Genomic DNA, 249,765 nt, shown 5'->3' with positions numbered 1-249,765 from the left:
CCTCCCTCCCAGATTCAGTCATCTGCCATCGCATGGGAATTCAGCAACACCCAGGATGAGGCAGTTTTACCAACCTTGGATCAGCAGGCAGAGCTAGGAGAAAAATACTATAGTATTACTTATTTTTATGGAATCTTCCTCCTTGGTGCTGGGAGAATGGAGGCTTTGCTCAGGGCAGCAGCTAATAATCATTCTTTGCATTTCTACATTGCATGTTAGCTAAGGAGTTGGATCGCTTTACAGATGTGTAAAGAACCCCCAGCGCCTCTGTGTGAGAAGTAAGAATTATTACCCCTTATACTGAAACACAGAGGTGTGAAGCAAGTCAATGGCAGAGCAAGGACTAGACCTGAGGTGGCCTGACTCCCATATTGGCATGCCAGCAACTACCATGCCTCTCTCAATAGCATGGTGTACTTCTCTAGTCAGAAAAGCCTGTCTCCAAATCAGCCCATCCCCTCATGTTAGGAAAAAAGAAAAGGAGTACTTGTGGCACCTTAGAGACTAACAAACTTATTTGAGCATAAGCTTTCGTGAGCTACAGCTCACTGCATGCATCCGATGAAGTGAGCTGTAGCTCACGAAAACTTATGCTCAATAAATTTGTAGTCTCTAAGGTGCCACAAGTACTTTTCTTTTGTGAATACAGACTACACGGCTGCTACTCTGAAACCTGTCCTCATGTTAGGGAATTTCATAACTATAGTGGCCATTCAGTAGTTGTTCCAGCCAAGCAATGATGCATATAACTGCACCATGCATTACACTAGTGTACATTAGCTATAATTGGTACTCCTGGAGGAATTCTGTGCCACTGCAGATTTCTTTGCTTCCCCACAGAAAAATGACTTTGACAGGATGCAAAGGGACACTGCAAGAGCAGTCACACACCACTTCCTAGCTCCGCAGGTACATTGTTTCAGGCACTCTGAGCAGCTGGGGGAGAGGTGAATCACCACTGGGCTAGGGACACCCCAGCCATTGGCTCCTACCCTGAGCCGGAATCAGCTGCTAATTCTGGCTGGGCTGAAGTAGGAGAGGACGGGACTTCCTCTTCCCTGTAAGGAGTGGCTGGGCTGTGTCAGACCCACCCCCAGAAACCTCCCCCAGCTCCAGGAAGCTCAGCATCCACCCCTGCTTCCTGCCCTCATTACTCCTCATCTGCATGGGGAGGGGTCACTGTATGGGGAGCTGCTCCCCCATCCACCCAAGCTCTGGATCTGCATCTGGACCTCCCACACACAAAAGCTTATGCTCAAATCAATTTGTTAGTCTCTATGGTGCCACAAGGACTCCTTTTCTTTTGCGGATACAGACTAACACAGCTGCTACTCTGAACCTGACTACTATTTATACTCATATTAGCACTCACTGAGCTGAGTGAAGTACACGTACAAGGGCTGGGAATAAACACCCTAGCCCATAGCCTCTCTCTCTCCTGTCCAAGCTTGTTCTACTGTGAATAAGTTATGCAGAATCACTGGTCCAGAAACAGAAAAGAGAACAAACATGACAATGACTGTGCAGTCAGATAGTGAGAGCCCTTAGATGGCAGGTAGGAGACCCAGAATCCAGTATCCCATGCCAATGACTTTTTCTTAATTATTTATCCACAGAGATCAGCTTCAACAGGAGGGACTGAGGGAACCCCACATTCCAATTCCCATAACCCACAGTTAGAGCACTCACCTAAGTAGTGCCAGATGGCAGTGTAAATCCCTTCTCCCAGTGTGGGAGAGGGGGACATGAACCACACCCCAGGTGAGTATCCTAACCCCCAGACTAAAAGTTTTGAGGGGTCCCTCTGCAGTGCACAATTTGTAATGAAAGAGGGTGCCAAGGCCCAAGCAATTTTTTTACATTCATAACTGATGCAGCAAGCCCAGAGGTGGTAGGGCTATCAACTGTCAAGCCTAGAAGTGCCAGGGCTCAACCCTGGCAAGCCCTAGCACAAATTAAGCACTGGTCCTCTGCTTCCTGCACTCCACCAGCCCATCTGGTCCTGCTCTCATCTCTGCACCCCTGCTCCTACATGCAGGCCTGTGTTTGCATGGGACAGAGCCCCCCACTAAATTTCTATTGTGCATGTGCTAGCCCACCCTTCCCTGCCTCTGCCAAACTTTGGGACACAGCTTAGCACCTCCCATTGGCTACTTCAGCAGAGGAACTATCCCCCATGTTAACTTTTGTGGATCACAGTCTGAAACAGGGTGGCACCCACCAGTCAGGTGGGTCTCCACCTCCCTCAGTCTGTGGTGACCCCATCAACAGTTTCAGTGACTCAGCTCTCCAGCCAAGTGCCACACAGTCTGTAGATATCGCAAACAAAACAAACACCTTCCAGGTTAGACAGTCCAATCACAAGGCCTCTCAGTCTTTAAGCAGTTCCACAGTCAAGGTCTGGCACTTCTAGGCTTGGTAGTATCAAGCCATATCCCCAGGGGTTCCACCTTGGAAGCAATGATTTCACCCTCTCCGGGTCCTTCTGGTCCCAGACACATGCTACTGTGCCCTTTAACTGCTCACTGTGCTGCTATGATTCCATGGGCCACTTCCTCAACTCTTCACCCTTACTGGTACTCCAGTGGTCTGGTACTCAGTGCCAGCAGCCAGCAAGAGCTCCTTCTTGCAGCCCCAGTCCCTGATACCAACTGCTGTCTCCATCCACCCCGCCCCAGAAACATCAGCCACACTCCTCTACCCCCCAAGTAGCAACTACCTGATCTGCCACAGCTTCTTTTATATGGCCCTTTTGGGCCCTGATTGGCTGCTTCCCCTGCAGCCATTCTAGGCCACTTGAAGGACCTCTCTACTGCTCCTTTCTGGGACAGAGTGTGTGTAGTACCCCAAGGCCTCCAGCTGGGGGGCCTCTGGGCCTCATACACCCTGTCACAGTCTGACACCCATCTCTCCCCATTCATTGCACAGGGAGTCTAGGCACCCAAATCAGGCTTTGTGAAACCCCAGTGATTTTCTGTCTGCAGTGTAGCTGTATTGATATGTAGTGACATAGGCCTCAGTGTCATGATATTACCTCACCCACCTTGTCTCAGTGATTTTCTAGGTACCTAAAAGTTAGGCATGGTGACACTGCCTATCACACTGCCTAAGCATCTTTGTGAATGTAGCCCTCTGTGCCTACAACCTACTGCATGCTCACGCAGACAGGTGGCCGTGTGGCTCGAGCACAGGCTGGGACTTAGGAGACCTGCGTTCTACTCCCAGCTCTACCACTGAGTCACCGAGTAACCTTGGTCAAGTCACTTCACCTCTTTGTATCTCATGTTCACCATTTGTAAAATGGGGAATGATAATCATATGTATTCATGTTTGCAAAGTAGTTCCAATAAAAGGTGTGCTATAAGAAGTATGATGTATTATGCACACTATATACCAGAGGTGGGCAAACTTTTTGGCCCAAGAGCCACATCGGTGTTGCAAAATGGTATGGAGGGCCGGGTAGGGAAGGCTGTGCCTCCCCAAACAGCCTGGCCCCCGCCCCCATCCACCCCCTCCCACTTCCTACCCCATGACTGACCCCCTCAGAGTTCCCGACCCATCCAACCCCCCCTGCTCCTTGTCCCCTGACTGCCCTCTCCCAGGACCCCACACCCTATCCAACCCCCCTGCTCCCTGTTCCCCTGACTTCCCCAACCCCTATCCACACCCCCACCCCCTGACAGGCCCCCCGGGACTCCCATGCCAATCAAACCTCCCTGCTCCCTGTCCCCTGACTGCCCCCTGGGACCCCCATCCCTAACTGCCCCCCCTGAACCACACCCCCATCCAACCCCCCGTTCCCTGTCTCCTGACCACCCCCCCCCCGAACCTCTGACCCCATCCAACCGTTCCCCTGTCCCCTGACTGCCCCCCAGGGGCCTCCCTGCCCATTATCCAACCCCCTTACCCTTACCCTGCTGCTCAGAGCAGCAGGACAGGCTTGTTGGAAAGCCTGGGAGGTGGGCAGGTGCAAGCTGTGCTACCCGCGCAGTGGCATTACTATAGGAGAGGGGGGACATGGGGGCGGGGCCGGGGACTAACCTCCCTGGCTGGGAGCTCAGGGGCCCAGCAGGATGGTCCAGTGGGCCGGATGTGGCCCGCGGGCCATAGTTTGCCCACCCCTGCTATATACAGATAATGTATATGTACAGTACATTTGTACGCATTTGTGCAGCATAACCCTATTTCCAACACAAGTCCTGATCTCCCTGTATTTACACCAGCATCAATCAGGAGTAAACCTATTGAAGTTAATGTAAATATACTGATGTAAAACCAGTGCAAGTGAGAAGGGGAGCAAACGAAGAATATGGACACAGAACATGCTGTAGATGGCCGAAATTTATACACTCCCTGGGGATTGACTTTAGTCATAATCCCAATAATTGAACAGAAATCTCAGTTGAAGCTTTCTCCCTATTGGGGACTGGTCCTAGGCTTTCCTGAAGGACCTCCCCCGTCCCAGTGTGTGTTCAGAGGGGCAATCTAGACACTCCTATTCTGGATGGAGCTAGCAAGATCTACCTGCCAATATCTGAGGTTGTGTGGTGCTGAGAGCCTCAAACTATATTAGTATTGACGACTACGAATCCTCACCGGGACAAAACCGGGAGGACAATGCCACCGAAACATTGTCAAACTAACTATTTGAACCCAAGTTCTTCTCTGCAGCTTGATCACCTTAAAATATTCCCAGTAACCAGCAGCCAATACAAATGATCAATGCATGGGGAGGGTCTGCTCCTGTCGTCCCTGACCCCACCACGCTGGAGTGAACTGCCACCTGAGTTTGTGACGAGCCCGCTTTTCACCTGCTTTGTGGTGAACTGGATGCTCCATAGGAAACTCTGCAGCCATCTCAACTGATTCTTTAATGGGAGGATGGAGATGGGTGGCAATCTTCTGTGGTAAAGGAAATAAATTGCTGTCTGGAGGCAGACACGGATTCTGGCTCTTTGAGAGAGCATGTTACCTGGTCCATCTCCTGCTAACAACCTTGCCTCCACTGCACAGCTGCCTCTGGCACCTAGGATACTTGGGCCTCCTTTCAAACTACATAAATTTTCATGATGATGTGTTTTTGTATTCAGTGTGGTTTTATTTTTAAATTAGATTATCCTTAAAGAAAAATACATGTCAGTCGTATTTACTCTGCATCTTCAGGCAGGTTCTAGCAACGGACCTTACCCTGACTTAGCAGAGGATCCTGCATTCCTATGCAGAGTCCCAGAACCTTCCATCTATTGCACCATTACAATACAACACTAGGCCCTGATCCTGCAAAGACTTACACATGCTTAGCTCTATACACTGGAAGGAGTCTCACTGAAATCAACAGGGTGACTACCCCCAGCGTTCAAAGTTAAGCACACATGTAACTCTTTTCGGGGGGGTCCTTCTTTTATACAGCATCTTTCCTACAAGTTGTGGATCAGATCCTGGCTCTCACTTAGACCATTTTAAATCCTGAGTAGTACAGTAAGTGAAGGCAGAATCTGGTTCATCAGCATGGTGCATGGGTCACTTGCTGGAGGATTCTCTGCACCTTGAAGTCTTTAAACCACGATTTGAGGACTTCAGTAGCTCAGACATAAGTTAGAGGTTTGTTACAGGAGTTGGCGGGTGAGATTCCGTGGCCTGCGTTGTGCAGGAGGTCAGACTAGACGATAATAATGGTCCCTTCTGATCTTAAAGTCTATGATTCTATGTTTACAGTTGAAAGGATTTCACCAAGCTGGAGCTAATTTTCCCATGTCAAAGGGCTGAGTGTTTATGATCCCATAGCTGTCAATACTAGTCAGTGGGACCTGGGAATAGTGAGTGATGTGATATAGTTCAAGCACCATGGAGGAAGAATCATATTTTTCCACCTTTTAGTAAAAATTATTAATAAACCAGCTTTTCTCATTCAAAAGATGTCTGTGGGGGAAAGGAGCAGGATTAAAAGATGACAAGAAATTAAATTGTATTGTGAACGTTCTTGCTGATGCAGCCAAGGGAAAGCTGTCTGCAGCCCTCTGACAAATCGCCCCACACATTTCTATAGGAAATGGACGAGGGCATAATTAGCAAGTGAATTCTCTCCTGTCAGCAAAAAAGAAAAAGGGAAAGGAAAGTTAATTTTAAAATTCAAGACACAACTTTAGAACCTGATTGGCAAGTGTTTGTGCTGAGAGAGAAGCCATAGAGCCATAAATCTGCACCGATTCATTCCCCACCTCCGAGCCATGCATTATCTCCAGGAATGGCAGTAGTGAGGGCTAGAGCTTCAATAAATGTTTGCACAGTGATGGGATTAGATTAGCTGTCAGCCAGTGATTGCTGCCTTTTGCGATCCAGGGAGATAATATGCTGCACAAAAGTGAGGGGTTCCATCTGGAGAGAGAACTGCACCGTCTCAGAAGGAAATGTAGATTCCCCACAGCTGTTTCTCAGCCCTGGTCTACACTAGGCGTTGAGGTCGAATTTAGCAGCGTTAAATCAATTTAACCCTGCACCCATCCACATGAAGAAGTCCTTTTTTTTTACTTAAAGGGCTCTTAAAATCGATTTCCTTACTCCACCCCCAACAAGGGGATTAGCGCTGAAATTGGTCTTGCTGGGTCGAATTTGGGGTACTGTGGATGCAATTAGACGGTATTGGCCTCCGGGAGCTATCCCAGACTGCTCCATTGTGACCGCTCTGGACAGCACTCTCAACTCAGATGCACTGACCAGGTAGACAGGAAAAGGCCCGCGAACTTTTGAATTTCAATTTCCTGTTTGGCCAGTGTGGCAAGCTGCAGGTGACCATGCAGAGCTCATCAGCAGAGGTGACCATGCAGAGCTCATCAGCAGAAGTGACCATGATGGAGTCTCAGAATCACAAAAGAGCTCCAGCATGGACCGAACGGGAGGTACGGGATCTGATCGCTGTTTGGGGAGAGGAATCCGTGCTATCAGAACTACATTCCAGTTTTTGAAATGCCAGAACATTTGTGAAAATCTCCCAGGGTATGAAGGACAGAGGCCATAACAGGGACCTGAAGCAGTGCTGCGTGAAACTTAAGGAGCTGAGGCAAGCCTACCAAAAAACCAGAGAGGCGAACAGCTGCTCTGGGTCAGAGCCCCAAACATGCCACTTCTATGATGAGCTGCATGCCATTTTAGCGGGTTGAGCCACCACTACCCCAGTCGTGTTGTTTGACTCTTTCAATGGAGATGGAGGCAACACGGGAGCAGGTTTTGGGGATGAGAAAGACGATGATGATGAGGTTGTAGATAGCTCACAGCAAACAAGTGGAAAAAGCAGTTTTCCCGACAACCAGGAACTGTTTCTCACCCTGGACCTGTAGCCAGTACCCCCCGAACCCACCCAAGGCTGCTTCCCGGACCCGCCAGGCGGAGAAGGGACCTCTGGTGAGTGTACCTTTTAAAATACTATACAAGGTTTAAAAGCCAGCATGTTTAATGATTAATTTGCTCTGGCATTCGTGGCTCTCCTGGATATACTCCCAAAGCCTTTGCAAAAGGTTTCTGGGGAGGGCAGCCTTATTCCATCCACCATGGTAGGACACTTTACCACTCCAGGCCAGTAGCACATGGTCAGTAGCACGTACTCATTGTAGAACAAAGCATTGCAGTGTATGTTTGCTGGCGTTCGAACAACATCCGTTCTTTATCTCTCTGTGTTATCCTCAGGAGAGTGATATCATTCATGGTCACCTGGTTGAAATAGGGTGCTTTTCTTAAGGGGACATTCAGAGGTGCCTGTTCCTGCTGGGCTGTTTGCCTATGGCTGAACAAAAATGTTCCCCACTGTTAGCCACGTGGTGGGGGGAGGCAAAATGTGACCTTGTAATGAAAGCACATGTGCTATGTATGTAATGTTAACAGCAAGATTTACCGTGAAAGAGTGTACCCATTGTTCTATAAAATGTGTCTTTTTAAATACCACTGTTCCTTTTTTTTTCTCCACCAGCTGCATGTGTTTCAAGGATCACAGGATCTTCTCCTTCCCAGAGGCTAGCAAAGATTAGAAGGTGAAAAAAAACGCACTCGTGATGAAATGTTCTCTGAGCTCATGCTGTCCTCCCACACTGACAGAGCGCAGACGAATGTGTGGAGGCAGACAATGTCAGAGTGCAGGAAAGCACAAAATGACCGGGAGGAGAGGTGGTGGGCTGAAGAGAGGGCTGAAGCTGAAAGGTGGTGGCAGCATGATGAGAGGAGGCAGGATTCAATGCTGAGGCTGCTGGAGGATCAAACTAATATGCTCCAGCATATGGTTGAGCTGCAGGAAAGGCAGCAGGAGCACAGACCGCCGCTATAGCCCCTGTGTAACCAACTGCCCTCCTCCCCAAGTTCCATAGCCTCCTCACCCAGATGCCCAAAAATGCGGTGGCGGGGCCTCCGGCCACCCAGCCACTCCACCCCAGAAGATTGCCCATGTAACAAAAGGCTGGCATTCAATAAGTTTTAAAGTTTTAAACTTTTAAAGTGCTGTGTGGCCTTGTCCTTCCCTCCTCCACCACTCCTCCTGGGCTACTTTGGTAATTATCCCCCTATTTATGTGATAAATTAATAAAGAATGCATGAATGTGAAGCACCAATGACTTTATTGCCTCTGCAAGCGGCGATCGAAGGGAAGTGGGGAGGGTGGTTAGCTTACAGGGAAGTAGAGTGAACCAAGGGGTGGGGGGGTTTCATCAAGGAGAAACAAACAGAACTTTCACACCATAGCCTGGCCAGTCATGAAACTGGTTTTCAAAGCTTCTCTGATGCGCACCACACCCTCCTGTGCTCTTCTAACCGCCCTGGTGTCTGGCTGTGCGTAACCAGCAGCCAGGCAATTTGCCTCAACCTCCCATCCCGCCATAAACGTCTCCTCCTTACTCTCAAAGATATTGTGGAGTGCACAGCAATCAGTAATAACAGTGGGAATATTGACAGGTTTCAGAGTAGCAGCCGTGTTAGTCTGTATTCGCAAAAAGAAAAGGAGTACTTGTGGCACCTTAGAGACTAACAAATTTATTAGAGCATAAGCTTTCGTGAGCTCACGAAAGCTTATGCTCTAATAAATTTGTTAGTCTCTAAGATGCCACAAGTACTCCTTTTCTTTTAGTGGGAATATTGGTTTCGCTGAGGTTTAACCGAGTCAGTAAACTGCGCCAGCACGCTTTTAAATGTCCAAATGCACATTCTACCACCATTCTGCACTTGCTCAGCCTGAACAGCTCCTGACTACTCTCCAGGCTGCCTATGTATGGCTTCATGAGCCATGGCATTAAGGGGTAGGCTGGGTCCCCAAGGGTAACTATAGGCATTTCAACATCCCCAACCATTATTTTCTGGTCTGGGAAGAAAGTCCCTTCCTGCAGCTTTTGAAACAGACCAGAGTTCCTGAAGATGCAAGCGTCATGTACCTTTCCCGGCCATCCCACCTTGATGTTGGTGAAATGTCCCTTGTGATCCACCAGTGCTTGCAGCACTATTGAAAAGTACCCCTTGCGGTTTATGTACTCACTGGCTTGGTGCTCCGGTGCCAAGATACAGATATGGGTTCCGTCTATGACCCCACCACAGTTAGGGAATCCCATTGCAGCAAAGCCATCCACTATGACCTGCACTTTTCCCAGGGTCACCACCCTTGATATCAGCAGATCTTTGATTGCATTGGCTATTTGCATCACAGCAGCCCCCACAGTAGATTTGCCCACTCCAAATTGATTCCCGACTGACTGGTAGCTGTCTGGCATTGCAAGCTTCCACAGGGCTATTGCCACTCGCTTCTCAACTGTGAGGGCTGCTCTCAACTGTGAGGGCTTCTTGCGCCTCAGGGCAGGGGAAAGCAAGTCACAAAGTTCCATGAAAGTGCCCTTACGCATGCGAAAGTTTTGCAGCCACTGGGAATCGTCCCAGACCTGCAACACTATGTGGTCCCACCAGTCTGTGCTTGTTTCCCGGGCCCAGAATCGGCGTTCCACTGCATGAGCCTGCCCCATTAGCAACATGTTACCCACATTGCCAGGGCACGTGCTTTGAGAGAAGTCTGTGTCCATGTCCTCATCACTCTTGTAACCACGCTGACGTCGCCTACTCGCCCGGTTTCGCTTTGCCAGATTCTGGTGCTGCATATACTGCTGGATAATGCGTCTGGTGTTTAATGTGCTCCTAATTGCCAAAGTGATCTGAGCGGGCTCCATGCTTGCTGTGGTATGGCGTCTGCACAGAAAAAAGGTGAGGAACAATTGTCTGCTGTTGCCCTGATGGAGGGAGGGGCGACTGACGACATGGCTTACAGGGAATTAAAATCAACAAAGGGGGTGGCTTTGTGAGAAACTGAATGGCCGTCTCAAGGATAGAACTCAAAACCTCAAGGATAGAACTCAAAACAGGGTTTAGCAGGCCATTGATTTCACAGAGGAAGGGAGGAGAAAATGAATACAAAACAAATCTGGTCTATTTCTTGTTTTGAGCCACTTCATCTATCTTTATACATCTTGCTGGCAGCAGACTGTGCAGTACAACTGCTAGCCATTGTCATCTCCTGGGTGCTTGGCAGAAGACAGTGCAGTATGACTACTGGCCATCATCTTCTGCTAGCTACAGATTAAAAGACAGTGCACTGCTGGTAGGACTCAATCTCCATGAGACAAAACAAGGGAAATGACCTGGCTGAGTCACTCCCATGTTTGCCCAAGTGCCCGGTTAAAACAGCACCCAGGACTACGTCGACAATGGCTACCAGTTATACTGCACTGTCTGCTGCCAAAAGGCAATAAACTGCTGCTGTGTAGCAATGCAGTACCATGTCTGCCAGCACCCAGAAGACATATGGTGACGGTTAGCTGAGCGGGCTCCATGCTTGGGTAACTCAAGAAAAAAGGCGCAAAACGATTGTCTGCCCTTGCTTTTATGGAGGGAGGGAGGGAATGGGGGCCTGACGATATGTACCCAGAACCACCCGTGACAATGTTTTAGCCCCATCAGGCACTGGGATTTCTACCCAGAATTCAAATGGGTGATGGAGACTGCAGGAACTGTGAGATAGCTACCCACAGTGCAAAGCTCCGGAAGTCAACGGTTGCCTCGGTCCTGTGGACACACTCCGCTGACTGCATGCACTTAGAGCATGTGTGGGGACACTCACAATCAACTGTATAAAACACTTTCTACAAAACCAACTTCTATAAATTGGACCTAATTTCGTAGTGTAGACATACCCTCAGAGAGTTTTCATACTCTCTCTCTCTCTCTGTGTGTGTGAGTGAATGTGTTGGGTGTGTGATCACCGCCCCTGCTAGAAGGAGTACGTGGAGCTGTTCAAGTGTCTGCTGTGACTGTTGTACACTTGTGGCTGTCCTATTAGTACTACAGAAGCTTGAATGTTTCATGGATAGCAGCTCATTTTCTAAAAGGAGCCTGATCTTACTGATGCTGATGCAAAAGCAGCAACAGTGTGCACAGACCTAGGTCCAGGGTAATGCAGCTTTATGTAAAATGTGTACAAAACTGTCCTGATGTTACATTACAAAACTACATCTTTGGGATGAACTGCAAATGATTTTTCATTAATGTATAATTTCTATTGTGTGCTGTATGTGTTTGTGTGTATGCCACGCACATGCTCAGGTAGGAGTGGTGAGATCATTTGGTGGGTGAAATACAGTTGTTTTTTGGCAGCGGGGTACTGGATTTTGTGTGCGAGATAGCTTTTATGTTTGGTGGTTACCTTTCTTTTCCCTGCAACCCCAAGGAGCACTTTACATACACACAAACTCATGTACATTTCATATATGTGTCTGAACAATTCAACACACAGTTGCATATTAGGAATTACTAAAGGGTTGCTGGGTGATTGAAATAGGCAGTAGCCATGAGATTGTCTCTAGTAAGAAGTGTCATATTAGCATAATGTTTGGGAACCTCTGCATTAGAATAACACATAGTCTAAGTGCGCTGCGTCTCCCCTAGTGGCTGGGGAATACAGAGGATAACAACCTACTATGGCTACTACTTAATGAAATGACTCCTTTAGCTCAAGTGACAAGGTCTGTTTTACAGTGCTGGAGAGCTCACAGTCAAGCCCTGCTAATGACCAATTTACGCCTGAGGGCATTCTGCGCCAAAAAATTAAAAATTATGCACTAAAAATTAAAAATTTTGCACACAATATTTTAAAATTCTGCAAGTTTTATTTGTCAATAAATAAATGCAGAGGCTCCAGCAAGGCAGTGGGGAGCACAGGCCACTGGCTATATGAAGGTGGGAGATCACCCTGCAGCCTCCTCACCCCCAGGACACAGACTCGGTGAGGCTGCACCTGACCCTAACACAGCACAAGGCCTGGGCTTGCCCCAGAAACATCCTGGGGCCCTGCCCCTCTGCTCCAGGTGCATCAGGTGTGGGGGCAGGCAGGCTCAACCAGGCAGGATCCAAGTGTGGAAGGACTCAGTGTGTGGGGATCCAGGTGTGGGACAATCTGGGTGCAGGCAGCTCAGTGGGGAGTCTAGGTGTGGAGTGATCTGGATGCACAAAGGCTCGTTGTGGGGGTTCCAGCTGCAGAGGTAATGGGACTCTGCAGGGTCTTCCAGTCAAGGTGAAAGTGGTTGGGGCTCAGAGAGGAGTCCAGGTGTGGGGGTCTCAACAGGGGGGTCTGGGTTCTGGGGTCTCAGGCTCATCAGGGTGGGAGTTTGAGTGCAGGGACCTTAGTGGGGGGTGGTCTGGCTGCAGGTGTGGAAGTCCAGAGGGTCTGGGTCTGTGTGCAGAGAGGTTCTAGATGCTGGGGTTGAGGTTTAATGGGATGAGGTTCAGGTAGGGATGGCTAGAGGGGTGCTGGGTGAGGGTCAGGCTTGGCAGGGTTCACTTCATCAGATGCATGTAGTGGAAAATACAGTGGGGAGATTTTATATACACAGAGAACATGAAACAATGGGCGTTACTATACACACTGAAACGAGAGTGATCAAGTAAGGTGAGCTATTACCAGTAGGAGAGAGGAGGGAAAAAAAACAACAAAAAACCTTTTGTAGTGATAATCAAGGTGGGCCATTTCCAGCAGTTCACAAGAACGTGTGAGGAACTGGGGGGTCGGGGGGATAAATGTTGGGAAATAGTTTTACTTTGTGTAATGACACATCCACTCCCAGTCTTTATTCAAGCCTAAGTTAATGGTGTCCAGTTTGCAAATTAATTCCAGTGCAGCAGTATCTCATTGGAGTCTGTTTCTGAAGTTTTTTTTGTTGAAGAATTGCCACTTTTAGGTCTGTAATTGAGTGACCAGAGAGGTTGAAGTGTAGCTGCAGTAGCATGAGCAGCAGTGGCACTGCTTAGCTGCACCGAGCACAAACCTGCCTGAAGACTGTGCCTATGTACTCAGCATGGCTAAGCAGGCCCACCGACAGTGAGGGGGGGGAAAGGGGACAATTGTTCGGCGGGGGGGCAGGCAATTTAAAAGGACCTGGGTGGGCCCCAGGGCCTGCTCTGCAGAAGTGGACCCTTCCCAGCGCCAGGCAAGTAGGGCTGGGAGGGGCCCCGGGGGTTGGGACTGTTCTGTGCTCCCAAGCTTCGGCTAATCTATTCCTAGGACTGTGCTCAGAGGGGGGATCCCAGCTCTGCGCTGGCTTAGGAGGGCTAGTGAGTGCGGCAGGGGGCCAGGGCATGGGGGAGTGGGTCTCTGGAGGGTGCTAGGCAGTGGAGGATGTTTGTGTGTCGGCATGCTAGGCAGTTTGGGGGCGTGCTGGGCAGTGGGGTGGCCTATGTGGAGTGCTGTGTAGTTGTAGTGGTGGGGCTGTGGAGGAGGACACTGGGTAGTTCAGGGTGCGGGAGATCTGTGGGTTGGGGTGCTGGGCAGTTGTGGTGGGGCTCTGGGTGTGCGGGGTGCTCAGCATAATGGGTCTGGGGGAGGCTGGGCATAGGGAGTTGGGGAATGTTGTGGGGGGGGGCATGGCATGGCATGGCATGGGCCCGCCCCAGAGGGGAAGGGACACGCTGGCAGCATAGGACTGGGTGGACTAATGTGTGTCTGGCGGCTGCCGGTTTGTAAACAGTGCTCTCACACTGGGTTGGGCAGAGTGGGGCCACCCCCTCCATACCATGCCCCATTGCCCCTGGCCAGCCCCTCACTCCAGGTACTTACCTCCCCACACCATACTCCATTGCCCCCATGGGGGCCCACAAATATGTTTGGCACCAGGCTCACAAGGTTAATCCAGCCCTGGCTCGAAGGTCACCGGGTGGGCAGGTTCCTTTCTAGCCATGGTGCCAGTGCTTGTGAAACTGCATCTTCACTACCATTGAGGTGGCGTGAGCATGTGTTCAGGGGCTTGGCATCACACAGCCAGCAATTTTGTGTAAGCTCACTTATAGGGGCCCAATCTGGTAGAGGAGCTCAGACCTTGCCTACCAGATCAAGTCCTACAGGTGAGTTAGGCAGAGGAATGTCTATTTGTCCCCCAGTTCATACATCGCTCTGGGGCATAGGTATACGGATGCCTTTTGTGGTCTGAGGCAGAACCACAGGCATGGAGGGAGCTTTTAGTGGAAAATCTAGATGCTGAGTGATTTTTCGGTGTCTCAGCGAAGGTTTTGTGAATCCTAGTGGGGTCTGGTTCTAAAGTGGCAGTCAAGTGCCTAAGTCCTCTTGTAAATCTAGCTGTGGAGTGCTTGTTTGGAGTGTGTACAAGGGCACAGAAAAGAGGAGGTGGCTTGTCCCACTCTGCAGGAATTCTACCATATTAGATGTTCACAATGGAACATCTCACATTTTCCTCTAATGCAACATTTTAAAAATGTTCCCCTATGATCCCAGAAAATGGGTGTGTGACTCCTCATGAGGAATTGCCTGTACCTGGGAAATGACCCCAGGCCAAGGAATAAACCCTCTGTGTAGTTTGCTTCCTCTATTTGTCAGATGGGGTCAGAGACTCACTGTTTACTTCCTCTCTCCTTTTTCTATTACTGCCCTCATAATCTTGCTTCCCCCTCCTCTTTCCTAGCACAAAGCTTTTCCAAACAAGTAGTCCCTAGGGTCTGTTTCTGGAAGTGTTTTAAGGGGTCACTTTCTGTCTCTGGAAAGATCATGTATAAAATTAGAATGTTAAAATAAGCTCATCAGGACAGATTTTCATGAAGCTTTCATGGGATGGAAGTAAGCAAGAGCTAGTAAGCAAGGGAAAACCATTTTAGTAACTTATTTTTAACTCCATAAATTCTAGTTATGCTCATGTGCCAGTGACACTGGAAAAATCTAATCTACTCTGCGCAAAATGGACAGAATTCATCTAGGTACCTTCTTTTGCCATTAAAAACAGCACTGGGAAAACTACACTTATTTCTGCAATTGTACAGCCCTACAAACGCTTAAGGAAACACTAGGGTTTTTTCCTGTTCCTTGTGCTCACTACAGAATTTTATTGTGTTAGAATACAGCTACAGAGAGTGGAGTTAGTTAAAATATTGGCAGGTTTCAGAGTGGTAGCCGTGTTAATCTATATCAGCAAAAATAACGAGGAGTCCTTGTGGCACCTTAGAGACTAACAAATTTATTTGGGCATAAGCTTTCCAGGACTTTCAGGTGGGTTTTAGGCCACAAAAGCTTATGCCCAAATAAATTTGTTAGTCTCTAAGATGCCACAAGGACTCCTCGTTGTTTAGTTAAAATATTGGATCTCTCAAAGTGGCTGGCCCTTTAAAGGGAGTTGAATCTCAGACCCACCTGTGACACAGTTAACTCACCTCCCCAGGTGGGGAAAATGAAGACTGTCATATGGCAGCTGAGTCATGTGACTCAATCAGTCCCCTGGAGTAGATAAGAGGGAGGGCTTCTGCTTGCAGGTGTTCCTGATTTCAGGAGACACTAGCTAGGAAAGGCTGCTTGTGTATCCTGGTGGCTAAGCTGTGGAGGAACCCTGGAAGAGATGCCTTGGAGGAAATGCTCTTATGAAGATTTTTGTTCAGGGTACTGTTTCTTGACTTTGTTGCTAGTCTAGGAGGATGCAGTGGAAGGCAATATAAAGGGACCATGGAGAACCCCAACATAAGCCCTGGAAGCAGAGCAGTGGAATTGCTTAGCTAAGTGAAAAGGGTTTGGGCTTAGCTGGCTATTGGAAGCTGTGTGTAAAAACTCAGTAAATTAGACACCAGAAGAGCGTTGTTGTTTTTAATACTTTTAGGTGGTGAAAGGCTACTAGCAGATGCAAGGAGGGATTGAGGTTGGGTTGTCTGCAGAGCTACTGCATGCCATGAGGGTGTATTTTAGAGGAGTGTTTGTTACCTTGGGCATCACAAATTTGCAGTTAGCATACACAGTGATAGATCATGTTCAGTGTTGTCAGCTAGTCATGGTTAAACTCTTTGGGACAAGGCTTCAACCATAATGCTAAACCTGGCTTCTCTCGGTCTACGCTGGCTGCAAAGCCCTGGCCAGCATTGTGTACCCTAACTCAAACACAATTTTTAACACTTAAGTAGAGCAGTATTTCTTAATGTGACAATGCCATAAAAATCCTCAAAGGTGGACTTTATGGGCCACACTTAATTATTGGCCTCTCTCTTTTGGCACCCAAAACTTTGCAAGTGCAATCAACAGTTAATATTTACAAAACTGGCCAAAATTTAGATAACAAAATTACTTTCTTAGGATATGGCAGAAATAGAGATTGTGGCTGGGAGAGGAGAGAGAATCACAGAAAGAATGAATCTCAAGAGGTCATCTCTTGCACTGAGGCAGGACTGAGTGTATCTATACCATTTGACATCTCCCCTACATGTTACAATCTTTTAATGATACCTGGAGTACGCTACACATCAAAATCAGACATTGTCTGGGAACTGGACAGTGGGGCTATTAACAAAATCACCTTTTTTCCTGTACACAGTTCGCTTCTTCCATGGATGATGTAACCTGCTATGGGGTCAGGGAGAGGTGGTCCTATGGAAAGGAGTCCAGAATGTGCACTACAAGGGGTAATTGAGAGGGAGGGTTTTTTCTATAACACTTCATAAAATAGTTTTAGGGGTTTTATTGATAAAACTAATTAAATTGATGGACCAGAGACCAAAGTTTTCATACCTGGATACCTAAAAGGAGGTTTGTAAATCTATATTCAGACACCTAAATAGATCTTTGTAGTTGTTTAAAGTTAGACTCTTAAATCTGCATTTAGACAGGTTTCAGAGTAGCAGCCTTGTTAGTCTGTATTCGCAAAAAGAAAAGGAGTACTTGTGGCACCTTAGAGACCAACAAATTTATTAGAGCATAAGCTTTCGTTAGCTACAGCTCACTTCATGGCATCCGATGAAGTGAGCTGTAGCTCATGAAAGCTTATGCTCTAATAAATTTGTTGGTCTCTAAGGTGCCACAAGTACTCCTTTTCAAATCTGCATTTAGTTATGCTGGTTTGAAAACTTTGGCCAGAGTGCTGCCGTTCCGCCTTCTAATTCCCATAAAGTACTTGTAATGATAGACAATTGTCAGGTAAGCGAAAGTATTGTTTTGAAATGCAGGCATCAACTATGCAGTGTCAGATCCAGAGAGAACATTAGGGGTAGAGAGATCATCACCTAAGTTTCCTATCAATCATAAATAGGACAGTGTAAAGGAGGGGAGAGAGCAACAAGCTTTTCTGTTTCTAGGCATCAGTATAGATTCTGGTCCAGCCACTGCACAGAAAATGATAATTAAAAAAAACAACCGTAAATATGAGGATCAGATCGATTGAGTGTGTTACTGGGGTTATTGTGTTCCCTGCAGATTTAAAGCCTCAGTCAGTTCAATCAATAAATGCACCAGTACTAATAGAAAGGTAACGCTCTGCTTGGAAACATTTCATGGAAGCCAGCAGAGTTCTGGGAACTCTCAGCTGTATATTTGTGTTTGCCAATACCAGCAAGTTCCTTGAAGTTTTCTACAGACAATCTCTCAGCCTATTTTCTTGACATAATAATTGTCCCCAATAACTACAGTGTTAGTCTTATTTTGATTGTGAATGTATATTGATTCTGGCTGTGTCAGTTTCTGTAAATGCTAGTGAGTATAAGATGCTCTCTGGCTAACGAAAGAGCCAGTGCTATATTTGGGATGGGATGAGAGTTTTCCTCCAGTTTCTATAGGTGGAAGGCTTTCTTTTCTGCATCAGGTATGCAGCCTGGAGCCCTAACCACCTTCCTTTCTATAACAAAACTTGGTCAGTTGTGATTCCTTACCTTCTTCCTTAGGTGATCATGCCTGTCATATGATGATAAATATATAGGTAAGATGTAAGGATGTTATTTCTTCATTAAAAACATCACTGTACAAAGGACATGTAAGCTCTGTAGGATTGGGACCAAGTAGCATCCTACATATGAATACAGACATTGAAGAGGGAGCAACTCGGGTGGCAAAATGGAAGCCCGCAATGAAAGGGGCCGTAATTCCCATAAGCCTATTAAGCTTGAGTGCCTGCCCCAGAGAAAGTGTCTTGTTTACATATGTCCTCCTTGGTCGGGGAAACTTGCACCCAGGTGTCAAGGTTTTTCATAACAAATTAATGCACCAGATTACTCTTAATTTCATCCAGCTAAATTTATAGGGAATCTCTTCCTAGGGGAAGGCAGTGCAGTGCAGTGTTTTCTTCAAAGAGAAGTATTGTGGCATCTACTATGGGATGGGGTTCGAAGTGCTCATGATTCTTAATTAAGTCAAGTTTGCAAGAATGCAACTCATGAATCCAGACCCCCAGAGAGACAAGTGCATTCATCATTTAACAGGTGATGAAATAAATACACTTTGACCATCCTTCAAAATCCACAGAAAAGCAGTTTAATGAGGGCATATTATTTATTCTTATTTGGTTAATTCCAAAAATGCACAATGTTTTGTGTATAAAATACATGGCTTCTGCCCTAATCTTGCAGCCAAGGAGAAAGATATAATTGGCCAAATTTTCAAAAGTGCCCTGGCAATCCCATTGAGAAGACTGGAGAATTCCCCCTGCTTCCCACCTTCTGAACAATGGGTTCCTAGCAATTTTTAAAAAGCCGGTTTTTAAAGGGTGGCCTGAAAAAATAAGAATAGAATTTTAAGAGGGAAATGAAAAAATGGTGGTGGTATGGGGAACTGTGCTGGGATGGAGTTGATCATACAGCAATGATTACTGGTGGAGCAGAGAGGATCAAGGAGTACAAATGGTACATTGGAAAATAAACCCATAATCTCTGCACTCATTTCCCACATACATGTAACTGCTTGGAACAGTCCTGGAAACCATAAGATAAGAAAGAAGCTTTTCCACATATAGAGAGTGAAATGTAAATGAATCAATAATGAATGAGAATAGATCGCATTTCTGCAGGATCTTTCATTGAAAAGGGCTTTCCAAAATGATACGTACCAGAATCACTTTTTTACTGCCACCCAGCTACCTGGGACCCAACAATAATCATATAGGAAGAGAAATTGTGAATAGGGACATTAAGAAATTCATAAAAGTGCTCAAAGATTTTTTAACCCCTTAATTCCAGATTCCTCTCTAACCATGTATAGAACATGCCAGTTTATGAACCCTTAGGAATTAAGGGTTCAAGCTCATAGAGAGGGGACAGCATATTGAAAGTCTCACTAAAAGACATTCTCGCCCCCAACCATCATCATAAACTTGCATAAATCAAGTAATGTATGCAGTGTTGTTGTAGCTGTGTTGGTCCCAAGATAATAGAGAAAGAAAGTGGGTGAGGTAATATCTCACCCACCCTGTCTATAAATCAAGTAATTCACCCCAAAACATTGCTAAATGGAACTGGGGTTCCTGTCCTGCTTCCACTGAAATCAGTGGAAAAATTTGATGTCAATAGAACCAAAATTGCTTTTCTGATTACTAAATGGTGTCAAAGGTGGATACAAGAGGTATCACAAATTATTTTGGCTTTCTTCAGCTACACCTTGTGAAAGAGGTTTAGTCTCATGTAGTATCAATAGCTGAAGTCACTCGTAAAAATAAATGGCAACAAGGCACTTCTTGCACAAAATCCATTTTCATCCTGGTTAACAAGACTTCCCTTTGACAATAAAAAATCCTGGACTAGGAGGCTTGTGCAAGACTAAAACAATGTCACTGTTGTTGAACTGCTAAAGCTACAAACAAGCAGGCAGGGCTGAGCTCAGGTCTTTCAGCAGGATGACAGGAAGGTCCTACAAGTTACCGGGCTTGTCATTTCTAATAAAGTTTTTGCTCATAGGCTCTTGTGAGTTTGCTACAGAAAGGGAAAATGCAATTTCATGTTGACACAGCACAATTCCATTAGCTGAACAGTTGCCCATATGCAGCACTTACTCTGTACAGAAAATCCCTAGAGGGGAAGCCCCATATCATTTCTCAGCATATTCACTGTCATCTTGAATATGATCATTGTCTAGAAGTCTCGTACGATAGACCAGGACCGTGACCATTAGGTCCCTGCTTTGGAACCTGAATACATGTTTTAACGTGTAAAACAGATGTTATTTTAAACTTTGGAATCGCCATGAAATGACTACATTGCAGCATGAAACTGTCATTCAGTGAGAAGTGAGGAGACAAATGTTGAGTTGGATACAGAGAAGATGAATGACATTCGTGCTTGGGATTCAACTTCAACGAGTTCTAAATACATGGCATATGCTTTAAATCTGGATTGTTCTGTTATTTTGAAAACATTTTGCACCTGTCCTTAGCTTTAGGTGTTTCTAAATTGTCCATTTTAGAAATTTTAAAACATCTGCAAAGTATTTATCAAGATGTCTATGCATTGTGATGCATAGTCCTTGAATTGGCTTTCTGCACAGAGGTGAATTTCACCTCCCGGTTAGATTACAGAGCATGTGTGTGAGGTTCTCTCTGCAAGATGCACAACTTAAAAAGCAGCAATCTGCATTAGCTCTGATTTCCAATATGTCTAAGGTGTAGATCATGTACTTACAAGATAAGATAGGCCATACTGGGTCAGACCAAAGGTCCACCTAGCCCAGTATACTGTCTTCTGACAGTGGTCAATGCTAGGTGCTCCAGAGGGAATGAACAGAACAGGTAATCATCAAGTGATCCAATCCCTGTCACCCATTCCCAGCTTCTGGCGGACGGAGGCTAGGGACACCATCCCTGCCCATCCTGGCTAATAGTCATTGATGGACCTATCCATTAACTTTTCTAGTTCTTTTTTGAACCCTGTCTTAGCCTTCACAATATCCACTGGCAAGGAGTTCCACAAATTGACTGTACATTGTGTGGAAAAAATACTTCCTTTTGTTTTAAACCCGCTGCCTAGTAATTTATGTACTTCCATGTGCAATGCATTAGATCATATTTTCAAAGTGACAAAAGCATTGGTAACTGTGGCAAGATCCGCCTGAGAGAAAAGTCGCACTCTTCTCACCGTGTGCAGATTGAATAAAGTATCCTATTGTTTTGGACTGAGCTGCCACCAGAGTAACCCAGGAACATATCTGTTTTGGTAGCCACCCATAGCAATAACCTTAGCTTCTGTACTTTGGCTTAAAGAAAGCACCTCTAATGAGCTCTATAGATAAAAAGAGCTATATCAGAGCTAAATGTTGTTAGTTATTACTTTTATAATTAAATTGGTGCATTGTTTTTTTTTTCCTCCCTTGGGTGGGACTCTACAATGGCATTTGATGATGAAGCCTCTTTCCAGCCATGCCTATGAGATGGATCAGCATTGTTAATGTTTCAGAGGACTCCCAGTTTAGCTGCTTTGATGAGCTCCAGCTGGGTAGAGTAAATCAGTTCAAGTGAAGACTGTTTCCATGAGTTGTTGGAGAGAATGAATCATTGCAGCTGGGCAGCTAGTAGTGATTTTAATTAATGAAGTAGAAATATATAGCCTGCATCTCATGTACATGGGTTTTATACTAATTAAACTCAATTTTCTTTAATGGAATTAGTCCTGTTTTACATCAGGGTAAATGAGAGGAGAGTTGGACTTATTTGGGGGGAGGATAGCTCAGTGGTTTGAGCATTGGCCTGCTAAACCCAGGGTTGTGAGTTCAATCCTTAAGGGGGCCATTTAGGGATCTGGGATGAAAATTGGGGATTGATCCTGTTTTGAGTAGGGGGTTGGACTAGATGGCCTCATGAGGTGCCTTCCAACCCTGATATTCTATGATTAAGCTTTCAATCAGTACAGAATTCTGCTTTACACCAATTGTCTGAGAATGATAGTGGTTCATTTAGCAGAGTAGAATTTTATGCCTCTCATATTACTTTTGATTCACATGTTTTCATTGTCTTTCTAGAGCAATTAGTCAGATCAGAACATTTCTAGCTGGAGAACCTGCTCTCTTCCTGGAAGGAGCTCACACCTGCTGGCCAGCACATATGAATTTGAATACAGATATAAGAATGGTTAACCACAGCACCAGCATTACTCTGTCACCGAGCCTGCTCTTGCAAGGTCCAGAGTGGCCTCATCTGAGTGAAGTTAATGAGAATCAAGGATGCTCAGCACCTTATGGATTAATCCATTGGTGCTCAGGTACATTGCCAAAAGATAATGGCAATGGGAAGGGCAATTTGCACTGGAGCAGTTGAGAGTGGCGGCAGGGACTGGGATGATCCTGGGCCCCTATAGCAGGCAAACGCTGGCTTGCTGGTAGTCCAGTCTGGTTGTGCTGACATGGTTGAATTTCCATGGAGAGAACCAGAGGGACATGGAGTGACACCCTCTGGGGCTATTTGGAGTGTGACCAGGGTGTGGAAGGGTGATGCCTCTTTCCCAGGAGAGGGAATGGAATGTAGTACCAGGAGGTTCTGTGGCACTTAGGGAAGTTTGAATGGTGGCAGTTGGGCATGGCAGGTGAGCAGTTTGCAGTAGAACAATTGGGCATGGTTGGTTGGGGGCAGTTTAAAATGGAGCAGCTGGGAAGTGATCGGTGAGCCTGGCCATTGGCAGTTGGAACTGGGGCAGTTACTTGGGAGGTGACAGTTAGAGGCATTTGATTTTTTTAGAAAGTGTAGGGGACAATTTCCTGGCGCAAATGCTGGAAGAACCAACTAGGGGAAGAGCTCTTCTTGACCTGCTGCTCACAAATGGGGAAGAATTAGTAGGGAAAGCAAAAGTGCATGGGAACCTGGGAGGCAGTGACCATGAGATGGTCGAGTTCAGGATCCTGACACAGGGAAGAAAGGAGAGCAGCAGAATATGGACCCTGGACTTCAGAAAAGCAGACTTTGACTCCCTCAGGGAACTGATGGGCAGGATCCCCTGGGAGAATAACATGAGGGGGAAAGGAGTCCAGGAGAGCTGGCTGTATTTTAAAGAATCCTTATTGAGGTTACAAGGACAAACCATCCCAATGTATAGAAAGAATAGTAAATATGGCAGGCGACCAGCTTGGCTTAACAGTGAAATCCCTGCTGATCTTAAACACAAAAAAGAAGCTTACAAGAAGTGGAAGATTGGACAAATGACCAGGGAAGAGTACAAAAATATTATATGGACATGCAGGAGTGAAATCAGAAAGGTCAAATCACAGCTGGAGTTGCAGCTAGCAAGAGATCTTAAGAGTAACAAGAAGGGTTTCTTTAGGTATGTTAGCAACAAGAAGAAAGTCAAGGAAAGTGTGGGCCCCTTACTGAATGAGGGAGGCAACCTAGTGACAGAAGATGTGGAAAAAGCTAATGTACTCAATGCTTTTTTGCCTGTGTCTTCACGAACAAGGTCAGCTCCCAGACTTCTGCACTGGGCAGCACAGCATGGGGAGGAGGTGACCAGCCCTCTGTGAAGAAAGAAGTGGTTTGGGACTATTTAGAAAAGCTGGATGAGCACATGTCCATGGGGCCAGATGCGCTGCATCTGAGAGTGCTAAAGGAGTTGACAGATGTGATTGCAGAGCCGTTGGCCATTATCTTTGAAAACTCATGGCGATCGGGGGAAGTCCTGGATGACTGGAAAAAGGCTAATGTAGTGCCCATCTTTAAAAAAGGGAAGAAGGAGGATCCTGGGAACTACAGGCCAGTCAGCCTCACCTCATCCCTGGAAAAATCATGGAGCAGGTCCTCAAGGAATCAATTCTGAAGCACTTAGAGGAGAGGAAAGTGATCAGGAACAGTCAGCATGGATTCACCAAGGGCAAGTCATGCCTGACTATCTAATTGCCTTCTATGATGAGATAACTGGCTCTGTGGATGAGGGGAAAGCAGTGGATGTGTTGTTCCTTGACTTTAGCAAAGCTTTTGACACGTTCTCCCACAGTATTCTTGCCAGCAAGTTAAAGAAGTATGGGCTGGATGAATGGATGATAAAATGGATAGAAAGCTGGCTAGATTGTTGGGCTCAACAGGTAGTGATCAATGGCTCCATGTCTAGTTGGCAGCCGGTATCAAGTGGAGTGCCCCAAGGGTCGGTCCTCGGGTCAGTTTTGTTCAATATCTTCATTAATGATCTGGAGGATGGTGTGGATTGCATCCCCAGCAAGTTTGCAGATGACACTAAACTGGGAGGAGAGGTAGATATGCTGGAGGGTAGGGATAGGATACAGAGGGCCCTAGACAAATTAGGGGATTGGGCCAAAAAAAATCCGATGAGGTTCAACAAGGACAAGTGCAGAGTCCTGCACTTAGGACGGAAGAATCCCATGCACTGCTACAGACTAGGGACCGAATGGCTAGGCAGCAGTTCTGCAGAAAAGGACCTAGGGTTTACAGTGGACGAGAAGCTGGATGAGAGTCAACAGTGTGCCGTTGTTGCCAAGAAGGCCAATGGCATTTTGGGATGTATAAGTAGGGGTATTGCCAGCAGATCGAGGGACGTGATCATTCCCCTCTATTCGACATTGGTGAGGCCTCATCTGGAGTACTGTGTCCAGTTTTGGGCCCCACACTACAAGAAGGATGTGGAAAAATTGGAAAGCATCCAGCGTAGGGCAACAAAAATGATTAGGGGACTGGAACATGTGACTTATGAGGAGAGGCTGAGGGAACTGGGATTGTTTAGTCTGTGGAAGAGAAGAATGAGGGGGATTTGATAGCTGCTTTCAACTACCTGAAAGGGGCTTCCAAAGAGAATGGCTCTAGGCTGTTCTCAGTGGTAGCAGATGACAGAATGAGGAGCAATGGGCTCAAGTTGCAGTGGGGGAGGTTTAGGTTGGATATTAGGAAAAACTTTTGCACTAGGAGGGTGGTGAAACACTGGAATGCGTTACCTAGGGAGGTGGTGGAATCTCCTTCCTTAGAAGTTTTTAAGGTCAGGCTTGACAAAGCCCTGGCTGGGATGATTTAGTTGGGTCCTGCTTTGAGCAGGGGGTTGGACTAGATGACCAATTGAGGTGCCTTCCAACCCTGATATTCTATGATTGGGGGCAGTTGGGGAATGGCCAGTGGGAGGAGTTGGAAGGTGACAGGTGGGGGCAGTTTGTGGGCAGCTGGGAGGTGACAAATGGAAAATGGCTGGGGGCGGGCAGTTAGGAGATGATAGTGGGGGATAGTTTGAAGGGGGCAGTGAGGAGGTGGCAGTTGGGAGAATGGCCATTAGGGGAGGCGGGAGGGGCTGTGAGGGGCAGTTTGGAGGTGGCAGTTGGAGAATGGCCATTGGGGGCAGTCACGAGGGGGCTGTGAGGGGTCGTTGGAGGCAGTTGGAGAATGGCCGCTGGGGTGTGTGTGGGGACATTGGAGGCAGTCGGGACGTGACAGATGGAGAATGGCCGTTGGGGGCAGTGGGAAGGGGGTTGTGGGGGCAGGCGGGAGGGGGCAGTTGGAGAATGGCCGGTGGGGGCAGGCGGGAGGGGGCAGGTGGAGAATGGCCGGTGGGGGCAGGCGGGAGGGGGCAGGTGGAGAATGGCCGGTGGGGGCAGTGGGAAGGGGGTTGTGGGGGCAGGCAGGAGGGGGCAGTTGGAGAATGGCCGGTGGGGGCAGTGGGAAGGGGGTTGTGGGGGCAGGCGGGAGGGGGCAGTTGGAGAATGGCCGGTGGGGGCAGGCGGGAGGGGGCAGTTGGAGAATGGCCGGTGGGGGCAGGCGGGAGGGGGCAGTTGGAGAATGGCCGGTGGGGGCAGGCGGGAGGGGGCAGTTGGAGAATGGCCGGTGGGGGCAGTGGGAAGGGGGCAGGTGGAGAATGGCCGGTGGGGGCAGTGGGAAGGGGGCAGGTGGAGAATGGCCGGTGGGGGCAGTTGGAGAATGGCCGGTGGGGGCAGTGGGAAGGGGGCAGTTGGAGAATGGCCGGTGGGGGCAGTGGGAAGGGGGCAGTTGGAGAATGGCCGGTGGGGGCAGTGGGAAGGGGGCAGTTGGAGAATGGCCGGTGGGGGCAGGCGGGAGGGGGCAGTTGGAGAATGGCCGGTGGGGGCAGTGGGAAGGGGGCAGTTGGAGAATGGCCGGTGGGGGCAGGCGGGAGGGGGCAGTTGGAGAATGGCCGGTGGGGGCAGGCGGGAGGGGGCAGTTGGAGAATGGCCGGTGGGGGCAGGCGGGAGGGGGCAGGTGGAGAATGGCCGGTGGGGGCAGTGGGAAGGGGGCAGGTGGAGAATGGCCGGTGGGGGCAGGCGGGAGGGGGCAATTGGAGAATGGCCGGTGGGGGCAGGCGGGAGGGGGCAGTTGGAGAATGGCCGGTGGGGGCAGTGGGAAGGGGGCAGGTGGAGAATGGCCGGTGGGGGCAGTGGGAAGGGGGCAGGTGGAGAATGGCCGGTGGGGGCAGGCGGGAGGGGGCAGTTGGAGAATGGCCGGTGGGGGCAGTTGGAGAATGGCCGGGGGGGGCAGTGGGAAGGGGGCAGTTGGAGAATGGCCGGTGGGGGCAGTGGGAAGGGGGCAGTTGGAGAATGGCCGGTGGGGGCAGTGGGAAGGGGGCAGTTGGAGAATGGCCGGTGGGGGCAGTGGGAAGGGGGCAGTTGGAGAATGGCCGGTGGGGGCAGGCGGGAGGGGGCAGTTGGAGAATGGCCGGTGGGGGCAGTGGGAAGGGGGCAGTTGGAGAATGGCCGGTGGGGGCAGGCGGAAGGGGGTTGTGGGGGCAGGCGGGAGGGGGCAGTTGGAGAATGGCCGGTGGGGGCAGGCGGGAGGGGGCAGTTGGAGAATGGCCGGTGGGGGCAGGCGGGAGGGGGCAGTTGGAGAATGGCCGGTGGGGGCAGGCGGGAGGGGGCAGTTGGAGAATGGCCGGTGGGGGCAGTGGGAAGGGGGCAGTTGGAGAATGGCCGGTGGGGGCAGTGGGAAGGGGGCAGTTGGAGAATGGCCGGTGGGGGCAGTGGGAAGGGGGCAGTTGGAGAATGGCCGGTGGGGGCAGTGGGAAGGGGGCAGTTGGAGAATGGCCGGTGGGGGCAGGCGGAAGGGGGCAGTTGGAGAATGGCCGGTGGGGGCAGTGGGAAGGGGGCAGGTGGAGAATGGCCGGTGGGGGCAGTGGGAAGGGGGCAGTTGGAGAATGGCCGGTGGGGGCAGTGGGAAGGGGGCAGTTGGAGAATGGCCGGTGGGGGCAGGCGGAAGGGGGTTGTGGGGGCAGGCGGGAGGGGGCAGTTGGAGAATGGCCGGTGGGGGCAGGCGGGAGGGGGCAGTTGGAGAATGGCCGGTGGGGGCAGTGGGAAGGGGGCAGGTGGAGAATGGCCGGTGGGGGCAGGCGGGAGGGGGCAGTTGGAGAATGGCCGGTGGGGGCAGGCGGGAGGGGGCAGTTGGAGAATGGCCGGTGGGGGCAGGCGGGAGGGGGCAGTTGGAGAATGGCCGGGGGGGCCGGGGGGCGGGGGCAGTTGGAGAATGGCCGGTGGGGGCAGGCGGGAGGGGGCAGTTGGAGAATGGCCGGTGGGGGCAGGCGGGAGGGGGCAGTTGGAGAATGGCCGGTGGGGGCAGGCGGGAGGGGGCAGTTGGAGAATGGCCGGTGGGGGCAGTTGGAGAATGGCCGGTGGGGGCAGTGGGAAGGGGGCAGTTGGAGAATGGCCGGTGGGGGCAGTGGGAAGGGGGCAGGTGGAGAATGGCCGGTGGGGGCAGGCGGGAGGGGGCAGTTGGAGAATGGCCGGTGGGGGCAGTGGGAAGGGGGCAGTTGGAGAATGGCCGGTGGGGGCAGGCGGAAGGGGGTTGTGGGGGCAGGCGGGAGGGGGCAGTTGGAGAATGGCCGGTGGGGGCAGTGGGAAGGGGGCAGGTGGAGAATGGCCGGTGGGGGCAGGCGGGAGGGGGCAGGTGGAGAATGGCCGGTGGGGGCAGGCGGGAGGGGGCAGTTGGAGAATGGCCGGTGGGGGCAGTGGGAAGGGGGCAGGTGGAGAATGGCCGGTGGGGGCAGTGGGAAGGGGGCAGTTGGAGAATGGCCGGTGGGGGCAGGCCGGAGGGGGCAGTTGGAGAATGGCCGGTGGGGGCAGTGGGAAGGGGGCAGGTGGAGAATGGCCGGTGGGGGCAGGCGGGAGGGGGCAGTTGGAGAATGGCCGGTGGGGGCAGGCGGGAGGGGGCAGTTGGAGAATGGCCGGTGGGGGCAGTGGGAAGGGGGCAGGTGGAGAATGGCCGGTGGGGGCAGTGGGAAGGGGGCAGGTGGAGAATGGCCGGTGGGGGCAGGCGGGAGGGGGCAGTTGGAGAATGGCCGGTGGGGGCAGTGGGAAGGGGGCAGTTGGAGAATGGCCGGTGGGGGCAGTGGGAAGGGGGCAGTTGGAGAATGGCCGGTGGGGGCAGTGGGAAGGGGGCAGTTGGAGAATGGCCGGTGGGGGCAGGCGGGAGGGGGCAGTTGGAGAATGGCCGGTGGGGGCAGTGGGAAGGGGGCAGGTGGAGATGGCCGGTGGGGGCAGGCGGGAGGGGGCAGTTGGAGAATGGCCGGTGGGGGCAGGCGGGAGGGGGCAGTTGGAGAATGGCCGGTGGGGGCAGTGGGAAGGGGGCAGGTGGAGAATGGCCGGTGGGGGCAGTGGGAAGGGGGCAGGTGGAGAATGGCCGGTGGGGGCAGGCGGGAGGGGGCAGTTGGAGAATGGCCGGTGGGGGCAGTTGGAGAATGGCCGGTGGGGGCAGTGGGAAGGGGGCAGTTGGAGAATGGCCGGTGGGGGGGGTGGGAAGGGGGCAGTTGGAGAATGGCCGGTGGGGGCAGGCGGAAGGGGGTTGTGGGGGCAGGCGGGAGGGGGCAGTTGGAGAATGGCCGGTGGGGGCAGGCGGGAGGGGGCAGGTGGAGAATGGCCGGTGGGGGCAGGCGGGGGGGCAGGTGGAGAATGGCCGGTGGGGGCAGGCGGGAAGGGGGCAGTTGGAGAATGGCCGGTGGGGGCAGGCGGGAGGGGGCAGTTGGAGAATGGCCGGTGGGGGCAGTGGGAAGGGGGCAGTTGGAGAATGGCCGGTGGGGGCAGTGGGAAGGGGGCAGTTGGAGAATGGCCGGTGGGGGCAGGCGGGAGGGGGCAGTTGGAGAATGGCCGGTGGGGGCAGTGGGAAGGGGGCAGTTGGAGAATGGCCGGTGGGGGCAGGCGGAAGGGGGTTGTGGGGGCAGGCGGGCGGGGGCAGTTGGAGAATGGCTGGTGGGGGCAGGTGGGAGGGGGCAGGTGGAGAATGGCCGGTGGGGGCAGGCGGGAGGGGGCAGGTGGAGAATGGCCGGTGGGGGCAGGCGGGAGGGGGCAGTTGGAGAATGGCCGGTGGGGGCAGGCGGGAGGGGGCAGTTGGAGAATGGCCGGTGGGGGCAGTGGGAAGGGGGCAGTTGGAGAATGGCCGGTGGGGGCAGGCGGAAGGGGGTTGTGGGGGCAGGCGGGAGGGGGCAGTTGGAGAATGGCCGGTGGGGGCAGCGGGAGGGGGCAGTTGGAGAATGGCCGGTGGGGGCAGTGGGAAGGGGGCAGGTGGAGAATGGCCGGTGGGGGCAGGCGGAGGGGGCAGTTGGAGAATGGCCGGTGGGGGCAGGCGGGAGGGGGCAGTTGGAGAATGGCCGGTGGGGGCAGGCGGGAGGGGGCAGTTGGAGAATGGCCGGTGGGGGCAGGCGGGAGGGGGCAGTTGGAGAATGCCGGTGGGGGCAGGCGGGAGGGGGCAGTTGGAGAATGGCCGGTGGGGGCAGGCGGGAGGGGGCAGTTGGAGAATGGCCGGTGGGGGCAGGCGGGAGGGGGCAGTTGGAGAATGGCCGGTGGGGGCAGTTGGAGAATGGCCGGTGGGGGCAGTGGGAAGGGGGCAGTTGGAGAATGGCCGGTGGGGGCAGTGGGAAGGGGGCAGGTGGAGAATGGCCGGTGGGGGCAGCGGGAGGGGGCAGTTGGAGAATGGCCGGTGGGGGCAGTGGGAAGGGGGCAGTTGGAGAATGGCCGGTGGGGGCAGGCGGAAGGGGGTTGTGGGGGCAGGCGGGAGGGGGCAGTTGGAGAATGGCCGGTGGGGGCAGTGGGAAGGGGGCAGGTGGAGAATGGCCGGTGGGGGCAGGCGGGAGGGGGCAGGTGGAGAATGGCCGGTGGGGGCAGGCGGGAGGGGGCAGTTGGAGAATGGCCGGTGGGGGCAGTGGGAAGGGGGCAGGTGGAGAATGGCCGGTGGGGGCAGTGGGAAGGGGGCAGTTGGAGAATGGCCGGTGGGGGCAGGCGGGAGGGGGCAGTTGGAGAATGGCCGGTGGGGGCAGTGGGAAGGGGGCAGGTGGAGAATGGCCGGTGGGGGCAGGCGGGAGGGGGCAGTTGGAGAATGGCCGGTGGGGGCAGGCGGGAGGGGGCAGTTGGAGAATGGCCGGTGGGGGCAGTGGGAACGGGGCAGGTGGAGAATGGCCGGTGGGGGCAGTGGGAAGGGGGCAGGTGGAGAATGGCCGGTGGGGGCAGGCGGGAGGGGGCAGTTGGAGAATGGCCGGTGGGGCAGTGGGAAGGGGGCAGTTGGAGAATGGCCGGTGGGGCCAGTGGGAAGGGGGCAGTTGGAGAATGGCCGGTGGGGGCAGTGGGAAGGGGGCAGTTGGAGAATGGCCGGTGGGGGCAGGCGGGAGGGGGCAGTTGGAGAATGGCCGGTGGGGGCAGTGGGAAGGGGGCAGGTGGAGAATGGCCGGTGGGGGCAGGCGGGAGGGGGCAGTTGGAGAATGGCCGGTGGGGGCAGGCGGGAGGGGGCAGTTGGAGAATGGCCGGTGGGGGCAGTGGGAAGGGGGCAGGTGGAGAATGGCCGGTGGGGGCAGTGGGAAGGGGGCAGGTGGAGAATGGCCGGTGGGGGCAGGCGGGAGGGGGCAGTTGGAGAATGGCCGGTGGGGGCAGTTGGAGAATGGCCGGTGGGGGCAGTGGGAAGGGGGCAGTTGGAGAATGGCCGTTGGGGGCAGTGGGAAGGGGGCAGTTGGAGAATGGCCGGTGGGGGCAGGCGGAAGGGGGTTGTGGGGGCAGGCGGGAGGGGGCAGTTGGAGAATGGCCGGTGGGGGCAGGCGGGAGGGGGCAGGTGGAGAATGGCCGGTGGGGGCAGGCGGAGGGGGCAGGTGGAGAATGGCCGGTGGGGGCAGGCGGGAGGGGGCAGTTGGAGAATGGCCGGTGGGGGCAGGCGGGGGGGGCAGTTGGAGAATGGCCGGTTGGGGCAGTGGGAAGGGGGCAGTTGGAGAATGGCCGGTGGGGGCAGTGGGAAGGGGGCAGTGGAGAATGGCCGGTGGGGGCAGGCGGGAGGGGGCAGTTGGAGAATGGCCGGTGGGGGCAGTGGGAAGGGGGCAGTTGGAGAATGGCCGGTGGGGGCAGGCGGAAGGGGGTTGTGGGGGCAGGCGGGCGGGGGCAGTTGGAGAATGGCTGGTGGGGGCAGGTGGGATGGGGCAGGTGAGAATGGCCGGTGGGGGCAGGCGGGAGGGGCAGGTGAGATGGCCGGTGGGTCAGCGGGAGGGGCAGTTGGAGATGGCCGTGGGGGCAGGCGGGAGGGGAGTTTGGAGAATGGTGGCCGGTGGGGGCAGTGGAAGGGGGCAGTTGGAGAATGGCCGTTGGGGCAGTGGGAAGGGGGCAGTTGGGAATGGCCGGTGGGGGCAGGGCGGGAGGGGTCAGTTGAAATTGGCCGGTGGGGGCAGTGGAAGGGGCAGTTGGAGAATGGCCGGGGGGGCAGGCGGAAGGGGCAGTTTGGAGAATGGCCGTGGGCAGTGGGAGGTGGGCAGTTGGAGAATGCCGGTGGGGGCATGCGAAGGGGGCAGTTGGAGAATTCCGGGGGGCAAGTGGGAAGGGGGCAGTTGGAGAATGGCCGGTGGGGCAGGCGGAAGGGGGCAGTTGGAGAATGGCCGGTGGGGGCAGTGGGAAGGGGGCAGTTGGAGAATGGCCGGTGGGGGCAGCGGGAGGGGGCAGTTGGAGAATGGCCGGTGGGGGCAGTGGGAAGGGGGCAGTTGGAGAATGGCCGGTGGGGGCAGGCGGAAGGGGGTTGTGGGGGCAGGCGGGAGGGGGCAGTTGGAGAATGGCCGGTGGGGGCAGGCGGGAGGGGGCAGGTGGAGAATGGCCGGTGGGGGCAGGCGGGAGGGGGCAGGTGGAGAATGGCCGGTGGGGGCAGGCGGGAGGGGGCAGTTGGAGAATGGCCGGTGGGGGCAGTCGGGAGGGGGCAGTTGGAGAATGGCCGGTGGGGGCAGGCGGGAAGGGGGCAGTTGGAGAATGGCCGGTGGGGGCAGGCGGGAGGGGGCAGTGGAGAATGGCCGGTGGGGGCAGTGGGAAGGGGGCAGTTGGAGAATGGCCGGTGGGGGCAGGCGTAAGGGGGCAGTTGGAGAATGGCCGGTGGGGCAGTGGGAAGGGGGCAGTTGGAGAATGGCCGTGGGGGCAGGCGGAGTGGGGCAGTTTGGAATGGCCGTGGGCAAGTGGGAAGGGGGCAGTTGGAGAATGGCCGTGGGGCAGGCGGAAGGGGGTTGTGGGGCAGGCGGAGGGGGCAGTTGGAGAATGGCCGGTTGGGGCAGGCGGAGGGGCAGTGGAGATGGCCGGTGGGGCAGGCGGGAGGGGGCAGGTGGAGAATGGCCGGTGGGGGCAGGCGGGAGGGGGCAGTTGGAGAATGGCCGGTGGGGCAGGCGGGAAGGGCAGGTGGAGAATGGCCGGTGGGGGCAGGCGGAGGGGCAGTTAGAATGGCCGTGGGGCAGGCGGGAAGGGGCAGTTGTCGAATGGCCGGGGGGGCAGTGGAAGGGGGCAGTTGGAGAATGGCGGTGGGCAGGCGGAGGGGGCAGTTGGAGAATGGCCGGTGGGGGCAGTGGAAGGGGGCAGGTGGAGAATGGCCGGTGGGGGCAGCGGGAAGGGGGTTGTGGGGGCAGGCGGCAGGGGGCAGCTGGCAGGGGCGGCCCGCTCACGGCCATGGGCTCGGCGCACCGCCCCTCCCCGCGCCGGGGCAGAGTCGAGGGGAAGGGGGCGGGCAGCGCTTAGGTTGAGAACGGCCGGGCTCGCCGGGATGCAGGGGCGGGGCCTCGCGGCGCCGCGGCGGAGACACGCCAGGAAGGGGCGGAGTCCCGTCACGCCGGGGCGGGGTCACGCAGGAGGGGGCGGGGCCCGCACGGCGCTGGGCTGGGGCCTGTTGTGTCTGAGGAGCTCGGGCCGTACCGGGAGCCCGTTAGTGGCTGCTCCGGCTCCCTCCCCACCCCCGTCCCAGCCCCTCCGCCTCCCCCCCCCCCCACCATGGAGGACCCGTCCCGGCTGCTGGCGGCGGCGCACGGTGCGGGGGTCTCCCTGCCCGGGGGGATCCCGCCGCCTCCCTCCGCTGGAGACCCGGCCGCCGCCGCCCCCCCGCCGCCGCCCCCGCATCGGCTCCAGCCGGGGCCGCCGCCCCCCGGGCACCAGGATACTGGGGACATCCTGCAGCAGATCATGGCCATCACCGACCAGAGCCTGGACGAGGCGCAAGCCAGGTACCGCAGGGGACGGGGGTGTGCGGCCCTTCGGGTCCGAGCAGCGCCTGCGGGGAGGCTTCCTAGGTGGGCGGCGGGGCGGGGGGTGTCTGGGCGCGGGCCTGGAGCGGGGCTCTGAGCACAGCGGGTCTGACTAGGGGACCTGGAGGCTGGCTGCAGTCTCTGAGCTCGAGGCGCTGGGGACTGAAGGGTCTCGAGTCCAGGGGTTTTTAGGCATCAGGGCCTGGGCTGCGTAGGGCAGAGTCTCTGGGGGCTGGGTACCAGGATTGGCTAGAGAGGCGCCAAATCCTGGAATCTTTGGGAACCAGAGTCTGGTTCCAGGGGGTGGCAGTGTGTGGCACTAAAGAGTAGAGTGGGGTAGTGCCTAGCATCTGCTGTAGGCGTGCTGAGAGCACCAGGTGCTCAGGCTCATGGGTACTAACTTCCCTGCCTGTTTCCATCTCTCGTGTTGCTTGTGAACTTGTATGCTGGGCAAGGCGTGAGGCAGCCTGATTTAGTTTCACAGAGGAACTTTGCTTAAAACGGTAGAGTGAGTTATAGTGTCCAGACCCTGGTAATGTCTTAGGAGCAAACCCTCAGTATGGGGTTACAGTTTATTTAAGGGACTCTAGTGCTGACAGTCCTGGAGACTGAAGTTCCCTATATATCTGCAGGACAGGTACAGTTCAGGCAGCAATAAAGCAAACTTTCCTCAGGCACTGTTTATCTAGTAAAAAGAAAAGGAGGACTTGTGGCACCTTAGAGACTAACAAATTTATTTGAGCATAAGCTTCCACTGAATGCATCCGATGAAGTGAGCTGTAGCTCACGAAAGCTTGGGCTCAAATAAATTTTAGTCTCTAAAGTGCCACAAGTCCTCCTTTTCTTTTTGCGGATACAGACTCACAGGGCTGCTACTCTGAAACCTGTTTATCTAGTGTGTCTCAGCCCTGTCCTGGAGAGACCCCCACCTTATGGATGACGCAGTCCATATTTTATTGGCCGCTTATTCTTTGGCTGTTGCTGAGACTGCTTTTGGGGCAGGGGAAGTTCAATGGTGGAGGTTTTTATGATATAGACACTTATCTGCTAGGAATAGAGCTGAGACCCATGAGTTTTTCACACAGGTTACTTAATGAAGTCACCTAATGGGAATGTCTTTGACTCACTAGCTGTAGTGGCACTAGTGACCTAGAGATGGAAAGTTCTACATTCTTTTACTGATTTCCTGAGCCACTCCACTTCCTTTTTTCAGTTCTCCTTAGAGCCTTGACCATGGAGGATTTGAGGCTGTGGATCTAATTTTTGAATTTATCACTTGCTAGTTCTGCTCAGGGGAAATTTTTAACTAGACTTTCTTGTTCCCATCCCAGTAAGAATAAGAGTGTGGAGACTTTCAGTTTGCAAGATGAACAGTTAATTTGTATATTGACTGAGAGGTTCTTGTACCTTTGTCCTGTTAAGACTGTGTAGCACTTGCATATAGTGCTGTGGAGGTGAGTTGAATTCTTAGAAATATTTTTTACAAGCTAGCCTGTCTTAATAATGAATTGTCTTTTTGCTACTGCAGATGGGGGTTCAAATCATAGCTCCAGTCACAAGTGAAAATGATTTTTTTCTGTCAGTTGCACAACTACTGTTTAATTTGGCCTAGGAGTAGAATAAATGCAAGGTTGCTATTGCAGCTCAGGATTAAAGTGCCCTGGCAGAGAGTTGTGTGTGTGGTAGTGAGAGGGGCATGTGCACACAGGAACTGAATGGTAGGTGTGTTACACTTCAGGTCTAAGGTGCTTTGGCAGAGCTATGTGTGAGCAGTTTTCACAGCACTTGCTTGCACTATATCTGAATCGCCCCTCACTTGGGTGAGACCTAACTGTACTTGTGTTTTAAAGAGAGAAGCCTACCTGAGGAGTACATTGTCTTCTGTGCATACTGTGAATAACATAACCTAATGTGTAAAATCAGCATAATTCAATATCTTCTAGTTTATTTTCTCTGCCTTAGAGGTGTCTGTACCCCTGATTGGCTCTCTGTAATCATATGTTTTGCTTACTTGGCATGTACCAGTTATTAAAAAGTACGTAGAGTAGAGGAAGCAGTTTGGAAAGTGGAGGATTGTAAAACAGATCTGGCTTATAAAACTAGCAAATGAATACTCATGCATCAGATTCCAGACATTGATTTGTGACTTTGGTTAGGAGTCTGGCTGACTTTCCATTATAAATTACCTAAACCAAGGTTTATTTACTCTGAGAAGTTTCTTTGGCCTGACATTTAAGCCTTGTCTATGCTGGTGTCAGCAGCTGAACTGGTGCTGAAAATGGTTTAACTTGCAAATGTAGACAATGGCAAGTCGTGGTCTGCACTGTTTCAGAAACTGTAGAGAAAGGTTTTAACTACAATTTTGGAAACCATGCTGAAAATGATTTATCCAAGTACAGAGAACTACTGAAAATAAACCCCAGGCCCATAAACATGTTTGGTATGATCTGAAGATAAGTACTAACCATATAGTTATTGATTTTTAAAAAGAACGATGGTGGGGCTTCCTAGGAGAGAGTTTGTGGTAAAATTAGAGTTTTGTAGATTGTATTTACTGAGGAAAGATATTGTTCTACATTATAGTTTTTCAAACAATATTCTGGACTAGATTGAGTAAGAGGGACTCTTAAGAGGTGCTCTTCTGTGTTGAAATGAAGAGGGGGGAAAAAAATACTGCTACTATTTCAATCCCCTTACATATTTTCCATTACTGGTGGTGGTATGAGGCTTCCCCTAATATGCTCTGTCGTCTTACCAGTCACTGCAACACAAAATTAAAGCTGTCTATAGTTGTTTCATAGTAAGTGCATGCACAGATTAATGTGTATGTCACACAAAACACTGCAGTTCTGTTTGATTTTCAAAACTCCTCTACAAGAGAGCTGATAAAGTTGAGTGCTTAGGAAGTTTCTTGTTTTTTCCTATAAACAATAATTTAATTATGGGATCCTAGTGATTTTTGTGTAGGCTAAATTGCTCTAGCTATTTTCAGTGGTTTTAGAAAACTGAAACCTTTAGAAAAAATATTTTAGGCACAAAGTTTTTGAAGGTTCAAACTTTATAAAAAAAAAAAAAAGTGCCCTTGCATATGAGATGATTGTGCATGCACAATACAGGTTCTTGCATTATAGACAATAATGGGTCCATCTGTGCAGTCTACTTGCAAACGGAGAATCTTGGTAAGAAGGCCTATATGTCATTGTAAAGAAAGCAAAGCAACCCTCCTCAAATCCAGTGTAACTAGTCTCTCAGATGCTTCAGGGATGTTAGGCAGAGTGTCCTGGAATACCTACCTATCTGCAAGATGTCTTGACCATGATTTAGCTCCAGATGTTTTATTTGCTAGACTTTAATTTTATTCTGTATTAAAAAAAAAATCTGCATATTGAACTGTACTGGGTTTCAAATCCTCATAGCTTCACTGTGGGGCCTCCTGAGTTTCAGAACTTCCATTGTTTATATTCTAAATTTTAGACTGCAAGCTAAAAACTGAAGAGATGAAGTTTTATTATCTGCCAAAAATTACATTATGTAACCTGCTTAATATCAATGTTAATCAACTTTATCATTCTACAAAAGAGTAAATATTAGCCATATTAGCTATGTAATGACTTCTGGACAGCCTGTTTCTGAGAACTTATAACACATCTATCTTATTTAGTTTGTAAATCAGCTTTTTTAGCCCTATTTTTATGGGAGCAGAGTTTTAAGGCCTGGAATTGGTGGTATGTCATCAAGCAAGGACAATAGAATCCACTTGGCTTTCTTTTCAGCTGCCTTTGTTCTCAGGCTGCTTGTCTGTGGGTAGATATTGATCTGCTTAGATATCTTATAATGTGCATTATGCTTTTCTTGGTTCCATGTATTGAAGTAACCTGGTCCGTGGACTTCAACTTGTGATATTTTGCTTAATTCTTGTATTGTATTTGAATATTTATTGGAGGCTTGCAGCTACCTGTTGTAAATGTTGTTGGTGAGGGATTGTAAGGAAATTGAGTAAACTTTTAAGCCCTTACCCATAGCTGGAGTACTGCTATGTAAGGAATATCAGGATGAGCTGTAGTTAATAAAGAAAACTTCTGAAAAGGGGTTACTCCCAGCTCTGAATGTACTTTAATTAAATAATTTAAAAATTACAAAAGGGGTCATCATCACAGAAGGTGGTGATGGAGGGAATTTTTAAAGGCACAAATGGCAGGTACCTAACTCCCAACTTCCAGTGGAAGACAGGTGCCTTATTGACATTTGTGCCTTTAAAAATCTCCCCCAGAGAAATGTAAATTTTTTTTTAAGTATCCTGTTCCTCAGTAGTTCCAGAGAGATGTTCTAACAAACTTTGTGAGGATGTTTATAACATGTCTGGCTATAACTGAGAATATGGCATGACTTTTTGGGTGAGATACACCAGAACTGATGCCATTGCTATCTCTTCAGTGAAGTACTATGGTACATGACAGTTTTCAGAGTATCAGCTGTGTTAGTCTGTATTCGCAAAAAAGAAAAAAGGAGTACTTGTGGCACCTTAGAGAAATTTATTTGAGCATAAGCTTTAGTGAGCTGCAGCTCACTTCATCGGATGCATTCGAATGCATCCGATGAAGTGAGCTGTAGCTCACGAAAGCTTATGCTCAAATAAATTTCTCTAAGGTGCCACAAGTACTCCTTTTTTCTTTTTTGCAAATACAGACTAACACGGCTGATACTCTGAAAACTGTAACGAGAGTGATCGCTTTAAGATGAGCTATTACCAGTGGGAGGGGGAACCTTTTGTAGTGACAATCAAGGTGGGCCATTTCCAGCAGTTGACAAGAATGTCTGAGGAATGGTGTGGGGTGAGGGGGGGAATAAACATGGGGAAATACTTTTACTTTGTGTAATGACCCATCCACTCCCAGTCTTTATTCAAGCCTAAATTAATTGTATCCAGTTTGCTAATTAATTCCAGTTCAGCAGTCTCTGGTTGGAGTCTGTTTTTTGAAGTTTTTTTTGTTGAAGAATTGCAACTTTTAGGTCTGTAATCGAGTGACCAGAGAGGTTGAAGTGTTCTCCGACTGGTTTTTGAATGTCATAATTCTTGGTTCTTGAGATTTTCAAGTAGCTTAAGTATTCAGCTGTGTATGAAGATTCCACAGCAAATGTCTGGGGGGGAAAAAAAACGAAGGTATCGGAGTCAACAAGAACACTTATTTTTAAGGCTTCTGAATGAGACTGAAATAAAATTTAATGCCTTCTGTGACTAGGGGAGAGACCAACTGAGATGGTGATGGAAAGAGCTTTGCCATTGATAGGGAGAGAAGCAGACATTACTTGCCATAGATGAAAAAAGGGCAAAGGAATTAATTTCAGCATTCTTGTATATTTTGGTATTATACTCTGCATCAGCAAAAATATAGTTTTCATATCTCCTCAGGGTGTTTGAGAACTCCTTTTGTAGTTTCTGTTTCAAGCTTCTTAGGATATACAGGGGTACAAAGAGTGTGTGCATAAGTAAAAATAGAGGATTACAAAGTTTTCATATTTTTTCACTTATAGTAATCACTTGAAAGTGTGAAACTTGCTAACATGTTGATGGTACACAAGATTGGTCCCAAATGTAGTAAAATGTTGTGAAAATAGTTAACTTGTACATGACTTGTGGTTGTTTAAGTAGTAGCTTTAAATGGGGGGAAGAAAAGTTTTGGATACTAACTTGCCACTCAGTTTCTTATCAATTTTTGTGGATTTATACTTGCGTGTTCTGCTTTCTAAAATTTCTCTGTTTTGTGAATGACCCACAGAGACTGAGAAGACTGACTATGCAGGGGAAACAGTGAATGTTTATGCAGGTTCTGTCAAACAGGAATAAAATGATTTTTCTCCTCTCTGTCAATTACAAGTAATGTAGTGGCTGCTTTTAATAGTAGATTAAAAACTTCTTCTTTTTGACAGAAGTGATTTTTATTTTTAAAGTTGACTGTGTCCTCTTAAACTATTAGCAGCATTCTGTAAAACAGTTTATTTACATAGTGATTTATACAAATCAATTTCCATTGCATACAAAAAAGAATACCGTACCAACAAAAAACTGTACTAACGACATTTGCTTGCCATCTCTCTGATTACTTAGTTTGTATTTTATATCTGTCTATCCTACCCTTCATCTATTTTGTCATGTCAATTGTAAGCTATTTGAGGCAGCTACTGCATTTTCCTATGTATAATGCCTGTTGGGCATTACTGAACTACAAAATAAGAAATAATTCTGGAGTAATATTAGGTTTATTTAGAGGGTACATAAAGTGGACATTGTTTACTCATGGCTAGTGATGTAATTTAATGTGACCTTTCTCTTTCCACAAACAAGTGTAACATACTTGTTAATAAAAAGAAAAGGAGTACTTGTGGCGCTTTAGAGACTAACAAATTTATTTGAGCATAAGCTTTCGTGAGCTATAGCTCACTTCATCGGATGCATCAAATAATTAAATAAATAAATTTGTTAGTCTCTAAGGTGCCACAAGTACTCCTTTTCTTTTTGCGAATACAGACTAACACAGCTGCTACTCTGAAACCTATACTTTTCCCCCTTCCCATATTTTCTGTTTGGATAAGCAAGGACAAAAAATGAGGTGGTATCGGTCTCAAATGCTGGAAGCATAATGTGGCTTCTATCAAAGTAGAATGTACTTTAGGTTGTCTGGAAAAGTAGATGAACATTCTAGTGGGCTTGAGTGCCCCTCCAGCTACAGCTGTGTCAGAATTTCTATTGTAAACCCCTTTCTTTGATAGAATTATATGGGTGGATCAAGGTCAGGTATAGCTCATAATATGCAAATGCTGCTTTTAATATATTCACCACAAACATAACTGCTCCAAAGAAGCAGTTAATGTCTGCTGTGATTTCATACTAAGGATGCAGTCAGACACATTCTGCATGGTATTCCACATTGTGAATTTATAAGTAGTACATATGATGTGGCTTCTGGCACTAGGTCCTCCTGCTTGCACAGAGGTGTCCCCTTAACAGACAACCAGCCTGCTCTTGATCCCATTAAGGCCTACTCCTCCTTAAAAAGTATCTCTACCTTTCATCCCTCTTGCACAGAGATCCCAACAATCCTCAGGGTGCAATTTCTTCCATTTCTCTTCTAGGGGAAGGACAGTCTCCTTTTGTTTATAGACGGATACTTGTTTTGAGTTTGATTAAACTGAAAGAAACAATATTTGATTTGATCAATGGTAATTGAGTTCTGTTTTGTTTTTTAATGTTTAGAATCTGTATAATGTAAAAATGCGGCTCTCTCTCATTTTGGATGGACTGCTTTGTTAGAGCAATTGGAAGAATACTAATTCAGAAAGCAGCCATATAAAATATACTTTCAGTAGTTTAATTTCTGTTTTGCTTCTGCCAACTACAAGCAAATGAGTATTTCAGTTATTCTGGTAGAGAGTTTCTCTTGATGACCTTGAGTGAACTGTGTGATAGAACTTCTAAGTGTACATTAATCTTATTTGCTCATTTTTACAAATACATGGAATCGTTTTTTATAAACCTTGGCAGTCCTGCCGCTTTCCCCTTCCACTTGGCATTCATCCTTTCTTTCTCTCCTTTTCAGAAAACATGCCTTGAATTGCCACAGAATGAAACCAGCTCTCTTCAGTGTACTGTGTGAGATCAAGGAAAAAACAGGTGTGTTGTTGGAATTTTTGAATGATTTTTAGAAAGTTGGGTATCAGACATGAACATCTCCTGGGTCAAGTGCAACTGAGAGAGGTCTTTACCGAGTGAATGATTTTTACAGTTTAAGGCTTTAATGGTGATTTCCTGGCCTATTGTACTTCTCTGTTTGTTGGAGATTATTTTTTGCTTGCTTCCTACACTGTAGGCTGTGCCCTGATTTGAAGGAAATATTACTGCTTGCTGCTTTTGATTTGGAAAAACCAAAATAAAATGTAAGCATTACAATTATAATCTCTGAGGAGACGTGTGTAGACACAAAGGGGTGACAACCAGATACGGAAAATGTCTTTAATAGAATGCCTATGTCATGCCATTTCTTGAAAGAAAATGGTCCCAAAACTGTGGAGGGACTAGGAAATTAACACTGGAAAATGAACTAGACCTCAGAAAAGAGAGGCTGTGAGGAGAAGCAGAAGATTAGATGGGGAAAGAAGACAAAAGCAGCAGGAAACTGAGTTGACAGGTGGATTATGTGACTTATTTTCTTTGTGAGGAGGAATGGGGTTGTTAGGAGCGAGGTGGATTTTGATTTTGGCCACCCAGTGTATCAATTGTTCATCTATAAACTCCTGGGCAATGATGTTGGGATGTTTTATTGTGCTTTGGTGTGTAAATTTTTGCATTTACTTTATTTGGATGCTATATTAAAGGATAGTTGTAGAACCTGTTTAATTAAAAATATATAAAAAAAAATATAGATTGCTTAACATTAATATCCTAATACTGCCCTTGGTACTGAACCTGTACTAAAAAATAACTTATAATTTTCTTGTACATCACTTTTGTACCATATTTCCAAACTAAAGGCCATCTAGTTATATCTTCAATGATGATCTTTGCATCAAATGCAGTATGTGATACTAAATGAAATGCAACACACTCACACACTTTTGTGTAAAGAGAATGTTATAATTGACATATTTCGAGTTCTCATAGCAGCAATTTTCTTTCGTTGTAGGAAAACTTTATAGAAATTTTTGAATGGTTATGCTATAGTCGCTTGTGTCCGTTTATCCTATGTGGTTTTTTTCCTTTTGAGCAGGAGCTAATCTTAGAACAGCTAAAAGGAAACTAATCCAAGCGCTGCAGCACCCTTTTTATTTGTTTTTCCATGTTGGGATTTGCTTGTTCTGTGTTATAACCTGTAAGTTTAACTTCTATTTGACTTAAACATATTTGCAACAAGAGACATACATATTTGCAACAAGACTCCAATACCTTGGCTACACTGGATTTGTTTTGGTCTCATAGGTTTTTGAATGTCTGATGGTCTGTCTGTTCCTTATTTAAATTATGGAGAGCAGATGTTATGGCTTCAAGCAAATAAAAGCCTGGACATACTGTAGCATAAGGTTTAGGCTTTCTTTGTGACCCAGGCGCACAAGCTTCCTTTCTAGTTCAGAATCGGTTTACAACATGTTTGGCCCCCACAAACCTCTCTCCCACATTCCCTTTGTTACTGTGCCAATGTCACTCACAATAGCTCAGGATAAGCCATGTGCCCCTCCATTGAGCAGCCAGCTGGAAAGTGCAGAGAAATTCTGCCCAGAAAATGCTTTTTAAAAAATAATTGTAAAAGTGACTGTTCTTTTTTGCCAGTTAAATTGATTTATCCAAATCTAGCCTTCTCTCAAACTGTTTGAATTCTGAATTATATGATTTATTTTATTTTTCTTTTTGGATTAAATAATTCAGTCGTCGTAGTTTGTAGAATGACATTTTTATTTATATACTTCACCAGGAAAAATATACTGAAATAGATATTTCACTTTCAAGTATGTCCTAGATACACACAGTCCACATGCATTTATTGAAGGTACATCTAACCCAAGCAACGTTTTGCGGGGCAGAGAGTGCTACCTCAAGGAGCACAACAGCACATTGCTCCACTGAAGTCCATACTAGCCTCCTTCACGATAACATCCACTTAATTCTTTTGAGAACTGGCAAAAGTACTTTTCTGTCTTAGAATATTTTAAAAACCTGTTAATAAATCTGTCTAGCAGACTCCTTTCTTGGTGTTCAGCTGCCATGGACATCAGATGCTTGACTCCAGAAAGCTATGCTTATCCAAATATAAAAGCTGTTTATAGCTTTAATGTCCAGGTGTGTACATCGATGGAAATAAAAGCAAATATTATCCTTGAGGATTTCCTTTTCCTGACTGACTGCAGCAAACACCCGAATTATGATGGATTTCGAGCTCTTTAGGACAGGGGCACTGTCTCCTATGTGTTTGTACAGTGCCTAGCAAAATGGGGCTCTGATCTTGACTGAGGCTTCTGGGCATGACTGCAGTACAAAGAATCAATAAGTATTTTGTTTAGTAATTTATAATACATACCATTTTTTTTCCCCCTCCCACTGACTGCAATATGTCGTCCTTCCTCCAACATCCTAGCTGTTCAAATAGGTTAATTCAATTTGTACTTTCTTGGCAAGTGGGGTGGGGCTAAATGGGTGTTTTTCCCTTTGTCCCTGGGTTTGTTGACATTCCTACGTTGTTGTCTTGTTCCTTAGCACTCAGAACCATGCTGGCCTTTTTCTTCCTTCTGAATTAGTTTTCTTCTCCTCTGTGGTGGAGAATCTACAAGACCTTCAGATATTGACTTTTAAGAAAGCTTTGTCCTGTCACAACACTTGAGACCAGGAGAGGCAACTTTGTTGTCATTCCCTAGAACTGGGCTCCCCAGGGTGGAGGTTGGGGTTGAGGGCTGTTCTTCGCAGAGGGTCATTGGCTGTGGAATTTGCTCCCTCTTGTGGCTAATGATAGCTTGGATTTGATAGCCTTCAGGGTGCAAGGGGGGCCAATTTGTTAAATGATGCGATTATGAGGGTTTCTCTCTTGGTAGCAGTAAGGGATGGCTTGAAGTGATGTGTGTGGAGATTATTTAAAAAAAAGTTGTATGGCTACCAAATGCCATTGCGATAGGCACCAAGTCTTCAAATTAAATGAAACGTGTACACTTTCTACATGCAGTTAGTGCTGATTAGTTAGTCCCAGTTCCTGCTGAGAGCCAATTAATTACTCTGCAATTCTATTTTTAAAAATGACTGTTAAAAAGGAATCTTCTTACTCCATAGATTCCCTCATGTCTCATCAGAATTGTTTATTAAATTCCAGTCAGTCAACACCTGTACAACCCTCTGACTCCCAGTGCCTTGTGCTTTGTGTAGTCATTTTATACCTTTACAAAGTGTGCCATTAAGACCTGCATTTTCAAATCCACCCTATCTATCCCTCTTCTTCTAATGCCTTAAAATTCAAAGAGGTTAACGTTCAAGGCTCTGTTTTTGTGTGCTGAACAGCCAATAGATGTATTTACCTCTAGCTTTTCTGCTCTGTTGCCACGTGGAAGAAAATCTGGAGAGGAAAACAAGCCTAAACAAATTGCATATCATTTTTATTTTGGCATCAGTGATCTCATACAGTTCATTACAGAACTGCAGATCTTTAATTAATGATATGTAAATATATTATAATGATTGCATTTGCATATTGAGTGAGGTTTCAGTACCTTAGGTTGTGATGTATTTTAATTAAGGATTAATTAGAAATGATGGGAATTTCATTGGGCTTAGTATAATTATTTTACATTTTGATGAATATCTGGTGGGTGTTGTGCTGGGGAATGTATAATACCGTATTAGTGTATATGACAGCACCAGTTTAAAAGGCTTTATGATCCTGAAGGGTGTTTGTTAAAAGCATCCATAAAAATGATGGATGGATAGTGAAAGATTTGGGCATACTAAGCATGACTCAGACTTGTCCAGGCTTAGTAAAACATTGAATATGTGATAGTTAACTACATAAGCAGAATGGCAGAACATTTACTTAGAATAGTCTAGTTATCTGCTGGACAGATAGACAAAATGAATAAATTAGTCTTCATTTATATTTTGTATCAAAAACTAAAGTAGGAACCCATGAATTATATTTTTCTTTTAGTCACTCATCCTCTGATACTACATGGTAATTACCTTTAAGAGTACAGTACAACTTCTAGAAAAAATCCAACTATTCCCTCTTCTGTTCAATAAAGTCTTGAGACACAACCCCATAATAACCCTTGTTGGTTGTTGTACATCTTAGGGTTTTAAAATGCAGTATACACTAGTGTAGCTGCAACTTAAAAAAATGTGTTGATCTTTTTGTCCAGTTTGATATGTTGATCACTTATTAAGGTATTGATACAGTGATGAACAAATTGATCTAATTAGTATAGTGGTCCAGTGGGCTACCAAAAGGCAAAATATTGCTAACCCACCTCTAAACTGAAGTGACTGAACCAATCCACACAGTACCATATGGGGAAAATGATGTGGGATACCCATGTTTATTTGTGTGTGTATATAAATCTCTCCTCTGTTTTTCCACCAAATGCATCCGATGAAGTGAGCTGTAGCTCACGAAAGCTTATGCTCAAATAAATTTGTTAGTCTCTAAGGTGCCACAAGTACTCCTTTTCTTTTTGCAAATACAGACTAACACGGCTGCTACTCTGAAACCTGCCATGTTAATTTAGAAATTTGTGATTGTATTAGTGATTTTTTTTTTCTTTCTAATATTTGTGTGAGACTAGCTGTCTTTACTAGCTTTGGGAGATTGATCAGATTGGGCAAGCTCAAGCTAAACTTTTTGGTTTTTTGATTTGTCTCCATCAGAGAAAATAGTGCATCATCAATTGTCATTGCTTTTAATTAATCATTGTTTAATGACAATGAAAAAAGGGCTTTTTTTAGGGGGCTTTAAAGGTTCATTTGTGCTACAAATGTCCCTGATTTTGCAGAGGGAGGGGGCAGGGGAAGGAGCATATTGACTAGTGGTTTTTAATGCTTCAACTTTACTTCTGCCAAGTCCTGAAGGCTAGTGCTATCTTGAGGAGACCAAGATTGCTACTGGGGGCAGGGATGAGATTGGCCTGAACTTAAAAAAAAAAAAAAAAAAAAAAAAAAATCAAAAGTAAGAGGAGATTCACCTGTTTCTTAGCAGACTTTAAAATCCTGGTATTGTTCTTGTCTCTGTCATAGGCTTGAATTTGTTTAAAGAATCCTTAGCTTCTTTTTCTACTGCTCCAAACACTTCCTTTTTTTGATAGAAGACAAACCAGTACTAAATCCAGATGGTGTCAACTGAAATGACTTACAGGCAGCTTGTATTATCTAAATACCCTTCCACAAGCTGGATTTAATACCACCCTATAAAGTGGCTGTGCTGGTTATGGTTTTGTTCATCCAATCATCCTCTTCCAATCTTCCTCTTCCTCTACTGGCTCTAGAGGGTGGTTACATAAATGAATGCAGCTTTTGTTCTCGCTGATTTGAACAGGCTGCTACGTGCAGCCAATTCTTGGTTATGAATTCTTCAAATAGATAGTTTTGAATGAATCAGACATTTTTTATTAATACCAAAAGTAACTCAAATGTTAAAAGAAAAGCAGTACTTGTGGCACCTTAGAGACTAACAAATTTATTAGAGCATAAGCTTTCGTGAGCTACAGATCACTTCATTGGATGCATTCATCGGAAGTGAGCTGTAGCTCACGGAAGCTTATGCTCTAATAAATTTGTTAGTCTCTAAGGTGCCACAAGTACTGCTTTTCTTTTTGCGAATACAGACTAACACGGCTGCTACTCTGAAACCTGTCAAATGTTAAAGTAGTTGAAGAGGGATGTTGAAAGTATTAGGCCTAAAAATTGACCACCTATGACAGCTGCCCAGTGAAGGTCTGACTTTGAGGAGTTTAATTTAATGGCTTTATTTAACTATTAAAATATCTGATCTTTGGGGCAATTATATGTATAATTTAAGTGAATTTCAGTTAAACCAGGAGGAGTTTAAAATACAAGTTATGTAGTAGGCTTTTTTTTTAAAAAAAAAAAAAAAGCTCAGGTGTAATGCTTAGGTCTAATCAACTTGACAGTTTCATTAAATAAATATTTGACTTACCAGTGTAGAAGTGCAGCCTACAAAATGTTAGTGATAACTCCTCTCTACTTACTTGTGACTTACTCGAGTCAGCCAACTAAAGTCTTCCCTTGAGACTCTACAAACATTTCATACGTGTATTTCAACAGTTGACTTGAGATGAGCCTATGTGTAATTGATAACTAATGTCTAATTACTATAATTAGACAAGTGACAGAAAATTAAGCTGCAGCTGGGAGCTTGATGCTAGCACTGAGGCAGATTCTGATATGCAATATATACATATGGAAAAGGGTTTGGCAGAATTGCTTTCAAATGGTAAGCAAGACCCAAATATATCTGCTCCTCTTAATTGTATTCGTATGTACCAATCAAAATACTTTAATGTGAAATTTAGCCAAGATTAGTTAGCAAACGAACTCTGGCTCACTTGCCCATGTGGTTGCAGGCCCAATGGCCAACCCATAGTTCAGAACTATTTGGAAATGGAGAACTGGCATTTAAAAAAAACAAACTACGATTTTTTCCTCTTGTTTCCACATTACAAAAATATCTATTCAGTAATGGTGCTGTTAAAGGAATACTTTTGTGTATGATCTGCAGTAAAAATATGCTTTGTTTTAATTTCTGGTTAAAAATATGCAACAGTTTCCCTTCTTTACACTCCTTTAGCAGAATTCCCCACTCCTGTTTTAACAGAGATCATCTTTTCAGTTTGATTTTCATTTTCTTCTTTCTGTGGAACTGGTTTTGTTCTATTTTCCATGACTGAATCTTGGAACGAGAGGCCAAGGAGGGTGAATTATAGAAGTCAGAAGAACAGACTTGCTAGGTTGAAAACCTAGTGAGAGAGTAAAACAAAGTTGAGGACCATGAAACTGCTAGCTGTGGGTGGCAAGGCAGTGTTTGCTACATAAATGGTGTTTCACTATGCATATATGTATTTTAAAACCATTTAAAAGTGGAAAAAACTTTGCCCATTCTCTGGAGTTAATGCCAGTCTGTTTTGCCCAAGATTTTGTTTGAAACTCTTCAGTAAATACTCTGTTTTAAGACTGAATATGTAGTAGGGGAAGTACTGTATCTAGAGGAAATGGTGTATCCATATCAGTCTGTTACATATACTTTTTCTTTCTTGCAAAAATATAAGATGCAAAAATTAAGAACTGTTTTCTCTAGGTGATCTGAAAGGAATTCAGTACTATTTTCTGCTGTTGGAAGATGGTTGATTTTTTCTTTTCATAGAATCATAGAAGATTAGGGTTGGAAGAGACCTCAAAAGGTCATCTAGTCCACCCCCCCCCGCTCAAAGCAGGACCAGAACCAACCCCAACTAAATCATCCCAGCCAGGGCTTTGTCAAGCCAGACCTTAAAAACCTCTAAGGATGGAGATTCCACTACCTCCCTAGATAACCCATTCCAGTGCTTCACCACTCTCTTCTAGTGAAATTTGTTTTTCCTAATATCCAACCTAGACCTCCTGTACCGCAACTTGAGACCGGTACTCCTTGTTCTGTCATCTGCCACCACTGAAAACAGCTTAGCTCCATCCTCTTTAGAACCCCCCTTCAGGTAGTTGAAGGCTGCTATCAAATCCCCCCTCACTTTTCTCTTCTGCAGACTAAATAAGCCCAGTTCCCTTAGCTGCTCCTTATAAGTCATGTGCCCCTGGCCCCTAATCATTTTTATTGCCCTCTGCTGGAGTCTCTCCAATTTGTCCAAATCCTTTCTGTAAGTGGGGGCCCAAAACTTGATGCAATACTCTAGATGCGGCCTCACCAGTGCTGAATAGAGGGGAATAATCACTTCCCTCGATCTGCTGGCAATGCTCTTACTAATGTAGCCCAGTATGCCATTAGTCTTCTTGGCAACAAGGGCACACTGTTGATTCATATCCAGCTTTTCATCCACTGTAATCCCCAGGTCCTTTTCTGCAGAACTGCCGCTTAGCCGGTCGGTCCCCAGCCTGTAGCAGTGCATGGGATTCTTTCTTCCTAAGTACAGGAGTCTGCACTTGTCCTTGTTGAACCTCATCAGATTTCTTTTGGCCAAATCTTCCAATTTGTATAGGTCACTCTGGACCCTATCCCTACCCTCCAGCTTATCTACCTCTCCCCACATCTTGGTGTCATCCGCAAACTTGCTGAGGTGCAATCCATCCCATCATCAAGATCATTAATGAAGATGTTGAACAAAACTGACCCCAGGACCAACCCCTGGGGTACTCCGCTTGATACCGGCTGCCAACTAGACATTGAGCTGTTGATCACTTCCTGTTGAGCCTGATGATCTAGCCAGCTTTCTATCCACCATATAGTCCATTCATCCAATCCATACTACTTTAACTTGCTGGCAAGAATATTGTGGGAGATCGTATCAAAAGCTTTACTAAAGTCAAGGTATATCACGTCCACTGCTTTTCCCCATATCCACAGAGCCAGTTATTTCATCATAGAAGGCAATCAGGTTGGTCAGGCATGACTTGCCCTTGGTGAATCCATGTTGACTTTCTCTGATCTGCTTCCTCAACCCAAGTGCTTCAAAATGGATTCCTTGAAGACCTGCTCCATGATTTTTCCAGGGACTGAGGTGAGGCTGACGGGTCTGTAGTTCTCCAGATTCTCCTTCTTCCCTTTTTTAAAGATGGGCACCATATTTGCCTTTTTCCAGTCATTCGGGACCTCTCCCAATTGCCACAAGTTTTCTAAGATAATTACCAGTGGCTCTGCAATCACATCAGCCAACTCCCTCAGCACCCTCGGATGCATTGCATCGGGCCCCATGGTCTTGTGCATATTTAGCTTTTCTAAATAGTCCTTAACCTGTTCTTTCACCAGTGAGGGCTGCTCACCTCCTCCCCATACTGTGCTGCCAAGTGTAGCAGTCTGGGAGCTGACCTTGTCTGAAGACCAAGGCAAAAAAAGCATTGAGTACTTCAGTTTTTTCCAACTTTTGCTGGAGTTGTGTAACTTTAAAAAAAAAAAGTTAAGCAACTGAGGTTCAGTTGACATAATAGAACTATTTTTTATTAAAGACAATACTGTTATGTGGAGCAAGATTTATGGTTTATGGAGTAAGATCTTAAGGTTTTATGTTGACACCCTGGTCCTGTGTGCGTGCCCTTGCTCTACTTTTTTGCTAGCAAAGGCAGAAAGAATAGGTTCGGGGGGCACACTTAGGAGAACAGTTTGACTACATTGGCAGTTTAAGATGGTGTATTGTCTTCACTGTCTGTATGGTTTATAGTTTATGTATGGTTTGTAAAATATTGTGTGACTCGGCAAAAGTTAAAGGTTAATTTTTATTGTAGTATGCGTGTTTTCAGAATTGTGAATGTTGGCTTATGAATTTCTAATTGTAAACTAACCTGGATTTTTATTTATATTGTTTCAGTATTTTGTAATCTGTGAATGTTAAGTGTCAGTATACTTGTTAATCAGGATCCTGGCCTTGCCTACAGTGAAAGATGGTCCCTTTGCCCAACTGCTTCATAATTATGGTATCTCCTTCATCTTGAATCTATGTATTGTCCTCGATGTGTGAATATTATAGGATATCAAATCTCTGAAGCTTTGCAACCTTCAGTCATTTAACAAAAATTGTCTTGCACCTACTGTTCTTTGAGACTAAAAATTGTTGTTAACAAGCAAAGAGTTTGAATGAGAAATAATTGAAAAATGTTTGCGTACATATATTGCTCAATTGGCTCAACTGCCCTGCAAGCTCTTACTTAAAATGGAGATTGCCCCCAATCAGCTGTTGAGACAAAACACTGTTGGGAGAAGGAAATGATTATATATTTTTAAAATAAACATGTTTAAACAAACTACATATGTAGAAGCATGTAAGTTCATAAACGGCTCTAAAGCTTGGCTCTCTTGCAATTAGTAGAGACTTGTGTACAATTCAGACATAAGTATAGGACTGTTTTGGTGGTTTTAGACTATTCACAAAGTAATACCTCTAGGTCTGATTCTAATGGAAATTCAGAGGTGTCAGACTTGGTGACATAAAACAGACTAGGCAAAATTCATCCCTGTTGTACTGACTTCCATAGAGGTTTGTACTTTTGTGTCATTCTTTTCAGTTACATGTCTAGGAATAAAGCAATTGCCATGGTGTATCAGACCCAGTCCAGTATCCTGTCTCCAATGGTAGCCAGCACCAGATGCTTCTGAGGGGCCAATGGGGGCGTTAATCTGTTCCATGAAGTTCTCAACCTAACCTCTAATAGTTAGAGATTAGCCTAAGATTTAAAGCATGAGGTTAAGTCCCCTCCAACATTTTTTTTTAATGTTAATTACTATAACTCAGTATATTCTTGTTATACATATAAATGTACAATCTCTTTGAATTTTGGTAAATTCTTGGTCTTAGCAGCATCTTGTGAACTTTGAATTTGTCATCATTCAGCTTCATTAACTGTCTGATTTTTACTTGTACATAAAGACATTACTCTGTTAAAAATCTGAAGAGAATATAAATAAATCACCAGAGTTAAAGCTGACTTTTTCCCTACTTTGGAAATAACCTGTTGATCCCTGTTTATATTTATCTAGTGTTAAGTATTCGCGGTATTCAGGAGGAAGATCCCCCCGATGCTCAACTAATGAGACTAGATAACATGTTGCTGGCAGAGGGTGTCTCCGGGCCGGAGAAAAGAGGAAGAGGAGGACCTACGACTGTAGCAGCAACATCAGGTGGCTGTCCAAATGACAATAGCATTGAACACTCTGACTACAGGGCCAAGCTGTCACAGATCCGACAGATATACCACTCTGAGCTAGAGAAATATGAACAGGTGATCTTTCTGCATGGAAGAGTTTTTATCATCTCAATTTAAAAAAAATAACCGTTTTTCCTTTGCTGTTGGTTGTAAGCGCAGAACAGGGAGTATAATCTATTCATATAAATGAAAGGATGGCAAATTCAATTAAAAATCTTTCAGCTCACTATGTTAGAATAAGACTAAAATGAAAGGACTTTTGACATTCATTAACTTGCCTAGTCTGATGTCTAAGATAACTGAAAGATTATACTTGTTGCAATACTTAAGAGGAAATAGAGGAGTAAAGCTAAACGTGAATTAAAATATTCTGGATTTATTCACTTACTGGGGAAATTAAACTGAACTTTAGGGGTACTTTATTGTGTGTTGATTTAATTTATTTTCAGGCGTGCAGTGAGTTCACCACCCATGTTATGAACCTTCTCAGAGAACAGAGTAGAACAAGGCCAATTTCACCAAAAGAAATTGAGCGCATGGTGAACATAATCCATGGCAAATTCAGCACTATCCAGATGCAGCTGAAACAGAGCACATGTGAGGCAGTGATGATCTTGCGCTCACGATTTCTTGATGCAAGGTAATAAACAAGCACAACCCACAATAGCAACAGCTATTGGCTCTGACCACATTTTCTGATGTTTGCTTGGTGCCAGTAATTATAAAACCGTTATAATGCCTGTATTTACAACCTTGAACTAGTATAAATATCTTTAAATACATACCACCCGGTCGTGTGTTATGAAGTATGCTTAGTTATCATTTAATATACAATCTTTAATAGCTATTAAAGTCTGTCTTGTGTATTTGCTGAAACAATATAGAGTAGATTTCAGAGGAGATGAGACAAATCCTTGTAGTATGTTCTTTAACTCTTTTTAGCAGGAAGAATAACTATTGTGTATTTACAGGCGTAAACGGCGTAACTTCAGCAAACAGGCAACAGAAGTACTGAATGAATATTTTTATTCTCACCTGAGTAATCCTTACCCCAGTGAAGAAGCCAAAGAAGAGCTAGCGAAGAAGGGTGGCATCACAGTCTCGCAGGTATACAGTGCTTTATTTGAAATTGCTCTCATTGTAAAGATGCTTTTTTATTTTAATAGTGTGTTTTTTGTAAAATATCAATAGTCCTCTGTGATTAGGAGACTTGTAGTTAAACTCTCATGGTTCATTATTACCACCTATTATGGTGAAAGATGCTTTTATGCATCCTAGATTTTGTTAGGCTGTATGGCAAATTTTCCCCTCTAACCTTAGTTTAAGAGTTACCTCTGGTGGTAGCCTCAATAACTACTAGGAGATCATGATAGTTTGGTCAAGTACTGACAGGGATGTTTTTCTAGGTCTCCAACTGGTTTGGTAACAAGAGAATCCGGTACAAAAAAAATATGGGGAAGTTCCAGGAAGAGGCTAACATTTATGCAGCAAAAACAGCCGTGGATGCAACAAATGTGGTGGCCCAGGGTAACCAGGCAAACTCCCCATCAACACCAAATTCTGGTAAGTAAGAACCCCAGTAAGGAAAAGCTGCCTCTAAAATGTGGTATTTCTCGTGTTCCTGCTTTGAGAAGCCTCTATAGTCCAGAGCCAGAGGCTTCTCATTCTCGTTGCAAATGGCCCTCCTAGTCTATACCACAGTGTCAGAGCACCACAAAGGATAAGAGCCTGTGTATGTGTACTGATACTTCCGACTAATCATATGGACATGTTAAAGATACACTTGAAATTCATTAATTCTAGCCTTCCTAATCTGTCCCACATAATTTGTGCATTCCTGACCACATCTGTCTCCTCAGGAAAAAAAAAATTAGTAGCGAATACTATAGGGAAGCCTCATATTATACTCCTGAGGGCATTATGCACCAAAAAATTAAATTCTGCACACAATATTTTAAAATTCTGCAAATTTTATTGCAAATAGGGAGCACAGACCACTGGCTGCACAGAGGTGGGAGAGCATTGCACCACATCCCACTCCAGAGACACAGACTTAGTGGTGTGGTTGCACCCAACCCTGACACAGCACAAGGACTGAGCCTGCCCCAGAAACACCCCAGGGCACTGCCCCTCCATGCCAGGTGCACCAGGTGTGGGCAGGCAAGCTCAGCAAGGCAGGATGCAAGTGTGGAGGGGCTTAGTGTGGGGAGTCTAGGTGTGGGTTGAGAGGGTTCTGGGAGGGGCACTCTGGGTGCAAGCAGCTCAATGGGGGATCTGGGTGTGGGGGGATCTGGATGCACAGGGGCTTGTTGAGGGGGGTTCTGGGTGAAGTGATAGGACTCTGCAGGGGGGTTTGAGTGAAGGTGGTTGGGGCTTAGCGGGGGAGGTCTGGGTGTGGGGGGGATAGAGCTCAGCAGGGGGAGTCTGTGTAGAGAGCTCAGTGGGGGGGTCCAGATGCTGGGGGAATAGGGCTCAGTGGGGTGGGGATCCAAGTGCAGCTGGTTGTGGCTTGTACTGGTGAGGATCTGGGTGCTGGTGGCTCATTGAGGTGGTCCAGGGGGAATGGGACTCGTGTAGGGGGGTGAGGCTCAGTGGGAGGGTTTGTGTATGAGGGGGTCTGGATGCACAGGGGCTGGGCGGATGTGGGAACAGCTCCCTTTACTGTGATCCCTTCCCCTGCAGCTGAGGACTGATGGGTGCAGGAAGCATGGGGGCGGGGGAGAAATCTGGGGGTGGGTCTGACATGGCCCTGAATGCTGTGCAGGGGGAGGATGGGACTTCCTCTTTCCAGCCTAGCCAGAACTAGCAGCTGAGCCCAGCACAGAGTAGGAGCCACCAGCCGAATCTTTCCCGATCCCACCCCCTGCCCCACAGTGATTTACCTCTCTGCCGGCTGTCTGGGCACCTGAAACACACTGCTGGGGAGGGTTGCATGACGGCTTTTGTGGCTTCATAAGAACATAAGAGTGGCCATACTGGGTCAGACCAAAGGTCCATCCAGCCCAGTATCCTGTCTACCGACAGTGGCTAATGACAGGTGCCCTAGACGGAGAGAAACTAATGGGTAATGATCGAGTGATCTCTCTCCTGCCATCCATCTCCGCCCTCTGACAAACAGAGGCTGGGGACACCATTCCTTACCCATCCTGGCTAATAGCCATTAATGGACTTAACCTCCATGAATTTATCCAGTTCTCTTTTAAACCCTGTTATAGTCCTAACCTTCACAACCTCCTCAGGCAAGAAGTTCCACAGGTTGACTGTGTGCTGAGTGAAGAATGTCCTTTTATTTGTTTTAAACCTGCTACCCATTAATTTCATTTGGTGGCCCCTAGTTCTTATATTATGGGAACAATTAAATAACTTCCTTATTCACCTTCTCCACACCATTCATGATTTTATAGACCTCTATCATATCCCCCCCCCCCTTACTCTCCTCTTTTCCAAGCTGAAAAGTCCTAGCCTGTTTGTTCTCTCCTCAAATGGGACCCATTCCAACCCCCTAATAATTTTAGTTGCCCTTTTCTGAACCTTTCCTAATGCTCGCATATCTTTTTTGAGATGAGGGGACCACATCTGTATGCAGTATTCAAGATGTGGGCATACCATGGATTTATACAAAGGCAATAAGATATTCTCCGTCTTATTCTCTATCCCTTTTAAAATTATTCCCAACATCCCATTTGCTTTTTTGACTGCCGTTGCACACTTCATGGACATCTTCAGAGAACTATCCATGATGACTCCAAGATCCTTCTTCTGATTAGTTGTTGCTAAATTAGCCCCCATCATATTTGTACATTAAATTTCATTTGCCATTTTTGTTGCCCAATCACTTAGTTTTGTGAGATCTTTTTGAAGTTCTTCAGTCTGCTTTTGTCTTTTAACTATCTTGAGCAGTTTAGTATCTGCATACTTTGTCACCTTACTGTTTACTGTTTTCTCCAGATCATTTATAAATTGGTTGAATAGGATTGGTCCTAAGACTGATGCTTGGGGGGAACACCACTAGTTATCCCTCTCCATTCCGAAAATTTACCATTTATTCCTACCCTTTGTTCCCTGACTTTTAACCAGTTCTTAATCCATGAAAGGATCTTCCTTCTTATCCCATGACAACTTAATTTACCTAAAAAGAAAAGGAGTACTTGTGGCACCTTAGAGACTAACAAATTTATTTGAGCATAAACTTTCGTGAGCTACAGCTCACTTCATTGGATGCATTCGGTGGAAAATACAGTAGGGAGATTTACACACACACACACACACAGAGAGAGAGAGAGAACATGAAACAATGGGTATTACCATACACGCTGTAAGGAGAAAGAAAAGGAGTACTTGTGGCACCTTAGAGACTAACAAATTTATTTGAGCATAAGCTTTCGTGAGCTACAGCTCACTTCATCGGATGCATCAACAAATACATCCGATGAAGTGAGCTGTAGCTCACGAAAGCTTATGCTCAAATAAATTTGTTAGTCTCTAAGGTGCCACAAGTACTCCTTTTCTTTTTGCGAATACAGACTAACACGGCTGCTACTCTGAAACCTGTCACTGTAAGGAGAGTGATCACTTAAGATGAGCTATTACCAGCAGGTAGAGGGGGTGGGGGGAAGGAAGAAAACCTTGTGGTGGTGATCAAGGTGGGCCATTTCCAGCAGTTGACAAGAACGTCTGAGGAACAGTGGGGGGAGGGGGGCGGGGAAATAGTTTTACTTTGTGTAATGACCCATCCACTCCCAGTCTCTATTCAAGCCTAAGTTAATTGTATCCAGTTTGCAAATTAATTCCAATTCAGCAGTCTCTCATTGGAGTCTGTTTTTTGACGTGTGTTTTTTTTGTTTTTGTTTTTTGTTTTTGTTGTTGAATAGCAGCCACTCTCAGGTCTGTAATCGAGTGACCAGAGAGATTGAAGTGTTCTCCGACTGGTTTTTGAATGTTATAATTCTTGATGTCTGATTTGTGTCCATTTATTCGACTGTCCAGTTTGACCAATGTACATGGCAGAGGGGCATTGCTGGCATATATCACATTGGTAGGTGTGCAGATGAACGAGCCTCTGATAGTGTGGCTGATGTGATTAGGCCCTATGATGGTGTCCCCTGAATAGATATGTGGACAGAGTTGGCAACAGGCTTTGTTGCAAGGATAGGTTCCTGGGTTAGTGGTTCTGTTTGGTTGCTGGTGAGTATTTGCTTCAGGTTGGGGGCCTGTCTGTAAGCAAGGACTGGCCTGTCTCCCAAGATCTGTGAGAGTGATGGGTTGTCTTTCAGGATAGGTTGTAGATCCTTGATGCAATGGAGAGGTTTTAGTTGGGGGCTGAAGGTGATGGCTAGTGGCGTTGTGTTTTCTTTGTTGGGCCTGTCCTGTAGTAGGTGACTTCTGGGTACTCTTCTGGCTCTGTCAATCTGTTTCTTCACTTCAGCAGGTGGGTATTGTAGTTGTAAGAATGCTTGATAGAGATCTTGTAGGTGTGTCTCTGTCTGCGGGGTTGGAGCAAATGCGGTTGTATCGTAGAGCCTGGCTGTAGACAATGGATCGTGTGGTGTGATCTAGGTGAAAGCTGGAGGCATGTAGGTAGGAATAGTGGTCAGTAGGTTTCTGGTATAGGGTGGTGGTTATGTGACCATCGCTTATTAGCACCGTAGTGTCCAGGAAGTGGATCTCTTGTGTGGACTGGTCTAGGCTGAGGTTGATGGTGGGATGGAAATTGTCGAAATCCTGGTGGAATTCCTCAAGGGCTGCTTTTCCATGGGTCCAGATGATGATGATGATGATGTCATCAATGTAGCGCAAGTAGAGTAGGGGCATTAGGGGACAAGAGCTGAGGAAGTGGTGGTCTCAGTCAGCCATAAAAACGTTGGCCTACTGTGGGGTCATGCGGGTACCCATCGCAGTGTCGCTGATTTGAAGGATCTACAACCTATCCCGAAGGATGACCCATCACTCTCACAGATCTTGGGAGACAGGCCAGTCCTTTCTTACAGATAGCCCCCCAACCTGAAGCAAATACTCACCAGCAGCCACACAACAGAATCACTAACCCAGGAACCTATCCTTGCAACAAAGCCCATTGCCAACTCTGCCTACATATCTATTCAGGGGACACCATCATAGGGCCTAATCACATCAACCACGCTATCAGAGGCTCATTCACCTGCGCATCTACCAATGTGATATATGCCATTATGTGCCAGCAATGCCCCTCTGCCATGTACATTGGTCAAACTGGACAGTCTCTATTTAAAAGAATAAATGGACACAAATCAGACATCAAGAATTATAACATTCAAAAACCACTCGGAGAACACTTCAATCTCTGGTCACTCGATTACAGACCTGAGAGTGGCTGCTATTCAACCAAAAAAAAAAAAGTGTCAAAAACAGACTCCAAGGAGAGACTGCTGAATTAGAATTAATTTGCAAACTGGATACAATTAATTTAGGCTTGAATAGAGACTGGGAGTGGATGGGTCATTACACAAAGTAAAACTATTTCCCCCCTCCCCCCGTTCTCAGATGTTCTTGTCAACTGCTGGAAATGGCCCACCTTGATTATCACCACAAAAGGTTTTCTTCCTTCCCCCCCCACCCCCACCCCCTCTACCTGCTGGTAATAGCTCATCTTAAGTGATCACTCTCCTTACAGTGTGTCGGGTTTCAGAGTAGCAGCTGTGTTAGTCTGTATTCGCAAAAAGAAAAGGAGTACTTGTGGCACCTTAGAGACTAACAAATTTATTAGAGCATAAGCTTTCGTGAGCTACAGCTCACTTCATCTTACTGTGTGTGTGTGTGTGTGTGTGTGTGTGTGTGTGTTACCCATTGTTTCATGTTCTATGTGTGTATATAAATATCCCCACTGTATTTTCCACTGAATGCCCCGGATGAAGTGAGCTGTAGCTCACGAAAGCTTATGCTCAAATAAATTTGTTAGTCTCTAAGGTGCCACAAGTACTCCTTTTCTTTTTGCGACTATAGACTAACACGGCTGCTACTCTGAACTCTTAATTTACCTAAGAGCCTTTGGTGAGGGACCTTGTCAAAGGCTTTCTGGAAATCTAAGTACACTGTGTCCACTGGATCCCCCTTGTCCACAGAGTTCTTTGAGGGAGTCAACAAACAACATAATAGTTTAGTAAGACATGATCTCCCTTTACAGCAGGGGTGGGCAAACTTTTTGGCCCGAGGGCCACATCTTGCTGTGAAACTGTATGGAGGGCGGGTAGGGAAGGCTGTGCCCCCCAAACAGCCTGGCCCCGCCCCTTCCCGGGACCCTGTCCCTTGACCGCCCCCCTCAGAACCCCCAACCCCCCCGTGCTCCGCTACCCCAGACTGCCCCAACCCCTATCCACACCCCTGCCCCCTGATAGGCTCCCTGGACTCCCACACCTATCCTGTCTCCTGACTGCCCCCCAGGACCACCTACTCGTGGCCGTGCACACGCCGCCGCCTCCTTACCATGCCGCTCAGAGCGGCAGGAGCTCGCAGCTGTGCTGCCCGTGCTGTGGTGTGACTGCAGGGGAGGGGCTGGGGACTAGCCTTACCGGCCAGAAGCTCAGGGGCCTGGCAGGACGGTCCTGTGGGCCATAGTTTGCCCACCTCTGCTTTACAGAAACCATGTTGACTTTTGTGCAACAATTTATGTTCGCAATTTAAGGCTTCCCTTTGCTTCCCCTCAGAATGCATTTTTCTGTGGGGGACATTAATTCTGGGCATGTGCAGTGGTGCAGAATTCCCCCCAGGAGTAATATTACCGACAGATATTAACCAAGAACTAAGTATTTATTACTTTAAAAGTTATACTACAGAAGGCTTACTAAGATGTTGCAGTACAAAATATTTCATACGTCAAATCCAAGTTAAATGTGTCAAATGGTGATCCATTATCTTTAGATATTTCGTTTGCTTACTTGGGCAATTTCAATAGACCAGTGAGACTTCCCATCAGCAATGCACATTAGTGTGGCTTTACTGAAGATTGTCAAAGGAAAAACCTGAAGAAGTGTTTTTGCATCAGGGAGTTACCATCACCTCCTTTCAGACGCGACTAGAGGAGTGGAAAAACTAGATCCATTTTATAATGTTGGAGGTTTAATTTGGTGGTTTAAAAATAAAAAGATATTACCGCTCTCCTCTTTACAAATGTGCCCTTTGCAGGGTTGTCACACTATCATGTGACATGAGAGGTGTGTTTTATGGAGGATTATATCCAGAGCCTAATTTGTAATGAAAGAGGTGCCAGGGCTCAAGCTATGTCTAATCTAACCTAACCTAAAACATTCATAACTGATGCAGCAAGCCCATATGTGCCAAAACTATGAACTGCCAAGCCCAGAGATGCTGGGGCTCGGCCCTGACACACATTAAACACTGGTTATATTTCGTAGACCCAGGTGTGTGTATCATTCCTCCCACCAATGTGTTATACCTTCAGGACCAGATCCTTGGCCCCCCACCCCCCCTCTAATTTTTTCTATTGGAAGCTGCTCACAGGGCAACCACAGGGAATTCCCAGGGGGCATGAAGCCATGGGGGAGGGGACATGGTGGCTTGCATGCCAGCAATCCCTAGCTAGCAGAATGGTCCTTAGGGAAATGCTGCTGTTGGCATTGCTGCTCTGCATTGGGGATGAGTGCAGAACGCTTTTGAAGCTGAGTCTCAGAAATGTGCATAAAACCGCCTTTCTACCTCTTACCTCCACACTTGGGTCTTGCACTGAATGATGCTTAGCCAGACCCAAGGATTGGCCTTTTTATCTCTGTTCATGTTAATTGGAGTTTTGTTTTGAACACCTATTAACTTAATTACTTAATTTGAATTCTAGGTTGTAGATGAGGGGCCAGATTGTGAAAGGTATTTAGGTAACTAAAGATGCAGATAAGTGGCCTGTTGGGATTTTCAGAAGCATCCTGATGCTGAATGCCCATTAACTTCAATGGCAAATTTGGCACCTGGATGCTTCTGAAAAATCCCAGCAGGCACCTGTCTACATCTTTAGATGCCTAAATACCTCTGAAAATCTCAAGTGCAGCCCATGTTTTAGTAATCTCTGTATCATGCCTTCTTTAAAATGGTGTATCCTTAATACTTACCAAACAGGGGACCGTGTATCATGGACCAGATGGCTTGTCTTTTGCGAATAAAGAGAGTACTTTCATCAGTTTTTCTCTTGTATAACCTTTATTCACTTTCTGAAGGCATATACTTGCCCTGGATATCTTTTGGCAGTGTTTGAAAGTTGTCTTTTTTGTATGTATAATCTTTTTTTTCAAGTTTTCCTTCAAACTTAAGATAATGTAATATTTCTGCTTTAGAAGAGAGAGCCAAACAGTTTCTGTGCATTTGGCTAAATTCTATTCTTGCTTTTTTTTCAGGTTCCTCTGGCTCTTTTAAGATGACAAATTCTGGAGATTCATTTATAAACTTGCAGTCACTGACTTCCTATCAGAGCTCCCCAGTGGGAGCCAATGTGCAGTCACAGGTAGGCGTGTGGGAGAACTGACACATAGCTTCGTCAACAAGGCAAATGTCTCATTTGGTACATCTCATTTGTATATGGATGCAAATAGATTCAAATTTGTAAAATAACTGGTTTTGCACATTCAGTATTCACATACTTTAATGAGGATACAGTAGTGATTTCTCCCCCCTCCTTCCCCCCAATCTCTCCTGTATTAGAACAGTACTCTATTGGTTAGATTTCAAGGAATGATTAAAGTTGAACAAAGTTGGGTTTTTTAATGTGGAATTTGGAGATGGGCGGGGAACCCTTCAAGGACTCTCTTGAACTTTGGATTTATAAACTCTAAACTTGGGGCCTAAATTGATCTAAAAGTGATCCCATGTATCACAGAAGATTAGAGTTGGAAGAGACCTCAGGAGGTCATCTAGTCCAACCGCCTGCTCAAAGCAGGACCAAGCCCAACTAAATCATCTCAGCCAGGGCTTTATCAAGCGGGGCCTTAAAAACCTCTAAGGATGGAGAGTCCACCACCTCCCTAGATAACCCATTCCAGTGCTTCACCACTCTCAGTGAAATGGTTTTTCCTAATATCCAACCTAGACCGCCCATGCTGCAACTTGAGACCATTACTCTTTGTTCTGTCATCTGCCACCACTGAGAACAGCCTAGCTCCATCTTCTTTGGAACCCCCCCCCCCTTCAGGTAGTTGAAGGCTGCTATCAAATCCCCCCCCCTCACTTTTCTCTCCTTTGTAGAGAAAACAGAGCCATGAAGGCAATTCCTTTCATACAAGAAAACCACTTGAGAGGTGCAAGTTAAAAGTATTTGGCCCTCTACATTTTTCCTTGCCACATGCTCTAGGCATTAGAATGCTGTGTTACCACACCACTACATTTCTTATCAGACTATTTCCCTTGTTGTCACGGAGTCCCTGGGCGATGCTCTGGAACTGCTCCCCATGAAGCCAGTCAGGATTCTGATGAAGTCTCCTTTCAGTGAGGAGGCTGTCTTCAGGGCAAGAAGCTCACATGGCTTCCACCTTCCTGGGTCTGACCTTGGAGCATTCAGCATCCTCTGCCCCTCTGTGCGCTTCCCACACTGAGTCTGCCCAGGCAGGGTCCTTGGGAAGCCAGAGGGTCCTGCACCCCAACTTCGCAGTCAGACGTGACTCTTAACCAGCCAGTAAAACAGAAGGTTTATTAGATGACAGGAACGTGATCTAAAACAAAGCTTGTAGGTGCAGAGAACAGGAGCCCTCAGCTGGGTCCATTTTGGGGGGCAGTGAGCCAGACAACCGTGTCTGCACTTCACTCCATGTCCCCAGCCAGCCCCCAACTGACTCCCACTCCAGCCCCCCCTCCTCTGGGCTTTGTCCCTTTCCCGGGCCAGGAGGTCACCTGATTCCTTTGTTTTCCAACTCTTTAGCTATCATCTTGCAGGGGGGAAGGGCCCAGGCCATCAGTTGGCCAATGCTCTGTCTCCTGGCATTTATGTTCACTGGCCCTTTCCTCTGCAACAATTACACCCCCTTATCCCACCACCTAGAGACTTAAGAACTGCATGGGGAAACTGAGGCATCCCTACAGTATTCAGAGGAAACATTAAGAACAGTCGCACTTGTTAATCCCATCCCATATGTGGTCTTGTTACAGATGGATTCCTTACATCATGTCATACACCAGACAGGAAGATATGACACCATTGTGGGGAATCCTTTGTATACGACGCAGCGCATTGATGTAAGGAGCTTGATTTCACTTTCAGTAGATAAGTGAATTTTTTTTAGCAGGAATTAGAGAATGAATTTCTTATTGCATACTATCCCTTTGTGTCTTAACATAGTTATAAATTGCTGTTTGTTTATAAAAAGGTGATTTCCAGAATCTAGTGGTCTTCTGCTATTCCTGCTCTATCCCCCAGCCACTAAATGATTGCCTGTGTAGCTATAGGGACTGGCTAGCCTCTAAGTTATTCCAATGGAAAGGCTATTGTCTAAGACAGAGGTCTGCAAAGTGTGGGGCGTGCCCACCCCTACAGCAGTGTGGAGGGATGCCTGGGTGGGGTATGGTAGGGCCTGGGCCAGTCTCCACGGGGGTAGGAAGGGAGCATCACCCAGCTCCTCCCTTGCCCCAGCTCTGCTCTTGTCCCATACTCAGTTGCATCCCTGGCCTCCAGTGCTGCGCCTGGCCCTGTCCCCAACCTCAGTGTGGCTCCAATCCTGGGCCCGCACCAGCTCCCAGCCTTTGCCATGGTTCTGTTCCTGGCCTGGGGATGAGGCTGGGGGCAAAGCTGGGGATGGACCCGTACCTGGCTGCAGGCCCAGATGCTGGCCCCTGCCTCTACCCCGGTATCTTCCCCAACCCCACCTCCGAGCCCCAGCCCTACTCCAACCCTGGCTCTGGAGGGAGGTGGGGGCATTAAAAGTTTGGGGACCACTGGTCTTAGCTGTATTGCTTTTAAAAAAAAAAAAATCCAGTGGGCTATAAAGGAAATGGCATGCTGAGACCCCCTTGCTGACCCTGGCACTAGCATTTTCCTTGGCTTATGAGAAATTCCTATCTGGAACACACTGCTTTACAAGCACAACAAACTTCATATCAGTCTCAGGCTAGCTAATGACCTGTAAATGTTAGATTCTCCTGTGTGTTTTTGTTTTTTGTTTTTTAATTTTGCTTGGAATGTTCTTTACTGGGGGTGGAGAGAAGAGGCCTGATGTAGCAAAGAGGTTAATGCACCCATCTTTCCACTTCTGGAGATGCAGTTAAAATGCAGGCATGGGTCACAAGTGAGGTTTTGGTGTCATGTCCTAGTCTCAGATTCATGCATATTAGTGTCTCTATCTGGAATAGAAGAGCAGCTGGTGTGGTGCAAGTGATGAGGTACACTTGCACAGAAGAGGTGTGTGCTGGAGGAGCTTTCGCAGCACGTCTGCACTGAGCCCTGTTCTAGTTGTTTAATTCCTCACTTTCACAAGCACAAAACTGTTCTATTGAAATGTAGAAATATGATGATTAAAATGCTTTATCTTTTGGATGCAAGTAACATCTTCAGGGTTTAATGACAATAGTTTTATCCCCTGTTCAGGCTAATGGCAGCTGGCAGGACGCTACCACCCCTTCATCAATCACTTCACCTGCTGGAGACCCTGGAAGTGTTAATTCGGATGCGTCTAATTAAGTTTTTAGGACCTATTGATGAGAGGAAAGAGGTCATTAGTGTAATTTGTCAATGTTGCTCTCTTGCCAATACTATTGTTTATACAACTTGACACACAGCTAATTACCTCAGAAAAACCCTGGAACCAATAGAAGATTGTGATCACAGTGATACCTCTCTACCTCTCAGCATGACACAGTTGAGTTCTTTTTACTTCTGCCCACTGGGATGTGAAATTGTTTTAAAAGAACTTGCTTCATTTTCCTAACCAAATTCATTTTTTAAATATCAATTTTATGGTAATCTGAAAGTATCTCTTCTAAGACTTGGCATTTGTCTCAGATTTTCCAGTTAAAGTTGACTTATTTTAATTTCCATAAGTTTTTTTACTATGAAATTTCTGTTCTAGTTGATAGTTACTAACAATTAAACTCCCTGTATTGTAATTGTACGCGTTCTCTGTATTGTAATTTTGTATAGGAAAACAAACTTTTTTCTTTTTTCTTAACTCATTCATTCTGAACTAATTAACCAGAACAGAACATTGCTTTACCAAAACTTTCATTGGACTTTGCTACTGAATAGGAACTTCCATCTTTTGTGTCATTTCATGTAGTTCTAATTTAATGTCTAGTGTAAACTCAGACTTCGCTGTGAATAGATTTTGTGCATTTATGAAAATGTTAATACAAAGTCCTCATTTTCAGTTGAAATTTTATCAAAGATAATAAACTTCCAAAGCCTTTTTCCTTCCTGCCTTTTCATGAGCCTCCCCTCATCCTTATGGGCTTGCTGGTTAGTAGCAGCTTAATGCAGCCATTTTGACAGGGCAGAAACCTCACTATATATGAATGCAAAAACAACCCATGCACCATTACTCAAAACAGTGTTTGCTAAAACTACCTGTGACATCTGCCAGGGTACAGTCCTGATCGTAGGACAGCTATGCCCCCTTAATTCTCCATTCCGGTGTACGCTATGCCCTGCTTTGCTGTGTGAGCTGCCACTCTGCCCACTTACCCCAGCCTTTACCAGAGTGCTATGCCCAGCCACTCTTGAATTATATATGGGCAACACCTGCATATCCCTAGTTCCAGCCTTGTATCCCAGAAATGTACCATCTTGTACTGTTTGGTTACTGAGTAATACAAGCTCATAAAGTCTCATTTTAACCTGGTAGAGATTTCCCAGTCACTTCAATCAACCACACTGTTTTAGGTAAAATATTACAACAAATGTATTGACTATAAAAAGATAGATTTCAGTGATTATAGGTGATAGAGGCATAGAAAATCAGAATTGATTACAAAAGAAATAAAAGACAAATTGCAAGCTAATTCCTACACTTTCATGCTAAATAAGTTTTGAAAGCAAAAGGATTTCTCTTATCCAAATCTTTCAGCTGTTCATGCCAACTGGACAGTCTTCCAGTCAGGACCATGCCCCTCCCTCACAGTTCACTGATCAGTCTTTTTGTCTTCCAGACAATCTTGCTTCCTTGAGTATAGATGGGGAAGGAGAGGCCCTATGGTGATGTCACTGTCCCTTATTTATACACTCTGTTGGGGTGCAGACAATGAATTCATAGCGTCTCTCAGGTGGATTGCAAATGTATTACTCATGCCTCTTGTGCACCTGAGGCTTCACGTGTATGGGTTTTGTTTACTGTTTTTGTTCTTCTGAGGGGCTGGTCTGTGGGTGTTTCCCAGACCCACAGGTTTCAGTAGCAATCGTGGCAAAATAAGAACTCCATATACAATGATAAAAGAACGAGGAGTACTTGTGGCACCTTAGAGACTAACACATTTATTTGGGCATAAGCTTCATCAGTTTTAGCCCAAGAAAGCTTATGCCCAAATAAATGTTAGTCTCTAAGGTGCCACAAATATTCCTCGTTCTTTTTGCTGATAGACTAACACGGCTACCACTCTGAAACCATATACAATGATACACACATTTTAACACGACAATAATTTTAACAGGTTCTGACTTTTCAAATACCACCTCACAAGGCATACTTTGTACAGAACATCATATAACATTGGTGAATATAGGGGTTAGTATGTGACACTAACAACATGCTGAGAGGAAGTCATGGTACTGTCTAGCTTTTCTTAGTACAGAAACAATTGGTCCAGTTCTGCCATTACATACACTTGAATAAATGGAAGCTGTTTGGCTCAGTGTTCTTTTGAATTATATAGAATCCAACTGATCGTACAACAGATGCTTAAGAGAGGAGTCTTGCCTCTCTTACTGACTTTTAAAAGCCAAACAGGTTTAGACCAGTTATGAATTGGATAGTAGGTGATTGCATGGTGTCTCAGAGTTGCTTCTGCTAACAAGTTTCAGAGTAGCAGCTGTTAGTCTGTATTGGCAAAAAGAAAAGGAGCTGTAGCTCACGAAAGCTTATGCTCTAATAAATTTGTTAGTCTCTAAGGTGCCACAAGTACTCCTTTTCTTTTTATAATTTAAAGAGTTGCCAACCTACGGATTGTCTTAGAATCTGCAGGAATTAAAGATTGGTATGTGATGGAACCTCCAGGAATATGTCTAACCAAAATTGACAACTGTGTGTGTATACACATTAAATGCCATTTAAAACATTTGACTTAACCCTCCAAAAATGACACTATTAGTGTCTTATATTGTGCTTAAACTTTACAAAATTGCCTTTTTAAAGAGAAAGTATCATTATCTTTCCTATAGAGAAACTGAGGCCAAAACATAAAGTGACTTATCAAACTATCACAGTAGGGACTTTTAGGGTAGGATAATCAGTATGACTTCCCTCTAAATAAGATATAAAAAGTTAACAAATCCTGCATGCCTTTAGACATAATGCTTATGAACATCTAGGCCCCATAAGTCCATTTTTGGCTATTTTGTTACACATAGCATGATGAGAGATCTGTGGGACCTATGCCCACGTGTGCTGGACTCCAAAATACTCTAGAGAAGTTTAGAGGACTCCCTTTGCTGGTTAGAACAGATGGAGGCTTATATCCTGCAAAGCAAGAATCCCTTTATCTTTAGGAGGGGTGAGGGAACTGCTGGTGTGTGGATCTGGCAGATGAATCACATGCCTGCTGAAGGGAACTCTGTCCTGGCCAGTTCAGGTTCTGACCGACCTCCTCTCACAAGGATTTCTATGTAAATAATCATTACAGATTCGCCTTCACAACCTCTCCTCTGTTCCTCTCACTGGTGGCCTTAGAACCCTAGCTGCTCTTCCCCGATGCTGCTCCCAAAACTACACTTCCCAGCACCCACCGCGTGACGAGCTATAGGCCCTGCCTATTATATCTCCCAGAAGCCCTTGCAGCGGGTGAATGTTTGCGGCGTCCTAGCTCCACGTATAAATTATTTCAAGGAGGCCCGCGCGGTGTGCCTTGGTCCGCCTGTCGCCTAGAACTACAGGTCCCGACAGGCGCCGCGGTTGGCGGGGCGGCCTCAGTGCGCCTGCGTGGCGGCGGCCGGGTTGTTTGAGCGAGGGAAGGAGGCGAAGCCGGAGGAATTTGGGCGGGACCGGTGAGTGGGGGCTGTCGGTTGCGGCGGCCTCCCCCACTGCAGCGTGATCGCCTCGCTCGCCCCCCCCCCCAGGGCGGTTGCGGTTGCGGTTGCGGTGTCCCCCGTCTCCCCTTCCGCAGGCTCCGGGGGTGGGGTGGGTCACTGTGGTGTCCCCCCTTCCCCACGGCCTCTGCGGGGAGGGTTTCCTCGCCCATTCCCGCGGAGAGCGAAGCTCCTATCCCTGCCCGGTCACTCCTCCCCTCCCTGGGCCCGACAGGACCCCCCCGGCCTGGGGTGCGGCCCCTCCTCCTCCTCCTCCTCCACTGGGGCTTGCCGCCGCCAGTCTCCATCCTGGGGCCTGGCTCTAGCGGGTGCCCTATAGGCAACAGGCCTCATGTCCCCGAGCTGCCCAGCGGGAGGGGGGGACTGTCCCAGGGCCCCGGCACCCGCGCAGTGTCTCTGACACTAAATGGTTCCTGGAGTAACAAATAGGAGTAGAGGGGTCAGCGCCCGATGGGCTTCGAGAAGCCTCGTGTAGCTGCAAGAAGTCAGTAGCTTAGGCCAGTTCTTACCCTATGTGTGCTTGGTGTTGCAGGACTGAAGAGGCTTGGCTTCAGGAAATGCAGGTGAGCACTGTGCCCCTGCCCCACCTTTAAAATGGGTTTTTGTTATATATTTGTATTGCAGCAGTGCCTAGAAGACCCTGTCTGGGATTAGTGCTCCTATGGTCTAGGTTCTGCACAGAAACATGTAACAAAAGACAGTCCCTGTCCCAAAGAGCTTGCAGTTTAAGCCATGGGCTCTTGGTCTGGAAGTCATGACCCATAAAGGGGTTGCAAACAGGGTATCAAGGAGTCACAGTCATCCTGTGCTTCATATATTGCTTGGTGGGAAGGGTGGAGCATCACTGGTCTAAATGATAAGAGATGTCAACAGTTGGGGGATGTGTAGAAGGACAAGTTGGCACTGAGCTGATTGTGTTGATCATAATAAGCAGAAGTTGCAGCATACCACCTGCCTAGCTATTGTCAATGGGCATTGAGACTGATTGTTGGGAAAGGAAAGAATTTGACTATGCATCTTTTTAAGCTTTAGAGGAGCAGCCACGCAGGCATCCTGCCTATTTCTCTTCCCATCCCTTGTGTCCACATGGATTTCTGTTTTGTGGAACTAAAATATATCATGGAAAATATTTATTTTTCAGACTCCCCCCCAGCAGAACCTCCCTGTTGTTGAAGATGGGAAGAATAGTGGTGGGACACAAGGTAAGGTATTATTTCAAAGAACTAATTATTAGTTCCCTGGGTAAATGATAGTGATGTGACACAGTTCAGTTTGTTTGGTTTCTAGAGCTGCTTCAAACACCGGGATAATCACAGCATTCACATTAGCTATGAGCAGAATGTGAAGGGCTTTGCAGTATTGGATTGCAAATCCAGGTGTGAGATTGCATACTGGGCCAGATTGGGAAAGCACAATCTTCCTTCATCTCTACAGCCCTGTCCTTCCTCCCTTCCTGGACTCTGCAGAGGATGGGTCTAAAGATGAATTGAAGGAGTGGGTGGGAACAGGGGGCTCAAACTGTCCACACCCTGACTCTGTGGCAGTCCCCTGAAAAGGTGTAAGAGCCATCAGATCAGAATATGTTTCAGTCACTGCCACCCTGGGCTGGGTTTGAAACAGTGATGCGTAGGGGACAGGTCCTATATTCCCATTCAGAATCCTATGAGAGGTAATTTCCTCTGCTTTAGCATTTCATTGGTTTTTATCTGTTATGTGCATTTCTTCTAGAACATGACCCCAGTGAGGAGAAAGTGGAGCCTGAACACTTTTCAGAGCCGAACAAAGTTATTAGTCCTGGGCCTGGTAACAAGGCTAATGTGAGAGCAAGTCCCACTGACAGAGTCAGAGCGGCTACTAGGAAAAGGTCTTGTCCTCATCCTAGCCCCAAGAAAGCTGACCGGAGTCCCAGTCCCAAGAGGATATCTCCATGGAGAGAGAGTCCCAGGAAAGGCCTCACTTCAAGTTCATTTAACTTGTCCCCAAGGGCACTTGCCATTAGCCCACAAATCACACGTCGCTCATGGTGCCGCTCCAGTCTGAAAGGAACCAACCGCCGGAAGTCGCTGCCTCCTTTCCACCAGGATGTCACAGGTAGGTGCCATGTACCGCCTTGTGATTAAACTATGCTGAGATCCTTGTGTGAGAATTCTGGACAAGTGGAACTCTGAGTTCATGGGTGCAATGTGTAAGGCACCAATGCAGTGATTGGGCCCAGACTTTGCTCCAGTTAGGGCTATGTTTGGCAGCTTTCTCTGAGTACAGCACTAAATGAGACCTGGCAATTTTGACTTTAAAATGGATGTTTAGACCATGAGTGCTGCAATGGTCCAGTTTAAGCTAACAGGCTATTTATAGCTCTGTCAGATATCCTTGCCCAAAAGAAGATGGTGACATGAACACCAGCTAGCATGAACAGCTCAAAAATGTGTGCACGTGTACCGTACAAAAGTTCTAAGGGTGAGGAGCAGCATCTGGCTGCATGCAAAACACTGCTTCTGCTTAGTAAAAATCTGGAGCACCTCATCAGACCTTTCACTGTAGAAGTTGGAAGCTCCTATCTGGGAGTATGTTCCATGCAGGCAGCCCGGAGACTGAGTTATATATTTGATTCTCCATAATGCCGTTCTTTTTCTTTTCTTTTACAAAGCAGTTCCTTAGTTCTGAAGTGTGTGAGATTCATCCATTAGAGCATGCATAGAAAGGAACCTCCCAGCCCCAGATTGATGGACCATCCTCCAGTGCAGAAGTAAATGCAGGACTCAGCATTAGGGAGTTAACAGCTCTCTTAATCACTGCTTGAGTTAAAAAGGAACTTCTATGTTAAAGTTTTCATTACCCTTCTAACATGCAACATGTAGCATCTGCTTTGTTACCTCCCCATTTAGCACTTGAGATTGGCTCTTCTGGCAATGAAGTTGCTGGATAGACTGTCCCTGCTCTTGTGTCTATATGCATCAGTATTTACAGTGTCCAGCTCAGGGACATTTCAGCTGCTCACAGTTTGAGGTAAACTTGTCTTTTTAAATGTGTTTGTGTTTAACTTTTAGAGCTGAGCAAATCAATCAGCCTTGATTTTCCTGAGACTGACAGGCTTTCCATGCTTCTGCTGTCTAGTTTCCAGGTGAGGTCTCTGAAGGAACCTTTTTGCTAAAAACAAATTAGTTGTGTATTATTCTGCTTCTTATACTTCATTTTTTTTGATGGGTTTTAATCTATAAATAAGTAATGAAGTGTTGTGAGATGTGGTCTAGCAAGAGGTAGGAGTCCTGAGTTCTAGTCCCATCTGAATCCCTCCATGAGCAAGGAGAGGTCACTTCACTTCCCTGTCCCTTGGTTTCCCTTTCTGTAATATGGGGGAATAAATGCCATAAAAGTGTTTGTGAAGGTTAACTGATTGCAAATACTTTGAAAATGATACAAAAGCTAAACTTTACAGTTTATAAACTGATGTAACTGAAACAAGTGAGAGAGATTAAATAGTTTGTAGAATTTAGGCTGTGGCACATTTTACTTTGTCATACCAACTAAGAGATATTAACTTTGGAATGACTTTATACATATCGGAGCTCTATGGAAAATAATTTTTGTGATTTTTGGTTTGTAGGATTTTATAATTTCACTCCTAGCAAGGTACTGTTTCCTGCTGCGTAATACCACACGCATTTGACTGAAGCAATGCTGAAAGCTTTTCTCTAGTTTTGGCTGCACACTGACATCAATGTCTGGTATTCAGTCTTTAAAACAAAGTGCAAAAAAGACACTTTTGTCGTGCTTTCCATTGTTTGTAATAATCTTGAAAGAGAAAACCTGCTGAGATTCTATAATCATCCTCCTGTTGCACTTGGCAAAACTTGGATAACTGCTTCTCCCACTGGATGGTCTAATGAAAAGCAGCCCAGTGTCAGATGTGACATTTTGAATAGTCTATAAAAAGAAAAACAAAACAAATACCTCACTCACTTCTCTGTTCTCCCAGTTCTCTGCCCAGAAGCTTCAGCACTTCTTGAAGCAGACTGATGGCTTCAGCCCTGAGGCTTTTAAAGCAAATGGTGAGTCTCCATGTGATATATTTAATCAAAGGGTAATGCTATACATTGAGGAGAGTAATAATCTATCTTTAGCTCTCAACTCGCACAGGGGAAGGGTCACTCAATTTCCACTCCAGAGGGAACCAAATGTTTTGGGAAAGAAGGAGCTTGAGCAGCCAAAAAAATCCTTTGAAATTGGTGCTTCTAATAACAGCCTGTGCATCATCAGTGGTGCCAAGAGAATGCCCAAAGTAAGCTTTGATCACATATATTTTCTCTCCGCCAAAGCTAGCGTGGCTTGTATCTGGAATGCCCTCTGTTAGGGAACTGAACTGGTTATGCTATAAAAACAGGGTTCATGGGTTATGCAACATCTTGGCATGTGAGCCTTGAGTACTAGTGTTCCATGTATTTTACTTCAGGCTTCAGTGTGAGTTAGTTCTGCAGAGAGCAGGAGTAGCAGCCGTGTTAGTCTGTATTCGCAAAAAGAAAAGGAGTACTTGTGGCACCTTAGAGACTAACAAATTTATTTGAGCATAAGCTTTCGTGAGCTACAGCTCACTTCATCGGATGCATTCAGTGGAGATACTGTCTGTTGCTTAACTACTGCACTTTGTTTTCTTGTTGTCTTGTCCCCACTTCCAGTGAATTCAGTTTCAGAAGAGCTGATGCGTTGTACAGAGAGACTGAAACTAGATGGAACGCTAAAGAAATGTACAGAAGAGCTGAAAGGGTAATGACTCCCTGTGATTGCAGAGTGTTGTTGCAACATGTCATGGAACTGGAGTTTGCTATTCCTGTCCCAGTGCCTGACTGATTATCTTGCATTGCAATTCATGAAACTTGTCAAGATTCATACTGCAGACACTGGAGACAGTAATGACCTATTGCAGGCTCTTAGTGTCTGATATTGGGTACAACTTGTAATGAGGGTCGGCAGGCTAAAATGCCACAATTCTTTCGTGCAAAACTTACATTGGAACTTGGTGTTTGTGAGTGCTAAGAGCCCACATGTTAGACAAATGGGCTATGCAGGGCTGTGTTAGCTATCCATTTGGAAAGTGTATTTAATGTCTTTAATGCTAATGATTCTAAAGGAGAATGTTCATCTTAATAGTCATGGCACCAAAGTGTCTTCTGTAGTGCTTGGCACATCAGCAGGAGTTTTCTTGTTTACATTTATATCCTAGAACAGGGGTCGGCAAGCTATGGTGCACGGGCCAAAGACGGCACGCGACCCAATTTTTAATGGCACACTGCTGTCTGCCTACCCCAGCAGACAGCACCGTGCCATTAAAAATCCTGCCCTGCCCAGCCCGCTCTTCTCTGCCCTCCGCCCACTGCTCTCTCCTTGCAGGGCAGGCAAGCTTCCCCCTCTCCACGCCGCTTCCCCCAGTGTGCTGGGTTCCTGCCCCTCCTCCTCTCCTTCCCTGTGGCCGATCAGCTGACGGCCCTTGGTACAGAGGGGAGAGGGAAAAGCGGAGCTGCAGTGCACTCTCTGCTCCAGGGACCTTGGGGAAGGGGGTGGAATCGGCATATCCTCTCCAGCTCCCCTGCTGTGAGCCGCTCAGGATGGGGCTGGGAGCACCCCCACAACCCCAGCCCACCGCCCTGAACCCCCCCCCACAACCCCAGCCCTGACTCCGGCACCCCCCACACATACCCAGCCCCCTGCCCTGACTCTTATACCTCCCACATCCCCACCCTGAGCAGCAAACGGGAGCTCTTGCACACACCCCCACATTCCCACCTGCACCCCTCGCACCAAATGGGAGCTGCCCAGGTGAGTGCTCCACACCCAAACCTCCTGCCCCAACCCTAAGCCCCCTCCCTCATTCTAGCTCCTGGCCAGACCCTGCACCCCAACCCCCAGCCTGCTCCTTTAACCCCCTCAGCCCTGTTCCTAGCGCACTCCCACTCTCATCTCAGTGCAGAGAGAGGAAGAGAATGGCTAGAACCAGGAAGAAGGTAGGTACCTACTCTATGTGGACAGGGCTGGGACCCCAGACCGGCAGTGGGCTGAGCGGGGCCGGCAGCCGGGATCCTGGCTGGCAGGAGCCTGTGGACGGAACCCCAGACTGGCAGCGGACTGAGTGGCAGCAGGCTGAGCCGCTCAGCCCACTGCTGGTGTGGGGTCCCAGCCACCGGCCCCGCTCAGCTCACTGCCGGTCTGGGGTTCTGGCTGCCAGCCCCTTGCCAGCCAGGGTCCCGGCCACAGGCCCTGCTCAGCCCACTGCCGGCCTAGGTGAATGGAACCCCAAGCCAGCAGCAGGCCGGAGGTGTAAGATCAGCATTTTAATTTAATTTTAAATGAAGCTTCTTAAACATTTTGAAAACCTTGTTTACATACGACAACAGTTTTAGTTATATAGACTTATAGAGACCTTCTAAAAAATGTTAAATGTATTATTGGCACGCAAAACCTTAAATTAAAGTGAATAAATGAAGACTCGGCACACCACTTCTAAAAGGTTGCTGACCCCTGTCCTAGAATAACCAAAAATTTGAATGAAGTATAATATATTGTGTTTACACGGAGGCACTGCACAAACACTAAACAATCATCACAATCCTGCGTGATATAGATATTGCCAACACCTTAAAATCTCTCTGATATTGTGCTTCTCTGTTTCAGTATTTTATCAGACCCTGCACTAAATGTGTCATTGGCCCAGATGAAGGAATATATAAACAGGTAAGAAAAACAGCCTAGGCCTGGTTTCGTATGGCTGAATGGACACAATTGGGCCTTTTCTCATAATTCTTGGTGTTATCAGCAATGATTCAAGCATCTAAAATGGGGACAGGACACTATGTGAAGAGAAGCCTAACACAGAAGCAACTCAGTTAGGTTCTATTAAACAGAGAAACTCACTCTGAGATTCTTTCTGGACACCAGCTCCCACCCTCAATCTTGCTGGTGCTCTAGGTCACTGAATTTATTTTTAAAGTTTTAGAGAAAGCTTGTCCAGTGTAAGCCTGCCTTTGTAAGTCCTAGAATTGGACCCATGAGCAGGGCATGAATTGCAAGCAACTTCTGGTCTGGAGGTAATTCACACAACACAGCTTTCATGTAACACAGAAATCTGTGAGTCTGGTTCTGCTGTGATGCAAGCAGCCCTAATTCCACTTAAGTTAGCACTTGTTTATTTCGTGGCTAAATCTGTCCCCATGTGCATCTGTATATCTGTCTCTTGTAAATCAGAAGGCAAAATTCTGGCCCAGAGTAAAAGGCAGGGTTCTGGTGTAATTTCTATAGGCCCCTTACATTAGTGAAGCCCAAGGGAGGTAATTCCTCTCCCATAGTATGTAGTAACTACCTTTCATCTGTTTGTTCATTCTAAAGGTTTACTACAGAGTCTCAAACTTGGGATCAGCTTTTACTGAGTTTCCAGAAAAGTGCAGAAGAAATGTCCAGGTTAGATTATCCTTTTTCTGTCTCTCCTTTTCAGCCAAAAATTAGATTTAAAACTGAGAATCTAATAGTGCTAGTCACTAGCTAATGTGATCCTCTATTGTATTTAACTCCAGTCTTCTAGAGCCCAAACTGTTTATGTTAAAAGACTTCAGCACTTTGTGATCAGTTGTCAATCAGGTGTTCTCTCCATACATAGTTTAATTTAAATATCATCAGCCCACAGTTGCATAATGAAGCAGCAGCAAAGGTCAGACAAGAAATTCCTGTTAATCATGCTGTCAGCCCTGAAGAACACAGGGAAGAGAATAGGTTAAAGGAATTAAGTCTTATTTAAAAATACTTGGCAAAGGACTCTGAAATGAAAACAGGTTTCAGAGGAGCAGCCGTGTTAGTCTGTATCCGCAAAAACAACGAGGGGTCCTCGTGGCACCTTAGAGACTAACACATTTATTTGGGCATAAGCTTTCGTGGGCTAGAACCCACTTCATCAGATACATGGAGTGGAAAATACAGGAACAGGTATAAATACATGAAAAGATTTTTCAGAGTTGCCTTACCAAGTGTGAGGTCAGTATAACGAGACAATTCAATTAACAGTAGGATACTCAGGGAGGAAAAATAACTTCTGTAGTGGTAATGAGAGTGTGAGTTTGACACACATTGACAAGAAGGTGTGAGTAACAATAGGGGGAAATTAGTATGGGGGAAATTAGGTTTAGGTTTTGTAATGACCCAACGACTTCCAGTCTTTATTCAGGCCTAATGTGATGGTGTCCGGTTCGCAAATTAATTCCAGTTCCGCAGTTTCACATTGGAGTCTGTTTTTGAAGTTTTTGGTTGAAGAATTGCCAGTTTTAGGTCTGTTATTGAGTGACCAGGGAGATTGAAGTGTTCTCCTATTGGTTTTTGAATGTTGTAGTTCCTGATGTCAGATTTGTGTCCATTTATTCTTTTGTGTAGAGACTGTCCGGTTTGGCCAATGTACATGGCAGAGGGTAAGGCAACTCCCATCTTTTCATGTATTTATACCTGCTCCTGTATTCTCCACTCCATGCATCTGATGAAGTGGCTTCTAGCCCATGAAAGCTTATGCCCACATAAATGTGTTAGTCTCTTAAGGTGCCACAAGGACTCCTTGTTGTTTTTGAAATGAAAAGTACACTCAGGTCCTGTCATTGGAGATGTGGTAAATTATGGAAACTTGTTTAATTGGGATATGTATTTAGGAACTGATTTTCTGCCAGCATTTGTGATAAGTTTTAACATTTGTTTTATTGGGACACTTTGGAGATCTTGTGGCAGATGACAGAAATACAAATAATTTGCTTCTATATAGCCACACCTATGCTGGGCACCATTGGAAAGTGGGTACTCCCCATGTGCAGTGGTTATATGTGTACCATGCTTTTTGTTTTCAAGACAACTGAAGCAGTGCAAGACGAATGAAGTGCAAGTGGAACCTGCTAGTTATCTCGGAACCTCACAGGCCAAAGTTCTCGGTAGCAAGCCTAACTATCAGAAAATACTAGCTAGCCAGGGTGAGGTGTTTGACTGCATGGAGCTTGTGGTGAGTTATCGGGTCTGAAATGTACTAAAGGGTTTAAAAATCATTAATGGTGCAAACACAGAAGTGTCAGCTGACCTGTTGTGTCTGAATCATTCGTCTTGAGAAGATGTCAGGCTATGCAAGACCCAGAAATTAGCTTATTTGCCTTAGAGAAGTGATTCTCTTCTCTACACCAATGAGGAATTGACATAGTGAGGTCACTGAACATAGTACATTGTTTAATAAATGTTTTCCAGCAATGAACACAAGGAATCTGCTGTCATATTTCAATATCATTCTATGGTCCAAACCTGCATTACAGGTTATGAAAGGGAAATAAGTGGAAATTTCTAATGAAATCATCACCAAATGATTTGGTTTGGCATTTGCTTTATTCACCCAGCTCACTAAATTCTTAGAGTTTTCTCGTTTATCTTCTGAGTTTCCCTGAAACCTTTTTTTGTGTGTTTTGCAGCTGGATGAACTACAGCAGGCAGTAAAGTTGTTGCAGACTTTCATAGAAGACAGTACACAGTACCTCCGGAATCTGTCAGAGCAACTTGGTAAGCAGACATTCCAGCCATCGGCAGTAAATGCTTCCTATCCATTAAATACAGAACCTTTGTTAAGCAATAAAACCCAGAAAGCTACAGAGGGAGGTGGATTAATTTTTGTTCTCTTCCCTAATTTTTGTTCTCTTTCTCACCCCTAAATCGCTTTGGCTGTACCTTGACATTGTCATTAGAAGAGGTGGTTGGGGGTTGTTTTTTTTTTGGTTTGTTTTTTAAGTGATAACATTTGCTGCACACGGTACTTGTTAGACCACTGTAAGAAGCATTAAAAACCTGTTGAGGGAAAAATGACATTGAGTGCACGTTACCGTAAAAAGGGTTTATTGTTTATTTTGTATTTAAGCTCTTACTCCACCCTCTTCATTGCTGAGGTTCTGCCTGTGTATACGGTTTATTCTAGTACAAGGAAATCCTGTACTTATAGTTGTTGGGGACATTTTACTGAATATTGTATTGTGAGACACCACAGTATAGCCATGTTAGTGAAAATAACAAATGACACCTCTCACAATTGCCTATTTAAGGCTGTTCCCATATCGGGTCTCTTATGTACACGTCCAAGATACACCCACATCTTGAATACTGCGTGCAGATGTGGTTGCCGCATCTCCAAAAAGAGAGATTGGAATCGGAAAAGGTTCAGAAAAGGGCAACAAAAATGATGAAGGGGATGGAGCAACTTCTGTATGAGGAGAGATTAAAAAGACTGGGACTGTTCAGCTTGGAAAAGAGATGACTAAAGGGGGTGATGACTGAGGTCTATAAAGTCATGACGGGGCTGGAGAAAGTGAATTGGGAAGCGTTACTTCCTCGTTCTCATAACGCAAGAACTATGGATCACCAAATGAAATTAATAGACAACCGGTTTAAAACACACGAAAGGACGTATTTCTTCACACAATGCACAGTCAGCTTGTGGAACTCTTTGCCAGGATGTTGTGAAGGCCAAGACTATAACAGGGTTAAAAAAAAAAAAAAAAAATTCATGGAGGATAGGTCCATGAATAGCTATTAGCCAGGATGGTGTTCCTAGCCTTTTTGCAGAAGCTGGGAATTGGGCAACAAGGGATGGATCACTTGATGACTACCTATTCTGTTCGTTTCCTCTGGCATTGGCCATTGTCCAAAGACAGGCTACTGGGCTAGATGGAACTTTGGCCTAACCCAGTATGGCTGTTCTTCTGTTCTTCACCAGTCTGAGGATTTATAAAGTCAGCCCTAAATCTATGGATGCTGAACTCTGCCTTTAGGAGCAGGAGGAAATTTAAATGGCTAAAATCCCTTTCCCTGCTGTAAGAAGAAAAGGAGTACTTGTGGCACCTTAGAGACTAACAAATTTATTAGAGCATAAGCTTTCGTGAGCTACAGCTCACTTCATCGGATGCATTTGGTGGAAAAAACAGAGGAGAGATTTATATACGCACACACAGAGAACATGAAACAATGGATTTATCATACACACTGTAAGGAGAGTGATCACTTAAGATAAGCCATCACCAGCAGCAGGGGGGGGAAAGAGGAAAACCTTTCATGGTGACAAGCAAGGGAGGCTAATTCCAGCAGTTAACAAGAATATCAGAGGAACAGTGGGGGGTGGGGTGGGGTGGGGTGGGGGGGGAGAAGAAATAACATGGGGAAATAGTTTTACTTTGTGTAATGACTCATCCATTCCCAGTCTCTATTCAAGCCTAAGTTAATTGTATCCAGTTTGCAAATTAATTCCAATTCAGCAGAGATTGAAGTGTTCTCCAACTGGTTTTTGAATGTTATAATTCTTGACGTCTGATTTGTGTCCATTCATTCTTTTACGTAGAGACTGTCCAGTTTGGCCAATGTACATGGCAGAGGGGCATTGCTGGCACATGATGGCATATATCACATTGGTAGATGCGCAGGTGAACGAGCCTCTGATAGTGTGGTTGATGTTGGAGAACACTTCAATCTCTCTGGTCACTCGATCACAGACCTAAGAGTGGCTATACTTCAACAAAAAAGCTTCAAAAACAGACTCCAACCAGAGACTGCTGAATTGGAATTAATTTGCAAACTGGATACAATTAACTTAGGCTTGAATAGAGACTGGGAATGGATGAGTCATTACACAAAGTAAAACTATTTCCCCATGTTATTTCTCCCCCCCACCCCACCCCACCCCCCACTGTTCCTCTGATATTCTTGTTAACTGCTGGAATTAGCCTACCTTGCTTGTCACCATGAAAGGTTTTCCTCTTTCCCGCCCCGCTGCTGGTGATGGCTTATCTTAAGTGATCACTCTCCTTACAGTGTGTATGATAAACCCATTGTTTCATGTTCTCTGTGTGTGTATATAAATCTCCCCTCTGTTTTTTCCACCCAATGCATCCGATGAAGTGAGCTGTAGCTCACGAAAGCTTATGCTCTAATAAATTTGTTAGTCTCTAAGGTGCCACAAGTACTCCTTTTCTTTTTGCGAATACAGACTAACACAGCTGCTACTCTGAAATCTTTCCCTGCTGTCTGACTCAGTGTTGGATTTGTGAAGACATATTTAGGTCACATCCTAAAAGAAGAGTATACACTCCAGGGGTGGGGAAAGCAAGGGGACCCATTCAAGACCTCAGACAAACTGGGCCAAAACCAAAATTAGATCCAGGTCTGCGCTCAATTGTAACTGCTTGAGCTTAGCCAAAGCCTTTCCCTAGACTGGGTGGAGATAACTGAGGATTTTGTTGCTTCTCTTGCAGCATCAAGGACCTTTCAGCAACTGGAAAACTCACCTATTCGGAAACTACTCAAAGTTCCCCTAAAGAAGCCACCGGTCCCCCAATGCCAGCAGCCTCCAGAGGGTTAAACACAGACTTGCAGCAGATGGCTGTCATTGCCTCCTTTTGCCTTTGCCTTTATTACCTTTCCCTGCAGGCTCTTTCCCCGCTTCTCTAAGAGGTTGTGGTTCTAGAGGTCCAGGAGGCCTGGGGGGGCTTAGCACTCACTTGCCTTCATAAATGTACTATGGGGTGCCTATCACTTGGGGTGGGAGCAGTGGCTGGTTTGGGGGGGTGGGTGTCAGAGGGCTTGTTCTGTCGGACTGAGCTGTATCACCGGACCGTGCCTTGCTCTCGGGGTTACCTGTGCTGTGAATAAAAGGGCGGGGCATCGCCCCCCAGTGCTGCCACGTGTGGGCTCCGCTCCTGGGGGCGGGGCTCAGCGCCGAGAGGGAAGAGGGAGGGGACGAACCAATAGACAGGTGCGGGGAAGAGCGGGAAGGACCGAACACCACTTGCGCCTGCGCACTGCGCAAGTGGGTGACGCACGCGTAGCAGCCCTACGCGAGTGATTTCCCGCTTCCGCGTTCAAATGGCGCGTGCGCCCTGGCCCGAAGGGCGGCTCCTCCTTGGTCTCGGGATTTGTCACTCAGCGAAGAGCCCAATCAGAGGAGCTTGTTCGCCGAGACGACCAATAGGCGGAGAGAGAGGTAGGGTGAGTTCCCCAGCCCCGCCTCCCACCGGGAGAGGAGACCCGGACGCGGGGAGCGAGGCCGCCGGGCGAGGAGAGATGGCGGCGCAGCCGGAGCCTTCCCCGCTGACCGGGGTGGCCTGGGCCGCCAGTGCCAGCGCGGCGCCCGCCGGCTGGACGCCGGTGAGAGCGGGGCCGCCGGGACGGACCCCCCCGCGCGGGAGCAGGCCCCGCCCCTTGCCAGTATCCTCAGCCCCCCCGGGACATGCCTAGTCCTGCCCCCGGCCTCTGGAACCCCCGACGGGAACAGCCCCCCCTTCCCTCTGCCCCACTTCCCGCCGCCTGCGCCGTTGCCCTAAGGGGCGGAGGCCCTGGCCTGCCCCGCCCCCCACACGGGGTGAGACCCGACTCCCAGCTCGCCGTGCTCCCTTTGGCCAGGCCCGTCGCAAGGTCACAGCCTGTCCGCATTCCCCCCACAACGAACAGGAGCCTTGCGGCATCTTAGAGACTAACGAATTTGTTTGAGCCTAAGCTTTCATGAGCGACAGCCCACTTCATCCGATGCATGCAGCGCACAAACAAATTGGTTAGTCTCTAAGGTGCCACAAGGCCTCCTGTTCTTTTTGCGAATACAGACTAAGACGGCTGCTACTCTCATTCCCCCCACAGATCACCTCGACCCTGGAGGGAGCCACAGCCAACTTCGGGAAAGGATTTGGGCAGAAATCGGGCTACGTCTTGTGCATCACCTCCGCTGCGGCCAGTGAAGTAGGAGGCGCCCAGCACTGCTGCGTCAGCACCTGTCCCGCCAGCAACCTGACCCTACCCCTACCCTATGATTACCCAGTGGGGTTCCCATGCAGGCATGGCCCTAACGCAGAGGGCCTTTACCCAATGCTAATTACCCAGTGTGTGCAAGCTAGACCTTCACCCTAACCTTGACCCCTTAGTTTAGTGCATGACATTAACTTTAACCTAGCCACAACATCTCTCTTCCCTGAGGCTGTGGACCGCCGGTAACTGCACCCGCACGTGAGGGCATCTACTCACCTAAGCCCCGGGGTCACCCAGTGCTACAGACTGGACCGAGTGTCTTTGCTTTCAGACCTCCCCAGGCAATGGGTAGCCGATGTACTGATCCTGAGTGAAAAAACGCCTCGCCTACAGGATACTTACATTAGGGAGTTCTTAGAGCAAGTGAGTCTTGTGCCCTGACACAAATGCCTGTGTGGCGCTCTCCCCTTCCCGCACGACCCCTCCCCTCCCCCCCCCCGCACTATAGCTTTTCTACTGTATTAAAAATGAGGAACAGGCCACGACAGCCTGTTACGACATGCCGGGTGCCACGAGCACACGCTGAGCGAGAAAACAAGGGTCACACACAGCGACACACCGGCTGCACGTTTCTCTAGGCTTAATCCAAGTACTATGTTTGGGAGTTGTTTGTGTGTAATAGAGAGAGAGGGCGAGTAGACATGTCACAGCACCTGTCTTTGTACAGACAGAGTTGAAAATGCATAGGCCCCATTTATGGGACAGTGTTGTGCAAGGTTTTCTGTTTCAGCAACGCTGGGCCTTTGTTATCTAAAGCTGGGTGATTAGGATTTCAGCTCTTCAAAAAATGTCTTACCAGCCGTAATGTTTTTATAACACTAGCATTAACCTTGGCTTTTTCTTGAGCCAGCATTCACACTGTTCAGTTAAGGCCAGCAGCAGAGAGTGATGTTACATACCATGAGCATTATTGCTAACAAACGCAGGAATTTCTTGTGATGTCATGATCTCTGCTTCCCTGTTAGAAACGTCCATTTCCAAGAAGAAACGAATCTGTGTGAAGCTTGTCCCATTAGGTGCGGCAGAACTAGTTGTTTTTGACATTATGCTGAGTGGCAAGAGTAAAGTGGTCCCATGTTATATGAAGATAGGGTAAGATGCTGCCATCCTTTCACTCTGGCTGCAGGTCCCACCTTCTGTGACTTTAGTTCTTAGTATAATCTGTTTTTCTCCTCCCCCCAGGGAAATTAGCAGCTTTGCTGTTTGGTGTAAAAAGGGGCAACTTCTCAAACCTAAACCCTTTCCAAAACCAAGGAACATCAGTCAGGCAATGAAGGGGCTTTCACTGGAGACCACAGACCTGGATAACCAAAAGTAAGTAATCATTCGTCACCTTTGATTTTATTGGTGCCTGTCTGGAATTAGGAGTAAGTCCCAGTTTGTTATGGTGCGACCATGTGGCTTCTGATGTTTTGTCATATGGCTCTGTCCTGGTGCTACTACCAAGGGTTCTGGAAAATATGTTAGCCCAGTGTTCTTCACTGCATGAGCCAGTGCCGACTCCCGTGGAGCCTAAGTGCAGATCCTTGTCAATCACACTCTCCAGTGGCAGTGGGGCTGCAGCTAGGCAGACTCCCTGCCTTCCCCGAGATAAGGGGGGGAGCAGAGGTCTCTGCACTGCAAGCACCACCCCCACAGCTCCCATTGGTCAGGAATGGGGGAACTGTGGCCAGTGGGAGTTGCAGAAGTGATACCTGCAGAGAGGGGCAGCATGCAGAGCACATAGCCCCCCCCCAGGGGCTGCAGGAGCGCCTTGGCCCCTTCCAGGAGTGGCATGGGTCCGGGGCTGCCCGAAGTAAATGCCGTCCTCTTCAATGGGCAGGTTCTGAATAACCTTCTCCCACCCAACCTGCAGCCTTCTGGAGCCAGCCCCCTGTACCCCCCCTCCTGCACCCCAAGCCTGTGCCCCGGCTCAGAGCCAGCCTCCAATACCCCCTCCTGTACCCCAGCCCTGAGCCCCCTCCCAGAGCCAGTCCTACCATACCCACTCCTGCACCCCAGCCCATAGTCCTGTCCCAGAGCCAGCAACCCATACCCCCTCCTGAACCCTAAACAGTACTATTACAATATCAACTGACAAAGAGCTCAGAGCATAAAACCGTCTGTGTCGGGTTGCTGTGGCTCTCACATTGAAGGTTTTTGCCAAAGTGGCCCCCATTTCAAAAATAGTGATGGGCACTGGCCTTCACCCCTTTTCACACACAGGAAATGTACCATTCATGGTGGGACTGGGACTGGATGGAAGGAGGATACTGTGTGCTCAGGTTTGCTTAGCTTTAAGGGCACAGCTCTGGTGTAAGACACTAATGAATCTTAGAGTATTTTGCAGTATTGTTGCAGCTGGGTTGCTCCCAGAATATTAGAGAGATGGGGGAGCGGGGGTGAGGAAATATCTTTTATTGGACATTTTTGGTGAGTGGGGCAAGTTTTGAAGCTGCACAGAGCTCTTCCTGGTCGGGCTCAGATGTCTGGCTCCTAGTGTTGCGACCTGGCCCCTGGAGCACAGGGATCACAGTGGGACTCAAGTGTTGGCCTGTCTGCTCCTCTGTCATGATGGTGAGGGCTAGGCCAGTTCTGAGCTTGCTGCCACCCTGCATGCCAGTGTCCCTGCTGGCAATGGCTGGAGGAGGAAGCTCAGCCCAACAAGCCCCATGGGACAGGAGCTGCTGTTGCAGGAGGAGGTTTTTCATTTAAATTTTTTTTTTGTTTTTTGGGTGCTGTTTTGCAAATGTAAAACACCGAGGCCTCAATTTGTAAATTGTCTAATCCCTTGCAGGACAGAATTTTCATCAGAAAAGTCTTTGACTAGAATTAACTCAAAACATGTATCCATGAAGCGAGGCGATTCCATTTATGGTATATCTAACCTCTATGGCGTCTCAGGTAAGTGAAGTCCTCCTTCTAAGTACAAAGTCTGACAATTAGCTTAGGACAAACACTCCGCATTAATGTTGTATTGGTCTTTTTCCTTCACCTAGTTTAAAAAAAAAAAATCCAGTCAATGCTACTATGGTATCAGAGAGGCTGTGGGCTGGAATTTCTAACCTCTTCCACATGGACAGGCTTATGCAGACAGAATACCCAAACTATCACATGGTGCTTCCTAGAGAGCAGTTTGGGTATTCTAATGCCTGTTCCTTCTCATAAGTGGAGTGGCATAATGCGATGTTAGAAGAATAGGATAAGGTAGTCCAGCCTGGCATTCCTCTCACTCACTCTTCAAGCCCTCTGGCAATTCACAAGTTAGCACTCACCAGTTGAGGGACTGTCCCAGGCACCAAGTTTTCCTGTGCACTGCAACACAGTGCTTTCATGATGCAGCTCTCTGATGATCATTTCTCTTCTCAGCCATGGATGGGGTACCTTTTGCACTACACCCCAAATTTGAAAGCAGCATCACTACTGGAACTAATGTGAGTATCACTATAATTTACAAGGACATTTACTCACTCCTTAAATAGCGATTTAATTAAAAGGAATTGGTAAAGAGGGTCATGTAGTCCCCATGATGATTCTGTTTATGTTCATATGGCAAAAGTCTTTGGTTTCCTGGGTGTTGCAAACAGTTCTACAGGACAAAGAACCAGTGGGAGGAGGCTGCTCGGACAACAGGAATATATTACCTATTGTAGTTACCTCTGTTTTGTAGGCCTTATCCATCTTCACGAACTTGAATATTAAGTCTCTTGCTGACATTGAGAAGGAGGTAAGTAATTCACTGCAGCCTGCCCTCAGTTCTCACTGGTAATACCAAGTTGGAGTACAAAAGGATGGAGGCTTTAGAGTGGCTGAATATGAGTTCTGTAGGTACCAACAGCTATGAGAGCGAGGCAGCATTTTCTATCTATAAACCTTTTTTTGTTTTCGTTTGTTTCAGTATGACTATGCCTTTGTAGTTGAAAGGACTGCGGCTGCCAGACTCCCACCCAGCATCTGTTAGCAGCAAGCAGCACAGAGTGCTACCAAAGCATGGGGTACATGTCCCTTCTAGCAGATAAAGTTAGCCTCAATGGAATGATTTAGTAGGAAGAATATATCTGTTGCCACAGGTGTATAAACTGCACAACCAGATGCGATGGACTCAATTCTCCGAAGGACACTCTTGTAAAGAACTGAATGAAGTCTTTCTGCCTTCTAATTTTGTAATATTTAAATCTGTAATCCACTTGGAAACTAGAGAGCACCCTCAACTTTTGAAAGCTTACTAGCCAAGTCAAATAAGTGCATTTATACTTGCAGCCTAGGGCTATGTCTACACTGCAATAAAAGACGCAGGCATGGCCACAGTGAAGAGGCTTGGGCTGGACCCTGGGCTCTGAGACCCCCCCCAAGTCATGAGGTTGCAGAGCCAGGGCTCCAGTCCAAACCCAAATATCCGCACTGCAATTTTTAAACCAGCCAGTCAGCTGACCCTGGGACTAAAACTCGCTGCTGTTTGTATTTTACTGTGGTGTCCACTATGCCACTGTCACCTGCATTTAGCTCTGCATGGAAGCTAAATTTTCAAGGGTTTACCATAGGGTTTACTTTCGTGTAGCAGACAGCAAGACACTAATATTTTGATCAGTCTGTGTTTAATGAACATTGGGTACTGAACATTTTTTTCTTAGCTCTCTTACTAAAACTCTTTTATTCTGGATGTTGCCCCTGGGAAGGTAACTTTGTTTTTATTTTTGAGGATACAGCAGAAATACTAAGCAAACTACAGGCTAAAGAGGCTGCTGCTATTGTCATACTAATTAAAACAAGCCTTTGTTCAAGCCCTCCTTGCATATTTAAGTGAATCTAGCTACTCTTCCTGCCTTGTTTCTTTCATAATTGAGGGACTCTAATTTTGTGTCTGAACTTCAGAACTCATGTAGAGGGAATAGCTGTTAGTTACTCAAAAGGTCGAGCTCTTACACTACTAGCCCCCAAAAAATAAATTCCAAATGTGTTTTAAAATACACTGATTCCAATTTAATTACCAAATTCTGTAAACGCTTCCTCATGCATAGGGCAGTACAAAATTCCCCAATATATCACGTCCGGGAAATGTTATTTAAAGGTGTATTGCCCCATGCAGCCTTGATTGTTACACCAAGTGGTCTCCAAACGAGCACGTCAGAAAGCTTTCCCAGGCCTGCTGCAGAGCAGGGCTAAGTCACTGTCAAAAGAATAAAGATTCTTTTCTTGCAATCTGGAAGTGTGTCCCCACGGTGTTGTCCTTCACACTTGTATACTCAGCACTGCTGGGATGTTGGAGGCTTGGAATCCGTTTCAGGAGGGCACTTTAAGTTTTGCACTTCCCAGCAGAAATTGAAGAATTCGGTCCACCACCAAGGCGAGGAAGAAGTCAGCCAGCAAGACCTGAGCAATCACAATCTTAAACTGAAAGGGAAGCAGCTCAGATAAGTTATTTTTGGCTAAAAAACATATTGAAACTTCCAGCAGTTAAAGCCTGTTTTAATAACTAACTTATTTTTAGTGGGAGATTATGAAGGGGAGAGCAGGGCTTCAGCAAAGTAAATGAACAAATATCTAGCATCAGTGAATGGTGACAAGCAAGCACTTAGTACAGAACCGGACAGTCTCATCCCCCTCAGTCTGCACTGCCACAAAGGAAGCAGGGATGCAAAGTGAACTCTTGCCTCGTGTGACCAAACCCAAAAGTCTAGTCTCCCTCGAGGTGGGGAAGGACAGCTCAGTGCAAGGTTGCTGTCAGGGACTAGGAGAGAAGAGCAGGGGTCACATGAAAAGCTCAGTGAGCCAGTAACTGCAGTACTGCGCTAGTCAGGAATTTAAATGTGTCTAAAGCTAAGTAAATATGTAAAGACAGTTCTGAGAGGCTGCTACTGTGCCTCAGGCAGGATGCAGCTCTTCAGAACTTCAGCGTGAGACCCAGCCACAGAGGCAAGTTGGGGCGAGTAACCCAGGTGTTCTTAGTTTAAAAGTATTTAGAACAAGTAGCTGTAGCTCTTGGGTAACAAGTAATTGTTTTCAGTCTCAAACACTGAGACCACAAACCACATTATGGAAGAGTTTCTGGAAGTCCATATGTAAGGAGTCTATTTTAAATCAAGTTTTATCTTTAAAAAAACACCCCTTAGAATCATAAAACCATACAGTTAGAAGGAAACGCAAGGGTCATCCAGTCTAACCCCTTAGATGCAAGCTGAGTTTGGTTTGTACACAGGGGAATTCAGAACCCAAACTGATTCCTGTCCAAGAGAATCCTTGCACATCTAGTCTTCAGTACAAGGGGCTACTTTCCAATGAGCGTTTAGGTAGTTTTAAGTGAAGCATGAAGTTGGGAATTTCACAGGCACCTAAGCTGAGTTAAGGGTCTGACTCCCATTGAAATCAGTGGGCACCTAACTTCTTCAGGCCTCTTTGAAAGTCCTTGCTGTAGCAGTTCCAGAATATAGGTTTCTATAGCAGTTACTCCAGAAGAGTCTGCCAGTGTGGAACACTCCATCCTGTCCCTGCTCACCTCCATGGGGATTTCCACCAGCCCAAACTTTTCACTGAACTCTGGTGAGGAACCTGTCAAAAGGCCCACAATGGCCAGTCCTGAAAGGATAATGCTCCACAGTAGAGGTTTGTTCTCCTGCAGACTCTCCATAAAAGGGTGGCCCTGAAATGGCAAATGCAGCATTGAGACACCAGCAGAGCAGAAGAGCTGCTGCAACTCATCTTCACTTGGTTCAGTGGGAGGCAGTTTTCAACGCCAAATTCACAAGCTTGTTTAAAAACAGGACAGGAATTCTGGTCTCCCAGACAGAGAACTGATATTTGATGTACAATTTAGGTCTCGCCTTGATGCATTCAGAACAGCTATCTTTGTACATAAGCAAACTTTTTCCAAACTCTCAACGGATGTCTCTACTGAAGGATTTACATTGGTGACACTGCTGTTGTTAATGTAGAACAAATCTTTGTATCTAACACCCACATCCACACTGCTAAGCCCACATGGGCTATCTTTCAGATTTGCAAACACCTCAGTTCCTACAAGCACATTTGCCTTGATGTAACATTATAACTTAAATACAATTTTGTTTCTTCCCTGCTTTCCCAGAGATGCGAGCTGAGCAAGTCTTACCTTGTAATTAATGGTGAAAGTGGCCATCTGCATTGCCATTGACATGATGTAAACCGTGCTATTCACCAGGCTGGGCTCAAACTCCTTGTACAAATCCACAAACTCTTCTTTCCTTAAAGAAACCAGACAAAGCCCTTTCCAATCAATGGATCCCAGTTCTGGGATTTCAGAATAACTGCGACTAGGGGCCAATTCATCAGATGAGATTTTAAAGGCTTGAAGGGAACCATTGTGATAATCTAGTCCAGTGGTCCTCAAATGTTTTCTGTCACCTCCCCTCTTACCTGGCTGCAGCTGGGGGTCAGGTGCTGAAGCTGCAACTGGGAGCAGAGCCGTGGGCAGGAAGCCAAAGGCCAAGGCTAGGGCTGCAGCTGGGAGCCAAGGTGGGGGGGGGGGGCGCGGCCACCGCCAGAGTCCAGGCAGGGCCGGAACAGAGCTGGGGGCAGAGTGGGGCTGGGTGGTCCTTTCCCGCTCCCATGGGGGCTGGCCCGAGCTCCCCTGCGCCCCCCAGACGTTCCTCCATGCCCACCAGTTTGGAGACTACTAACCTAGTCCGACCTGCATAACAAGGCCCTAGACTCACACTTACTAATTTCTGCACCAAGCCCATAACTTCGGTTTGAGTGCAGCATCTCTCAGGCTGATCCCCAGACTTACTATAAAAAGTTCTGAACTCAACTTAGCTAAGTTGTCTGGTGACCTTCATTTGATTTGCAACTCAAATCCACCTTTTTGGATATTTCCCTCCTGCCTACCAAATTTAAGATTAAGCAGGCAGGGATTTCTAAGGGAAAATAAGAAGGAAAAGCACCATGAAGGCAGCAGGTTTCCCTGCACCTTCCTTCCCAGATGGGCTTTGCCCATCCAGTTTAATAACTTGGTGCTCAGTCGCAGCCTGAAAATAGGTGCTAACATTTTGTACTTCAGAAACAAGCAGCACTCACTTGGAAGAGCTGCGAGCCTGTGCACCATGGTACAGATACACCAGGCTAAGGAAATGGACGAGGAACTGCAGCAGCACTGTCAGAACAGTGTAGAGATTAAAGATATTGGGTAACGGACGCTCCCTGGAAAGTGTCTTCAGAGGCTGGAAACCAAAGGAAAGAGACACCAGGATTTAACAGATGGAAAAATTGTACAAAGACAATGAAGTTGGCACCACTGGCCAAGCTGCCAGCAAGATCCCACCTTTGTCAACTGTGCCCATGAAATGCCCAGCTCTTATAAATTCCACTTCACACAGTGAGATCTTCAGCTGCATACTGCAGGCAACAGTGTATCCCAGGTGATTAATGCCTGCGTCTGACCATGTGCCCTGGCACTCTGAACAGAAATGCACTGTCTGTCTGCTCTCATTCTTAGACATTCCCGAAAGTGCAAAGTGTTGGCCTCAGAAAGGCCTCCCCTCGCCAGGATCTAGGGAAGAACGAAGTGATTCTCTTCACGTTCTGGGCAGGCAGTGAGCTGGCTAGACAGCACTCACTGTAAGAATTGAAGAGCTGCTTTCCCTGCCGCATTCCTCACAAGACAACCACAACCCTTCCCATTTCCTCCTTCGGAAGCACTCCCAGGTAAAGCAGGCCACCATGCAACATACCTTTGACCTGGAGATGAAGAGGAAGCAGCCGGCCAGTAACAAACCCTGAAGCGTTGCCTGGAAGTCACTGAACTTCACTCCTTCCAGGTAAAGGACGCTCTGGCTGTATGCGAGGATCAGGGCATTCAAGGCCAGGATCTTAAACATCTGGAGCGTGGTCACCAACGTGCAGCGACCTTGCTTGATCACGTGGCAGACTGAAGAGCAAGAAGAAACGGCAGATTGTCCTCAGGATGCAAGTTCTGTGGCTCCATCTGCACAGTCCCTTCCACTCCCTGGGACCCAGCACGGGGAGCTGCTATGAGCCTAGAGTTCTTGGGCAAGCAGCTCACCTTTCCCTTGATCCAGTGCACCATGGTCACTCAGCACAGTCAGTTTCCATCTCCAAGCTGGGAAATCCATATGGGGAAATGAAAACTGGGAGTATGGGAAGCACCCCCTTGGCCTCATGTTTTAGGCGTTTCCTCCCAGTAAGAGTCAGTGTTTGCATCACCCTTTTCCCCACCCCACCCAAAGCCCTCCTGCCTTTGCCAAGAGCCTATTCGGATTCACATAGGAAATGCGCCCATGCTACTCTCCTCATCGGAGTAGGATGGGTCACCAGACTAGGGGCAATCAACAGCACAGACCTGCTCCCCTGTTGCTACTTACTACACTGAATGGAGGACAGCTTGGATGTAAAGGGAGCAGCGATGCTGGCATCACCCAGTTTCACAACAGGCATATGGTCAATCTCTTCCAAATCCTTCAGGACCTGGCTGATCCGCTCCTGGTTTCCAGTAAGAGAGGAGGAGACATTTCATTATCACAGACTGGGATAAGAGAGAGACTTGCATCATCCCAACCCAGCCCTGATCCTTGCTCTGAGGGGCTCTCCATACTGCCAGCACCTTAGACAGCCCCTCAGTATACACCCTGTGAGCCAGCTGTAGAGCTTACCCACCTCCAGGAGGTCTGTCATCTGACACCCACCAGTGTCATTTTAGGGGCAGGAAGGAGAAAGGCTGAGCTTGTGGACTCCCCTGGGCAGACCTGGAAATGTGAAGGCTGGTTTATAGATCCATGAAAGGGCAATATTGTCATGAGTAGCTACTGCAATTCTGACTAGAATGAGCCTGCAGTGGTGGGGGCTCAGGAACAGGACAACTCCCTCTGGCTTTGACTTCCTTTCTGGCCAGAAATGCCTTATCCAGGAGCGTGGGCAGGGCCTTGCTGCAATCAGAAGTACATTCCTAGGGTGTCCTGCCATTTCCAATTCAAGAATTAAAAATAAAAGCCCCAGTGAGCCTGGGGGATGGGGGTGGAGGGCACCAGGGATGTGGACAGTGTCAGCCACTGAACCTGGAAGCGGGGAGGGGCTGGGCTCCAGGCAGACCTGGTTACCAACCCGCTGGATGGCCAGTTGCTCTTCTCTCTGGGACATGACCCTGTGCTTGGCAGCACGGGAGGTGGGCTTCACGGCACTGCTCCCTACGGCAGGCAAGGCGGGTCTCCCATCATTGGGTCCATCTCGAGGTCTCTTTTTCCGCTCGGGGAGTCTCTCGGGAGCATTTGCCAGCAGTGCCACCCCTGTAAGACCAAAACATCAGCTGCAGGAAAAGAATAAAACTGGCAAAATTACTTCACCAAGTGGGAACCCTTAGTTCCAGCAGCCGAGAGCCGCCCTTCATGGCCCACCTTAGAGAGGTGCCAAGCAAATGTACGAAGGGGAAGGAAGCACTTCTTAGAGCAGGGGACTGGGACTGCTGGGTTCCAGTCCTAACCCTGTGTGACCTTAGACAAGGGTTGAGGTGATCTGAAGAAGAACTTTGTGCCAGCGCGAAAGCTCATCTCTCTCTCACCAACCGCAGTTGGTCCAATACAAGACAACTCTCTCATCTCTCGCTCGCCTTGTCTCTCTAGTATCCTGGGCCTGACACAGTGACAGTGACACTGCAGACATGCCCTTCGGCAAGTCATGTCCAGATCTGTAAATGGGAATGCAGTAATGCCCCCTGGCCCCAGTAAAGCTCTGGTCTCTTCTGAAGGAAGGTTTTAAGTGTTATCAAGTTTCAGAGTAGCAGCCGTGTTAGTCTGTATTCGCAAAAAGAAAAGGAGGACTTGTGGCACCTTAGAGACTAAAATTTATTTGAGCATAAGCTTTTGTGAGCTACAGCTCACTTCATCAGATGCATGCAGTGCAAAAGACAGTATTTTCCATGCATGCAGCTGATGAAGTAAGCTGTAGCTCACGAAAGCTTATGCTCAAATAAATTTGTTAGTCTCTAAGGTGCCACAAGTCCTCCTTTTCTTTTTAAGTATTATCAAGGAGTCAATACGGAAGGTACTGAAGCTATAGCCTTTATCCGAGAGACCGCAGCTGGCCCAACAGCAAGGCCCACTATCCTAGGTAGAAATACACCACATTACTCAGCTCAACCTTACTTTGCTAAGGGAGACAGAACAAAATAAAATGGGGAGGGGGCAGCAATTGGAGCACTCTCACCAAATGATTTCACAGAAGGTATTTTCTGGACCAACTGAAACAAGAATCTGGAAAGTTTAGATTAATCCGGATTTAGGGACGTCTCCAATTCAGAATGCAGGATTGATGCACAATCTGGTTACCCAGGGACGTCCCAGACTGGGGTCCCCATGAGGCACATTACACTCAGGGGCTGGAGGAGCAGGGAAGAAGTCGCTCTATAAAGCACTCCCAGGGTAACTGCTTTGTAGCCAGTTTTCTCCATCTAGGCTCATGCCATGTAGAAGCACCAGCAATCTGTGTGTGTGTGTGTGTGTGTGTGTGTGTGCGCGTGCGTGCGTGCGTGCGTGCGTGCGTGCGCACACAAGCCAAACAAGCCCAGGGAAGGAAGCCACACACCACCTTCCTCCTCATTGCATGCTCAGACTCACCCACATCTGCATGCTTCAGGGCTCCAACATCGTTGGTTCCATCCCCACACATCAGCGTGACAAAGCCGAGCCCCTTTAATGTTGTGATGACAAACTCCTGCAGTGAGAAGTGCCCAGTCAGGAACGAACGCCTGCCCAAGCTACTGGGACTGTGTGTACCAGGTACCAAAATGGGCTGGGGCACATGCTGAAAAGCACCGTGTTAAATACCCTTTTTGAGCATCCTTGATCTTATGCCTCACTCGATTTTTAATATTGGCGCTAAGGACACGGATCAGGGGGCTCCTTTACAGTGAAGACAGGAAATCATGCAGCTGACTTGCCACCTAGAGCTCTCAATATTCACCCCTCTACATCTTCTGAAATAAGTAATTCATCAGAGGACCACGGGGCTGAGCACGCCAAGAGGCTGAGCTCCAGTTAACATGAATGTGAGTGGCAGGTGCTGAGCCCCAGAGACTCTTGGACTCCCCGTGGTGTGCTGGAGTCATTCAGGATTTGGGAACTGTCTGTAGGTAAGGTTTGTGCTGTTACTGTTAGTAGGTAGGATGCACCGAGACAGGCAGAAGCTGAGATTTTACAAAGGACTGGAGCATCTCACCTTTTGTTTTGGTGCCACCCTGGCAAACACCTGAACATGGGGTATGAGCTTCAACAATTGCTGTCTGCTCGCAGTCTGCAGGTAAGAGAGCCCTTCCCCCGTAACACACAGGTTGTGACGTATCAGCTCTTGCATGGAGTGTGGAAAGATGGAGAGCGTGGTGGTGCCGTCAATGGACTGCCACTGCCAGCAGGAGTCTGAAACAGAACGCAGGTGCAGTTGGGAGTCAGCACAGACACTGCCATGTGGGACTCTGGAAAGAGAATGCACAGAGCCAGGTGTCTGCAGCACCTGTCACTATGGACTGGCTACCATGGTGAAAGCTGGCAGATTGCCAGACATCCGGGTCTGTCTGCACTGTGGGGCCACCTGCCCCTATGCTATCTATGGGACTTCTATGGCCCCTCTGTCACACCAAACCTGAGTGCCTCAGTGACTTTATCTTCACAGTCCCCAGGGAGGCAGGGAAGCACTACTGCCCATGTTTCACAGACGGGGAAGAAGCACAAGAGACTGACTTGTCCAAGGTCATGCAGGGAGTCTGCAGCAGAGCTAGAAACCAAACCTAAAATCCCTTACCACCACTGCCTCCCCCAAACCTTCCACACAAAGGGGAGGCCTGCCAGCTGCTCTTACTTAGGTTCTCAGACCCTGCTGGTGATGGGCTGGGTAGCCCATACGCACACTGCTCCTGCTAGCCTCTGTTTGTGACCTGCTCCGAGATGTGTGGGGGAAGGCCCTGCAGAGGGGCACTGGATTATCTGGGACTCTCAGCAGCAAAATCGTTACACTTTCTGCCACCAGAGGTCAGTGTTACACCCCAGTGACCTGTGCAGGCACCCAGGCTGGATACTACATCAGAACAGGCCTGTTGGCCGGGCTGGGATCCATCACCTTTGCTGTGGGGAGGCTGCAGGATGAGGGTGTGATCCTTCTGGATGAAGTGGAGTTCCTGGGCCACATGGCAGGCAGTGAGCGGATTGTCCCCTGTGATCATCACTACCTGAGAGAGGGAAACAGGTAGGGTCACATGAGGTTACCGAGGAGGTCACGCTATATGTTCATGGCCTTAGTTACACAGAACAGAGAAAGCTTACGCGCAAATAAATTTGTTAGTCTCTAAGATGCCATGAGTACTCCTTTTCTTTTTACAGAACAGAGAGAAGTTCCTGGACACTGACCAGGTTCCACCTGACACACTAATAATCACAGGTGCTTTGTACAGCACCTTGTCCGGAAATTCAACCGCCAGGGCAAGGCAGAGTTATCAGCCAGTGCCCCCACCCATCATAATACTTAAATCAAGACTGGATATTTTCCTTAGACAGCTGCTCTGGGAATTACATTGGGGCAAGTCTCTGGCCTATGCTCTGCAGGGGGTCAGACTAGATGATCACAGTGGTCCCTTCTGGCTTTGGACTCTACCAATGACGCACAGCTCAGGACAGCGGCTGCCCCTCCCACGCCCTGCAATCCTGGAAGAGGCTTGTACCAGCCCAGTCGCTCAGGTGTCTGCACGGTCCCAGGAGCTCAGTCACAAGCAAAGCGGCTCGTAGGAGCTTGTTTCCTCCTGCAGACACTCACATGGTGCGATGCATTCTGGATCTCCCGGATGATGGGCTTGGAATCAGCTTTGAGAGGACAGGAGACCACAATGAAGCCGACAAATCTCAGGTCACATTCCAGAGCCTCGCGCTTCAACTCTCGCACCTTCCACGGAAAAGAACCACACCGGACTGTTACGTGCCGTCTCACGAGCAATGAGACCCCCATTCACTGTAGACCGTCCTGACTGGGAACGCCAGGGACAGCCTGAGGTGCATAGAATGATTCTGGATTCTCCCTCTGCTGCCCTAGAGACAGCATCCCCTTTGGTAATATAATCACTGCCCCCCTTTCTGAGCCTCCCAGCTTTCCTCCCACAGGCATATCATCCCTGTTTTACAAGTGGGGAAACCAAGGCAAGCGCAGGCAGAGCAAGTTACAGATTACACAAGTTACACACGGTTACACAAGTAGTCAGTGCCGGAGCTGAAAATAGAAACCAGGAGACCTGAACCACAGTCCCTTGGAGCTAACAAGCAAATAAATAAATAAAATAAAATCAACAGGATTCAGGTATAAAAAACCCAAAGCAGTTACAGATTCATCTGTGGCTTATGACACTAGTCTCCCTATGAGGTGTCTGTCACCCCCTCTCATGTGGGCACCTTCCCTTGGGTGGGTGCTCTGACTTTAGGGGCCCAGGCACGGAGCCAGGGGTGCTGGAACAATTTTTATAGTGGGGGTGATGATGATGGAAACCACGTATTTGGATTACTACTAATACTTCAAGCCAACAGGTGTGGCAGCATCCTTTGTTCCAGCACAACTACATGAAGCCAAGCGTACCTGCTGATGAGTGAGGTGCCCCAGCTCTTTGTAGCCAAGCGCAAGCACCCTTGCCCCTTCGCGTGCGATTTCTGTGTGCATGGTGCGGTAGCTGCTCGGGCACTGAGAGAACTGCAGAAAAAGGGGGGGTGGGGCGGAAACAGCTTATTAAACACTATATGCAGGTTACAATGCTTCATATCAAATACACAGTGAAGCAGAGGAGCCTCCCTGCTTGAGTAGGGGTGAGGCAAGCGGGGAGTTCAAAGAAGCAACAAATATCCCCACCGAGGGCAGGAGAGTGACTTTATCTGATATTCACCCTTCTGCTGCCATTTGTATTTGCAGGTCTGAGAACAAGCACAGAGTGGCCAGGAATATCACACACTGAGCCACCCTTAATTTAACTGGGGTTAATGTTGAGCCTCTGCAGTGGAGACTGTTTTCACATGGGAACGGGCGGGGGGGGGGGAGGGCGCGTCGGGGCCCATCTTCAGGACATAATTCATGTTCTGGATTTGAGGATGGAGTCACACAAACCCAGGCAAGCTTGTGGAGGCCCCATGAACTGATTCCCATTTTAGGACACATCTCGCTGTTGTAAAGCCCATTCCATGCTTGTGCTGCGCTCACCATTGCATGCAGTGTCTCTGGGGCCCCTTTCACAGCTGCAATGTAACAGAGATCAGTCGAGCCAATCTTCTCATATGAAGCCAAGACAGACATTCTTTTCAGGGCACTGGCAAAATGAAAGCGCTGGTGAATTTTCAGTCCCTGAGTTTTAATACTTCTGGGGAAAACTTTCTCATCTGGAAACAAACAGATCGGGAAATCCTGAAAGGTTTCTCAGCATTGCAAGCAGCATCACTTCCCTCAGCTCCCAGGAATGAATCATTCACTACGAACGAACAAGTTTTTCCACCCAAGCCTTGCAGCATGGTGACGACAGAAGTTCTGGCCCCAGTGACTGAGGGATGGAATTGCCTGGACAACCTCTGTGGATCTGAGCAAAGAGCTGCTTCTGAGCATGCCACATCTGCAGCACAAGGGATTTCTAAATTTAGGCTATGTCTACACGAGGAGCTGGGGTGCGATACCCAGCTTGCATACGTAGCATAGCTGCTATAGCACGGGCAGCAGCAGCACATCTTAGCCATGCCAAGTACAACCCGCCTGATCCCCACTGGTACATATTCGCTTGCTACTTGTGCTTCTGCGGCTATACTATTTCTTATTGAGCTAGCACAAGTGTACTTTAACAGCTTGCGTACACATAGCGTCCCTGCAGAAATCCTGTATGAGGTCTCCCGCAGCCCTTCCCCAGCAGTGCCAGAGCACTCACCAGGGTTTACGTAGGGCAAAGCTCGCCCCATGCAGAAGACTACTACAAAGCCCACATAAGTCTACAAAGGGGGGTGAATTTCACCTACAAGAATGGAATTGGGAGGAGCAGCTTTATCATCACTAATATCTACACAGACAAACACGGGCTCTGGTATCAGTTTGTGCAACTGGACACACGTAGGAACTGGCCATGGTCTCTACCTTTGGTCAGAGTCCAATCCACAGCCATCAGCATTGCTTTCTCTAATGGATCTCCCACCAACGTCCCGTCATCCAACTGGACCAATGAATGGCAAGTGGCAATCACTCGGTGGGTTTCTACAGGAATGTCAGACACTGGCGTCACTTCCTTCCTATCCCTACAGTGAGGAGAGACTACGTTAATAGGCTTGGACAGGCCGTCAAAGCCATACGTGTTCTACAATTTCTCCAAGCAAATAATTACTGTCCCAGTGTCCTAAACAGTTAGTGCTTCTCATGCCAATAGCAAAGCTGTGGGAAAGCTGGCTCAATGACTCAGCTTCTCGATGCTGCAACTACAGCCACTGCCCCTGAGCAATCCTAATTGAGGAGATTCCTCAAAGAAGAGGCCTTAATTGGTGTGCCAAATAAGTGCTGTTCAAGGAAACTGAATGCACATGCAACACACCACCCTGTCTAGCTGGGTCTGCTCAGACAGATGTGTATTGTACTTAGATTACATTCATGTGCAGCCTCCAAAGGGTTTTTTCTAGTGCAAGAAGTCACTCTAAACTGCTCTCCCCACACAGTCACCTGTGTGCTAGACAACAGGCGGAACACATACCAGTCAATGGCCAGGCTACATTATGAGATGGGGAGAGTGAGGGATACAAGCATGCAGGGGTGGTTGTGTCACCTGGGCAATGTCCCATGCTCACTGTAGCCAATTAACAAACTCCCAGGACACAAGAGGTTTTAAACCATTTCTCATAAGCCTGAGAACAAGTGGGCACGAAATCACAAGTGTTTGTGGTTTACAACAGCTGCACCTGCTCAACATTCACTGCAACGCCTTTGATTAGAGTGTGTGGATATCACTCAGCCTCGCTCACCAGGCTGTTGTTCATTCTGTAAGTAACTACTCCGACCCCTGAAATATTTTGGTTACAGTGATTTTATATATTTATTTTCCACATGTTCCATAGTGTGAGGACTTCTGACTCCGCAGTGTACAAGTCACAACATTTCCATAATCCTGAAGGGTAAGATTTAAAATGAAATAAACCAGAAGGATTTTTCTATGAGGGACTCTGCCATTGGGGTACAGCTCACCAGGCGGGGTCTGCATGCTGGTGCAGAGAGGCACAGAGGGTTTTAGCAATTAAGAACATACTTATGAAATCCCAAATGAAGAACCAAATTCAAGGGCTCTGATGCTGCAAATTGCTGCACAAGTGCCATAGCCAGAGAACTTGCAGGATCCCCCTTCCCCTAGCCTAGAACCTGCTTCTGGCTCATCTCCTTCACTCCCCCTAATTCATCCTCTCTGCCGCACTGGACTTGCCCTTCGCCTCCAGCTGAGGGAAGCTCTCACTGGGGCTGGAGCCTAGGCCTCCATTGTTCAACTGTCACCCACATTTGATTACTTAGCTACGCAGGATTTGGTATGTTGGATCACTGGCCCACTCAGTCATGCATCCCGGCTCTGACAGGGCCCACTACCAGACGCTAAAAAGGCAGTGAACCCCCCATCACACACTGAGTCAACTGTATAATATGGTTAACGTTACCTATGGGAACCCATCCCATGGCTTACCTGAGCCCAGCCACACCTCTTACCACCAGGTGGTCACTGGTAAGGGTGCCAGTTTTGTCAAAGCAGCAAACCTGAACTTTCCCAGCAAAGGGAATTCGGAAAGGTTCTGTACAGTACACATCTGAAAGAGAGGAGATGGGACCCTGTAACGTTTCAGAGATGCAGCAAGGGCATGTAGGGGTCCTCAGCTACCTATGATCTTTTCCACAACCTACAAGCCAAAAACCATGGTGCTCAGCCACAATTTATTTAACAACCTCAACCTTCTGCTCTGTAGCTTGTGAAATTAAAGTCAGATTTAACCCATCCCAAAGGAAGAGCGGCGATAGGTTTGGAGGCCATTTACCCAGCGAGGTTCTTAGTGAGGCACCCATTGCTACGGGTCAGAGCACTTGTTAAAAAAGCAACGAAAGCTGGATTTTTGAGTGGGAGCTTATTTCCCCCAGGCACTCTACTTAGGAGCTATTTCCAAGTTTCAAAACAGTGTGAACCACCTCCACCACACCCTGAGAGACACTTCCCTGCTTTGAATGACACAGGAATCCTGCAGACACACAGCACATACGGCAAACCAGGCAGACACGGGACACAGCCCAGTTATTGCTATTTGGAGAGAGGAGGTCGCCATGGTATATAAAAGCCAGCAATTTTACACACTTTATGTGGCCAAGTGCTGCAATCCCGGGGGTACTGGACACCAGAGTGCACAGTCTGTTTCTATTCCTGCTTCTGGGCTTAGTACTTACAGAGCTTGGCCAGGGCAATAAGGGAGGTGTTGACAGCCAGAGAAAGTTCAATGGGAAGTTCGGGTGGAACTACTGAAGTCAGTATTAAAGTGCATTCCAGAAAGAGTTTGTATCGATTCCTGCTCGGGTCCTTGGTGCCTACAAAATAAAACCAGAGAAATGCTGCCTCTCCACTCCAGACAAGGTGCCACACAACAACAAGATGGACGCATAAACTACTGAGGAATTTGGGAGAAAAACGGAATGAATCACGGCTCACGCCCACACACGGAAACAGCCCAGCTTCTTCAGTTACCATTCCCCTTCCCAGCCAATACACCAGAAGCTATTCCTACACTCTTGGCAAAAGCTAGCTGCCAGGGCGAGGTGCAAAGAGTGCTCACCTTCAATCCACACATACGCTGCAGCAGCAATGGCAAAGACCAGAAGGAACAGGATGAAAATAAAGGTCTCCAAGTTGTTGGCTGTCACTCTTCTCACTCCAAAGAGGATTGTTCGCAGCAGCTTCCCCTGAAAGGAGAACTGCCTTCAGTGCAAGAAGCACGTTCTGCAGCATGCAGTACAGTTTCTTGTAAAATACATAAGAAATGTATAAAATTAATGCAGAATGCCTGCATTCTGATTCTCCGCTGCTGCTGCTGCATGTGATACATTCCATTCCCTGGCCCACCACAATGACTGCCAGTGCAGCGCCACCCACAGGCAGGATTTTAGCATGCTAATCAGTTGGTCAGTTAAGTGCGTTTCTCACTGCTCTTTATTTAAGCGGCCTTAACTTTCCATCCATCAGATTTAAAAAAGTGTATTACCTTGCATTTGTCTGGTGTTTACAAACACACTTCAACACCCATGGACAGTCACTGTTATTATACAATAATTTGTTCAAAGTCCTAGTGACTCAGTGGCACTCAGGAATCCTGACTCGGAGCCCAGGTTCTATCCTCTAAACCAGAGGCCAACCTGCACCTGAGAAGTAGCCTGAATTTACCAATGTGCATTGCCAAAGAGATATAGTGACACGTCAGCAGCCTTCCGTCAGCTCCCTCCCTCCCTCCCCCCAGCACCTAACCCTCCATCACTGTGCCTCTGGCTGGCCACAAATCAGCTGTTTTGTGGTGTGCAGGAGGCTGGGGAGGAGGGGAGGGAGGAACAAGGGCGCAGCAGACTAAGGGGAAGGAGCAGGGGCCTTGGGGGAAGGAGGGGGGAGTCCTGGAGCAGAGCCAGGGGTTGAGCAGTGAGCACCCTGTAGCACATTGGAAAGTTGGTGCCTGTAGCTCCAGCCCCCGGAGTTGGAGCCTCATATTAATCTCTGAAGAGCCGCATGTGGCTCTGGAGCCACAGGCTGGCCATTCCTGCTCTAGACCAGCGGTCAGCAACCTATGGCATGTGTGCCAAAGGTAGCATGCAAGCTGATTTTCAGTGGCACTCACACTGCCTGGGTCCTGGCCTCGGGGCTCCACTGCTGGCCTGGGGTCCCAGCCACTGGCCCCACTCAGCCTGCTGCTGGCCTGGGGTCCCGGGCACCGGCCCAGGGCTCTGCTCCTGGCCTCGGCGCAGCGCTCTGCAGCTGCCCCCAGCTGTGGCCCACTGGTCCCAGCCTGGTGCAATAAGGGGTGCAGACAGGGGCAAGAGGGGGCAGAGCTCAGCGCCTTCACCTTAAAAATTTTTCCAGTGCCAATGGGATATTTTTAAGTCCTGATTTGCTGCTTATATTATGCCACATGGAACAGCGCACTGCGTTTGACATTGTGCATGCCGTCTGTCTCGATTTCCCCCCCCTCTGTGAGTTGAGGGGTACATTTGACAAAATGTCAGCTCCTAAGAAAGCAAAGTTAGATGTCCGTTCATTTCAGCCTTCTTGGACAGACATATTTGGATTTATTCAAAAGAAGGACCATACTGTTTGTGCTTTCTGTTGTGAAAGTGTTGTTTGTTGCACATCAAGAGTTCGACAACATTTTGAAATGAAGGACAAGAAAACCTTTCTTGATGAAGCAGACAAGACTGAATTGATCAAAAAGGCAGTAGCAGGATATGAAAAGCAGAGCAGTGTTTTTAAATGCTTACGTGTAAGTAAAAATCAAGCTACAGAAGGATTTTAGTTATAAGTTGGGGACACATCAATTAGAAGTAACGGAAGAGGAGAAGGACCTTGGAGTATTGGTTGTGGCTGTGAAAAAAGCTAATGTGGTTTTGGGATGCATCAGGAGAGGCATTTCCAGTAGGGATAAGGAGGTTTTAGTACCGTTATACAAGGCACTGGTGAGACCTCACCTAAAATACTGTGTGCAGTTCTGGTCTCCCCAGTTTAAAAAGGATGAATACAAACTGGAGCAGGTACAGAGAAGGGCTACTAGGATGATCCAAGGAATGGAAAACTTGTCTTATGAAAGGAGACTTAAGGAGCTTGGCTTGTTTAGCCTAACTAAAAGAAGGTTGAGGGGAGATATGATTGCTCTCTATAAATATATTAGAGGGATAAATACAGGAGAGGGAGAGGAATTATTTAAGCTCAGCACCAACGTGGACACAAGAACAAATGGATATAAACTGGCCACCAGGAAGTTTAGACTTGAAATTAGACGAAGGTTTCTAACCATCAGGGGAGTGAAGTTTTGGAATAGCCTTCCAAGGGAAGCAGTGGGGGCAAAAGATCTATCTGGCTTTAAGATTCTACTTGATAAGTTTATGGAGGAGATGGTATGATGGGATAATGTGATTTTGGTAATTAATTGATCTTTAAATATTCAGGGTAAATAGGACTAATCCTCTGAGATGGGATATTAGATGGATGGGATCTGAGTTACCCAGGAAAGAATAATCTGTAGTATCTGGCTGGTGAATCTTGCCCATATGCTCAGGGTTTAGCTGATCGCCATATTTGGGATTGGGAAGGAATTTTCCTCCAGGGCAGATTGGAGAGGCCCCGGAGGTTTTTCGCCTTCCTCTGTAGCATGGGGCACGGGTCACTTGAGGGAGGCTTCTCTGCTCCTTGAAGTCTTTAAACCATGATTTGAGGACTTCAATAGCTCAGACATAGGTGAGGTTTTTCGTAGGAGTGGGTGGGTGAGATTCTGTGGCCTGAGCTGTGCAGAAGGTTGGACTAGATGATCAGAATGGTCCCTTCTGACCTTAGTATCTGTGAATCTATGAATCTATAAGGAAGTTACAAGATTGCACAGTGCATTTCAAAAAACGGAAAGCTGTTTACAGATGGGGAATATATAAAAGAAGTTTTTCTCAGCAGTTTGGAGGTTTTGTTCAATGATTTGCCAAATAAAGATACGATCGTATCTAGAATAAAATAACTGCCTATCTCTGCTAGAACAGTTGAGAGATGCGTAAGCAAATGGCAGAAAACATTAACAAAAAGCAGACTGCATTAAAAGACACAGCAGTTGCAGTTGATGAGAGCATGGATATAAAGGACGTTCTGCGTTTGGCAGTTGTTGCAAGATATTGTGCTTCTGATGAAATCCAAGAGGAACTTTGTTGCCTAAAACCCCTACATGACACAACAAAGGGGGAAGATAAGTGGAAAGTTTTGAAAACCATTTTGAAGAAAGAGGAGTTGACATCAGAAAAATATTGTGTGTGACAACAGATGGTGCTCCTGTCGTAGTCAGAAATCAGAAGGGATTTGTAAAGTTACTTGAAGATCAAATTGGCCATCCAATAGTAAAATTTCACTGTACCATCCATCAAGAAAACCTGTACGCTAAAATTTCTAATTCAGAGCTTAATAATGTGATGAACACAGTGGTGCAAATTGCAGATTTCCTCGTTGCTCGATTTGCTTTGACTCACAGACAGTTTCAAGCAATGCTAGACGAGATGGACAGTGCTTATAACGCCATTCCACTTCACAGCAACATTCGGTGGCTGAGTCATGGCCAGGTTTTGGTGTGCTTTGTAAACTGTTTTGATGCAATCAAGGCCTTTTTGTCGGAAAAAGCACAAAACTACCCCGAACTGGATGATGACAAATGGCTGTGTAAGCTCATGTTTTGAACTGACAACACCACTCACCTAAACTCAACCTCTGTCTCCAGGGTGCAGGGCAAACGGTTCTGGATCTTTATGAAGCCTGGAAGGCATTTGTTGTAAAACAGCAGTTTTTTCTTGGGATATATGAACTTTGACTTTCCACTACTTCCAACACATAAAAGGGCTATCGACACGTTGCACTGTCAGTGTTGATGAGATTGGAAGGTACATGCAAGAACTGGAATCAGAATTTTCTGACAGATTTCAAGATTTCCAGCGATTTGGCCCAATGCTTTCTTTTCTAATTAAACCTCAAAAGTTCAAGAAAGCTACTTGGATTTGTCTGTATTTCAGTGGATGGGTGTTGAAGATTTCAAAATGCAGCTCATTCAGTTAAAAAGCTCAGAATTGTGGGCATTAAAGTTTGGAGATCTGCAGAGTGCACTTAAAGCTACCGAGAGAGATCATGGGGCCTCTATTCTGACCTGCTGGACGTCCCTGCCAGTGAAATTTAACTGTTTGAAGAAAATTGCATTTGCTGATACAGACTAACACAGCTACCACTGTGAAACCTGACTTGAATTTCTCTCCAGCAATTGATCAGAACTACCTCCCTTAAATGGGCGTTCTCTCATGCACTTCTTACCTGAGATGTGTTGAATCCAGTCCTCAGAACGTATGCCACGCACCCATTATCAACAGCTGGAACAGGAGCAGTAACAACAGCATTAAGCTCAGAAGAGATCTTTTTTATACACACATTATAGCTAGAACAAAATTGGGGCTGCATGTTCCTCTCACCCTCCAGGAGAACATGGCGGCCTTCAGCAAAAGATTATTTCATTTTAACACTCAATTTCAGCTGCCATATAAAAGGGCAGGGTGACAAACTCAGTGACATCACTAGAAGTTATTGTTTAAAAGGAGAGGGCCAGGCCATGGCATTCCATCTGACCAAAGCCTTCTGCTTGGCAAGTACATACATTTCAGTCCCGTGCTGGTTTTCTGGGGTGGAATGTGCTGCACGACCTTTGTTCCCCCAAATATGATGTGCAGTCTGGCGTCTGTCTGCATGTCCAAGACATGCTCTGGACTGAGATCCTCAATGGGCTCCTGAATGAGAGAATTCGGGACTCAGAGAAGCAGGACTCGTTTCCAGTTAGTTGCCAACAACTGGACTCATAACGCTCCTCTACGGTCCCATCTCCATGAGGCACTCTCAGCTCCCCTGCGGGCAGTCTGCAGAAACTGACTCTGGACTTGAACAGGATAGTTAGCTCCTGCCTTTGTCCTAGCTCAGATGCCTGGTACCCATGAGAATCCTGGGGTCGGAGGATTTGCTCACACTTGGATCACCAGCCTCAACAGGGAGGCTATTCTAAACGTTATTTTGTTATGTTTAAATCATGCACTGGCATAAAAATAAGGGAGATTCACTGGATTTGAAGCTCTCTGTGCTCGTCCCTCCCATCTGCCCAGTCAAAGCAGCACAGACTGGGGAATGTGGGGGAGTGCTGGGCTGTGCCCACACCCTGCAATCCAGCTGCAGAGGCTGCAGCTAGACAAAACAGACATTCCCTTTCTCATTTACTAGATCATCAATCATGGATATGAGGGTGGATAACACTCAGACAGACCCGGATTTTCTGAGCCAGAGTTTACACAAAGATTGATCTGCACCTATAAACCCTGCACTGTTTAGATGCTGCGGTGGCTGGAATGAAACTTGGTACATAAACAATGAAGACGTAACAAGCATTACTGAGGACCTGTCTTTCACCTTCATCTGAGGCACAGACTCTCCAGTCAGCATGGCTTCATCCACAATACACTTTCCACGGAGCAAGAGCACGTCACATGGCACTAGGTTCTCATGAGGAGATCGGCCTGAAATCAAGAGAGCAAAGCTTAGAAGTAGCTCACTGTGAGAACTGGCCATTGTTAGCCCGTTTGTCTGGCAGGATGCAATTCCCCTTTGCTTTGGCTGAGATGCAGAGGATTTCTAAGGGCAAGTCGCACTTGCAAGTTCCCAAATCTTTCACCAAAACACAAGCTTTGACGTGAACCAGAAGTGTCATAAAAGCTCAAGATAGCATTGAAACTAGAGGGATTTAAAAGTAAAGGAACACAATTCTTACTGCCATTCAAGCTTTAGACTGGGGCAATACTCCTGGGGCAATGCAATCTAAAAAAGAATCACAGTACGGGGGTGGGAACAGCATCCTGTTCCCCCTTGTCCTCCATCCCCATCCTCAGCTTTTGGATGAAACTTTCCACTCTTGGAACCTCTGATATGAAGCACGGCAGCTGTGGCGGATTTTAGTCCTAATATTTAGACACCAATCTTGGAGAATAAAGTTAGAGATCTGTGGGATCGGAACTTGAGGGACACTCTCTCTCAGGCCTGTGAGTTTTCAGCCATTCATGAGCATTTAAAGATTCTTCGTTGGAATTTTTATGGACATTTTGATAGGGTTCAATTGTAAATTTAATTAATCTCAGTCAACACATTCATGTAGAAGTGATTTGATTTTATAAGGGTTTCTGATTGTGTCAGGCATGCAGGCAGTTACCAATAGAAACAATATCCCCTGGGATGATCTCATCACTGGAAATGGGACGCCACTTCCGGTTTCTGTAAACCTGCAGAACAAAAGCAATGTGAGAAAGCACTTAGATATTACAGAGAAGGGTGCTAGAGAAACATACGACAGGAGAGAGCGCAATAGATCACAAGACAACTACAACAAAAGCCGTGCTCCGCACATAAATAGTGAATCTGCATAAACGGTCTCCTCAACCCAGCTATCCACAAACCATCCCTGAGTTTACAGATTGGAAAAAGCTGTTATTTCCCATTACTACCCCGTGGAAGCGCAGAGTTGAAGTCTCTTTCCCTTCCTTGAGCACAGAGTGTTTTGTTGCCGTAGGTGCTCATTCTGTGTGCGTCTCTGTCTGTATATTGATACATATAAAATTATATTTTTTATATAACACACACAAGAATCACATGCACTTTCCAAATAGATACAAGAAAAATAAAGTACCGGAGGAGAAGGGGATCAAATTTTGGGGCCCCAAGCTGAGCTGGGATCTTTTGGAATTGCTCCCAATCAATCGTCTTCCCCCGCGCTGAGCATGCACACACACACACGACATAATCCTGCTGTTTTATAATAAATCTGAACTTTAAAAAAAAGGTTAAAACTATTCAAAAGAAAAGGCCAAAGACTCCAATAATTAGGCAAGAGTTAAACAAGTGCATACAAAGGCAACAAACATCAAAAGGCAAATTGGACATAAGAAAACAGGAAACACAGGAAAGTCTTGTTGCTCTCTCAGCAAGGTGTGCCTAATTTAGAGTGTAAACTTTGCTCTTTCTTACAGGCCATGTCTAAAGGGCCTTGCATGCTCCTGGGCTCTATATTAAACTCCCCAGTTTCTCAGTGCCGAGTTTCTGATCATCATCCCTCTGCGCTCATTTACCTGAATCATGTATGGTTTGTTGCCCATTTTTCGAATCTCTGACATATTTCTCATTTGCTGTTGGACCAGAGAAGCTTCAAATGCCACCAACATGGAGAGAGTGAAGACGCTGTAGTACCAGTATTCATCCAGGCACCAGAGACCCACACAGAACACCTGGAGGAAACAGATGTGGAAGCCATTCCAGCACTCATCCCATAAAGCACCTAACATGTCCCTGAGAACTCAAGCCCATCAGTAGATCAGCACCTCCTGTACTGTACACATGCTTGGACACTAGAATGCCACTGTAACAGCCCAGCAGGAGGAAACAGACAATATTAAATCTTTTTTTTAGCGCCAGCGAAGAACGTTGGCTTGCTGGGGATTGAGCACCTTTGTTCTCGACAGAAGAGATACAGTCTGTGCAGTGACAAGGCAAACACCTCCTTGACGTGCTGCTCATCTAATGCACTTCTATCTTGACCCTGCGGGCCAGAAGGGCATTCTCTAGCCTCAGTCTTTGGCCTCTCTGCTGAGGCTACCAAAGGTGACGGTTCATGCCAGCTATGATGGGAACTGGACTAGAATCCACCACACATTGGACAGTAACAACTTTCAGTTATGACTGACCAAAGATATGTCAGCCCTTATCCCCCACAGCTGACACTGCAGTGTGGAATGATGCACTTTTGGAAACAGCCAGCCGATTTCAGATTCCCAAACTAAGATTGGAGGGAATTCTCTTCTTTGTACCCTAGGGACAAGAGTTACAACTTTTGTTTACCTGAAAGACGAAGAAAGGGGCTGTGGCTCTCTCTTTAAAGAGTTCCAAGAACTCTGGCACCACCATTTCTGCCCTGGGAAAGAATAAAATCCTTTTTAATCTTGGTGTTCTGGCCTCACAGCACCATCCCAACCTGAAAGCTACTGCAGCCTCTGGAGTGTGAACGGGAGGTTTTGTTCCCCTTTGTACCAGAACATCTTCCCCTTCTCTTCATTTACTCTTAGATGTAAGGGATTTGAATCTGTAACCAGGGCCCTTTCTGTGGTAAAGCCCAGATTTGATGCCGTTGTAGGAATTAGCTATCTCCTTCTTCCAGGGGATTTAGCGCCCAAAAACCTGATAATCTAGAGCAAGGACATTCAAAACCCACTGCCTGGAACCCCCAGGCCCTGAAATCCTTGTTAGTGAACACTACCCATGGACAATTTGATGCCTACAGCTTCTGATAGGCCCAGCTCCACCCCCGCCCAACACTCACTTGTTTGTGCCGTATTTCTTCTCAGCCACTCGGATCTCTCTGTCCTCCTGGTAGCCTCGGGCATTCTGGTAATAGGAGAGGGGGTGCTCCACAGGGAAAGCCACAGGGAGAAACTGTTTCCTGTCATCGACCTCATAAGAGTACTTAATTTTCTGAAACTCAAAGGAAAGGGCTTCCTGGCCATCTTCCCCCTGCAGGGATTATGCAGAAGGGAAGAGCATTTAGACTTTCACATCCAAGAGCCCTTACAGTAGGGCCACATCTTTTCACATATACTATAGGGAACTGCAATGGCTGGGAAAGATGGATTAGATGGGACCAACTGGACATTTACATCTTTTGTTCCTAAACAACATTGTCTGTGAGACTACAGGTATTAGTTACAAATGTTGCACTTTCTAAAACCTCTTATTCCCTGCGTGAGACAGATATCAGCTGGCTTTCAGCCAAGCTCTAAAGTTTTAATTTAAATTAGTGGCTTTGGAAAGGCAGGTTGGAGATGAGTATGTTTTCTAAGAAACAGCAATTCCCAGGCAGCTGTCAGCTATTATAAAGAGTTGGAGTCTAAGTCTGTACCTGGTCTCGATGGAGTGGCACAAGCTCTGCAGATCCATTATTTGGAGTTGGCACAATTTTAGCTAATGTGGCTTTCCTAGGACTGGGTTCCTGAAAAACACAAAGCAAACATGCACTCTGTAAAGGTCAGTGGAAGCCAGGAGGGGTCCATGTACAGTCATTATGAGACACGGAGCACCACTCAAACACAGAGAACATTCCTCTATTTTTCCTGGCTTATCTGGACTTTTCATTGATATTTTAAAACCACGCAGGAAAGACCAACACTTGCAATGAAAATTATCCTGACTCCCAAGGAAAGACTGAGTTCCTAGAATTCTTTGGAGGGGGTGGGGCTGGGGAGGAGGAGAGGGAAAATGAGGCAGAGGAATCAGGTGAACTTAGTCCAGCCAACATGCTGCAGAGGACAGAAAAGTGAATGGGAATAACTGCACGGTTTGAGATTCTGAATACAAAACCATTAGCCACAAACTCTTCCCAGCCTAGCAATTGTTGATGGTCAGGTCACATCTCGCTGAAAAGAAAGTTTCCCATAAATTTGATAAAATCTCAGATTTAATCAACAAACTCAATGTCCCATTAATTTTGACATGATCAACACAGCTGCTCCTCAAACTGGGACCTCCACTTCTGAGTGCTCTAACGATGCCCAGTAAAAACCACAAGTATTGTCAGTGCAATCTCAACCCTTCCCTACACGCCTGGAGTTGCTGTCATCTGTCTATGGAAGGTATGGGTGCACCTGGACCACTCTGTTGATGTACGCACACGCGCATCCTTAGGCGGCTAGGGAGCTGGGCACCTCACAGGACAGAGAAGACTTGGCTTTGCAGAGAGATGTTATTACATGAGTTCTCTGACTGGGATGGATACATCTACATCCTTGCAATATCAGAAAACCTTTGGTGCTGCTTTAAAACAAAGCACATGTGGGAAGTCCCCCAACAAAAATGAAGAGCCTGTTCCCAGAGACCTATCATTGCCATTCTAACAAAAATCACAAGCCATGATCTCCCTTCTACTCAAGGCTACTGAGCTAGATTAGTGCAAACATCATAGAATTCAATCAACTTCTTGGGGACTCTGGCACAGAGGAACAATAGGGAGCTGAGGATCATTATGATGAGCTCTGAAGATTCTTGGTGATGGACAGAGGGGGGAGACTTAACTTTAGACCCTTTATCATACAAGACTATTTTAAAGTATTCCCTTGTTAACAGTTTCCTGGTTTTGTCACCAATTTTTGAGTTTTGTGTTCAGACATAAAGGAGAGAAAAGGCTGACTACAGGTTGTGGTGGTTGGGAAGATGTAATCCGATTGTATCTTCAGTTCCTTATGGGCATCGGACAGCTAAGTATTAGGAGAGAGACTTTCTGACAGTGACATGTATTAGGCTGCAGAATCTCCTAAAGGGAGTGATGGAAGCCCCCCTGTTGGGCAAACTAAGCAAAGGACTGGAGAACAACCCTGTCCTGGCCCCCCAGGATCAGGAAAGTGGAACAGATAGAAACCAACAGGGCTTTTCCATCTGCCATTATAATGAAGTCTCAACTGACATTTAGCAATATTGGTAGAGCCTGTGAAGACAACAGTTTTTACTATATACTCATGGAAACAGGAAGATTCATTGCTTAGATGAAAGGCTTACAAATGCAATAAAAGCATCTAATAATAAAAGGTAACTAACAAAAAAAGCTCTGCGATGCTACTTTCCACATTACAGCACGTTTCTGATTTTAGTTATGAACACATCAGAAATAAGAACACTGTCCCCTGACATAAGGAAAATCTCATCAAACTTTGCCATGTCACAACTCAAATTTATGCTGACCAAATGTTACCAGATTAACACCATGAATGGATGACTGTGACAGCCCACTCACATTACAATGAAACCACCAGAGCACACACTACTTTTAGTTTCATTCTTGCAGCTCAATCCGCACTAGCAGATTCTATGGATAAAGGGGATTTTCTTAGTAAAAGGAATCAAAAGAAGCAACATTTTAACCCTTTTATTCTTCTTCACATTGTCCTCTGGATCCAGCTGCAGTTTAACCCAGACTTTAGTCTATTTAATCTGACTTTATCCCAGCAACCAAAACACCACAAAATGGAAAGCACAAAGGGCAGAAAAATCTTCAACCTCATTGAGGAGTACTGCAGCAGCATGGCTGGGTGGGGGACTTTAGTGACTAGTCAAAGGTGTATGCACCTTTGTTGGTCAAATCTTGTCCCTACTCTGGTGGTCACAGCAGGAATGTTCCTGACACCCTATTCTCCAAGGCTTTGTCAGTTTAAGTTTTCCACATGATGTAGCTTCCACCCCAACCCTGAAGAAACTAATCCACAGTCTAACAGAACTCAGAGCATTTGGCCAAATAATCTGCCTAGTTTTTTCTTTGCTCGTTTTCATGCAATTACCTGCGTGTAGGACCCCTTCAGCCACCCTGAAGAATTCCTGTTTCCTTGCTGTTTACATCATTAATTCCTGTAGCTCAAGGTTTGGATTTTTAACATTCATGGTAAAGAATATAAATATAACATTCATGATAAAGATATTTGCAACATATACAGCTAACAAGGCCTTTGAATAACCACTGGGGATGCCAACTTTGGTTAGATGAATTCCTGGAGATTTCATCACATGGCATAATCTTTAATTCCTGGAGACTCCAGGACAATCCTGAGGGTTGAGAGTAGCAGCCATGTTAGTCTGTATTCACAAAAAGAAAAGGATTACTTGTGGCACCTTAGAGACTAACAAATTTATTTGATCATAAGCTTTCATGATCTACAGCTCACTTCATCAGATGCATTCCGATGAAGTGAGCTGTAGCTCACGAAAGCTTATGCTCAAGTAAATTTGTTAGTCTCTAAGGTGCCACAAATATTCCTTTTCTTCCTGAGGGTTGGCAACTCTAGTAACCACTGCCTGCAATTCAAAGCAGTAACAAGTTGTCTAGTCAGTAACACTACCAGAACACTGGGAAAACACTAGGATATACATAGCCCACAGTGTTGGCAGACAGCTCCAAGGGCTCATTTGCTTTGAGAACTCCTTGATTGTCTTAATAAATGCCCAGGATACAGCTGCAGACCTATGCCAACTACTCTGGAGACTAGCTAATGAAGCTGTACCAGATGTTTTTTGCCAAGACTATTTGCAGTTAGACATGTAACTACTCCTAAGAGGAAGCTATACAGACAGTTACAGGAATTGCCATGAAGTGAGGCAAACCAGCCAGCCCAGTTACCACAGTGCCTCTTGCTTCCCAGCAGCAGCTGGAACAACAAATACTGGCAAAGAAAGCTAAGTTGCACCCAGAGCAGTTCAGTTGTTATAAAGCAACTTTTTTTGGTGCTAAAATAGTTATCACACCTGCAAGCAGGGCCAGCTCAGCCACACATACTTCTCCCCTACATGTCCCAAGTAAAAGCAGACCAGTTTGTCTAGCCCAGGTTCAATGGAGAAATATTTCTGTACAAGAAAATGTTTCAAAATCCCCACCCATAATCACCCTCCCATTCTGTTTCACTTTCTGTCTAAAAGTGCACAGTGTTGCTATATGGTTATTAAACCACTGCCATGTCACAGCAAATAAGTTATCCCTGTACACTCAGCTGCCACCTCACACCTCAGAAGTGGCTGCATTTCCACAGTATGGGAAGCAATCCTGCTGGATAGCTACTGATATCCATGGTGGCCTTTCAGAAATGATATCACTCATTATTGTTACTTTACACCTCTACAGCCTCTTCCATCCAGAAATTCTTCACACACAGCACCAGGATATTACAGCGCCCTTGGGGTTGGAAGTGGCAGACAGCTCATGATCAGCAGGGGAAGAATCCAAGCTCAAGACACTTGAGCAGCCTCCTACTATTATGTAGAGGGGCCAATGGACATTCCAATGTCCACACGGAACAGACGAGACCAAGAGGGGCAGGGTATTGCTCAGAGCCCCCCAGACAATGGGCAGATCCATTCCAGAGTAAGAAAACTAAAGGCAAGCGAGGAGGGAGGTAACCCTATGTAAGAACATAAGAACAGTCATTCTGGGTCAGACCAATGATCCATCTAGCTCAGTATCCTGTTTTCCAACAAAGGCCTATTCCAGATACTTCAGAGGAAATGAACAGAACAGGGCAGTTATCAAGTGATCCATGCCCTGTCATCTAATCCTATCTTCTGGCTGTCAGAGGTGTAGGGACACAAAGAGCATGGGGGTGATCATCTTGGCTAACAGCGACTGATGGACCAACCCTTTCATGAACTTACGTAAGTCTTTTTGGAACTCAGTTATACTTTTGAGCTTCACAGCAACCCCTGGGTTACAGGTTCTCAACCTTTTTCTTTCTGACACCCTCCCCCCCCCCCCCCCCAACATGCTATAAAAACTCCACAGCCCACCAGTGCCCCAACAACTGTTTTTCTCTTTTAAAATAGGGAATGGATCACTTTTGGGCACCTGGCATTGGCCACTGTCAGATGACAGGATACTGGGCTAGATGGACCTTTGGTCTGACCCAGTAGGGCCGTTCTTATGTTCTTAAAAGCCAGGACCTGCATTAGAGCAGTGGTCTCCAAAGTGGGGTGCACAAGACCATCCCTGGGGGTGCACGGCAGGAGAAGCGCCGCTGAAGGAGTGGCACCGGCACAGCAGCAGCAGCACTCCTGGACCTTTGATTCTTCAGCAACAGCTGGGCGCTTCCCCGCTCTGTCTTCGGCGGCAGCTCTTTATTTTTTTGCTTCCCTAGAGATGGCCTTGGAGGTGCATGATCCAAAAAGTTTGGAGACCACTGCATTAGAGGATAGCAGGCGTGGCAACTGCCCAGGGCCCCACAACACAGCAAGCCCCACAAAGTGAAGATGTTCTGGCTTCGGCCCCCGGCCTCAGCCCTGCATAGCGGAGCTCGGGCTTTCTGCCCTAGGCCCCAGCGGGTCTAACCCTGGCCCGGCTTGGTGGAACCCCTGAAACCTGCTCGTGGTCCTCCCGACCCTTGGTTGAGAACCGCGGCTGCCCTGGGTCCGGTCCTGGTAGCGCCCTGCCTGGCCGTGGGGTTCCGCCCGCACTGGCCCCCGGCACCGATGGAACCTCACACGTGGCGACCTTTGACCCCCCACGAGTGCCCACTCGCGCGAACCCCGTGACTCACTCTGACGCAGGTGAGCGCGCAGTGCGCGTGGACGGACCACAGCCCCGAGAGCGCGGTGAGCAGCTGCGCGACCCCGATAGCGGCGAGCGCCAGCAGCGCGGCCTCGGGGGGGCCGCGGCCCGAGCCGGCCTCCTCCACCTCCCCCCAGGCGGCCCAGACCCGGGGCCCCCACAGCCACAGCCAGGCCGGGTACAGCCCGGCCACGAAAGGCAGGACGGTGCCGTGGAGAAGCCGGGGCCGCCGCCGGTACAGGGTGACTGCAGACACCAGCTCGTCCGCGGAGCCTGGAGCTGGAGCGGCCACCGCCATCTTCCGGGAGCCCGCCGAGCAACGCGCCGTTTCCGCTTCCGGGGGCACGGCGCCCTGACGTCCAAACCGCGCGTGCGCAGCAACATCGCCGACGGGGGCGCGCATGCGCGGCGACTGGCCCGAGCCCGACTGCCTCTAGTGTCATGGCCACGGCTGGGTTTTCGCGCATGCGGACTTGGGCGGGCCGCGGGCCCGGCGTGTTCCGGGTGGGCTCTGCGCGGCAGCATGTGAGTGCGGGGCCGGGGCCGGGGGCCGGGGCCGGGGCGGGATGGAAGCCGGGAGGGTCGGGTCCGGTCGGGTCCGCGCTGACTGTCCGGTCTCTCCCCAGGCAGGCCGCCCTGGAGGTGGCGGCGCGGCACTGCCGCGGCGAGATGGAGCAGTACGGGCGCTGCGTGGCCGCCAGCCCCGCCACCTGGCAGCAGGACTGTCACCAGCTCAAGCTCAGCATGGCCCGCTGCGCCTCCTCCCAGTGAGTGCGGCCGCGCCCCGCGGTCCCCCTGCCCGGCCCGCGACCCAGCCCGCCTTCCTGCCCCGCAGCGCGCACAGGTGCCCCAAGGGCCTGCTCACCCCATTGTACAGCTGGGGAGCAGAGGGGCAGGGGAGGACGTGACCTGCCCAGGCAGGGACTCTGGGGCAGAGCAGGGTATTGAACCCCGTTCTCCTTAGGGTGGTGCCAGTGCTGTAACCGCCAGGCCAGCCTGCTCCACCTGTTGTGCAGCTAATCACTTGGGGGGGGGGCACATTCCTGACTTTGCTACAGCTGCTTTGAATAGAGATTTTAAAATGTTCTTTCTAGGCTTATTCTAGGGAGTATTTAGTACCCTGTGACCGTCAGCAAAGTTCCCCGTGGGGAGCTCAGCGTCTGTGTGCTTGCTTTGTTGCAGCCCAATTGTGCAGAAGATCCGCCAGGACTGCGCTGAGCCCTTCACTGCATTTGAACAGTGCTTGAAACAGAACCAGGCCTCCGTGATGAACTGCACGGAGCACGTCAACCAGTTCCTGATGTGTGCCGAGCAGGTGAAGCTGATGACTTAAGGTGAATGAAGGCAATGAAGGTGAAAATCCCATATTCATCTCCAGCACAGGCAGTCTCCCTGCTAGCTTCCCTATCTATCCCCCTGCCAAAAGTGCCTTCCCTGCCCTAGAGATTTCTTCCAGGAGTGAGATTGGAGATCAGTGTACATTCTTCACTTGACTTCTCTGCTGAGACTGACAATAAGTGCCAATCGTAACGGTGGTTCTTGTGATAGTGACACTTGACCACTAGAAGCCAGACTAACCAGCTAGCTTGTTTCACCTAGGTGTCCAAATGGGTATCAGAAGAAATGACTTTGTCATTATGAGTTTGAGCTGACAGCCATGTGATGGAAAAACCCTGACACTGTTGCTAATCCCTTGAGCCATCTTGATTGTCACCATGAGTTCATGACTTCACTCTGACTGTATGAACCAATCTGGAGCAGTGGGTTTGTGCAGTGATGTACATCAAGCTTTCAGCTTACGTTACTACATTGAGCACTTTCTTTCAAAGGGTTTGTGCTTTGATGGAGCAGTATTAAAATAAAATCATCTTATTAAGTTTGTGGAAACCCCTAGAAAGCTGCAGAATTACTTCTCATCAGCTGTCTGTAAATGCAGTATCCTCAGCACTAGAGTTTCACATATATGCGCAACCACTGACTTTCATTCCCGCTGTCCTTCCACAGGGGATACTGAGAACGTTCACCTTCAGGTATGAGACAAACTTTCCCAGTTGTGGAGCCTCATTCTAATGGTTCCTGGGAGAAAATACAGCATGATACAAGTCCCCACACTCTGGCTTCCATCAGTTTCTGGTCATATGCACCTGAACAACTGGATTCACAGCAGAACATCAGAATGTTTCCAATCTCTTGGCATTTGTCAGTATGCTGTTAGTGCTGCCTCTTGTCTCTGCTGGTCACACAGCCCTGAACAGCACCATTAATTAATAAGCTACAGAAACTGTATTAAAGTGACAATAAAGACTCGACTCTGCACTGAGATTGAAGGCTGAAATTGTTCCTTAACTTGTCCTGTTTACTGTAACATGTATTCTTTCTTACTTCCTGCAATATTTAGGCACATTATTTCTGCGCCCCAATAAACTAATTCTTAAAGACTAAAGAGCTGGCTCTGGCTTCCTCCAGTTGATATGGGGAGCTGTTGTGAGGGTCTGGCTGACAGCATTGAAATCCAGGTGATAACTGAAGAGAGAACATCAATCTGTTTAGGTCCCAAATTTGAACAGTCTCAAAACTATTCCTTGCTCCCATTGCTGACAAATGTTCCAGAAGGGCTATAGACTAGCATGTCTTATGCTCTGCTTTGGAGCCAGCAGAGGGAGCCTTGTTAACAGCAGAGCTGTAGGGCTCTCTAATAGCTAGCACTGCATGTGTTTGAAATGCTTTACAAAACCTGACCATTGTAGAAACAAGACCACAAACAAATTCCTAAATGCTGGGGGAACATTGATGTTCACCATATGGGGGAGGGGAAACAGGTGACAGGGAGAGAGAGGTTATTTCAAGGTTGCAAACAATGCAGGGGAATTAAAATGACACAGAACACAGTGGATTGTTCTTGTGAGAGGAATGAATTAATAACGGGAGGTTTGGCCTTGTGAATCCTTTGAGTTCCTCACTCTGCAAAGAGAGCCATCCTGAGCATGCCTAAAGCAAGAAATACCATGTCTGCTGGCTAGGGTAGAGTATGGGGAGTTAGGACTCCTGGGTTCAATTCCCAGCGCTTCTGCTGTTTTGATTTCCGTCCTTGGATGAAAAGAAAAGGAGTACTTGTGGCACCTTAGAGACTAACAAATTTATTAGAGCATAAGCTTTCGTGAGCTACAGCTCACTTCATCGGATGCATTTCTAATGCATCCGATGAAGTGAGCTGTAGCTCACGAAAGCTTATGCTCTAATAAATTTGTTAGTCTCTAAGGTGCCACAAGTACTCCTTTTCTTTTTGTGAATACAGACTAACACGGCTGCTACTCTGAGTCCTTGGATGAGTCTCTGTAGTGTTGTGTAATGTGCTGTATGTGAAATGGGGTTAAGTCCTGCCTCCCATCGGAAGTGTAAGGCTTAATTTGGGCTCTAAAGTTCTTTGAGATACCCTAGAGAAGGATACGCAAAAAGAAAAGGAGTACTTGTGGCACCTTAGAGACTAACAAATTTATTAGAGCATAAGCTTTCGTGAGCTACAGCTCACTTCATCGGATGGATAGCTCTGGTCCCTCTGATATGCTTATACAGATTCTGCACTGCATCCGTTTGGCTTCCTAACAACAGCTTCATGGCTGTAAGCACTAGAAACGTGAGAACTTAGCTTTGCCAAGCAGCTGGGGCCGCCCAACAAGTGAGACTGGTAAGGGGCCAGGAACCCAGGCAATGCAAACCTGCTCAGGGAAGCGAGCTCTGTGCCTTGTACAGAAACAAGGATGTCAAATCACATATTACTTGAGTCCAATATTCTAAATCCCACTGTAATTCTGTAGCATGCTTAAACTTGAGGCAACTGCCTTTCACATGGGCTCAGCAAGGACCAAGAGGTTTATCTCTGACCTGGTTCCCAACTATTTCATTCTCCCTGGCCAGGACACATTATTCCTTGTCCGCCTTTCAGCCGAGGCAGGTGGCCAGGTTCCTGCCTTTGAGCATGTGGTGTTCGGTGAACATAATTCGCCATCTTCCAGTAGCCCAGCTTGGCAGAGATTCCCCTCTCCAGGGAGGTGGTGGCAGATTGAAGGTTGTCTGTTCCAGCTGGCTGACAATGCTGTTGTGCGGCTTGCTGTAACCCCGTTAGCTGCTGTCCTCTACCCCAGAGGTGGCTGCATTTCAGTAGTGATGTGATTTGTGTGTGTGGGATCACTTATAACTAAGGGTATTTTATAAATAAACTAGTCAGGGAGCATTTTTCTGCTTTCATCCCTTTAAAGCACTGTGTGCCGCTCAAAGGGGATCCAATTTGCTTAGTGACAAAGTGGTAGGAAAGTTGGGAGAGGAAGTGATGGCCACTCAGCTTCGGAGTGAATTTAGAGAGACACTGCAACTGCCTGTAGAGATGGAAAAATCTATTTTTAGCTGATCCCTTGGGATTATTTATAGCAGCTAGGGTCCCTTTAGTCATAAAAATCTGTAGTGGGAAGAGCTTTATTAAGGCTGCTGTTATGCAGGAACGAAGGTGCTTTACATGTTGTTGAAATTGTATTGAAATGTCAGTCTGTCAGCAGAAAAGCCATTTTTCATTATGCTTAGGGTGCACTGGGCCTCCTTTTAAGCCCAGCTATGTCTCCTGCTGCTCAGCAGCCTGAGCCACTCCATTATTACTTATTCCGAGTCTATTGCTTTAACCACCACGCTGCCAGGCATCTGTCCATGTCAGCTTGCAGCTGATAGCTGAACCCTGACAACTGATCACACTGTCAACCAGTGACTGAGGAACAGGGAGGATAAAATGCAGGGGTTGCTGCCCCTTGCGCCCTGTGTGTTCAGGCTCTGAAAATCAAGGTGAACCATGTCTTCTGAGGACATCGTAACAAGGCGGTGGTAGGTTTTGTTCTGAATGCAGAATATATGTCATGCACCTTTGGGTAGACTAGGATCATAAAGCCCTGTGTTGCAGGACTGAGGAAAGAACCTGCCCGCATGGGGCAGAATTGCATAGGTGGCCAGCTTTTAAAACCTTTGCCTTCCCCCAAGTTATCAAGAACTACTGGAGGCAGATACCTGAACTAAATGAACCAATGGCCTCCCCACATTTGGCAAATCCTCTGTGGAAAGGCAGGGGTAAATGGTCTTATAAATGAAGATCATCACCTGCGGTCGGTCTCCTTTCAAGTTGCACATGCACAGGGACCCGTGGGAGGGAGCATGTGGCATTTTATTACTCCTTTGCCCAGAAGGATTTTTTAGCTCTGTATAATAGCACAGCTGATCAGTTGTAGTCTAAGTCATCTGGCTCTGCAGCAGTGGGGTCTCAAATCTTTTCATAGGGTGAAGTAAAGTTTTATAGAGGGGTTTTTTTTTATGGCCACCTCCTCTTCCCTTTGCAAACATGTGGGCCATCTCCTCTGGCCTATGATGGAATAAGATCATGGTGCCAGTTACAGCAGTTGCTGGGATGGGGATGTAACATTAGGGAAGTACCAGTGGGCATCTGGTTTGGTTTAACGCAGTGTAGCAGTTGGAAATAAAAAGAAGCCAGCACCATGGGACCAGCAAGTGCTCTGAAACATAAGATATTGGCTCCTGCAAGTCAGGGTTCTGGGTTACACAGGTGAGTGGTCTGATCTGGCAATGCAAATTCTATACTCTTATATCCAGCTGCTCTTTTGGGGCAGTTCAGGTTGTTTAGCAATGCTTGGTACCCTTCCACAATGGTGAAAACTGAAACTACTGAGAACCAGGTTTCAGAGTAGCAGCCGTGTTGGTCTGTATTCGCAAAAAGAAAAGGAGTACTTGTGGCACCTTAGAGACTAACAAATTTATTAGAGCATAAGCTTTCGTGAGCTACAGCTCACTTCATCGGATGCATCCGATGAAGTGAGCTGTAGCTCAAGAAAGCTTATGCTCTAATAAATTTGTTAGTCTCTAAGGTGCCACAAGTACTCCTTTTCTTTTTACTGAGAACCAGAAAAGACATGTAACGAAACACAAACGTTAGAAATCCAGGAAATGCCTATCCTCATTTCCTGTGTCTTAGGACATGGAGAATCTATTGCATCAGGATGCTTAGAGCCAAAGACTGGCTGGACTATGGTACAAACTGCATCCCAAGTCAAGAGAGAATAGACCCATACAAACAACTGCAGGAAGCTGTTAGAGATGCACCAGCATTGGGCTGAGCCATAGAAAAGTCCGTGGGCAGTCAATCAAACCCATACATTCTGCTCCACTGCCAAAGGCTGCAGAGAGGTTCAGCAAAATTAATCCCAAAGGGCCCAAATTGATAAGTGAGTTAGTCTGTGTTTTCCATGGTGGGAGCCTCACAAAAATGGATTTAGAGCCATCTTATTGTTCTCATAAACTTAGAACAGACCAGAAATAAATACTCAAACCCTGCAGAATCCACAGATTGGAGCCTAAAAAACCCCAAGTTCTAAGTTACTTCAGAACCTCTAGAACACTTCTGGCTGTCACAGACATTTGACACATTCTCACTCTGGGGGTTAATTCTGCTGGAGTGTTCTCCCTTTAATTCACACACAACCCCTGTCTGCCACTGCAATAACAGGTTTTTTTGGAGGCCACACCACTGTGGGCAGAAATGGAAGCTTTATTTCAAATCATTTCATCTTCCAGCATGGACATTCCTTTCTTCTTCCTAATAACGATCTCTCAACTACGTTTCTGCATTTTGGTTTTCTCCCCTTTCACTTGTTCCGGATTCTTGTTTCCAGCCAAGAGGCTGTGTTGACTGATAAGTATAACAGGGGCCTGGGTGTCAGGACTCCTGGGTTCTATTTCCAGCTCAACCAATGATTTGCTGTGTGACCTTGGGACTAGTCATTTCATCTTTCTTTGCCTCTTTTTCTTCATCTCTGAAACACATAACACCTGTTTTGCCAGGGAGTAATGAGGGTTAGCTAATTAATGCACATAAAGGTCTTTGAGGTCCACAAAAGAGAGAAAGCCAAAGATCATTTAGTTCAGTTAATTCTTTGCTGTTTTTTCGCTGTTTCCTTTTGATTTAAAACCCTCTGAATATGAAATTGAGTGTGCTGGGAGTCTTGCAGCCTGGTACTTTAACTTCTGTTGAAGTCAAGTTTCCTTTCAAGTGGAACTTTAAAACCAACAAGGTGAATTACACATGAGCCTAGAATGAGGAACTAACAAAAACATCCCTTTAATTTTTCATCCAGAAAATGCTCTAATTTTACACTCTGTTTCTCTTATTTAAAAGAGCCATAAATCAGCATGTTCCTTTGGTGTCGGCAGTCATGGTGGGAGATTTAGTACTGCTGGCAGGTCCAGGGCTGACCTGGGCAGTGGCAGAGGGTAGAGAGCTGTGCAGAACCACATTCCATTCACACACATGATTGCTTTATTTGGCTCTCATCCAGTTGACATCAAGTCGCTGCTAAGCATGAAAGAGGCTGCATGGACAGAGGGGAGCACCCTTGTCTTCTGGTCAATCATCATCTTTAAAGTGTTTAGCTAGACATATAGAAAAGAAACACATCTGAGCACAAGACTGGGAGTCAGGAACTCCCAAGTCTTAATCCCAGCAAAGACATTGGTATGCTGGAGCCCTGGGAAAGGCTAACAGCCTCCTTCCCTGAAAAAAAACCAAAAACATATCTGTCTTCTGACATCTAGAAGTGAAAGGCCATCAGACTGAATGGTGGTTTCCAGCCTGCATCTCTTACAGAAAAGGGAGGCAGTGCAGGGTAATGGCTACTGCACATGGTGTTAGTATTCTCTGGGTTCTAGTCCTAGCTCTGCAGTGGACTGTGCTGGGGCCTGAGGAATGTCTCTTAACCTTTCTGTGGCCCTGTCTCCCCACATGTACAATGGGGTAACACTTCCCTACTTCCCATGATTGTTCTGAGCCTTAATTCTTTAATGTCTGTCAAAGGCTTTGAGAAGCAAAGTGTTACTGCTTCATAGAGAAACAGCATAGCATCAGGCACCTATCAGTGACGGTCCATGCCACAAAATGAACCAACGTCAACTTACTGGTACTCAGCAATGCCACACGTGGAGCCCTGCTAGCCCCCCGGGTCACAAATACCAGAGCAGATTAACAGGAAGGAACAGCCTAGGAAGATGACAGCAAACAAACCAAGAAAGCAGAGCCTGGGGCACATCAATAAGAGAACCCAGCAGTTCTGATCCAGTCAGAAGCTTTTGAACAACTCAGAACCACGCAGTCCAGGGACACAGATACTCAGCTAGCACCTGATTGTCCATTAGGTGGGAGTCACGCATCAGGAAAAGCCACCGTTTACCAATCCGGGTGATTCAGGGCCAACTCAAAGGGCACAAAGTGATCAATGACATTGGTCAGCAGAGGGGGCGAGAGTTCACACTCAGGATATCCTGAGATCTTCTCACACGCACAATTACTCCTCCTGCCCCTTCGCCTTTACAACAGCTGCTGCCCACTGGCACTGATGTCAGCTGGCCCTTTGTCTCAGCTCCAAGCCCCTTGTCATTCCTTGGTGGCAAGAGCTGAGGGTTGCTGCTGCAAAACGCATTGGGACGAACTGCAGCCCTTGGGAGCCGCAGAAACTACCTGGCAATGCTGATGATACTAAGAGCATCTCTGTTCTTCAGAATGATGCTGAGATCAGAGAAGCAACAGGACTTTGCTTGGCAAATATGCTAGTTTTTCAGACTATAAGGACTTCAGCTGTTGGTTTGGTGCCTACGGGCTGACTAGCCACTTCTTGATTCAACACAAGTTCAGACTATACCAGGGTGAAGTTCTGCTAGTTCTCCTAATTGGGGTCAGTCTAACTGGCTATGATCTCCTCCTTCAGTTCTTGCAAGTGAATCTCAACATTGGTTCTGAAGCTCAGGTCACTGTCATCTTAGACTCCCCAACACTAGTAGTCCAGCACCTAGGATAGTTCTTCACATCATTTACCAGTGTCGTATTTGTTCATATGGGGAATTCAGTTTCTCTTGCAGCTAACTGTAACTGACTCTTGGTGTTGTATTTGCTGGTTCTTTATCAAAGTAAGAACAGCTGTTAGCACTAGTTCCTCACTTCTTGCTCCAGGATGTCTGACCCCAGGGAAAGATGAGGTTCTGATTAAATGTTCCCCTGAAGAACTCAGGCCAAATCCCCATGGGGAAGTAGCTAGATGGACAGACCTACTTAGATCTAATCTAAGCAGAGTGAAGGTACAGACAGTTTGTCTGTCTTTGCTTAGGCAAACTTTAGACTTCAGCTTTAAGTTTGTTTTTATTTCCAAATGTACATGCAAAACCACTAGCACGTTACAGCACTAGATCACAACGGGAGCAAAGGTAGGATTTCAGGGGTGAAGCTGCCTCCAGCGCTTGGAGGCAACATATCAATTTGCACATGGTTCACTGAAACATTCTCTTCAAACTTAATCTAAACTGAGACCATGTCTAGTGCAAAAGCCACCGAAAGAAAAAGAAAGAAAGCTGGGAGTTTTCAGTCTCATTTCTTATGGGCGGACAGACACACAACAGAGGTGGGAATGGACCGAGTGCAGCAACTCAGGCTGGAAGGAGCAGGGAAAAACTGCTTCCACAGAACTTGCCTGTGGGGATGGAGGTAACTCACAAATTGCCAATTCCCCAGGAGTGGACACTCCCCTTAAATGAAACATCAAAATGTCTGTAAACTATTTACACAACTGCCTGAAAGGCAAAAATCATCCAATACTGATGACCGTGGGAGGATCCAGATAAAAAGTATCATTTTATAAACAAAGAGGCAAGGGATTGCCCGTGGATGAATAGCACATTTACACAACTGTATTAATGGGGGAAGCAATGATGGTATGAGCTTTATGAAGGCTGTGGTTCAGTTATGCACCAGTTTTTTGTGCCTGGTCTCCATGAGCTCCCTTGACTAGATGGGGAATGCCTGATAGACGGCAATGCATATTGGGAATGGGTCTCTTGTGCTCCCAAAGCTCATGATTATTAATGTTCACAAACTGCTCCCACAGAAATACAGCAATGATAACTATTAGCCTTTTCTTCCTCTCCATTTGAGAAATTTTTGCATAACTTTGAAACCAAATTGATAAAGCGGGGGAGCTTAGAACCAAATCAACACTATGTACAGAAACATCAGTGAGCCAGGTTCTCTGATAGCTGCAACACAAACCTAACTGCTGGATTTGCAACTTTAGGGATCAGGGTTTAAATCTCCTGCTCATGCCAAGTTATTATTTTCCATTGGAGATGTCCTCTCCTCAGTGAGTGTTTGAATAACTGAGTGAAGGCAAACTCTGGAGGCTCTTACTCCTTCCACCAGCCTGTGCAAAACAGGGCTCACAGGGAACTATTTGCCATTTCTGGGGGTGCCAGCTGTCCATACAGTATCCAAAACATAAAATCCTGGGTGAGTAAAGAATTTTCTTTTTAAATAGCTGATTTAAACTTCCACTCACTCTCTCCTGCTGCTGCTGTCTGTTAAATCTTTTATAAACCTTCCGTGCCAAAACCCCAAACCTGCCTGCTAATCTCTAACCCTAAACTGCCCCACACTGAGAGCTTGTAAGAGCTTCATGCTTGGAGAAGTTTTGGTCCTCCCCATCCAAAGAAACAGTGCTGTCTCTCAGCGGAATCTGGGCGTCCTATCTGCTGCCTTCAAAGCCAAGAACAAACTCAGTCTGTTGAGGGGAAGTGACTTGGCATAGAGCACATTCCAAGATAATGCAATTGAACCCTTTCCTCTCCTCATGTATTTGAGGGAAGCAAAACACTGGGAAGGTCCCAGTGAACTGAGTAAATAGTTAGGGGGAGAAATCTCACTCAAGATGGAAACATGTAGGGAGGGGTTTCTGGTAAGAACATTTTAAAATAATATCTGTTCACACCACTAGTTTTAAAAGAAACAAACAGCAGCCAGTGAAGACAGCATCTGCAGTGTTACAGCTGTGAGAATGAGATCTTCATTCTACTTTAAATGGATGGAGTGAGCCTCCTTTTAAAGGGAGCAGCACAGAGGCAGTTGGGAGAGGCTGATACGCCATTCTAGATGTGTTACTCTCTTCAGGGACATGTCCCTTAGCTTCCTCGCATCATAACAGAGACCAAATAATCTTTTGTTCCTGGAAGTGAATACTGTCCCCAAACAAAGCCATTTCCCTCAGGGACCAACCTGTCTTGCATTTGTCCATGGTGTCAGCCATTAAAAAGCCTAAATCACCCCCCTTGCAGGCAGCCTCCAAAATGGCAGTGGTATCAAGTAGGGGCATCCTCAGTCACTGGCCTTCCCCAAGGAAAATGAATGTTTTCCCATGATGCAGGCCCAGGAGGGGGCAGGCTGGTGAAATCCCTCGCAGCGGGGCACAGTGGCACCACAAATGGATCAGCTGAACCAAGGTTTAAATAAATGCAGCTAACAGAGGAGATGCCGCTTCCAAGCCTCATCTGGGCAACTTGGCCAGTCTTGTTTGAAGAATGTAATGCTCTAAAGCATAAACACTGGACAAACTGCTACAGTTACAGCTAAACAACATCATGTCACCCATCTACTTGTGGCTAGAGAAAAGGAGAGGAGAGGAGAGACAACGCAGTTGAGTCCTCTGGACTGTGGAAGGTCCTCATGAATTAGTGCTTATGTGCTTGGCAAACCCAGCCGCTTCTTCCATTGTACGGGGTTCAAAGAGTTTCTCTGAAGAGTTGTTTCTCCTCCCTACTCCTCATTCAGAATTCAGAACAATGTTTGTCCAAGACACTCTCAAACGGACCAGGACTTTTTCCATGGTCAGGAGGTGAAGTAGGAGTTCTGCATAGAGTAGAGTCGGTCAATGGGGTTACCCACTCGGGCTTGGAGGAGATTGGCTTCGGCTGTTGACAGCAGGCAGTCTCCCAAGTGGCTGATGCTGTCGCTGTCCATGTCATGGAAAACACCTTCCGAGTCTAGGGGAGGAAGCAAAGGAAAGTGAGAGAAAGACAATGGTGAAGTAAGCTGGTACGGTCAGGTATGCCTTACCATTAAGACATTTATTGCCGGTACACCGTACCGGAAAGACACATTTTCAAGAATTAATTGTAGAGCCCTGCGCAGATACAAGTATCTATCTGTGGATGTGGATATCCACGAATAGAAATCGATATCTGCTGAACCACAGGGCTCTCCTGAGAACTGCAGCAGCGAAAGAAGCAGAACATGGGGCCGTTGCTCTCAGGAGCCAGCGCCCCACACCAGCAGCTCCACCAGTGCGGCTGTACTGCCCCCAGCCCTGTCCTCCAGCAGGGCTGTACAGACCCCAGACAGGAGATGCAGTAGTGTGGAAGGGCTGGGGGTGGGGCTGGGAGCGCTACGGCTGGGCCAGAGGAGCTGCCGGTGCAGGGCACTGGCTCCTGGGAGCGGCAGCCCCATGTTCTGCTCCTTTCCTGGGAGCACAAGGCCCAGACTCCCCCCAGCCCCTCACCCCTGAGCAGGGCCAGCAAAAGGCCTAGCCCCCTCCCCCTGCCCACCCGGGCTGGACCTTACGCACTCTTAAATCCTGCTTAAATCTTCAAATTAGGACATAAGTGGCACTTGAATGGTATCTAAGTCTTCTTTCTGTGCCCTGCCCAGCGGGGAGGGTTGGTGGGCAGTGAGCTAGGACTTGTACTGGCCCTCAATTTCACCCTGTGTCCCGGGGTGGCCAAAATTACTGACCCTTTGAGCCACATACAGCAGTTTTCAGAAGTTCAAGAGCCGGGTCACTGGGGTGGCCAACTTTCTAATTGCACAAAACCGAACACCCTTGCCCCACTCCTGCCCCGCCCCTTCCCTGAGGCCTCACCCCTGCCCTGACCCGCCCCTTCACTGAGGCCTGGTCCCCTGCTCACTCCATCCTTCCTCCCTCTGTCACTCGCTCTCCCCCACCCTTACTCACGTGCTCATTTTTACTGGGCTGGGGCAGGGGTTGGGCTGCAGGAGGGGGTGAGGGCCCTGGCTGGGGTTGCGGGCTCCAGGGTGGGGCCAGAAATAAGGGGGTTCAGGGTGCAGGAGGGGGCTCCGGGCTGCGGGGGTTGTGGGCTCTGGGAGGGAGTTTGGGTGTGGGAGGGGGCTCAGAACTGGGGCAGGGGTTTGGGGTGTGGGAGGGGTGTGGGCTCTGGAAGGGAGTTTGGGTGTGGGACGGGGCTCTGGGCTGGGGGTTGGGGTCCGAGAGAGGGTATGAGGTGCAGGTGATTTCCAGGAAGAAGCCAGCATCTCCCTCGGCTCCTAGGCATGGGGCAGCCAGGCAGCTCTGTGCTACCTCCATGTGCAGGTGCCACCCCCCGCAGCTCCTATTGGAGGCAGTTCCCGGCCAATTGGAGCTGTGGAGCACGGTGCAGCAGGGGACATGCTGGCTGCTTCCGGGAGCTGCACAGAGACAGGTACGGAGCCTGCCAGCCCCACCAACTGGACTTTTAATGGCCCAGTCAGTGGTGCTGACCAGAGCCACTAGGGTCCCTTTTCAACTGGATGTTCTGGTCAAAAACCCGACACCCGGGAATCCTATGGGGCACATCTGCCGGGGCTCAGGGCTTCAACCCTGACTGGGCTTGAGGCTTCAGCTCTGCGGGGATGGAGGGGTCTTGCGGTTTTAGCCTTGCAGAGAAGGGGGTCTTGGAACTTCAGCCCCATGGAGATGCCTGACTGGACATGGAGTTTCAAGCCCCTCTCCTGCTGAAGCCCCGAGCCCTGGTGTGCAAGCCCACAGGGCTGAAGCCCCGAGCCCTGGAGTGCAAGCCCGCACAGATGAAGCCACAGCAGATGCCTCCTGCGTGGCTGAAGCCCTGAGACGCCCCCTCCCTGCTGAGTGGAAGCCAGAGGTGATGCATGAGGGGGACACATGGGATCACTTGCCCCCCACCCCAATTTTTTCCAGGGTTTATAATCCTTTAAATTGTGCCCCCCACCACTCTCAGCAGGCACCAGTTGTCTCTGGCAGAAGGCCCTAACCCCACCACCCCGAGCGCAGGGCAGAAGCCCTGAGCTCCCACCCGTCTGGTAGGTGAAGAATATGGGGTGGGGGGGTCCTCTGGGAGCTACACTTTAACTGTAAAAGAGCCGCATGTGGTTCACAAGCCACAATCTGGCCACCCCTGCTATATCCTCTACCTGGCCTTACCATCCCCCTCCCTTCTCCACCCAGAAAATGAATCCAGTCTGTGAGCCCTGAAAGCTGGGGCTTCGTGAGGCGCTGCAGGGTGACCTGTCCCATCTTGCTGGGCTATTTCTCCTTATCCTGGGAGACCCCCCCACCCTTCATGGGCACCTTCTCAGGGTAGCTTAGAACCAAAGAGGCATGAGACACAAATTAGCCCTTAAATACTCTGCCATCTGTACAGCTGCCATGTCCTGCTTGGCATCTCTTTCTGCGCTGGTTGTGGAGGGCATGGGTCAGACAGTAATAACAGTGAGACTGGGTCCTACCACTCCACATTGTGGTTTGAGCTCAGCTCTGGCGTTGAGTCACATCTGCCTCCGCACCACCCGCTTACCGTAGGGATGCAGATGGTCTCCTGGCAGCTGGGGCGGCGTGAGCCCTTGTCTGTACAAGTCTGTGCTATAGCTGTTCTGATCCAGCGACAGCAGCTGCTGCTGGGGAATCCTGGGATAGGGGACCATGAGCCCATCTAGTCCATGAACACTTGCTCCATCTAATGTGGAATCAATGGAACAGGTGGAAGCAGTGGGTACAGAATGTGATAATATGTTCTGATGGATTAGAATCATAGAATATCAGGGTTGGAAGGGACCTCAGGAGGTCATCTAGTCCAACCCCCTGCTTAAAGCAGGACCAATCCCCAACTAAATCATCCCAACCAGGGCTTTGTCAAGCCTGACCTTAAAAACTTCTAAGGAAGGAGATTCCACCACCTCCCTAGGTAATGCATTCCAGTGTTTCATCACCCTCCTAGTGAAAAAGTTTTTCCTAATATCCAACCTAAACCTCCCCCATTGCAACTTGAGACCATTACTCCTTGTTCTGTCATCTGCTACCACTGAGAACAGTCTAGATCCATTCTCTTTGGAACCCCCTTTCAGGTAGTTGAAAGCAGCTATCAAATCCCCCCTCATTCTTCTCTTCCACAGACTAAACAATCCCTAGTTCCCTCAGCCTTTCCTCATAAGTCATGTGTTCCAGTTCCCTAATCATTTTTTGTTGCCCTCCGCTGGACGTTTTCCAATTTTTCCACATCCTTCTTGTAGTGTGGGGCCCAAAACTGGACACAGTACTCCAGATGAGGCCTCACCAATTTCGAATAGAGGGGAATGATCACGTCCCTCGATCTGCTGGCAATGCCCCTACTTATACATCCCAAAATGCCATTGGCCTTCTTGGCAACAACAGCACACTGTTGACTCATATCCAGCTTCTCATCCACTGTAACCCCAGGTCCTTTTCTGCAGAACTGCTGCCTAGCCATTTGGTCCCTAGTCTGTAGCGGTGCATGGGATTCTTCCGTCCTAAGTGAGGACTCTGCACTTGTCCTTGTTGAACCTCATCAGATTTCTTTTGGCCCAATTCTCTAATTTGTCTAGGTCACTCTGGACCCTATCCCTACCCTCCAGTGTATCTACCTCTCCTCCCAGTTTAGTGTCATCTGCAAACTTGCTGAGGGTGCAATCCACACCATCCTCCAGATCATTAATGAAGATATTGAACAAAACTGACCCGAGGACCGACCCTTGGGGCACTCCACTTGATACCGGCTGCCAACTAGACATGGAGCCATTGATCACTACCTGTTGAGCCCAACAATCTAGCCAGCTTTCTATCCATTTTATCATCCATTCATCCAGCCCATACTTCTTTAACTTGCTGGCAAGAATACTGTGGGAGAACGTGTCAAAAGCTTTGCTAAAGTCAAGGAACAACACATCCACTGCTTTCCCCTCATCCACAGAGCCAGTTATCTCATCATAGAAGGCAATTAGATAGTCAGGCATGACTTGCCCTTGGTGAATCCATGCTGACTGTTCCTGATCACTTTCCTCTCCTCTAAGTGCTTCAGAATTGATTCCTTGAGGACCTGCTCCATGATTTTTCCAGGGACTGAGGTGAGTAATACAATAGTGCCCACCGACCTCCATCAGGATCAGGCTCCATTGTAATGGGCCCTGAAAATTACATAGGGCTCTGCACAAATATGCAGTAAAAGACTGTTACTTTGGGCCAGATTCTGTGTTTGGTTACTTTGGCATAAATTGGGAGTGACTCCACTGAAATCCATGGATTTATTCTGGATTTACACCTGTGGAACCGAAGCCAAAGATTTTCAGAAGTGACTAGTGATTTCTGGGTGTCCAACTTGAGACACGTGAAAGAGACCCAGAAAGTGCTGAGTACCTGCCCTGTGGAAATTGGGCCCTTTTCATCCAAAATCACAGGCCACTGCTGGAAATCTTGTCCTGCCATTGGAGTATGGCTCTAAACTGCTTGTGACAAGATTTTTATGACAGGTCCATATTGTCAAGTGATTGAGTGTACCTCTGTTGGATTCTTTTCACCATCATTAGGGTGCTGTGCAGAGAAGGGGCTGTTAGTATGGGAGCATGGGACCCTTAATCCCGGAGTAAAAGGTAAAATGGCCATAAATTAAAAATTGGTTTTGTTATGTAAAAGCTAAACTGAAGAGACTCCCAATTCACCCGTTGGTAAAATAACTGAGCCCCTGTTGCGTAGTCAGACACAACGGACATCAGATGTACTGAAGTATGCAAAGATCACAGTTAATAATGATAATTTTCACTCTCCTACAGCCCCTTCCTTACATCGGAAGACTAAAAGAGATTTACAAAATCTTGTGACACCCTATGAACTAGTTTCAGAGTGGTAGCTGTGTTAGTCTGTATCAGCAAAAAGAATGAGGAGTACTTGTGGTATCTAAGGTGCCACAAGTACTCCTTGTTCTTTTTCCTATGAACTAGGTTTATCATAATTGTACAGATTATGAGGCAGAGAAGGGAAGTGACTTGCCCCAGGTCTCAAAGGGATTTTAGTAGGGCAGGGACTGAAACTCTGGAATTCCAAGTCCCAGACCTGTGCTTTACGCATTATACCATTTTTAACTCCGACAATCTGCCAGGAGCTAATCTAGACTTTCCCCTTTACTTACTTTCCCCTCAGCTGTGCCAGCGCACCTCAGTCCTGCCTTGCAGCACCCCTGCTCTTTTGGAACTGGGCTCCACACCCGCACAGCTCTGCCAACCCCACTCAGTCCCAGATTGCTTCCTCCCTGCTGTTGCAGAGAGCTGATCCCAAGGCTCTGCCAAGCCTCACCTTCACTGTCATCATTGCTCTGTCTGCTGCTGCGGCCCGTCCCACGGCCGGTCCCTAAACGCGGGTTGCCCAGCTGCTCCTGCTCCTGCTGCTGCTGCTGCTGCTGCTGCTGCCTGCGAGCGATCTTCTTCATCTGCCAGGAGACGCAAGCAAGGCCCTAAGTTTGTATTAAGGGTCTGGCTGGGGAAATGCACTGCAGTTAACTTCCTGCTGGGCAGCTGCCTTTTCCCTCTCCATAGATTCACAGATACTAAGGTCAGAAGGGACCATTCTGATCATCTAGTCCGACCTCCTGCACAACGCAGGCCACAGGCCTCACCCACCCACTCCTACGAAAAACCTCACCTATGTCTGAGCTATTGAAGTCCTCAAATCGTGGTTTAAAGACTTCAAGGAGCAGAGAATCCTCCCTCAAGTGACCCCGTGCCCCATGCTACAGAGGAAGGCGAAAAACCTCCAGGGCCTCTTCCAATCTGCCCTGGAGGAAAATTCCTTCCCAACCCCAAATATGGTGATCAGCTAAACCCTGAGCATATGGGCAAGATTCACTAGCCAGATACTACAGAAAATTCTTTCTGTAACTCAGATCCCATCCATCTAATATCCCATCTCAGGGGATTAGGCCTATTTACCCTGAATATTTAAAGATCAATTAATTACCAAAATCACATTATCCCATCATACCATCTTCTCCATAAACTTATCGAGTAGAATCTTAAAGCCAGATCGATCTTTTGCCCCCACTGCTTCCCTTTGAAGGCTATTCCAAAATTTCACTCCTCTGATGGTTAGAAATCTTCATCTAATTTCAAGTCTAAACTTCCTGGTGGCCAGTTTATACCCATTTGTTCTTGTGTCCACGTTGGTGCTGAGCTTAAATAATTCCTTTCCCTCTCCTGTATTTATCCCTCTGATATATTTATAGAACGCAATCATATCTCCCCTCAACCTTCTTTTAGTTAGGCTAAACAAGCCAAGCTCCTTAAGTCTCCTTTCATAAGACAAGTTTTCCATTCCTTGGATCATCCTAGTAGCCCTTCTCTGTACCTGCTCCAGTTTGAATTCATCCTTTTTAAATATGGGAGACCAGAATTGCACACAGTATTCCAGGCGAGGTCTCACTAGTGCCTTGTATAATGGTACTAAAACCTCCTTATCCCTACTGGAAATACGTCTCCTGATGCATCCCAAAACCGCATTAGCTTTTTTCACAGCCATATCACATTGGCAGCTCATAGTCATCCTATGATCAACCAATACTCCAAGGTCCTTCTCCTCTTCCGTTACTTCTAATTGATGCGTCCCCAGCTTATAACTAAAATTCTTGTTATTAATCCCTAAATGCATGACCTTACACTTCTCACTATTAAATTTCATCCTATTACTATTACTCCAGTTTACAAGGTCATCCAGATCCTCCAGTATAATATCCTGATCCTTCTCTGAATTGGCAATACCTCCCAGCTTTGTATCATCTGCAAACTTTATTAGCACACTCCCATTTTTTGTGCCGAGGTCAGTAATAAAAAGATTAAATAAGATTGGGCTCAAAACTGATCCCTGAGGAACTCCACTGGTAACCTCCCTCCAGCCTAACAGTTGGCCTTTCAGTAGGACCCGTTGTAGTCTCCCCTTTAACCAATTCCTTATCCACCTTTTGATGTTCATATTGATCCCCATCTTTTCCAATTTAACTAATAATTCCCCATGTGGCACGGTATCAAACGCCTTACTGAAATCTAGGTAAATTAGTTCCACTGCGTTTCCTTTGTCTAAAAAATCTGTTACTTTCTCAAAGAAGGAGATCAGGTTGGTTTGGCACGATCTACCTTTTGTAAAACCATGTTGTATTTTGTCCCATTTACCATTGACTTCAATGTCCTTAACTAATTTCTCCTTCAAAATTTTTTCCAGGACCTTGCATACTATAGATGTCAAACTAACTGGCCTGTAATTACCCGGATCACTTTTTTTTTCCTTTCTTAAAAATAGGAACTATATTAGCAATTCTCCAATCATTCAGTACAACTCCTGAGTTTACAGATTCATTAAAAATTCTTGCTAATGGGCTTGCAATTTGAGGTGCCAATTCCTTTAAAATTCTTGGATGAAGATTATCTGGGCCCCCCGATTTAGTCCCATTAAGCTGTTTGAGTTTCACTTCTACCTCAGATATGGTAACATCTACCTCCATATCCTCATTCCCATTTGTCATGCTACCATTATCCCTAAGATCCTCTTTAGCCTTATTAAAGACTGAGGCAAAGTATTTGTTTAGATATTGGGCCATGCCTAGATTATCTTTAACCTCCACTCCATCCTCAGTGTTTAGCAGCCCCACTTCTTCTTTCTTAGTTTTCTTCTTATTTATATGGCTATAGAACCTTTTACTATTGGTTTTAATTCCCTTTGCAAGGTCCAACTCTACTCGACTTTTAGCCTGTCTCACTTTATCCCTACATGTTCTGACCTCAATAAGGTAACTTTCCTTGCTGATCTCTCCCATCTTCCACGCCCTGTATGCTTTCTGCTTCTTCTTAATCACCTCTCTAACATGCTTGCTCATCCAGCTTGGTCTACAATTCCTGCCTATGAATTTTTTCCCCTTTCCAGTGAACGAGCAGTGCAGATATTACACAGACACTCATCCTGAAGCAGAGAGAGCCTCATTAGGGTTTCATGTTGCCCCAATAGGCCCTGGAAAGCACAGAATATCAGAGCAAAGAGCACACCAGCCATGCCCTCAATCCACCCCTATGTGCCACTGTCTGGGAGCAGGGTCTTTTCACCAGCTCCACACAGGTTGGGGAGGACCCCTGTGTAGGGGGAAATTCTCAGAGAGCTGTTTCTGCCCTGTTACACTGCCAGAATAGTGCAAAGGGCCTCAGTGCAATTGAGAATCAGGGCCACAGAGCTTGGTTTCGATGAGAAAAGCAGTCACTCACCTTGGCTCTTTGATTCTGGAACCAGACCTGCACCACCCGGACCGTCAGGCCTGTCTCAGCTGCGAGGGTCTCCCTCACCTACCCGCAGAGGGGAGAGGAGTCAGAAAAGGTTAGAGCTTTGTTATATTGGGAAATGATCAACTCAGCTGATGTTTAGAACAGTGTCCCTAACCTTGTGCACCTGATGGTCCCCTGCCCTTTCCAGATCTTTCCTAGAAACTCACACCTGCTGTAAATCTAACCCTGCTGCCAACAATGAGTCATGTTGACTTGAACATGAAGTGCCTACTCCTAACTTCTGAGTTTTTGTCTGTCCTAGGATTGTAAGTTCCTCAGAGAAGCTGTCCATTCTCAAGAGTTTAGAAAATGATGGGCACAGAAAAATATCTAAAAGGAGGAATCTCTCACTCCCTGCAGGAATCTGTGCCCCCAACGGGCAGGGTCCTCTAACTCCTGTTTACCACTTCACTCCTGTCATTACTCTGAATTTACACTGTGAACCCGCCAAGGTAAGCAACTTGTCTTTCTATTCATCTGCACAGTCCTATAAACACCTGACTATCTAGAGGAGAAAGAGAACAACAGAAGTTGCTGTCTATGAAATGGCTCAGAGTGGTCCTAATTCACCTCATGCCATCATTCACACCAGTGGGAAGTGGGTGTGAAACGCTCTCAGATCAGAAGGCACCTACTCTGCACTGGCGTAAATGACAGCACAAGATGCAGGGCAGTGGAACTTCTGGCCCAGTGTGTGCATCTCCTCTCTAACCATCTGCACTGAAATGAAAACAAGCTGGCTGCCAAGCTGTGCTGAGGTTTAAAGTTGCAGTGCACAGAAAGAGAGTCAGCATATAGCCACGGTATACGCGCCACACTGCTGCTGGGCCAGACGCATGTCAGAAGGAAACCTGGTCTCTCTCTTCCGGAGTCCCCTGTGATGTGTTCTGGAAGTACTTGCTTTGCAGCCCAGCTGGGAGTGTAGAGGCAAGACTCTGGGCTCTGAGGCCATAGGACAACAGGGGGGGTTCCGGGCATAAAAGCCAGGCTGGGGACTCTGGCCGGGGCAGTGAGGAAGCTCCCTCCTGCACTCTACCTTTCTGCAGGGTTTGGAGGAAACCTCAAAGGAGGCCTTGAAAGCCCGTCGTTGCTGAGTGGTGAGAATGGTGCGTGGGCGCTTGGAGCGCTTGTGGTCCTTGCCTTCCTCGCCTCCTCTGCCATGGGAGTGGCTGCCATCCTCATCCTCGCTTTTCACTGGAAGGGGAACCGTTAGCTGTTACTGCCATGGGCAGGCCTGGGCCTCTCTGGCTCAGCTGCTGTAGCAGCTGCTGTCGCAGCGAAGCCAGGAAATTTCCTCCCCTTTCAGGGTTTTGGTTCCTTACGTCCTCAGCAAGGGCCATGACCTTAAGGGTTCCTGTCCTGAGATACAGTGCATAGGACCAGCGAGGCCCATCTAGCCCAATATTATTCCTTATTGGCTAGCCCAGATCAGACCAATATCAGACCAAAAAGGGCCTTTCTATCCCAATATCCACCCACCCCTGACCCTTCAGATCAGACCACTAGTGTCCCCGCCATTCACTCCCTCCCTGCCGCTCTGGATCAGACCAAGGGGCCATCGGTCTAGCCCAAGGTCCTGGCTCGTGGCTCAGACAGTGGTCAGTGGACAGATGCTTCAGAGGACACAGACTGGACCCCTCCATGGGCATCCCACATCTCCCAATCTTACAGCCCTGTCCCCTGGGGGCCAGGCAGTATTCCTGCAACACCCTACATTAGCAATGCCATGAACCCCAGTGCTGAGGGGGTTGGTCCCCTGACTCCCACAGTCCCAGCCCTATGTGGGTGGTCCACTTGCTCCATCCCCTCCTTCTCCGTTGGCCCTGAGGATGTAGGTCCCCTGTGGCCCCTCACCAGACTCAGTGGGTGCAGGGCTGATGGCACTCAGCATCTCCTTCTCCTTCTCATAGTCGCTGCGGCACAGCAGCTGCCCCTCCTTGAGCACAAACTCGTCCCCACGCTGCAGACGCCGCTCGCACTCACAACAGAAGAAGCAGTGGACGTGGTAGACATTCTCCAGCACCCGCATGATGAATTCAGATGGGGCGATCGCCTTCAGGCAGCTGCTGCACTTGGTCTGGAAGAGCCTGTGTGGCCAGGGAGGGAACAAAGCAGTCAGCCAGGACCTACGGGTTAGGGCTAAGGGGGCAGCGGGGCTAGGAAGGACTCAGGGGGTATTGGAGCTATGGGAAGTATTGGGTTGATAGGGCTAACACCTAGATACTGGAATGGTTTAAGGGGGTTCCGGTTATGACTGGGGCTTCAGTGGTCAGAGCAGTGGCTCAGGGTGAGGGTTGTTCTCCGCTAGACACTATAGATACGGACAGGCACTGTGATGCCATGGTATAAATGCCTACATTGCTAACTGGAGCGGGTACAGCAGATGTATGAGGGCTCAGGAGTCCCACCAATTAGGGGGCTCCACAGCAGCTGGGAAAGGCTCCAGTTCTCCCTTGCGGTGGGGAGGACAGAAAAACAGCAGCATCGGGTGCTCTGGGGGCTGACACAGGCCCCAGGACACCAAGGCAGGGTCGGGCTGGGCCTGCCAGGTGCTCCCAAGCAAGTCCAGCGGTTCTGAACAGGATGACAGAGAGCAAGTGAGTTTGGGTTACCAGCTCAGTGACCTGGTGAGGGGGAAGAGAGGAGGTGTGGAAAAGGGCCCAGGGAAGCACCACAAAGTGGAATATGGAAACCAGGGGCCAGGTCATTAGCCCGTATAAAAGGCTGTTGGTGGAGCGAAAGGAGCTGTGCTCACTGACCTTCGCTAAGCATTCGGCCCTACAGGTATCAAAAATAACCCCTAGATGGGTAGTGGTTTCACTAGGCTAGGTCCACTGCTCCTGGCTCATGCTGCCCCTGACTTCCCCAGCTAGCTCTGCAAGGAACACGCCTGCCCAGCCTTTCAACTCCCTGTGGAGTCAGCGCCCACGCTGCCCTCCTGGGTGTGGCTGAGCTGTCCCAAGTGCCTCTTCTGCTCTTGAATGAACTTTGCTGGAGGCTCATTCAGGGCTGATACCTCTCACTCTATTCAGGCCAGTGGAGTCAGTGAATGCAGCCTGAGGACAGAGAAGCCCCCAGGGACCATGGTGCCCGGCTCAGTCTGTTAGTGTAGTCTCAGCCTGTAAGGCTTCCTTCGAGACCCCTAAACTCATTTTAATAACGTAGTCCACGGGGACTGTACGGATCCAGCACGGGGAACCCCGGAGGAGGCTGTTTGTGGCCCTTGCGGCGTCCTGAGAGAGAAATAAACAATCGCTGAGTGCCCGGTGTTCAGAGCAGATGGTTCTGATGAAGTAATTTGGGATCTAAACAAATGTGAGCACGGTGGCTGCGGGCTGACAGCTTCCATTTAGCCACTTGACAAGAGAAAGTAATAAAATGGGGATTAATTAGGCTGTTGTTTAAACACACTGGATCTTCCCCACCAGCAGGGAACTCATAAACTGGGATTGAGAACAAGACTGGGTTAATCCTCCTGGCAAACTCTGCGGAGCGGGATGGAGAGGATTACAGGGGAGAGCTCATCCCTTCCAAATACCACCATGGAGCTGTGCTGCGCAATGGACTTCGCCTGCAGCGGCTGGGACATTCCAACTGGAGCCACGTGGGATTTCTTGCTCTCTCTCCTTCTCTGTCTGTCTGTCAGTCTGTGTTCCTCTCCATCTCTCTCCGCATCCCCACCCCCACCCCCGTCTTTTTGTGAGTCACGTTTTACTTTAAAAATTGAGTTTGAAATGGAAGTTCAGTATAAAGAAAAACACTGAGTGACGTGTTTAAAAACCAAACCCACACCGACACACTGCCCCAGAGGAGCAGGTGGGATGCATGCTCCAGGCACAGTCCCAGAGGTGGGCTGCATACAAATCTGTTCCTCTCTGATACCAGCACCTGGTGTGGCAGGCAGAGGTGAAAAGACAAAGTAAACACTTCCGTGTTAACTGTGATCTGTGATCAGTTACAAGCATGTGATTTATTACCAAGTAACAAGTTATTTATGTTCCTAGACTTTAAGCCTAGAAGGTCCTTACTGTTCATATAGTCTGACGTCCTGCATAGCTCTGGCCAGACAATTTCACTCAGGGCTTCCTGCAATAGTCTGTGGTTAGGCTACAGCATCTCTCTTAGAAAGAGACCCAATCTCCATTTATAGACTCCAAGTGATAGAGAATCCACCACATCCCTTTGGACACTGTTCCAATGGCTAATTACCAGCTAATTACTTATGCCCAGCCACTGGATCTAGGTATGCCTTTGTTTGCTGAAGAGCGTTCTAGTGCTGATTGTGATAACTGTAAAAAGGCAAAGCATTTGTCACTGAACTTTCCCAGCCTCTCGTCTGGAATTAGATCTCAATCCAAACCATCCTAACTATTAAATGCAATGGCTCTCCACTGTCTCCTTGGTTTGCAGAATTTCCCTCCTAGGGATGGGAGTAGTTTTTGTATGTGCCACACTTGAAACTAAATCTCCATGACATGAAGATTCTTGGGTCTTTAGAGAGACTGGTCCCATGGATCATGTTTAATCTCAGCTAGTTCTTCCCAGGAGCAGCAGGTCCAGTCACACTCCTGTAACATACCCCAACCCTACCATTCTTGTGCATCCAGACATGCAGGTTTTTAGAAGGTGAGGGATAGGTCCAGCATGTGGCTAGAGCTACAGTCATAACAGTTGAAATACTAGGAATCCAGGAATTATTAGGAATACAAGCCACTCTGCAGGATAGCTCTCCATCCTGACTCCCATTAGTCCTAAGCAGGGATCATGCCCTGAAAGTTCTTGTATAAAATCCTTAAATCCTTACCATGACAGCTATGGAAATTTCCATTATGCAGATAAATATCTAAGCTATTTTTAGTCCTTTTTCCTTCCATGCCTTTGACCTCAACTGTATGCCATGGCAATGAGTTTTGCAGGCTAATTGCTCAGTATTGCTTGGGAGGGGCAGAGAAAGGGAAACTTCCTGACATAAAACTTGCTTTGGCTTTGATCCTGCACAAGACAGGGTATGGTAGAGATAAGCACAAGGTCAGGTGAATGTCTTGAGTGTGCAAATACACGTGTTTGGGTGCATGCACTTGTTTTAAAGTGAAAGCTGTGAGAGGTACTAGGTGGAACAAAGCTACCTGGAAACAGATGTCAGAATTGAGAGAAGAGGCCTGCCCATCCCCAGCTTCCCAATAGGTGCAAGCTGACTCGCTCCTTTATCCTACTGCTATTAGAATGAGGCAGTTAGTGAGTCTTGTCTAAAGACCCCTTCAGGTGCTGGCTATCTCACCTGGATTTCATAGGATGGGCTTTCCAGCTGTGATCAATTGAGGGATTCACAGCTGCAGTAACATAACTCAATCTCACATAGGAACTATGTGCCCCACACCCTCTCTCTCCCAAGCTAAGCCCTGAAAACAAATCTGCTCTGCTTTGTACTAATTGAAGAAAACATTCAGCAAGCAGCTCATAAACACGGTGTCAGCTCGCATTACACAAAATTAAAATTCTCAGCCCTCCAACACTAGGAATTCCTAAAGAGGCCGGTTTTAATATCGCCTGAATCCATTTAAGTCAAGGTAATATTGTTTAGGTTGTCATAGGAACAGAATACATCTCCGTTGCAGCCAGGATTCTGAGAGGAGGGAAGGGTGGCTGCGGTGAGAACATGGTTGCATGGTGTCTGAATGCAGCTGCCCCGGGAAGCCACATGGGAGGATATTGTAGATACTAATTGGGCTTCCAGGTTCATTACTTGAAGTGAATTTAGCACCAGCAAAGGTGCTGGATTGACAGCCCTGGGTGTGTCCACAGAGAGAGGACAGCCCAGGCAGCTGCAGGGAGAGCTTCCCATCCACTATGAACATCTCTCACCTTCTTTGGAAGAACGCACCCAGTGCGAGGAGCCCCGTGGTCCAGTCAGCCAACGAGGACGCAGCGTGATGCTAATTGTGGTAGTGCCCACTTGTTCAACAGCCAAATTGTTTCACATGCCCCAGGGCACAAACCAGCATTCAGATCCTAACAACTTTCACCCACTACTGATCTGGGACCACATTTGAATTAGTTACCTACAGGCAAAAGGCTCAATGTCCCATTTCCAGCCCTCTAAGCCATCCTGTACCCCACATTTTCTGGCACTCACAAACTATAGGGACAGGTGCATTACCCACTGAGGCCATGCTACAATCAAACTTCCAGAAAGAAGGCGATGTGTTAGATGGGTCCTACCCACTCTTGACAGATACCTGAAAGGTCGGTCTTTTTCTCACACTTTGGCAATGCTCATGCAGCTAGTCATGCCAAAAAGTCTCATTGAAGAAGTATAGCTGTGACGCTGGGTAGGTAGTTGGTGTGCAGAGACCACTGCCCATCATGCCAACCAATATTGTCTCATTGTTTCTTTGTGCTCCCTGCCTGTATTCACCTGTTGTTTCTTATATTGTAAGTTCCTTAGGGGAAGGAAGTGTCTTTTTGTTCTCTGTTTGTACAGCACCTAGGCACAATGGGGTCCTGGTGTGTGACTTGGGTTCCTAAGTGCTACAACAATACAAATAATAAATAACAATAATGAATTGAACTGACAATTGGCATGAAGTTGAGTGTTTGTGTGAAACCCCCATGACAGGTTCAAGTAGTTACATAAACCTCACACTTTGCTGCACTTGTTGAAACGCATAAAGGAATTAAATGCTGGATTATGTTTGCACGTTGCTTAGCAGACAAAAGAATTGTTCCTGCTGCATTTGGTCACTAGCAGGGAACAGAAGTTTTTCAAGTCAAACATTTCCACTGCAGCTTAGGTCTCAACTGGAATCAGAGGCCAATAGTTTGAGAAGAAACATGTGGTGCCTTCAAATTTGGACCCAAACCTCAACTTTCCTCTCTAAACTCCATAATGACTCCTCTCCATTGAGTGATGGGCCTTTGTGGGGAGAGCGAGGGACAGGGACAGAGGCAGTCACTGCTAACTGTTTAGGTAGTTTGAGCAGGTATATTCATTCACCAGCTGTCATAGTTCAGAGTGAGCTGTACCTTGATCCCTCAGTCAAAGTATGTCCACACCGCAATTGTAGGTGCAATTGCAGCATGTTTAGATGTACTTGACCTAGCTTTGATCTAGCTAGTTCAGGTATGTCTATACGTGCTACAGTCACATCTCCTGATTGCAGTGTAGACATACCCTTCAGTTTCTTCATAGGCACTCTTTCCAGTGACAGGTCTGGTGCCTGCATTTCTCTCAGTGATTCACCCCACTTTTAGACTGGGTCTCCAGGGCACAGCATCCTTGCTTACCAATCATGTTTCTTTGGCAGGTCCAACTGAGTTTGGCCCCTTCTATAGACTCCCCTCTAGGAGCTGTGACCAGGAGGTAAATGCAATGACACCCACAACAAAGCATTATTTATTTTATCCATAGGAATATAGCAACCAGAGAGAAAAGGATTAAAACTATAAAAGGGCTACAAACTGAGGTGGGCTCGATTTAGCTCTGATACCCTATCTCTTCTGGGGACCGTGTTACCATCTGCATCACTGCAGACCCTGCCTCTGTGCATCAGGGTTGCTGTCTTAACAGTTTCCAAGTTCTTTATTTAAGGTTTCCTGCTTGAAGAACCCTGTCCCTTTCCCATTTAGAGACAAAACAAAAGACCTTGACAACTATCTTGTCCATTAAGCACCAGCAACTAGGCTATCTACAGCCATTGATCTCAGTTCCTACAATGTGCAAAAGCCACCTGGGACTGAATGAACTCTGCAACCATGTAGTAGACAGCATGGTAGTAGTCAGGTAGACAGAGGCACATAACATTTGTAAAGTTAATACAGATATCTATTACCTTCTTCATACCTGCTTAGCCTGCATCAAATTAATTAATTCTACAAATGGTGGAATTTGTGTTTCCTGCTGGAAAAGGAACCATGTTAAAAGGGCATGGAGGAGAGACTCTGCTCTGTGGAACAAGTGTCTGTGGATGGTGGGCAGGGAAGCTGGCTCATACTTGGGAAAATCTGCTCTGAAGAGCTACATGGAAAAGCTTCTGGGGCAGGCAGGGACAGGAGCCAGTGCTGCTGACAGAACAGGAGTTTGGTAAATTGCCTCTTAGAAGGTGCACCTGCACCAGGCATATTCTCATAGGCAGCAGCTGTACCATCCAGACAAGGACAAAGACACATCAGGCCCATGCTGGAATGCTGCTGTCCGACAGCTCAACCCTCCACTTTGTGGCTGGACAGACATCAGCGGCTGAGAGGGCTGTCACTGTACAGTTGAGGGCTATCACAGAGAGAGCAGCCCCCTATCACAGAGACAATGCAGCACTGGGTCCCGCCACACAACCATAGGAATTGCCAGATGGGATCAGACCCATGGCCCATTTAGCCCAGAGTCCTGTCTCCGGTAACGCCCAGCACCAGTTGCTTCAGAGGAAGGTGCAGGAAACCCTTCAGGAGCTATGATGTGGGTAATCTGCTCCCCATTAAGGTCTCATCCTGACCACTAATCTTTAGAGATTGGCCTAAACTTTCATGTCTGAGGTTTTGTATACCTACAAAAATACCTGTTAGCATTAATTATTGTAACTCTGGATATTCTTGTTATCCTTAGAAATGCCCACTGCTCAGTTCTTGGCCTCAACTACATCTTGTGGCAATGAGTTCTGCAGCCTAATTACATACTGTACGACAACTGATTTCTTTTCATCAGTTGTGGATTGACCATCCATGGCTCATGCTTCAGTTACCAAAGTGTGCAGTGCATATGATCACTGGGTGGAACTTTCGGATGATCATCTTCCCCACATGCAGTTATCTTTCTGCCTTTGTTCCCAAAGTAAAATCCTCCATGGAGCTATACTGTGTGTCATTTACAAGAGATTAGAACCCTGAGACCCAGCATCCCCTGCCTGCTGCTGTCACTCACCCTCACACTGGGTGCAATACACTCTTTTCAGAGGGCCTATGCACTGGATTTAAGTGGCACTTAACTGGTACACCGAGATGAATTTCGCTCACCATAAGGTGTAGATCTGGTTGCATTCTGCGTTCCCATTTTCCTTCAAACAATCAACATCTGCTTCTGCAGCGCAGAGTTGCCCCATCCCCACCCTTTAGAATTTGCTTTTGAATGAAAGGCAAACTGTTCAGTCACTGAAACAGCTGTGAAAGACTTGGAGTTTAACTAATTTTCCCTAGGAAGTTTAGCAAAAATTTCTAACCATGCCATTGTAAGGGAGAGAAGTGACTGTTGCAAAAAAGCATGGAAGTTGGATGCTAGAGAGAGACACCCCTCCCCACTCCCAGCTGCAAAATTCAGAGCCAGATTTCACACACCCTAGAGTTCAGGGGTGCTTTTGTTTGGGTATTTGGTCCGAGTTCCCTCTATTCATCTCTTTTGAATTGCACAAGCCCCAGAAAAGTCTGATATCTTGTTTCTATTTCCTTCTACGGCAACTCATTGATACGGTTTGCCTCTTCAACAGAATATTTGGGAAGGGTTTACAGAGACCAACTGTTTTCAGCTATTTAATAGACTCCATCATCTATCAGATTCAAGTGCTAGTAAAATACTGCAACTCCCTAAGCAGCCCATTAATCCCTACAGAGCCAGACCTGTAGCTCTTGGGGGTACCGTTCTCCTTGCAGACTGCTTTGGAGAAGGAATCACAGTCAGAGCGAGGGCTCTGCTCCTCCAAGGGACTCCAGATGGGGCTGAGCTGAGCAGCAAGTTATTGAGCAGTTCTCTGACCTGTTGTGTGGCAGCACGGAGGGCCCTGACCCAGGCCTGGGAAGGGTAATTTGGAGCATATAAGATTGTACCAGTGGGATTAAAAGGTGTTAATGAAGCAAGGGCTAAGGCGGCCTTGAAAGCCACGAGGCCTGTGCTTCATGAAGCCGGCTTATTTAGTTAGGGTTTAGTTAAAATGAAGCAGTCCTGGCTTAAGCAAGGTCTGTTTACTTAACACTGAGCTGTAAAATCCATCGTAGCTGTCTGAAATATTGAAGTGGAACTTGTAAAGCCCCTTTCCAGATTTCATGCCGGGCTAGGAGCGGGAGGGGGAGACACATGAAGTGGAATGAGGAGGTGCTGGAAATACAATATGCTCTTTCATTTCAAGGAGTTTATTTCACTCCACAATAGCAGAGACTTCTTTCTATAATATGGGGCGGGTGGGGAGGGGTTAAGGGGCAAAATTCCCCTCTGCTTCATTTCCATGTCATGTTAGCAACGCCTAGGCCAGAGTGAAGGAGCAGTTTTGGGGAGACTCTCACTTCCTCACGGATCTTTCCCCCCAGGGCATTTGTCAGCCTCTCTGGAAGGGACACGCAGGGGTTCTCCTCTAGAAAGGGGCCCTCGGGTCCTGTTCACACCCAAGCCACAGTTAATTAAGCCAGTTCTCTCACTGGTGAGAATTTAAGCGCAGCTGGCCCCATACAGTCCCTCCTCCTGCCAAGATCTGTGCAGCAAACACTCCCCGCTTCAGGGGAAACCCCTGGCAGCACAATCTCAGGAGCAGAGCATGCTCCCAAATGTGCAAACGCTCTGTCCTTTGCGCACAGTCAACAGAAGTATGGGAGATCTCTTCTCTTTGGTGATGGGAAACTTTCTGCTAAACAGCCAGTCCCTGGAGGCCCAAACCATCTGTCCTTCTCTCTGAAATGGATCGTTCCTTGGGGGGAAAATGAAGCCCAAAGCAGTGGACATCAACGAGTTCCCAGGACTGAGTTTGGCCTACTTCAGGGAGGGACCTGTGGGGAAACCAAAAGGCCTGGATGGGGAGGGAACGGGCTCTCGTGAAGGAACTGCTCAAGGGCTAGATTGCAGCAATGGCTGGATATGCTGCAGACACTCGCATTCCAGTTGGAATCCTGCACAGGGCCTGGGGCAAGGATGGGTAAGTGTGATGGGCAGGATGGGGCAGCACAAGGGACCCTGAGGCTACTGAATGCCTGCCAGGTTAGCCCTATCCCTGAGCATCATGAGGGTGCAAGGACTGGTGGGACTGAGGCCTGTGTGAGCAAGAGAATGCAGAGATATCGCCCAGAGTACTAAGTGGTGACTGTACATGACACGGATCACATACGGGACTGATGTAGCACCATAAACCCACACCGCACTTGGTGACCATTGCCCTGTGCCCCATCTCTAGCACCTCCCATCCAGGGCTTTCCAAGCACTTCATAAGCAGCTGCGTTATTACAGAGAATCCTTTACAGCTTCACTCAGAAAAGAACATCACGCAATATGCTTCCTGAACAGGTGCCCCCGCCTGGGCTCCTGCCAGCACGTCATGCTTGTCCTCTGCTCTCTGTATTGGCTTCCCACAGAAAATCGAGTCAAGTTCAAAGGCCTGGGCACTTATCTTCCTGGTACCCAATGGCCTGGGCCCAGGGTAACTAAAAGGCCCTAAAGTTCTGGGATGAAGACTATGGCTACAACTCTTCTCCTCAGGAGCCATGGAACTTTCCACCAAAGCTCGTCTATGCAGGAGACAGAGCCTCGGTCAGAGAACAAACTAGCCCAGGGACTAAGGACTGTCACAGACCTCCCCACCTTCAGCTCCCAGGGCCAGACACACTTCTTCAGTCTTGCTTTCTCTAACATAAACACGGAGCACCATGTACACTAAAAAACAAACAACAAAATCCTCAAAAACAAATCCCTACCAAAACATGACAGACAATTCTCTGCTTGGGGAGAGGACGACAGAAAGAATGAACCACACATGACAGGTGTTAGTTACATTGCTTAATGCACAATTAAAAGTTATTAAGATGATGAGGGTGGTAAAAGAATCTGTATAGACTAAAATAGAGTAGGAGCCCCTTAAAATTATTCCCACAGGGAACTTACAGTGACACAGAACTCATTGCGTTAGCAGGAAAAACTAACTGCTGGCTGATGATTCTTTTTACCCAATGTAAAAAATTTTCATCATTGAAATGAAGGAGACACCAAATATGAGGGAACTTTGGGCCTGGAACAGGGAATACTAGAAAGGTTTGTGAAGATCTCTAAATTGATCGCTAGCAACATTTACTTTGATTGCCATTTGGCTATTAAAGCACCAAATTCTGAACCTCACAAGAGTAGGTCTGACTGGCTGGACCCTGAAATATCCTTGATATTAGTTCTGAAGAGAATAGTTGTTATAACTCCGATAGTTAGTGTCTGGGCTTGAGTATGTTAATGCTAGGGATGAAAATTGGTTCTTAAATAAAAAAACGAACAACAAACAAAACACCCAACTAGTTCCCAAAGCCGTGGAGATTCATAAATATTAAAGTGACAAGAGTGAAGCGCGACTGAAAGATTTAATACAGTGCTTCTGCTCTGTGCCTCAAGGGGTTAAGCCCCCTACTGCGAGGATATTACTGCCAGTTCTGTGGCACTGAGCCATCACCATATAATCTGATGAACTCTTTTATTAAATTTCACAGTCCTGTCTTCTTTATTAAAATCTCCCAGAATTCATAGGGTGCCTGTCAAATTGCTGCAGAATGCTAACAAAAAAATTTGTTTTTCTCTGGGTCCTGCCAGTGAGAGGCTGCATTTCAGTGAGTGTCTCTGTCAGGTGCAGGGGAGGGAGGGATGCTGCCAGCCAAGGAGCAGCGGGCAAAATGGGAAAGATGCCCTTTCCTGTGGAAAAGCATCAACACCTCCACTTCTCTCCCTACCCCAGAGCCAGTCATTCTGGACACAGACCGGGGGTGGAGAAAAGGGGCTCAAGGAGATGAACCTTTCCAATCCCACTGGTGGCCCTGAGTGCTTTCACTGGAATTGTATAAGTGGAAAGAGGCCCACAATGGTCAAATGAGGGCTGAACCATGCTGCTGCATGGGATGTGCAGATATCATTGTGATGCAGATGGTAACAATGCCCTCCATCTAGCCCAGCCTCCCATCTCCAAGAGTGGCCAGCACCTATTGCTCCAAAGAACACCCCACAGAAGGCAGCAGTGGGATAACCAGGCCTCAGGGGAAGTTCCCTCCTGACCCTCATTAATTTGGGGTTGGGGTTCTTGCTCTGAAGCAGGTGGGTTTATAGCCCTTCCCAAACTTTCATCTTGGCTGGAGAAGAGCAGTCCATTGCCTCTTTCAAACCAGCATCTCAGACAGCAAGAGGTACTGGGCTCTGCCAAAGGGAACTACTGGAATTTCTTGCATATTTATTTTTAACTAGAACGAATTACCAGTGGCTGCAATACAGCCCCTTTCTTACAAACTCTTCACTCAGGCAGGACAGAGGCCATCTGTCTGTCCACTCCTCCCAGTCTTCCTGGTCTCCCCTGTGCTGCTGGATGCAACACCACCTGATATAAGGAGATATATTTGTAGGTGCAGAGTTTAAACCATCAATATATTGTAGGAAAAGCTATTCTGGAAAACCAACATATCCCCCTTCACCCTCCCTGGTGGTCAGGAGACAGTGTTCTTGCTGCAGCTGGGTGGGTTCCATTCCCAGTCAGGGAGAAATCATTCTGATCTATACCGCAAGCTCCTCAGGGCAGGGACTCTCGCCCCAGTCAACATGGAGCTAGCCTCACTGTTGGCACAGAAGAAAGAGAGAGGCCAGGGACCCTGCATCGCGTGCAGTTATCTGCACCTGTGCCAAGAGGGTATCAAACGCTGCCACCGGCAGCACTTTGCTTCGGGGTGCATGACTGCATGGCAACAGAAGGTCAAGTCCCCATCGAGTGCTCTGAGCACAGATGTAGGAACAAAGCAGGAAGGTGTTATGTTCTGACACCAAGCCCCGGTAGGGCTCTGGGCAAGTCACGGTCCCTCCCTTTGCTTCAATCTCCGCCTCAGTGAATGGATGATGCTGATAATAACCATTTGCCTATTTCACATGGAAGTGATGAGAAGATTCGATTAAAACTGCTCTGCAATGCTACAGCCACAGTGCCGCAGAAATACCTAACGTCAGCAGAATGGACAGCTTACGTTCCAAGACGGTGAGTGCTCAGTATGGTCATTTTATTACCCAAAATCAGTGTTTTTGATGGAGAAGTGAAAATTACCCAGGAATCTCCCACTGACGTGTTTTCTTCCATGCCTGGGCTATGACTTTTGTCAAGTATTGTAAAAGCAGAAAATGGAGCTATCATACATTCTGTTTAAAGAGGACCCAGCAAAAGACACCAGGAGGGTTTCATTCCAGGCTCTGGAGGAGAATTGTCAAGGCAAGTGTTTGCTCTGATACCCGTGAGGGCCTTGTAGCCCAAATGGACATTTCATTCTTTGTCACTAGGCGAGTGTGGGGCTGGTGAAATGCGCTTCCCTTCCTTCAGAGCAGCACAGCATGGGCAGGTGTCCCATGCAACACCCCCTGCACCGCCTAAGAGAGACCCTCTCTGAGGCACAGAGAGGAAGCGAGTCTCCAAAGCTCATTCATCGCTTGGCCTCTTTGCCGAGGCTGCCCATAAGGAGGCCAGATTTTCAAACATGCCCAGCACTGAGAATCCAGCCAATGGCACTGATGGTTTCACCTGTCCACTGAAACCGACCATCATTCATGCCAGTGCAGAGAGGGTGCAAAATGCCACAGCTCTGATTCAATACCGCTTCATGTCTGCTTTGCATGGGGGGCACATGACTGCCCAGGGAGAATGGCAATGGGAGATTCAGGCCCTGCATCTCTGCCGGCCTGGCCTGGATTCCCGCCAGCATGCAGCTCAGTGTAAGTTCTTTGAGGTTTTTTAAAAACAGGGGAAATTGTGAGAGAAGCGGAACTCTGAAGTGCCCTGAGACAAACAACCACAGGGCATTTGGGCCCGCGGAAGCAGTGTCACGGTTGGGATGCTTTGTTTTCTCCACTCACAGATCTAGCTGTAGCTTAGGTGCACTTTGTTGGCCCTGCATTTGGTTCTCAAACAGGCCGCAGGTGAGTGAGCGCAGGCGATAGAGCTGTGGGATTGAGGAGCAAGAAAGAATGGGGCTCGCATCCATCACCAGAGATGTGTGGAGGGGCAGAGATGAGACCGGCCTGGCAACACGAATCGTAAAAGAGCTCTTTGAAAAATGGATTTGTCCTTTTACAGGAAATCTCACCCACTTTGAAGTTACTTTTCATTCTGAATCAGAACAAAAATTTTAAATACCAGAAATTTTCAGGAAGCAAAGAAATCCCAAAAAGTTTCATTGTAAATGTCAAAATGGAAAATTTCAGTATGTTCAATCTGAACAAAACAATTTAACATGTCAAAATTATATGATTTATAAAGGAAATAAATGTGGTTTCATTTCAAAATTTGGATTTGACGTTACATTTCTGCTGATTGGAAAATTTAAACTGTTGTCAAAATAGACATTTTCCACCATGGAAAATGTCTATTTTGAAGAAACCACAATTTATGTCAGGAAATTTTTGTAAACATCTCTAGATCTCAGTTTGTGGGGAAGTTCCCAAGGAGACGGCATTGTCTGTAGAAACAACAGATTCGTGTACCTTATCACCGCTAGTAGAGATCTGGACACCTTAGCTAGAGATTTTCAGTGACTAGTGATTTAGGGCGCCCAATGGGAGGCATGTTAAAGGGGACTAGTTTCCAGAGGATGGGAAAAATCTCTGAAAATCAAGCCACTTTATGGTGTCAAGTTGGACATCCAAAATCACCATCTACTTTTGAGAATGTTGACTTTTGGGCTTTTTCTTGTTATGGCTCCCATTTATCCCGTCCCAGTTCACCTAGAAAACTCCACATTCTGATTAAACACTGAGACGAGCACTTCTGATACAAGGAAGCCAATTCTCTCTGGAAAGGGCCTTTGGAGACTTGGTCCCAATCTTACATCCAGGATAGAATGCTCCTGCTGGCGTTTCCCCTCTCTCATCCCTTGAGACGAATCCCCTCCACCTGCCCGCTCACTTTCCAGTCTGCAAAGCACAAGCCAACCAAGCCGCTTGCTCCAGGTTTGAGAATTTCGAGCTCGAGTTATCAATTCATATTGATTTTGTGTTGCCTTGTTGACCGCCTCTGTAGAGCCTTGGTGGGTTAGATTAGTATTCTCTGTGTAGGGAAGCATTCCTCCCCTCCCACAGTAGCTAGGGGTGATATTACTGATCCAGATAGTATCCAAACTCAATATCCTGTCTCTCCCTTTCTCATTTCCTGTTTGCAGGTCTGAATGCCACCCCTGTCAGAGTGGGGGGGGGAAGCGAGCGCGTGAGCAGGGCAGCGTATGTCAGAGTGGAGGGGAGACAGAAAGGGGGATGCGAAGGGGGGTGGTTACAAGGGGGAGAGAGGCGGGGGGGCTGCAGACTCTTTTTTTTATGACAGATTTAATAATGACAAAAGAACATCATTAAACATTCATTAGAATTATTTAATTAAATTTTACTTTGGAGAAAAAAGAGATTAGATATGATGCAAAAAGCAATATTGATTGAGAAAAGAACAAGCTTGTGAGACGTGATTTAAATTAAACTCTGGGCTCTCTCTCTCTTCCTTTTAACGCGGTGAGGCGCTGGGAAGTGGGTAGAGCAGCTGCAAAGGAAGAGTCAGTAGTGACCAGTGATAACAGGCACCGTCCCGCCCCACCTCTGACCGTCAGCTTCCTGGGGCTGGAGCCTTTCCCTGTCACCTGTGAAACCATTGGGCTACATTTCACCCTAACATAACAACTGTAACCAATGAACCATCTTTCCTGGGGAAATGCCACAATCAGTTCTTGATGGTTTAAGGGCCCTTTACCTGGTGTCCAGGATAAGCTAAGGGGATATGCTAGAGAGGAAGGAAGGTGCAGTGGTTAGGCCTGCTAGCCTGGGACTTGGGAGACCTGATTCAATTCCCAGATCTACCACAGACTCCCTGTGTGGCCTTAGCCCCATCACTTAGGTCTAGATCCTCAAAGGGGTATCCAGACTCCTAACCCCCAGTGACTTCAGCCTAAATACCTTTGAGGATCTGGCCTTAGCCTCTCTGTGCCTCAGTTTCCATTGACACAAGAGGAGTCATGGCACTGCCCTGCCTCACAGGTATACTGCCACCTGTCCAAGTTTTCCCAGGATTGTCTCTTTTTTCAAGATAGCAGCCCCAGGAAATCAGTACACACTGGTTGCTTGGTACACACTGCCAGCTGTCCCAATTTATGGGCCCGGGACCACCCTTGATGTCTCCCCTTTTTTTGTTTTTACCTCAGAGGTGGCAATCCTACTTATGGGAGTACAGCGTGTGAGGTGAGCAGGCACTATTGTAACTAGAGGTAGCCATATTAGCTAGATGAGGTTTTTAACTTAAAGCTGCTGTAAGGATGGGTCTATGCCAGAACTCATCTTGATTTAAACTCAAACAGTTTCTAAATCCCAGGTGTAAACTGAATTAACAGCGTCTACACAGGAGTTTTCTGTTACTGGTTACATGAAATTAATTTTAAATCACACCAAACAGGTGCAGCTTTGTGTGTGGACCAAGCCCCTGTTGATTTGCACCTCCCTTCTCATGAAGTCAGAAGATACCATTAGTATGACCTAGTCCGACCTCCTGTGTAACGTAGGCCATATAATTCCAGAGCAGATCTTTGAGCAAAACACCCCCTCTTGATTTACACATTTCCAGTGACGAAGAATCTATCACAACCATTAGTCAATTGTTCCCATGGTTAAATGCCCTCACTGCTTAAAATCTGTGCCTTATTTCCAGGCTGAATTTCTCTGACTTCAAATTCTCTCTATTATCAAATTCACTCTATTATCAAAATTCTGTTTCCTGTGTAGGTACTTCTACTGTGTGACCAAGTCACCCCTTAACCTTCTCTTTGATAATCTAAACAGATTGAACTCCTTAAGTCTTTCACTATAAGGCATGTTTTTCAATCCTTTAATCATTCTTGTGGCTCTTCTCTGAACCTTCTCCAATTATCAACATTCTTCTTGAATTGTGAACGATGGAACTGCACACAATATTCCAGTAGTGGTTTTGCCTGTACCAAATACAGAGATAATACAACCTCTCACTCCTACTCGATATTCCCGTTTGTACATCCAAGGATCACATTAGCCCTTTGGCCACAGTGTTGCAGTGGGAGCTCATTTAACCAAATTTTAATCTATTTCATGTGTGTCATGTTGATTCTGTATCATTCTAGTTTATTAATCAAGTTGCCATGCAATAGCAAATAAAATCCCTTACAGAAGTTTAAGTGTATCAACACTGTTTCCTTTGTTTCAGAGTAGCAGCCGTGTTAGTCTGTATTCGCAAAAAGAAAAGGAGTACTTGTGGCACCTTAGAGACTAACAAATTTATTAGAGCATAAGCTTTCGTGAGCTACAGCTCACTTCATCCGATGAAGTGAGCTGTAGCTCACGAAAGCTTATGCTCTAATAAATTTGTTAGTCTCTAAGGTGCCACAAGTACTCCTTTTCTTTTTACTGTTTCCTTTATAAGCCAAACTTATAACTGCGTCAAAAGTGATATCAAGTTAGTTTGACAAGACCCTATCTTCCATAAACCCATGATGATTGTCATTGTTACCCTCCTTTATTAAACGTTTCCTGTATCAGCTGTTCCATTATTTTGCCCACGCATGATCCTTACATTTTGTAAAGGTCCCAATGAAAACACCTGCCTGAAGTGGCTTTCCAGACATTAACTCTATTCATTACACATAGGCATGGAAGGAAATTCACAGTAAGGCCAGAAAGGACCGTTATGCTCATCTAGTCTGATCTCCTGCATCGCACAGGCCAAAGAACATCACCCAATAATTTCTGCATCAAGCCCATCACTCTTGTATGAGCTAGAGCAGTGGCTCTCAACCTTTCCAGACTACTGTGCCCCTTTCAGGAGCCTGATTTGTCTTGTCTTCCCCTGAGTTTCACCTCACTTAAAAACTACTTGCTCACAAAATCAGATATAAAAATCCAAAAGTGTCACAGCCCACTATTACTGAAAAATTGCCCCCTTTCTCATTTTTACCATATAATTATAAAATAAATCAACTGGAATATAAATATTGTACTTACATTTCAGTGTATAGTACATAAAGCAGTATAAACAAGTCGTTGTCTGTATGAAATTCTAGTTTGTTAGTGCTTTTATGTAGCCTGTTGTAAAACTAGCCAAATATCTAGATGCATTGATGTACCCCTGGAAGACCTCTGCATACCCCAAGGGATACATGTACTCCTGGTTGAGAACCCCTGAGCTAGAGCATCTATTTTAAAAAGATAGTCCAGTCTTGTATTAAAGACTGCATGTGAGGGAGAATCCACTCTCCCTAGGTGAGTGCTTCCTTGCTCTGGCTAGGGACTCGATGTGACCTAATGAGACTTTTATTTAACTTTTCGGATTCTTTAAAGCATGCATTATTGGTGGGGAAACAATTCCCAGAAATAGAACCTGGATTTATTGATGGGCTTATGAGCTAAGGAAATGCTTTACGGCACAAAGCTTAAGTCTCCTTCTAGCACAGAAATTGTGGGAGACGAAGAACTGTGCACTTTGGAGCAACAAAATACTGAGTGTAGCATGTACATCCCGGAGTGTGACATGGGATTCTGGAGAAAGGGAGTCACTCCCTAGAAGCAACAGGCTGGTGCACACAGAAGCAGGAGTGCGCTCTGTGCAGGCTAGGGAAGAAAGTGGTCATGCTAAAAGTGTGCGTGGAGGGGACATTATGGAGGAAATTGGGGAAAGAATTTTAGATGGAGCCATTGGGAGTGGCCCTGGGTGACTGGGATGTTCTCCTAGCTGTATCTGAAACACCCTGATAAAGGGACAGTTGTATAATAGCCAAAGATACACAACGCTGCCACCGAGCTAGGCAGGGGAAACTTTCATTAACCACCCTTAGGGTTAATTACATTACAAGTGGGGAGTGAAAGCTGGAAGCGCTTTATGGATCTGGTTTATAATGCAATTTGTGCATCAGCTAGAAGGAAGGAGCCCTGTTCTGCCACCACCAAAGAATGTTAACAACCCAGAGGTTGTGGAGGCCCAAACATTCGGGGAGCCCAGCAAAGAGAGAGACCGGGATAAAAGCCAGAGAGGAGAGGAGAAAGAAGTGCACAGGAGAACTGACATCAGGTGGGTACCATATGGAGCCGGTAGAGTTGAGTATAACCCCTGATGCATGTGTGCTACAGGTCCCCCTCTGTGCACCTACATAGGACAAGAGTCTGTTACAGACCTAACTAGGGAGCTTTGGCTGACGCTGTCACCGCTGGTGCTTTGAGCTCTGGAGGTCCTTGGTTCAGTCTCTGATGCAGTGGCAAAGTTGAGGAGCTGGACAGCAAGAAGAAAGATGACTGTGAACCTTGGGGAGAAGTAGGGTGTCCTGATTTTATAGGGACAGTCCCGATTTTTGGGTCTTTTTCTTTTTAGGCTCCTATTACACCCCACCCCCTGTCCTGATTTTTCACATTTGCTGTCTGGTCACCCTAGGGAGAAGGGATTGGGGGTCTGATTTCCCAAGATGTTCAGGATCCAGTGGGAGCTGCTGCCATGCTCAGCTAATCAGCAGCCATCCAGGAAAGTGGGCTGTGGTTTGCAACTGGTGAGTAACAGGAAAACTTGTTCAGTAATGCCAACTGTCTCACAATGGTTTTCTTAAGGTCCCAGCTCCTGGACTCAAGTGATTAGGCGACAATTTCAGCTTCCGTTTTTTAAAAAAGCAATCAGTTTCTGGCACCCTCCATTATGGAGAAAAGCTGGAGAACGAGCTGCCTCATGGCTGAGAAACCACACGGCAAATCCAAAGAACCCCTAACTTATTGTTTTTTTAAATCACAATGTGGGGGGGCTGACTCATCATTTTCAAATGGCTAGGGTTGGCAATAGTGGCTTCTCCAGACTGACGCTTCGCTGTGCAGGACTCGGATCTGACAGGCCACAGGGGAGAGGCCAGGCTGAGAGAGGAGGAGCCTCAGTGACCAGAGGAAACAGGAATGTTGAGGCTGGATGTCTGCAGCTAGGAATCTGTGCTTGAGAAAACGCCCCCTGAGACTCTGAGCAGAGACCGCTCAGGCAGGAGGGATGCAGCCTCCTGCTTTCGCCTCAGCCAAACCTGAACTGGCTGTTCTCAAAACATGTGCGAGAGGAGAGAGTCCGGGAGGCCACAGAGAGGCAGGCTGAAGGGTTGAAGAACAGGGGTGTGACTCAGGAGACCTGCTTTCAGTTTCTGGCTCTTTTAGAGGTTTCCTGTGCGACCTTGGGCAAGTTACTTAAGCCATGACCCTGCAGGTTATTCTGTGGGGGTCCAGGGGTCCAATTTGTAGGATGAGGCCCTTAATCTCTCTGGTCCTCAGATATTAATTTTGTCTTTGTCTGTTTAGATTGTAACCTCTGCAGGGCAGAGACTGCCTCTCACTGCTACCTGGGAGACTTAACTGCTCTGGCTGATCCTCACCGTGCTGGCATGGGACCATTATTTCAGGCCTTATGGCATAATTCTCAGTGATCTGGCTGCACTCACACCTTTAGGGATTACTGGAGCCATGAACTGCTATCAGCTGTTTGGCTTCTGATGATATGAATAAGCATTAAGCCCTGTAGGAAAAATTAAATCCAGGAAATGAAGATGAAACAGGGAAACCAAGCTGGGAGCTCTCATCTTCGAAGGGTAATAAACACAGGGAATAAGGTACCAGGGAAGGAGAATGGAGCAAAAGATAAAAATAGGCAAGGGAGTGTAATGCATTTCTGAAGCAACCCGGCCGAGCAAGCTCCAGTGATCCAGCAGGGAGGCTGGCATTAGACCCAGCAGACTTTACTTATGTGTTACATTCCCCATTTTCATTTTCTTCCTGTTCTAATTTAACCGTAATGCGTGTTCCCAAAAGGGAGCCACGGATTCTACTCCTGGAGCAAAATCCACGTGGGAAACAAGGGACAGGCTGTTTCCTAGACAGCAAGGAGCACTGAGAAGGCAAAGAGACCCATGTCCCAGGGCACTTCAGCACAGGGAATATTGATTATTATCTACCTCCCCTCTCACAAATACATGGGGAAGCCAGTTTTGTTTTAAAATACTGAATTAATTGCTCGTATTTCTTAACAGTGTTTGAGACTTGAGACCAATTTCTAAATGAAGAAAATACTTGATGAAGACGGCCCCATGTGTTTCAAGCTTTACACTTCCAGGTCTTTTTGTTTTGTTTCATTTTTTGTAATTTTGTTTGTTTTTTGTAATTATAACCAAGTTTATGAACAGAAAGATTTCCAGAGAGTTGTAATGCAACGATTGTAGCATCTCGACCTTTATAAACTTGCTTCCCTCAAGCTCTACCACGCAGTCCCAACCTCTAGCCCTCCTGCTACCCCAACCCTGGGCCCCCCACCGCTGCCAGTATCCCCCAGTCCTGATCTACAGTCCTGCTGCTATCCCAGCCCTGCCCCCCCCCCGCCCAGTGCTCTGCTAGTGCCCCTGAATCCCAATCCACATGCAGAACTGTGATTCTGAAACAGGCACAAAAGGACATTGATCCAAGACTCACTAAAGTCACTTATAAACTAAGACAGGATTTGCTTTTCTGAGGTGAAAGGTTAATGCAAACCCGCCACAGTACCTCTGCTAACTATCTTCTAATGAAAAAAGAACAGGAGGCCTTGTGGCACCTTAGAGACTAACAAATTTATTTGAGCATAAGCTTTCATGAGCTACAGCTCACTTCATCAGATGCATTCAGTGGAAAATACAGTGGGGAGATTTATATACATAGAGAACATGAAACAATGGGAGTTACCATACACACTGTAATGAGAGTGATCACTTAAGATGAGCTTGTGGCACCTTAGAATACAGACTAACACGGCTGCTACTTTGAAACCTGTTAAGATGAGCTATTACCAGCAGGAGAGCGGGGGGAGAAGAACCTTTTGTAGTGATAAGCAAGGTGGGCCATTTCCAGCAGTTGACAAGAACGTCTGAAGAACAGTGGGGGGTGGGGGGAATAATCATGGGGAAATAGTTTTACTTTGTGTAATGACCCATCCACTCCCAGTCTCTATTCAAGCCTAACTTAATTGTATCCAGTTTGCAAATTAATTCCAATTCAGTAGTCTCTGGTTGGAGTCTGTTTTTGAAGTTTTTTTGTTGAAGAATTGCAACTTTTAGGTCTGTAATCGAGTGACCAGAGAGATTGAAGTGTTCTCCGACTGGTTTTTGAATGTTATAATTCTTGATGTCTGATTTGTGTCCATTTATTCTTTTATGTAAAGACTGTCCAGTTTGACCAATGTACATGGCAGAGGGGCATTGCTGGCACATGATGGCATATATCACATTGGTAGATTTGCAGATGAACGAGCCTCTGATAGTGTGGCTGATGTGATTAGGCCCTATGATGGTGTCCCCTGAATAGATATGTGGACACAGTTGGCAATGGGCTTTGTTGCAATAGAGATCTTGTAGGTATTTGTCTCTGTCTGAGGGGTTGGAGCAAATGCAGTTGTATCGTAGAGCTTGGCTGTAGACAATGGATCGTGTGGTGTGGTCTGGGCGAAAGCTGGAGGCATGTAGGTAGGAATAGCGGTCAGTAGGTTTCCAGTATAGGATGGTGTTTATGTGACCATTGCTTATTAGCACCATAGTGTCCAGGAAGTGGATCTCTTGTGTGGACTGGTTCAGGCTGAGGTTGATGGTGGGATGGAAATTGTTGAAATCATGGTGGAATTGTAACAAAGCCCGTCCCTCACTGTTCCTCAGATGTTCTTGTCAACTGCTGGAAATAGCCCACCTTGATTATCACTACAAAAGGTTATCCCCCCTGCCCCCCCGCTCTCCTGCTGGTAATAGCTCATCTTAACAGGTTTCAGAGTAGCAGCCGTGTTAGTCTGTATTCTAAGGTACCACAAGCTCATCTTAAGTGATCACTCTTGTTACAGTGTGTATGGTAACTCCCATTGTTTCATGTTCTCTATGTATATAAATCTCCCCACTGTATTTTCCACTGAATGCATCCGATGAAGTGAGCTGTAGCTCACAAAAGCTTATGCTCAAATAAATTTGTTAGTCTCTAAGGTGCCACAAGGACTCCTTTTCTTTTGGCGGCTACAGACTAACACGGCTGCTACTCTGAAACCTATCTTCTAATGGGTCCTTTTCTATTCACTGAGGCTAATAAAGCAGGACATGGTGCAACACAGAACAGCAGGGACTGCCGTAGCCTCCCCTTGGTGAATTCAGCTGCAGCCATGGGATTTTCGTGTCACAGAGGAATCTGGTTTCTCAAAAGGAGGAAGCCAGTGCTTAATTTATTTGAGCATAAGCTTTCGTGAGCTATAGATGAAGTGAGCTGTAGCTCACGAAAGCTTATGCTCAAATAAATTTGTTAGTCTCTAAGGTGCCACAAGTACTCCTTTTCTTTTTTGCGAATACAGACTAACACGGCTACTACTCTGAAACCAGTGCTTAATTTGTGCCAGGGCTTGCCAGGCCGAGCCCCGGCACTGCTGGGCTTGGCAGTTCATAGCCCCGGCACCGCTGGGCTTGGCAGTTCATAGCCCCAGCATTACTGGGCTTGCCGCATCAGTTATGAAAGTAAAAAAACTACTTGAGCCCCTGCACCTCTTTCATTACAAATAAAGCACTGGCAGATGCACTGTTAGCGCAGAATAACTCTTTGTAAGTCGGGATGTGTGTGCGGATTTCACCCCATTTGGAGCAGCTCCCAGCTGCCTGCACCATGGAATTTCTATAGCGCCCTTCAGCTGCATCATTCTCCAAGCACCTGGGCACTTACACTCTGCCAGGCACATTTCAGGCACCTCGGACCTTTGTTTCTCCAGCACCTTTGCCCTCACTGGTGCCCTCTGGTGGTTGCTGATACGTGTCTGATTGAGAGAGTCAGCCTCTGGCAATGGGACGACACTGATGCCCCTCGACAGACTCCCATTGCCCTCCGTTCGGCCTGGCCAGCAGCCTCACACAACGGAGCTGGCAAGCAGCGTGTGGTTCTTGAGGAAGGGTTGAGATAGCAATATGACATCTAGCAGCCCTCCCCGAGCTCCTGACTCCCTGGTGCTGTTCACACACACCGTATCCACAGCCCCAATGAGCTCACAGTCCGAACCGACAATGCAGGGAAGCGGAGTCAGATGTCTTTTTCAAATATATGATTTAAACCAGCTTCTGGAGAAATTCTGTGGCCTGTGTGTGCTGGGGTGGGGTGGAGGTGGGGAAGAGCTCTCGCTCTTGATGCTCATAGTGGCCTTTTCTGGCCTTGGAATCGATGAATCCCCCTGTTCATCCCCTTCCCTTATGGGCCATGAGGAGAACAGAAAGCTCTGCATTGCCCTCAGCAGACAATAACTAACTATGATCAACTCCCATGCTTCAGGGCTTCAGCTGGTCTTCTGCAGGGGCCAGGACCCACAGCGTGTTTGTTTGTGCACAGATTCTGTCTCGGGCTCCTGTTTGGATTGATTATGCTGCACTACAAGCGTCCAGTTCCGAGAGCGTACCATTCCACGGCACAGGAGCTCATACCTCTGGCAAGTCTGAAACCCTCACTATTGCTACAGCCTCCACTTTAGCCTTCACACCAAATAGCAAAAACACAGCCTGAAAAGCAGAGCCCTGCAAGGAAAGAACTGCCCAAGAGGGTGGAGCCTGCGAGAGATTCTGCTTCAGAGCAGCGCTGAGGTTTGAACTATGTTCCTCATCTGATTATCTACGAGGCAGGAGGGGCCCCTGCAGTCTCTGCAAAAGGAGGTGACTCAGCACCCAGCATTGCTGCTCTCGTTGAACATTATTATTATTTTATAGCATCTCTGAGTGCACGGGGCTATGCTCAGAAAAGGCCCAAGAGACAGGCCCCTGCGCCAAAGAGCTCAAACTCCCTGCGATAGACTCAGCTGACGAGCAAGGAAAGGATGGGCCAGGGAGGGCACGGACTATAACGCAGACCGTGTGTATGTGTGTGTGTGTGTGTGAAAGAGAAAGAGAGAGAGAGACAGAGAGAGACCTAGGCCTCAGTGTGGTGCCCAGGACGGGCTGTGCCCCGATCCTGCTGAGCCCTCACTGCAAGCCAGATTGGCAGGATGAGGCTTGTATAAAACCCGAAACCCAGCTATTGTAAGGAAATGCTATCAGTGGGGCTTTTCAAACACAGCTAGGCAAACCTGTGTATAAAGGGAAATTCTTCCCCCTGCAGCTCACGCCAAGCAGGACATGAAACGCTGTCCTGGTGACACTGACATAAAACCCCATGGAGCTGGGTGAAACACCCCCAATGGTGGAACATCTCCCTGGCCACTCCTCCTGCACCAGCCCTGGAACTGGCTGTTTGGAGCTCGCCGTCAGAACCCAATCCTAGCGGGAGTGGGACACAGAGAGTCCATCAGCAGGATGCAGTCTCAATAGCTCCAAGACCCACTAGGCTACTTCCCTGCTGGACTGGGGTGGCTCCCAAACACGCAGCTGCCAGGTCCTCCCGGAGCCTCTCTCCACAGGGAACGGATGCCTCATCCATCCGGGCGGAGCATTTCTTACCCCTTTGGAACTGCAGGGGAGAGCCCCTGAAGGGACTATGCCACCTGTGCTGAGCGTGTGGAAGCAGAGAGTCCTACTGGTCTGGACAACCCCTCCTGTCCGTCTGCAGAAAAGCTCTCAAACCAACCTGCTCACAGGACTGTGGGGCCTGATCCAAAGCCCACTGCAGTCACTGGGCTTTGGATCAGGCCCTAAATAACTAGATCCCTCTTGCAGCTGTAAAGGGGTCTCCACTGATTTGGAACACAGGATTTATTGTCTGGATCAAACAAGGTGCCTGTCTAGCCTGGTATCCCATCTCTAACAGGGGCAGCACCAGCTGCTCCAGAGGAAGGAGCAAGAAATCCTGCAGGAGGCAGCAATGGGATAACCTGCACTAGGGCAAGTTCCCTCCCAACCCCTCATAGTCAGAGGTCGGGGCTTGTGTGCTGAGGTCGGGGAATGGCAGGGATCTAGCCATTCCAGAATGCCTGGTTGTTTTTTAATCCTCACTATTTTAACTGTGGATATTCTTGTTATCCAAATTAGGGCTTGTCTACATGGGGGAAAGTTAATCTGAAGTAAGGCAGGATGTGAATGTAAAGCAATATAACTATTCTAAAATAGCTCCCTGTGTGGACATTCTTATTCTAGAAGAGCTATGCCCATTAGTTTCTCTATGTAGACAAGCCCTTGGAGCTTTCTAGGGACCCTGCAGAGTACTTAGCCACACTGACATCTTGTGGTAGCGAGTTCCCCTGGCTAATCCTGGATTATTTGGAAAAGCATTTCCTTTTACCAGTTTGAACTCTGACGCCTTTCTGCTTCATTGATTGTCCCTTTCTTCGTATTCTCAGAGGCAAGGTGAATAGACGTTCCTGAGCTACCTCCTCGCTCCTCTTCGTTAATCTGGGTGCCTTTTTCACATCCCTCTTATTTTTCTCCTCTCTGAGGCCTGCTCTGCATACAGTGCTTGTACCAGTGAAATTATGTCAGTTAAAGGTGCGCTTTTTTTTGTGAACAAAAGATTTATTCCAATACAACCCTTTGTGTGGATGAAGTTAAACTGGTACAAAGGTGCCTTGCATTGGTATAGCCTATTCCCCTTCCAAATGGCATTAGCTACACTGGTATAACCGCATCCACACTGGGGGGGACAGGAACCTTTGGAATTACCAGCCACACCCAAAGTCAATCTTTAGCCCTACTCTCCAGGCTCCATTTATGGTCCGAACAACCAACAAACTTGCAAAAGGAAAACAAAACTTCCAGCTGGGTACTTCTCCCACCGGGAATCCCCCTCCTCCAGGGACTCCTGCAGGAACCTGTCCCTTCTGGAAGCTCTTCTCTACAACCCCCACATGCACCAGCATCCTGCAGTTCTTTTATAAGGCACACTTATCCCTTTATCACCTGCATCTGATCAGAGAACAGGGCTGGCTGGCTCTGGGCCTTTGAAGGGGCTGGCCACCCTATTACAGGGTGGCTCTGCCATTTTAACTATGCCATTCTGGTTAAAGGGGTGTCACTTGTATGGGTCAAGAAGGCCAAAGGTTATAGTCATCCCAGTCTTTCTCACTCCCTCTTTATAAGCTAGTTAAATCACCTCACAATGAAGAGCTCCTTACCAAGGGGTGGATTCTCCATCAGTGGAAGTCTCTAAGTCAGGCGTGGATGTCTTTCTAACCGATCTGCTGTAGCTGAAACAGGAGTTACAGGCTCACTGCAGAAATTACTGGGTGAGGTTCTGTGCTACGCAGGAGGTCAGAGAACAACCAATCTGGTCCCTTTCTGGCCTTAATGTCTATCTGCCTACAAAGATGCTGACTGGTGACTGAACTGAAAGCATTCACCCGTTTGCGTTTTCTAAGCGAAGTACAGAATGTATGGGCGGGTGGAGATAGCTGAACTGATCTGAGCCAGCCAGGGTGTAGATTCATAGATTCAAAGGCCAGAAGGCACCATTGTGAGGATCTCGTCTGATCTCCTGGATAACACAGGCCAGAGAAGTTCCCCCATTTATTCCTAGACAGGCTATTTTAGAAAAACATCCAAGCTTGATTTAAAAATTGCCAGGGATGGAGAATCCACCATGACTCTTGGTACATTGTTCCAATAAATTGCCCTGGGAGTAGATGAGAGTTTACAGGCACTCAGACAAGCAGAGCTACTCCAGTCATCAGGGACCCAGTACTGTCTGAGAGACACAGAGAGAGAACACAGTGAGATCTTCAAACAGGGCGAAAGTCACCCCCGTTGGAGCCTCCGCACAAGGCCTAGACGTTGCTTCAGCCCTGAGACCTAGGCCTCAGGGAGGCCTAAAGGGGGTAGGGAGGAGTCAAAGCAGGGCCTAGGTCTTGTCCTGGTTCCTCTGCACAGGGTTGAATTTCACCCACAGAGAATGCCAGCTGGCTATGGAAAATGCCCCTACCTGAGTGGGACAACAGCTTGTGTCTGGCATATACGGTGGCAGAACCCCTCCTCTGCTGGGACTGACTTCACCTGTAGCATCTCATTATAATTACCCACCCTGGCTCCACTCCTCAGGACTTGCCAGAGGCCAGTATTGCTGAAGCACATAGAAGACCCAAAGGATTGGGTCCTGGTTTCCCTGGGATTCTCCCTTCATCACAGGACTCCATGGGGTCAGAGCTTTAAGGAGGATGCCAAATAATATTGTGAGAGTTGGCAACACTGGTTTCTCTTGGATTCCTCTTTGTCCATCTGGCCCCAGTCCCCACAGCGCAATCCCAACAAAGTAACTGGAAGGCCGGGGCCATTTGCAGAGACTTTTCTGTGATCTGACACAGGAGATAAGCAGATGGACAGACAGAAAAGGCCATCAGCCCTGATGGACGACAACATTATCCAGAAAATCTCAGACCAAGAGGACACAAAGTGGGGTAGGAAAAAACAGCCCAAAAGAGGGAGACAGCTATCAATTACATTTAATTAAACTAGAAAGATAATTTGCCATGACAAGAATGCTCCCTCCTATCCCTCTGTTAGAAGAAAACAATCCAACAGCAATTGGGAATGGACAGCGTATGGTGGCGTGTTTCTTAATCACGTTCAAGGCACATCTGCATATTTCTTTCATTTTGCAGCGATTATGAAGTTACTGTTTAATTTCCTGGGCTCTGTGAATCCACCACTACAGAGAACAGTGAGAACGGGGCGTGGAATGGCTTTGTGTAATTAACATCATTAATCATAGCGCATACTTCACTCTCAGCAGGAGACAGGGCCCATCTTCCTCACCCTCACATCGCTGGGGAAAGCAAAATGCTTGGGACAAGGGGACAATCCAGTCAGAGTTTGGGTCTCTACTATGGACAGAAACCTGAAAGGGGAAATGCTCACTTGCCATGAGGAACTCAGCTCTTATTAACAGCAAAGGCAAAGACAGATGTAAAATATGAACACAGGATCATAAACACATAGTGCCATCCTGTGTTTTCACATTGGGCCTGGGAGCCAGGACTCCGGGGATCTAGTCCTGGTTCTGGAAGGGAAGTGGGGTCTAGTGGGTTAGAGGAGGGGGAGCCAGGACTCCTGGATTCTCTTCTGGCCATTGCCACTGACTTGCTGCGTGACCAAAGTCACTTCTCTTGGTGGTGCAGTTTCCTTACCTTTTAAATGGAGACAGCAACCCTGGCATGTGGGGGGAAAGGGGGATAAGACTTAGAGTTTGGCAACTTCTTTTCAAGCCTCAGGTGCCAGGTGCTCAGTAGATATAAATTATTACAATTACTAGTACCGCAGATAGAAATCGCTCCCACACCCTCTCCCAAACCAGCTGCCATTCAGATTTAACTGGCAGGGGTCGGGAGGTGCAGGGCACTTCCTTATCTTCTCCCTGCTTCCCCAGCCACCTGGCTCTCCCTTTGTGTTTGGTGCAGCACCCACAGGGGCTTCGAGAGGCAGGGGATGGGGCTCCATTCATCACTGCCTCATGCAGGCTGCTCATCATGTCATTTGTCTACTTGCTCCTCAGCACATAGTCACTTCTTATTACCTCCTTCCAGCCCCAAAGGGTGGGGAAAAGGGACCCTCCTGTGCTGCAGAACACGAGCCAACACTTGGCTGCGAAGGCTGCCAGGGTAGCAGGGTGGGGACCCAGCTCCACAGGGCAGGGACCATGCCTCCTTCTGTGTCTGTGCCGGGAGTAATAAATCATTAATAAGCATACGGGCAGCCACAGCATGGGACAGGCATGTGAGCATCAGTGACCCTATTCACGAAGCAAAGCTGGGTAAGCAACAGGTAGCATGTTGTGGGTGAACCAACTCAATCCTGGCCTGCAGCTATCCCCCTTCTGACACCCCCCACCCCATCCCCCTGACACACAGCTCTGCTGAGGCTCCTTAGTCCTGATCCACAGCCCTCACTTCCGGGTCTGCTGCCAGCCTGCAGGCCTCCTGCTATCCCCCTGTCCCCTGACAGTCCCCTTCAATCCAAAGAAGACCCGAGGCAAAGCTCTGTCTAAACTTGAATGCCTGTGTCTCTCACCGACAGACACTGGTCCAATAAAAGATATTACTTCACCCACCATGTCCCCCCCCTCAATCCTGGCCTGCAGGCCCCTCTGCTCTGCCAGCTCTGGGCTCCACCCTCAGCCAGTTCCCTCCGCCAGTTCTCAGAGCCCCGCCGGCTGCAGCCTCCCCGGCTCTCCCAGCCCTGCTCTTCTTGAGGCGGAGGATGCTTATTGTATCAAACGAGGATTGTTTTTAATGCTTATGTCACAAACTTATCTTGACGTGTCGGTCTTGGAGCTGTGCCCATCTCCTCGCTGCATGCAAATAAAGAGCCTCTCATCTCTCTCCGCTGGCTTTTATGCCACTCAATGCTTTACATGCCAGACCATGCTCCACCGTGCTATCGGTCTGCCCGCTTCACCATCGCGCGGCACTTTGTGCCATCATTTCCCACCAGGGTATGCTGGGTCCGAACCTGGTGGCATTTTACATCCCTGTGCACTGGCCTAAACAACAACACAGGCTGCAATAGAGACTCTGACCCTAAGCCTATAGCCCCCTGGGTCGGGCACAAGGGTAGGAATCAGAAGACCTTGGTTCTATTCCTGACTCTGCCACAGACTCCCTGTGCTGACCTTGGGCAAGTTACTTTCTTTTGCTGTGCCTTTGTTCTTTAGAGGGACTGTCTCTCACTGTGTGTGTCTGCAGTGCCTGGCGTGATAGGGCCCAGACCTTGGTCATGGGATATTGTGACAAATAATAATAATCTGTTATTAAAACAAACTTTAGTTTCCTAATTGCCAAATCCCCATTCTCCCAACCCCAGAGCCAGTGGCTTCTCCTACCCTGGCGATCTTCTCTCTTCTGCTCCAAGGGGAGCACATGGTCTTTAAACCAAGCCTTCCCACATGGTCTTTAAACATTAACTTGCCCTCATGGAGTGGCTGCCAAGGCGTGTGAACCCGGATCAGTCACTAGTGCCGAGTGGGGAGGGTTATTGTGTTGCTCAGAGCCTGCTCTGCAGGGATGCGTGGTTGGAAGGGCGTGTGCTGCTGGCTCACCCCTCGCCTACGCGGCCCTGGACGCACAATGGCTCCCAGGCCCCTGCCTGCCAGCACCCTCCCAAGTGCAGGAGACTGAAGATGCCAGTGACCCAGTTAGCCTGCCTGACGAATGGGGATCGGCTCACCTGCACTTTCATTCCCTGTTCACACACATCACAGCCTCCAGTTCCCTTTTCCCCAGCTGGCATCTGGGCCTCCTGGTTCCCCTGGATTAAAAATATTGCACAATTGTACAGCCTGGACCCAAATGGCTGCAGCACAAATGCAATGTTGGTCATTACCGCAGAGTCCCGGAGTGTTTTATATCAAGGGTCCCTCCTCCCCCTGCCTAGTCTCTCCACCTCACGGCACCATCCTGGAGAATGAGAAGTTCCTGTCCAGGGGTGCTGAAAGCCACTGAACCAAGCCGTACACGCTGCAGATGATCAACGCCAGGCATTTGGGTGCGATTATTGCTGCACCTCCAGCTCCCCAGGCCCACATCTCTCCAAGGCTCATGGGGATTCTCCGTATTTTTCAGCCAGGCTTCAACAAGAAGAATAAGTGTCTGCTGCTCCCTTTCATCCCGAGCTTAGAAAGATCCCTGCTTGTGTTGGGTTGTTCCCACCCACCCCCTTTACAGGTGCTGGGCCAGCCCAGCACAAAGTGTCCCTGTGCAGGACCGAACAAAGGCCTGGTATCTCCCCAGGGAGGGGAGGTGCAGGCCCAAAGAATGTATAATGAGGAAAGGCAAAGGAAGCTGGGCTCCCCACCCCAGCTCTGCCAATGCCCCCCAATCCTGACCCGCAGTCCCCCTGCAATCCCAGCCCCAGCTCTGCCTATACAGCCCCCTAGGAAATGAGGGGAACTCTATGGTGACCTTCAGGAGGTTTGTAAAATGACAACATGAAGGATTCACTGCCCTCCTTGAAGAGCCCACTGGCCCATCAAGCCCAGTGTCCTGCCTCTGGCTGGGGCTCGGCCCTGGACGCCTCAGAGGCGGGTGGCCCCAGCCCCAAGAACTGCACCAGGCCAGTCATGTGATACTCTGCAACTCTGAGAAAATGCAAAGGGAGGAATCTAGGCACCAAGAGGGACTTGGGCAAAGGCACCTGCTGGGACGTGCTGGCTGGTTGGCTGTCCCTGGCTCTCTGCCTTCAGAGTCGATATCAGAGAAACTCCAAATAGACTTCTCTGGGCCCAGAGGCCAGAGCCAAGACCAGGGGCCGAGGTGGTATTTCAGGGGTTCTGTCTCTGTGCTCAGCTGCACCGGTCACGTGAGAGCAGCCTGGCGATGGAGTGCCTGGCAAGGCAGGTTCGAGCCGAGTTCAGCCGGTATCTCTGAAGCGGACAAGCAAATCATCTCCACATGGGCAGCGGGAGAGTGCAGAGGAGAGAAGGATGCCTGCCAGAGCGAGGCTGCGGTTCACATCCCTCCTGACAGCTCCCCAGCAGCCCCCGCATCGCCTGTCATCCCACAAAACAAACTTCAAAGTAAACAAGGCGCCCGGGACCAGGCCGTTGCAGCCACTTTATCATCAGTGGAGAGTATTTTCCTCCCCCCAAACTGTTGCTGTTTGATACCATTTACACGAGCTGCACAGAGTGGGATTTACAGGGCAGGTGCCCAAACGAAGCGCTGGGATAGCTGGCAGGGCCCCAAGCAAAAGGGGAAGAGAGAGTTTTACAAAAGCCTTCAGATTGTGGTTTTATATGATAGGGACCGGAGAGCAACATCCATCTTCGGGCTTAACATTTCATCTCTAGATCAACAGCCTGTTCCTTCCCCCACGTTCAGCTGCAGCTGTTGGCTTATCTTTCCATTAAAGCATTTTCCTCTTATTGCGCAGTTCACATGAGGAGGGATATGTGCCAGACGGGTCTCCCCTCTGGGTCAACACGCTACAGCCATGGTCTAAACTGCTGCCCATGGTGACGTTGGATTCTGCAAACCAGATCAGTCCCTCGCCAAAACAATGGGGTTGGGTTTGTGCGTGTGCATACATGTAAGAAGGCTAAGAATACAAACACAGGAGGTCAAGATTTTAAAAAATGAGGGTTGGAAGTTAGACTCCTTTGAAAATAGCAGCCTGGGATCCTGGGGGTGTTAGGGTAAAATCTTCAAGAGTGCCAAAGGATTTCAAAAACACTTAGTGACTAAAAGGAAAGGAGGATTTGTGGCACCTTAGAGACTAACAAATTTATTTATTCAGATGAAGTGAGCTGTAGCTCACGAAAGCTTATGCTCAAATAAATTTGTTAGTCTCTAAGGTGCCACAAGTACTCCTTTTCTTTTTGTGGATACAGACTAACACGATTGCTACTCTGAATCTTAGTGACTAAGGAGCCTAAGTCTCATTTTCAGAAGTGACTTGGAGCACCAAACTCCTATAGACTCTGTTGAAAATCCCATGCATGAACCATTATTTAGGCACCAAAATAAGCCTCTACGGGTGAATTTTTCAAAATCACCTAAGTCCCATTTTCAAAAAGTCTGTTTGCTTGAAAGCCAATGCTCCTAAGTGCCCAAATCTCTTGAAAAGGAACTTGGGTGCTTTTGAAAATTTTACCCTTAGAGGCTTATTTCAGTGCCTAAATAACGATTTATAGATGGGATTTTCAAAGGCATCTATGACTTTGTTACCCAAATACACATTTGAAAACACCCCGTATTTAGGCACCTAACTCAGGCTCTGTCTAGAGGATGAAAAATGTGTCTTAACACCTTTAAAGTGCTGGTCCTGGTGTAGCCTAGGTCCAGATCCACACACCGTGTCTATACTGATGTAATTATGTCAGCTAGGGGTGTGATTTTGACCTAGAGAGTTAGACCAGTACTATCCCAAGTGTGAATGCAGTGATAATGGTACCTCACACCTGTATAACTTACTTCCTTTCTGGTATAAGAATAAGCTTCACCAGTATAAACAACTTTACCAGTATCACTACATCCACACTGGGTGAGTGGGTTGTTCCTGTGTTGTACCACTACAGTTAAAAATGCATAACGTGTGTGCAGGTAAGCCCTGAGCTAACATGGTTTAAGCAAGCATCGCTTTTCTTCACTTACACAGGGCACCTGTAACCTGGTTTCAAAAGCACTAAACACAACAACCGTGCTCAGCAACTTCCAAGGAGCTCAGCCCTTTGGAAAATCAGCCTCCGTGTCCTCAAATAAAGGAAATAAAGCAACAGCAGCCAGCCAGAGGAGGTGATGGAGAATGGGTGGCACAAACTGTGAGAAGCTGATGTTAACAGTGTCCCCTTACATTGAGGAATGGCCAGCTGTAGCAGTTTCTGGCTCGTGTCTGATGACTAACCAACCCTGGGAAGTGGGCAAGCCCTGGTATTTTTATTACTGTCCCTGCCTGCTGCCAAGCGTCTGCGTCACCGGCAGGGAGGCGGCTGTGTTCTCTCTTCTGAAGCGCGGAGGAGATAAGATTGGACCGTTAAGAAAAATCTTTAAAGGCGGCTGCCAAACTCCAGGAAACTTTACAAAGCACCATGTCTCCTTCCCAGCAGCCTCCCCAAACCCTCAAGTGCCGTCTCTGTATTTCTTTTCCCAGCAATGCCGGCTGCCAGAGACCTATCTGTGCGGAGATAGACGCTCTCATCTTTCACAACAGCACCATGCTCCCCCCAGCTGTGAATCGCAAATGCCGCAAGACTAAGCACACCCTGCCCTTGTGCAGGAGGTGACCGTTCTTATCCCCAGAGCACAGTCAGGAAACCAGTCACAGAGATGGGACGTGATTTGCACAAAGCCACATAGGAGGCCTATGTTTGGAAAGAGAAACCCAGGAGTCCTGACTCCCAGCCCACCCTCTAACCTAATCACTAGCACCCACTCCACTCCCAGAGCCAGGAAGAGAACCCAGGAGTCCTGACTCCCAAACCCTGTCCCTGCTCTAGCCACCAGACCCCATTGCTTCTCCACCTTGCATTTGCCCTGTTTCTCCTGTTGATTCATTCAGTGGTGCTGTAGCCCGGTCTTTGTGACATCACAAGCTGCCATGGTGACACTACCTGATGTCACAAATTCCAGACTGAGCTGCAAGGTTCATGACATCCCCAGTTGACGTCACAGATGCCCTGTTCAGCTGGTATGTTCAGGTTATTCCAAAGGAGAAGCTGTGGTTCACACAGATACCCCAAGTCTTGACAATGTGGCCGAGGAAAGGGGCAGAGGGAGAGTTCAAAGTCATTTTGGTAACTGATTGGGTTCTTAAAGTTTAGCCGAATGTCACCATGGTTATTTCAACTCTGGCCTCAGGAAATAAGGAACCTATGTAAGCTCTGAATCATCCCCCATGCTGCAAGGGAGGGGAGAGCCAAGTGTCCGCCCAAAGCAGCTGCGATGCTTATAGCCGTGATCAAAGTGCTCCTCGCAGGGAGATAACCTCCTGCAGGATCTCCCCTGACCCGCTCCATGGAGCTTTGCCACTTGGCCAGCGTGAGGAGTCATAAGGCTGCAGCTTTGATTAATCATTCAAAGCCCCGTTAGGGATGAGCAGCCCCTCTCCTCCCATCAGGTTCTTCCAGCTTATCGCTGTTCCAGACGTGTTGAAGGAAAGGGAGGTAGGGGCAGCAGGACTAGGAAAATCCCATGCACCAGCTCCCCAAAGTACCCTCCTTCAATAGTGAGAGCCAAGACCTAACAGAGCCAATGGCCTTTCACCCCGCCCCCCCCACTTCCCCAAAAGAATAATACATTTTCCAAGTTGCATGCATGGTGGCTGCCAGGTCACGGTGGGTAATGGATTGGCCTTGACTAGCAGCATCAGGGTTAGAACTACCTGTGCCTCATCTCCTCTAGGATTTAACATGGAGATTGCTAAAGTAATGCAACAGCACCCCTCTTTGTAGGCCCAGATTAACCCATGTGCCCTTAGTGCACTTTCACAGGAACCCTGTCTCGGGGGGCCCCCGACCACTAGGGGAAAAAGCCAACTGAGCAGCACGGCAACCCCATGCAACAGGTTGCAACAGCCACTCACTCAGGTTCGGGCCGGCTGCCTCCTCTGCCCCCGTCATGATAGACGGCAGTCTGGCCAAACCTGAGGGGTGTGGAGCCATGCAATTGCAGGGGCGGGCAATGGGAGCGTGCTGTGCTGGGCAGCCAGGGTCTGGGGGAGCTGCCCTAGGCTGGGACAGGAGAGGTGCGCTGAGCTGGGAAGCGGGACGGGTGTGCTGGTGAGTGGCCAGGAATGTCCCAGAACTAAGTGTTGGGTGGGGGTGAGTTGTAGGGGGGTTATGGGATGAGTGGGGAGTGTTGGGGGACTGCAGGGTGAGGGATTGGGAGCAAGTGAGGGATGTTGAGATCGGGGGATGAGACGTTGGGAGTTGCAGTGATTGGGATGTATGTCAGGGCCGCTGGGATGTGTGTGTGTGGGGGGAGGCCGTCAGGATAGGTGGGGGCTGATGGAGGGTTGTTGGGGTATATGTGGGGTTGAAGAGCCATTTGGGGGCCCATGTGGGGATGGGGAGAGAGGGGCATTCTGGGGTGGGGTTGGTATGTATGGGGGGGCACTCCCTGTGCAGGAGCTCAGTGCACTGTTCGTGCCAGGCAAGGCTGGCAGCCCCTGGAGTAGCCCTAGTTTGAGGAAAGTGGGGGCTCCACCCATGTCCACAGGGCCCAAAAACTCAGGGCTTATCTTTTTGCAGAGCAGACGTGGCTACAGATGGCTGTGTCCCAGCTGGACCAGTGTGTTTAAGGGCAAGGAGCAGAGTCCCCTGCATCCCCTTCATACCTCTGTGCTGCTCTTGGTTGGCAATTCAGGAATAATCCCACCCTGTGCCCCCACAGCTCACCCCCTAACTCCTTTCCAGTCAGTTCCCGAAACCTCAACCTGACCAGCCCGAAGTTCTTCCAGACTGCAAGAAATTTAAATGCACAAATTGCTAATAATCTGGAGCTCAGCCTGAAACCATCACAACAGAGACCGCCAGAGATCCAGGGGTCTCCCTGGGGGAAGAGAGAGCAGGTGCCACCTTGCTTTCCAACCCCCCTGCTACAGAGGAATTCGGTCCATCTGAACGAAGCCAGGCAAGACATCAGGATCCTCCTTTCCATTTTACAAATGTGTAAACTGAGGCACCAGGTAGGGGTCACACAGTAAGTCAGTGGCAGAGCTGAGAATAGGACCCAGAGTCCTGACTCCCAGTCCTGTGCTTACACCACAACACTATCTTTCTTCTCAGTTAGGAAAGTCACCAGAAGCCTCTGGATGGCTTCAATGAATTATTGAGTTACTATTTTTAAAAGACAAGGAAGAAGAGCTTTGCCATTCAGGTATTGGTAGTGTTAATTTATACAGTGGTAGCTTCTAGTAGCCCCAGCCACGGACCACGACCCCACTGCACTAGGTGCTGTACATTGTTTAGTAGGTGTATTACGGTAGTGCCTAGGTCAGGGGCAGGCAAACTTTTAGGCCTGAGGGCTGCATCGGGTTTCTGAAATTGTATGGGGGGCTGGTTAGGGGAGGCTGTGCCTCCCCAAACAGCCAGGCATGGCCCGTCCCCCCATCCGTCCCCCCCGCTTCTCACCCCCTGATGGCCCCCCCGGGACTCCTGCCCCATCCAACCCCCCCGTTCCCTGATGGACCCCCAGGGACCCCTGCCCCATCCACCTCCCCTGCTCTCGGTCCCTTGACTGCCCCTGAACCCCCCCACCCCTAACTGTCCCCCACTGCCCCATCCAACCCCTTCCTTCCTGACTGCCCCCCCCGGAACCCCTGCCCCATCCAACCACCCCCTTTCCCTGACCGCCCCCAGACCCCTCAACCCTAACTGCCCTCTGCCCCAACTGCCCCCCACCACCCCATTCAACCCCCCTCCTTTCTGACTGTCCCCAGGGGGCCCCTGCCCACGCATCCCCCCTGCTCTCTGTCCCCGGACCACCACCGCCACCCCATCCAACCCCTCCTCTCCTTCTTGACTGCCCCCCTGGGACTCCTGCCCCCACTCAACCCCCCTGTTCCCCACTCTCTGACTGCCCTGACCCCTATCCATGCCCCTGACAACCCCCCGAACTCCCCTGCCCTCTATCCAACCCCCTGCCCTGCTCCCTGCCCCCTTACCGCGCTGCCTGGAGCTCCTGTGACTGGCAGCGTGGCTGCACCATGACAGGCAGCTGTGCCGCGTAGCACAGAGCATCGGGTCAGGCCAGGCTCTGCAGTGCCTCCGCCCAGGGTATTGCGCCATCCAGCAGTGTGGCTGCTGGGGAGCGGGGACAGTGGGGGAGGGGCCAGGGGCTAGCCTCCAGGGCCAGGAGCTCAGGGGTCAGGCAGGATGGTCCCAGGGCCTGATGTGGCCCGCGGGCCATAGTTTGCCCACCTCTGGCCTAGATGCTCCAGCCATGGACCATGTGCTAGGCGCTGTACATTGTTTATTAGGTGTATTATGGTAGTGCCTAGGTGCTCCAGCCACAGACGATGACCCCACTGCGCTAGGGGCTGTACATTATTTATTAGGTTTATTACGGTAATGCCTGGGCGCTCTAGCCACACATCACAACCCCACTGCGCTAGGCGCTGTACAAATACAGGAAAAACGTATCTCTAGAGGCTATCAAGAACCCTAGAGCTTGGGTCTTGCTGCCAAAGGTGGATCGGCAGTAAATACTCACCTACAGACATTTCTGAGCCAACTAATAGCTGGATTCCTCTTGGTGCCAATTGCCAAATTTATTCCCTTTTTGTGTCTCCATTTTCCTTTTTTAGGTTTCCAGGTTTATTTAATATTAGGAGAGAAAAATATTTCAACAGCTCTATTAAATAGAGCTCAGGTTCTATCCCTAGTGTCTCTGGGCTGGATGGTGGGAGCAGGAGCTCTGGGGGAAGGAGGCTGTGGAAGGAGCTGCAAAAATACGGGTGTTCACAGGTGGGACAAAGTGCAAATCCCTTATTGTCATGGTTTGGGCTTCTGCCTCCATTACAAATGTACAAATACAATTTCAAAACCAGGCTCTCTCACCCCAGATTTGTTTGGGGATGTAACATGCAGAAGTGGCTATTTGGGACTGCAACACACAGCATGCGAAGTATCCCGCAGACTGACGGGAAGGCTGTTTCACCAGCTACCTGTGTTTCCTTGAGGGAACTGGCAACATTTTAACTACACATTTGTGACAACAACAAACACGCTTTCATTTTGTTTCATCTCTGCTTCCAGATACACACAATACAGCTCCTGCCCGAACTAGTTCCTACTCTGGCACTTACTTTAATCTACAAAATGTAAAAATAACCCATAACCAGCCTAGCAAAGCAGCCCCATTCTGTGCTCCTGGAGCCCTTGCCAGCCACTCAAAATAGAGTCTATAAGTAACAGTCCAGGTGGCTCTACCCCCCTCCATAGGGGGGAGATAAACCAACTACCATCAGCCAAGCAGAGCAGAAACACAGCTCAGTGCCCTCTCCAAGCTCCATTGCGCTCACCAGGAACCAGTGCAAACAAACAGATCTAGCAGCCTGCCTGGAATGTCAATAGAATGGTGCCATTTTGCACCACAAATTTGGGGACCAAATTCCAAACCAGAATCTGGTCTCCTCACTGGCAGCTCCCTCCCTTTTAAACTAAGGGAACTCTATGCACTTCAGCTCCCGCAGGATGGCACAGCTGCATGCATCCCTGTCCCTCCCGGCTCTTTGGAAGATCTAACTTTCCCCTTAGGGGCAGAACATTCCAGGTCTTTGTTAGTAGTTGTCTTTGCTCAGATAGGCAGGGCCTGGGTCTCTGTTGCTCCGGAATCTCATGCTATCACACCTAGGCAAAATGCTTCTGTTCTGATCTGGAACCAGGCATAGAGCCACGGCGAGCCAGCTGCTTACTGTGCATGGTATTCTCTAGTACCCCATCACATCTCTCTCTCTCTGCATTTGCAACTCAGCAACGGGCCTACAACAGAGTTGTAGTGGCAAAGTTCTGCCTTCAGTTGCACTGGTGCATGCCCACTGATTTGAAGGGCGCTGTACCAGTGTAAGTCAGGGACTCCTGGGTTCTAGTCCCAGCTCCATGATCCTGGTCAAATCACAACCAGCCTCTGTTCCCCTACTACCTTGTCTATCTTACAGCTGGTCGAAACTCAGAAGTTCCATTCCTCAGGAAATTCTGACATTTTAAAATTTCCTTTAATCCTAAATTGGAACAAAACATCAAGATTTCAAAATTCACTGTGAAAAATTTCCATTTTGGAAACGTTTTGGAAAGATCAAAATGACCTTATCAAAGTGCTTCATTTCAGCCGTTCTATTTTAGAAACAATAAAATCAAAATGAAGTGCTCTGATAGTTTTTCTATAAACATTTTGACAAAGTGGATACTGTATGTTGCCGTGGATGTTTCAACTGTGTTGAATTTGCATTTTCCAATGGAAAACTGTTCCACTGGAAAAATTTTGACAAGCTCTATTCTATTTAGGGCAGGGACAATCTCTCACTACAACAGAACCCCGATTTTATGCACACCAATCTTACGAACAATAAGTTACACCAACCGTTCTTCCTTCCCTTGTGGAAAAAAAAATACATGACACAGTGAAAGTCATGGTGAAGAAGTAGACATCCCTTCACAGTCCAATACCTTCAGTGCATTGGAAAGTGCTTTTCAGTGGTTTGAAGGGCAAGCAGAAAGTGATGCAGTGCTCCATACTGTGGCTTATGCACTGAACCTGCTGTAATGTTGATATGTTCAATTTTATTATCTCCAATTACTCGGTAAAATAGGGGTTCTGTTGTTTGGGTCTGTGCAGCACCCAGTACAATGGGCCTCTAGATACTACTGCAATATACATAACCTGACCCTATGCTTCCTATCCCCTGCTGCATATCATTACAGTCATCTCTTCTTCACAGCCCATCTCCAGGAATCCATCTCACACCTGTTCTCTCTGCTTGGCTTCCCCCTTAATGGCAGCCTCAAACACAATAGCCAGAACTTGTGACATGGGGGGAACCAAAACTCAAAGCCAGAGGCACTTACTTCTCATAGTCATGCTTGCAGTACAGCTGCCGGTTGCGACAGTAACAGGTGCCCGACAGCGGCTGCAGGCAGGCGGCACACTTCACACAGCCTTCGTGCCAGGAGCACTCATTGACTCGCAAGAGGAACCGGTCGGAGATGGGCATGTCACAGCCGGCACAAACCTCCCGCATTTTGGAGTCTGACCCTGGCAACAGAGAAAAAGGCAAATGAGCCACACGAAGGAGGACTGGTTTCCAAATGAGGATGTGTGCTGCTAAGGTGGGATTCACCCCTGGGGAGGAGACCCGGCACAAGGCCTAGGTGCTGCTTAAATCCGGCTTCAAGGGCCGAAGCTGGATTTGAGCAGGGCCTAGGCCTCATGTTTGTGCTAAATCTGCTTTTAGAGCCATGTATTACTAGTGTCAATTGCTGTACGTGCACCCAGAAAGAGAGAGAGAGAGAACATTGTATTGGGCACATATTTTTACAATCTTATAAATAAGTAAAAAAGTTTGTCCCACAAAAATATATGGCATCTACAAGATTGGTTTATAATTTCCAGGTAGTACATTTTTAAAAATCCTCCCCCCTCCTCCCCAAATCCACCACTAAAGAGAAATATAGAATGCAGAAGACCATCCCCTCTGGACTGTAATAGCTAGATCTTCAAGAGTACCCAGCACTTACACTCAGGACTTGGTAGTCACATAATATCAGCATATTGGGGGCTCAAAATTTGCCCCGAGTGTCACTTGCACCATTGGCAAGATTTTCTGAAGTGATCTGCTCCCAGCAGCTTCCACTCTTTTCAGTGGTGATGGGGTGTGTGTATGTGTGTGTCTGTTCTCCATGGTTCTCAATGGCATAATATATGCACTCTCTGTTGTTCTCAGGGATGTGTGTGTGGTTGCTCTCTGTTGTTCTCAAGAGGAGCTGTTGGATGCTGAGTACTTTTGACAATCTACAATAAGAGTTTGGAAGGAGGTCAGATTTGGGTCTGAACAGCCTGCCTGTGCCTCCCAGGTGTATGCCAGATTAATCCCAGTCAGGGGTATGCGGTGCTAAACCAGTTAAAATAGCGAGAGCTCCAGAGACTTGAGATTTTTTCCCTGGACATTATCATCGCATAAATCTATGGCTACCCTTCAAAGGCTTCCCTGCGATAACTCCAAGGTAAAGGTGTGCGCGTAGGTAATAAATACGCTATCTGGCACATTGGATCTGGGCTGTAGGCTGAGCCAGGCAGGTATGAAGTACCTTAGCTGAGTGCACCGTCTCCCCACCCATCATGCTGAGCTGCTCAGGTTTTTAAACCCTTGATTTGTCCTGTCCCTTCACCAGCCTCTTGTTCTTTTATCTTCCTTTGGGCAGGCTCGTGGGGCAGAGCTCACCCAGAGCTCACTGTGGGGGTGGGAGAGGTGCCAGCTAGTCACATACGTGACATTTACCCCTCTTGTAAGGGCTTAAGTGGGGCCTAGGCCTCATGCTGGGCCCTGCCCAGAGGCAGGGGTCGGGCAAGGGCCTTGTGCTGGGACCTGCTGGGGTCAGACAGGCCTGATGGTGGGCCCTGCCCAAGAGCAAGGGGTGGGAGCTAGGCCTTGTGTTGGAGCCTGCGAGGGGGACACGCAGGTGTCTAGGCCTCCCGCTGGGCCCTGGTCAGGGTGAGTTTTATCCCATGTGAGCACTAGGGATGTCGCAGTCATGAGAGAACTGGCATGTCCAACAAAGAAAAGCCACAGAATTCCCTCCTCAGAGATGCTCTGTGCCCCTCTCATCTGCGGACGCAAAGCAGCCCTGTTTTGGAAATGGGCGCTATATGCACATCGTTGGGGGGAAGTGGGCGGTGTGATTTCTAGGCAGTCTGCAAAGATAGAAGGGAAGAGTTGATTTTCCAGCCTTGCAAAACTCACTACCTAGGGGATCTGCGAGGCAAGCAGGGATACTAGGCAGCCCTGGTCATGCACCCTCCAATAATAAAGGTTCTGTGGGTCAAATCAGCCCCTCAGCAACATCTGTGCAGGCTCCTTGCACTCAGCAGAGTGTCACAATTCAGTTGTCTGCAACGGGTGTGACAGAGGACAGACCCTGCCCAAGCCACTGACTCTCTAACTAACAATTCTGATGATGTATGAGCCAGGCTAGAATCCAGGGGCCTGATTCCTTGGCCCCTCGCACCTCATATATTCACTTTCTGCAGTGTAAAGTGAGTGTAAAAAGTTACTCTCCCAGTATGGTAGCGTTCTATGTTCACGTCCTTGCACTGGGGTAAATCACAGTACCCGGTGCAAGGTAATGGAGAATCAGGCTCTGTGCTTTACAGATTTTGCATCATATCTTAGATTGGGAAGTCTCTGGGGCCCAGCCTGGTCTCTGTTATTTGTTTGTACAATGGGGCCCTTAGGTGTTACTGCAATAGAAACAAACCGTAGCTGTGATTCAAGGAAGGTGCCAGGAGAGCCCTAACCCTGTGTGGCCTGACACTGCCCTGGCTCTGTCTCAACCTCTTCCGTTAGACAATCATTTCCTGCTGCATCTCGCTGCTTAAGCAGGATTCTTTACTACGGCAGCAACAACCTCTGCTGCCTCCCCACCAGGCTCTCACCAAGCCACGTGCTTGCCAGTATGGAAGAAGATGGGCAGATGTTCTTGTGGCCTGGGAGAGGGAAGTGAGAGCAGGGGAAGCAGCTCAATTTGATGGAGGAATATCAGTGCTGGGAGCTTTTGGGAAAGTGGCAGCTAAAAGAAACGCAGCCCTGTTCCTCTCCATGGCCTCCTGAGCTCTTTTACTGCCTGTGTGTTGGAGTCCAGCAGCTCAGGATCTCCCCAGATCAGTTCCTAAAGTCGTCTGAAAAAAGGGTGTGTGGGAAGTCTAACCATGATCTGGAAGCAGCAGGTTTGATGAAGACTTGTCTACACAGGGACATCCAGGAAAATGAATCCAAATTAACTAAAGATGTGAATTTGAAGTGGTTTAGTTAAACCACATTGAATCCCTGCGTGGATACTGTTATTTAGAATGGAACTGGCCTTAATTTGGTTTAGTGAAGTGAATTGAGTTAAGATCACTTTAACTTTGAATACCAGCATCCACACAGGGATTTAATGAAGTTTAACTAATCCACTTCAGTTTAACACTTTTAGTTAATTTGCAACAATTTTCCACTAAGTGACCAGGCTTGATTTATTTGTATGTATTTATTTTTGCCAGGTCTGCTCCTCCTGGAGAATTCCTCCCACATACACTGTAAACATTGCCCCAGTGCTTCTGCCACTGTTAGGGGCATGAATCAGGGTTCTAGGAAGCAATGCCTCCTGCCTCTGGTTTCTCCTGGAGCATTACTCACTCAGTCTTGCTCTGCTTGTGTTTTGTTTCTGTTCTCTTCCCCGCTTTAATCTTTATGTTTTCTCTTACGTCTCTCTCTCTCTTCTGCCTCCAGCTCCTCTTACCCCAATTTCTTGCCCCTCCCACTGCCTCTTCCTTCATCCTTCCCCCCCTTTCCTTTCACCAAACTCCACATGAGAGGAGCCTAGAAGTGAGTACAGTTAAGCATTCATTGCATTTCAGCAGCACAGCCCTACAGTGCTCTATGCACCTGTAGAGAGTCCAGGGCTGGAATAGCAGGAGAGCTGGGGGTCAGGATTGAGGGGCATCTGAAGAGTTAGGGGGAGGAGCCCAAGGCTGGAATAACAGGGGACTGTGGGTCAGGATTCAGGGGCAGCGGAACAGCTGTGTGTGGGAAGCGCATAACTGGAAGAGTGGAGCAAAGTGTAGCCATTTGGAATCTGTGGAGGGGCAATTTGCAAAGTGTCTGCCTTCTTTATGTCTAGTTGTAGCAAGAACTAGAGTCTTTCATGAGTACCAAACCCACCTACAACAGCAAAATGGTCCAAGACACTTGCTTGAGCTCAGCCCAGTACAGTTCCGAGCAGGCTCAGACAAGGCAGTTACTAGGATCCTCTTTAGCGCTAAGCTACTGGCCCATCACTAGCCTTTAAGGGTACCCTTATCATTGTTACATAAAACCAGGAGAAATCATTCACAGTAAGTAACATTAATTGGGTTCATCAGGGCTTGTTACCGTAGTTGGCACCTTGGGAGACTGAAGATCATGAGTGAAGGCGGCTACTCACCCCACTTTCTTGCCCCTGTTAGATTTTGCGTTCAGACTCACTAGGACCTGAGCCAGCTCCCTCCGCTAAACTGCTGCCTCTGGAACTGCAAACAAGCTGCCCGTATGATCCATTCCTGAGCAGGGCTGCCTGAGTGTGGCTCTGCCAGCATCAACTGACATTCAGAACTACGCCAAGCCCTAGACAGCTTACAGATTCAAACACATTCTGCACTAAATCCTGGGGCTTGCAAATCAGAGGATGGGGCCAGCTGGAGGGAATAAAACCTATAAACCCTCCCTCATCCCCTCAGCATCCAAAGGGAAACATCTTGCCCATGGAGTAATGGAGGCAGCATGACTTAGTGGGGTGAGCACTAGACTGGACTGGGACCCAAAAGATCTAGGTTCTATTCCCTGCGATCAATGGTGGCAAGACATTTCCCTTCCCACCCTGTGTTGGTCTTGTCTATTTAGCCCATAGGCTCTTTGGGGACGGGACTCTTTCTTACCAAGGTCTGCTCCACACTCGCTATTTGTATCAGCTAGGGGTGTGACTTCTTACTGACAGAGTTATACCAATGCAACTCCTTGTCTGAACACAGTTATACCAGGATAGCTTACTTCCCTTCGCTTAGGGAATAGTGCAAAGTGTATGTCTCTAACAAACACATAGCAATACAGGTGCATGTGGGGTGTAAACACACCCTCCCGAACAGGGGTGCGGGAACAATTTTTACAGTAGGGGTGCTGAGAGCCATTGAACCGAACTGTAAACCTTGTATATAATGGAAACCACTTCAAGTCAGGAGGTGCTGCAGCACCCCTAGTTCCACACCTATGATATAATATATGTCAGTGTGCTCATTTTGCCAGGGAAGAGGATAAAAGACCAAACAAGTGACAGATGTGAGCTGCATCGCTTAACACACTATGGGAAGGCGATCAGATAGCACAGTGATGAGACGGGTGTAAGAACCTATACCCAGCTACACCTGTGTACGCACATTTATATTGTTATAACTGCTTCCAGTAGGGGGGTTGTGCTGCTTCACCTAATCCAGGATACAGTAGTTAGTCCAGGATAGTTAAAGCAGCACTTTTGTGTATGGATGGGTTTACCTGTCTGTGCTGCCCCCAGCACATGGAGCCCCAATCTCAACTGGGACCTTTTAGCGCTACCATAATACCTATCATGAAAATGATTCTCTGTAAAGGTCATCCAGCTCTACCGTAAAACCTGTAAAAACGTAGCCACTTAATAATGGCTCTAGAGCGGGCAGTGAGAGATTTGATGGGTTTTTTTTACTAGATGAAGTATGATCGCATGGTTTGTCCCATGACCTTTGTTGCCTGAACTCACTGTCTCTGATGCTGCAATAGGCACTGTGCAAGCAGACCCCTGCAGGGCTTAATTTGTAAGGAAAGAGGTGCCGGGGCTCAAACAATTTTTTTACATTCATAACTGACACAGCAAGTCCAGAGATGCCGGGACTATGAACTGCCAAGCCCAGAGGTGCCGGAGCTCAGCCCTGGCACAGATTAAGCACTGATACCCTGGCATGGCATGACTGGAACTTGAGAGTATAAACTCTTAGAGCCAGGGCCCGTGCTGTATGTAAGGGGTCTAGAACACAGTGGGGGCTTCTGCTGTAATCCAATGAATTAATAATGGTCCCTCCCCCTCCAACTCATTATTGCTAGCACTCCCCTTAGCTGCACTGTGCCTGTCAGCCTTGTCATCACAAGCAAGTAAATTCAGTCAGGACAAATTCACTCCAGGTTGCGATGGGTGAGTCCTAGCAGCCGAAAAGAATGTTGGCAGGGAGGGGCTATGATTTGTGAGGAGGGGCTCATTTTTTGAATGATCAAATAAGTTTAAAAAAAAATCTTTAAAATTGTTTGCTTTGTGCTTGTCTAACTTGAAGACACCTTTTTCTTATTCAAAACATTCGACCAGCTCAGAAGAGAGGACCTGATGCATCTTTAGAAGAAAAACAAATGAAATGCAGCAACAAAGCTCTGAGCTGCTGGACCTGCTACTGTCAGTCATGTAGGATGGAGCTGCAGCACTTCAGTACCAGATCAATTGCAAGAGCGCAGTGAAACTGCACAATGTACACTGAGAAGCATTAAGGCCTCAATTCAGCAGAGCTCTAAAGCGCCTGCTTAATGTAGGCATATGCTGAAGTTCCATTTGACTTCCATGAGACCTAAGCATGTGCCAAAAAGTTAAGCATGTGCATAATGACATTGCTGAATAGGGATGGATTTAAGCAGGTGTCTAAAATGAGGTACATGCTTACATGCTTTGTTGAATCAGGGCCCAATGCTGCTTATCGATAAATATTCAAAGAGACACCTAAGGGATTGGGGATAGTGTAGACAACACTTTGCAGGAGTGAGGTCAGGCTCAGGTCTAAACCCACACAAACAAAAAAGGTCCCATTTAAAGCAGAAAAGGTGAGGCTGTGGTGCTAGTTTTAGTGCTTGCACAGCAGAAGTCAGGATGGGGTGTCAGGGGAGGTTCCCTGTTGTTTGGTGGTGAAACATGCGAGCCTGTTCATGATACTCACCTGTCACTAAGGCTGAGGGATCTCGTTTTGCCTAATTTGGAACTGTGGATTTGAAAGCTTGGCTCAAACGCAGAGGACAGTAGGGGCTTGTCTTCACTGCAGAATTAGCTCAAGAGTTGCCCCTAGCTTGAGTCCTGTCCACACACAAAGCCCCCTTAACTCAAGTGTGGCAGGACTTGTAACTCAAATTGGTTGCACTGTCAGCTCCTCACCGGCTAACAATCACACAGTTCCAGTGTCAGATTGCTGTATGGCTGCTCTCACTCATGCTAGGCTAGGAGCAGAATTAACTCAGGTTTAGATAAATCTGAAGTGAAGACATACTCAAGGGTTCATGTCCCACTTAGGGGGGAGAAAGAAAAGTTTTCATGAAAAAATAGCTGCCAGAGTTAGATTCCCAAGGGCTCAGCACCCACAACTGGGGACAGATTTTCAAGAGCTCATTTCCCACCCAGGCACCTAAATAGAGACCAGATTTTCTAGACTGCTCAGCTCCAAAAGTGCCCAGGTGGGATTCCTTAGAAAATGTGGCCCATGGTCTTTGTCAGGAACTGGTTGGAAAAATGGATTTTTTTGTTCCCATGGAAATATTTGACTTTTCATCAAAACTCCAAAAACTGTTGGTGGTGGTTGGTGTTTTTGTTTGTTTGACAAAAAGCAAAAGTTTTCTGTGGAAAGGAGACACTGTCCACATACATTTTCATTTGGTCAAAAACCCAGTTTTCTGTCCAATAACGGTTTCAATGCAAGATTTCAAAACCAGCTCTATTTTTGTCCCATTAGCCGTATAGTGTGTAACTTTCTGTGGTTGGGTTTTGTGGTGACTGCAACCCCTTACAAAAAACAAAGGCTTCCCCGTTAGGGGATTTGGGGGGATTCTTTAATATTTAAATAGATTTTGGGGGGAGGGAGTAGGAACAGATATTTAAATGGAGAACAAAGGTATGTGAACTTGAGCTAGCTCTGAGAACTAAAGAGAGCCACAAAACTTCAGATGCTGAAGTTCCCCCTCCTTGTTCAAAACACACTTTACATTAGATTATTAAATGACCAAGTGAGCCTGTTGCCAAGGATTACACTATGTGGAATGCCACAGAGCCCTGCCCATGGCCAGCCTGTATTGTGATTCACTGACACTGGCCATGAGAGCAGGAGAGCTGAGGGCACGGTCAATAATTCACACCTGGAGTTTTGTTAGGCACAAGGCCAAGCACCCAGCAATAACTTAAGAAAACGTAAAGAGAACAATCCAATCACGGGATGGAGGATAAAAGATGTGAAGGGTATAAGTGGGAATGCTGCTTGTCTGTATAACATCTAATCCCTAGTAGAGTCACAACCTCCTCGGAAGGGGCTGGACTTGAAACTGGAAGTAAACAAGCCTCTGACATTTTGGATCCTACCGACTGCAAGGCTTTAAAATTAAAGGGTAGAAAAATGCAGCAGTTTGAGTTAAAAACATGAGATTTTAAAAATCTTGTTCCTGTTCTGAGCTGGGAACTGGCAAGATGGCTAATGAGTTCCAATCAGCAAAATGTGCAGGATTAATTTAAAGAGCAAACTGCTTTCAAGAATCCCATTGAAATGTTTCAGAGTAGCAGCCGTGTTAGTCTGTATTCGCAAAAAGAAAAGGAGTACTTGTGGCACCTTAGAGACTAACAAATTTATTTGAGCATAAGCTTTCGCTTATGCTCAAATAAATTTGTTAGGAATGCATCCGATGAAGTGAGCTGTAGCTCATGAAAGCTTATGCTCAAATAAATTTGTTAGTCTCTAAGGTGCCACAAGTACTCCTTTTCTTTTTCCATTGAAATGTAAGTTTGTCGATTCCTTACCAAATTAATTCATAGATTCTAAGGCCAGAATGGACATGGTCATCTGGTCTCACCTTCTGTGAAACACAGGCCACAGGAGTTCCCTGTGTCATTTCCTGCTTAGGGTCCAATAACTGGGCTGGATGTAGAGTAGATCTTTTAGAAGAATCCCATCTCGATTTAAAGATGGCCAGTGATGGAAAGTCCCCCACAACCCTTGGCAAGTTGCTCCAATGGTTAATAACTCTCCCTGTTAAAAGTGTGCACCTGGTTTCCAGTCTAAATTTGTCTAGCCTCAACTTCCAGCCATTGGATCTGGCTACAACCAGGGTGAAGAGCCTTCTATTATCAAATTTCTGCCCTCCAACAGATATTTGTGGACTTGGATCAAGTCACCCCTTAACCTTCTCTTTGTTAAGCTACCGAGAGGAGCCTGTCAGGAGGCAGAATTAGCTCCTTTCGGGTGCACAGCTGGAATATTTTGGGGCTCCCCCTTACCTCTCCTCCACACTCCAACAAATATGAATTGCATTATTTTCACAAACCACAAAATTCACCAACACAAGACATGGACATTTATTAAACACTCCACATTAAATAACGAATATTTGCGGTTAACACTAAATCAGGGGCCGCAGGCATCGTTTAGGTCAGTCTGCCTTACCTTACTGCCCTCACAGGTCTGTCAGGGGCAGGTTTCTAGCCCTGTAATTATCCTCCTGTCCCTTCTCTGAGCCCTCTTCCCTTTATCCGCATCCCTCAATTCGTGTGGAAAACACTCAGGCCCCACACCCAGACTTGCACCAAACTAACGGGCTGTGTGAACTCAAAGCCATGTAGTTCTTTCAGCGCCAGTCTGTGTGTAGACAAGTAGCGGTGCTGGAACTAGGGGGGGCTGCAGCACCCCCGGCTTGGAGCAGTAACAGCAAACACCAAATCCATCAGCAGCACCCGTGTAGACAAGCCCCGGCTCTATTCTAGAGCTCTGGGTTGAGACGGGGGACGCCGGGCAGTCAGCAGCGATGAGGTGCGACCCAGCCAGCCCACTCCCTACCGGGGGAGGAGGGTCTGTCTCTCGGCTGTCCCAGGCCATACAGACACTCACCGAAGCCCAGCACTGGGGTGGCCTGCTGCAAGCAGGATGGTGCCTCCTCCGTCTTCATGTTCCAGCCGTGCTGGGGAGAACCTGGTGGGGGAGAGACTGGGTTAGTTCTGCACGGGATGGGAGGGGTTGCCCTGGGTCTGGGGAGGGGTCAAGTAACGGGGGGGGGAGGGAAGGAGGATCCCCTGATCTGGAGGGGAGGGGGTTTCTCAGCTGAACCTCCCGGGGTGGGAGCGGAGCTTCAGGGGGAGACACCCCCAGGAAAGGAGGCGGCGGAACCTAACCCCTGCGTCCTGGCCCAACCCAACCTCCCCAGCTTTTGCAACAGAGCAACCCTTCCCCCTCCAACCTGTGCGGGTCTGTCCCCCCATGGCTCCCATCTGTCCGTCCCCACCGCTCCTCCTGTCCCCCAAATGTCTGGCCACGAATCTTCTTTTCTGTTCCCCACAGCTCACCATGTTCTCCTGTCTGTCCCCCACCTCCCTGTATCCCCCTGTCCGCCCGCCCCTTCTCCCACCGCACATATTAGTCCCCTAATCGCTTTACATTATTCTGGGCAAAAAAGAACCTCCCCCGCCACCATTATCGACCTCCAGGCTCTCCGAGTCCTGTGGGGGAAAGAACCCCCCGGAGGTTACCCTGGTTCAACCCCCGCCCCCGCCTCCAGTGAGCCATGGATCGGCCCCGGAGATAGAGGAGTATCGGGGCCGGGATAGGGTAGATTGGCGGGCGGGGAGAAAGACGGGGGGGCTGGTGGGGTAGGTTACAGGGGGAAGTTATGGAGCAGGATTGGTTCGTTATGGGGCGGATAATGCGGGTTAAGATGGGCTAAATGTGGGAAGGATAACTGGGTCGGACGTGGGGCGGGTTACCGGGGTAGGATATGGGGCGGATAACGGGCTCGGACGTGGGGTTCTCTGCCCGCAGCCCTGGGGCGGGGAGAATCCCACTCCCCGTTTCCGCCTGTTGCTTTAATCCACGGAGCCGAGGTGGGTTTTTACCCACCCCGATCCCTGGCGGGCAGCGCCCGGCAGGCGGCTCCTTCCTCCGCCGAGTCTCGCTGGGTTCGGCTCGATGCCCGCGGTTCCGGTTCGCGACCCGCTCGGCGCCGCTGGGTCAAGCGAGCCCCGCGGAGCCGCTTTAATGGAACCACAACGAATTCTCCGCCCCTGCGCCCCGGAGCCCGCTAGCCCCGGCCGGCCCCGGCCGGGTAAATTCCCCGCAGCGCCCCGGCAGCCCCCCGACCCCCAGTCCTGCTCCCGCAAGCCGCATTCACCTGCAGGCGCGTCCTTCCCTTCGGCCCCGCAGCCGCCGCTCTCCGGAAAACGGGGCCGGGCCGGGGCCGCGGAATCGGAACCAACGAAATTTCGTTCGTTTCTCGGGTTAGTTACCCCAATACCCGGCGCTTTGGTGTCCTTCGTGCGGAGCTTTCCCGGGCCCGCGGACTTCGCTTGTCGCCGCAGTAATTTCGGGGCGAGTCCCGGGCCCCCAGCGCTAACGAGCCTGCCGGGTTTCTGCGGCCGAACCCCCCGGTTAGGTCCCGGCTCGGCTTCGTTTGTTCCTTTGGGACTTGCCCGCAGACCGGGGCGGGTCGCTGCCTGCTGGCGGGGGCTCTGGCTGCGCGGCGGGCCCCGGTTCCGCATGCGAGCCTGGCTTTGTCCCTGCTCTCCGGGCGCCGGTGGGACCCCAGAGCTCTAATCGCGGGGGGTGAGATCCTGGCTCCCTCCAAGTCCAGGGGAGTTTCTGCGCTTGGCTTCCCTGGAGCCGGGAGTTCGGGGCTGCTCCGCCCGCGTGTGCATATTTACACCCTGTTCTCCGGCAGGGCAGCCCCCCCAGCAGGGATTTCTCCCTCCGGCTCCGCCGAGAGACCAGACCTGCCTGGGACAGACGGGCAGAGCACGGAGCTGGCTAGCGCCCCTCACCGCTGAGCCGGGGCAGCGGCTGCAGCCTTGGGGAATTTTCAACCCCAATTAAGTGCCAGGGTTACCCACGCACCGCAGGGAAATTGGGGGACAGGGAAGGGATGCGCCCAGCCAGGAGGGGAGCTGTGTCCCAGGGTCTCCATAAACCATGGATAAGTTGGTGCCTCCGAGCTGAGACCTCCGCCCCATGGGTATCCCTCCCCCCGGCCCATGCACCCATCTCCGGTTGCAGCGACGCGGGGAGGAGAACAGACAAAAATCTCGACACCTACCAGGCTTGGAGGCTTGCCCAGCGCAGGCTGCAATGCCAGAACCAGAGACTTCCCCGGCCGCTCCAGCGGCTAACGGGGGGCTCCTATTGTCTGAGGCCAGGATCCAGGGGGAGAAAGTCGCGCTGTTGCTCCCAGACACAACAAGTCCATCCCCAGCGCCCGGCTCAGACTGCCAGGGCTTCCCAAGGCCCCGTCCGCCTCCTCGCCCCCACCCCCAGAGCGAGCGAGCTTCAGAGGCCAGCGCATCCAGGGGTCCCCAGCAAGCCTCGCCCACCCGACTCTGCAGCCCCCGGAGCCCGGGCTCCGCAGGGGGCAATAGAGAGACCCAAATTCAAGGAGTTTTTAAAGGCTGTTCCGGGGCGGGGCGTTTCCTATAGGTCCGAGGGGATCGATCACACGCATTAATTCGAAGTGAAGCCGGTGTCTCACACAGAGCCGGAGCGAGCGGGGTTAATCGCTGGAGACCCGAGCGCAGATCTGCTCCGGGGCGGGCAGGAGGGTGAAGGATCCGCGGTGGAAGTGGGGCTCTGGCCAGGCCCCGCGGGAGAAGCCAGGGTCAGCTTATATAGACCGGCAGCCAGCCTATGGAGACCGGGACTGGCCCAGACTAGGCATTTGGTTGTGGGTTCCAGGGGCAAGGCGCAGCGAGTCCCGGGCTAGTGGCCGCGCTGCGGTACTTGTAGGATTGTGGGGTCACCGCGGGGTCCCTGCACCAGCTCCTGCCAGGCGTTATAGTGCGACTGGGCCATATCCCGGCCTGGGGAGTCACCCGCAGCGAGCACCCGGCGGAGCGGGCCGGGGCCTGGGGCTAAGAGCTGGCACCTGTGGCGAAACAGGCCGGCCGGGTGAGGGGTCTGAGTGTCTGTGACAGACCCCACGCGTGACCGCGACCCGGGGGCTGCTCGGACCGGGGGAGTGACCGGTCAGCTCGGGGCAAAGACGGCGCGGCCCTGCTCCGTGGCTGTCTCTCGCCGCAGCTGCTGGAGGGGCAAAGGGCAGGGTCCCCCCATAGGCATGGGTAGGGCCGGAGCCCAGCGGCCGGGCGCTTTGCGACGGTCGTTACAGGCCGGATCCGATGGGCTCGGGTTAATCCGCTTTGTGTAACAAACCGAAGCTGGGTAACGCGTGAAAGTGCCCGAAACCGGATCTACACTCCCCCCCCCGCATTAACTGCCCCAAACCGGGTCTATTCTCCACAGGGCAGAGACAAGAACCGACCGGCAATGGGCCCCGCAGCGTGTCCCGGGACCTCCCTCCTGTGGGGGAGGGTCGGAGCGGGGAAGGGCGGGGGGACCGGGGCAGCTCGGCGAGGGGTGTCGGGGCGCCCAGGGGCGCGTCCCCGCGTCTTGGCTCTGGGGTGTTTAAGGCGCAGCCACATTAATTCCCATGGTCCGTTCATCGTAATTAGCAGCCGCAGTCCCGGCTGGGCTCAGACCCGAACTGGGGGAGGGCGGAGGGCTGCGGACCCTTTAGGGCTGCAGGGGGCACCGCCCCTCCCTGGTGCCTGGGCTAGGGGGCTGAGCAGTGAAGGCGGGGGGCAATGGGGTGCAGAGGATGAAGGGGTGTGGGGGCTGGGAATTGGGGGATGGAGGGGGGAGTACGGGGGGATAAAGGGGTGTGGGGATTGCGGGAGTATGAAAGGGAGTGCAGGGATGAAGGGATGTGGCGGTTGAGCAGTGAAGGCGGAGGGCAATGGGGTGCAGGGGATGAAGGAGGCTGGGGGCTGGGAATTGGGGGTGCAGAGGGATGAAGGGGTGTGGGGTGGTGAAGGAGATAAAAGCGGGTGGGGGGATGAAGGGGTGTGGGGTGGTGAAGGAGATAAAAGCGGGTGAGGGGATGAAGGGGTGTGGCGGGTGTAAGGGGTGGGGGAATGAAGGGGATAAAAACGGGTGGGGGGATGAAAGAGGGTTGGGGATAAAGGGGTGTGGAGGGTGTGAGGGGATAAAAGCAGGTGGGGGTGGGTGGGGGGATGAAACGGTGTGGAGGGTGTGAGGGCATAAAGGGGTGGGGGGGCTGGGTATAGGTGGTACAGGGGATGAAGGGGTGTGGAGGGTGTGAGGGGATAAAAATCGGTGGGGGTGGGGGATGAAGTGGGGTGTGCCAGGAAGTGGCTGGGAGGCTACAGGGTTTTTCTTGCCAAAATTTTCACACACAAAAAAAACCTGAAGAAAATTCTCAACAGGGAGAAAGCCCAGAACCACTCCCACCCTGCTCCCTGCGACCCCCTTTATGCCCTCTGGACCTTGCCCCATCATGCCCCCTCAGATTTCCCCCCCACGGGGGGATGATAGCTCAGTGGTTTGAGCATTGGCCTGTTAAACCCAGGTTTGTGAGTTCAATCCTTGAGGGAGCCATTTAGGGATCTGGTCCTGCTTTGAGCAGGGGGTTGGACTAGATGACCTCCTGAGGTCCCTTCCAACCCTGTTATTCTATGATTCCCCAGAGACCCTTCTCTCCGTTTCATGGATTGGAGTTTTACCTGGGATATAATCGGGGGCCCTGGGACCCTCTCAGGGGAACAGATGGGGTGGGGGTGGGGCAGCAACTGGCCTGTGGGGGTGTCAAATGCCCCAGGGTGCACAACACCCCCTTACTAGAGCCCTTATTTCTGGTAGAGAAGTAACCGTGCAGCCCTGGGTCTCTGCCCCAGCCTGCTGCCCAGGCCGGGCTGGGAGAGGGCCCTGCACCTGGCCAGCTGGGGGACCTGACCTGCCTGAGGCTGCCCAAGTGCAACAGGTGTGTGACCCTCCTTAGAGGCTCTCCACCCCTGGGACCAAGGCCCTGAAATGTTCCTTGGGCTGCACACCCACAGCCTGGGCAGCCTTGTCCAGGGTGCAGCAGTAACCCCAGTCCACCATTTCCTGCCCCCTGCAACCTGTGCTCAGCCAAGGCTGGCATTGGGAGACCTCTGCTGCCCTCCTCAAACATTTTCACCCCATTTTTAATTAAATCTAAAAATAAATACAGTATGTTTGGTTTAAATAAAAGTTTTAGATGTTTTGGCAGCAAACGTGTGTGTGTGTGTGTGTGTGTATTCATTCTTTCCCTCCTGTTTCGAGTGGAGAAGAAGGGAGGCAGGGTGGAGGAGGACCAAAAAACCCAAACCTGAATTGTTTTGAGTTTTGTTTTGTTGAAACTTTTCCCAAAAAGTTTGGGTGAAATTTGCCCATTTCTTTTTTAACTTGTCACAGCCAATCCTGCCCATTCTCTGACCCGCTGTAGCCCCCAGGTACTTTCCTAGTCCCCCTGGCTAGAGTTCCAGCCATGGCCTTTTCTAGTACGCTTCCCCTGGCAGTTGCAATGCATGCGGTTGCCAGGCCTTGGAGTGCAGCAGCTTCTTGGCAAAATCTCTCCCCAGGCAGCCGCTACAGATGAAGGCGCTGAGGTTTCTAACATGTGATCAATTTCGTGTAATGGCGGCACCGCGGAAGGCCCTGCTGCCGGAGGAGATTCTGGGGAAGCGCAGCCCACTTCCCCTCGCTGAGCAGAACCCTCTCCGCCCCGTGAGTGATGAAGTGTGTAGGGAAACCTCAGCACTCTCCATCCAGTCCCACCTACTCGTGCTAGGCCCTGCCAGAGTAACAACCGGCCCCAGCTTCCCAGACGGCCTCTCTCTCCCTTGAAGAGACAGAGGCAGATTGACCCTCTGAAGGCCACAGCACATTAGGGGATGCAGACCTCACAGTGAGGTCTCACCTGTGGACAGGAAGCACAATGCACTGTGCTTCTTGGAGACTCTGACAATGGCGCCTGCCAATCACTCCCAATCTCCAGCCTTCTGGGGACTCACCCATATAAACTCGCTGGCGAATGCTGTCCACCATTGAAAGACAGAGGAAGAGCATATCGGCCCCCTGGGCTACAGCAGCTGCCTGGGTATTTAACATGTGCACCAAGCCCCCTAAGTGTGCATCTTCCCCAACTCTAACCAAGCTAAGGGGTGTAAAAAGTGGCTGTCACCTTTGTATCCATCCCAGCTATTCCATACGCAAAACGTCCCTTTGATGGGGTGGTTCTCCGTGTGCTCAGTGTCGGGGCATGGCAAGGCGCAGCCCACTGTTTGCTTTTACTCTCAAACTCCAACTGGAACAAAGGCGACAGACTTGTCTGCAAGATATTCTTGCTCCAGGAGAAGGATCTGATGCAAATCCTTCACCTTGGCACTTGAGCCTTGACAACAGCTGCCTGTGCCCCAGCCAGGATTAGAACCTAGCTCCACTCCAGAGGCCTCTCAGAGGGAGGCCTTGTTTAATGGCTGGGGCACTGGGGAGAGCCAGGAGACCTGAGTTCAATTCCCAGCTCTACCTCTGACTTCCTGTGTGACGTTGGCATCCTCTCTCTGGGCCTTGAGTTTCTGTCTTGCCCCTTTAGACTTCCAGCTCTGCAGAGCAGGGATTATGTCAGGCGCAGCACAAGGGGACCCTGCTCTGGGGCTCTCTCTCACTCTGTGCTTGTACAGAGCCTAGCACAATGGGTCTCTAGATGCTGCTGCAAAGGGCAGGCCCAGCCTGAGCAGCTTAGATTTATGTCAGGGTACATGACTGGCAAATCCAGCTCCAGACCTTCACCAGGAATACAGGCTTGGGCCCTAGGTATCTTTGTACATCAGAGATTATTAATTTGTTTTGTACACAAGAATCTTTTTTAGTGTCCAGCACACAGGAGTCCTGGTCCTGTGTGGGGCTCCGAGGCGCTCCCGTAACACACCTAATAAACCGTGTTAGCGCCACTCTTACCTCATGTGCGTCCTCCTAATTGAGACAGGGGATGTCCGATTTGCAAGGTCAATGGGACTGGTGGGTGCTCAGCCCCTTTGCAAATCAGAACACCAGGGGCTCAAATTCACCATCACCCATTTCACTTCCAACTCGAGAGCAACGGCTTGTCCTATGGCTGTTTTATTAGGAATGTAATAACCCCGTGTAAGCTGCTGTAAGTGCTGAGAACTAGGGGATGTACAATGCAGGTCTGTAAAATGGGAGCAATAAGTCACCTCCTTTGTAGACTGATTGATGAGAAGACTTAATTATTTATTATCACAACAGTGCTCAGGGGTGCCAGGGCAGCAGCAGCCCCCCAGCCAAATAGTTTTACTGTTAAACCTGCAATTTGCAGCCTGTTCAATTTATTTATTTTTTTTACTGTACCATGAAGAAAGGACAGAAAGCACAGGAGACAGCAAAGGAAGCTGGTTTTATGCTGAGTCGGAGGACTTGTGGCACCTTAGAGACTAACAAATTTATTTGAGCATAAGCTTTCGTGAGCTGCAGCTCATTTCATCAGATGCATTCGGTGGAAAAAATTTTCCACCGAGTGCATCTGATGAAGTGAGCTGTAGCTCACGAAAGCTTATGCTCAAATAAATTTGTTAGTCTATAAGGTGCCACAAGTCCTCCTTTTCTTTTTTGCGAATACAGACTAACACGACTGCTACTCTGAGACCTGTTTTTATGCTGAGTGCAACTTTCCACTTCGAGTGCTCTGCTGTTGGCAGAAGGGCACCATCTGGTGCCTACAGGTTGTAACTACAGCTGGTTGTAAATTTTCCATCAAGAGTTTTATTTTGGGCTGGAAAATGTTGTTTTTTTGACAAAATGGACATTATCTTCCAAGATATATTTCCCAATATTTTTTGGGGGGCAGGGGTGTGCAGGTGAAATCATTTGGTTATACATGGAAAGTGTTTGTTTTTTGTTGGCTGAAAAACAACGATTTTTGGAGGAGTTTTCAATAACACCGCCAACATTTTTCAAAGACGGCTGTTGACAGAAATGAAGTTGTTCACAGGGAAATAATTTTCAGGCCTGCCGCAGCTGAACCAAACCATGTCTGATGGAGAGATATGCATCTGTCACCATCCCTCGCTGGAGACTTTCCCGGCCGCCAGAATGATCTGACCCAGAGCTTTCCCTGTGCAGGGAGTAGGAGAGTCACGTGCCACAGAGAGAGAATTCCTGGGGGAAACAGCACCAGGGTTTGGAGGGTGGGGGAAGAGACCTCAGAGTTGTGCAGGGAGGCTGGAACAATGTGTATAGCGGGGTGCTTAGAGCCATTGAGCCAAACTGCAAACCCTGCATATAATGAAAAGGAGTACTTGTGGCACCTTAGAGACTAACAAATTTATTTGAGCATAAGCTTTCATGAGCTACAGCTCACTTCATTGGATAAAGTGAGCTGTAGCTCACGAAAGCTTATGCTCAAATAAATTTGTTAGTCTCTAAGGTGCCACAAGTTCTCCTTTTCTTTTTGTGAATACAGACTAACACAGCTGCTACTCTGAAACATGCATATAATGGAAACCACGGCAAGCCAGGGGGTGTGGGAAAACCCCTAGTTCCAGCACCTATGGAGTTAACAAATCCACAGAAGCTAACAGAGCTGCAGATGTGGCCATTAACTCTGAATTTATAGAGGAGCATTAGAGGATTCACATCCGAGAGGGCCACTGCCCCAGCTAGTCTGGGATCACCCCCTCTCATATCAGTGGTCCATCTGTTCTGGCAGTGGCCATTGCTCATTGCGTCAGAGGAAAAGCCAACCCTCCCCTCTGCCAGTATAACTAGCTCTACGGTGGGAAAGAATTTCTCCCTAATCCCCACTATGATTCCTCTAACCCCATGATCAGAGCTTGCAGAGATGGCTATAAAGGCTATTAACTGGCACACCCCGTACCTAGCGACTGTGTCTGACTCCCTGAGGGCAGGGAATCACACATTGGATAAATCTGTGTCTGCTCTTATTGATCCTAAACTGGCTACTTCCCCTGTGATTGCATCAAACTTTGCCCTGTGCTCTCACTATTCCACCTGTTAAAAACAGGGAGGACTCAGCTGCCACTGCAGCCTCTTGTGGTTTTCAGCAGACACTGCACATTGGTTCCCTGTAACTTTCCAAGTGCACCCACATGTGACCCACAAGTCTGCGGATGTTACCGAGGTGCCCAACCCACGGAGGACGCGAGTCTGTTACAGCCAATTGATTGAAAAATGAAAACAGATGCAATTTGGGGGTGGGAGAGTGGGATGGATTTTGAAAATTTGGTTAGTTTTGAAAACTTCACAACCTGCTTTCATTATTTTCCAAAAAAAAATTTTTTGACCCAAAATTTTTGGTTTCAAATTTTTCCCATTTTCACCCGTTTCCCCTCTTTTTCTCGTTGGCATGGAGAGGGGGAGTAAAAACCCCAGAACATTTTGAAAACTCATTTTTAAAATTTGGTTTCAAGAAGGCAACTTTTCAACAACATCTTCGTTTGAAAACAGTTTTGATCAGCCCTAGGCTCAAGCTGTAAAGGTGCAGACTTTTAGCATCAGAAGTCCCTTCTGGGTCCTCCCAAGGATACTGACCCAACGGCTGAGAGAGACCCATGGAGGAGCAGACAGGAAATGGACACAAAGATAAAAGGAATATAAATTAAGAACAGAAGAGCAGGGGAAAGTAAAAAGATTAGTATGATGTTTACAGTGTCAAAGTGCTGGACCTTGGCTTGCATCTCTGTCACCACCAGGAGGCAGCGCTGGCTCTCTGCACTGACCTGCAGGTTCAGGCAGTGTGGCTGGGAGGTGGCTATGGTCTGGTCTCTGCTCACGGAGGTGCAGGCTTTTCACAGATGTAGTAGCACTCGTATGTGCAATGCACATCGTTCCACTCCCCATAGGTCCAGACGTGTGCACAGTCCTCGTTCTGTTCACTGTTGTTGGGCTCCCCCTCCTTCCAGTACCTAAACATACGGGGCTACAGTTGGAGTGGCAGGAACGGAGCGCAGGGGACAGAGCGGGGTCAAAGCAGGAGGTGGGCCTAAGCCACACACAATGGGGATTTGAAGCTGGAGTTTCCTGGAGTTAGGGGGACGGTTGGCTCAGAGATTGAAGTGTAGGCCCATTGCTGGTGAAAACCATCAGTCTTATACACCACAGAAAGTTGGACATCAACACTTTATGCGGCTTCCCATGACCTGATTTTACCCCCATGTGGCCCAGCCCCACGCCTTTGGGATCTCTCAACAGACACAGAGGCTGTTTCTGCAGAAGGAGGCCTGTGGCATTAAGGAAGAGGGAGAGTGGTAGCCAGCAGGGGTCAGCCCCACACTCACGTGAAACCGGTTGTGGAGTTGCTCCCATCGATCCATTTCCACTCCCCTTCTGCGTTCCGGTCTGAGAGGCCAATCCAGAAGCGCTGGTTGCGTGTCCTGTACATGATAAAATTCTATGGCCGGAAGGGGCGTGGGGGAAGAAGCACAGAGTTATCTCCTTTACCAGGATCAGTGCAATTTTACTCTTCATTTGCATCACAGCAGAAGTGTGGCTGGTGAAGCCATGTCTATTCGATGTGTAACACACCCCACAGGACTCTGCCACTACATGCATCCAGAGACCCATAACAGACCATGTACCACACAGGGTCAGGGTCTCAGTGACGTCCCCTTTGTGTGGCTGGCACAGAGAGCACAAAAGCCTAGGACTGCTAATGGAGTTGCTCTTTCAGCTCAAGTGGTTAAAGCCTGTGGTTTCAGTCACGTTCAATTCCCATTGGCCACCACAACAGAGAGTTGTTATATGTGTAGCGATGGGAACCCATAGGAGGGTGCTGCAGAGTTAGCTGGGGGAAGCGGCTAGTTTCCCGTGGGTGCTAAGAATGTGGGAATGACAGAGAGGCCCTGAGAGACGGCAAGCCATGAGAAAGGAGCTCAGGGGTTTTCCATCCAGACTCTCATCTTTACCTGCTTGGCATGGCTGTTAACGATGGCCAGGTACGAATGCTCCTCCTCACACAGCACCTTTGCCCTCTGCCAAGATGTGGCATGCAAGGAGAAGTAGTAACATTTTCCGCTGAAGTATTCCCATTCCCGGGCCTCAGGTCCGCACGGGAACACTGGAAAAGGGAGGGACCAGCTGAGTCAGAGATGCAGGTGGAAATGACAACACGACCCCAGCTCTGCAAGGACCTGACTTCCAAGGCAGTGGTTATCGCTGGAACTGTCCAGTCACAATACTACAGGGGTTTGCTTCTGTCTAACAAATAGACGAAAGCTGGGGCCCAGGCTCCAAAGCAACTAAATAGCTCAGAAGCTGGGATCCCCTGTGTGCAGGATGAAGTGAGCCAAAGAAAATCAGAAGAGGTAAAGCCCCAAAATTGCTGCTAGGGTACCTTACAACAAGGATCTCTGGTGTTAAGAGACTGAACAGATACCCTGCAACTAATGATCACAGCAGGGAGCAGCAGCTGTGGCCAGAAGGAGCGTGTCCGCAGGAGGGCAACCCAGGGAGATGGGCAGAGCAGAGGGCAGGGGAGGGAAGAGGAAATGGGAAGGAAGAGGCTCCTGCAGGGGTGGATAATGGGGAGGACACAGCAGAGGCAGCAGGAGTCAGCAGCTGGGGAGGAGCCGGGGGGAGGGGGCATAGGGCAGTGCCCTGTACTTACGTTTGAAATCGTTGCTGGAATTATTCCGTTTCAGCTCCTTGCGCATTTCATTAAATTGTGAAGAGAGCATTGAAACTAAAATCGGGGCGGGGGGGGAGGGAGAGAGAGAACACATGCCAGGTTATCTGACCCTGATGACACCCTGTTATGTCTGAGTGACATTGAGTCATCTTTGGGTTTCAACACCCTTTACCCAGCAAGCTCACCAGCACTAAGCACGTGCTAGAAATGCCTTCCAAAGAGGCTTATTTACTCCATGGGGAAAGCCAAAACCATGCCCTTATAGCCAATCACAGGGCAAGGTGATCTGGACACCTTAATGCACTAATTCTCCCAGGTTTACAACCTGGTTCAGCCTGGAATAAGAAGCAGGATTTAACAGGTTTGGTGGGAAACAAAAACACCTTGGGATACACAAAGGAAAAAACTGCCATTAGATAATCCCCAGTGGGCACCAGAAATTCCAGGCAGATTTGCAAAGGCTGCGGTGGGTGTTTCAAAGGGTTTGTTCCCCAGAGTAAGCGTTGGTGCACTAGGGTAGCTATGCTGTCATAGCGGTGCTGGCGTGAAAGGTGACTAGAGACTTGCACAACATCAGTGCAAAAATCCAAGACCAGAAAAGTCCCAACATGAAGCTCTGGGGATCCGCCTGGCCCTGGGGTTATGGCCATGTTCCACGGCTAGGATGTGGCTTCTTTTTGGGCTGGTGAGTGCTGACAGAGTAACCCTCTTGCTAGTACTCAGCATGCCAGCTATGTCTGGCAGAGCACCCCCAGCACCAGCAACAAGACCTCAGTGTGAGGCAGTGGAAGGGTTAAACAAGTTTAATTTATCTCCAACCCCCCCCCCCCCCGCCCCTGCAGCCCACCAGGCTTCCTTTGAGCAAGGCTTTAATTTACCTTATTGAAGATAATCAATAGAGCCCATTCTATAACAATGCTAGAGCGCCACACCTTCAAAGTCACTTCACCTGCCTCCCCTTGCCAGGTAGAGAACAACATACAATTCCACCCGCACTTTGCAGCTGGAGAGAAACGGAGACCCAGAGACGGCGAGGGCCCTGCTACCGAGGTGGACAGGCAGGGGACAGGGTGGCACTCAGGAGACAGGATTCTATTCCCCGCTCAACCTCTGGCCTGCTGGGAGAGCCTGGGCAGTTGCTTCCCCTCTCTGTACCCTGTGTCAGTTTCCCTTCCCACCCTGTGTCAGTTTAGACTGCAAGCTCTGCAAGACAGGGGCTGGCTCCCTGTGTCCCCGCAGCACCCAGCGCAGGGGGAATCTTGGGCGAGCTCTTTGCTCCTGATAAGACAAAGAAGAAGAAGGACTCAGTATCAGGGTTTGACCCCAGGGCTTCTGAGCACACGTCTCTCTGAGTTTCCCCAACTTCCTTCCTCATCAATGATGTGAAATGTTTCATCTTCCGAAGGCCCCACGCAAGGTACCTCTGGAGAGCGACACCACAAACAGGATGACAATCAGCAGGTAAGAAAGCGCCAGCAGCACGTAGACTGTGAGGGAGGATCTCAGCTTCTGCCGGAGGAAGTTCCTGTCTTTAGAACAGAAGAAAGATTGCGAAGGGTCACAGACTGACAGGTTTGGCAGCAGCTCTGGTGCTGCTTTGCAGGAAGGTCCCATTCATCGTTAAAAAAGGGTTAATAAATGATTAACCCTAAATTAGATGGTTAATTGCTTGATATAGAGGTCGATAGGGCATTTATAACTACAACTTACTGCTATCAGTTTTTTCTTCTTAGCCACACTGCAATAGTGTCTGGGAGCCCCGATCCTGGATCAGGACCCCAGTGTGCTGGGCACTGTATGTTATTTATTAGGTGTGTTATGGTGTCGCCTAGAAACCCCAGTCATGTATCAAGGCCCCATTGTGCTAGATGCTGTACAAACACAGAACAGAAAGAGCTTATAAGCTTCTAACCATTCACGGGATACACCTCTCATGACCGTAACATGCTTTTAATGGCTGGTAATAATCACGAACAAAGGAAGGGTTTAAGCTTCCATTCAGACTGTGACCAAGTATCCAGTGTTACAGTTTTATTTAGCACGTGCCCTCTAGAGGATTACTTTTTCCCCATCGTTAACTGATGTTTAACAAACATTCCAAATTCATCCTGGGGGATTAGGCCTGTGACTCAGCCTTTAGAGAGGGGCTGCACATTCTGGATGTCGTGCCCGGTTTAAGACAACTTAAGGGGGGCTCCGGTTCCAGACAATGCTGAGTGCCGAAACAACCCAGCCCCTCTGAGGCGTTTCGAGTCGGACCCTCGCAGTCCTTTCAGAAGATCAGGGCCCATGAGCCTTATTCAAAGCAGTTTTCAGAGTAGCAGCCGTGTTAGTCTGTATTCGCAAAAAGAAAAGGAGTACTTGTGGCACCTTAGAGACTAACAAATTTATTAGAGCATAAGCTTTCGTGAGCTACAGCTCACTTCATCGGATTCAAAGCAGTAACATCTCTATGAAAGGCCACTTCCTTCCCTCACCTGCCAACACACTATTTTCCTTTCATTGAAAAGCATAAAATACAGCTCCCAGCAGGGCTCGTCTCAAACAGCCCAGCACAATTAGCGCTAATTAGCCCGCCTGTCAGAACAGAGGCGCCCAAGACTGAATTGGCCAGAGACGCTCATCTCCCTTCTCGCAGGTCAGGGTGAGGAAAGATTTCTCTGTGGCATCTGTTCAGCAGCAGCAGACAGAGCAGACTCCTAAGAATGGCCACACTGAGTCAGACCAAAGGTCCACCTAGCCCAGTGTCCTGTCTTCCGATGGCGGCCAGTGCCAGATGCTTCAGAAGGAGTGAACAGAACAGGGCAATTATCAAGTGATCCATCCCATCGTCCAGTCCCAGCAACCTGGCAGTCAGAGGTTTAGGGACACCCAGAAAACTGGGGGTGTCCCCAGCCATCTTGCCTAATAGCCACTGATGGACCTATCCTCCATGAACTTATCTAGCTCTTTTTTAACCCAGTTATATATTTGGCCTTCACAACACCCCGTGACAATGAATTCCACAGGTGACTGTGTGTTCTGTGAAGAAGTACTTCCTTACGTTTGTTTTAAACCTGCTGCCTATTCATTGCATAGGGTGAGCCCTGGTTCTTGTGTTACATGAAGGGGTAAATGACACTTTCTCATTTTCTCCACACCCATCGTGGCTGGCTAGACCTCGATCATATCCCCCCCCCCCCCCATTAGTCGTCTCTTTTCTAAGATGAACAGTCCCATTCTTTTTCATCTGTTTTCAGACGGAAGCTGTTCCATCCTCCTCTTCATTTTTGTTGCTCTTCTCTGTACTTTTTACAATTCTAATATATCCTTTTTGGGATGGGGCAACCAGACTGCACGCCGTATTCCAGGTCTGGTCATACTATGGATTTATGGAGAGGCATTATGATATTTTCTGCCTTATTATCTCTCCCTTCGCTAATGGTTCCTAACATCCTGTTGCCTTTTTTGACGGCTGCTATACATTGAGCAGATGTTTTCAGAGAACTCCCCACAGTGACTCCAAGATCTCATTCCTGAATAGAAAGAGCTAATTTAGACCTCATCATTTTGTATGGATAGTTGGGATTCTGTTCTGCAATGTGCATTACTTTGCACTTATCAACACTGAATTTCATCTGTCATTTTCTTGTCCAGTCAGCCAGTTTTGTGAGATCCCTTTGTCTCTCTTCCCAGTCAGTTTTTGACCTATCTATCTTGAGTAATTTTGTATCCTCTGCAAACTTTGCCACCTCACTGTTTACTTCCTTTTCCAGAGCATTTATGAATATGTTCCACAGCCCCGGCCCCAGTACAGATCCCTGGGGGACCCCGTTATTTACTGCTCTCCACTTTGAAAATTGACCGTTTATTCCTACCTTTTGTTTCCTATCTTTTAACCAGCTACCGATCCATGAGAGGACCTTCCCTCTTATCCCATGACTGCCCACTCATCTGGTCCCGAGACCCGTTTCTGTCTTTCCTCCCATTCCTGAGCTATTGGATGGAAGGGAAGGAAGAGGGCTTACCTCTAAAAATGCGCAGCTCATCTTGAAGCCTTTCTTTGTCCATGCTGTAAATGATGACTGGGAGGCAGAGGTGGCTTTAAATGGCCTTAGAACATGGCAAAGTGAAACCCTGCTCACTGAAATATCTAGAATAGAGAATTCACAATTCCACTAGGAATGTTAAAACCAGAGGTTAATGTATAACCTGCAGTGCTCACACCATGTTCCAGGCAACTTGTCCTCTAGCCCTGGCTGTTTGGATTGCTTCCATTTCAAACGTGGTCCTGATAACTCCTCTGCTCAAACAGATTAAAAAAGGTCTCGGTTGGCCAACCAGCTCATTCTTTTTATTCAAAACTCTCTTAGTCAATTTTAAGTTGTGCAAGAGCAAAAATACAAGAGGCCTGATTCCTGAAGCTGCTCCCCTCATGCAGGTAAGAAAAAACCCAGCTTGATCACAAAAGCAACAACTCAGGACCTTCTTTCTGGAAGAAAATCACAGCACTCTTGAATTTGGAAAGCAGTTACTAAGCACTCGCAGAGTTGTTCCACACAGAACCGGCGGTGTCCCAGTGGACATGTTTACACAAGAAGATAAAATGGATCCCATGCTGATCATTGTCCTTCAGATATATGTATTATGGAGCTATCGTCTTACTTTGTAATTAAAGCATTTTCAGTTCTAGGTACCCAATTCCCCTGCTCTTTGTGCAGTCCTTTAATTTGGTGCAACATGCAGTCAGATCAGAACAGTAGTGTCTTGCACTCCCTTTGCACGGTATAAATGCCTGCACAAAGGGGCAGGATAAAGGAGGATCAAGTCCTAAGTGCTCTTTCAACTCCTTTTCCAACTCTCAAAAAAGCTTCAATTTGAGCACCAAATCTCACGTGCTTAGTAAGCGTCTCATGGTAATTTGTAACGTTTGAAGTCACTCAACATTTTTGAATGATGGAACTTGGAAAAACAAGTTGCTTTTCACTGTGAGATCTCAACTGTCACTTGTCTCTTGACTCCAAGACATCTTGTTGCAAAGATATTGGGTTTATTTTACACTCGGTGTCCAGTACAAACGCACATGGGCCTCAGCTCATCTTTCAGGAGTAATTTTTAAAAAAATATTTACTGATATAAGTAAGCACAAATGGCAGTTAGGTGCCTAAATGCCTTTCAAAGGCAATAGGAGTTATTTGTCTACCTACCACTTGTGCCTTTAATAATCTTGCCCCTTGAGAAATCTTGGGAGGTTTGTTTGAATTCTTCCATTTTTTTCTGTGCTGTATCTCACTATAAAATGTAACTGCTTCCAGCTACGTCACAATTCATCTAGTGAATGTTTTATATTCATTTAAAGTTGCTGTCCAAATGCAATTATTGATATAATGCTCATTAACATATGGCTATATTTGTGCAATTTATTATTAGCCATTATTCGTACTGTGGTAGCACCCAAAGATCCTGTCTCAAATAGGAACCTTTCTATGCCAGGTGACGTACAGACACACACAGTAACAGACAGTCCTTGCCCTCATAGCTTATGTTCTAAACAGACAAGGCACACAATGGGTGGGAGGGGAAACAGAGGCACAGAGAAGGAGAACTTACTTTCCCAAAGTCATATGATGCTCAAATAGACTAAACAGTGGTATCTACAGTCTCGGCAAGTTGCCAGCACAGCTCTAGGACTCCTGCGATACCCAGACTCCATACATTAATGCAGCTGAACAGTCTGATAGTTAGTACATGAAACGTAGAATTGCTGTTCCCTTGCCATTCCATGCTTAGTACGTGCATGTTCCGCAGGTGCTCTGGGATAGAAAACAATCTCAGTTCAGAAACTGGCAAGTTGGGACTTACAAATATTAAATTACTCTGTTTAGGACATGGTGCTGGCAGATTGCAAACATCCCAGTGCTAACAACGGTAGAGAACATTTCGATTCCAGCAGGGGGGCTGGAACAATGTTTTATAGTGAGGGTGCTGAGAGACACTGAACCAAACTGTAAACCCTGTATGTAATGAAAACCACTTCAAGCCAGGGGGTGTGGCAGCACCCCTATTTCCAGCACTTACAGATTCCAGAGTCCCAGCCTGGCCCCATCAAACTGTGTTAAGAGCTGGACTGACTGATTTTGCTGTGTTCTTGATTTTCATTTTTGCCAATTTGTTTTCATGTCTGTAGTTAAAAAAGGACCAGATCCCCAGTGGCTGATGCTATGGAAGGTAACATAGTTCCTTGCAGCCTTTACTGTAGCTTAAACCTTTGCGTTTGTGATAAACATGTAACAATAGGTGTGACACTTCCCAGGGGGAAGGCTCCTTGCTACCACCTCTGCTTAGCATGAGGAAGCCTTGTCTGTGCTAGCTCGGAGTAAGCTCCACAAACCCTCCCGGCCATGGAGGCACTCCCCTCTAGGCCTACACAGGCCCTGCTCTCTCTCCAGTTTAGCGATAGAGACACTCTAACCCGTGTGTGTCACTCTGGAACGACCAGCCCCTGGTCCACTGGACACCTGCAGAATTCACAGATCCCATACTACCTAAGACGTGCTACACACCAGCTTACCCATTTCCCTTCAGATCACACTCTGCTTAACATTCAGCACAGACATATGTTAATAGGGACAACAGGTAAAAGTTTATTAAATAAAGAGCAGAGATTTCAATGATTGCAAGCAGAGGTATTAAAAACAAATGGTGACAAGTAACATAAAATGATAACACACATTCTAGAACCTAGAAGACTTAGCTAGTTACTATCCTGTCTTCTAGGATTGCGCACTGGCATTTTTCAGCCAGTAGGCTCTAATCCCTTTTCACTTAACAAGCCACACACTCAGCTTGGCTACTCAGTGAATAATACCTTGTGTCTCCTTGCGGTCTCCGGATATACCAGACTAACTCTTCGCTGTGTTCCCTCTTGTAGATTTTGTGATTTCCTGTAGACTTTGAAATTTTGATTAGCTGGTAGCTCCATATGCAAATAGACTTATATTGTAAGATATGCAATATGCTATGACCACTTAGGGAGATAAATGTCTACTATCCTGCCTGACCAGAACTTATCGCCTTCTAATAACCGGTCTTAACTTACATACCCGAAGAACCCACATTTCAGTATAAATACATAACTTTGTATATAATATGCTTACATACATTTCACCAAAAAGAAAAGGAGTACTTGTGGCACCTTAGAGACTAACAAATTTATTAGAGCATAAGCTTTCGTGAGCTACAGCTCACTTCATCGGATGCATTTGGTGGAAAAAACAGAGGAGAGATTTATATACACACACACAGAGAACATGAAACAATGGGTTTATCATACACACTGTAAGGAGAAAGAAAAGGAGTACTTGTGGCACCTTAGAGACTAACAAATTTATTAGAGCATAAGCTTTCGTGAGCTACAGCTCACTTCATCGGATGCATTTGGTGGAAAAAACAGAGGAGAGATTTATATACACACACACAGAGAAGTGATCACTTAAGATAAGCCATCACCAACAGCAGGGGGGGGAAGGAGGAAAACCTTTCATGGTGACAAGCAGGTAGGCTAATTCCAGCAGTTAACAAGAATATCAGAGGAACAGTGGGGGGTGGGGTGGGGGGGAGAAATACCATGGGGAAATAGTTTTACTTTGTGTAATGACTCATCCATTCCCAGTCTCTATTCAAGCCTAAGTTAATTGTATCCAGTTTGCAAATTAATTCCAATTCAGCAGTCTCTCGTTGGAGTCTGTTTTTGAAGCTTTTTTGTTGAAGTATAGCCACTCTTAGGTCTGTGATCGAGTGACCAGAGAGATTGAAGTGTTCTCCAACTGGTTTTTGAATGTTATAATTCTTGACGTCTGATTTGTGTCCATTCATTCTTTTACGTAGAGACTGTCCAGTTTGGCCAATGTACATGGCAGAGGGGCATTGCTGGCACATGATGGCATATATCACATTGGTAGATGCGCAGGTGAAGGAGCCTCTGATAGTGTGGCTGATGTGATTAGGCCCTATGATGGTATCCCCTGAATAGATATGTGGACAGAGTTGGCAACGGGCTTTGTTGCAAGGATAGGTTCCTGGGTTAGTGGTTCTGTTGTGTGGTGTGTGGTTGCTGGTGAGTATTTGCTTCAGATTGGGGGGCTGTCTGTAAGCAAGGACTGGTCTGTCTCCCAAGATCTGAGAGAGCGATGGCTCGTCCTTCAGGATAGGTTGTAGATCCTTGATGATGCGTTTGAGAGGTTTTAGTTGGGGGCTGAAGGTGATGGCTAGTGGCGTTCTGTTGTTTTCTTTGTTGGGCCTGTCCTGTAGTAGGTGACTTCTGGGTACTCTTCTGGCTCTGTCAATCTGTTTCTTCACTTCAGCAGGTGGGTATTGTAGTTGTAGGAATGCATGATAGAGATCTTGTAGGTGTTTGTCTCTGTCTGAGGGGTTGGAGCAAATGCGGTTATATCGTAGAGCTTGGCTGTAGACAATGGATCGAGTGGTATGATCTGGATGAAAGCTAGAGGCATGTAGGTAGGAATCGCGGTCAGTAGGTTTCCGATATAGGGTGGTGTTTATGTGACCATCGCTTATTAGCACCGTAGTGACCAGGAAGTGGATCTCTTGTGTGGACTGGTCCAGGCTGAGGTTGATGGTGGGATGGAAATTGTTGAAATCATGGTGGAATTCCTCAAGAGCTTCTTTTCCATGGGTCCAGATGATGAAGATGTCATAAATGTAGCGCAAGTAGAGTAGGGGCATTAGGGGACGAGAGCTGAGGAAGCGTTGTTCTAAGTCAGCCATAAAAATGAATGGACACAAATCAGACGTCAAGAATTATAACATTCAAAAACCAGTTGGAGAACACTTCAATCTCTCTGGTCACTCGATCACAGACCTAAGAGTGGCTATACTTCAACAAAAAAGCTTCAAAAACAGACTCCAACGAGAGACTGCTGAATTGGAATTAATTTGCAAACTGGATACAATTAACTTAGGCTTGAATAGAGACTGGGAATGGATGAGTCATTACACAAAGTAAAACTATTTCCCCATGGTATTTCTCCCCCCCACCCCACCCCCCACTGTTCCTCTGATATTCTTGTTAACTGCTGGAATTAGCCTACCTGCTTGTCACCATGAAAGGTTTTCCTCCTTCCCCCCCCTGCTGTTGGTGATGGCTTATCTTAAGTGATCACTCTCCTTACAGTGTGTATGATAAACCCATTGTTTCATGTTCTCTGTGTGTGTGTATATAAATCTCTCCTCTGTTTTTTCCACCAAATGCATCCGATGAAGTGAGCTGTAGCTCACGAAAGCTTATGCTCTAATAAATTTGTTAGTCTCTAAGGTGCCACAAGTACTCCTTTTCTTTTTGCGAATACAGACTAACACAGCTGCTACTCTGAAACATACATTTCACCGTGATTATGACCAGTGAGCTTTCAGGAGAGACCTCACATGCCACCCTTTGGTGAATTACTATGCATATGCCTGACCCAAAGAATCCTTGAAACTCTATGCACCCCTCTGTGCCTTCTGCCAGCTGGCACCAAGGGGACAGTGGGTCACAGCAGGTATTAAACAAACAGGCTTGGAACCATTCCCAGTGCAGGGCTGGGGCTCTCACCACTGTTTATTTCCCTAAATTTTGCACTGGTCATATTTGTGTATGAGCACAAAGACACAATGCCAGCCCTGGGCCCACAGGGCAGTTGTTGCCAAGATGCACAGTGGATTTCATCACACAGGTTCAGTGCCTTCCCGGTTTGTTGTTTGACCTGAAAGCTTCTTGCACAACCTTTACCTGGAAAGGAGGAAAACAGCTGATTAGACAAATTTGTTGTTTATATTAAAACACAGGCCTGCGATGGGAGGCTTAACTGAGAAGTTAGACCATCTGATGTATTTTGCAGACCACAAGTTGATGAATACACTAGGGAATTCACCAATTCAGCAGCTGTGTGTCACTCTCTTCTCATGTACCTGCCGGACAAGCAGACAATCTTGCCAGGAAAGAAATGGCAATTTGAATCAGGAAAGAAATGGCCCGGCTGCCTCTTCTGTCCCATGGCAGAAGGCTGCCCAGCTGTTAAAGAAGATTAATTGACTTGAGGAAGATATTGTATAGGTATGGACAGCACCTATCTGTAAATCCAAAGGTTTAACCAGAGAAGACGAGTTGTTGTTAAGAGACGTCTCACTACGGAGCTCACATTTGTCACAATCCTCTCCTCTGGAGCCAATTTTTAAAAGATATTTATGATGCTTCCTTGCACTGAACCCCATATTCTTCACAGTGATATTATGATATGATTATGACATAATTATGATGTATATTGTGCAAGTCATGTGAGGTGTCATTGGAAAAGTTATGATTTGTGTGCATGTTATCATTTTTGTATCAAACTATGAATATTGACTATGTATCTGTATTTCAAATGTAGTTATACCTGGATAGCGCCCATTAGACAAGATGCTTTCAGTCTAGAAAGGGGGCAGTGGCGAATTAGCCATTGGGCCTATGGGGCCCATGTCCAGGGGCCCTGGCCAACTTGGGGGCCCCGGAGCCCCCACGCCCCGATCCCACTCCCTGGAAACAGCACCGGGCGGGCATGACAGGGGAAGTTGGGGGGGGTGGGTGCAGGGGAAGCCCTCAGCACCCCAACCCCACTCTCTGGCAGAGGCACCAAGCGGGATGGAGAAGCCCCAGAGCCCCAACCCTGGTCCCTCGCAGAAGCATAGGGGGTGGCGGGGGGAAGCCCTTGCACTCGGACCCCCGCTGTGGCCCCAGGACTGCAGGAGCTCTTGCTACCTGCCGCAGCCTCAGGGCTGGGGGAGCTCTCACTCCTTGCTGTGGCCTGGGGCCCTGGTGATGGGGGGGAAGAGACAGACAGAGCTTCTCTAGTCTTAGGGCAGCGGGAACGCAGAAAGTAGCAAACAGGTTGCGAGGCTGTACTGGGGGTGTGTGGAATGGGGGGACACTAGGTAGAACAGGAGCGGGGCCACAGGGAAGGGACAGAAAAGGGTGGGGCTGCAGGTGAAGGGAGAAGAGATGAGTCTCTCCATACAACACAAGCAGCATCACTGATCTGTTAAAAACCACAAGTCGACTATTGCCACATTTCAGTTAAAATCTGACAGGATGAGACGACTTTACAGATCTAAAAGCATTTTTATTTTATAAATAAATCTTACATTTGATTATAGATAACAACTCAGCAGATTCAAAACCTCAGTGTGTCCCAGAATGGAAACTTCATAACAGCTACTGTTTTAACATCAGCCCAAACTTGCTAACGTGAACTCAGAGCTTTGTAAGAGCAGGTAAAGATGAGGGAGTAACTAAACAATAGAAGGCACAAGCAGCCACGCACAGCAATGTAACCCAACAAACCAGGAGCAGGATCTGGCTGCTGGCAGCCTGCTAATATTATTCAAATATAATACCCAAGACCTATGCTTTAGTTATTCGCATACACTTAGGTCTAGTCTATGCTACAGTTAGGTCAACGCAAGGTGGCTTACGTTGCTCTTATTCGGTCAGCATCGACCCTATAACGACGCTCCTGACGAAGTAAATCGCCCGCTACGTCAACTCAATAATTCCACTGCCACAAGAGGTGTAGCGCTTAAGTCACTGTAGTTATGACGATACAGTGTCAGTGTAGACGCTGTGTTAATTACGTCAACTTTAATGGCCACCAGGAGGTGTCCCACAATGCCACATCACTACCGCTCTGGTCACTGTTCTGAACTCCACAGTCTGGTGGCCAGGTACTCGCCACGTACCTTTTAAAGACCTGCGAATTTTGGAAATCCCATTTCCTGTTTGCTCAGCATGGAGAGCTCATCTAGCATCTGCCCAGTTGACCATGCTGGTTCCACGCAGCAAACACACTCCTGTCTGGAGCACACAGGATATGCTGGATCCCCTGGGTCTCCGGGGAGAAGAAACCATGCAAGCACAGCTCCGACCCAGCCACAGACGTGTAGGTATCTATGGCCAGATGGCTTGGGACAAGGTGGAGAAGGGCTACAACAGGGAAACGCAGCAGTGCCACATGAAAATCAAGGAGCTGCGGCAGGCACACCAGAAGGCAAGGGAGGCAAACACTTGCTCTGGTGCAGAGCCACAGATACGCTGCTTCTACAATGAGCTGCATGGCTTCCCTGGCGGCAAGCCCAGCACCCCCCCAAGGGCCCTGTGGAATACTTTGGAGGAGTCAGTGTCATGCACCACTGGAGTGAACCCTGAGTACAAGGTGTTGGATGAGGAACAGGAGTAGGAGAGTGGGGGACAGGCGACCGGGGGATCCAGTGGTGTGGCAAGCCAGGACCTCTTCCTGACACCAGAGCAGTTGAGCCGGTCCCTATCATCCAGCACCAGCAAGCCTGATTCAGGGAAAGGAACCTCTGGTAAGTATGACGTTTGCTTCAGTATTGCAGGCACACATCTGTTCATGTTTTTAATCAGGTTAGAAGAGATAGTGAAATAACCATAGAGGCAGAGTTGCTATCTGCTTCTCATTCTCCTGTACAGTTAGACGGAGAGGGCCCCGTGGAACAGTTTGTTTATGTGCACCGGGATGTCCCGTGCATCCTCCACAGAGACCTCAAGGAAACTCTCCTGGAAGTAGGTTGCAATCCTCTGCCAAAGGTTTCTGGGGAGGGCTGCCTTACTTCTTCTGCCGTGGCAGGACACTTTCCCATGCCACTCAGCAATTAATTCGGCAGGCATCGTTGCAGCACACAGACTAACAGTAGCCAGACGCATGCAGGAGCCATTTCCTTTCTGCCTCCGTTACCTTCAGGAGCAAGATACACGATAAAGTCTCCATTGCCTGTGGGAAACAGTGACAGTATTCAGCTCAACTGCCCCATCTGCTTATACCGATGCCCGTGAGCTACCCCAACTTATTGTCCCAACTCGCCCCGCCCCCCAGGATGTACTCCTCATGCCTGGGACTGCTTCCCAGCAGTATGGATCCCAAGGAGAAGTGAGAATGTTGTGCTTGTAACTTGTGGGGATCCAGGGCCGTGAATGCATTCACAATAGTACCTCTGCAGATGTGTGCCTGCAATACTGAAGCAAACGCTCTGTCCACTGTTTCTTTTGCAGCTGCAAACGTGGCCTTGAAGTTCTCTCCATCTGGCAGACCGGCTGGGCCAGATAGCAGGAGAAAGAAGAGGACAAGGGAAGACATGTTGCAGGAGGTGCCGTAAGGTTCTGCTGTGTCAGATTCCAGGCTTGGAGGGTGACGCTCAGGGACAGAATGCAGAGTGATAGCAAGGACAGAAGAAACAGATAGGTAGCAATGATGGTGCTCCTCAAGGAGCACACAGACATGCTGTGGTTTCTGACTGAACTTCAGGCTGAACAGGTGTGTGCTTGCCTCCCCCTGCAGCACACAGACAAATGCATTCCGGGACCTCCTTATACCCCCCCCATTCCACGTATCCTTGGGGTCACAGCAGAATGCCCACCATTCCACCCCACAGGACAGGACACAATCACAGCTGCACATGCACCGACCTGTGTGGCACATGGTTGGTGTCTGTGTTTGTGAAATAGACATGATGGGTTCTTTCCCCTTAAAGGTTCTGTTTCCTGCATTTAAAATGTGTGTTTGCACAATCCTTTGTCCACTTCCTACTAGGCACGTTTTGGAGTATGCTCATAGCACACCAATGTGACTAATGCCTTTTGACCTGAGTTGAATTTGATCTAGAGTCCAAGGTTTGGGTAGCCAAACCCTTTTGTGCATCAGGATGACAGCTGACTTACTCCCTTGTGCTTGGGGATAGTTCACCTGTTGCCTGATGTTTAATGTGAGACAGAGTTAAACTTAAAAGAGAAACCGCCTGCGGCCAAACTGCCTCTAATCTAAATAAGCTCATAGAGCCACCGTGCCTCATATGCCACCCATTCACGAGGCCTTGCTATTTTCTTAGTAGGAGAAGGTGAGGGGTCACTTCAGGAGCCCAGCGAAGCAGACTGCAGAACCGAATTTCTGCTGGCCTGTTTTCAGGTGATACAAGCTGTCTGGATGGTTCTCATCCTACACTGCTCACCTAATTGTTTTAGCCAGAGAAAATTCTGCCTTCAGTCAGATAAATGCAACTGCCACTGGGAGTACAACCCTGACCAGAAGAAGCAATTCTGGGAGTTATTTCAGGGGGGTGAACACCCCACAGCTTACCCTCGTGCATTCCATACAACTCCCCATTGTTAACGTTTCACCTCAGAATGTGTGTCAGGGAACACATTAGAAATGACAGTTGGGCAAACTTGCCTGAATTTTATGTATTTCCTGGTCTTCAAAGTCAATCCCATCTAAATTGAGATTCCTTAACTGGGGGAGTGCCTGGCACACAGCAACAATGGCATCAGGGGAAAGCTTAAATCTAGACTCGAGGCGGAGGGTTTCCAAGCACTTCAAGGCTGCTAAACAAGCCAGGCCTGCATCTGTTATGGAACAAGTATTGCTGAATTCCAAAGAGCGGAGCTGTTTCATGTGACGCCCGATGACGTGAACAGCAGCATCTGTAATGACACATTTGTGCAGAACCAAGCGTTCCAGGTCCTCCAGATATGGGGCTGCTCTCTGAATCCCAGCGTCTGTCAGCCGGTAGGTTTCAGAGAGGGTCAGTGTCCTTAGGCTGGTCTGAGATGAGATGTTAAGCAGATGCTGATCAGAAAAGGCAGAGACGTTATGGATCATGAGATGCTGTAGTTGTGGCAGGACTCTGGGAGTCTCTGGAGATGCAGATCTTTGGAACCACAGAGCAGGGATCTCACACCAGCTCAGCTTCATGCTCTTTAGAGAAGATGGTATACAGTCATATGGGAGCCGACGGAGGTCAGCCTGGGTCAGGCACAGGTGATGGAGGCTGGGACACTGCTTCCCGAGTGCCTGGAACAGCGCCGGGGAAAGGAACTCAAGCTTTCTCATTGAGTAGAGAGCTCCTCTCACTTTCAGTATCCTCAGGCTATTGCACAGGTACTGCTTTAGCAGGTGCCACAGGATCCTGGAGCTGATCTGAGCACAAGAGAGCAAGCAACAAAGCACTTAGCTCCTTGACAAGACAGGGAACAAACTCAACAGAAGCAGTAAATGAGCAAGGAAAGGCCCATCCCTGCTCTTCTTCATATATATCTTTCCCATTCATCTAAAAAGAAGATACAGTAACTCCTCACTTAATGTTGTAGTTATGTTCCTGAAAAATGTGACTTTAAGTGAAACAATGTTAAGCGAATCCAATTTCCCCATAAGAATGAATGTAAATATGGGGGGTTAGGTCCCAGGGAAATTTTTTTTGCCATACAGTACAGTACTATAGTTGGGAGGTGCCCCCCCTTACCTCACACAGGCACAGCCCCCGGCACTGGGGACAATGAGTCAGGCAAGGAGGCTGAAGGTGCCATAGGCTAGGAGAAGCACATTGCACAGCAGCAGCTTCCACTACTCTGCAAGTACCGGGGCGGGGGACTCAACCCTCGGCCCACCCACTCCACCCCTTCCCCCAAGCTCCCACCCGTAACTCGCCTCTTCTTCTCTCCTCCTCCCCCTTTACTCCGCACACTGCGTCCTCGCTCCTCCTTCCTCCCTCCCTTGCCTCCTGCCCTGGCAGGCAATTAGCTGGCTGGCAGCATTCAGGAGGCAGGGGAGCCTATATGCTGAGTCCTCGCTCCTCCCCTCTCCCTCTTGAATGCCGCAAGCCAGCTGATTGCCACGGGCAGGAGGTGGAGGAAGGCACTGATCCGCGGGGTCTGACACTGGGTGGGCGGCGCTGGGGGGGGGGACAGACGGGCATAGGGAAGCTGATGAGGGGCTGCCAGCTGTGGACAAAGCAGGCAGCCGAATGATGTTGTAGCGAAGCATTGCACAACTTTAAACCGAGCACGTTCTGTAATGGAGCAGGGTTGTAAGGTCGAAACAATGTTAAGCAAGAGGACGGTAAGTGGTGAGTTACTGTACTCCACACCTGTAGGGTAAGTCACAGACACAACCCTGCAGTATATCTCCTCTTACCCTGACTGCTGCAGCTCCTTTCCCTGTGAGCAACCTCAGTCTCTGCTCTCTACACTCCAGCACGTGTCAGATGCTGTGGCTGCCTTCTTCTCCACATACACAGTCTCTGTCCTCAGACACCACCCCTGACTCTAGAGATCTGCTTAAAACAACCCTCCTGGTTTTAAATGCTCTTCAGAAACTGGCCCAGCTTATCTCATGGCCTCTCTGCCCAACTAACACTAGCCTCCGCTACACAGCTCCCTCTCCCCTGCCCCCTCCCCCATGTGCAAGACCTGCCCCTGGGATATCTGCACTGTGCCTCTCCTCTTCCTTCTCTTCTCTCATTCACCATCTCATGTTGATTCCCAGATGCAAGCGTCTGGTCCCCATAGGCCCCTCTGCCCCTTCCCCGGGACAGCCTTTATCAGCCCCCTGGAGTGGTCTCCAGTGGAAGACACGCTGCAGGGACACAGCTGGGCCCTGGTACCTTGTAGGGCATTAAATCCACATGTCTCCAGAGCATCTTGTCCTGTACCAGCCTACGCCAGCGTCTGCAGACCCTGTGAGGACAGCAGCAGGGCAAGTTATGATCCCAGCAGCAGCATCCATGCTCAGTTTTGTGGGGGGCACAGGGAAGGAGTTCACCTACCTGGGGGGGACATGGAGTCGCCCCCTTTCCAGGGGCCTGGACCAAACTACCTGCGTGGGGGAATCCCCATCATGGGGGCAGGCAAGGGTTGGACCCAGCTGCCCTGGGAGGGGCTCCCCATCGAGGGGGGAAGGGAACGGGCTGGGCTGAGCCGCCCCTGTGGGGCGGGGGAAGGGAGCAGGCTGCGCCGGGGGAGCCGAGCCGCTCGGGGGGGAGGGGGGCGGGCTGGGCCGGGCCGGTGGGGGGGAGAAGTGGGCGGGGGGGCCGAGCCACTCTGGGAGGGGGTTGGAGAAGGGGGGCTGAGGGGGGGTAAGGGGGCGGGCTGGGTCGAGCCGCTCCGCGGGTGGGAAGGGGGCGGGCTGGGAGAGAAGCGGCGGCCGAGCCCTCACCTGGCCCCGCGCAGCCGCTCGCGCAGCGGCAGCAGCCGCAGGATCTCCAGCAGCAGGGAGTCGGGCAGCGCCCCCAGGCCCGCGGCCGCCGCCATCACCAGACACTTCCGCTTCCGGGTCAGCCCGGCCCCGGCCACACTGACTTCCGGCCGCTGGCAGAACACTTCCGCTTCCGGGTCAGTCTCGGCCTCGCTCTCCGCGGGACTGACGGGCAGCGACCGCGGCGGTAGGTACGGGGAGAGGGGGCGGGCCTGGGTCTTCCCCCCCCCGCGGCCTCTGCCCCCCGCCCCCCTCACGCCTCTCGCCTCCCCCCAGGCCGGCAGCATGATCGAAGTTGTCTGCAACGACCGGCTGGGCAAGAAAGTGCGCGTGAAATGCAAGTATCCTGCGGGCGCCGGGAGCTTCCAGCTGCGCCTCGCCAGGGCCGCCGGCCCCGGGGCCGCCGCCGCGCCCGTGGGTGTCCGTGGCGGGGGAGGAGACGGTAAATGGCGGGGCGGGGCGGGGGGGGTCCCTGGCCAGTGCCGCTTGGTCCAGGCGCTCGCTACGTGGGTGCGAATGTAGTTTCCTTAACCGTGGTGCTCAGCACTGAGGACACGATCGGCGACCTGAAGAAACTCATCGCGGCTCAGACTGGGACCCGGTGGGACAAAATTGTGCTGAAGAAATGGTAAGTGGGTGAACGAAAGGCAGGGGCGAGGGAAGGAAACGCCTGAGCAGGCTTGATGCACTAGGACTCGCTGGAGCTCCAGATTTCAGTCCCAAGCAGGGTCATTTTAGCTCTTCATCCTCCCAAGGCAGGTAAACTGAGTTCTGTGCACTTCCCTGCATGTGGGTGTGTCTGATGCCGTCTTCAGTTACAGTCCACCCCCACACATACCCAGAGATGGCTGCATGTGAGGTCATGTGTCTCAATAGTTTGTGATGCACTCTGGGATGGAAAGCTGCATATGAATGCAAACTCTTAAAGAATGCAGCAGAAAGGATGATCCTAGGGAGAGGAGGCATGTGGTGCAGACTTCCAGTGAGTGTTCATTTAAGATTTCTTTTTAGGTTCTGAATTTGTTAATTCTCAGATGTTTCACGTTCTGTACCTTCCCCCTTGTCCAATGTTCCTGGAGGCTCCACTAAAACCTCTCACTCAACAAAGTCTCAGGGGCAGGCCAGCAGTCTAAACTTCGTAAATAACGACAAATTATTCTGGATGAATGCTACTGAGTGAGTTTTCCTTCATATTCTCACCTGCAGTGACATTTGACTCAAAATTTTTACTTGGTTCTCTCTTTATTTCAGAATTTCTTGCTGTTCCCCTAACTGGGGATGGATCACTTGATGATTACATGTTCTGTTCAGTCCCTCTGAAGCACTTGGCATCTGTTACTGTCGGAAGACAGGATACTGGGCTAGATGGACCTTTGGTCTGACCCAGTATGGCCATTCTAACTTCTGTATGTGAAATTATATATTTAACACTGTAACTGCACACAAGACAGTCTCTTCTCTTTCCCCACGGAATTCATGATTGGCATTTGTTAAAAAACACAGTTTCAGAAACCTGTCGTGTAACTTTTCAATGATTGATTTTCTAATGTAGTAACTGATACCAGCAAACCTTTGGGTACTATCACAATTGTTCTATTCTTATTGACTACACTTCCTTTTGTTAATTCTTGTATTACACTTCTATTCTTGACTAACTTCCTTTTTAAAATGTTTGTGCAGGTACACAATTTTCAAGGACCATGTATCACTGGGAGACTGTATCCTTGAACATTAGAATAGCCCAAGTAAACAGCAGCTTCTGGGGAAACCGTTTGTCTAGTTAAAATAAAAAATGCATCAGTTATCACTTACAAGATCCACAGCCTTAGTAGTGGAGTGACAGGCACATTATAAATACATAGACCTTTTTTAATCTGACAGAGTTGCTTGTCACAAACCAGAGGTCTTGCTTATCAACTTGGGTACTGGTGACTGATAGTATTGGTAGGCCATCATAAGATAACTGGTGAATCTATAGGAAAAACTCCCTTACTAAACTGAGTGGGGTGGCATATGATGGGGACTAATTTGCTGAGTTAAGATACTGTTGTTTCCAGCATTGATGCTTACAATGTCTCATATGACCCGTGTTCCCTTCCGTCACACTAGTAGTTTAGCTTGTCCATTTGGGACTAGTAGTAAAGTGGGAAGGAGAATTCTGTTGTTGAGAATTTATACAATGTCTCATAATGAATAAGTTTGCTGCTGTAGTTTATTTTGAATTAGTGAGCTGGTAGAAACTTAATGCCTTCTTCCATTTGATTTTGAGCATTTCCTGTGAAATTTCCCTTAACTCATTCCTTCCAGATGAAATCCATGATGGCATGAACCTGGAGTTATATTATCAGTAGCCTTGACTCTAGCTGCAGTTGCATATGGCAGGCATCACTTTTCTAATTTTTTTTCTAATATAAAACTTGTCTATAAACTTTATTTCATGTAAGTTAAACATTAAAAGCTCAAGTTGTGCATGTAGTTTTATCAGATGTCTTTAGCTTTGATGGCAATAAAACTATCTGCAAACTTGTAAGAAGGTTGATTTTGTTTTAAAAAATTGTGCATAATAAATGTCTCCCGACAACTTCAGTGTCCTGCTCCTGGCTTTAAGTCAGAAGAAATCTCTCTTCCTCAGTAATTATCACAGCAGCCCTAATTAATTCAGCTGTTGGAAAGCAGTGGAGTTATTCTAGGCCATTTAGCTTTTTGGAATCAGATGAATACTGTAGCACTCTCGATCCATCTGCTGAGAGGGACTCTCTTCTAGTTAGCTTAAGCAGCACAAACCCAAAGCAAATGTGTTATTTTAAATTTTATATATTTTAAAGAAACTTTGCAAACAGCAACTCCCATCACGTTTGTTTCTATAACAGCTTCTGCCCAAGCTGTGGGCATCCTGTGTTGGTAGGTACTATAACTTTGCATGTGCTCTATCTTATCATTCTTACTGAACCTTCAAGCACAACCCCTTTCCCCCCACCACCCAAAAAACCTCTCAGAACTGTTCATTCAGCTCTGTAAACGTAAATGATGGGCTAGGATCCTGAAAATTTACATCAATGAGACATGATTGACAGCAAGAGTGAGAGGAGAGCAATTGATTAAAAAGCACTTTAACAAATAACAATAATAGTAATAATAGACTTCTGAATACCTTCATTCTTAATTCAGACAGTCTCCTGGTTTCCATGGTAAAATCTGGTAAGACTTCTCACAGCTGTTATATTTATCCCCTTGTCACCCTTTTCCTGGCTCCTTTAGCATAATTTTTAACTAGACCCACCCTGTACATCCTTGTACCTCTACTGGGATAAGGAACCAGTTGCATTCTTAGCTGCACAACCTGAAATATCTTCTTGAATTCCTATCTCCTTGCCTGTAGCTGCTCCATCGGCTGGACCTTTGGTGCTTCACTTTCCTCTATTTTACCTGTAGTGACTTCTCCCTATATCTTCTAAATTTTGGGTGTTCATCCCTTTGAGCTCTTTTTAATTATGCATCAATGGAGTTCCTTCCTGCTGCTATGTGTAGAAACCCTGAAAATACGAAACAAGAACAATCAAAGATCACCTAGCAGTTCACAAAACAAAAATGGAAACCAATTTAACGACCAAACAAACAAATAGCACTTCTCCCATGATATTTTTCATTCTGAATCCAAGATACTTTGTAAGACTAGAAATTTGTTAAAAATTTTAGAAAGATAATGCTTCCTGGTGTATTTGGGGGAAAACATGTGCTTGCTATTAGTAACGTGATACCCCTTCTAACACCAAACAGCCACGTTTCATCTTTAGTTTGTACTACAAGATACTACCACCTTTCCACGTGCCTCGGTACAGGAACCCCAGACAGCAGCTGGCTGTGGTGGTCTCTCCTTGTCCCTCCTCGGCTTCCATCTCCGTCACGTGGTCCTGAGACTCCGAAATCGCTTCCGGGATCATTGCGGCCTGTCGCTCGTAGCCAATCACTGATCTTCTCCGCCAATGAGACAGGTTCTAGCTCGGGGGCGGGACCTCAGCGGTCTCTGAACCAATGGGAGCCAGCGGGGATGGAGCCTCGGTCTCTCTTCCGCCAACGGGACGCAGTGGCGCGGGGCGTGGCCGGGCGGGGTTGGGCGCGGGAAGGCGGAGGGAAGATGGCGGAGGAGGAGAAGCTGCCCTCGGGCTGGGAGAAGCGCATGAGCCGCAGCTCAGGTACCGTGGGCCGAGCGGGGGCCCAGGCGCTGGGGCTGGAGGTTGGGCCTGGTCTGTGGGGTCGGCGGCCGTGGGGGCTGGGGCTAGGCCGGGGGGCGAGGAGGGGGCTGGGCGTGGGGGTCGAGGAAGGGGGGGCGCCGGCGAGGAAGGGGGCTGGGCCCCACTAGGGTTGGGGTGCAGACGGTTTGAGCCTGCAGCGATTGTGGCCTGGAGGGGAGAGCCGTGGAAGTCTGGTCCCACAAGTGTATGTCTTGGGGGGGGGGGGGATGCAGTTGCTTGGTCCCCATGAGGTGGGGGTGGGGTGGTTCCCTTGCATGAGATGCCCTGGGGGGTTGGTTGGTTCTTATTGGGGGTCTTTGAGCAGGGTGATTGGCTCCTGTGGGGGAGGGCCTTGCTGGGGGAGGGGTTTTTGTTAGCGGGTACTGAGTAGAGCCAGGGCTGAAATGGCTTTACCAGTGATTCTCTGTGGTGCGGAAGCCTCTAGTGAGGCGGGCTGGGCATCTTGCCCTGTTCCCAGTGTGGATGGGGTGGATACTGGGGCGTGTTCTGCTGTGGGGTAGGGTCAAGTTTGGAGCAATGCCTTGACATCCTCAATGTGCCTGTTAGAGGCAAAGCACTTGCACGAGGTCCTGACATGAATCGTGTTCCAGATAGGTTTGCCAGGATGCTGACAATTCCATGGTAGTTGTTTTATAATTGGAGGTTTGGTCCCTGTATGTTTGGGCTGGAATTTCCCTTTCCCTCTTCCCCCTTGTTGCCTTCCCTGCATTGCTCTGTGCCTGACATTGTGTGCTTGGTTTGCTGGTTCAAAATCTTTTGGGCTGAAAGGGGTTATAGAGAGGGAGGTTAATGATGGAGAAAATCAGTCTGGCCCATGTGAATTCCTGGCCCATGCAGGAATGAACTGCTGCCATCTTGGAGGGCAGGAGCTTGCAGCATTTCCAGATTACAGTATTAGTTGCCTTGGCTTCACAACCGGGTGTTCCCTGTCCTCTTGATTGCTTTTTTCAGGAGCATTTTGCTGCTGCTTCTAAAGAGCAGTTGATTTTGATTGGGGTGTGTTTGGCTTAGCACCCAAAGACACATCCAGGATCCAAGGCCCCATTGTTTGTGCAGTGCCCAGCACACACAGAAAGACTTGATTTCTTGCTTAGTCTTCCAACTGCAAGATCATAGACTTGTGGGACTGGAAGGGACCCTGCAAGGTGCTCTATTTCAGTCCACTGCACTCCTAGCAGGACTAAGTATTACTAGACCATTACTAGACTAGATACTAGACCATCCCTGACAGGTGTTTGTCTCACCTGCTCTTAAAAATCCAATGATGGAGATTGCACAGCCTCTCTAGGCAATTTATTCCAGTGCTTAACCACCCTGACAGTTTGGAAGTTTTTCCTAATATCCAGCCTAAACCACCCATTGCTTCTTGACTTATCCTCAGAAGTTAAGGAGAACAATTTTTCTCCCTACATCTTATAACAACCTTTTATTTACTTGAAAATTGTTATGTCCCCAGACAAACCCAGTTTTTTCCAGTCTTCCCTCATAGGTCACAGTTTTTAGACCTTTAATCATTTTTGTTGTGCTTTTCTAGACTTTCTCCAGTTTGTCCACATCTTTCCTGAAATCTGTGAATTATGATGCGTTTGTAAGGTATGAGTCACTGATATCTAGGCCTTTCACCCTTCTTGTGTAGGGATTTCACATATATGCTGAGGTAAAGCAAAACATAATCTCCTTGTTCTTTGCCAGCAACCCAGCACCTTTCACCTCCTTAGCAGGGATAATACAGGCAGAGTTCTTCCATCTGAGTTGAAGTTCCATCTTCTTCAGAGGATGTGTTGCTGTTATGTGATGCCGGAAAGCTGCAGACATGTTTTCTGCTTTCATAAGAATAATTAGTACTTTACAAATATGAACTATCCAGTTCACCTGTGGTTATCCTGGGAAGGTTTAAGGACCTCCTTCTATAGAAATCATTGGGAGTTTTGACATGACAATGAGAACTGGATCAGGACTGAAGTGACTTGACATAAACTGCCTTTCCAGCTTTGGCAAGAGGCTGGATTAGAGTATATGAGCTGTTGTGCTCACACCACCTCTTCCTTTATTATCCTTTATTTCTTATTAGGAATGTTTGTTAGAGACGAGAATCTTAACAGACAGGATTGACATCTGCAGTGCTGCAGCATCCCCTTATTATGGGATATTGAGTGTTTCCAGTTTCTGATTTGAGCTGACATCCACACATTCTCACCCACTTGCAGAAATTCAGAATCTTGTATTTCTGATGAGATAAGCAATAAGCTAATGCCATGAGTTTGAAAGGAACTTTTAAAATCTAATCCTCTCCTCCCCTTTATTTGTAGGCCGTGTGTACTACTTCAACCACATTACAAATGCTAGTCAGTGGGAGCGCCCCAGCGGTGGTGGGAAGAACGGCCAAGGAGAGCCCGCCAAAGTGCGCTGTTCACACCTCTTGGTGAAGCACAACCAATCCAGAAGGCCCTCATCGTGGAGGCAGGAAAAGATCACGCGGAGCAAAGATGAGGCACTGGAGCTTATAAATGGCAAGTAAAAGCAGGAGAGGTTGATGGTAGAAAAGGGGAAAGTCGTGTTAGGGCCTAAAACACATGCAGAGAGAAATGGCTTATTAGTGGCATGAACCCTCTAAGGCAAAGTTTTTGAGCCAAGTGGCTTGAACATGGACTTTCGTGTAGCACAGCCACTTGGGGAATCAATTTTGCTGTGCGATTCACTGACCCTGATTAAATGACCTAAGAATAGGAGCCATCCCTTTCCCACCCCCTCTTTGCGTTTTTGTAATGTCATGTCAGACAGGTGTGTTTGTATTTTCTTTGTAAATGTGTATTTTTATATTAAAAATAAAATAATTATTTGAAGCTAAAAACAAACGTTCCTTTAACATCTTCCTTTTTCTATATTTAAGATTTCATTTTCCCTAATGCAGTTTCTATAAATTCTGATGAATCTGCCTGAGATATGCATAAACATTTGCACAGGGATAGTCAAATATCCCACTTAGATGATCCACAAAACGTACATTTCCCAACACAGTAAGTTTCCCAGTGTATGGTGGCCTTAAACTGGTCCAGGAGGGATGGAATCCTGTGTCTTTTCTAATGTCTGTTGTGACAAGTCACCATACGTATTGTCCCTTGCAATGCTGGGAGTAGCTTTTAACTGGGATGCTGCTTAGTCAGTGAGGTTTGGTCTTGTGAATTGGGATTCATTCATTCAGGGTGGGATTGGCATTTAGAGACTGGGTTCTCGTTCCAGCTTCTCCATTGACTCTACTATTGCTTTGGGGCCAAGTTAGTCAGGGTCTGGGGTGAAGTCAGTGGGAGTCTTCCTCCTTACTTTTGATCAGTACCTTAACCTGTTTCCCATTTGTGAAATAGTCTGACCTACCTCACAGGGGTGTTGTGAGGACTAACATTTTGTAAAGTGCTTTGAAGCTGTAAAGCACGGTTACTGCTGCATGCTGTTATGTTATTGTACAGTTTCTTGTTGCTTTTCGAGGGCTCAGAAATGAGGTTTTACTCGCAACAGCCTTGACCCTGCTTCAATTAAAAAAAACAACAATTTGACAGTATCTGGGGGGAGAAGAAAATCACCCCAGCAAACACTGTGTAGTCCTGAAGCCTAACCAGGGTACTAACCAGCAGGTGGTGTCCAGTGTGTTTTGAAAGAGATGCGGAATTAACTGCCAAGAGTGCTAGCACCTTTTCAGGAAAATCTCCTTTCTGAGTTAGGTTAATTAATTAGTTATAACTGGCATAGTAAAAAGAAAAGGAGTACTTGTGGCACCTTAGAGACTAACAAATTTTAGTTAGTCTCTAAGGTGCCACAAGTCCTCCTTTTCTTTTTGTGGATACAGACTAACACGGCTGCTACTCTGAAACCGGGCATAGTAAAGCAGCTGTTGTGTACTGCAGTGTATGAGGAGTGTTACAGCAAAGTTTATAAGAACTGTACACATGGAGTTGAGAATTTTATAAATAAAAATAATTTGAAATGTTTGACAGTCAGGCTGCAAATATTAGTTAATTCTAGTAGATTCACTTATCTTAGGGTGAAACTTTCCTGTGTACAAAGAGCAAGACTGCAGTGGTATGTAAGCCTCGTGCTGTCCCCCTGTATAGAGGTGAGGATTTAGGTGGAGCCTAGGTCTTGTTTGCTCTTTGCATGGGGGAAATATCACACCACACCAAATAACTGACAGTTGACACTTTGTAGTACAGCAAAGTTTGCTATCCTATACTGATACAGCAGAACCCCATTTATCTGATGTAATTGGCATCGGGGCCTGATTGGATAATCAAAAATTGGGATAATCCAGAGAATCAGAAAATGCGGGGTTGCAGCGCCATCTAGCAGCCACAGGGGAGAGTGTCAGTTTCTGGACCTGTGTGTGCTGGTGGTTTGGCTCATATGGAGAGCTGGATAATGGAGGGTTGGATACATGGGATTTTACTATACTAGAAGCAAGAGTGCTGTTGTTATGGTACAGAGCAAGTGTTCTTAAACTTAGGTCCAAGTGAGAGAGAGTGAATTTTAGAGGGAAAAGTTCTCTTGAGCTGTGTTAACTAAGTGGTATTTCAGATCCTTATAACCAGTTAAACTTTCTTCTGTTAGAAGACCTGCACATAAGTTATCTCCCCCTTAAAAGCCCAAGTAACATTATTCTGAATAAATGAATGAGTCGTCTTTAACTTTGTTTGGGTGCCCTCCTTTATCTCAGACACAGCAAGTCTTCAACATCTGATAAGGTTATGGAGAAAGACTTTTTAATCTTCTGTATGAGATCCAGATGTAATTTTTATTTTAAAGTGATTTATTTTTTTTTTTAGTGTTAGACTAAAGTGCAGGATTGACAGTCCTGGAGACTGAAGTCCCCTCACTATCAGATAATTTTTATGTTTAGCAATCTTTTTCCCTGTGTGGCGCCTGAGGATGAGAGATGTGATTAAAACTTATTTGATGTAAATGTCCTGCTGTGTTCTTGATAAAGGCCATTAGGGATTATTCATTCATCATGTTTATTATCATTGTATTTTTGTCTCCTGAGAATGAAATGGCATAATCAAAAAATCTATTTCTGTTGACACTCCCCATCTGTGCTTGATAAACGCTATTCCCTGCAAATGTCATATGGAACATCCACTCGTAATTATTTTATGTCGGTTGTTTCTGCATTTTCCTTGCTCCAGGAAGGTGAGATAGCACATTGATACTGTTGACCTGGAAAGATCCAATCCGGTATTATCCTCCTGAAAACAACAGAAAATTATAAAGTTTTTTAAAAAAGCAAATCAGAAAAACCCACTAGAGAATGTATTGCATGAATGCATAGCTTATCTCCACTACAATTTCTGACAAATAGTCAGGCATCACTGAATTTCCTTGAGCAGAATTTCCTTGAGCAGATGTACTGTACCTGATGAACATAATCATAGCACAGAATTGTTTAAGGAAATCTCTAGAGAGCAATGTCTGTCGAACAAAGGCCTCCCAAAACAAAACCAAGACAGACTGGTGTGCTGTTATGTCTCTGATATTTCCTTCAGAATCTTTAACTCTGGAATTAATGTTTTATGCAATCTAAACCTGTGATTGGAATTTGTTTAAAGAAAATGCTTTATGCTCTCCTGTCCTGAGGGAACCTGCTAAAGGTTAGTATTTTAGATCGATGAACTTTGGTTAGTTTTGGACATTTTACTTGCTTGTGATTCTCTTTCAAGTAATAAGGAAAATAGATTGAAGACAGCTAGAGGTGATGCATTATTTGTGAATAAACCAGCATTACAAAATCTTGTACCGTTGGGGAAGTTACAATGTGTGAATAAAATTTGTAGGTTAAATTAGTTTTCACTATAATCCCAATATTTTGATTTGTATTATAGCAGAGCTTAGAGGGCCCCATTGTGCCAGGCTCAGCACAAATACATCATGAGACAGTACCTGCCTTGAAGAGTTAATGATTGAAACAAGACAGTTGGTGAAAGGAAGGATTATTAATCCCATTGAAGACAGGGGAGCTGAGGCACTGAGAGTAAGGATCTTGCCCAGAGTTGCTCAGGGAGTCCATGGCAGAACAAGGAGTTGATCCCCAGTTTAGTGCTTTAACCACAAGATCATCTAACCACTTGGCAGCCAGTTGGCAGAGCTGTGATAACCAAATTATTTAGTTTCACTTTGCAGGCTTGTAAAATTCACTCTAACAACTTCATTCTCCAGAAGCTGTTAACAGCATGAAGGTCATGGTAGAAACTGACTACTCAGGGACTTCAATGTTAAAGCTTATGATTCTTTCTTAACTCGGGTGCCTTTACTTTTTTTAAACATGAGTGTGCACATTAAGGCTGAATCTTCTTGAGTGTTGGTGCAATGGGAGGTAATAGGGTACATTTACCAGCAGGGTTAGTATGATGCTTGGAAGTAAACATGCACTCTAGGGTGATGCAAATATGTATTTTGGAAGAATGCTGTATTTAGATAGCAAATGTATTGTGCAAATATACTGTTGACACTAGGCTGGAGCAGCTTAGTTTAATTAGATAAACAATATTCATTTTTCCCACTGAAATGTGCATACATAAATGCTGTGAAAACAAACTGTCTTCTGCCCAGAGGTACAAGAGACACAACAAGCCTCTTTGGGGTAAATGGCTTACTCATAATCTTGCATTAATCTTCCTTAAATAAAATACAGAACTGATGCACAGCTCCCTTTGTGTGCTCTCTCGCTGCCGCTCCCACTCCCTCCCCCAAGGAATACATACTAAACAAAATAGAAGGTGGGATAAATATGCATACCTCTTTTTAATTTAGCAATACCACTCCCATTGCTGTTGGCGTCTTTGTGTTAAAGCACATCATCACATTCATTCCTCAGAAAGAATATAAACTACCGTGGCTCTCAAAATATAGTCACAGGGCTGTAGTCAGAAGTCAGTCCCCCATCTTCCTCTCTGCAACTCTCTGGCAGCTTTCCCACAGGCCTGGTTCTGAGGTTAGTACTTGTCCAACTAAAGATACAGAAACAATTCTCTACTCAATTAAATTCCTTGCATAATTACACAGATGTAGGGTACTGGCAATTACTTCAGCTGAAGGGATCCACTTGATTGAACTTTGGGGTTGGGGGATGGGGAAATGCACCATTGGTGGGGAAATCCCAAGGACTTGAAGAAATAAAGAATAGTGTTTTATGCTTGGTTTCAGTCAGTGGAAGACTGTTGTACTGGGAACTGCTTGAATGAAATCTGATGTAATTTGACATTTCTTTTATTTAAAAACCAAGCTATCCTCTTTCAGTCCCTAAAAATAGACAAAACTTAGCCAAGCAGAAGACTGAGTCATACTGGCTTAAGACAAAAATCAACCATATATTTTTGTCATTGGTTGGGTCGCCAAAACCAGAGAAAGCCTTTTGGAAAATCATTGAAGTGTAGCTGTTTGGCAGTGACTGGTTAGCTTGTTGTCCGTGATGTTTTTTTCATCTCTCTAGTTCATGACATGGCAGCTTACTGCAAAGTCTTGTCCAAGGCAAGGGCTGCCACAGGCTTTTGTGGGTAGTTCTGGGGTCTGGAGGAGGAAGCTCATCTCCTTCCCCTCTCTGAATATGGACAGGCCTCTATCTCCTTGCTACGAGAGATGGATGTCACATGTAATGGCTAACACTTAAAATTCCAACAAAAGTGCCGAGACATCTCTGAACGCCACTGGACCATCAGTGCAAGGCAGAAATCACTACAACTCCAATAAGAATGTAGTATCTTTCCATAAGCTCATTTCTTCTCGTAACACTTGGATTTTTGCATTTTGCTTCATGGTCTCTCTTCATGCATGGTGCTGTCAACATGACTCTTTGCATTCATCGAGGCTCTACAGGTCTCCCGTTGCTGCTTACGTCTTCGCTCTTGTTGCTGCATGAGCTGCTGCTGTTTTTAAGCGCCTCTATTTCCCCTCTAATTGCTTTGCCCTCTCCCACTCTTGCTAGTTTTCTTGCCACCCATAGCTTCTGATTCCCTCTGTGCTAAGTGGCCCTACTTTCCTAACTTCAGAGGCCACTTCTTCGATGAGCTACCTGTGCTGATCTTGCTGAGAGTCTCTGTGGTTTCTTGCACTTGAGTTGCTCTACCTGTGGCTTGACTGAGTTGGTCTTTAAGCCCTTTTTCTCTCTGTGTGCACTATAAAGCACCATTTGCACCTGTATAAGGCTATAAATCAAAGATGTCAGAGTGGCATTTGCTTCCTGTGCAGATGCAGTTCATCTGTAAAATATTTGCTAATGAAGGAGCATTTCTGGAGCCGTATTTGGAGTATGTGGTAACAAAACTTCTTTTATCTCCTTAAACTTCGTTGCGTCTGATATTGCCCTTTTCTGTCCCTGAGCATTTCCCCAAACTATTAAATGAATTTAGGGGTGTCTCTGTGTGTCTCTCAAATAAGGCTCTTCCTCTGGCCCAACTACAGCTTGAACTCTAGTGTCCAGGTGCCCATCTTTTGGAGCGTGAGTGCTCTCACCTGGTTTACAGTACCCAAATGATAAATTACCTCAATTAGTCTCTTCAGCTTCTGAAACCAGGAGATTTATTGACTTCTTCCTTTTCCTATGTGCTTCTCCCAAAATGCTTCAGGAGAACCAGCAGCCATTGCTGTATGTATTGAAAATCCAACTGCCACACTTAACCTGCCCTATGGTCCCAAGATCTTACAGGGTTTCACTGGTAGGATGCTCATGCTGATAATGGCTGGACCAAGCACGGTCTTTCCCCTTTCATAGCAATTGCTGTGTCCAGCATTTTTCTTTAGAGATGGAAGATTGGGTGTCCAGAAGGCAGCAAAGCTTGACTGACTTTGAAAGAAGTAAGAAACTTTCCCTCACCTTTGTTTGGGGTGCTGAAGTTCTTCCCAGACATGAATCCTTGAAGTTAAGTAGGTAGCGACACACCTTTGAGGCATGTGCACCTACAATGTGCCTCAGGAGAGGCAAGTAGAGAAACACATGCACGAGATCTGAATCTCTCCCTCTAACATCTGTGTTCTCCTGTATCGTCTGAAAGGGCGTTAGGACTTTGCCTTCCCTAATTATAAATCTGAAGACTGACTTGTTCCAGTCCCCTGCTGGTGTCCTTCACGGCTAAAGGAGAGAACCACCTCCTGAGTTTTGAAATGCTACAAGCTGGTAGTGTTCATCTTCCTGCCATGATCGCTTCACAGGTCTCCCGGGAGGAGGGCACACTTCTGTTGATTAATCCTCCTTCAACTTCCCTCTCTTTATGGGTGTGTCACGGTTTCTTTTTCTCTCTCTCTCTTTAAAGCACACACAGGTATGATGCTGTTAACGTGACTTAACATCCTGTGGTCCAGACGGCAAAGCACTGGACTGGGACTTGGGAGATCGGTGTTCTACTCCTACCTCTCCTGCTGACCTGTGTGACCTTGGAAGTCACTTACCCTCTGTGACTTTCTCTCATGCTCTTTTGTCTATTTAGGCTGTAAGCTCTTTGGAGCAGGGCCCCTCTCGCTACATGGTACAGTGCTTGGCTCAAGGGGGCCCTGATTTGGGGTTCTAGATGCTGTTGTAACATTAATACTCCAGTACTCCTTAACTGTTAATAGCCCTGCTATTAAGCTTAGGCTATTATTGTCAAAAAAATAAAGTGTGCTTATTTTATCATCAGTCACCAAATCACAACTGGGGTGGCTGCAACATTTATGTGAAGGGTATAAATGCAAAGGGGAGACAGAAACTGACACAAGAGGTGCAGGAGTGTGAAACGGCTAGGGTATAAAAGATAACTAGGAGACAAAGGAAGAAGAGAAGGCATTTCCTGGTGGCTGAGATGTACGTTTTCACAAGCTTTACGGTACTTATCCTTGCAAGCCTCCTGAGAGGCAGGGCAGTGCTGTTGTCCCCATTTCACAGATGAAAACTGAGGCACAGGTACTAGTATTTAGGCACTTAACACCCATTGACTTCAGTGGGAGTTGCATATCTAAATACCTTTGAAGATTGGACCTGAGTGACTTACCCAGGGTCATGCAGGGAGCCTGGGGCGGAGAAGACAGTTGAACGCAAGTCTTCTGGGCTAGCACCCTAACCACTGGACCATCCTTCTGTCAGCTTGTGCAGTAGTCTTCCCAGTGGAAATGGTGGCAGCCCATTTCATTGAGTCACTGAAACCTATGCAGAGCCTGGAAGAATGCAGTGCAGGGCATGGCACGGTCTCTACTCTGGCTGGAGGGAAACGCTAGAGTGGGCCTAGGAGGGAATTTCTCCTTCATTCCAGTGAAACTAAGTAAACACTGAAACAAACTGCTACGATTTAACTTCACAGAGTCTTAGGTACCAGAGATGAAGTCTGTTGGCTCCTCTATAATCCAGCCCCCTGTGATGGCCAGTACAGAGTTATTTCTATACCATTCATGGTTTTTTGTGCCCTTTCCTGCCACTGAAAAGTCAGCATTCAACTAAATTTGGCTCGTACAGGAGTGCCTCTCCCAAAAATAACTGGTGGGCATTGGGTGCCTTTGTTAATCTTAATGCTAATGGCTTCTAATTAAAAAGTAAAGCAAGGCTGGTGCTGGTTGACTTAGCAGTGATGCAGTACCCTGTATGCCAGCGGTGCTCTTCAAAATGTCCCATTCGGTTGCATTAAGATATAAGAATGGCCATGCTGGGTCAGACCAATGGTCCATCTAGCCCAGGATTCTGTCTTCTGATGGTGGCCAATGGTAGGTGCTTCAAAGGGAATGAACAGAACTTGCAATTGAGTGGTCCGTCCAGTGTTGTCCACTCCCAGCTTTTGGCTGTCACAGACTAGGGACACCCAGAACATGAGGGTTGCATCCCTGACCATCTTGGCTAATAGTCGTTGATGGATGTATCCTCTATGAACTTCTTTTTTTGAACCTAAAATCCTGCATAGCCCGTTACTCAAAAGACTAATTGATTTCAGTGTACCACCAAGAACTGTCTGTCCTGGCATAATTCAGATACCTGTGTGTGACACTGTTTTGCTTGTCTCTGATTAAATGTTTTCAATGCCTAAGTAGTTAGTTATACCCTTCCACTCTCCAAAATACAAGTCAAATGTTAGAGTGGCCGATGTGAAGGAACAATCTAAAAGGTGAGTTACATTCTGTTGTTTCTTGTTACACAGATATGAGGGCAGGATAATACATGTGCTGGAGTTGTAAGACATAGCTTCCAGTTAAGGCTGTGAGTATTTCCATTATAACCCCATTTTCGGACACCCTTAACTTTCCAAATCTTCCACCTATTTGGCTGAAGTTTTCCATGTTAGGCCTTTTACCAAGGGTAAACTTTTGTTAGATTTAAGTACAAAGTTCTTCTCTTTTGGTTGGTTGGTGGTGAATTTCTGCATTTCAACCCCGCTCTTCCCACCACCCTTTTTAGCAAGATGAGATGAAACGGCTTAGGATAGACAAGGAAGATTGAAAATAGCTTGGAAATAGCCTTTATTAAGAAGTGCTTCTCAGTGTTGTGGGGAATGTTTGTAGTTTTGACTCTATTTAAATTGAAGAGGGTTTGCAAACTTCACTTCTTACATGCAGAGCACTTTGGAAAGTGCATGACTGTCTTAGCTGGGTGGTGAAAAGGCATCTGAGATGTGAATTGCTGAGACAGGTTCTGTGGAAACCCAGTATTCGTAGTTTATAGACTGACTGGTGCATAGTGAGTGAGGTTAGGTCTTCACAGGAGCTACTTCGCCATTTGTTGCACATCTTGTGTAAGTCACTGTCATGGATTCTTGTCTAGGGATACATAGAACAGCACACAGTAGTAAAAGATCCTATGAGAGCATCTGAGGTTATAGAAAAGCACGAAACATTAATTACATGATCAACTACGTTGTAATACAAACACATGAAGGTGAATGGAAGAATGCCACTGTTGCTCAGGAAGGTGGAGTTTCTATAGTGATGGGAAAACTCCTCCTGTCATTGTAGGAAACTTTGACTCTATGATGCTATCATGACACAGCAGTGCCTCAGTAAATGCCAGTCATGTAGACATGGCTAAAGTGGCAGTCATGCTTGCAAGTGCAACCTGAACTTCTGGGATTCAGTGCAGCAAAAGGCCACTGATGGTGGGCACAAAGAACACAAAGCAAAGTCCTGAGGTGCTGCACTAGTTTCTTGGGAGTTATGGATCTTCTGCAATGGTTCAGACTTACCATTAGGAGATGCTAAGACTGAGGTACCTCTTCGAAATGGCACAGGGGCAAAGCAGGTCCCTTGAAATGCGTCTCAGTAACTTACAAAAGCTCGATTTATCTACCCATTTTCATGATGAATATTTCCGTCCTGCCCTGCTCCCCAGCATGCTCTCTGACTTGGCTCTTGGCTCTGACTATGAATTATCACATGTGTCAACAGGATACATCCAGAAGATTAAATCTGGAGAGGAGGATTTCGAATCCCTCGCTTCCCAGTTTAGTGACTGCAGCTCGGCAAAGGCGGGAGGAGACCTGGGTGCTTTTGGGAGAGGTAGGTGACGTGAATTGAATACTGAGATTACATGATTGACATTGAAATTCCTGAGTAGGGGGTGAGGATTAATAACGCCCTCTGTTCCCCCACCCTCCAATGGATTGGTGTGCTAGGAAAGCTTCCTGCACATGAAATGTAGTTTGCTGCTTAGACATTAAACCAATTAGGAATGCGGCTATGATATTATTCTAGGAGGAGAGGATGTTACACAAATGCTCCTTATGAAATTGGCTTTCGCTTTGAGTTTTTTTTTCCCAACCATGCTGAATGGGAATCCAGTTGTTCAGCGTAACAAACCATGAACAAGGAGAAAATGAGTAAATGGAACTAATGACAAAACAGGCAAATAATTAAGCACTAAACTCAGTGTGTGTGTGTGGCGGGGTGGTTAATAGCAAATTGGGGAAATAGGTGCAATTTTCAGCCAAGCAAAAATAATGCTGCTGGTGACGGAATTCATTTCAGAAATATTGATCTGTGTGGTAAGGGAGTAAATCACTTATTAACGGGATTTATTAGGACACTTGAAATAAGGAAGATCCTATGAAATTTACAAGTGAAACTGAATCATCTGATATAGCACACTTCATTGTGCTATGATCACTTAATTTTTAATTTTGTTTGGAGTTGCTCATGTATTCAGTTTCCACTGAGTAGAACAAAGTACAAAACAATGAGATCCCCCTGTAAATTATGTGTTTGTTTTGTTTGTTTGTTTTTAAACACCACCTAAATGCCAGGAGATGTGCCCGTGTTGCATATTGTAGCTGGAGTAAATCAGGAAATTGGTGCTGGCAAATACAGCATTTTCTGTCTTTGGCTTTAAAACATGTTCTCCAAAGTCACAGAAACTTGAACAAACCCAAAGGGAAGAAGTCTAGTGAGAACTGCCTACAGCTGAAACAGTGAGGTGGACTCATGTGTCACCGTCAGTGAAAACCCCACATTTTCCCTAAGCTCATTGTTGAGGATAGCAGGATGAGGAGTGAGTATTCTTAAGGCAAGTTCCTGAACACTTCAAATTTTTGCCCTGCTGCAAATATACAAATTTTGTAGCAGAAATCTATTCTGATGTATCTAATGCTGAAAGGGAATGTTAGAGAGCAGATAGTGCCCAGGACAGTCTGCATAGTTGTATCAGAATAAAAAAAGTATCGTTTTATATCCACATACAGATCTAATTTATATTGCAGTTAAATGAGAGATTCTTCAAGTACTGTCCTTGTGAGTGCTCCACTTTAGGCACGCATGCGCCCCTGCATCTTTGATCGGAGATTTTTGGTAGCAGTGCCAGTTCGGTCTATGCATGTGCCCTATACATCCTTGTACCAAGTCTATAAAGGGCTGTGCGAGTGAACTGCCCTCAGTTCCTTCTCGGCTGCCTATGGCCAGAGATGGAGTCTAGCATGTGCTTGTTTGCTGTCTATTTACCCCCTCCCCCATCAGTCTTTTAGCTACATAGTTAGTGCTTCATAGTAGTAGATTTAGCACTTTATAGTTGGAACTTCTGTTCCCCTTTTTCTTTTAAAAACCAAAAAAACCACCTTTTTCCCCCAGTAAGGAGTTTGAACAACTTTTTTCTTTTGTCGGGGATGCCAGTCTCCCTAAAATTTAAAAGGTGATTCTCTTGTTGGTTATGGGCACTCCCACTGCATTTGTTGCCTCAGACTCTCTCCTGTTCCCAGCACCTGTAAAATATTCTCTTCTTTTAAGGGAAAATCCTGTAAGAACAGGGAAGTTAAGCATAGACAATTAATGATGGAGAAAGCCTTATGACCGGCTTCAGAGAACTGGGTACAGAGAACTCCTCTGTACAGGTACCCTCCACATCTGTCAGTGCCTCATCATCATCAAGAGCTCTGTCACAGAGAGCTTCCAAAAGGAAGATGACACCAAAACCCCAGTCTCTGGCATTCTCATTGACTGAGGTACCAGTGGTGCAGTTATAGATACCAAGAGCTTTCCCGTTCCAAGTGTAAGGGAGGAGATCAGAGGAGCAAAACAGAGTTCCTCATCAAAGAAGACCCAGTCACCAGAAACCTCAGGCCCCAAAAAGAGAGCTAGTGAGACTCCAAGTACTTCAGATACCATGAAGCACGTTTAGACTTTAACTAAGTCCAATACCCTCAGTGATACAGGGCTTGGTAACAGACTACTACTACCAAGAGACCAGCTTCAATGGAATCCTTGACCCCACTGAGTATCAACCTCAGTGCCTTGCACAAGAGCTTCTTCAACATCATTGGCAATGGTACTGAATTCGATAGGCTTCCCCATACTGCAGGACTTCTGGTACTGAATGAGCCATGTTCTCTGCTCCTTGCAACCTCTGGATGCCACTTGGTACTGAGGTTGGGTGGGTCACTGACTGCTCATGTTTCTGGGAGGCCTACCTCTTCATGTTTGGGTATCCATGAGGAGGGACTGTCCCCTCCAATACAATATGTGGAGGAGCATTCTGACTCGGACTCCAAGCTTTCTGTTCAAGGAATTCCAATTTATTTCAGGAGATGTTATTCCCTGTTGCAGATGCAACAAAGGCAGGACACCAGACCCCTGCCTTCCAGTGCTTGGGATGACCAGCATTGGATTCCTCCCCCCCATACCATATGGTCTCTCTAATTTGCCTATGGATCCCAGTAAGGCCATGTACCACCAGCAATATCGAGGGACCTCAATGCATAGGGAACATGGAATACCTCATTCCCTGGTACCATCCATCTGGTATCCCCATTGTGAGCCTGAGACAACTTTTCAGGAGCAAAAGGCAAGGGCAGACAAGGAGGTTACCCCCACCCCCCAAACATCTAATTGTCCTCACCAGCTGAGGTACTCGTGCTACCATTGCCATCGTTAGCTGGTGACTTCAGACAATTCCAGGATCTAATGAAGCGAATTGCTGACACCCTGCAAATTCCCCTGGAAGAAGTCCAGGATTCCCATCACAGGCTCCTAGACATATTGCACAGCTCTACCTCAGCACAGGTAATACTGCCAATTAACGAAGCCCTCCTGGAGCCAGCCAAGTCCATCTGGCAAACTCCAGCAAAGCCCGCCCTCTCCATGCACCCCCATTCAGGAGGGCTGATTCTGAGTTTTTACTTTTCTTATCCAGCACCAAACTCTCTGATCGTGGATGCAGTCAATGATGGGGGCTGGCAGCATACCCAAAAAGCCACCCCTGATAATAAGGACCAGAAACATCTGAACCTGTTTGGTCAGATGAGCTGTTCATCCGTAGCACTGCAGTGCAGAATAGCTGACCACCAGGCACTGAAGTCAAAATGCGACTACCTGAACTACAAGATGTTTAATGGTTTTATTGACCATTTACCACAGGAACTTTGAGAACAGTTCAGCGCCGTAATAAAGGAGGCTCACCTTTTGGCAAAAACTTCACTACAGGCTTCACTAGATGCAGCGGAAACTGCAGCCCTGTCTGTTTTCACCACAGCATTGATAAGGCAAGCTTCCCAGCTTCAGCTGTCCAGGCTTCCATGGAAGGTACAATCCACTGTGGAGAATTTACCTTTCAGTGGACAGAAGCTTTCTGCAGATGACTTGCTTCATACCCTAAGGTACTCTAGGGCAGCACTTCGGTCTTTAGAGGTATACACGCCTGCAAATAAAAGGAAGCTTAGCAAGTCTCATATGGCACAGATATTCCACCTGATCAGTTTTCTGCCTTTCTTAGGCCTCCAGAACCATGGGCGAAGAGGTTGAGGTTTTCAAAGAGTCTGCAACTACCGTGACTGCTTTTATCCCAGCCTTCAACATCATCCAAACACCAGTTTTGATGGTTTGGTCAAGAGTCCAGACCACCCAATGACCAGGTTTAATCAACTTCATGACACAACCCCCTTTTCTCAGTTTTGGACACAGCCCCTCCCCCCCTCGCTCTCTTTCATCAAGCACGGATGGCTAGAATATCGGACAACTGGGTATTGGAGGCCATTACTTTGGATTACCTTCTAATTTACTTCCACACTGCCCTTCCAACCCCCCTCCCCACCCCTGTTCAGGGATCCCTCTCACAAGCAGTTGTTGACACAGGAGGTCTCATCACTGAGTCTAGGAGCCATAGATCCAGTTCTACTTTAACATGGGGAAAAGGGTTCTATTCAAGATTCATAGAAATTAAGGTCAGAAGGGACCATTATGATCATCTAGTCTGACCTCCTGCACAATGCAGGCCACAGAATCTCACCCACCCACTCCTGCAATAAACCTCTCACCTATGTCTGAGCTATTGAAGTCCTCAAATCATGGTTTAAAGATTTCAAGGTGCAGAGAATCCTCCAGCAAGTGATCAAGATATTTTCTGATATCCAAAAAAAACGGGTTGGAGGCCAATACTAGATCTCAGATAATTGAACAGTGTCGGGCATCTGAAATTCAGGCTGGAGTCCCTACCAGCTATAATTCCCTCCTTGGAACTAGGGGACTGGTTTGCGAAACTTGACCTCAAAGATTGCTACTTCCACATAGCGATTCATCCTTTTTCACAAAAGATTTTTGTTTCACTTTCAATCAGTCATTACCAGAACCAGGTCCTATCCTTGAGCCTGTCATCTGCCCCATGAGTGTTCTCAAAAATCACGATCATAGCTGCCTACTTCCATTGTCTAGGAATAATTTTTTTCCTTAACTTGATGACTGGTTGGTCAAAGTTTGGTCATTTCAGGAGGTATGGTCGTCAGGTCAAGCAACTTCATTATTCCAAAGCTTTAGGCCTGCAGACAAATATCAGTAAATTGATTTTTATAGGAGTGTTTCTGGATTCGATAATAGGCAGAGGTTATCTCTCTCTCAACAGGTTCCTTGCTGTAAAAAAAACAAAAACAAAACACCTTATACAAAGAGTGCACCTCAGGCTGTAGCACGAATGTGTCTACAACTGCTAGAGCACATGGCAGCTTGTGTTTTTGTGATGTACAATGCCAGGTTGAATCTTCAGTGTCTCCAGGGATGGCTCAGGACTGTTTAGGTATCCAATAAATGCAGTCTTAATAAGCAGAGATCTGTATCCAGTCAGGTACTACAGTCACTCACCTGGTAGATGGAGCCACCCAAAGTTTGTTTAGCCAGAATCCCCCTACAGTCATGTTAACGTTGGATGCTTCCCTCTTGGGATGGCAAGCATATTTGGGTCCTCACACAGTCCAAGGAGCAGCAGGAACAGCGCTTGCACATCAATCTGTTGGCATTAAAGGGGTCAGAAAGGCTTGCTTTCACTTTCTTCCCCTACTCAAAAACAAGTCCATCAAGATCATGATGGACAACATAGCATGTATGTATTCTATCAATTGGCAGGGTGGAGTGCTTTCCCCTTCAGTCTGATAATGCTTTGGAACCGGTGTGTACCCAATCGGATAGTCATCTCAGTGGCTTACCTCCCATGTATACAAAACACCATGGTGGTTGACCTGAGCAGACTTTTCTCCCTAAATTACGAATGGGAGCTGGACTCTCTCAAGTCCTCAACAAAATATTCCTAGCTTGGGGGGCTTTTTTATGAATATCCTTCAACATCATTGCTGTTAAAGGTCCTTATCAAGATCAGAGAGGACCAAGGCAAAGTTGTTTTGCACCAACTTGGCCAAGACAAGTTTGGTTTCTTTACCTCATCAAACTCATTTCTCATCCTCCACGGCGGCTCCCAATCAAACCTCGACTGTTGTCTCAGGATGCGGGTTGGACGCTTCGCTCCAATCTGAAGATTCTGTAACTACAAGTTCGGTTCCTCAGTGGTTCTCTGGACTAGAGACCACATGTTCATTAGAAGTACAAAAGATACTGTTAAATAGCCAAAAGAAATCTACTGAACAAACTTCCCTTCAGAAATGGAGAAGTACATAAGTGCCATACCAGGTCAGACCAAAGGTCCATCAAGCCCAGTATCCTGTCTTCAGACAGTGTCCAATGCTAGGTGCCCCAGAGGGAATGAACAGAGCAGGTAATAGTCAAGTGATGATTGTCCATTCCCAGAAGATTACAACCTTTGGTGTAACCAGTGCCATCTTTCTCCATCCAGTCACCTCTTTCCTCAATCTTTGATTACTTGTTGGAATTGAAAAATTCTGGCCTTTCTATGAGTTCTGTCAAGGTTCATTTAGTGGCAATAACAGCTTTCTGTGTGCAAATAGAAGGTTTTCTTGGTATTTGCACATCTGTGCGCAGCGAGATTCCTGAAAGGATTTACCAATCTTTTTCTGCGGATTAGAGCTCCTACAATGCTTTGGGATCTCAGCCTGGTTCTTAACTGTCTCATGAAACAATCCTTTGTGCCATTAGCTATGTTTGTTGCTACATCTGTCTGAAGATGGCCACCTTGAAGGGTTGGGGAGACGGGCTTTATCTTCTCCTTAGAAAACAATGCATCTTTAGGACCTCATCCAAAGTTCTTAAGTTGTCCTGAATTTTATATCAACCAAACTACTCATCTTTTGGGTTTTTTCTAAGCTGCATCAGTCTACAGAGGAGTCGGCTTTTCATATGTTAGATGTTAAGAGGAAACTATTCAGGGAGACTCCCTAGACTCTGTTTCTATTGCAGCCAGGTCTGAGGGAGTATCTGACTTTCTAAATGGATCTCTGGATGTATTATTGCCTGTTATGGTTTCACTGAGGTTATACCTCTCCTAAGAGTGACTACATGCTCTACTACATTCTACTTCTGTAATTGTACTCAAAAACATTTTGGCTGCTGAAATCTGCTCGGCTACGATATGGTCCTTACCTCACACATTGTCCAACCACTGTTCCCTAATTCATGCCACAAGATCAGTTGCGGCAGTAGGCAGTGCAGTTCTTTTTTTAGTGATGTACTCTTTTCCAAAACTCCCATCTCCCGGAAGCGTTATTGCTAGGGGGTCACCTGAAGTGGAGCACCCACTGGGACGCTAGTCAGAGAAGGAGAAGTTACTCACCTTGTGCAGTAACTGGAGTTCTTTGAAATGTGTGCCCTGTGGGTGCTTTGCTACCCTCCCTCCTCCCCTCTGCGTTGGAGCTGCCTCTGTGGGCTTTCCAGTAGAGAAGGAACTGAGGACGGTTCACCCACACAGCCTTATGTATAGGGCCCTACCAAATTCACGGTCCATGTTGTTGGTCAATTTTACGGTCATAGGATTTTAAAAATTGTAAATTTCATGATTTCAGCTATTTAGATCTGAAATTTGTTGTAATTGTAGGGTCATGACCCTAAAAGGAGTGTTGTGGGGGTTGCAAGGTTGTTGTAGGGGGGCTTGTGGTACTGCTACCCTCACTTCTGCACTGCTGCTGGCAGTGGCGCTGGGCAGCTGGAGAGTGGTGGCTGCTAGCCGGGAGCCCAGCTCTGAAGGCAGAGCTGCCACCAGCAGCAGCGCAGAAAGAAGGTTGGCATGATATGGTATTGCCACCCTTATTTCTGCGCTACCGCTTGTAGAGCTGGGCCCTCAGTCAGCAGCCGCCCCCTCCAACCGCCCAGCTCAGAAATCAGCAGCACAGAAATAAGGGTGGCATCGTATGGTATTGCTTACTTCTGCGCTACTTGGCCTTTCTTCTGCACTACTGCTGGCAGGGCACTGCCTTCAGAGCTGGGTGCCAGGTCAGCAGCTGCTGCTCTGAACCACCCGGCTCTGAAGGCAGCGTAGAAGTAAGGGTGGCAATACTGCAAACCACCCCTCCCCTCATAACCTTGTGAACCCCTGCAATTCCCTTTTGGATCAAGACTGCCCATTTGAGAAACACTCGTCTCCCCCGTGAAATCTGTATAGTATAGAGTAAAAGCGCATGAAAGACCAGATTTTACAGGGGAGACCAGATTTCATGGTCTGTGACGCATTTTTCATGGCTGTGAATTTGGCGGGGCCCTAGTCATGTAGCCGTGGTAGCAGGGCATGGGGATGCGTAGTTCGCGTGCACAGGCAGAACAAGCATAGCTACCAAAAATCTCTGATCAAAGGTGCAGCTAAAGTAGAGCACCCACAAGGGCACACATCTCAGCCAATTCCAGTTACTGCACAAGACGAGAAACTTTTCCTCCTTCCTCAAACTAATATTTCCTTTTAGACAGTGCATAACACTGTCACTTTATGGATTCTGATATAATGAAACACCCATGAATCTTAGGATGCAGTGACAGATAGTTTTGGCTCATTTGGAGACTGTCAGTTCATTGTAGTTCTTGGTGACTTACAGAAAAAGATTTCTCCTGGTTTAAGCAGAAAGTAAAGAGATGTTGCAAGGCTCTGTCTCCACTAGATGACACTAGAACTGCAAGTGGCTGCTGCACTCCCGAGATGTCACACTTAGTCTCCATCTTTGCTTCTTGCTGTCATTGGGCTGCAAACATAATTTATTAGAACTGTGAATCCTGGCTACTTCAGAAGTGAAACTGCTAAAACATTCCAATTTATCTTCTTGAAAAACTGCAAGTAATTGACGCTTTTTGCTTTAGGAAAATTTATTCTGGTGTGGCACACAAGGGCTCTTTCCTCGTCTGAAGTAAGGATCTTGTGCTAGTAGCAGAATTAACTAAAAACTAAGATGAAGGGTTTTCAGTACACAGTTCTACGGGAAATAATGCTGTTTTAATCATCTGTGGATGTGTCATTAGAATAAGAATTAGTGAGACAGGCAAACTGTCTGCCTCTCCTACCAATTAATCTAAACTAAATTGAGAAGATGCAGAATTCTGAGAAGTCCTATGTATCAAGTTACTTCAGTAATAAAACCAGTGCTTTAGGGTAAGACATCAGGCTGAAGCTATTATGACTAATCCTGAAAGGAGGAATCTAGCCTTCATAGCATCTTGCTGCCTTGCTAGAGCAATGACTATGGATGGATTTAGACCTGAAAGTAAAATATATGAATTCTGTAGCAGCTCCTCAGCTACCTGTGATGCATCCAGGATGTATGGCCTGTGCGGGGCTGCAAAGCTTTAGTTCCAAAGAGATTAGTATATCACTGAAATGTCTCTTTAGGGGGGAAAAAGAGCCTGCTGCTGATCCATCTGTCATGCTGTCTATATGCTTTCTGCAACCATCTCCTAATGTGCTGCAGAATCCAAAGCTACAGTACTGTCTTGAAACCCTGAGGCAAGGGTCATAAACTTACAGGAGATTTATGTTGTGTTCCTGCCGAGCAGATGATCTATCCCTCTTCAGGCATCTCATGGCAAACACTGCAAAGGCAGGCAGTGCTAAGTGCAGGGAGTGAAGCCTCCTTACGTGCCAGGAGGCTCTCTGCCCTTTTGCAGGCATCTGGTGTGCAAGTCCCACAGTGAGACACTGATCTGCTGGCAGAGTGGAGCCTCGTTATTTCAGCTGGGATATGCAGTTTCTCTGCTATAATTTCCAAAGTGTCCCAGGAAATTGGGCAAAAATTCTGTTCCCTTTTGAACCCGTAACTCCCCTCGTGGCTGAAATCCTTCTGACTGAACCTTTGTAGCCCACTGCAGAACTGCTCTAGGCCACCCGCTTATTATCCCTCATACAGGGGCCATCCCAGCATCACCTGTGGCTTTCTTAGGTCTCCACTGATAAACCATCAGGAGCCTGGTGACATGGAGACCAGAGCATTAAGCATGCTGTATATCTAGGTCATGACATTACCCAGATGCATCCGGTAAATTATTTAGTGCAGCTTGTAATGCACACCGCATCTCTCCTCTCTCTGTGCCTTAAGGGCATCTGAGACTGAAAGACTAACACCCGCTTGTGCCAGTGAATCTGCAGAGATTTTCTCTGCCCTTTGAATCCCCAGCTCGCTGAAACACTTTTCCTGGCAGCAGTGATGTTTATGGGGTGTGAGTGAAAGCTCTGAATCTGAGTCACGTTGCCTTCGTTTGCAGCTGGTGTGCTCAGAAAGGTCTTCCACTCTCTGCTGACTTAATTGAACTCTTTCTCATTGCTGCTTTCTGCAGGTCAGATGCAGAAACCTTTTGAAGATGCCTCATTTGCGCTGCGGGCTGGTGAGATGAGCGGACCGGTTTTCACAGATTCAGGGATCCACATCATTCTACGCATGGAGTGAAGTGCCTGGTGACCTGTAGAAAGGAAAGGGCGAGGGGAAGAAAGGGGGGGGAAAACCCTACTCCAGCCCTGTACTCTCCCGAATGAACTTCATAGATCTAGTTAAAAAACCTCATTTCATATCTCAATACCTTCCGTGGCACCTGACACAACGTTTTCCACCTGTAGAGATGCATGGTTAGCCAAGGATGAGAATGTAATCAAACTAACAGACAGTAGCATCTTTCATAAGCAGAGAGAATGTTAAAATTCTCAGGCATGCCACAGCCGCTTGAGTTTTATATTGACAATTCCTCCATTTAGGAGACGTGTCGATGCTAAAGGTCACACTTCAATGCTTCCCACATCCACCTTATTAAAGATAGAGTATTTATTACAGAACTGCATTGATGGTGGCGAAATTGACTTGTGAGCTCTGGTGTTTAAGATGGAATGAATCTCTGTCCCACCCCCGCATCCCTGCACTGCTTTAAAAAAAAAAAAAAGTTTTATCTAGAATAAACAGCATTCGGTCTGCACCCCAGTTTGTTTGTTTGTAGAACCGATCTGTCAAAGCCATTTATAAATTGCTGTTAAGATACCACACAAAGAGCTGTGCTGGTAAGGCCTGTCACTGGTGCCTGTGTGCAACTTCCCTTCATATAGCTGGCTCAGTGCAGATCATTGTGTGTTGGTCCTGCCAGACAATGGTAACTAGAGCTTCCACCTCTGCCATTGCATGGACTTAAAACTTGAAGATGCCTTTTGGTTTGTGAGGAGTATAAACAAAGTGGGGGTTAATGGCCAGTAGTTCCTAGGACAGAAAGATCAGTAGCCAATTAAGCTGTGTAGAGATATGTAGAATACTGTGTGTTAACCATTCCAGCATGAGGTCACTCCATTAAGACATCACAGTGCCATTTGGAAGGAGGGACTGCAGTGTGGATTTTCAGTGTGGAAAGAGTGCTGTTTTGTCAGAGCTTCTCTTTATCCACTTGTGGTTTAATCGCTGTAAGTCACTGTTTCCAGTTACATTGCATTGCTTATGTTTAGTCAAAACAAAAACAAACCAGATAAAGTTTCCCAGCTTCGGTCCAGTGCAAAGATGCTGTATAGTTCCAGTTCTCTTAAGCAGAAAATAAAGCCCTCTCCGGTTGTACATTTCCAAAGCTCTGGCATTGATTATTTCTCCCCTTCCTCCTTAGATTGTACAGATCTCTTTGGTATTTTTTAAATCCGTGTGCAGCATGTGTAAAGGCAGTTTTGGCCAGTTTGATCTTAAAATGGAAATATAGCTCCAGTGATATTAAACAAAGCTGTTCTTACTTGTTCTTTCAGGGTCTTGAAAGAAAATCAAACAGCCACCAAATAATGGGGGGCCTGATTCTGCCACTTGTGGCTGTGTTGAGTAGGGCCTTGCCCAGGGCATAGTTCTGTTGGAATCATGGAGTCGGGTACAACTCCATGTGAGTAAGAATGCTACGTCAGGCTCTTTAGTGTCTAATTCAATAACTGTTTCCCAACTTCTCTCAGTTCTGTAAATCTGCAGAGTTTTTCTTTATATCAAACCAGCCATTACAGGCGGGCTCCTTGGTGTGATTTAAAAATTCCTATCTTGTTTAAAAATGATGAAAGATGACAGCTCCCAAAAGCTCCAGCCAATTAAGATGATCACCTAAACTAAGAAACGTCTGAAAATGAATATTTCTTGAATTTTTGCCTCTGCTCTTTCCCTTGCTAGCCATTCTGGGGAAATGGAAGGCTCTTGCATATCAGATGAGTTAGTCTCCATAGCAACATATTTTTAAAAATACCCTCCCTGTTGGGCGGTGACAATCAGGTGAGAACTTATAAAAGGAAAATTACCCCAAACCACTGTGCAATATCATGAAAATAGGGTCAGAGGTGAACTAGCTGAAGTATTGGCAGCTGAATGCTTTCTGAAGCTGGACTTGGTCATGATTTTTGTTTCCGAATTCTAATAGGTTTAAGCGTGAATTACATGGTCTCAACTCTGTCATCTCCTTTTCAAAAGGTAGAGCAGCAAGAGAAGCAGTCTGGAGGTGGGAGAAGCTGAAAAGATCAGGACAGTTTTAGAAAGTACACCCAAAAGAAATGGCAGGCCAAATTGGGTGCTTTTTATTTAAAAAAACCCTCTTTTTGGTAATATTGGAGTGAGGGGATAGTTAATGAAACACAGGCGCTGGATTGCAAGCTGGTAAAGAATTTGAAACATAATATTGACCGGTAGAACTCTGCCACAAGATATTGAGTTTAGTGGGATTCCGAAAAGCATTTGATGTTTTATATGGATAATGAGAACACCCACAGGTAAAGTGTAGGTAGGATGTTGTTTGTTATGATTGGGTATCTGCCCCCCTAGTGCTAGGAGTACTGTATGCCTAAGGCCTGCCATAAAGAGCTTCCCATCCATACAGGGAAGGGATAAGGAACCTGGGTGCTTCAAGGCAGCTATCCAAGCCAACTACTAACTGAGTGGGTGTTTGGTGGTGGGGGTGGAAGCCTTCCCCCGGGCAGATTATTCCCTAATTGTCCATTATAGAGTTTCTTGCAGTTGGTAATGGCCATGTTGGAGACTGGGCTAAATGATCTGCTGGTCTGAATTGCTCTGACCATTCCTTTGAGTTCATCCAGCTGGCCCCTCATGTTTTGCTGATATGGATCTCAGCTGTATATGGAGAAGGGTATTCTGAGACACAGCCTCCAAAGAAGAAGCATTGAATTGCCTGGTGCTATAGCAAGAAATACCATCTGACCCAGCCCTTCCCCTTTCCTGCCACTGAGACCCAGCTGTGGCATTAGCAGCAAAAACGAGTGCTCTGAAGTATCTGAGAACAGAAATTTCTTCCCTGGCAGTGGTGGTGGGGTTCTGCCTGGGGGCCTGTTCTGTCTGTCATCTTGGAGTTTGAGTCTGACTGTCCTTAGAAACCTTGTTGTAGCATGTGGCGGTAGCGAATGTGAAAGTCTCCTTGCCCAGTTTGTTTTTGTGGACAGAGCTGAGGTGACTCAAGCCTGTGTTGAACTGCAGGGAGCCGTATTAGCTTGCACACGGACATTACCCTACCTGCACCAATGACTCAAGCCCTGGGACTGCTGCTGGCTCTGGCATGCAGGACTCTTCCATTAACATGCAGTGGGGCTCCACTGAAAGGATTTTATTTTTGGGTAAATATGCCCTGCATTGCAGCTACATTCACCTGTACTGAAAACAGCTTCTGAGATGGGAAAGCCATTGTTAACATCCCTTCCCTGCTCACTCTCATGGCAGTGTGCTCTAAGGATCTTTGCTCTGAAAACACAAAGTACAACCTCCATCTCAAATAGCCAGTGCTTGCCTAATTGCTGCCCTGGTTCTGAGCTGCAATCTGGAGTCCTTTGCACACATACAGTATTTCAGCTCACAGGTCCTTCAGCTGTGGTTAATTTTCATGTCTCCTCGGTTCCTGCAGGCACTGTCACTTGCCTGTGGAGGGGGGATGCACAGCTGGCTTGGAGATCCTATGCTCTTGCTCAATGAGTGAGTGACTGGGAGTTTGTACCCCTTCTCAAGTGCCCCTCTGCTGAAGGATCCGCCATCTCTGTTGGCAGGGAAAAAAATTTGATGTTGCTCCTGTCCTTTGCCATAGCCTAGCATCGTGCACCTATTCCACTGAAGTCTCCTCAGTCCTTTGCATCTGCCTCTCAAGGGGCAGCCTGGTTCTAGGCTCCCTGGGACTGGAAACCGTACCCTCGGGTGCCCTGGCTATCTATGGGGCAGGGGCTGTCTGAGGAATATGGGCCAAAACTTGCAGAGTGTCTAGTCCCTATGGAAGCCTAGTGTAAGACACCTGGAAGAGACCAGGTTTTTAGAACGTGCTGGTGCTCACTTAGGCAATGTTTACACTGCGAAGTAGAGGTATGATTCCCCTATTTGTATAGGCTCATGGTAGCTCAATAGACAGAGTAGAACCTGCCTGGAAACTGGGTATGCCCTCGGCATAGCTCGCCGGTCCTCCTCAGCCATGCCGCTACGCTCCTCTTCCCAGGTGAAGCGTTGGGCCCCTGAGGGTGAAATCTAGAGCCAAAGCAGATGGCTTTTGGTACTCTTGTGATCTCCCCTCTCCTGGGGAAAAGAGCTGAGCACAAAGAGAGAAGCCTGAGAGTCCTTTGGGTAGGAGTTGGATTAGGGTAGTCGCATCTATCTGAGTTCAGGGCACTGTACGCTGCACTGAGTGAGACAGTCCTCTGAGAAAAAGAAAAGGAGTACTTATGGCACCTTAGAGACTAACAAATTTATTTAACCATAAGCTTTCATGAGCTACAGCTCACACATCGGTGCATCCAATGAAATGAGCTGTAGCTCACGAAAGCTTATGCTCAAATTTGTTAGTCTCTAAGGTGCCACAAGTCCTCCTTTTCTTTTTTGCGAATACAGACTAACACGGCTGCTACTCTGAGTCCTCTGAGAGCGGCATAGACCAGCCTGACCAAAGGGTTCTATTGTACAGGGAAGTGAGGCCCAGTGAGGGCTAATGACTTGTCCAATGTCACACAGACACAGCCTGACACGGAATCCAGATCTTCTGAGGCCTAGCCTAGGGCCTTAGCCACACCAGGCCACCACCCTTCCTCTCCAGGGATGATCTCTCTTCTGTGATGCACCTCGGTGCTTCTGAATGGGTGTGGATCCCAGACCCCATCTCTGTTAGTCTTCCTTGCTCAGAACTGGGTTAGGTATCCTGTCCTAGCACCTGGTAAAACGTGCTCACTGTGGCAAAACACCGTCTGAGCAGGGAGCATCTGAGGCACGGTACCATGATTTGGTAAGTCCTGCTAGCGTACAGCTGGGCCTCTTGCCCTTCCACCTGCGATCCCGTGGCGAGGTGTGGGTTAGTAGCACAGAGATCCTAGGCCAGCGCTGGACTTGCAGGGGACCTTGGGTTTTTATTCAGAGGCTGTATAAGGTCCTGGATTCTGTCTGGGTGAGGCAATGACGGTGACAGTAACTGCTTCTGACCATATCATGTCTGCAGCCTTCACTTCTACAGACTGATCATTTAAGGGATTTCTTCTGGTTTCTCTCTAGGCTGGAGGAGGCGGCTGTCGTATCCGGAAAGCTCTGATCAAACGCCTGAGGCCAGGTCAGGGCTGATCCCAGGCTATTAGGAAGGCAAACTCTGCCTCCTTGGGAGTAAGGATGGGCCCAGCCCTCACAACTGCAAGGAGTGCTTGGGCTCACATGCCCAGCCATAGACCTATGAAACAGGCCCTCTCCAGGGAGAGGGGAATAGGGGTCAGGGCAGGGAACACGCAGCCCTCTAAGGGAGACCCTTGTTTAGTGGGGAGAAACACACACTGATAACATAGACTTTGGAATCCTGAAGCTCGTGTGTGGCCGCTTGCCTACCAAGAGCAGAAAAGCTCCATGTTAGTAGCAATGAGCTGAGAGGTAGTATAGGCCAGAGGATGGATCACTGGACTGCATGTGAGCACCCCTATGCTCCAGTCTCAGGCTGTCCTAGTGTTTTACCTTTTCTGCATCTCTGTTTCCTCTCCTAGAGCTAGGACTAGAATCTAGGTGTTTCCTGCAGTCTGGTTCCTTAACCACAAGACCATCCTCCCTTGCGCTGGGTGCTGCCTGTGAGCTGCTTATTGTGTGGCAGATCTTAGCTTTATAATGAGGTCTGCTTTGCATATGTAAACCATGAATGAAGGTGCATGACAGATTCCCCTCTGTGCCAATTGGTTGTTATAGTCCCTACAAATGAAGTTCAGGCCCTTTACCTCAAGCCATAGCTGCTTGTGCTTTTTTTGCTCTGGAGGTTCCTGGTCCCATGAATCCCTCTTTGCTTCCTCCCCTTTGGGTTTCATGTCAATAATTCTGTTCTCTTCTTTATCACTTGCAGCAATGAAGTATCCCTGGTCACCAGGGAAGGGTGCTTCTGATTAAATGGGAAGCTTTGGCCACACCTGGACAAATCTCAGCCCCATGGTTTGAGTAAGATTTACAAGGTGGAGGAGTGAAGCTGCTTAGTACCCTTGTTACTTATCCCCAGAGTCATGCTGCATTCCCTGCTTGCTATAGACAAAGGTGCATGCACATTATAGATGTATATACACACACATTTCCCAGCATACACCACTCATGCTCGCTGGGCCAAACTCTTCCCAGGATGTGGAGCTACCCCAGGGCTGGGTTTGGCCCTTTCCATTTTATATGCCTAGTGAATCTGCTCTGCATTATGCAAACCCACTGAGTGTGCAGCATGCTCTGACTGGATGCTGCTGTGCTACATGAGATCACATCCATCTCTGTCAGCGCTGTTATTAAGCTGGGGCTGTGAGCCTCAGGACTCCTGCACTTGGAGCTGCAACCCTGCAACTGCCCAGCCCACAGCCCTCACAGGGAGGTGGGGAAGTGAATTCTTGCCAGAGTCCCATTAAAATCCAGTTCTATCATGATCACACAGAGATATACATAGAGAGATAGAGCCAGCTCTGTGAGGGAAGTGGGGCCTAGTGGATTAGAACTGGGCGGGGAGTCAGGACTCCTGGGTTTTGTTTCCGTCTCTGCCATGGCCTTGTGAAATATCCCTTCCTCTCCCTTCTCTGTACAAATGGGAATATTGATACTTCCCTTCCCCAGGGGGTGTTGTAAATTCACTAGTGCTGATGTGTTCTAAATCCTGTAGTGAGGATCCCATAGACACCTGTAACCCTAGAGTGCAGGTGGTTTCCTTTCTCTTGGATAAGCTGTGTGGTGAACACAAATAAGCCACTAGGTTGCAAATGCAGCCCCGCTACCTTTGCCGGCTCCATAGGCTGCACCCAGCAAGCGGGGAACAGAGCAATGCAGCAAGTCTGTTTTGTGGCCCTGCCAGCCCCTGAGCTTCTGGCTTCTGCCTCAGTTGCCAGGGTGGGGACGCTCTTGCCCTACGTCATCTCTACCCAATAAACCATTGTTGGGGTTTCAGAGCTGTTTGCAGGGAGGAGTCGGAGTATCCAGTGAGGTGTTTTCAAGTAACGCATTGCTATTTGCAGAGACATTGGATGATGGGCACAGAGGCTTCTGGGTCCTATTTGTGAGGCACAATCCAGCCCCAGAAGTGCAAACATAACAGACCTAGCTGGCTGTCCTTCAGTCAATATGCTGGGCAGAGCTGAGCTGTCCCGCTGGCAAAGCAAGGTGGTTTTGGCTTCTAAACCATGAAGGACAATATCAATTTAATCTCTCTCTGGGCCAGGGTCCATCTCTCAGCCCAGCCCTGATCCTGCATTGCAATAATTATAACAACTAATACTTCACCCAGCAATGCTGCTGTGTCTGAGGTGAAGGTGGCGGGTCTTTAATAGGGTGCAGCAAAGCTATAAACAGTCCAAGGCAGGAAGTGAAGGAAAAAGCTTCAGCTTATTGATAATGTGGGGGATTCTAGGGAGGGCAACTGGAATTACCTGAATTGGAATTTGGTGGGGGGATTAATGCTGCTGTCCTTACCAGAAACTGTCAGGGTGCAGAATATGGACTCAGACATTTTATTATGGGAGGGTGAATATGGTTTTCTCTCTTTCTTATTGCACTTGTGTTTCAGAGCATGTGGCCTCTAACCTCTTGTACATTTAGATCACGTTTAAACTCTTTCAGGATGTGTCATAAAATAACATGG

At 47.7% G+C, this 249,765-nt stretch overlaps 10 protein-coding genes across 22 annotated transcripts; 6 read left to right on the top strand and 4 right to left on the bottom strand.

Annotated features, from left to right (window-relative positions):
• The first annotated feature begins 15,818 nt into the window (after positions 1 to 15,818).
• Positions 15,819 to 65,407, top strand: PBX4 (PBX homeobox 4). 3 transcript variants are annotated; one of them, XM_038379063.2, is made up of 9 exons: positions 15,819 to 15,940; positions 41,256 to 41,329; positions 51,873 to 52,114; positions 52,489 to 52,679; positions 53,011 to 53,146; positions 53,446 to 53,602; positions 61,414 to 61,520; positions 63,155 to 63,241; positions 64,587 to 65,407. In XM_038379063.2, exons 1-9 carry the CDS (start codon positions 15,900 to 15,902, stop codon positions 64,677 to 64,679), a joined length of 1,128 nt encoding a protein of 375 aa, XP_038234991.1. In that variant the 5' UTR covers positions 15,819 to 15,899; the 3' UTR covers positions 64,680 to 65,407. The 3 variants fall into 3 exon arrangements, with proteins under 3 accessions (XP_038234991.1, XP_043362894.1, XP_038234990.1); XM_043506959.1 differs by lacking the exon at positions 15,819 to 15,940 and adding an exon at positions 22,251 to 22,491; XM_038379062.2 differs by lacking the exon at positions 15,819 to 15,940 and adding an exon at positions 33,286 to 33,639.
• A 2,652-nt stretch (positions 65,408 to 68,059) lies between these two features.
• DSN1 (DSN1 component of MIS12 kinetochore complex) lies at positions 68,060 to 80,946 on the top strand. Of its 4 annotated transcripts, none has more exons than XM_043506962.1 (12): positions 68,060 to 68,078; positions 68,764 to 68,794; positions 69,373 to 69,433; positions 69,960 to 70,322; positions 71,279 to 71,352; positions 72,208 to 72,280; positions 72,905 to 72,992; positions 74,895 to 74,954; positions 75,606 to 75,677; positions 77,097 to 77,244; positions 77,699 to 77,786; positions 80,519 to 80,946. In XM_043506962.1, exons 2-12 carry the CDS (start codon positions 68,789 to 68,791, stop codon positions 80,623 to 80,625), a joined length of 1,140 nt encoding a protein of 379 aa, XP_043362897.1. In that variant the 5' UTR covers positions 68,060 to 68,078; positions 68,764 to 68,788; the 3' UTR covers positions 80,626 to 80,946. The 4 variants fall into 4 exon arrangements, with proteins under 4 accessions (XP_043362897.1, XP_043362896.1, XP_043362895.1 ...); XM_043506961.1 differs by having other exon boundaries at positions 68,071 to 68,189; XM_043506960.1 differs by lacking the exon at positions 68,060 to 68,078 and adding an exon at positions 80,327 to 80,427 and having other exon boundaries at positions 68,345 to 68,794; positions 80,519 to 80,641.
• Positions 80,947 to 81,116: 170 nt separating this feature from the next.
• On the top strand, positions 81,117 to 86,975 carry MVB12A (multivesicular body subunit 12A). The gene is given in 10 exon segments (XM_038378132.2): positions 81,117 to 81,410; positions 81,897 to 81,995; positions 82,333 to 82,345; positions 82,348 to 82,428; positions 83,027 to 83,153; positions 83,244 to 83,375; positions 84,838 to 84,944; positions 85,410 to 85,474; positions 85,711 to 85,767; positions 85,939 to 86,975. Coding segments are annotated over 10 exon segments (1,026 nt in total). The 5' UTR covers positions 81,117 to 81,128; the 3' UTR covers positions 86,002 to 86,975.
• Positions 86,976 to 86,997: 22 nt separating this feature from the next.
• On the bottom strand, positions 86,998 to 115,358 carry ATP13A1 (ATPase 13A1). Of its 5 annotated transcripts, none has more exons than XM_038378126.2 (26): positions 114,930 to 115,358; positions 109,769 to 109,858; positions 109,193 to 109,383; positions 108,715 to 108,787; positions 107,949 to 108,104; positions 107,036 to 107,105; positions 106,243 to 106,349; positions 105,446 to 105,575; positions 105,109 to 105,164; positions 100,859 to 100,985; positions 100,476 to 100,613; positions 99,730 to 99,850; positions 98,154 to 98,311; positions 97,242 to 97,417; positions 96,630 to 96,740; positions 95,823 to 95,948; positions 95,133 to 95,241; positions 94,239 to 94,435; positions 93,638 to 93,734; positions 92,118 to 92,311; positions 91,394 to 91,511; positions 90,743 to 90,939; positions 90,090 to 90,232; positions 89,146 to 89,257; positions 88,534 to 88,677; positions 86,998 to 87,431 (listed from the first exon to the last, which is right to left on the bottom strand). In XM_038378126.2, exons 1-26 carry the CDS (start codon positions 115,341 to 115,343, stop codon positions 87,321 to 87,323), a joined length of 3,666 nt encoding a protein of 1,221 aa, XP_038234054.1. In that variant the 5' UTR covers positions 115,344 to 115,358; the 3' UTR covers positions 86,998 to 87,320. The 5 variants fall into 5 exon arrangements, 3 of the variants coding, with proteins under 3 accessions (XP_038234054.1, XP_038234055.1, XP_043362893.1); XM_038378127.2 differs by having other exon boundaries at positions 92,130 to 92,311; XR_006278437.1 differs by lacking the exons at positions 86,998 to 87,431; positions 90,090 to 90,232 and having other exon boundaries at positions 88,540 to 88,677.
• Positions 115,330 to 117,383, top strand: CHCHD5 (coiled-coil-helix-coiled-coil-helix domain containing 5). Of its 2 annotated transcripts, XM_038378135.2 has the most exons (4): positions 115,330 to 115,465; positions 115,571 to 115,707; positions 116,123 to 116,274; positions 116,945 to 117,383. In XM_038378135.2, exons 1-3 carry the CDS (start codon positions 115,382 to 115,384, stop codon positions 116,271 to 116,273), a joined length of 372 nt encoding a protein of 123 aa, XP_038234063.1. In that variant the 5' UTR covers positions 115,330 to 115,381; the 3' UTR covers position 116,274; positions 116,945 to 117,383. The 2 variants fall into 2 exon arrangements, with proteins under 2 accessions (XP_038234063.1, XP_043362899.1); XM_043506964.1 differs by having other exon boundaries at positions 115,391 to 115,707.
• A 5,187-nt stretch (positions 117,384 to 122,570) lies between these two features.
• LOC119846164 (LIM homeobox transcription factor 1-alpha-like) lies at positions 122,571 to 189,735 on the bottom strand. Of its 2 annotated transcripts, none has more exons than XM_038379439.2 (9): positions 188,871 to 189,735; positions 186,680 to 186,760; positions 177,094 to 177,280; positions 137,043 to 137,275; positions 136,225 to 136,382; positions 135,132 to 135,209; positions 132,187 to 132,319; positions 129,401 to 129,559; positions 122,571 to 126,838 (listed from the first exon to the last, which is right to left on the bottom strand). In XM_038379439.2, the coding sequence occupies exons 2-9, from the start codon at positions 186,735 to 186,737 to the stop codon at positions 126,684 to 126,686; spliced, it is 1,161 nt and encodes a 386-aa protein (XP_038235367.1). In that variant the 5' UTR covers positions 186,738 to 186,760; positions 188,871 to 189,735; the 3' UTR covers positions 122,571 to 126,683. The 2 variants fall into 2 exon arrangements, with proteins under 2 accessions (XP_038235367.1, XP_038235368.2); XM_038379440.2 differs by lacking the exon at positions 188,871 to 189,735 and adding an exon at positions 187,953 to 188,734.
• Positions 189,736 to 194,218: 4,483 nt separating this feature from the next.
• On the bottom strand, positions 194,219 to 205,562 carry LOC119845700 (hepatic lectin-like). The gene is made up of 9 exons (XM_038378309.2): positions 205,159 to 205,562; positions 203,901 to 204,103; positions 202,319 to 202,443; positions 199,733 to 199,840; positions 198,291 to 198,365; positions 197,590 to 197,741; positions 196,963 to 197,075; positions 195,154 to 196,590; positions 194,219 to 194,941 (listed from the first exon to the last, which is right to left on the bottom strand). The coding sequence occupies exons 3-8, from the start codon at positions 202,359 to 202,361 to the stop codon at positions 196,455 to 196,457; spliced, it is 627 nt and encodes a 208-aa protein (XP_038234237.1). The 5' UTR covers positions 202,362 to 202,443; positions 203,901 to 204,103; positions 205,159 to 205,562; the 3' UTR covers positions 194,219 to 194,941; positions 195,154 to 196,454.
• Positions 205,563 to 207,571: 2,009 nt separating this feature from the next.
• FBXL12 (F-box and leucine rich repeat protein 12) lies at positions 207,572 to 215,889 on the bottom strand. Of its 2 annotated transcripts, none has more exons than XM_038378307.2 (4): positions 215,330 to 215,889; positions 214,779 to 214,851; positions 212,570 to 213,316; positions 207,572 to 208,080 (listed from the first exon to the last, which is right to left on the bottom strand). In XM_038378307.2, exons 1-4 carry the CDS (start codon positions 215,653 to 215,655, stop codon positions 208,027 to 208,029), a joined length of 1,200 nt encoding a protein of 399 aa, XP_038234235.1. In that variant the 5' UTR covers positions 215,656 to 215,889; the 3' UTR covers positions 207,572 to 208,026. The 2 variants fall into 2 exon arrangements, with proteins under 2 accessions (XP_038234235.1, XP_038234234.1); XM_038378306.2 differs by lacking the exon at positions 207,572 to 208,080 and adding an exon at positions 209,429 to 211,117.
• Positions 215,449 to 217,954, top strand: UBL5 (ubiquitin like 5). Its single transcript, XM_038378310.2, has 5 exons — positions 215,449 to 215,555; positions 215,645 to 215,709; positions 215,913 to 215,996; positions 217,049 to 217,086; positions 217,676 to 217,954. Exons 2-5 carry the CDS (start codon positions 215,654 to 215,656, stop codon positions 217,717 to 217,719), a joined length of 222 nt encoding a protein of 73 aa, XP_038234238.1. The 5' UTR covers positions 215,449 to 215,555; positions 215,645 to 215,653; the 3' UTR covers positions 217,720 to 217,954.
• Positions 217,955 to 219,408: 1,454 nt separating this feature from the next.
• PIN1 (peptidylprolyl cis/trans isomerase, NIMA-interacting 1) lies at positions 219,409 to 243,264 on the top strand. Its single transcript, XM_038378308.2, has 4 exons — positions 219,409 to 219,561; positions 221,931 to 222,131; positions 231,997 to 232,107; positions 242,014 to 243,264. The coding sequence occupies exons 1-4, from the start codon at positions 219,417 to 219,419 to the stop codon at positions 242,121 to 242,123; spliced, it is 567 nt and encodes a 188-aa protein (XP_038234236.1). The 5' UTR covers positions 219,409 to 219,416; the 3' UTR covers positions 242,124 to 243,264.
• Positions 243,265 to 249,765: the final 6,501 nt, after the last annotated feature.

Source organism: Dermochelys coriacea, chromosome 20, assembly GCF_009764565.3.
Source record: "Dermochelys coriacea isolate rDerCor1 chromosome 20, rDerCor1.pri.v4, whole genome shotgun sequence".
NCBI lineage: Eukaryota > Metazoa > Chordata > Testudines > Dermochelyidae > Dermochelys > Dermochelys coriacea.
This window is presented reverse-complemented; position numbering and strand designations above follow the sequence as displayed.

Coding starts and splice junctions, on each gene's coding strand:
- PBX4 (XM_038379062.2), top strand. CDS start 33,410: ATGGAGGACCCGTCCCGGCTGCTGGCGGCGGCGCACGGTGCGGGGGTC. Junction 33,640..41,255: donor CTGGACGAGGCGCAAGCCAG/GTACCGCAGGGG, acceptor TCTCCTTTTCAG/AAAACATGCCTTGAATTGCC. Junction 63,242..64,586: donor ATACGACGCAGCGCATTGAT/GTAAGGAGCTTG, acceptor TCCCCTGTTCAG/GCTAATGGCAGCTGGCAGGA.
- DSN1 (XM_038378130.2), top strand. CDS start 68,744: ATGTGTGCTTGGTGTTGCAGGACTGAAGAGGCTTGGCTTCAGGAAATG. Junction 77,245..77,698: donor TTGACTGCATGGAGCTTGTG/GTGAGTTATCGG, acceptor TGTGTTTTGCAG/CTGGATGAACTACAGCAGGC. Junction 77,787..80,518: donor GAATCTGTCAGAGCAACTTG/GTAAGCAGACAT, acceptor CTTCTCTTGCAG/CATCAAGGACCTTTCAGCAA.
- ATP13A1 (XM_038378126.2), bottom strand. CDS start 115,343: ATGCGCGCCCCCGTCGGCGATGTTGCTGCGCACGCGCGGTTTGGACGT. Junction 106,350..107,035: donor AGGGGATATTGTTTCTATTG/GTAACTGCCTGC, acceptor TCTTGATTTCAG/GCCGATCTCCTCATGAGAAC. Junction 100,986..105,108: donor CTGGATTCAACACATCTCAG/GTAAGAAGTGCA, acceptor TTCTCCTTTCAG/GGGAAGCTGCTGCGAACAAT.
- CHCHD5 (XM_043506964.1), top strand. CDS start 115,406: ATGCGGACTTGGGCGGGCCGCGGGCCCGGCGTGTTCCGGGTGGGCTCT. Junction 115,708..116,122: donor GCCCGCTGCGCCTCCTCCCA/GTGAGTGCGGCC, acceptor GCTTTGTTGCAG/CCCAATTGTGCAGAAGATCC.
- LOC119846164 (XM_038379440.2), bottom strand. CDS start 188,319: ATGCGGAACCGGGGCCCGCCGCGCAGCCAGAGCCCCCGCCAGCAGGCA. Junction 137,276..177,093: donor TGCAAGCATGACTATGAGAA/GTAAGTGCCTCT, acceptor CTGGCCACACAG/GCTCTTCCAGACCAAGTGCA. Junction 129,560..132,186: donor GAGCAATGATGACAGTGAAG/GTGAGGCTTGGC, acceptor ATTCCACATTAG/ATGGAGCAAGTGTTCATGGA.
- LOC119845700 (XM_038378309.2), bottom strand. CDS start 202,361: ATGGACAAAGAAAGGCTTCAAGATGAGCTGCGCATTTTTAGAG. Junction 197,742..198,290: donor TTCCAGCAACGATTTCAAAC/GTAAGTACAGGG, acceptor TCCCTTTTCCAG/TGTTCCCGTGCGGACCTGAG. Junction 196,591..196,962: donor AACTCCACAACCGGTTTCAC/GTGAGTGTGGGG, acceptor CCGTATGTTTAG/GTACTGGAAGGAGGGGGAGC.
- UBL5 (XM_038378310.2), top strand. CDS start 215,654: ATGATCGAAGTTGTCTGCAACGACCGGCTGGGCAAGAAAGTGCGCGTG. Junction 215,997..217,048: donor AAAATTGTGCTGAAGAAATG/GTAAGTGGGTGA, acceptor ATGTTTGTGCAG/GTACACAATTTTCAAGGACC. Junction 217,087..217,675: donor CCATGTATCACTGGGAGACT/GTATCCTTGAAC, acceptor CATTCCTTCCAG/ATGAAATCCATGATGGCATG.
- FBXL12 (XM_038378306.2), bottom strand. CDS start 215,655: ATGCTGCCGGCCTGGGGGGAGGCGAGAGGCGTGAGGGGGGCGGGGGGC. Junction 213,317..214,778: donor TGGATTTAATGCCCTACAAG/GTACCAGGGCCC, acceptor TCTTGTGCTCAG/ATCAGCTCCAGGATCCTGTG. Junction 211,118..212,569: donor AGGAAATACATAAAATTCAG/GCAAGTTTGCCC, acceptor TGTTTCCCACAG/GCAATGGAGACTTTATCGTG.
- PIN1 (XM_038378308.2), top strand. CDS start 219,417: ATGGAGCCTCGGTCTCTCTTCCGCCAACGGGACGCAGTGGCGCGGGGC. Junction 219,562..221,930: donor GCGCATGAGCCGCAGCTCAG/GTACCGTGGGCC, acceptor CTTTATTTGTAG/GCCGTGTGTACTACTTCAAC. Junction 232,108..242,013: donor CCTGGGTGCTTTTGGGAGAG/GTAGGTGACGTG, acceptor TGCTTTCTGCAG/GTCAGATGCAGAAACCTTTT.